Here is a 227,402-nt window from a genome sequence, read left to right as displayed (position 1 = left end):
CACTCAGAAGATACCTGTGTAACAACATTCGCAGTTACTACCCTCGCCAACAGCAGTGAACACCAGTTCAAGTACCTAAATTTATCAGGCAATTCACTAGCATCCACTCTTGAGTGACCTCTGACCAGTCGACTTGGAATACAGGTTTGCGAAGGTAGGCCTTGCTGCGTAGGAAAAATAAAAAACAAAAATATACGCACTATTCTTTTATATCATCTTTACTGTAAACCCATAACAAATGTTTACAGCTCGTGTTTTCCAATGGTTAAAAAAAAATAAGCAGTTTGCATTTTTTCAAAACATAAATCAGCCAATTTTTTCTTTCATAAAGATACCGAAGTTTTTCGTGAAATCCTTCCCTCCCCACGGCCTCCTAGTTTCCTTCCAGATAATGGCAGATGGCATCACCATCTATATTTCAAACAAAATTCTTTCACGGCGGCGTCACCCTGAATTCGCCTGCGCAGGAGGTGAATCACGCATTCTAAAAGTTTTCCCTGCCGTACAGTCCGGTACCCGCACCTCTAACCTAGCCGGCTAAATCAATGATTTGAATCTCTCCGACGATGTCTCTAATGTTACTTTCCTGGAACCAACACTTACAGAAATTTCCGGGTAACCATCATCCCCGGCCGGGTGTGTGTATCAGATGGCGGGTGCGACAGCCTAGTATCGTACCGGAACTAAGGATAACCAATGAGAAACCACGGGCAAAAGGCTCTACAAATAGACCTTGCACACTGAGCACATATACATTCTGCAGGGGAGACCCGGTGAAGCTCCGGAACCTCACGTTCTTCCCGGAGGAGGAACGAGAGTTGCATGACCAGCACAACTGGCGGCCTACACACGTCCGCCACACAGGCGGAACCTAACTGCCGACGCGCCGCTGGGACTTGAAAATGGCTATACCGAATAACTCGTTCAACTGTACCTATGTCCGTCCAGTCAACACCGATAAATCATATATATATATATATATATATATATATATATATATATATATATATATATATATATATATATCGGCCTAGACAAGTTTTCCCTAATAAAAAATATCACAGCTTGTGGGAACTCGTCCCTCTGTGCCCCAACCAGGGCGTTGCTCTTTTATCTTTTTTTACATTCATTTATTGGGGAAAAAATACAAGACTCGTACCTAATACGAAGTCACAGCTCGACGATATCTCCCATTTCTGACCCACACCAAGGCAAGGCACACGTGCAGTGTCCGATTAAAAATATATCCGCTTCCCAATATATTTTCAAAGGGGATGTCTCATTCACTTTGGCCTTGATTACCATATGTAGAGCCGTGGAAGTGGCAAGGTTCCTGAAGTATTCTATGCCCTTGTTTTGTTTCCATAAGGTCTTGATCTCTTGAACGATGGGAGGCACTGATGAGTGGTTGCAGGATGCAGCCACTTGATCATGTGTAATGAACGCCCAGCATGCTTAAAAATCTCACGTCTACCCAAATTTTCTTCCTTTCTAGCAAGAAATCGGGCTTTTTCCTCCTTAGAAAGAGCTAACCATCTACAACCATAGGTGGAAGATATACAGCGGAATTTCCAAAATGAAGTGGCAGCCTGCAAGAGTAAAGACCATCGTTTCTTTAAGATAACCAAAGGCACTCTGAGGCGGGATGCTGGTGCTCAAACCGTTAGAAACACTAGTCTCAGCGACCAGATCAACAATGATTTCACCCTGAGAGCGTCATATGTTTGTAACCACAATAAACCTTAACCGTGTATCACCTTAGAAAATATATAGGGGAGGGGGAGCGAACAAGGGCTCTTTGCAGTGTATATATAAATGACAGACACGAAAACACACTCCACTACCATTTACAGTAGCCGTCACGCCCTCCTGAGTCCTCCTATGCTGGGGGGCAGGGCAATGGCTCTTTAGTAACAAAATCAGATGGGGACGTGACAACTTCCACCTGACCTGCCTGCCTCCCCGTCTGCCGCCTCCCGAGTCAACACAGCAGCCGCCTTAAGCCTGGCTGGCCCCGTAGCCTTGCAAACGTATTGCAACTGCGCATCACAGTGCAATGTTAAATACACTTACATAACTCGCGAGTCCACGACGGTACTGATAGGTAATAATGATAACTAATAACCTACATTACGAAGTGAAAATATTAATACAATACTGAGACAAAAAAAAAAACGGAGTGTTATGCGTAACTTTAAATAAAAACTCAAACCGAACGACCTGCAAAAGATAGGTAACAAGTGTTGAACGCCATCCCCGACGAATTCGTCCCTAAAATCTTTCACGTGACACCTGAGGTGGTAGTTAGTGGTCTCTAAGTCGTCTGCTGCTAGCTAAGGGATGAAGGATAGACAGCTTACTTCTAGCACAGTAATCGAAACAAAAAGTGTGGAGAAAAGAGACACGGAATGAGAGAAAGTGCATGAAGAGAAAAAAAGAAGAAAGTGTCATAAGAAACGATACAAAGACTAAAAAAAAAAAAAGAGTACACTGCCAAAAAAGAAAGAGACTTGAGAGAGACTGCAAGATCCAGTTATTCCCAGCTTTCCAAGACAGAAAGAAAAGCCAGAAACGGTGTCACCGAAATAAGATGGAGGCCAGCGACCAGTGGTGAGCAACAACTGGGAGCTGACAAAAGACCCTTTTGGCCACTTCTGTAATCCTTTTGCCCAACCGCTCACAGAAGGAGCATGAGATGCACAGCAAACTAGCCGCTGACATACACGCACAACCCAAATCCAAAGAACGCAGGACCAACACTAATGTGGAAAGCCCGGGTAGGCTGCAGACAATACACAGGCATGTTCGCCGCGAGGAAACAAACATCATAGCTACCAAATTCAACACAGAACCACGCGAGCACAAAATGACGATAATTATATAACTTGTTAGAAAAGATGTAAAGGGATGCTTTGAAAGTATAAAATAGTGAATGAATGTACCACTGAAGAAACAGTAAATGTTGACAGCACACAAAAGTTTAAAAAGTTGGAATAATAGAGATGGTTCAAGAGATGGGGCTCCATCGAGTGTAAAAACCCCACACCCCCTACAGTGACAAATATGTAATTACACGCAGTTTCGTCACTCATTCGAGTCCCATGCACTGCAACTTTCTCGCCATCTGGTCATTCAGTCACGCTATGTCGTGTAGAGTAGTAGTTCTACGCCTGGAGGTGAGGTGGTAAGAGGAACACTTGACCAGTGGTAAGACGATGGTGAGGCAGGAAAAGCGTGACGGAGGATGAATGAACACCCTACGTAGCTCTGAAGGGGATTGAGGCAGCAGAGGGATCGGGAGGGTAAATGAGGCTTGGTAGGAGAAAAGGGCGGGTGGAAGTACTCAAAAGAGGTATGAGGAAGAACAAAAGGGGGAGGATAATAAGGGAGAAAAACTATGTGATAGAATGGATAGAGAAGTAAACTCAATGCAAGAGTGAGGGGGGAGGGGGGGGAATCAGGGAAGGAGGTGCCATGAATGTTGGACGAAGCAAAGATTGAGGGAAAAGGAACCAGAGAAAACTGGAGAGGAACCAGGCAAGAAGTGGGAATGTGCCAGAAAGGAAGAGCGGTGGCATCTGTTAAGCACCCTGGGGGTATTGGGAAGGGAGAGAGGTGGTGATAGGCAGTAGGTATCAAGAGATAGAGAGATGTAAGGTCCAGGAAGCGGTAGATGGTAGGCCGGAGGTAGAGAGGGAAGGAAGGTATACCAATGAGAGAAGCAAGTGCCATGAAGGACGGAGGTGTCAAGAACAAAAGACACAGAGTATCAGTAAATCAACTTAGAGTTCCTAGGGTGTATGTAGACACGGCTTAGGTTGGGAGAGGAAAAAACAGTGGATCAAGGCTATGTATCCTACACTCTTGCCCTTCACCTTCACCTCACGATCCAAAACTATCCTCCTCCATCCATATACCCACTGTCATAAACTAAACCCAGAACAACCTCAATCCACTGACACCGCATGTTGCAAATCCTCACAACAGCCTAGTGAGTTCCCAGCTTATTCATTTTCGTTCGTATTCTAAGGCGGAAGATCTGTTGTACGGAACGAGTTGCCGAATAGCCTGGGTGCACATACGAAGAGTATCAGGTATGGTTATATAAGTATTGTGGTTATGACAAGCGGAGAAAGCGATTTTTTTTTTCTTTAACGTTGACTCATGACCAATGGGCGCACCCATATAATAACGAAAGCGATGTAACGCCAGGAGCAGATGAAAGGCGGCATTCACTCACATCCATTCTCTAGATGTCGTGTGTAATACACCGAAACCGTAGCCCCCTATCCACAACCAAGCCTTACAAACCTTTCCATTGCTTCCCCCGGGCGCTTTACGTGATGTCTTCGTTCAGTCCACTGACAGCACGTCGCCCCTAATATATCACATCTTTCCGATTCAATGTGTCCCTGTATGTGTGCCAACCACTGTGTTCCTCATGTATGCACAAAATAGTCTGGAATCTATACATCATTCCTAACGATATCCGAATTATCCTTACCTAACAAAACCTAATCACAACTAACAGACTGTCTGACTCGGACTCGCCCGAAGAGCCCAAAAATAAATCCTTGACAGCCCAACTTGACGAACGCATACAGAGCTTACAGGTCATCAGCAAACCTTAAAGCTATAGCAGTCAATGCTTTAACAACTGCTTTAAATGACTTGGCAGAGGTCTTGCTAACATTTATTGGGAATTTTCAAACATCATCTATTTCGATCTATAACTCAACAATTCAGCATTAATCGAGAATCAATTTTCTAAATCACATAAATCATATGTATTCCCAGTCTAATATTACCAAGGTAACTTTGGCACTGGGGAAAAAATACACTATACAGAGCGCTGGAAACAATAATATTACCATAGTAACTTTGGCACTGGGAAAAAATACACTATACAGAGCGCTGGAAACAATAATATTACCAAGTAACTTTGGTACTGGGGGAAAAAATACACTATACAGAGCGCTGGAAACAACTAAGAAAATAAGTTTAACGGTGATGGTTGATGAGCCTTGGGCTGTTGGGAGAGCACTACTGATGCCGCAGCAGGGCCGAACAGCATCCCTATAATATGACTAAACAAAATACGCAAACACACGTGCGAGTGGTGACTTTCACCAGTGGGGGAAGGAGGGATACTAATGTTTCAACTCCACGGGAGGGAGAGCTGCTCGTCCACCAACACCACACACCCGGTCTGACGTGAACTCCTGCACAGACTCAGTCCACCGCCAGGAGGCCCCACGCTCGGCCGTGCTCCGACACCCGACCTAGCCACCTTCGTAGAGCGTCACTCTGCGCCAGGATGGTCGCAGCGTCTTCACCCAAAGTTTAACCGCCCTCGCACAAAGCAGTTTTTTTATCGTACTTCAGTCGAATCCATGAGACGTCTATGGGCCCTTATTAACGAAGCTGTGACTGTGATAATATTATTCTGAGGTAAACTGTGACTGTCACGTTCGCTATCAAGATGTACACAGATACAATTTGTGAAATAGAGAAATTTCCGTACAAACGATGAGATAAACGAAATAACTGTGCATGGTGAAGTGGGGTTATAAAAGGAAGGGATCAGTGCCCAGGGACACCAGAGGGCGACCAAGGGTAGCGAAACCAAACCAGCAGAAGCAAGAGTGAACCAAGACTACTTAGGAGCCAAAATAAATAAACCTGGAATTGCTACAGATTTATTAGCCCTCCTACAAACAACAACCCATCGCCGCAAAGGTTAGCTATATTAAGTACAAAATAACACTAGCAGTTTTTATTTGAACCACCACCACCAACTGTAAAGTTCCTATCGACAATTAATCACACAGAATCCCCATTTCCATACTTAAAATAAGTGTACTTTAAGTTCAGACGAGGCTAAAGACAAAAATATCGAGAACAAAGAAAAAAATTATCTTACACAGCATGTAACTAACCTTATCTTAAATCCTTTCAGTTTCCTGAGGTTAATGTTATGCATTGGCCCTTCTTTATGATAAAATATTTTCATAGATAAAGAAAACTTCAAGAGATGGGCTCCAAAGAGTGTAGAACTCCTTAGCCATACTATACAAATATCTGACTACAAAGAAAAACAAGGAACAAATACATGCATACAAACATAAAGACAAATAGCGTTTTGGTTGGGTACCTGACCATGAGTAAACAAAAGGCCAGCTTGGGTCGGACCCGCAAGGGTTCGAATCCTCGGCATGGCATCCGACGTACACCAAACCCAGGTGTTCATCTTATCCCCTCGGGCTGGTTGGGGTGTGTGGGCATTCATATATATGAGTAAAGACATGGCACATATATAAAAGTTTAAAAGACTGGGAAACACGAGCGTAAAACTCCCTCCCCGTAATCACAAACAACAATGCAATTGTACATACGTCAACTCACAACATGAAAACACATGTTTACACAAGCGGGTACGCAGAAGGCAAAATAAAAGAGACATTCGCACAGGTACACATGATTAGGAAAGAAGGAATACTGCCCACGTTATCTGCGTGTTGCAAAGGCAACTAAGAAGGGCAGGAGCGGCAGGCTGGAAATCGTCTCCATAAATAAAAAAAAAAAAAAGCCCTAACTTAACTCGTCATACTTTACGAAGGAGTGGTCCAAGGGGATAAGATTTCCAGCCCTCTTTCCCTCTTCAGTCACACACACACACACACACACACACACACACACACACGTGTGTATATATATATATATATATATATATATATATATATATATATATATATATATATATATATTGCAAGTGAAGTAAGAAGATGGTCTGAGATACATCAATGGTTGTCAGGAGGAAATGAAGACATTTCTCGTGTGGGATTGGTGTGAATGTAGACACTCGCAGGTGACGCATCAACTTTGTGAGCAAAGTGAAAACTTGAGCAGCTTTTACACAGTGTGGAGGAGCACGTTCAGTGCAGCACATCAGACTTATGTGTGTATATGCGTGAAGTGAGGGGTTGTGTGAATCTCATCCACCCTGTGGGAGGAGTGGTTAAAGACATGGAATATATATATATATATATATATATATATATATATATATATATATATATATATATATATATATATATATATATATTTTTTTTTCCGCTGTCTCCCGCGTTTGCGAGGTAGCGCAAGGAAACGGACGAAAGAAATGGCCCAACCCACGCCCATACACATGTATATACATACGTCCACACACGCAAATATATATATATATATATATATATATATATATATATATATATATATTAATAAATTTATTTAAGAAGGTTTGTACCGTTAAGTATGAATGTCTTCAGCGAGGAAAACGGGACTGGACAATGGAGATTGCTGGTATGCTTGTGTTGCAAGATTAGAGAGAGAAATGCTTCATGTAAGTTTAGATATCGGTGAAGAATTGTAAGATGCAAGCGAAAGAGATCCCAGGTGGAAATATGAAAATGAACAAATGACAGTTAGGGGGGGGGGAAAAAGGTTGTTCTGTTTTGTTTTCATATGTGTTTGCCATTTTATGCGTTAGCGAGACAGTCCCAGGAACGGACGTAATGGCCTCATTCGCTCACATCCACCGTCTCTAGCTGTTACGTATTATGCACCGAAACCAGTGTAAATACGTCAATGTCGTCGAATGAATTCAACTTGGGGGAATGTGGTGCACGCTTACATATCTCAGAAATTCAGGAAGGCATCCTGGGGGAATGTTCAAAAAAGGAATGAAAGGAGAAATGAAAGACTGAATACGATTGAAGGGTAAGGGGAAGGGTATAAGTATGCACATGAGCCAATGGACTGCATCTGTAGCGGGTGTGAGAAGCAGACAGTGAAATGAGTATGAGAGACAATGTGGCTGCATCTTGGGAATGGTGAGTCAAAATGCAGAAGATAAATCAAAAGAACTGTCTCTTAAAATGATCAAAAGGTTTCAACATCTCGAATTTTAAGACATGAAATGAGGAATGTATGAAGAGAGCCAGTAGATGAAGCAATAAGAATGACACTCATGTGCAGATCCCAAGTGAAAGGATATATGTGACGATTTTTTTTTTTTTTTAACATTTGGTGGAAGTGTGCGGGAGGATGAGGGTATCTGTACTACATACATTATAGAAATTTAAGAGGAGCATTCTCACTTATGGGTCTTTACCCACTTTGGTAACAATGACACTCTCTCCGGCAGACATGTGGACGAAGGTGCTAGTGACGACATGGGTGGCATGGGTGGTGCAGACAAAGGAAGGGGAAGGAAGAGGACTGACTTGGGCAGAGGTGATGGATACTCGACCCCTGGTCTCACAAGCCGCATCTTCACCTTCATTCACCAAGAGAAATGACACCAACGACTTCAGTGACTATGATGAAGACTTTTTTAGCAACCACGACTATGTTTACGTGGACACAGAGGACGCTGGCTACAGACCACCACCCGTTCCACAAGAAGAAGGAATAACAACTCAGACAGCCGAACGCCGCACCCTCGACTTCCTCTTCCACACATTCATGGATCATGCTCGAAGTCGAGCACAGGGCGGAAGGCCAGTGCGTGGCACAACCACCCGGCGCCCAACACTCATCGAAGCTGTTTTCAAAACCATCGACGATCACATTGTGCAGGACCTGCAGGAGTGGACCGCATACACGACCCAGTATGACTCCCAGGCCGCCAACACTCCGCCAGCACAGGATGATAGTCAGCCTGCCGTCATACGACAGGCTTCTCCTGAAAATGATGAACTGCTCCTTGTAACAGATGAGCAAGGACAGCAGCAAATTGTCAGTATCAACGACATTGTCACTTCCCTAAGTCATCTTGATGAACAAACACTGACTAATCTTTTGCTGTCTCCTGACCAAGGTGTTGCTTCTGAGAGATCAACTCGGTGGGCTCTACCCCCTCAGCCTTCCCCAGCGGTGGTGAGGAGTACACCTGCGGCAGTGCCCATCGTGCTAGGCATCAAAAAGAAAAATAATGAGAACCTGCTGCTGCCGGAACAGCACAAGGGCCCCATCGAGATTACCAGTGATGCTGCTGATGACAAGTACATAGTGCAGGATGAGCATGGGGTGATACAAGTCGTCACTCTTCAAGATATTCTGGCCTCCCTGACGAAGCTCAACAGCAACAGTGTAAATGACCTGCTCTTTGCCGAAACAGATAGGGAAACCCCTTCCTCATTAGTAAAGCCATCTCCAACACCAGCTTCGACTACTTCATCCCAAAACTCATCCCAACCAGCTGTGATTCTGACGCCCACTGTCACACGTGAGAACATCGTCACTCACAAAGGTTCTATTGGTCTGGACCCCCAGGGGTCACTATCAAGCACAGATGAGAACAGTAACATCCACATCATCCCCAACTCAAGTAATCCAGTCAACCTTCAGGGCATATTACCACCAAGACAGGGAGCACAGGACACAGACACCAAACACCTACCAAGCGACAGAGACAAACAAAAGTCACATAGAGGTCAAGACATCCTGTCCACACCAACTAATACAGCCAACCAGCCTACTTCAGATCCACCCAAGGTGCCCCGACCTATAGCAAGCTATACTGAGCATTATCCTGCAGGTGTGAATAGTCGGCACCAAATTCGTGGAAATCCTGTGAGAGAGTCAAATGTACAGTATATACTTTCCCCATCCAGTGTTTATCCTGTTAAACAAGCAGCGCAACCTGTGGCACAAACTTCAATTGGTGGTGTGGGCACCATCCTGTCCAGTCTGCTATCCCGACTGACTGGTCAGGCAGCTGGGCAACAGGCCACACTGCCTCAGGAACCTGAGCACCAGCAAATCAAGCTGGTGTTGCAGCAACAGGGCCAACGTACTAGGGATAATGTTTTAAGTGAAACAACTATCCCTCTTCCTAAACCCATTCATTTCCAGCAAACACAAGCTTCTACACATCCAACGAAGAAGCTCGAAAAGCCAGTCCAGGCATCTTCAAGAGATAATAATGACCCTCTCCCACCCATTCTACATACACTTTCTCCTGCAGTACAAGAAGCTCTGAGGAGACAGATTAACAATGTTCCCAAGTTCATACCCCAAGAAGCGCAGCGTCGAACTCTTTCAACAGCCACAGCTAGAATGGACACAGGCCCAGTGGAGAGATTAGATATTAAAAGTGCAGCCACCACTGTTATGCCAAAAATACCTCCTGTGCTCCTGACCACCCTGTCCCCTAAAGTCCTGCAGAAGCTCCAGCAACAACTTGGAGACAGCCTCAGAGTGGCAGTCCCACCAAGTCCTACACCCACCATAGACCACACCAAACCATTAGATCGCAGCTCATATGCCGAACTGCCCTATGACCATCACCACAAGGACCACCATGGCCACTATGCCTATGGAGGATATGATGCTCATGGTCATACCTACAATGAGGAAAGGAACCCTCTCTTTGATATCTTCCTGCTAGCAGATGTAACAAAGGTTTACAAAGTGGGCGACACTAACTTATCCGTCAAGGCCCCAAAGATTGGAGACTCAACTCAGTTCGTGAACACGCACTCCTACTATGGCCATCAACACTACTAATCCCACCTCCTTAACTCCAGCTTACCCAAAACATCACACAATGCAGCAGACACACCTCCAGCATAGAACAACCATCAACAACACTGTCATAAATCTAAGTGTACCCCATCAATACACCTGAGTCCATATGACGTGTCAGGTGGTGATGTGGATGCCAGGTCACACATCACCCACACTCTACATCTGCCAAGTAATTAATCACTGCAGTATTATCAATTGGTTGGTAATCCCAAGGTTCAATTCATATGAAAGACCTCAAGGGATCCATCTCCACAACCAATTCTATTCGACTGGATGACTTGCCATGCCTTAGACCAAATCATTATATATTTATTTGTAGGTTAAGAGCTACTGAGGCATTCCTCCCTTGTAACATGCACTGTATTGTAATTTTTTTAATAAAATACTGAATTGCAAAGTGCTTATTTCTTCAAACATGAATTACACACATCCCTTCCATCCATACACAAATAAACATTCTTTAGATAACTATTGATGACGATGATAGAATTAGTTCTATGAATGTTCCATGCAATGAGTGACATAAAATGTTCATTAGAAAAAAATATTCTGAAAACTCTCCAGTTTATCATATATGTACAGCATTCTAACTTGAAGAAGCTTCAAAGGTGAGCTACATAGAAAAGTAGTAATATAAAGTCACTACATACAAATCCTGTGGCTGTATCCTATGTTTATCATCATCTAACTATTCAGCAATAAAACCTCATACAAACTGGATTAACAACTCTAAAGAACCATATGTCAAGAAATGGCAGCCAATCTTTCTGTCTTCTAGTTCAGTGCCTGAGCAAGCTGTATCCTGAGGACTTATGGGATGGAAGGCAAGGTGGGCAGGGAAAGGGAAAGCTGGATGTGAAGAAATGTTTAGGTGAAGGGGAAGGATGGTCAAAAATGATGAGATAAATATGTGATATGATGGAAATCTAAGAGATAAATAAAGGATAAGAAGAAAAGAAAGAAATGGTAAGTAGTGAGAAACAATGGTATGGAGGCAGAAGACAGGATGTCAAGGAGAGAGAAGTTCTAGCAAATGAGAAGGGATGTCAGAAGAGAAACTATAGTCCAGGTCATGAAAAGGTATGTCAGGTAGAGAAAAGCAATGGTCTGCAACACAAGAAGGGATACCGTGCAGACAGAAGCAATGGTTTGGGACACGTAAAGGAATATCACGTACAGAAGCTATGACTTGGAACATAAGTGATGTCAGGTAGAGAGAAGCTGTAATTTTGGACATAAAGAAGAGATGTCATGCAAAGAGAAGTCACAGTCTGGTGACAAGAGTTAAGGAAGTGACAAGCCTGTAGAGGTGAAGGGGATGGAGAAGTGGCAGGTGTGGGGAGGTGACAGATATACAGGGCTGAAGCACAAGAAGAATCAAAGGCTATGAAAAGGCATTCAGTGCAAGGAAGTGATACTTAAATGTGAATGGTATGGAGTAAGGACTGTGAGAGGGAAGACTGGTGTTGGTACTGCGTGTAGTTATTACAGGCATTATGAAGGGGTAGAGCTGTAAGGAAGAGAAAGGCATAAGGGTAGTGTTGAAAGAGAATGTGAAGCATTAATGGCATGTGCACTTATGCAAGGTGAAAGTACAGTGGAGTTGAAGGCTATTAAAGTAAAGAGTAAGAACAAGATTTTAAATGGATGAAGAATATAACAGGAAGATGGGTATGAGGAACATGGGAGTGAAGTATTAGGAAACAGAGAGTGTGAGTTGTCATTAAGTTTATATATTTTTCAGTCTTATAATTCGACAAAGTTCGCAGCTTCACTGGAGAACAATCCTGCTTATTCCACTAACTGGTTTGACCCATTAATCAAAGAGCTAAGTAATGAAGGAAATGTGAAAAGTGGACATCATGCTTCCATCTCTAGTTAGTGCCAGTCATGTGCTCATTCATACAGTTATAAACTATTTTGTCTGCATACAGTCCTAAACTATTTTGTCTGAATATTCACAATATGAATATCAAGGAAACATAAAAATCATAGCCTTATAGAACATGATCATTTCATAAAGATGTGTAATGCTGAGGTAAATCAATTATTAGAAGGTATACAAGCTCTGTATAGAGCAAGATCAACTCACCCAGCTAATGGACACACTCCCAGCAGAAAGACAATAGCCCCATGGAGAAGCCGTATGCAAGAACCACAGCCATACATCTGAAATAATAAGAAAAGTATATCAAACAATGGTCTTAATGGGACAATGCAACTTACTGGTAAGAGTTATCTTCAGCCATAAAAATGAAACTATATTTTCAGTTTCTAGACTTTAATTCATTAATAACAGTCTGACTAAAAATAAACGTATAACCTTAAATAAATAACCAAGCTTTATTTCATCATTCTGACTTCTGAATAATATTATACAACTCAGCTCAAAGGAAGCTGAATGCCATACACAAAACACTAGAAAGTATTCCCGGGTCAGGTAGACAAGATCACATATATACAGTCATTATTCAAACCCATTTCAGTATAGTTTGGCATAGATGAGATTATCTTTCAAAGAAAGCTACACTTTATGTGCAACACAAGTTCTCACCTATTCATTTGGTCTTTCACAAGATATGATTATAAAAGCATGGTAAAAAAAGAACAATAAGACAGTGCAAGTGCTCGATGGAGGCTATCTATTCTATCTTTAGCTGTAATGCCCACTCCCTTAGGAAACTCCCCCAAGAGAGTGGCCACGGCAAAAGAGTCTCCATAACTGATGAACTCAGTGCCACTTATTAGCCTTTAATGTCTCACCCTTAACAGGCCAGAGCCTCTCTAACCATTCTTGTATAGTCTAAACAATACACTACTAATGCAAATCAAAATCACTCAAGTATCCAAAGCTATGAGTTAAGTAAAGCTAAACTTGACTTTTAACGAACAAAAAATTACCTTCAGCGTTTTTTTAACGTATACTGCAAAGCTACACAAATCACTGTGGTAAGACTGCTATATGCTCCGCCTGAGTGAGCGAAGGCGTTCATTTCCTTGACCAATACAAGCATTTATTGTTCAACTCCTTTTATCATAATTATCCATTTGTAGAGTCAACGGTCTTCCTTGGCCTCTGATTACTGAACATGAATAACGGTGCATTTAGTTCTGTCTTCCTTGTTCTTGTGCTGGGTTACAATTACAACAATCTTATCCACTGTCACCCACGATCAAAACATGTAAACAAAACCCAACTGACTGTTGACACTCAAGGTTCAGGGAGCATGCGTACAAAAAAGATACTATAAGCGAATTTTGATAAGATGATAAAACAAAAAATAGATAACAAAAAGATATATTTCAGACGAGATCCTGTAGTGTTTTTATAATGCTATGACAAACTATGTTGTATATTCAACCAAGAGGTGATCGTATTGTTATCGTAATGATCTTTAATCGAGTTTACATTTTCATGATTTCGTGTTACCGAAATTAAATTGATTTTACGTTCAAGAAATAGATGAATTGATTTTAAGTTTATGACTTCTCAACTAACTTTAGAGGTATTACTCAAATATTGGGAAGAAAGCAAACGATGCGACTTATGGGTTATAATCAGCAATATTTTAATCAGGAAGAAACAGTTTCTTTAATCTCTTATTAAACTGTTGTATCACTAAGAACATTAACTCAAGTAATGACCAAAGATGAATAGTAGATAGCTTTGCAAATGCCTTCTGAATTACAGATAAAAACTAACATTCTTAAATAGAACGTGATTTTTCACACTGATTTGTGATACTATTCAAGTATATCATAAAGGTAATTACATTCGGTAAGCACATTAGGCTTCATTAAGTCATGGACTTTTCACTTTTGAAACCTTGGTTATTTATCCACAATCATTTGTGATAGGTGAGATTATGGAAGTCTACACACTTGTGATATGTCGGTTGATAAACCCTTATCATCATTTAGGGTTACGAAACGGGTTTCGGTGATAAGTGAAATATGGATGTTTAGTCCCAATCTAAACATAAAATTTATAATTTTCATTTTTGCAAGTGCATAAACAGGTTTTCCCCTAAATAAGTGGCGCTCACCTAAATACATTTCCATGGAAATATTTACTGTATTTCAGTCCAATACATGAAGACACTAGTTTTAGTTCTTAGTTGCAGATTGGTTAACACATATATTCAGATCCAGTAAGGGCGTATTATTTTTACATTGTATAGACTGATGAGCGCTATGATAGGTGCAAGAAGGGCATCGAAAAAGCACAGTGCAGTAATTGGAAGAAATTAAATGTTAGTTGTTGCGAATTACCAGGAGGACTCCAAGTTAGTACTAAATTTCCAGTCTCCTAGTAGAAATAATATTCATTATCACTAACTTATGAATCAGTACCGCATATATATAATTCACACTGAACAAAACATCAACCATTCTCTGCGTTTCATGGTATTCACTCCTCACATCCATAACATCAACATTATAGCAACACACAAACTAAAAGCACAAAATGCACCATATTTGAACGGGGAAAAAGAATCCAGTTACATCCGCTAGAAACAATTCATCCTCTCCATTTTAAACTTATGAATCAGTACCGCATATATATAATTCACACTGAACAAAACATCAACCATTCTCTGCGTTTCATGGTATTCACTCCTCACATCCATAACATCAACATTATAGCAACACACAAACTAAAAGCACAAAATGCACCATATTTGAACAGGGAAAAAGAATCCAGTTACATCCGCTAGAAACAATTCATCCTCTCCATTTTAAACAAAGCCTCTCCTGCTTAATTTTCCTTACCCTCAAAAACAATTATAACAAATTTGCATACCACACAATAGTGCACTAACATTAATCTCTAGTCAAACACAAATAAACCCACATATTTCTTCACCCCCCCTGCTGACCTTAATAAACTTACTTTTATTCACAGTAACTCTGTACTCCCTCCTGTCACACACTCTCACAAACTCAGACACCAACTTTTGTAGTATCTCTAGAGGCTTCCACCAGCCAATCCACATACTGTAAACCTGCCACTCTCCTAAACCCTGGTGTTCACCTCCCTCAGATTAAACAGCCATAGTGATATTGAACACCCTTGATACAACCCCATCTTCACCTGGTGCCACTCACCTTTCATTACTGCTTGCACATACTCTTTACTCTCTCGACAAAAATTCCTCACTCCTTCTAGCAGTTTTCCTTTCACACTATGTATCTGTAGCACCCTCAACAAGGCAACTCTGTCATATGCATTCTCCAGATCCATAAACATCATGCAATTCCTTTTTTTAGATCCATAAATATCACACAATTCCTTTCTTTCTCCAAGAAATTTTTATGCTCTGTGTATACGACCATCCACAAAACAACGGTCACAGGGTCAGCACTGCATAATTGTGAGCAAGAGATGAGAGCCAAAGGCCAAGATGCATCACCTCATCACCATGCCAGTAATATAACAGACTTGGGAAGGTCGATGCATAGTTGCCAAGTCTCTGTGAACAAGCAATTATGGTGATTGACATAGATAAACTCTCAGTAATACACCCTACCTTGGGGTTAAGTAGTGTTTTAGGCCCCCAGCAAGCAGGTGCTCATTCTGATGTCCATAAGGCTCCATCAAGAGGTGATAAATGGGGAAATTTAAGGAACTTCCATCCATTAACTCATTGGATAAGGCACTTTACGCATATTTGCATTTATTGTTTCAAAAACTAGTAAAGTAATACTAGTCAGAAAGCAAGGTGAGCTAGTTTTCTTTCCCTTAAAAAAAAACCAGAAACATAATCTCTGAGCAAAATCTAAGGGCTCTGGTAGAAGTAATATCTTTTTCTTGGCTATCCTAATTTTGATTGGCCTACCATAAGTATATCTGTTACCCAAAGCTGTTGACACTCAAAAGCATTGATTTGTAGAGTGCTAACCTGCAGAAAAAAGTATATTCATAATGTTTTTACTGATTGTGTTTATGTTCATACTTTAGGAAATAAATGTATGAAAAGTGTGATTATTTCTTGTTTCTTCTGCAGTTACTAGGAATAGGTGCAGGATATAGGAACAGGTAAAGTAAAAGCAGAGTCAAGAGTGATAAGACAGTAAGTATGATTGCAAAGCATCATTGCTGATTGAGAAAGTTCTACATGAACCACACTACTGTACAGTTTGGGAATACATACAGGATGGTGAACCTTGTGAACCACATTATTGTATAGTTTTAGAAAGCATGCAGGATAAAAAGATTTACCTCTATGAATAAATTTTATTCACCTTACATATGGTCATTACACCTCTTGTTGACAGACAACTCAAGCGTGAAGCACTTAAACACAACTAATGTACTTAAGTGGAAACAACCCTCTTCATTAAATAAAATATTATGCTTACAAATTTTCTTGCCAGTCATTAACATATTCTATCACTATTCATGAGATTTTCCTGAAGACACATGCTTGGTATAAACCTGAAAAAGATGAAAACTGTGAATTTTTACACTAGCAAATACAATGGATACAAATAAATGACGCAAAACCACAATAACAAATAATATGGCTAAAGAAAACTAATGAAACAAAACAAGAAGACAATACTATTTTACCTTTTTTATCATGCGTAATCACTGTTTCCCACATCAGCGAGGTAGCGCTAGGAAACAGACAAAGAATAGCCCATCCAATCATATACATGTATATATATATAAATGCCCATAAATATACATATCAACATGTACATACAAATACACAGAAATATACATACATACACGTGTACATATTCATACTAGCTTACCTTCATCCATTCCTGTCCCCCCCCACCCACCCCACAGGAAGCAGCAATGCTACCCCGCTTCAGCAAGGTAGCGCCAGGAAAACAGACAAAAAAGGCCACATTCGTTCACAGTCTCTAGCTGTCACTTGTAGTGCACTGAAACCACAGCTCCCTATCTACATCCAAGCCCCATAGACCTTTCCATGGTTTACCCCCAGACGCTTCACATGCCTTGGTTCAGTCCACTGACAGCACATTGACCTCGGTATACCACATCATTCCAATTCACTCTATTCCCTGGGGATAGGAGAGAAAGAATACTTCCCATGTATTCCCCACGTGTCGTAGAAGGCAACTAAAAGGGGTAGGAGCAGGGGGCTGGAAACCCTCCCATCCTTGTATTTCAATTTCTAAAAAGGGAATAACAATAATAATAATAATAATAATAATAATAATAATAATAATAATAATAATTTGATACTAGAATAACTGGACATTGTTGACTACAAAAACACTTGGGGATCTCTGCATATGCAACACTAGGCTGATGTGGGGAAAAGGTTTACATGTCTTTAAACATAAACAGCCTCAGTGACCAATGTTAGAAATAATGGACCTACAATCTTCTTTCCTTCATTCTTTCTGTGACATGACTCATTGGATAGTTTGCAACAAACTTTCAAGCTCCATGCTACCCTTCCAAGACAACTGTTTCCATTCTATCCTTTACTTTCCTTTGCTTCTTCTATCTGATTTACTTTGCTTCCCTACTTCCTTTGTGCAGACCCTTGGCAAGGCAACCTTATTTATTTAGTATACAGGGATTTATCTTTTTTCATTTTCTTTCTCATGAAAACAATCAGTTAGTAATTCAGATAAACAACAGTAAAACCAGCAAGTATTACAGCTAAATCTTTTCTCACTTGCTACATGGTCTTGGGAAAATTCAGTGTGTCACCCACTGCAGTATCAGAATTAAATAAACAATACAATAAAACTTAAACAGATGTATATTTGTGAACTTACAAAGTGCTTCCCACTCTGATTTTGAAAGGGTCCTAACACAGTCAACACCATCTTCCTTGTTCAATTGTTCCTGCGCATAACTATATTCTCCTTCAGTATCTGTTGACTGCTTTTCAACCGGATAATTCTGTGGAGGCAAACAATGAAACAATAAGACATATCAGTGCAAAAATTAAGTTCAAATGCAAGCACAAGCTAAGAATATACATCATGATTCAAAATATAATATTATGTCATTATAAAGGAGGAATGAAAGAAGTAACCAATAAACAGGACTAGTTCACACAATATTGTAGCCCCTGTGTATCATTTTTTCCCACCAACACAAACAGTACTATTATTCTACCATTAAACAATCAAATTTTGGTAAGTGTACTGTAAATGATGTTGTTTATCTTATTTACTGACAGTTTTTTTATCCCTCAGGATACAGGAGAAAGACAACTAGAATAAGTTTGGATCTCCTTCATGTAGAATACAACAACTAAGAAAGGTGGGAGTGAGGGCTAGAAATCTTGCTCTCTAGTATTAACAAATTCTAAAGGAAAGCACTTATGAAGGAAAAGAGAGAGTTTTTCCCCTAAAAAGCTTGGTTTCAGATGCTACCTCACTAGAAAAAAAAAAATACTTATTTTGTACATGTTTGCTCACATGGAAAAACGGCAACAACAAAATGCTTTGGCAGCTACCTCCCTTAAATGTTGTAAAAGCATCACCAAGATGCACTTACAATTGTTTGCTCCCTGTAAGGCCTCAGCAACTGTCTTGCCATATCTTTCATTTCATTAACTAATGACACCATGAAAACACTGAAATACCTAACTGAAAATACATTAGCAAAAGGAGAAGCAAAATTTTGCATTATAAATTATTAATCATGAAACAATACATAAATAACGAATATTCTGAAGACAATAACAATCAGCCAAATTGGGCTTAATGAATATTCTGAAGACAACAGCAATCAGCCAAATTGGGCTTGACTGGCCTTGTGTTTTTGATTGGTATTAAGCCTAAATCTTGGCTTCAACCATGCATTTATGAACCATCCCCATGCATAGTATATTTGAGGTGGTAAAAAAAAAAAAAAAAGAATGAATCTTCACAAAGTGAACACTCACAAAGTAAGAAGTAAGTACACTTCAGGAAGACCTATAAATTATTGGGGTGTGTATTGATATAAAGTTACATCTAAACCATTGGTATGTGTGATACTTTTGGAATTATGGTTGGGATATACATAGAAATGGGATGAACAAGCATACATATGCAGTATATGTGGCTGCAATAATGGAAAATATAAGGCCGAGTCACCCTACTACAATTACTGTGTACAAATATTAATCTATGAACACATGCCTCAAGGACCTTCATAACAGACAAAAGATGCTGAGACTCTTGATCCTTTAATGTATCCTTGAAAATAGTTGCAAAATCTCGACTCCATACCTCCTGAAGACCCAGATATTTTAACCCCAGATCTGTGTTCAGCATGAAAAATAACCCTTATTATGAGGTTTTGAAGAAATCTATTTTTCTAAGAAAAATAGTAAAAATCGTGGGTAATAGTTCAGGGTATTCTTCAGCTCAAAAAACTTTTTCTTTCTACATTGAAATATAAGAAATTGAAACTCTTCTATACTAGAAATAATCATGGAAAATATATCATAATACTCTTAGTTACCGATAGATGCCCAGTAAATACAATGCGTATGGTCAAATAATACTACAAAATTGTCATCATTTAACAGATTACTAAATGGTCATATAGTTGACCTAACGATATTTTAAGCCCAGATCTGTGTTCAGCATGAAAAATAACCCTTATTATGAGGTTTTGAAGGAAATCAATTTTTCTGAGAAAAATAGTAAAAATCTTTCGTAAGATTTCAGGGTATTTTTTAGCTCAAAAAACGTTTTCTCTCTAAAATAATATATAAGATATTGAAACTCTTCTATACTAGAAATAATCATGGAAAATATATCATAATACTCTTAGTTACCAATAGATGCTCAGTAAATACAATGCGAATGGTCAAATAATACTTAAAAATTGTCGTCATTTAACAGATTACTAAATGGTCATAAAGTTGACCTAACGATATTTTAACCCCAGATCTGTGTTAAGCATGAAAAATAACCCTTATTATGAGGTTTTGAAGGAAATCTTTTTTTCTGAGAAAAATAGTAAAAACCATGAGTAATAGTTCAGGGTATTTTTCAGCTCGAAAAAACTTTTTCTCTCTAAATTGAAATATAACGTATTGAAACTCTTCTATACTAGAAATAGTCATGGAAAATATATCATAATAAATAATCATGGAAAATATATCATAATACTCTTAGTTACCGATACATGCCCAGTAAATAAAATGCGAATGGTCAAATAATGCTTCAAAATTGTCGTCATTTGACAGATTACTAAATGGTCATATAGATGACATAACGATATTTTACCCCCATATCTGTGTTCAGCATGAAAAATAACCCTTATTATGAGGTTCTGAAGGAAATCTATTTTTCTGAGAAAAATAGTAAAAACCGTGGGTAATAGTTCAGGGTATTTTTCAGCTCAAAAAACTTTTTCTCTCTAAATTGAAATATAAGATATTGAAACTCTTCTATACTAGAAATAATCATGGAATATATATCATACTACTCTTAGTTACCGATACAAGCACAGTAAATACAATGCGAATGGTCAAATAATATTTAAAAATTGTCGTCACTTAACAGATTACTACATGGTCGCAAAGTTGATCTAACGATATTTTAACCCCAGATCTGTGTTCAGCATGAAAAACAACCCTTATTATGAGGTTTTGAAGGAAATCTATTTTTCTGAGAAAAATAGTAAAAACCGTGGGTAATAGTTCAGGGTATTTTTCAGCTCAAAAAACTTTTTCTCTCTAAATTGAAATATAAGATATTGAAACTCTTCTATACTAGAAATAGTCATGGAAAATATATCATAATACTCATAGTTACCGATACATGCCCAGTAAATACAATGTGAATGGTCAAATAATACTTAAAAATTGTCGTCATTTAACAGATTACTAAATGGTCATATAGTTGACCTAACGATATTTTAACCCCAGATCTGTGTTCAGCATGAAAAATAACACTTATTATGAGGTTTTGAAGGAAATCTATTTTTCTGAGAAAAATAGTAAAAATCGTGGGTAATAGTTCAGGGTGTTTTTCAGCTCAAAAAACTTTTCTCTCTAATTTGAAATATAAGATATTGAAACTCTTCTATACTAGAAATAGTCATGGAAAATATATCATAATACTCATAGTTACCAATAGATGCTCAGTAAATACAATGCGAATGGTCAAATAATACTTAAAAATTGTCGTCATTTAACAGATTACTAAATGGTCATAAAGTTGACCTAACGATATTTTAACCCCAGATCTGTGTTCAGCATGAAAAATAACCCTTATTATGAGGTTTTGAAGGAAATCTATTTTTCTGAGAAAAATAGTAAAAACCATGGGTAATAGTTCAGGGTATTTTTCAGCTCGAAAAAACTTTTTCTCTCTAAATTGAAATATAACGTATTGAAACTCTTCTATACTAGAAATAATCATGGAAAATATATCATAATACTCTTTGTTACCGATACATGCCCAGTAAATAAAATGCGAATGGTCAAATAATGCTTCAAAATTGTCGTCATTTGACAGATTACTAAATGGTCATATAGATGACATAACGATATTTTACCCCCATATCTGTGTTCAGCATGAAAAATAACCCTTATTATGAGGTTTTGAAGGAAATCTATTTTTCTGAGAAAAATAGTAAAAACCGTGGGTATTTTTCAGCTCAAAAAACTTTTTCTCTCTAAATTGAAATATAAGATATTGAAACTCTTCTATACTAGAAATAATCATGGAATATATATCATAATACTCTTAGTTACCGATACAAGCACAGTAAATACAATGCGAATGGTCAAATAATATTTAAAAATTGTCGTCACTTAACAGATTACTACATGGTCGCAAAGTTGATCTAACGATATTTTAACCCCAGATCTGTGTTCAGCATGAAAAACAACCCTTATTATGAGGTTTTGAAGGAAATCTATTTTTCTGAGAAAAACAGTAAAAACCGTGGGTAATAGTTCAGGGTATTTTTCAGCTCAAAAAACTTTTTCTCTCTAAATTGAAATATAAGATATTGAAACTCTTCTATACTAGAAATAATCATGGAATATATATCATAATACTCTTAGTTACCGATACAAGCACAGTAAATACAATGCGAATGGTCAAATAATATTTAAAAATTGTCGTCACTTAACAGATTACTACATGGTCGCAAAGTTGATCTAACGATATTTTAACCCCAGATCTGTGTTCAGCATGAAAAACAACCCTTATTATGAGATTTTGAAGGAAATCTATTTTTCTGAGAAAAATAGTAAAAACCGTGGGTAATAGTTCAGGGTATTTTTCAGCTCAAAAAACTTTTTCTCTCTAAATTGAAATATAAAATATTGAAACTCTTCTACACTAGAAATAGTCATGGAAAATATATCATAATACTCATAGTTACCGATACATGCCCAGTAAATACAATGTGAATGGTCAAATAATACTTAAAAATTGTCGTCATTTAACAGATTACTAAATGGTCATATAGTTGACCTCACGATATTTTAATCCCAGATCTGTGTCCAGCATGAAAAATAACAGTTATTACGAGGTTTTGAAGGAAATCTATTTTTTTGAGAAAAATAGTAAAAATCGTGGGTAATAGTTCAGGGCATTTTTCAGCTCAAAAAAACTTTTTCTCTATAAATTGAAATATAAGATATTGAAACTCTTCTATACTAGAAATAATCATGGAAAATATATCATAATACTCTTAGTTACCGATACATCCCCAGTAAATACAATGAGAATGATCAAATAAAACTTAAAAATTGTCATTTAACAGATTACTAAATGGTCATATAGTTGACCTAGCGATATTTTAACCCCAGATCTGCTTTCAGCATGAAAAATAACTCTTATAATGAGGTTTTGAAGGAAATCTATTTTTCTGAGAAAAATAGTAAAAACCGTGGGTAATATTTCAGGGTATTTTTCAGCTCATAAAACTTTTTCTTTCTAAATTGAAATATAAGATACTGAAACTCTTCTATACTAGAAATAATCATGGAAAATATGTCATAATACTCTTAATTACAGATAGATGCCCAGTAAATACAATGCGAATGGTCAAATAATACTTAAAAATTGTCGTCATTTAACAGATTACTAAATTGTCATATAGTTGAACTGACGATATTTTAACCCAAGATCTGTGTTCAGCATGAAAAATAACCCTTATTATGAGGTTCTGAAGGAAATCTATTTTTCTGAGAAAAATAGTAAAAATCGTGGGTAATATTTCAGGGTATTTTTCAGCTCAAAAAACTTTTTCTCTCTAATTTGAAATACAAGATATTGAAACTCTTCTATACTAGAAATAGTCATGGAAAATATATCATAATACTCATAGTTACCGATAGATGCCCAGTAAATACAATGCGAATGGTCAAATAATACTTAAAAATTGTCGTCATTTAACAGATTACTAAATGGTCATAAAGTTGACCTAACGATATTTTAACCCCAGATCTGCATTCAGCATGAAAAATAACCCTTATTATGAGGTTTTGAAGGAAATCTATTTTTCTGAGAAAAATAGTAAAAATCGTGGGTAATACTTCAGGGTATTTTTCAGCTCAAAAAACTTTTTCTCTCTAAATTGAAATATAAGATATTGAAACTCTTCTATACTAGAAATAGTCATGGAAAATTTATCATAATACTCTTAGTTACCGATACATGCCCAGGAAATGCAATGCGAACGGTCAAATAATACTTAAAAATCGTCGTCATTTAACAGATTACTAAATGGTCATATAGTTGACCTCACGATATTTTAACACCAGAACTGTGTCCAGCATGAAAAATAACCCTTATAACGAGGTTTTGAAGGCAATCTATTTTTTTGAGAAAAATAGTAAAAATCGTGGGTAATAGTTCAGGGTATTCTTCAGTTAAAAAAACTTTTTCTCTCTAAATTGAAATATAAGATATTGAAACTCTTCTATACTAGAAATAATCATGGAAAATATATCATAATACTCTTACTTACCGATATATGCCCAGTAAATACAATGCGAATGGTCAAATAACACTTCAAAATTGTCGTCATTTAACAGATTACTAAATGGTCATATAGTTGACCTAACGATATTTTAACCCCAGATCTGTGTTCAGCTTGAAAAATAACCCTTATTATGAGGTTTTGAAGGAAATCTATTTTTCCGAGAAAAATAGTAAAAATCGAGGGTAATAGTTCAGGGTATTTTTCAGCTCAAAAAACTTTTTCTCTCTAAATTGAAATATAAGATATTGAAACTTTTCTATACTAGAAATAATCATGGAAAATATGTCATAATATTCTGAGTTACCGATACATGCCCAGGAAATACCATGCGAATGGTCAAATAATACTTAAAAATTGTCATCATTTAAGAGACTACTAAATGGTCATATAGTTGAATTGACGATATTTTAACCCCAGATCTGTGTTCAGCATAAAAAATAACCCTTACTATGAGGTTTTGAAGGAAATATATTTTTCTAAGAAAAATAGTAAAAATCGTGGGTATTTTTCAGCTCAAAAAACTTTTTCTCTCTAATTTGAAATATAAGATATTGACACTCTTCTATACTAGAAATAATCATGGAAAATATATCATAATACTGTTAGTTACCGATAGATGCCCAGTAAATACAATGCGAATGGTCAAATAATACTTAAAAATTGTCGTAATTTAAAAGATTACTAAATGGTCATATAGTTGACCTAACGATATTTTAACCCCAGATCTGTGTTCAGCATGAAAAATAACCCTTATTATGAGGTTTTGAAGGAAATCTATTTTTCTAAGAAAAATAGTAAAAATCGTGGGTAATAGTTCAGGGTATTTTTCAGCTCAAAAAACTTTTTCTCTCTAAATTGAAATATAGGATATAAAAACTCTTCTATACTAGAAATAATCATGGAAAATATATCATAATACTCTTAGTTACCGATGCATGCCCAGTAAATACAATGCGAATGGTCAAATAATACTTAAAAATTCTCGTAATTTAACAGATTACTAAATGGTCATATAGTTGACCTAACGATATTTTAACGCCAGATCTGTGTTCAGCATGAAAAATAACCCATATTACGAAGGTTTGAAGGAAATCTATTTTTTGTGAGAAAAATAGTAAAAATCGTGGGTATTTTTCAGCTCAAAAAACTTTTTCTCTCTAAATTGAAATATAAGATATTGAAACTCTTCTATACTAGAAATAATCATGGAAAATATATCATAATACTCTTAGTTACCGATACTTGCCCAGTAAATACAATGCGAAAGGTCAAATAATACTTCAAAATTGCCGTCATTTAATAGATTACTAAAGGGTCATATAGTTGAACTGACGATATCTTAACCCCAGATCTGTTTTCAGCATGAAAAATAACCCTTATTTTGAGGTTTTGAAGGAAATCTATTTCACTGAGAAAAATAGCAAAAATCAGGGTACTTTTCAGCTCAAAATTTTTCTCTCTAAATTGAAATATAAGATACTGAAACTCTTCTATACTAGAAATAATCATGGAAAATATATCATAATGCTCTTAGTTACCGATACCTGCCCAGTAAATACAATGTGAATGGACAAATAATACTGAAAAATTGTCGTCATTTAACAGATTACTAAATGGTCATATAGTTGACCTAACGATATTTTAACCCCAGATCTGTGTTCGGCATGAAAAATAACCCTTATTATGAGGTTTTGACAGAAATCTATTTTTCTAAGAAAAATAGTAAAAATCGTGGGTAATAGTTCAGGGTATTTTTGAGCTCAAAAAACTTTTTCTCTCTAAATTGAAATATAAGATATTGAAACTCTTCTAGCCTAGAAATGATCATGGAAAATATATCATAATACTCTTAGTTACCGATACATGCCCAGTAAATACAATGCGAATGGTCAAATAATACTTCAATATTGTCATCATTTAAGAGATTACTAAATGGTCATATCGTTGACCTAACGATATTTTAACCCCAGATCTGTGTTCTTGAAAAACAACCCTTGTTATGAGGTTTTCAAGGAAATATATTTTTCTGAGAAAAATAGTAAAAATCGTGGGTAATACTTCAGGGTATTTTTCAGCTCAAAAAACTTTTTCTCTCTAAATTGAAATATAGGATATAGAACTCTTCTATACTAGAAATAATAATGGAAAATATATCATAATACTCTTAGTTACCGATGCATGCCCAGTAAATACAATGCGAATGGTCAAATAATACTTAAAAATTCTCGTCATTTAACAGATTACTAAATGGTCATATAGTTGACCTAACGATATTTTAACGCCAGATATGTGTTCAGCATGTAAAATAACCCATATTACGAAGTTTTGAAGGAAATCTATTTTTTGTGAGAAAAATAGTAAAAATCGTGGGTATTTTTCAGCTCAAAAACCTTTTCTCTCTAAATTGAAATATAAGATATTGAAACTCTTCTATACTAGAAATAATCATGGAAAATATATCATAATACTCTCAGTTACCGATACTTGCCCAGTCAATACAATGCGAAAGGTCAAATAATACTTCAAAATTGCCGTCATTTAATAGATTACTAAAGGGTCATATAGTTGAACTGACGATATCTTAACCCCAGATCTGTTTTCAGCATGAAAAATAACCCTTATTATGAGGTTTTGAAGGAAATCTATTTTACTGAGAAAAATAGTAAAAATCAAGGGTAATAGTTCAGGGTATTTTTCAGCTCAAAATTTTTTTCTCTAAATTGAAATATAAGATATTGAAACTCTTCTATACTAGAAATAATCATGGAAAATATATCATAATGCTCTTAGTTACCAATACCTGCCCAGTAAATACAATGTGAATGGACAAATAATACTGAAAAATTGTCATCATTTAACAGATTACTAAATGGTCATATAGTTGACCTAACGATATTTTAACCCCAGATCTGTGTTCAGCATGAAAAATAACCCTAATTATAACGTTTTGAAGGAAATCTATTTTTTTGAGAAAAATAGTAAAAATTGTGGGTAATAGTTCACGGTATTTTTCAGCTCAAAAATCTTTTTCTCTCTAAATTGAAATATAAGATATTGAAACTCTTCTATACTAGAAATAATGATGGAAAATATATCATAATACTCTTAGTTACCGATACATGCCCAGTAAATACAATGCAAACCGTCAAATAATACTTCAAAATTGACGTCATTTAACCGATTACTAAATGGTCATATAGTTGACCTAACGATATCTTAACCCCAGATCTGTGTTCAGCTTGAAAAATAACCCTTATTATGAGGTTTTGAAGGAAATCTATTTTTCTGAGAAAAATAGTAAAAATCGTGGGTAATACTTCAGGGTATTTTTCAGCTCAAAAAACTTTTTCTCTCTAAATTGAAATATAAGATATTGAAACTCTTCTATACTAGAAATAATCATGGAAAATATATCATAATACTCTTAGTTACTGATACATGCCCAGTAAATACAATGCGAATTGACCGGTCAAATAATACTTAAAAATTGCCGTTATTTAACAGATTACTAATTGGTCATATAGTTGAACTGACGATATTTTAACCCCAGATCTGTGTTCAGCATGAAAAATAACCCTTATTATGAGGTTCTGAAGGAAATATATTTTTCTGAGAAAAATAGTAAAAATCGTGGGTAATACTTCAGGGTATTTTTCAGCTCAAAAAACTTTTTCTCTCTAATTTGAAATATAAGATATTGAAACTCTTCTATACTTGAAATAATCATGGAAAATATATCATAATACTCTTAGTTACCGATACATGCCCAGTAAATACAATGCGAATGGACAAATAATACTTAAAAATTGTTGTCATTTAAGAGATTACTAAATGGTCATATAGTTGACCTAACGACATCTTAACTCTAGATCTGTGTTCAGCACGAGAAGTAACCCTTATTATGAGGTTTTGAAGGAAATCTATTTTTCTGAGAAGAATACTAAAAATCGTGGGTAATAGTTCACGGTATTTTTCAGCTCAAAAAACTTTTTCTTTCTAAACTGAAATAGAATATATTAAAATTCTTTTATACAAAAAAAAAATCATGGAAAATATATGATAACAGGAGAAAGACAACTAGAATAAGTTTGGATCTCCTTCATGTAGAATACAACAACTAAGAAAGGTGGGAGTGAGGGCTAGAAATCTTGCTCTCTAGTATTAACAAATTCTAAAGGAAAGCACTTATGAAGGAAAAGAGAGAGTTTTTCCCCTAAAAAGCTTGGTTTCAGATGCTACCTCACTAGAAAAAAAAATACTTATTTTGTACATGTTTGCTCACATGGAAAAACGGCAACAACAAAATGCTTTGGCAGCTACCTCCCTTAAATGTTGTAAAAGCATCACCAAGATGCACTTACAATTGTTTGCTCCCTGTAAGACCTCAGCAACTGTCTTGCCATATCTTTCATTTCATTAACTAATGACACCATGAAAACACTGAAATACCTAACTGAAAATACATTAGCAAAAGGAGAAGCAAAAATTTGCATTATAAATTATTAATTATGAAACAATACATAACAAACGAATATTCTGAAGACAATAGCAATCAGCCAAATTGGGCTTAATGAATATTCTGAAGACAACAGCAATCAGGCAAATTGGGCTTGACTGGCCTTGTGTTTTTGACTGGTATTAAGCCTAAATCTTGGCTTCAACCATGCATTTATGAACCATCCCATGCATAGTATATTTGAGGTGGTAAAAAAAAAAAAAAAAAGAATGAATCTTCACAAAGTGAACACTCACAAAGTAAGAAGGAAGTACATTTCAGGAAGACCTATAAATTATTGGGGTGTGTGTTGATATAAAGTTACATCTAAACCATTGGTATGTGTGATACTTTTGGAATTATGGTTGGGATATACATAGAAATGGGATGAACAAGCATACATATGCAGTATATGTGGCTGCAATAATGGAGAATATAAGGCCGAGTCACCCTACTACAATTACTGTGTACAAATATTAATCTATGGACACATACCTCAAGGACCTTCATCACAGACAAAAGATGCTGAGACTCTTGATCCTTTAATGCATCCTTGAAAATAGTTGCAAAATCTCGACTCCATACCTCCTGAAGACCCCACTTTTTAGCCAACCTGAAATAAAAATATGAATACTTGTATGCATACAATTCTTATTTAATTCTATGTTATGTCCTCTGGTTTCTGTGCACCTACATCTCTCAGAAACATATTAGGCATCTTTGTCATCAATCTGTTTTAAAACATAAAAGTTGTGACCAGGTCATCTCCACACTCTCCAATCTTCCAAGGTAGGCAAATATAAGGCCCCTAGCCTTTTCCTGTAACTCAGCCCTCTTAATTCTGATACCATATTTGTTGCCCTCCTCTAGACTTCTATTACATTCTTGTGTTTCCTTAGGTGTGGTGTCCAAACCTGAGAAGCATATTCTAGTTTTGGTTATGCAAGTTATCAACAGCTTCCAAAATATTTCCTTATCCATATACTTAAAAGCTATTCTAATATTTACCAGAAGGCAGCTGTCTCCTTAATTCTTCTCCTATTGAGGGATTCTGATCACAGGTTACAGATAATGGTGACTCCTAAGTCTTTCTCACACACAGTTCTGCATCCTTAATGGACAGAGTCGAGTTGAAAGCAGTCTGATTTATTTGGTTTTTGCTCCTGAGAGCCAGCTGCTTGTATGCCCCCACCACTAGCTAGACCACATAATACTAGGCAAGCTGCTGCGTCACATGTTTACTGTATGGCCACTGACAACTCAAGGGTGGGCCACTTTGAAAACTGCTTCTTTCACTACATGTCAAAGCTTTGGAACTCTACCTTCTCATGTCTTTCTCAATAAATATGACTTGGGACATGTTAAAGAACAGGTTTCTCATTTCCTCCAAAATTTTAAAAATATTTTCCCATATCTTTTCTTTTTCCCTTTCATAATTCTCCCTATATTTCAACTAAGGACCAGCATTGATGTGGACTTTTGTCTGTGACTGGAGCCCTAAAAGAAAAAAAAAAATCCTGATGCTTACTTCCTGCTAGAGAATCATCATTAGGAGATCTTTCACTATGTCCCATCCCCATTACCTTACATTTGCTCAGGATGAATTTCATCAACCATGTATCAGCCCAACTTCAGAATCTTTCTGGGTCCCCTTATAAGTATATGCAATGCTGCTCATGCTTAACTTCCCTCATGGCCTCTGTATCATCTGCAAACATATTTATGTAGAAGTCTACACCTTCTGGCTAGTCATTCACATAGATTAAGGAGAGTAATGGTCCTAAAACACAACACTAGGAAACTCCAGTTGTGACCCCCACCCATCTGGAGAAGGCTCTCCCAACTTTTGCCCAGTGTCCCTCCAATAACATATCTTCTATTCATCTGAGCTGACAATAATTAAGGCATTTTTCTGCCAATGCCATATCAGTTACTGTAAAAAGAGAGAGAACAACATAAAGAACAAAAAATTGAAATAAGGCCTATTGAATCTGGGAAAAGTACAAAAATTTTCCACAAAAAATAAGCATGAACATGGTGTCAGTATTTACAAAAAAAATGCAATGAGTAGAGTATTAGACTAACTCTACAATATGTGAAAGCATAAATTTCTGTTGAGTTTTGTTTTGGATACAGAATTAAATATTAGGATAAACAAAGACTGACTCCTGATCTGCAGTCATGCTTATAATAATCCAATTTCTAATATCTATGTAACCATAAAAGTATCAATAGTAGCAGTATGTCAATGCCTAAAAGGTGAAAATGCCTCTAAAAGGAATACATCTTCTGCAATAACTAACTTTACGAGAGTTGGAGGGTGGACAAGAAACTCCGGACAGTCTACAGCTCCCTCCAGGTAGAAGTTATAACGATCACCAAAAAGTTGTGGAGTATCTGGTCGGTCCTCGGGAAACTCTATCCTATATACTTCATTTCCAAAAGTATTGCTGTCACTGGCTTTAAGTCTTGACCTGAAAATAGAAAAAAAAAGCAATCCAAGGGTATGAAATAATGTCAATCCATTGCATTTGCTTATTCTATTAAAAGCTGGATCAAATATGAATGAAAAATAACTACATCCTACTGTCACAAAAATATAAACTACTTCTATCCAAGAGGGAATCACTATAATCATCATTAAAATTTCTGAATAACATCCATACCAAAGAACAGTTTCTCACTGAAAATGAAAAAATATCTTTTTTCTCTCTCTTTACCAGTGCATCTCAATCTATACATTTCTGAGTGACATAAATCTGATAATTCTATTCTATAAATTCATAAATGGTGAATATTTATAAGATATGTATATATATGTATGTATGTGTGTATATATATATATTTTTTTTTTTTTTTTTTTTTTTTTATACTTTGTCGCTGTCTCCCGCGTTTGCGAGGTAGCGCAAGGAAACAGACGAAAGAAATGGCCCAACCCCCCCCCACATACACATGTACATACACACGTCCACACACGCAAATATACATACCTACACAGCTTTCCATGGTTTACCCCAGACGCTTCACATGCCTTGATTCAATCCACTGACAGCACGTCAACCCCTGTATACCACATGACTCCAATTCACTCTATTCCTTGCCCTCCTTTCACCCTCCTGCATGTTCAGGCCCCGATCACACAAAATCTTTTTCACTCCATCTTTCCACCTCCAATTTGGTCTCCCTCTTCTCCTCGTTCCCTCCACCTCCGACACATATATCCTCTTGGTCAATCTCTCCTCACTCATTCTCTCCATGTGCCCAAACCATTTCAAAACACCCTCTTCTGCTCTCTCAACCACGCTCTTTTTATTTCCACACATCTCTCTTACCCTTACGTTACTTACTCGATCAAACCACCTCACACCACACATTGTCCTCAAACATCTCATTTCCAGCACATCCATCCTCCTGCGCACATCTCTATCCATAGCCCACGCCTCGCAACCATACAACATTGTTGGAACCACTATTCCCTCAAACATACCCATTTTCGCTTTCCGAGATAATGTTCTCGACTTCCACACATTTTTCAAGGCTCCCAAAATTTTCGCCCCCTCCCCCACCCTATGATCCACTTCCGCTTCCATGGTTCCATCCGCTGACAGATCCACTCCCAGATATCTAAAACACTTCACTTCCTCCAGTTTTTCTCCATTCAAACTCACCTCCCAATTGACTTGACCCTCACCCCTACTGTACCTAATAACCTTGCTCTTATTCACATTTACTCTCAACTTTCTTCTTCCACACACTTTACCAAACTCAGTCACCAGCTTCTGCAGTTTCTCACATGAATCAGCCACCAGCGCTGTATCATCAGCGAACAACAACTGACTCACTTCCCAAGCTCTCTCATCCCCAACAGACTTCATACTTGCCCCTCTTTCCAGGACTCTTGCATTTACCTCCCTTACAACCCCATCCATAAACAAATTAAACAACCATGGAGACATCACACACCCCTGCCGCAAACCTACATTCACTGAGAACCAATCACTTTCCTCTCTTCCTACACGTACACATGCCTTACATCCTCGATAAAAACTTTTCACTGCTTCTAACAACTTGCCTCCCACACCATATATTCTTAATACCCTCCACAGAGCATCTCTATCAACTCTATCATATGCCTTCTCCAGATCCATAAATGCTACATACAAATCCATTTGCTTTTCTAAGTATTTCTCACATACATTCTTCAAAGCAAACACCTGATCCACACATCCTCTACCACTTCTGAAACCGCACTGCTCTTCCCCAATCTGATGCTCTGTACATGCCTTCACCCTCTCGATCAATACCCTCCCATATAATTTACCAGGAATACTCAACAAACTTATACCTCTGTAATTTGAGCACTCACTCTTATCCCCTTTGCCTTTGTACAATGGCACTATGCACGCATTCCGCCAATCCTCAGGCACCTCACCATGAGTCATACATACATTAAATAACCTTACCAACCAGTCAACAATACAGTCACCCCCTTTTTTAATAATAATATATATATATATATATATATATATATATATATATGGAGCGGGGGGCTGGAAATCCTCCCCTCTCAATTTTTTTTTTTTTTTTCCAAAAGAAGGAACAGCAAAGGGGGCCAGGTGAGGATATTCCCTCAGAGGCCCAGTCCTCTGTTCTTAACGCTACCTCGCTAATGCGGGAAATGGCGAATAGTATGAAAGAAATATATATATATATATATATATATATATATATATATATATATATATATATATATCCCTGGGGATAGGGGAGAAAGAATATTTCCCACGTATTCCCTGCATGTCGTAGAAGGCGACTAAAAGGGGAGGGAGCGGGGGGCTGGAAATCCTCCCCTCTTGTTTTTTTTTAATTTTCCAAAAAAAAGAACAGAGAAGGGGGCCAGGTGAGGATATTCCCTCAGAGGCCCAGTCCTCTGTTCTTAACGCTACCTTGCTAATGCGGGAAACGGCGAATAGTTTGAAAGAAATGAAAAAGAAAATTCATACTAAAAGTATGACAACCAGGATTTATAATGGTAAAAATCAACCAACTAAAAAGGGATTCAGGCATCTTTTTGAACTACATATAAATTCTTACACTTCTAAAAACTGCGTTATGATGAAAAGACTACTTACATAATTTCATAGGCATTAGGAATTGTGGCAATGAAGTACCCGCCTCTCTTTAAACTCTCAGAGATGTTGCAAAGCATTGTCTCTGCTTGATTAAGACTTTCAAAGCAGTAGTGAAATGCAAACTGACATGACACTAGGTCCACTTGCTTGTTGCGATTCTCATAAAGGGGTTTTAACTTTTTCTGAAACAAAAAAAATATTATAAATTAAAAGACATGAGATGTGGTAGATATTAACACTTGAAGGACAAGAGATGTGGTAGGAAATACAAATAAAATTAGAGAGAGAAAGCAAAGACAGCAAACCTACTTATGAGGACCTATAGTGAGATCCAGCCATAATGGCAGGACTAGCAAGTAGCACTATCATGCTGAATTATATTTTCTCTTCACTACAACTCTCGTATCATTGTCAATGCAGAACTAATCAAGGAATAACTTCAATCACAAGTCTAGTCTTCATTTAAATGTCTCTGTAGTCATTATATGCATGAAAGTAAGAGGCTATGAGAACTCCTATTCTCTTTAACCCAAATTCTCAGATATCTACATCATCCATCAGTCAATCTGTGTTTTATCTTTGGCTGATTCCATTCAAAAAAGGCAGGTCACAACCATGCAGGCCCTCAGATCACTCCTATATATTCCTATATTATGCCAAGTAGGCTATAGTGAACACTAACATAATTTAACTGTAATTCTTCACCACACTTCCACCTGAATATAAAACATGCCTTTACTACATAAAATATGCAATCAAAATCATCCATCTGGCATCCTCAGCTGGAATACTAATAGGTCTAAAAATCTATTCACTTCATCTGTCCATCTCTTTCAGTATAACTCTTGAACCTACAACTATGCTCTCAAACATCTTCATTACAAGCATAATTTCCTCCGAGTCCTTTATCTTAAAAGGTTTTCATCCCTACATCTTCACATCACATAAAGCCACATTTTTTACACCGTCTAATATCCTAATTCAAGCAACACAAAGCAAGTTATCCATCATTCAAACTTTTTATACACAGCAATGCAAAGATTCTACTCTCAACTCCACATTCCTACTATCATGTTTACTCACTCCCAAATACCAAAACCAATTACAAACTTCTAAATCTTCCCCATTCAAACTGATACTGAACTGCAACTCTACCTCAAAAACAAGAACAATACTTTGCTCAAATTTACTTTTAATATCCTCCTCTTCCAAAAATCATCAAAGAAATCTTTTTAACCCCTCAACTGATTCAGCTTACAGTAACTGTTCTTATTACCACTTTGTTTCACCATGGTTCACTTGTTCACTGCATTCACCCCATCTAATCATCATTTTATATACTGACAAATCCAAAAAAATACAATGAACAACTACAATAACATTACACAGCCTTATTACACTCATCCTTATTCCATACCACTAATTCATAGCATAATTTACATTTTCACAAGAAATATTTCCATTTGAAAATTCTTAATGGCAAGTAAAGTCTTATGTTTGTTGCAGAATGAGTTAGTCTGCCCTATCTTTACAAATCAACTTATAATCAAACTTTTCTAAATTTGCAAATACTAAATACTCATTTTTTTCCTGCCCCAATGCACAAATCTGATCTAAAGACTTAAGTCTAAGATACATTGCAGCATTATTACCTTGGTGCAATCAGCAACTATGAATTCTGCAGAAAACAATCCCCCACGGCCTCTCCTCCTCACAAAATCATATCTCTCCTGACACTGCGCCACAGAAGTCTCAGCAATGTCTGCACATATGAGGTGTCGGATGTTTCCCTGAAGATAAAAAGATTTGTGGGTGTTATATAGTATTTATATAATGACTGAAAAGCACAAACTTTAATCAATACATTTCATGTATCATCCAATCATGATAAAAGATATTTTTCATACATTCTGAGAAAACCTTTACAACCAAATACACTCTAAACACCCCAAAATGCTTGCCGCACTAAATGTGTTCCCCATATCTTACAAATTAATCAACTTACCAAGCATCACTCTATGTTACATCAAATGCTAGCTTAAAAACTATGAAGGTTCTGAAGGAAGAAAATCTTTTCTCTACTGAAGGCAAAGCCCTATGAGCATCAGGGAGAGCACTTGCTCAGTGGGGAGTACTAATACTGCTCTACCATCCAAAATGAAGAGTATCCAGGAGCATCAATTTCCTTCCATTCTCATAAAGAATATGGGGCGTTTAGAAATTTTTTAAGGACTCATTGAACATATAGCAAGAGCTCAGTCCTAAGATTCCATATAATGCAGATAAAGCAGTGCAGAGACCTTTTGCCCAAATTCAACTGACACTTCTGCAATAGCCTCTTGCACCCTGATTATTTTACCCACTTGAAGTCTACTAAAGTCACATAGCCTTGGAAACCAATCAGCCTAAGAATCACCTTCCTGAGGCTCTCTATCAGAAAAAAAAAAGGCTCATATGTATGCATTCCAATTAAAGTTCATGACTAAGGTGGTTTATTACCAGTATTACCTGCCTGGGTATCAAGATGGTTCGTGATGGCTACGAAGTGAGCCAGGACTTCAGTAATTGTCAAGTTGCACTCCTTTGACCCAGGTAGCAGTATTTTCTTTAAACCTCACCCACACGTGGACTGCTGGCCATTCAGTCCACAAATTCACAATCTCTCCTTGTCACACATACACTTGACAATACTTCACTCACATAACTCATTCTTCTTAACTTTGGATTTCCCTGTGATGAGCACTATGCACTAACCCAGCATTTTAGCAAAATGGCAGGAGCAACAGATACAAGTAGTTGGTAGGAACATTAGATGGGAGCATTAGGTAGTAGTAGGTTGGATCATTAGGTAGACACATTAGGTTGAAATAGTGGGTAGGAACACAAGGCAAAAGCCTCTGGAAACACTGTACCAGTGGCCTGTTAAGCATGAGGCACTAAAGACTAAAAAGCAACACTGGAGTTCACCAGTTATGAAGACTCTTGTGCCATGGCCATCCCCTTATGTTAGTTCTCGAAGGGAATGGGTGTCAAGAGACACAGATAAGACAGAAAGACAGATAAGGAGATAGATAAATAGACAGACAAATAGACAGACACTGACTGAATACAGTCTCTGAATCAAAACCTTAAGAATCATAATTGAGTATGAAGACACTGGCCTCTGTGGCAAAGAAATCAACCAGGTTGTGTATGGTAGAACAACTGAACAGTTAAACACAAAATGTGTGCATCCTATAGAACACAAGCAAAACCAGAAAATCAAATGAGTGTTTGTACCATGTCCACAGCTCTTGAGCACTGCACTATAACAAATCTTACTACAACACTAAAAATACAAACATAAAGTGCTTTATTCATGGCACTATATGAAGGACAAGTCTTACCTTCTGCCACTTGAGAAGATCACCACCTTTTCCACATCCCAAATCAAGTACAGAAATGGGATAACCATCAACTTGTCGCTCTCTAATTTGTTCTAAACAATAATTTATAAGATAGCTTTTGATCCAGTTATTAGAATTTCTCATAAAATATATGCGACTTTTTTTTCTTTCCTTTAATCCTTTGTCTTCAATCTTGTTGTAGTGGTTTGCAACCAATGACCCTAAATTAAATGGAAAAACAGCATTAGTTTTGGGCAAGAGGGGTATGACTAACAATAAAAATGAAAGGGACTTGTTTGTGATATACAGAAACATTAATACAACTTTATAATCTTATATACATTCTTCTTTGGTACCTAATCAAACAAGGCCAAATATGTTGATGGGACGTAATATCATATGGCTTCCATCAGATAATACTTGACTCAAACACAAAATTCTTTGGTTCACTTAGATGTTGCTTCATTTATTTCTTCCACCCTCTAAAAAGCTAAGAAAACAAACCTGCAAAACCACACAAAATAGAGCATGTGGATCAATCACTGGCTGCTCACAACATCAAATGCCCAACACCTACACAATGAAACCAAGATCCTCTCAATACAATCCCACCTCAACATCCAGTTCCTTGCAACAGCACTAGACACCTCCCACCGAAACCACTCCATGACTAAGAACCAACCCCAAAGTACTCCATTTGGAAAAGCCTTTGAGTCACCCAGGCACTCTAGCCAGGTTATTACACACCATTTGTCTCTATATCCTGGGCTTTTATTCCAAGACTAAGCAATACTATAAACATGGTTTAAGAGTGTAGCTCTTCTAACAATAAAAAAAAATATGCATGTGAAATCTTACAACTGTGACTTTCATTCAGAAATCAAGGCATGGTTCCTTATAGCAAATTTCATAAATACAAAAAATTCATAAAACAGGCGTTCGTAAATCTTAGTATACATATAAATGTTTCCAAACACATATGCAATAATTATATTCAATACTTACCAAGACCTGCATCTGGATCTGATTCATTCCTCACTGAAGGAGATTCTGCATCAGCCATTCTAAACACCTGCAGCAGAAAATATATAACAATGAAAAGCCCTATACAAAAATTACAAAACATAAAGAGATCATCCTGGCATCTCCAAAAAAATCCATTTAAAAGCACAAAATTCTCTTTAACCCTTTCCTAAATTATGAATTATTATAATGGCTAGGTCACAGTCACAACAATCATTTTCACTAATTACTACACACCCATTTACCTAGCTGAAGAAACGATAATGTAAAGGTCCAAATTTTTACAAAATAACTTTTAAATATTACAAATAAAATGCCCAATCAATTATGAAAATAATACCACCTAGGTATGGAAACAATCACAAACTCACCCTAAGCAACAATGGGGATGTAGCAAAACTGTAAAACATCCACCATCCAACTAACCAGCATCTAAGAGCCAATGTTAAGGATATCCAAGGACAGGAATATAAAATTTACCTTCACAACTAGAAGACCCAAAAACAATTATTAATCAATTAATCATGTAGGTGACCAATCACATGCAGTGATGGTAAGAGAGATTTTCAAATCAAATTTCCAGACACCTCACAAAATAGTTAATACTACATGCCCTACAAGTGTTTATATCACTCTCTCCAAAACTTTATATATGCCAATCTACTGTATCTGCCAATCTACTGTATCCCCAAAACAATTTTTACATCACAAGCTGTATGTAAATCATAAAAATTGAAAGATAGTGCAAATTGTGGTCAATATGGTTAGAAATTTTTGAATGGGGTCATATTCTGTTTAATGGGTGAATGCAGTATGGTCCTAGAAAATTTGTGTTTACAATAGCAACTTCACTGGCGCACATTGCACATGCATATAAATGCATTCTAAAGCACAAACTTCAACATGTGGTGGAATGGACAGGCAACAATACTAATATGTTTTCATATAACAGTGAAAATAAGGAAAATCTGAGTGTTCAGATAAAACCGGGTGAGATTTTTGCAAGCTTTGTTGACTTCTAAAAATGTTTCACCTAATTCTATTTTCATAAAGTCCACATTATCCCTGATCTTCATAGCTCTCCTCACTATTGTATAATCTATCAATGCAGCCTGATGAAGTTCCAAATCACACTCAACTGGTTTTAATGTACAGCCACTGAGGGCATTATGGTACTAGTATGTCTCTTGGAACTCTTTGATTCTTGCAAAAGTTATCAGCAAATCTGCCGCACTACCTCTGACAGACTACTCAGGACTGGGGAAACCATAGTACGAATCCTTGAGAAGACAAAAATAGTCCAAAACTGAATTGAATAATGAGGACAACAGATACTCGGAGCAACTAATTTTACTTCTTTAGGTAAACATGAGTAAATTTGATGGTAGAAATGTGGAGTTAAGAGTACGATCTTTGCAGTGCCATATATAGAAAGTCTGCATGATGGAGTGATTGTATTAGCTCATGCATGGATGTTATATCAAATGGAAACAAAGAACACAACAGTAGTAACTGCAGCCATTGCAAATACATTGCCACGAAAGAAAATCACTTGTCCTGCAATGTTTCATCATCGAGAAAATCATGTAATGAAGCACAATCAATGGCCATATTACATGGCACCAAGAATGACCATAATCAGCAACAGAATTTCGCCTATATACCGCTAACTTAACTCCTGGGACTAATATAATAGGGCTTCAATTCATTCATTCTTGTGAGTTATGAAGCTAATTCTGCACAATCCCTTATTTCTCATCACTACGACTTACTCAGCAGTCCAACTCAATGTGTTGGAGGCGCCTGTTCTTCACTAGCAATAAACCAGTAAATATGTAACAGGTTACCGGTAAATAAACAAAGTCTCAAATCTTTTGTTGTGTCTCAAATTTTGTGTGGTAGTTAAACAAAACGCGACACGTATGTAATACACAGTTGTTTTACTATGGCGTACTATTTGGGAAACTTTGCCTCTTTTGGAAAAAAAACCATCAATCGATTGTCTAACTATGATGAAACTAGATTTCATAATTTGGCAAAAGTAAAGGCAATGTTACCTTCTAAAGAGTAATAATAACAAAGTAAATAAAACCGGTATCTAATTTCCATATTTTGACAATGAAATGTGCTAAAAAAAATGACCTATCATTCAAACATGTCAGAATCATGAAAATACGATGTGCATATGTGGTGATCAAATGTCATATCAATTCATCATTGGAAATAAAAGTAGTTTATTTAGATTATCGTATAAACAGTGTTGGATGTTAAAAGTTTCCTAACCTTGTAAGCAACTTCATTTGCTATAAAAACATTTTCCTAATTCTGTACTATAAGTATAATTTATTGTTCAAACATGGAATCACTCTAATGGTCGATGAAAACATTTAACGTCATGACGCTAAACACTCACACAAAAAAGAGGTCATAACAAGAAACCTGTTAAAACGTCGTAAGCTTGTGGTGAAACTGTGAACGCGCACAGTGGCCAATGACATGGAAAGTTATATGATTACAGGTTATGAGAGATCAGTTCAGAACTCCCTATATTGTATGTAAACAGATAATCACACAAGCTGTAAACAGTAAAGGAATCATTGTAAGCCAGACTTAGGAGATGGTCATTATGATAAGAAATATTATCACGGAGATAAGATGTCTTTTATTACCGTATCATGGCAAAGGATGCTCAAAAGACGCACTTTCCACGAGGGAAGAATTCCCTCCCTGTACTGTGTAATTAGATATTTGGAAAATAAAAAAGGGGTGTCTAAGGCATTGGTGTCTTCTACCATGGTTTACTCCAGCAGTAAAATGGTTTCAGCCAGTGTGCCTCACTCTCCCGTATGTATATTTTCAAAAAAGCGACATGGGCGATGTGCCAGTATTGATCCTTAAAGACAAGCAGATATTATGAGAGGCGGTGGAGTCGTAGTCTAACGCTCAGTATAAATTATTACAGTCATGACAAAACATAAGACTCTTATGCAGATTCCTTAAACACAGTACTACGGCGTGGCCTTAGGCAGCGTCACATCCTACACAAGACAGTCCCCTCCATTAGGGAACATAAGCATGGATACCTTCTACACGGACGATGCCATTAAAGAAAAAAAAAAGGCCTTTTAACAATAGCGAGAAGGGGATATATTCTACAAGAGTGACTGGACAGCCATTAGTAGCGAGAAACCGAGAGATGCTGAGAAATTCAAAAGGGTTTACATGGACTGGACAAAGGAAACCAAGGAGGCCAACAGATTCAAGTATAAACCAAGAGTAATGCAAGGAGAATCAGCAAAAGGTCCACATTATAAATCATATATACAAAAACTGATGATTCATGAGACTGGAAAAGAGCTTGAATTCTGAATAAACAGAATGGTTGTAAACCAGACATCATAGGTATTGTAGTGTACAAACCCAGGAAATCATTTGCCTTTCCTATAGGGAAAGACTGCCACTACTAGTGAGTAAAACCGTCAAATCTCAGCATGTAATACCAAACTGACCCTAAAAAGACAGTAGGACAAAATTTGTATTTACAATAAGCCTAACAGAGTACAGTCCTCAAAGGGAGGTATATCAACTATCTAATTAAGGTAATGAAGCGGCATAATCGTGAGGGAGAGCAGTGGTAAAGCTCCTATTAGAGACTTCTTTTATAAGGAAATACAAACTAGGATACCTTTGATAGGTATAGGGGTGAAAACGAGAGGAGATCCAAGTTGTTGGAATGTGTGCAAGAGAACATTTTTGAGCGAGAGGAGCTCCAAGTTGCTGGAAGAGAACATATTTGCGCTAACATGCCACATCGTCTATTTGTCCTATTGGAATCAATGCTTGTGCTAATCTTAGTCAATAACTAATATTCTTATCCAGCTTGAGTAAAAGACCTTAGGTCTGTGAGTAAATCCAGAGTCTTTTCAATCAATCAAAATATATCTGCTACTCTGCTCAATTGTCCTTTTGGGTCACTAAATGTGTAAGGCAGAAATGGAGGGGAGGGATTCAGTTAGTATAAAATCCACAATTTAACGACGTACCTTTCGATAACAACATTAATTCCAGCACTATTTCTATGACAAATTCCAGCACTATTTCTATGACAACTACACTATAGTACCTTCATTAACAGCGCCTTATACAATGAGTCTCAACTGCACGCTAAAATCACTCGACAAACAACAATGGTGGCAGCCCTAAACTAGACTACTCCATTTAGTCATTAGCTTCGACATTGATGCTCTCAGTTACAGAGATTTCCATTTCTGGTACCTATTCCTGATTCTTAATTATAAGATATGATCTTTAATATATGGTTTTAACAAACATTTCAATTTCATTGAGTATATTGATTACCTCATAACATTTGGTGTGCCTCTCGTCCACCTCCACGCTCTGACTTGAAAAACCATCTCACTTCAGTATACAATCCTGTGATCCTTATTACAAATCTCCTTTTTGATCTATTTGAGGCTACTGTATACAATCTTGTGTAAACTCACACTTCACTTTTTATAGCCTAATTGATTTCAAATATCCCTGAGCGTACCTACAAAAGGTAGTGTGAAGCGTTTGTACTCCCTTACTCGTCCTGTTCTTGAGTACCAAACTTTCCCGGGCGGCGCCAAGTATCTTGAATGAACAAGAAAGCATTGAGTTCTGTCCCACCACTATTGTTCTCTCCCAGGGTTATTTACACATTATCTATGTCACAGTTACTTTCCTTTACACATGTACCTTACGTACCGCCAGTAACTACCTATAAAGTAACTTGACCCAATTTCCAGGAAAATATATGACACATTTTGTGATTTTTCCCATATATCTGTCAGGAGGTATAAATTTTATCTTTTATATAGCCTTTTAAGATCATTATTTCCTCAAGTTTACATACAAAACCTTGATTCATAACTCCAACAAACCAGTATTGCGTTGCTTTCTATCTAGTTCTATATCTCTAACGCATGTTCCAATTGGAACTCCCTCAAAGGGGTGGCCACGGCAACAGTCTTTATAACTAAAGAACTCCAGTGCTGCTTCTTAGCCTTTAGAGCCTCGCCTTTAACAGGCCACTGACACAGGGCAAATCTAGTGGTGTTTGTAGAGGCCCCTACTTAATGTTCCTAATGACTACTATTATCTAATGCTCCTACCTAATGCTTTTAACAAAATTATGTCCATCAATAAAAACTTGTCTCAGGCAAGAGCTTATATTCTGTTCTGTGCATCAGATGCTTAACTCTTAGAAGACATTTGACCTCGTGAGACCTTTTCATCAGTAGTTGACCTCACGAGACCTAATTCTTGAATTGGTCATCTCTACCTAAAGGTAAAACATAAGCCCTTTAGTACTTTTAGTGATCAAAAATATTGTTTCCTAACACTATTGGCGTTTACCTTTTCATATACAGTTCAGTTTATTTGGAGAGTTTAAGGATGCCTGTACGAGATATGAACCCCTATTTAATGTAATAATTTTTGATGCTATATCACTCTTACATGAAAACAGATATTACAGATAAAAACCATTAATAATCAAATTTGTCTGTGAAAAATACACTTAAATCACCACATATCCCACTTAGTATGCCTAAAAATACAACTGAAATATGCAGCAGCACACCTAAGTTCTAGGGCACGTAGCCCTTGTAAATAATCTCCCATCAGGTTGAGATGTTTATATACCTTTATTTTAAAGATTACACTCTAGTTGGTCATAACAATAAAGAAGATATATTTCATGAAAAAAGATTTGCCTCCATTGTGCATGGAAAATTTTTGTAATTGCTTTGCCTATGTGTAAAGAGGTTTGGTTGCCTTGGCAAAAAGGAGTCCATCATCTTAAAAAGCAGCTTCCATCCATTTATGGGAACCTGTATATTTTGTACAGGTTTGAGTCATAAGATTGTTTGATCCTAACCAGAGCAGTTTTAGCTAAAGTTACACACTTGGTACAACATGCACATAGTTCAAACACATTAAGTGAAACCATTGTGGCATGGTATGAGGGCAGGAAAGGGATTGGTGTTACCTGTTGGAAGATACTGCCAACATTGCAGACCTTTATCTAACTTGTGTGCTAATCACTAATTACCAATGTGTCTAATCATTAGGGATGTAATTAATTGTATAGAAGATTTCCTCTTTTAATCATACTTCTAAATTAGCTTTTCTCAAAAAAAATCTTAAGAACCTTTTTCATAGTCTTGAATAATCAGAACCCTTTTTCTCACTAAGTCTTCAAGGTTACAAAAAACTATTGATATTAATTCAGATCTTCATTAAACACTGTTACTTGTGTTCAACCCAAGTACAAGTCAAGAGCCTGCAACATATAAGTATCTATTTGCAGTGACAACAGAGAATTTATAATTGACTCAGTCAGACCACTATCTAACACATAACAACTATGTGATAAATGTCAAATTTGTATAATATATGGCATAAATGCACATGACAAAAATACACTTAATTCATTGGACTAGATTCCTAATGCTTAATCACATAATCTTAACAATTAAAATCGAGCATCAACAAGTTCTAAACAGACATAATATACTAAAGTACAACACAAAAGTGGGGTACATGGTTCGGGTATTCTATCACAATTTTAATGGACTGGGGAAACTTTTGGGCATGGCCTTTGAAATGTTCTTTCAAGTGTAAAAAGCAAAGTGGTCATCACTCAGTATAAACCTAGAACATGTTACTGAAGAAACCACTAAATACTCAGGATGGTATTATAGTAGCAAGTATACTCAAGGTAATGAGTCCCTGCAGCCCTTATTCCAGTCAAGCAGAGTTGGGATTGGGGACCCTAGTTCTGCAAAAAATCTATTTGAAGAAAAAGTGTATATAGGCACCTGATCCATTCATCTAAGTGGGAAAGGAGTTAATGATAAACGATAGATTAACAGATTGTCTTATTCACACATTCTATCCACCCTACTGACATAAATTCTGAGGTGATTTTTAAGGAAAATCATGATCTGGAATATGACGTCAAATTATGCATATAACAATCAATACTTAAAAAGTAATATGAACTCTATGCATTCATACTAAACAATACATAATATATTGTTCTTTGAGATTCCTTCCTTATTTCTTTAATCATTACCAAGCATCCATAACAGCCTTTTGACTGACATGAGCACTGAAGTGACCAAACCAAGATTATCCAAGGGTTCCTATGATGAGATTTTGGAATGAAACAGGGCTTGCATACAACTATAACCATAGTATGCTGCTTCTTTCATAATACTATTTTTCTCTGCCACTGTACACATTACAGTTTTCAATCTTGGGTTCGTCCAACACTGTTTTTGGCCATTTGTCTCGTCTTCCCATGAAGGTTTCAGTACTCACTCCTTGCAGATTTCTGATTTGTGAACTGGCTAACTTCCCACAAAAACAAAATAAAGTCTTGTTAACATACCTTGATGATATGTACTTTCCAAAGAATTCTAGATTTGACTTTTGTTTCTTCCGCTTTGTAAAGTTTTAGTCCTTTTTTTATTCAATTTCTTCAACATGCTTTCAAAGTGTATCATATATCTTATTCTTCCCGCTTAACTCTTTATGTCCTTTTTCCAAGGTTCCTTCTTTATTTCATGTTCTCACTGTTCCTCTATTCCCATGTCTGCGAGGACTTTCCTCATTTAACTTTCTAATAAAAAAAAGATCCACGTTTGTTGTTTTTAAACCAGCATATTCTAGCCAATTATTAAGATCTTTCTTAATCCTTCTCAGTCTCCAGTTTTGAGAGAAACTGTGTGCGTACCCACCTACCTACAAGTACTTACGCCAAGACTGTGCCATAATGGCAGGGCTGGCACATAGAAAGAGTACCTATCCACCTACAAGTACCAGCAATGAGTTTGCACTAATAGCAGGGTGAGCATGAAGCACTCACTCCACATCTTGTTCTATGAATATGATTATTTTTCTCAGCTTAGAGAAAGAGAGAGACTAATGTTTTTCATCACATCTCCAACCTCAAAAATTGAAATCCCAAGTTTTTGAATAAAGATGCAAACTGAAGTCTAAGATAATGATAAAACGATTGAAGAAATGGAAGCGGATAGATTATCTGATTAAATTAGTAAGGCCTTTCAAATAGGTAGCAAGGTAACAAACCCTCCCCAAGGAGCTGGGTGTCCCTACCCTTTGCCAGTGTGTGGGAATGTGGTTTGAAAACCTAATTCTGGAGAATCATTTTCCAAAAAAGGTACATATTTGTAATTTTTGGAAGAAACAAATACTAATAATATATACTGATCAACAGAAAATAAAGCAAATGCTCTGAGGCTTTATTTAATCACTCTGACTTAGGTAGTAAATCACTATGTGATCAGACTTCAGAGTATGGATAAGACATACCATATAATACACAAGATGAGGAGAAAGAATACTGCCCACAGAGCTTTTGTACATCACACAGAACAAATAAGAGGGCTGTTGTTAGAGTGAACCTGACAAAACTTTTACAGAGAGATTATAAACTATGTATATTTATCTATTATCCTTGATCGCCATTTCCCGCAACGGTGTGGTAACAGCAGGAAACAGACAAAGAATGGCCCATCCACTCATATACACATATACATAGATAAACACCCATACACGCACATATACATATCAACATATACACATATACATACATACACATACACAGACATACATATACACACACATACATATACACACACATACATACTCATACTGGCTTACCGTCATCCATTCCTGGCGCTACCCTGTGCCACAGGAAACAGCATTGTTACCCCCTGCTAGCACCAGGAAAACAGACAAAAAAGGCCACATTCATTCACCCTCAGTCTCTAGCTGTCAAGTGTAATGCAACAAAACCACAGCTCCCTATCCACATCCAGGCTTCACAGACCTTCCCATGGTTTATCCCAGACGTTTCACATGCCCTGGTTCAGTCCAATGACAGCATAAAGGAGCAAGTGAGAAATTTAGCTATCATGAAACAAAAAAGTTTATGCCTGTGCAAAGATAGATGCTTCATGAAGCCAAGCCATATGATCTGATGGTATAGCATCTGGGTTTCTGTAAGGAAACTTTCAATTTGGTTAACATTTCAAAACTGCTGGTCATATTCCCATAATCTTTATACTTCAAGAAAAGTCTAATTTGTTCCTTATGAAAGATCATCAAAATATTGCAGGAATTCATGAACACTATAGTTTATGAACTTACAAGGGATGTAACTAAAAGATGTTTAATTCTTTGATTTGATGTTTAGATGGAGGCAATTTATGTTGAAAATGTATTCAAAATGTTCTTGCACAGAAAATGGAAAAATCAGTACAATGGGATTAATTTACATTCAATTATAACTCATTAAAGAAAAACTTTTCCTCAAAATTTTGTGCATCCATACAGAGACAGCTCTTCCAGTAAGGTGAACTCAAAGTAGAAAATTAAGCAAAAAGGCATTAGTACAGCTGCTTTAACTGCAGTATTGAGAATCTGTTATACATTACGTCTATATCAAGAGTTAATTCATGCTCAGAAAGCATATCTAAGTTCTTGCAACTTTAGCCTACCATACTGCATGTGCCTCATATCTACCCATGGGCATTTCTCGAGGCTGTATGATGGAGGTTGGGTTCCAAAAGATGCATGCCTCTTTGCACCACCTACCCATGTAAATGGGAATGAAACTGATGATATATGGGGGTTTTACTTTTGGTAAAATTCGTATTATTATCACAGAGTAATACACAAACACTAATCTAAGGAATTTCATAATAACAAATTATATGTTTGGTCAATTCATGACTTATCATAAGATATATTACCTCAGTCCTAACTTTATTCAGAGGTTACTAACAGACTGGTTTACCTCATATTTGGCAACCAAGTAGCTAAGTTACTTGTTAACATTATTTGCATTAACTTGTACGCTGAATTTCAAAAACATTTCATTACACTGTGAAAAACTAAAGGAATTCAATATGGCTTTCATGAGCAAGTCTAAAATGTTCTTCATATTACATTTTTGTTTCATTAATATTTCATACTTCATAAAACATTATAGATTCTCAAAAAGCATTCAGCATAACATCATTTAAATAAATAAAACCTTAATTCTTAACTGTCCATTATATTAATATAAAAATATGGGAAAATGTTTAATATAATCCTACACTGTACAAAGTGAACATGTATTTTTATCTTTTTATGTGCTAACGTGCTGAGGTGGGAAAAGCCTTTTTTTTTTTTTTCTATACTGCATGCTGGAGGGCAGACTAGATACTGGAAGATTTTAATGCCTCTCATTCATGTAAGCATTAAACCTGACATGATCAATTTTTCAACTTAAACATGGGATGACCTCTGTAAAATCTTTGGGTGTTAAAGTAAGCTATCTAAAATGAACAGTAACCATGGCTTCTCAAGATTATCAGCTGTTGCCACTCCTCTTTATATGGATGAAATGGAAAATGGATATACATGTAATCTAGTTACTAATTTCCTAACAATCTATAAACAGCTCAAGATGTTCAAACTCTACTCCATGTACAATATAGAGAAAATATTGACTTGAAAAAAAGTGATATGAATCGTTTGTAAGTTTCTGACATTTGTAGTTCAGAAGATCAGGTATCTACTTATTTGCAGTTCTTTGGACTGCATGAGAGACATCAATCAAAACCCCATAAATAGGTTACTACTTTCTTATAAAATATTATGAATTAAGTGTACTGCAAACTTCTGAGTAACAAATGCCAGCAAACTATTAAGTTTTTTATAATTCTTTTGAATGCCATAGCATCCTATCTACTACTAACATTTCTTACCTTTCAACGATTTCCACTGAAATGCTCACCAAACCCTTCCATTCTTGGAACCATATTTAAAACACTATGTGTGTGTATATTTTCAATAGATTACATATATTGCCATGTATCTAACTATTTCTTATTTAATGGATAATATGATTATCCAGCTGAATTGAGAACTTCTGAGGGTACCAGTTGCCGTGCTAGCCAGTCTAGACCCTGGTGTAAACCACTACCAGATTGAGCATCACAAGGTTGGATGTGCCAAGAGCGTCCAAGACACAGCTTGTGCACTCCCAAACTATCTGTCAAGGCTGCCATACCTAGTGCTCGTTCACAGTTCTGTTAATAAACATGGGTAAGAATTTATTACAAACTGATATGCTGAATATGAAATGAATTAATTCAGTACTTGCTTGAATGAGATTCCTCCATGAAATGGTTTAAATCAAGGTATGATATCTATTCCAAAAATATTTTACTCCAAAGTAGTAAAATAAAGGGATAAAATCTTTAGATCTTAAAACAAACTGATGCTTGTGTTTTTATGAAATAAACGAAAAAAATACAGACTGATCTAAGAAAAGATACTTAAGGTAATAAACCTAATAGTATATCTTAATGTCAGTATATTCAAAGGATACAGTGTTCATGGCCATATGTACTTACTAGTCACTAGTAATTCATTGAAAAAGGAAGGAAAGAGGAGCAAAATCTTCCTTCTAAGAACTCTATGCTTATCCTCATGGGCAGAAGAAATGTGATTTGTGATAGCTGATCTATAGTCTATTACTCAACCTCTAAAACCAATAAAACTTAGTAGCTTGCCTCTTTGTTCGCAAAGATGAGAAGTGAAGCTTCCTTTAATTCTCGTTCAGTCATGAGCTTTGTAAGCTCTGACTGAGCTTCAGGAAGTCTATCAACATCTGTAGCATCTACAACAAAAATTATAGCTTGGGTATTGAAGTAGTAGTGTCGCCAAAGAGGTCGCAGCTTTGGCTGACCTCCAACATCCCATACAGTGAACTGTCAAAGAAATAATTTATGAACAACTGTATCTTACCATTTACATCTTGTGATTCCAGAAATTTCTCACATGTATTTTTCTGTATTCATGGGGAGGGAACCTGATGAAAATGGTGGATGGAGTGGGATGCGGGTGAAATTGTTGGTGCCCTTGGGTGAGTTATTTCAATGAGCAAATGTAAAATAATTTCATAAGGCTCTCAGCACTTTGTAAAAAACTGTGTAGACCAATTACTTTTCTCCATATAACCAGGTAATGTGCATTGTCAGTTGAGAAAATTACAAAAAAAGACAGGAAATCCAGCATCTAGTTATATTTGTAATGTATTTTTCTTTGACTCTTCCAACCAACATATGACATGCCATAAACACAATCAGCAATGCAATCTGAGTTTATATACTCAATATTACTGATGGCATTACACATCTTAAAACAAAGCCACTAGTTCTGATGTCCATTCCATATTGTACATATCCATTTACTTATGTTTTTTGGTTCCAATAAGAGTTTGAAAAATAAAAACAGTAAATGCAGACACAGGATAGTTCAAAGAGCTTAGTTCAAAGAGCTATGATGAAATAAATCCTATGTATTCCCTGCAAATCTTAAAAAGGTTAAGAGGGAGGTTGAGGAGCCATCTTTGTTAGCTGTTATCATTAGCTTTCAAGCAACAGCCTTTCATATCAGTAATGAAGGTTGTGCATACACAAGCGGTGGCAAGAAAGGTAGTAATAAATAAGTGACAAGAGTAATGATGAAATTCATGAGTCATCAACAAGGGTAACAGACAAACAGGTCCTGAATTTATTCTGACACTGCATAAAGCAATTCCACTTAATCTGAACCAGAAGCTAACACTCCTTATACTATACATAATTGCTGTTTCCCACGTCAGCGAAGTAGCACCAGGAAACAGACAAAGAATGGCCCATCCACTAATACACACACACTTCCAGGCCCCACAAAACTTTCTATGGTTTACCCCAGACACTTCACATGCCCTGGTTCAATCCACTGACAGTACGTCGACCGCGGTATACCACTTCATTCCAATTCACTCTGTTCCATGCAAGCCTCTCACCCTCCTGTATGTTCAGGCCCCAATTGCTCAAAATCTCTTTCACTCCCTCCTTCCACCTCCAACTTGGTCTCCCGCTTCTCCACCTCTGACATATAAATCCTCTTCGTCAATCTTTCCTCACATACAGCCATTACTGTTTGTAACAGCAGCCTACACATTGTTTCCATACACTGCAGCCTAATTCTTTCTATCTACTTGTAGAAGTGTCAAAGGAGCCTGTAAGGTACCGGCAGGCTCATTTTATATAACTATTTTGAAATAGTATCACTCTTAAAAGTTACTAGATATTACTGATAAACCTTTAATAATCAATTGTTTTTGACTAATACACTATCAGAAATACCATGCATCTCACTACATATGACTACAAATACTCCACCAGTAATTCATACATCTGGAGGTGAAGCATACATAAACAATATCTCACCAGGCTGAGTTGCATATCACTGCATTAAAAAAAATATGTTCTAGTTAATCATGATAAGAAACTTATGGAGATATTCTTTTTCAGAATATTTGAGACTATCCCACACAGAGTGCACCTTTAATATCAACATTGCTGCAGTAAAAGGTTAACATAATTCAATTAAAAGAAAGTTGCAAAACAATACAGAACTATACAAAATCAATTATTCACCATGTCTGAGAAGAACCTACCTTGAAGTTTTTGTACTCAATGGTTTCCACATTGAAACCGATTGTAGGTATCGTTGACACAAATTCATCCTGTTTCAGTTTGAATAGAATAGATGTCTTCCCTGCACCATCTAGACCAAGAGTTACAACACGCATTTCTATTCTGGCTCCAATATGAATACGATTATCCTGATGAATACAACAAATCTAACATGAGATAGCAGAAAACAATATCTCTTTTCAACAAGGTTTATCATATATACCAATGTGGCACTGATGTATAATAAAAACAAAATAACTGCAAGGTCTTACAACTGCTTCACCTCTTGTTCTACATAGACAAGTAAACTTTGTGTAAGATTTAAGAATGCAATTAAGAAAGAAAATTATACGAGTCATAAATATGAAAAAGTTGCATGATCACAGCTAAGACTAGAGTTATAACTAGCCAGCTCACTCACACACCTCACTCTTTGTAACTAGATTTTCCTGTGGTGAATGCTGTGCACTAGCTCTGCCTTCTGGCAAGATGGTAGGACCACTAGATAAAGTAGTAGTAGGCACAAGCATTAGGAAGAAGAAGTATGTAGGAATATTATGTAAGAGCATTAGGAAGAAACAGTTGGTTAGAACATTAGACAGGAATATAAGGAAGACACAGTAGGTAGAAGTAGTTGGTTGGAACATTAGGTAGCAGCCACTGGAAACACTAAACTAAAGTTCCCCTTCTGCCAGTGCAATGCTAAGATTGAGGCATTAAAGGATAAGAGGTGGAAATGGAGTTCACCAGTTACGGAGAACCTTTCACTGTGCCCACTTCCTTGAGGGAGCTCCTGAAGGGAATGGACATCAGATATAGATAGATACGACAGACTGTGCGATATCAAGTTCAAGAGAAAGAAATAAGACCTGCATGCCCTATCCTCTTATCTCAAGCTATGTGTCAAACACATCCCTGCCTCCCATTTACTCAGCACTCCTAAAGACCAATACAAGATAGTCTAACTACTTGTTTGTGTTTTTTCTTTTATTTTTTTTATTCTTTTATTTTTTTTTTGCTTTGTCGCTGTCGCCCGCGTTTGCGAGGTAGTGCAAGGAAACAGACGAAAGAAATGGCTCAACCCACCCCCATACACATGTATATATATACGTCCACACACGCAAATATACATACCTACACAGCTTTCCATGGTTTGCCCCAGACGCCTCACACGCCCTGATTCAATCCACCGACAGCACGTCAACCCCTGTATACCACATCGATCCAATACACTCTATTCCTTGCCCTCCTTTCACCCTCCTGCATGTTCAGGCCCCGATCACACAAAATGTTTTTCACTCCATCTTTCCACCTCCAATTTGGTCTCCCACTTCTCCTCGTTCCCTCCACCTCCAACACATATATCCTCTTGGTCAATCTTTCCTCACTCATTCTCTCCATGTGCCCAAACCATTTCAAAACACCCTCTTCTGCTCTCTCAACCACGCTCTTTTTATTTCCACACATCTCTCTTACCCTTACCTTACTTACTCGATCAAACCACCTCACACCACACATTGTCCTCAAACATCTCATTTCCAGCACATCCATCCTCCTGCGCAATCCTGGTTCAATCCATTGACAGCGCGTCGACCCTGGTATACCACATCGTTACACTTGTAGCATGTTAATTGGGAAAGTTTGATGAATGCTGGCCTGAACCCTTGCTTGCTTAATTCAAAATGAAGTGCATTAAGAAGTTGCAGCAAATGATGGAGAAGGATTACACTTGAGCATACAGGTGCCTGACCAGGAGACATCATGATTTTTCTTTTATATATTAGTTTATATATGCATAGATGACTTAATTTTTTTTTTGCACATAATGATTTGATTTCTAAGCAAGTGTACATCACTATTCAGGGGTGTAAGTGTTTGTTAAGTCCTAAATATCAGTATTTCCATTCTTTTATTTCATACTTGCTTAGTTACTTCCTAACTACTTCAAAATTATGGAGAGTTTTCTTATATATTTTCATTAAAAATAATTTTGGTGAAACAACTGCCACACTGTACAACCACTACCATACTCCATACTCACCTTCGTAAAGGTAATTGGTATGGAAGGATCTGGAGCTAGAGATGCTAGCTGCACCAACTGCTGCTCTTGAGAAGTAACATGAGCAAGTCGACCAGAGAGATCACGTGAGGCCATGATTAACCTACCGTCATCTTGCTGAATGGCCCGCTCTCCATCAACAACCACAGCAACCATCTGTCAAAAATTAAGAATTAATAATTACCATACACTCCAATATAGATACTATACACATATAAATAATATAACAAAATGTAATAACATGTCTTCCACATCATATCAATCATAAGTTTTTGTCAACATATAAAGCAGCAGTTAACAGCTTTCAATAAATCACCTACTTCTTGCCCAGTTAAGAAAAAATAACAAGATGATATATGTAATGCTCTAATTTCTCATCCTTAAGAAATGGGTTTGACCTTGGAATTAAAAAGCTAAAGTAGAATTGTACTTATCATGGTATGTTTTACACTGGTTACTGTTTCATGGCAAGGTCTTGAATCAACAAACACTTTCTTACCTTAAGAGATTAGCCCCTCATGGGAAAACATAAGATGATAAAAGAGCCAGCATCTACCTGTGACAAGAGTGTGGTCATATCCTCTTGCTGCTGACGTATAGAACACAACCTCTCACGAATGTGTGCATCCAAAACAGTTATTGCCTGAGTTTCCTGCCGATTAAGCTGTTCTCTTAACTGTGCAAAGTACTGTCTCACACGTGCTCTTGCCTCCTCTGCAGTTCCACCTGCATCCACATCTGATGAACCACTATCATTTGCAGAACCTTCTAACTGTCGGGCCACACTCTCTGGTGAGTTTAGGAAAGGATATAACATATGGGGAAAACAATGCTGAAAGACAACAGTATTATGAGTCAACTAGAAAACTCCCTACAAATAAATCTTACAAATATGTAGGTTTTGAAGGATGCAAAACCATTCTCAGCAGTAGAAGCCAAATGAGCATCTTGAGAGAGCACGTACTAGACTAGAGGTTAAAATATGGTGTTATCTCAAAAAATGTAGCGTATCTGTGTGGATTACCCTTCCCCAACTATCACAAAAAATATGAAGCTGAGAGATGTTTGTTCATGAGACAATAGCCATGAAGCAAACCATCCAGGCCTAAGAGGTATCAGAGCACCGAGGTGAAGTGGTACCATGCTCATACCCATCCCTATTCATTAACTGACCACAGGTGTACATGCAGAGGGCCTTTTATGGCAAAAAAAAAAAAAAAAAAAACTTTCTCAAAGAGGAAATAAGGAAGAGATGATGGAAACAAACATATGCTCAAACATCTGCATATGTTGGGAAAATGGGTTTTCTACCCTCATAACCTAAATCTACAATCTAAATCTAAAATATGAGTAGAGTGGTTGATAATCTGATCCAGATCACTGAATATGGAAAACATGAGAACTTAACCCCCTAATCTGTGTGGAGGGATTTCAACTATTCCCTATACTAGAGTTCACAATAACAACTACATAGAGGACCTCAGTTTATGGGTAAGATATCATAGCCTTGTGGCAAAAATTAAGACAATATCTTACTTTGTTGAGAATAGTTGGCAAAACAGGAAAACAGTAATAGTTGAGAGAATAGACAATATCTTACTTTGTTGAGAATAGACAATATCTTACTTTGTTGAGAATAGTTGGCAAAACAGGAAAACAGTAATAGTTGAGATAATAGCCAGATGATGTAATGATTTCGAGGTTCATGATACAAAAATAAGCAAAAACCCTTCCTCTGAAGCTGGATTATGAATAAACAGTGCAGCTGTAGGTATGAGAGGGATTACTAAAATTGTTATCAAACAGCTGAGTCTCTAAAAGGAGTATGAACATCCAAATGGTGTTTAACAGCAGAAATGTTTGAAGGAAGACTGCAAATGTTGTTGGTAAAATGACTGAGAAAAGGTTTTGTTTTCTTTTAATTTTCCAACAGAAGGAACAGAGAAAGGGGCCAGGTGAGGATATTCCCTCAAAGGCCCAGTTCTCTGTTCTTAACGCTACCTCGCTATCGCGGGAAATGGCGAATAGTATGAAAATATATATGTATGTATGTATATATATATATATATATATATATATATATATATATATATATATATATTTTTTTTTTTGCTTTGTCGCTGTCTCCCGCTTTTGCGAGGTAGCGCAAGGAAACAGACGAAAGAAATGGCCCAACCCACCCCCATACACATGTATATACATACGTCCACACACGCAAATATACATACCTACACAGCTTTCCATGGTTTACCCCAGACGCTTCACATGCCTTGATTCAATCCACTGACAGCACGTCAACCCCGGTATACCACATCGCTCCAATTCACTCTATTCCTTGCCCTCCTTTCACCCTCCTGCATGTTCAGGCCCCGATCACACAAAATCTTTTTCACTCCATCTTTCCACCTCCAATTTGGTCTCCCTCTTCTCCTCGTTCCCTCCACCTCCGACACATATATCCTCTTGGTCAATCTTTCCTCACTCATTCTCTCCATGTGCCCAAACCATTTCAAAACACCCTCTTCTGCTCTCTCAACCACGCTCTTTTTATTTCCACACATCTCTCTTACCCTTACGTTACTTACTCGATCAAACCACCTCACACCACACATTGTCCTCAAACATCTCATTTCCAGCACATCCATCCTCCTGCGCACAACTCTATCCATAGCCCACGCCTCGCAACCATACAACATTGTTGGAACCACTATTCCTTCAAACATACCCATTTTTGCTTTCCAAGATAATGTTCTCGACTTCCACACATTCTTCAAGGCTCCCAGAATTTTCGCCCCCTCCCCCACCCTATGATCCACTTCCGCTTCTATGGTTCCATCCGCTGCCAGATCCACTCCCAGATATCTAAAACACTTCACTTCCTCCAGTTTTTCTCCATTCAAACTCACCTCCCAATTGACTTGACCCTCAACCATACTGTACCTAATAACCTTGCTCTTATTCACATTTACTCTTAACTTTCTTCTTTTGCACACTTTACCAAACTCAGTCACCAGCTTCTGCAGTTTCTCACATGAATCAGCCACCAGCGCTGTATCATCAGCGAACAACAACTGACTCACTTCCCAAGCTCTCTCATCCCCAACAGACTTCATACTTGCCCCTCTTTCCAAAACTCTTGCATTCACCTCCCTAACAACCCCATCCATAAACAAATTAAACAACCATGGAGACATCACACACCCCTGCCACAAACCTACATTCACTGAGAACCAATCACTTTCCTCTCTTCCTACACGTACACATGCCTTACATCCTCGATAAAAACTTTTCACTGCTTCTAACAACTTGCCTCCCACACCATATATTCTTAATACCTTCCACAGAGCATCTCTATCAACTCTATCATATGCCTTCTCCAGATCCATAAATGCTACATACAAATCCATTTGCTTTTCTAAGTATTTCTCACATACATTCTTCAAAGCAAACACCTGATCCACACATCCTCTACCACTTCTGAAACCACACTGCTCTTCCCCAATCTGATGCTCTGTACATGCCTTCACCCTCTCAATCAATACCCTCCCATATAATTTACCAGAAATACTCAACAAACTTATACCTCTGTAATATATATATATATATATATATATATATATATATATATATATATATATATATATATATATATATATATATATATATTTATCCCTGGGGTTAGGGGATTAAGAATACTTCCCACGTATTCCCTGCGTGTCGTAGAAGGCGACTAAAAGGGAAGGGAGCGGGGGGCTGGAAATCCTCCCCTTTCGTGTTTCTTTTTTTTTTTTTTTTTTTTTTTTTTTTTAATTTTCCAAAAGAAGGAACAGAGGGGGCCAGGTGAGGATATTCCAAAAAAGGCCCAGTCCTCTGTTCTTTACGCTACCTCGCTAACGCGGGAAATGGCGAATAGTTTAAAAAAAAAAGAAAAAAAAAATATATATATATATATTTTTTTTTTATACTATTTGCCATTTCCCGCGTTAGCGAGGTAGCGTTAAGAACAGAGAACTGGACCTTAGAGGGAATATCCTCACCTGACCCCTTTCTCTGTTCCTTCTTTTGGAAAATTAAAAAAACACAAGAGAGGGGAGGATTTCCAGCCACCCGCTCCCTTCCCTTTTAGTCGCCTTCTACAACAAGCAGGGAATACATGGGAAGTATTCTTTCTCCCCTATCCCCAGGGATAATATATATATATATATATATATATATATATATATATATATATATATAAGCGAAGCCAACATCTGGTAGAAAGAAAAAGACAAAAAACTTGGGTCCACAATTCTCAGATTATTTTGGTTTAAACTATCAATAGAGTAGCAGGCAATTACAGTACTTTTCTCTTGATGTGTTTCAAAGACCATTCTAAGTCAACAAAAATACTACTTGGACATCCCTTAAATATATATGAAACGAATTCAAAGTAATGAAAAACCTTGAATTTCTATTCTTTTCTGTGTTTCTGCAGAGTACTCACCAAGTTTATGAGCTGAATCAGTGAGTTCCTGAGCTACTCTCTTTATGTGTTGTATGGCTGTGCCGATGGTTGAACGAATCCTCTCAGCTTCCTGTTCCAGTAAGATATGCTGCAAAATGCAGAATAAACTATTTCAAAATGCAGACTGTCAAAGCCCTTTAGCAGCTTAAAAACTTGACTTATCTAGGCAGATTACAAAATTGCCACATTGGCCTCTTCAGAGCTTAAAACTTGCTGCTTCTCTAGTATTAATAATAGTTTAGTCTTGTAATCTCTGTCAATTCATGTGTGAGTACGAGAGCATGACTGTTATTGTGCATGTAACAGGCCAGAGTTGGAATTTTCCAGAAATCCTTCAATGACATCTGTTTGCTCCCTCTTCATTTCAAATTCTTAATCAAGGTTCCTCTCTTTTGTTCTTAATGTGCTTAATGTTCTGAGTAATAAATCAAACAGAAATTGAGGGCAAAAATTTTACCTTGAATGAGATAAAGCATTATTGTCTCAACTGGATCATTTACATATGAGATGATCAACTAGTTAAAGTGACTGAAAGTAGGACAAAACCATAAATAACTTTATGAAAACTTAAAAGTTTTTTTAATTCAATTCAATGATAATGCTGTTTGTGCCTGCTCATTTACATGAGAAGTTTGCTGAGTTCCTCTTTGAAAATTTAATATGCCTTGCAAATTCTATTAAACAAATCTGCAAGTTTCTGACATCTTCCACTATAAAAAACAGCCTGCTAAGGTCCTAACCATCTGTTGCCAATTTAAATTCTTTTGTATATGGCTGATGAAATTCAATGTGTGTAAATTTTCCTCCCCATGCTATACAAATAGGTAATTACACAGTATCTCTCTCAGAATTCTATGTACTCTACCTTATGTTTTGTATGTTTATAGTCTTTGCAAATGAAGCACATTAGAGGAGCAGATTGGCAGTCTTCTTCTAGACACACAAACTCAACTGGGTGAAAAGAATGATCGGCACATCTTGGTTTCTCACGAGGTTTTTCTGTAACAAAAAATTAGAACCATGAGAAACCTCTTTCTTTTTTGTGACTAATGACTTCATCCACGAGAAATGCCACACTAACTACAAGCTGATTCAGTCTGATTGATGTAAAGTAAACATATATCTTATGAAAACCAATACACAATTGTAAACAAATCTGCTACAGTTATACGCCCATGGGGGTAGAGTATCAATCCTTCCACTTTGCTGTACAATGATATCATTCATCTGGACAAGGGCAAAACATTCAAACAGCGGAATGAATATCACTTGGGAGAAGAAAGCTTTCATACTTTAAAAATGAGATCCTATGCATTTCAAAGCTGATATTCATCTACTTATCAGAAATATGCCACACATATGACAGTGAGCAAGCCAGTGAGGATAGTGTACAAGTCTGATTGCTATCAGTCATATGAAAAGGTTTAATGATGAGGACAAACTTTAGTCTTAATACTGCAGAAAGAAAAAAAAATAACTGCTGGTGCTGTCACAAGTAAGAGTAAGCTCTCACTCTTTGATATAAAGGAAGGCTCCCAGTGTTCATGAATGCAAATTTAGAAACAAAAATATCATTCACTGATTTCTAACATTCCAGATGATAGGGAAATGTTTTCAGACTGAGATGATATTTCCAAGACATGATACCCTACCGCCCAATAACATTTCTCAATGGTATAAAGCTGCAGTCCATGACAAGTGGTCAAGGATAAAGAAAAAAAAATGCTTGTGATGCTGGAATTGTCACAATTGCTAATAACTTGCCAACCTCTCTGCCTTCTCAGAGAGAGAGAGAGAGAGAGAGAGAGAGAGAGAGAAGAGAGAGAAAGAGAAGAGAGAGAGAGAGAGAGAGAGAGAGAGAGAGAGAGAGAGAGAGAGACCCAGGCAATCCAATGTAAATAGTGATGGGAACATAGAACTGATAAATGCTATGAGGCAAAACTAAAATTCTACAGTGGTTGGAGCAGAAAGAAATATAGGTTTTCAGCAAAAATAAAGGATAGGGCAGCACAGCATTCAGTAACCATTTCAAACCAACAACTGACAAGGAGGAAAGTTCACCTTGAAAAATGTTAAAGGGCATGACTTCAACACTTTTGTATATCTACACCTGACCCCCTTCTTATGATCTATGCCACTCACAACCATCTGCACATACAACCAGAAAAAAAGTGTAACTTAAAAAATAAAAATGAAGAAATATGAACTAAAGAATCCTAAATAAAAGGAAAAAAAATGGCAGAATCATATAACAAAGCTGGTTAATAAAAAACAAGATAATCACGATAGAAAATGAGTAGAGTAAAAGAATGCTGTACAGGTATACGAATTCTACATGCCATACTGACATGTGTCTGACTTATGTCCATTTTGAGATCCAACTGGTCAGTCAGAACAGAACCCTGACATATGTAAGGGAGGGGGTGATCTACCTATATCTCTGATGCCTGTTCCCTTCAGGAACTCCCTCAAGGGGAGTGGCCACAACAAAACAGTCTCCATAACTGGCGAACCAAAGTACTGCTTTTTAGTCTTTCGTAACTCACCTTTGACAGGCCACTGGCATGGGAACAACCCTGGTGTAGTGCTTTCAGAGGCTCCTACCAAATGTTCCTACCAACTACTTCTAATGTTCTAACCTATTACTTTTACCTAATGCTTTTACCTACTATTCCTCCCTACTACTTCTACCTAAAGCTTCTGTTAAATATTCCTACCTACTACATCTATTCCTCCTACCACTTAGCCAAAAGGCAGGGATAGCGCATATCACTCATCGCAGGAAAAAATCTTGTCACAAAGAATGATTTGTAAAAGTGCTGTCAAATGTTATGTGTAACAAGGAGAGAGCGTAAGTTTGTGAGCAGAATGCCAGCTGTCCACATGTGAGCAATGCAGAAAAAAAAGATAGCTACCTGGTCAGATATTTGAAAACTACAGAAGTGCTGGCTCACTTCATGACCATCACTAACCCTCCTGATACCCAGGAAGGTAGTACCAGCAATATACCTCCCTAGTCAGTGGCTGCCTACCAGTACTTACAACATAAAATGCTCCTACCATACAAAAATAAAAATCATAAAGAACAATGAGTTCTCTAAAAATAGCATACATAGGAGTTACCATGCAATTTTTTTAACTAACCTGAGAGAGGAATGCGTTTATGCTTGTGGAGTGTCCTGGTGGCATGAGTACGTTCAGAGCACTCAAGGCATAGATGAGATGCACAAACAGTACAATACAGGACAGCCAAGTGATCCTCATCCTCATCACAAGATATACCCAGCTGTGAAAAAACATTGCAGTCACAGAAAGGGTCACAAAAACACCAAGGGATGAGAACTGTCTACAAGGGCAAGATGGGATTATTAATGCATCTGATCCTAATACAAAAAATTAATGACATAAGTCACAGACAAAAATACATAAATTCTTACTAAAAAGAAGCCAGACTAGCTCTGCTAAATATCAATGTACCATTAGAATTACCATACCGTTTTTAAACCACTAAGGATAATCACAGTTATTATCAGCCTATCATTCATGCTGCTACAGCTGTATATCATGTATATGTGATATAAATTGAGTATCAATTACTAGACTTACTGTGTTACAAACATACATAAGCTCAGCTGGTTTGTGGTAACAGGACTAAAAACACATCCAGTGTTCTCAACATTTTGCTTGTGATTTACCAACCATATGAATGCTTACCTCTCGCTGCTTTATGAGGACCTCTGGCAAAAGTACAGCATCAGAGCGAGACAAAGAAAGCCTCTCTAACAACTCCAGAAGTGCAAAGTTTTTCTTTAAGCCCCAAACCCCTGATGGACCTGTCAGAGCACAGAAATAAAAGGTGATTAATCATTATACAACATTTAACATCATGATAAAATTCTGATAATTCAGATTAACTGATGGTAAACCTATTCTGAAATAAAGGATATTTCAAGTTACCATGCATCTTCCCTATATACATACTTCACATATTACATAATTCATAAAACAAGATATGTCATCAATAATATGTAATGTACTATATATCTTAAAAAAAAAAAGCATTTCCATCTCAGTCAAACAGCATTCAATTAAAAAAGAGTGTACACATATTTAGGCCCACAGACCCTGAGAGGGTGGGAGAGTCACACGACCCAAGACCCTGAGTGTGTTAATATGTCAGAAAGAAGTCTAAATCACATACTTAAAGTTACTGAATTTTCTTAGAGAACAGAGTTCTTGGAACCATATTACAAATCTAAATGAAGTGAGCATGAATGAAGAATATGAGCAAAAGGAGGGGTCAAAGTTAGAGGCCATTTCTTAAGCAAAATCATATGCAGTTGAAAAGAATACAATTATGAATATGAATTTTGTTAAAAATTTCAAATTAAAACTAATACATAAAAACAGGCAAACACAGTAATTATAGGGTCTTGTACTTTTCCAGAGATTAAGTAAAATCATCGCAAATTCTTTACATAAAGCACATACCAACTGGGGTAGGCTGTCTGTCAAATGGGCAATGAATATTGTTATCGTGTGTAGGTAGGCGGAGTAAACAAGCATGGCAGAGTGTATGGCCACAGAACAGTAGGCGAGGAACTTTATCTCCTCCAAGGCTGAATCCATCCTCACAAACACGACATTCTAACTGTAAAGGAAAGAAGAAACAAGACAATTATCATGAGTATCAAACCTTAAGTTTGCTTCAAACAACAAAATCATGAATGTTTTTTGAGGTCTACAGGAAGATGTTGATCAAGATTAAATATAAGATGAGAGTTTCGAAAACTCATTTCTGAGTCTAGATAAATATCTAGCCTCCATCAGAGAGCATATCACATGGAAAAATATGCCACACAAGAAGCAAAGAGACTTCACCACCAATCAGAACAGCAGTCATACATAGTCACAAGGTAAGTATATGATGCCATGCTAATTAAACCAGCATGCATATGGGTAAAGTTTAATTCAGGCCCCCTCATGCCCAACAACTATCTAAAAACACTGACATGAAATGAGTGAAGAGTAAATGCACTGGTAACCTATGCTAATTGAACTCAATGTCAGCTTCCTACAATTATCCATCTACCAATTAATCATACATAAATCTGTTCCCAAATACATGAAGTTGATCAAGTACATATAAATTTTGAGTTACCTTATATATGTCCTCAACTACACGTCCAAGACACTTAAATGAATAAAAGCTTACATGTTAATACAGTACCTCTTATTCACGAAAGCAATTTATTTATCAGCAAAAATCTAATGTCTACATTTACAGATCCACCCACAAAATGCTTGTACTATAAATGGTCAACATTTGCTTCCTTACATCTTCATATCAAATATATATGTAACCTTCAGCAAATTATAACAAAATCTGTATATTTCTCTGTTTCCTTGTTCTCGTCATGTCCTTCAACCAAACTATTATAGACCATCTTCAATAATACATCATATACTTTACATTCTACATGGAGACATGAGCACACTAACATCCATATTTGAGAATTCCTTCCTTCCAAGAAGTACCATAATAATTAATTTCTATCTTCCTCAGTACGGTGCTACTGTCTCATATCATTCCCATTCATATCTAATGTAACCTACGTTAGGCAATGTTTCAATTTGTTTCCATGTTAAATATTCACTAACCTGTAACCACGTTAAATCTCCACTAACCTTGAATAAGACATTCAAACAAGCAAACCTGATGACTTAGGTTCCACAGTAACCATGTGATTGTAAATTCATTCCTACAATTGTCCTTTGATATTCACTTTTGTCAAATTAAGAAATGCTAAGGATGAAAGACCTCATGAGTCCCTAAAGCTTCTGTTCTATCGCCTACACTCCTTTCGTCCAGCAATCTTCCTTCAATGTAGCCCGTCTTTGCACTTGTGTTGATAATTCCACTCCACACACCTCATATGATCATATCCCATCCGTTGAAATGGCCATACCTTTAAAACAAACATATATCCTGAAAGGAAGTAGTACGATAAGTCAAGATTTAATAAGAAGAATGAGCGGAAAAAAAACAACAAACCTTAAGGTCCAGGAAGGAAATCCCCCTCCTCCTTAACCTACTTACATTATTGCCATTTTTATTGGCAGCAGTTTGTGGTGTATTAAAGGTGTGGAAGGACTGAGATCTAGCAAGGGCTGCTGACATTAGCGCCTCATCAGCCATTTCCTACACACTCAGTCCCCTTTTCCCCCAGCTTGTTTACTCTGCTCTCATTGGGAAGACATATTTGATACTACTTACTCGCCTGGCTAGGTACATTGTTTTGATATATCTAACTTAGTTTACTTAATAAAATTAATTTTCGCATAAGACTAAGTTGAATTATAGGTCACGTGAGACCTTCAATATATCTTCTAAGATTAATTTTCAGTGGCTTTGTACTCAGCCTCTTTAGGAAATTGGGATGTCAACATTTTACGTCATCGGCCGATCCATGTAAACAAACAGACTCCAGCCACTGGATTAAAAGGACAGAATGGCAACTAAATAGTAATATTCCGTCTTATGATGTGGAATAAAGATCCTATATTATCATATTTTGGACCTGCGTATTCCCATGAATTTAAAGTTCTGCTTGGAAATTATTTAATACTATGGGTTTTTATTTGTTGATTAAACTGTTTAACACGCTAGCGCCTTCGCACTGAAGCATCCCGATAACGAAATTACTGAAATTTATGATCGCTTCCGTAGAAATATCTCGTAACAAAACGAAGTTATAAGATACCCATACAGATGTGGAACAGTTATATTTTTGATGAGGTTTCTCTTGACCTCGAGACTGTTACAACCAGGTGACAGAATTCGTTGTCAAATGTGACTAATGTAACTAGCTATTTATACATATATACACACACAAATATATATATATATATATATATATATATATATATATATACATATATGTTTCCCACGATATAAAGAGGCTGCGCCCGAAAAAAAAAGACCAGATGGGCTCGCAAACATTCTCTAGCTGTATTTTGTAATGCACCGACTTTACAGCTCCCTATCCACAACCTTTCCATGGTTTACTACAGTGATTTCATATGCCCTGGTTAAGTCAATCGAAAGAGCGTCGACCCCAATATGCCACAGCGTTCCTATTCATTCTACCGTCCAAAATAGTCAATATTCAGATACTCTTGTGTACGTTTATACATATATATATGATTCGTTGGCAGCAACATTTTCACATTCCCCACGAGCAAAACCAGTATGAAGAATTAATATTTCCCTCTAGTTTCCACACCGTGATTGTACCTTTACGGAATCTATGCATTAAGGATTGTAAAGCAGTAACTGGAGGGATTACAGAGGGTTCCAGGGTTCTTTGCTAATGTTTATTTTCAAAGTGAGGCCAGGCCGTATTCCAGATTATCATCGCATGAAATTTGGTTTGGTAACTCAGAACATACAAGTGGTACATCTTCCAACTTAATTTTTTTTTTTTTCAGCGACAGGAACCGGAATCCGGATTCTTGGTACGAACCGGCTCCCTCAACCACCATAATAAACAGACGACACGACATCCCCTTACTCAATTCCTCTAACAGTCGAAAAAGTAAACGTACGTATTGCTCAATCGAGGTGAAATACTTGAACATGTTCAATTCATTGTTTAGAGAATTGTGAACTCAAGATGGTTCATGTAAATAAAGGTGTAAATGTGTTTCTAGCCAGCTGGACCTTCACCGGTGAATGTGAACTTCGTTATTATGAACATACCCTCCTTACAAAAGATCCTCTTCTTTTTTAAGTTGCAAAGATACAATTTCAGCTTCGTGTGTGCCATGTGATTTCTTATGTATGATGTATGTGAATAGTCTGTACCTGGCGAGCTGATAATACAGGACCTTGGAGAAAACCCACAGGCAGGAGAATAAGTATAATACGGTGTTATAGTAGTAGTGGTGTGGGTTATGAAGATCAGGGAAACTGTAAAAGTTAGGCAAACACTGAGACACTTGTAAAACCGGCCATAAAATCGTATCTTTTTATTGAAAAATTAACAGAATCAATGTAAAACCTCACCCCAGGCAACTTCGATTTATTCGAAATCAACATTGCAGTCGAATGGCAGACACACTTATGATTTAACATCATACTACCTCACCAACCTGAACGAAAACACTGCACACCGCCTGGTGGTTTGCACCCTAAATCCACAAACAAAAACTGGTTGCCATTCCAGCAGCAAACCGCATTGTTTGTATATTTGTACTATAAATCCAGGATCCTAGAGGTTTAGGTAGATCTTTTACAAGCGTTTTTCCTAGTTTTAAATTAATCCACATTCGCAGATCTTCATAACATTCACCACTTGTCACATAAAGTATTCCAAAGAAAAGTATAATGCTGTGCTCTCATATTTTGTCCTGAAAACTACACAACCATTGCTGAAAAAATCACTCTTTATCTAAGCCCAGAGCTTTGTGCAGCTAAACTGGACTCAATTCATAATTCAGAGGAAGAAAAACTAAAATCTTACTGTATCAAAAGATTTGGATATAAGAATAATGGTACTTAATTAATTTGGGAAAATTATGATGAACCTTTAGTAGATGAATACCTCCAAGCTGTTTGTTTTAAAACTTGATTAAAAAATGTACTGCATTTTCAACTAGATAATAGACCCAAGTTACAAAATTGTTGGGAGAGCTATGCTTTTTCAGGAAACCTTTCTGGTTAATACTTAAGTACAGCTTTGTACAGTGATGTGCCGTTTGACTGTCCCTTTATATTAATGATTATGTTGTCTCTAAATAACTCATTCTGCACTCAACACATCATTATTTCCATGTACTTCATCCACTGTGTACTGACAGCAGCCTTTTATAAAACAGATAATTGTTTATTCTGAATTATTCATCTTCAGAAAATAACTTGAATAAAACATTTGCACGGCAGCAGGATATTCTCCTGTTTACAGAATTTCTGTACATTTTGTAATTACAGAGACTAGCAAAAATTAATTTATACTTCAATATCTATTTTCTTACCCTGTAATTTTTGACCCCGGTGACGTGTGCAATTAAACCAAAAGGCTCTTGACCCATGTCTTTAAATAATAAGTTAAGAATAATAGTTAAAAAGGAAGATGAAAAATTATGGAAATCATGCTGTGATTATATTCACAATAGTGTGCTTCAGCCTAACGCTTATGCCTTAATTAGGGAGTAGTAGTCAGAAGGAACATTAGGTAGAAAATACTGCAAATACTGCACTAGAGTTGCCGTCTGCCAGTGGCGTTAAGGGTGAGGTTCTTAAGGCTAAGAAGTGGCACTGGATTTTACTAGTTATGGAAACTTGCCATGACCACCTCTTTAAGGAAGTTCCAGTTGGTAACAGGTGTCAGAAATATAGACAAATGTACATATAGCGTCTCATATTTGTTCCACAAAAGGTGGATGTTACAAATGCTTGAGAGCCCAGCGTTTAGATTTCTTAATATATTGTACCTTACATGTGATTAGAATTCAGATGTCTCCTATGGATGATGACATTTCTGTACTGTATAATATTAAAATGCATGTAAGTTCAAGGGAAGAATCAGACTTCCTTGACCTCTGAACATAAATTCAGGAAATGTTTAGATATCAGTAAAGTGTTTTTAAAAAACTCCATTTAGGATTCTTGATTACCATAGCATAAACATCAGCTACATTGTTGAAATCATTTGATTTAGCTACACCAAGTTTTGAGCAGTGTGTTGTAATATCAACAGCAAATATGTTATCCCTCAAAATAAATTTCTAAATTTCAGATTAGTTGCACTAAAGAAATAGTTGACATGTTTCGTTTCTCATCATCACGGACCTGTTTGCTTTGTAGTAGGGCATCATCGCTGCTTACTCCTAGTAAAAAACAAAAAAATACTCTCTGCCATTTCAAAACATCTAGGGGATGTCCTCAACAAGCTAAAACTTCGGTTCAGTGTTCTGGAGTGTCTTCACGTCGCAGCTTCAGTGTGGGTTGTACATTAAGAGAAAGTGATAAGAACGACATTGACTTTTCTCAAGATCCAGAGGTCAAGAAATGGATGAAGGAGATGCAAGGTGATTTTTCAAAGGAAAATGCTGAAAATGAGGATGAGAAATATTGGGAGAATCAAAGGCAACATGAGGATAAGGAACATGATCAAAAGAATAAAGAATGCAGGATTAACAGTGATAATGCAGCAATGCAAAATAACCGTCTTTCAAAGGAAGCTAATGACCATTTAGAACATAGGCCATCAGTGAAATGTAAGTTCAAAATGTATTTTTGAGACTTTGTTTTATATGATAATACCTGCAGTGTTTTGAAAGGGTCATATGTATTGTTCCCCAAATAATATCAGGTATTGTGAAAGATAATAATTTTCTTAATTTGTTGTATACCCTTTTGATATTCCAGCATGGGCCAAGAACATTTCCCAGGAATTTGAAATGTTTGACTCAAAGCCATCTCCGATTATATATGACTATCATGAAGAACAACTTCGAAGGGAAGAGGGGATTGCTGCAGAGATAGAAGAAAAGGAAGAAGAGGAGATTATCTTAGAACGTAAAATATAACTGTTTTTGGTATCTAAAAGTATTCATGGCCTGGCCTTTATGTGTTCTTTTGTGTGTGATTGAAACCTTTGGGAAAAATAAATATAGTTTCAGTTTCCAATGTTCACTCTTGAATCTGAGATCAGGTATTCATGATGTATTTGTGTGTTCAGTGGTTCACTGGGTTAGGATACTTTCTTGAATGTATTCTAAAAGCCTTTGCCACAATGCCTTTAGATATTCGTACCTGGCATAGTTTTATTGAAAGTCACTCATTTTTAGACTTTCTAACAAAAGGCAAGGCTTGTCTTGTTTCTTGCATCATTCTGATTGTGCCTTGATTACTTTTTATGAGTATTTGATCAGTTCATCACATAATTTCAGTATTATGTACAAACAAAATAAAAAACATTTCAGTTTCTTTTCTCATTCTGTACTGTACTGTTTGAAAGAAACATCATCAATCAGTTGTTCCTGAATACTGGCTTTTATTAAAAGAGCCAAACTCCATCCCTACAAATCATCTCTTTCCTTTCTTGCTCCAGTTCTTGTATTCTTTAGATAAGTGTTCCATGGAATATCCTTCTAGTATGATAAAAATAATAATAATAATAATAATAATAATAATAGCATGTCAACCCAGGTATACTGCATTGTTCCAATTCACTATTCCTTGCATGCCTCTCACCCTTCTGTATGTTCAGGCCCTGATCGCTTCAAATCTTTTTCGCTCCATCCTTCCACCTCCAATTTGGTTTCCTGCTTCTCCTTGTTCACTCCACCTTTGACACAGATCCTCTTTGTCAATCTTTCCTCACTCATTCTCTCCATATGTCCAAACTGTTTCAACATACCCTCGTCTGCTCTCTTGACCACACACTTTTTATTTCCACATCTTTCTCTCTCTCCCTCTCTTTACCTTTCATTACTTGATCAAACCACCTCACACCAAATATTGTCCTCAAACATTTAATTTCCAGCACATCCACCCTCTGTACAACCTTATCTATAGCCCATGCCTTGCAGCCACATAATATTGTTGGAACTACTATTCCTTCAAACATACCCACTTTTGCTCTATGAGATAACTTTCTCTCCATTTAGCTTGCGATGACTTCATAGTCTATGCTCTTTGCCAACCATTCATTGCTTTTTTCTGGCAGGTTCAGCTTCTTTCAGACCTTTATCCACCAACTTTCTTAAATCTTCATCATACTTTACTGCACCTCTTTCCACAACTTATATATGCAGTTCCATACATCTCCACGACAGCATTCTCAAACTTTCTTATCACATAAACCTCATCATGTGCTTTTGAATGCTCTTTCTATATTCAGCTTCTTGGAAGTTTTGCATTCATACAGCTTTCTTTCTCATCTTGTTTTATTTCTAGTAATATACCATCTAAAATGAAAGGCCAAGCTAAATACTACAATATGCTTTAACAAATCCCCTCCCAATCCTCTTAGACTACTTACCATATTCCTTCTTACAAGAAAAATGTCATGATCCTGTCAACTGTAACTGCTTTTATGAACATCTTTATGCATTCCTCTTATAATTGCAAACTGAGCTTTGGCATTACAAATAAATGATGCTATATAGATTTGTACACTTACTATCAGGCATTTGATCATTTTTTACTTGTGTCAATTCCTTTAATATAATCACAGTGCTTGCAAGATTTTACTTAACTACATATGCATAATGGCTGTGAACTGAGATCATTGTTCTAACTACATCATTTGCAGGTGGTGAGACAGGTGTATTTGACGTAGAGGAACTGGTAGACCTCTTAAAGGAACAGAATGCCAAGGATATTGCTGTTATACAGGTAAAGTCTTGTGAACTAGGTGAATTATCCATGTATCCTGTTATTATTCACTATTACTAATTTTGGTGATGGTCATCACCTAAATATTTAGATATTTTTATGCAATTTTTTTTAGCCTTCTTTGATACATTTTATGTAAGCTCATTTCTGCTCTTGAGGTAGTATTTTATGTTAATGATACTGGGATGGACAAGCCCCTTCCCGTCAAGACAGCTCATGTACCATCCTTCAACTCCTTTGCTGATTAGATACCATTATCATAGATTTAGGAAACAATAACATTGATAGAAAGAGCACAAAGGCCATGGCAGAATAATATCTCATTTCTCTGTCATAACAGGGATTCTACTACATAATTTATGATCCTAGACCATTTAGGTCTAAAGAAATTCTTAAAACGTTTTTGGATTACATTTCAGATGGTAAAATGGGCTCTTCCCCACAGGGCTTTTGGATGATTAGCTTAGATTTCCTGGATGTACAGTAGATGTTTCCAACAGTTTAGTTCAGTAAGTTCCCAGATACTCAGGCAAACCTTGTGAGGTGACAATTTGCATTCATTCCTTTCTAATGGGTAAACCAGTGAATTCCTATTGACTTTATTTCTAGCAACTGGTCATGCCATCTTCTGGGATGCATTTCCCAACAAAATTTGCAGTAACTCTGGCATAATTATATTTGTAAATAAATATAAAGGTGTAAACATCCATAAATAGTAACCATAAATAATGATTACGCCATTAGGATACTGGGTCACAAGCCTTACCCTTCGATGAACCTCCCGAACCCCTAATGCATCTGCTAGTCACCTGTAGTGCTATCACACAGCCATGTAAGTTATGTTATTGCACTTATTTCTAAACATCACTTTACATTTACATGCATTTCTTTCAGAACAGTGATGTGTCTACTCTGACATTGTGTCAAAGGCTTGTCCCTCGACTCTTCCTTCAGTTCCTTCCTGCCTTCACCGACCAACACCTGCCATGGTCTTCATATGTTAACTTCTGCTTTATATCATGGCCATACAAGTTATTTTAGTTCACTATCTATCTATATCTCTGATGCCTGTTCCAACTGGAACTCCCTTAAAGGGGTGGCCACAGCAATAGTCTCTCCATAACTAATAAACTCCAGTGCATTTTACAACACTTAGGGAATACTTGGGTAGTATTCTTTCTCCCCTGCCGGATGGGGTAGCACCAGGAATGGATGAAGGCATGCAAGTATGAATATGTACATGTGTATATACATATATGTCTGTGTATGTATATATGTTGATATGGATATGTATGTGTATGGGCATTATGTATATATATGTGGATATGAGAGGATGGGCCATTCTTAGTCAGTTTCCTGGAAAACAAAAACCCATTTTCAGTTTTTAATTATGATTCTGTTGGGAACATAACACGAGGTTGTCATTTTGTTGCTGAAAGACTGGGTATACGCATAATATAGCATTTGAAGCCCTATCAAATGGTGGAAGGAAGGCCTACAGCCGTTAGGGTAGGTGCATAAAGTCCACATTGCAACTTTTTGCTGTTACTTATTTTGATGCATACATGACTCCCAAGCAGAGGGGAAAACATTTTTCATTATTCACAGCTCCATCTATCTTCTTTGAAAGTTAAGGTAGAGTTTCTCTGTATTATCAAGGGGCAGAGTTAATTGTAATCGTCATACATTATGCAAAACACGTTCTGTGTATATTTCATGCAACTGGCAGAAACATGGCACTTCAAGCCAGTAGTGGACTTGCCAAGTATCAGTAAGAGTGAATAACCCACCCTCATATAGAACAGACTAACATTGCAAGGAGATATGTTTTCTTCTTTATTAAGTTAAAATGAAAAAATGTTATCATTAGAGCATTTACTTTCAGGTTCCTCAAGAGCTCAAGTATGTTAGCTTCTTTGTTATTGTTTCAAGCCATTCTCAGAGACATATCATTGCTCTCGCTGAGCTTGTTCGTCAGATTTATAAGTTGAAGAAACATAAACAAGATCCACCACTTCTTTTGGAAGGCATAAAAACAGACTGGGTTGCCATGGATATGGGTAAGAGACCACAAGATTTATATATATGTGAAGTGATTATTATAGTCAAGGGTATGAATTATGAATTTCCAACCGAGTCATTACATGAATACTCATCACTGTGAATGCTCCTATTGTGTATTTTAACAATGTAAATATTTAGTTCCTGAAATACTCAGAGACTTGGCATGGTTACCAGCCAGCTTTAAATTTAAGAAAAGGGGGATGCAAGTAAATCTATAATTCAAGATATAGCAATATTTGTATCTTAAATTTCAAAACTTTTAAGAATGGAGATATTGTTAGTTCTTGACTTTTTTTCTTTTCACTCCCAAAGAGAGGATGAAATATGATATAATGAAAGTTCATTTAATTTAATCACCTTATAAACTAGCTCTTAAAACTAGTTTGCCCATTTCTGTATATATGAAATAATTTATTTGCAATATATGCTTAAAATCTCTTCTTTTTCAATACAGGAAACATTGCCTTGCATATCATGAGGCCTGAATCGAGGGAAATGTATGACTTAGAGACTCTTTGGACAGTAGGATCACAATATGATGACAAATGTCAGCAGGCTGAAGAGAACCTCATGGACAAGTTCAAAATATCAGACTCAGTGACTGGGTTTGCAGCATCAACAATGTCTCCTGAGAATAAATCATTAGTGTAAACAGTAGATGGTAGTTTTATGAAGTTTCTCCTCTTAACTTTTGAAGAATAAATGTACTTGTTATACCCACTGTTTCAATGAAAGATAAAAGGAAACCCTTTACCCTGAATTGGCTCACATCTTAAATCAAAGGAAAATGAGAGCAAAAACCTTTTGGATAGCAGAGCTACATTATGACCAATGTCAGCAGTCAGTCAAGAACCTTGAGGACATACTCTATATGACCCTGTGGCTGAGTTTACAGCATTAACAATTTCTCCAAATAAACCAGTAATTTACACAGCATATACCAATATGCTTCTAATAACCTTTCTTGTGTACTGATTTATTTTTCCTTAAACACCTACTTCCTAAATTTTCTAATATACCTTATTCCAAAATATTGGTAAAATTATGCTGAGAGAAGCTTTCATGTCATAGAATTGCTCTGCCACACTGCTTGGCAATGCCTGTAACTGAGGAAGATACTAGTGCTCTATCCAAGTTAAAATAAGTGAAAATGTTAGTATGTGGGTGGAATAATGCTGATGCTGTCTTTGTTCAAAATATGACAAACTTATTAAGAAACAACAGTCTGGGAATGATTTGTGGTGGCACAAAACTTTGGTGTGGGCACTTGCATTGGTCAAGCAAAGCCAGATACAGTAGACAGAATTTTATTTTTTAAGCAGATCATATCATTCTGCTGCATAAATCAGAAAAGTTAAGTACAATGGTTAATGTGAATAGGAAAAGGATTCCAATGGTAAGGTGTGAATGCCAGTTTTCAAGAGATGAAAAGTCTCACAGCATGATTAGTCTGAATGAAGAAAGTGCATTAGTTATTCAAAAGTTTTAAGTACTTGAGATTGGTGATTATAAATGTACTAAGACCTGTGACGAATGAAATGTAAAAGTGTAGAGAATGTAAAATGCCAGGATAATGGAGTAATTACAAAATTTAAACATCAATCTTCCTTTGAATACATATTAAGCAATAAAGAGAGAACAATAGAGATAGATAAGCAACATAAGACTTATGAAAGCCTAATTAAAGATAAAAGGTGTGCAAAAAGGAATTAATAAAGCAAATGGATGATAATATTTCTCAGATGGCATGGTCATAAAGGAGGTAAGGTAGATGATATGAGAAAAAGATTTATTACAGTATGCCTTAAAGAACAAAAACAGAAAGGATGCAAGAAGATGGATGAAAGCAGAGTGGGCAGTAGAGGGCAAACGGATATTTAAGATGATGACTTTTGTTTATAATGTTTTGATGTGTGAAGATGAGTGTATAAGAAAACATCATGCATACGTTTAAAGAGGTTAGAAATGAATCAAGTAGTTGCTGGAGCAATGTGCAAGGCTTTGCTCAATCAACATAGGATACAGCTTGACAAAATGTGTAAGGACTGTAAAGTCTCAAGCAAATGTGAGGGGAATAAAACTGATACACAGACAGACTGACAGGGGTTACAGACCTAGATAAGAGTACCTATGTTTAAATTATGGCATGTGGCAGGACTGACACAATGTTCAACACATATAGTAATTGCTTAAGAATAGTTAGTGTCTGTCTACATGCACAATGCATAGCTGTGAATCTTGTGTTCATTTGGAAAATTTTTTTGCAATCAGGATAATCTAATCTTAACTGTTCCAATATTCACTCCCTGCAGGTATACTATTTCAGCTGGCTTAATATTAAGAAATTTCTCCATCTTTTTCACTGTGCTTTAATTGATGTTGTACACCAATTTTCTGAAATATTTTTGGGAAATCTTGCAGAAAGTATTAATTTATTTCTTCTAAGCACATTTCTGGTATATATTTGTTATTCCCCCAATCACTAGCCTAAGTAGATTATCATGTACCTTATCTTCCTAGTATAAATAACTCAAGTTTTTTCAACATTCTTGATAGTCCATTTGTTCCACTCCCTTGGTTGTGCCACTGAAATGTTTCTGAATTCTAGTTCATTACTTTCAGCTTGTCTTGTTGGTGATCATACAATAATATTCAATTCTGCTTATGTATGCAACAATGAAGGTTCTCAGTCTCACTCACTCATTACTTGCAAATATTTTCTCAATGTAGTCTTAAAACGATGTTAACTGAAACCCAGCAGCATAGTTTCGAGAAAGATAGCAAGACTAGCATCCCCAAAAAGGAGTGAGTATTATGATTCTTGGCACCATCACTATGAAGTCAAGAAAGTACTACTTCCCTAAACAGCTACTATATCATCTACTTCCACTTCTATGACTCATTTACAATTTTTAGTCACTCAAGAAATTTATTCAAAAACTGTCGTCAGAGTTAAATTCTTAAAGGGATTTGTTTATCAAATCTTTTATTATCTACTGAAGAAAATGTGCAATTGTTAGTAAACCTATGTGTTATATTTTCCATATGATGGGTGTCGCTGCATTTTAGAAAAGGCAATTGGTGATGTTAAGGCTGTTTGGGTTAAATGAGATGTAAAAGGTTGAGACACTTGGTTAACAGGTCGAAGGTCTGGATAACTGCCACAGTAGCTAAAACTGGGATGTGATGAATGTGTGTGCTGAATTGGCTTTGAATATGCATTTGCTGACTGAACCTGACTAGGAGGTACCAAAGATAGTCGGTTCATTGAGCCCGAAACACTTCTGTTGGTAGAAAGAAGTGCATAAATAACAAATGAATAAATAAAATAGGGATATGATTTTTTTTCCCCAGCACGATATGAAAATTCAGAATGCCATATAAAACATAATAATCTGTGGAACTATGTGTCATCAAAGCCAACAATGAATCACATAATAGACCAGGCCTGTTTTTCATAGTCAATTTAAACTAGACCAGAAAACTATTAAATGAATTTCTGATGAAAAAACATATAAATATAATGCATAATACAGTAGAGAAGTGTTAATTTAGTCTAACATCAGTGTATCGTAATTAGCACCCTTCTGAATTTCATAAGGCAGATCAAGTACATACAGCCTCTTAAATCAACTTTATCCCAGTGTGTAATAATGCTTGAGATAATGTACATTTTCTGGAAACCTGGAGGGAGAGAAATAGGGGAAGAATGCATGGAATGGTGTATGTGAAGGAGGCATGTAAGGACAGGGATGAATGGAGACTTTTGCTGTGGCCATTCCCTTGATGGGAGTTCCCAAAGGGAATGTGCATCAGAGATATAGTAATCATGCTCTGCAACTTGTTACAACCCTTATTCTGTTTTCTGTCCCATGGTACCTTTAATACAACTAAATAAGCATCATACACCCAAATGGTATGCAATGCTAAAAATCTATTATTAAATCATTTTACATTCATGCTGTCTCCTATTACTAGCCAATCCATCCCAGCACTATTAACAATACATGAAGAAAATGTACTCTGAAGGATGCACCTCCCCTTATCTACTTTTGCATGTCATACTTTCACCACACAATTCCAACTGAAAATCTAAATCGATATAAGTTCATATGGACATTTTTGTGAAGGGGTCATGATCAATAGGTTGTTCTGATATGGAATTATTCGGCAATTTTGCACTCCTGACTGTAATCAACACCCTTATGTCCCAGGCATAACTAAAGCAATAGTTAGTACAAGCATGATATGCAAGAATTCCTTGTACCCCAAAAGAATTTTAATACTTAGTTGCTAAGGGTTTTCATGAGAAGATTTATGTAGCTAGGGCTCAACATACTAAGTGCTAAAGTTACAAGGCTTTGTTTAAATCCCCCAGTCAATACTTTGTATCTTGATGGTTGCTAAATGTACCTGGATTACTACAGGTGCTTAATTCAGAAAATACCATTCTCTGATGGAGTTCTGAAGTGTAAATGTGTGAATGTGTAAGTATGACTATAAGTAAATATGTATAAACTAACTATAAATAGTTGTGTGTAAATATATGTAAATATGTATAAAAGTAACCATAAATAGCTGTGTGAGTAAATATAAGTAAATACATATAAATAGTAACCATAAACAGCTGTGTGTCAATTGGTGAATTCACATTATAATGCTCACCTGCTGTACCTCTCCCCTTTCTCCCTTCCTCCTTCAAGCAATTTGTTTTAACTTTAGCACTATACCATAGCCACAAAAGTTATGTTTGCTCACTTCCCTGTGCATATCCTTTACATTTACATGTATGCTTTTCACAAATAATTCTATCATGACTGAATCTGCTTGTGGGGTTCATTCCCCTGATTCTCCTGCACTTTCCTCAGCCACCCCATCACCTCTGTCAGGCAATGTACTCCTTAACACTATACCACAGCCATACAAGAAATGTTTGCTTAGTTGTTTGTACATATTCTTCATTTATACAGCTATTTCTTTCACATTATAATGGGAAACCGAAATGTGAAGCTTTTTTTTCCCAAATCCTGCTTGCAAAATTGCAAATCATTCAGCTTTTATGGATTACTAACACAATGTACACTAGCATTACATCGTCAAATTCTTACATTTAATGTAGAATTTATGTAACCACACTGGCAGTTGAGGGAACCACTTACCTCATTGGTGAAGGTGTCCTAGATGGTGAGGGATTAGCAGTCCTGTAGCAGCCAACACCTTCAAACATATTTGCCTGATTTTAGTATACATGCCTAGATTAATCACAACAAAGTACATACTGACTTGAGTAAAATCATAATACTATTATTTCCCATATATTTAAAGGCTAAGTATTGTTAGTGAAACCATCATCTAACTGAAGCTCTAGAAAATTGGCCAATTTCCCTTCTAATCTGTGAGCAATGTAAGGCACAATGTGTTCTCAAATATTCTGTTTTATGGGTCAGTTCTGAAAAACTGACAAAACAAATAAACAAGGATAAAAGTTGTCTATAATACTAAACCCAATTCCCTCCCACTATACACTGACCTTCAAATATTATACATACCTGGTCTAGTAGGTGTATGTGAATTGTCATTTACATGCAGTACTTGAGGCTGTTGGTTGGCATGAAGATAAGGAGGGGGTGGGGAAGAATACTGGCTGACTGGAGTTCTAGCACCTTGTATTGCACCATATGCAATGGTATGAGGTAAGGTGGTAGCTGGCATATTAGTCGGGCTATGTCTATTTACTGCAGATTCTTGGCTTGTTCTAACTAGAGAGAGGCGGCCTGGGCTGATTCTGGCTCCCCCAGGAGACACCTGCAGTCCATTAACTTGCTATGAGAGAATGTGAAAAAGTGAAAGTAAAACAGTATCTTTACAAAATTGATTTTGAAGTTTCACAACCCGTTCCTCCTCCAAAGGAGGAGTCCATTAACTTGCTATGAGAGAATGTGAAAAAGTGTAAGTAAAACAGTATCTTTACAAAATTGGTTTTGAAATTTCACAACCCGTTCCTCCTCCAAAGGAAACTTTGTGAGCAAAGAATGTGCGAGGCCAATGAGTCCATTTAGCCTCTCTAAACCCAAAGTCTGCTTTGATTTAATTCCATGACTGAGGGAATGGGTTTCAAATCCCCTAAATTGAAATTCCCTCATGAGGACAGGGTCACTCAAAGCAACTGGTCTTAAATTTGACAAACCCTTGTGTATGCTTATCTGACATCCAACCACCACAACCATTCACAGCCTGATGACCATGTGGTCCAGGGATCATAGGGATACCAGACACTCTATCTCACTTTTGCAGGATTGGTAGTAATGAATGACTTTACATTTCAACTTCATGGAACAATTTTTCTGACTCTTCATCTTACCTTTACAAAATTACAGGCAAGAAATGAAATCAAATCACACTTTTGTGCTGTAAGAGCCTTTAGGTACTTAACTTTGTGAACAATATCTTTTCTTTTTATGCTTACCTTTGGAGAGTTTTTCTTTTGGACTGGTAATCTTGGATAGGGTTCCAGTGAAGAAGAACCAATTCCTCCTATACCTCCCTGGCAAGACATCATACTACGAAGATTCTGGTTTTCACTGAAATAAATATTTGCTACCGGTTGTAAAGCTGCAGTTTATAGAATAATACACATAAGAATGATATAAGGTCGAAATAATGAGACACCTATAAGGAGCTTTTATTACTGAAACACTTGTATGTGAAGTAAAAAGAGGACTTAGAAAGGGTAGAAAGTGTGCAAACCACATTTTTATAAGAGAGGAGGCAGTGAAGAGTTCTAAGGAACTGTATGTCTTGGATATCAAAAAAACTTTTTCTCTGCCAGAGGCTGGGCACCAAGAAAATATGACAATACATGCTTGTGTGGGTAGATGTTACAACGTTTTACCTACTAAAATAAGATGTACCCAAGAGGATTCGTCCCCTTCAACCGTCATAAAACATAAGAAGCTGGCAGATACACATTCAGAGTGACTCAACAACCTGTTACTATCAGGAACCAAGAAATGTTTTTTTTGTACAAGAGAGAGGGAAAGGAAGGGAAGGGAAAATATAAGGAAGCACAGAAACACGTGGTTTTTCATCCTTCAACACCTACACTTCTCAACAATAAGGCAGAGTTCTCAAAGCATCTAACATTCTTAAATAAAGAAAACTGCACTTAAACAAAAATCAAAGAAAATACCTATCCAGAATGAATATACTGCCTGTGTTAATTTAAACCCAGCAACAATTGCTTATTTTAAGCCATGAAAACAAGGTCAACCACAGATAAACTGAAGTACTGCTGAAAAATGGTGTTTGACAAATGACAAGGACCTATTCAGATATAATCTTACCCAACAATAGGCTCCTTGACCCTTTCACTAGAACAAGCATGTGACCATGTGCCCCTCTCCTGTGCTGCTAATTTCCTTGCCAAACAACCATTTTAAAGCTTTGTAAAATTGTTTGGCAATATCACTTGATACACTTTGCTATTTCATTCAAAAGAACCTCTTCATTCATAAATACCACTATTTTGGTTCAAAACTTTGCTAAACTGTTACAAAATGAGCAACTTTGAAATTTTCAGCATGGAGTACACGGTGACTAGCAAAAAGATGCCCTTCTCCCATCAACTAAGACAGCAATTGCTTTTGAATAAACTACAACAGCCCTGTCTGCTGGCAGGTGAGCATTTCAGTGGAAAATACCACTGGTAAATTCAATAGCCTGTATGATAAAAATGAAGGAACATTAGCTGGATCATATGTGAGGACAATTCCCCTGCAGACACTGGTAATGACAAATTGGTAAGAAATAAACACACTTCCATATATTTTCATAAAAAATTCCAATATGCTGTATAACCATCAATTCTATCTACAGTATCCAAAGAAATGAATCTAAGGAACTAGTCCCAAATAGTACTGCTCTTACATCTGAAGTGGTTCTAGCTCTGCAACCTTTCTTGACAGAGCTGAACTGAATGCAGTCTGACTTATCAACTCTCGCAAGCTAATTTCAAAACTTGACCCACTTGCCCAGTACTACATTGTTGGTTCACTTTCCTGTTTAATTTTTTGCTTCTGAGAGCTAGCTGCTTGTGTGCCCCAACCACTAGTGAGACCACATAATACTCAGTAGGCTGCTGCATCACAAGATTACTGTAGGGCTATTGGCAATTCAAGGGTGTACTGTTTTGATAACTGTTTCTCTCTCAACACTTTGAAGCTTTGGAGCTCTCCACCTTCCCACATCTTTTAAAAGACAGTTTATTTTTCCCAAAAAATTCGTAAATATTTTCTTTTGTCTCTTCTTTTTCCCTTTCATTAACCTCTATATTTCAATTAAGGCCCAGCCTTGATGTGTACTTCTGTCCGTGACTGGAGACTCCAAAGTAAAAGAAAAAATAATAATAATAAAACAACTTTCATCATATTTCTAAAGACAGAGGACCTTTGATGAAAGTACATCACAAGCATAACATTAAAACTTTCATGTATAAGTTACCAAGTGACTGTATGAAACATTCTTTTACTTTCAAATAATTTCATAATGCATTCCATTATCATACTGACTGTATGAAACATTCTTTTACTTTAAAATAATTTCATAATGCATTCCATTATCATACTTACATCTCCAGTTCTTGTACTTTCAAATAATTTCATAATGCATTCCATTATCATACTGACTGTACGAAACATTTTTTACTTTCAAATAATTTCATAATGCATTCAATTATCATACTTACATCTCCAGTTCTTGGATACGTTTTGTTGCTGTAGTATACCTTCTTTCCAGCTCCTGCATATGGCTGGTGGTTGCTGAATGCTGCTTCTCAAGAACTTTATATTTCTGAAGCTGAAAACCAGAATCATTCCATAGAGATGCAGTAACTTTCTAATAAACAGTTTAGTGTTATGCAGTACAGTAAGATAATGAACAGTGAAATGGTATGGAAAATGGTATTTCGAATTAACATCATGTTACTGGGTAAGCAAATGAAAGGTTAGAAGAGCTACAAAAATATGACGAAAGGCATAACAACAGGTAGACAATGATAGGAGATGGACAGTTGCACTAAAAGAACTGATGAAAGCCAGATACATTTCATATAAATAAGCTACAGGATTGATTTTCCATTCCAAACACAAGACGCATTTGGTGTTATTACTATTTGCGTATTACAGGGAAAGAGTTTTACTCTTATGTTGCCCCATCTCTTAACCTTGTATATTTATACTATGCCTTAACTCATGTGTATATGTATACACAAAAGTCTGCCTAATCCAGGTATCCATTCACTGTCCAGCCCAAAGAGGAGGATGAACACCTAGGTTGAGTAGGGGCCCACTGCTGTGCCTATAAGTGCCAGACTTTAAACTTTAGGACATTATGAAGATTTGCCTGTTGATGTTGTTGTGCATATTCTAATGCCTAGATTATGGATGTTAACCACTTTCAGGATATTGTCAATGACTGATGAATTTATTTCGCAATCACATTCCAGTTTCAATCCATGAAATGAATCATACAACCTCAGCACGGCTTTGCTATCAGCTTCCCAGGAGTAGTGAAACACTACCATCAAAATGTTCAATACCTGTTAGTTTACTAATAAAATCTCTAAAACGATGGGCCCATGTATATCTTCTATTAAAAATTATGCCCAAACAATATGGAACCCTATTCATATGGAACAAGAATGCCTCCCAGTAATATATGGAATTTCTGATCTTTTAGTTAATCTTGTAAAATGTATATCTACAATTTTTTCTTGAAAAAAATTAAAACCAAACTTATGTAACCAATCGCTAAAATGTTCAACAGCAGCTTACAGTAACTTCAGATGATTATGTACAACAGATGTAGAAGCCATATCATCAACAAAGAGGGATAATTCAACTTTACCTGGAACAATGTCTACAACAATATCGATGGCAACAATGAAGCAAGCTACACTTAACATGCCTCTCTCCTTCACACTTTTTTTCTTATGGGAATTCTCTTCAATACTCACAACCAACCACCATCTTCAATTCTGTTTATCAAAAACTGTTGAATAAACCTTAATAGTTTGCCCTGAAGGCCCATTTTGTGCAATTAACTTATGACTCCATATCTCCAAGTACTATCATATGATTAAAGAATACTATTACTGTATGATGATAATTAGTAAATCCTTTCTGAAAGCTATGTAATATTTGTATCAAGAAGCCCATGGTACAGTGGAACTTTCGAAAACCATGTTGGAATGGAGTGATACAACTGTTCCCTGACATACTGGCATAGGTATGAGTCATGACATGTGTTTACTAATGTAGTCTGTTTACTCAAAAGTTTCTAAACCCCTCTGGTACAACTGGCACCATCTGATGCGTATGCAGCAGGGTGCAACTGGTGTCAATCTATGCATGTAATTTCCCACCACAATCTGAATTCTACACACACTGTAAGCTCTGTTTGCTGGACACAGATGGCAACCCAAATGAACGATGGTGGATGGTCATGAACCTTCTCCTAGGTCTCCCTACCTCCAAGGAACCCATCTCAGTGACCTCATCACATATATCATGAATTGCTGTGCTCCCAACACTTGTACTTGTGACTGACCAATCTGATAAATGATGTTTTCCCAATCTAGGCATGCATACTCAGTCTTAATTCATAAGAAATAATAATGGTTTAGACAAGTTTTGAGTAAATAATCATATAAAGTTTCCCAAGAAGGCTGTACCATACTCTTTATATGTTAAATGAACGAACTCTATTCACCAACTCAACACTTAATTCTTCACTCTACCACTAGACCAAAAAGTTCCTGTATTCTTTCACATAATTCCCTGACCATCTCTATGAAATTCAAAATATGGCAGCACCCATAAATACTTGTCCATATTTCTCCCATCATCACATGAGATTCCATCACCAAGTCACCTCTGATACTTCCAACACTTAACTAATCTAATTCCAAATCTATTCTGCTAACAATAGTACTAATTATTCATGATTCTTTCATGTACACTCAATCCACTCAACTTCACATAAAGGGCTATAACCAACATCATTCTTCCATGAATCACAATTATCCCTAACAATATAATCCCATAATCAGTCTACTTACAACTTTTCTGTGGAAAGAAACAAGTCTAATACGATGGTCTTTCTGAAACTCAAGAAGACGGTTAATCTGAGTGTAATGTCTCTTAAGTAATGCTGCTGGCTCCAAAAAGTACATTTCTGCATCTGGTTTCATCTGTAAATCAATTAAAAATCTTATCGTTAGTCAATATGCAATGATGAAGGATACAGTAACAAATATGTATGAAATCTGATTTTGATATGAAGCAAGACTCTTCAAAGCAGACTTTTGATGACATATGAACAAAGGATTTAATAATTCAACTACTCATCTATGCCCGACTATAGTTCTAGCATCCTTTAAGTCTGTTCTGGATACAGTGTTCATAACATCTATCTCAGTATGTGGTGGTTGGTACGATTATGAAAAATTAACTACAGCACAGATTATTCTATTGTACATTATTAGCTTACGCAAATTAATGATCTTACAAGCAAAAGGCAAACAATACATTCTGTGATACAAGTTTCATATAAACAGAAATCTTCACTGAAGTTAAGCCTTTGATGAGAGATGCAGTTTCTGAATAGATGAAAAGCCTACCTTTTAAAAGGAAAAAGGGGAAACATTACGCATTAGGAAACACATAAGAAGGCATATGCTCCAAAAGTTTGAGGTGACTGGAAAGAAACAGATATCACAATGGCTGATATTTAAGACACTAGTGGCCAAACAGTGACTGAGCAACACAAAAGCTTAAGCAGCATTACTGTGTTCCAGCTAAAGGCAGAGGCATAAAAGCAGCTAGCTTTTGGAAGAAGGCACTTTAGAAATATCTCCAGGAGTGAAAGAGAGAAAGAACTAACACAGTAGCAATAGCAAAGTGGGCTAAGTTTTCACAGACTGATTTAGTAAAATGATAAGCTGGACTGGACTACTCTGAACTTGATTCTGACAAGTAAGCATGAAGAGCTGGAGCTGCCCCAGAGATGAATCAGTCCCTTCTGTAATGAGACTGACTGCTCCAAAGAGAAGAATCCTTTGGTCATTGTCAAAAAATCCTCTATGTATAAGGGCAGTGAAAGATTTAGGAAGAGATGATATGCTACATATTAAACAATGAAATGTGCCTTGCAAGTCTGGTCTCTCTATTTGATGAATACTACATCACTGAGAAAGTCCAAAGGAATGAAATGAGAATTGTACCTAAACTGAGTGGAATAAGTCAACAAAAAAAGGAAACCCTTGATCTCCCTGTACAGGGAGAAAGGACAAAATAAAACAATAAGAGCCTATAAACTCACTCTAAGGGGAAAATGATACTGACACAAAAAAATTTGTTACGGTCAGAGGAGATTCTATAAGGATTTAAGTAGAAAAATTATTAGAAGAGACATGAGAAGTATTTCTTCAACTACGGAATATGTAGTGAGCATTTGACACAAGATAAGAGAAGATGAAGTAAATAGGAGTAGCATACAGCACTGGAAGACTTAAAAAGTCTATGAATGATAGACTAAGTTTAGAGTACAAATCTTCTTCCCAAGTGCATGCGTCAGTCTCACCAACCCTTAATTTCAGTCATCAAAGCACAAAGCACATGACACATCACAAAACAATTACACTCACTTATGAGAAAAGTAATGAAGCTACAGGATCTGGAAAACCAGCAAAGAAATCTAAATGGGCAACAGGAGCAATCAGATACACAACCAATGGAAGTCAAGTGCACTGAAAGGCTAAAAAGCATCAATGGAGTTTACCAGTTATGGACACCCTTTTGCCATGGCCACCCCCTTATGGGAACTCCCAAAAGGAACAGACATCACAGATATTGATGGATAGACAGATAGATAAACAGACTAAACAGTGACTAAGATGGAATACACTGAAAGGAGGCCTAATAATAAGTACTATCTTGAAGGAAACAAATGGCAGACACAAACATGCAAACGGGAAATGAGGTTACAATAATACCTAGCTTATCCCCATATCATTATTTACTGGAAAACAGTGGAGGTAAATTACTTAATGGTCTGAAAAGGATTCTCCCAGGCGCTAGAAAACTGGTTTCTTTAATCCATACAGTTACAGAGAATGTTTAAATAAGATAAACTTACTACCTGAACATACCTTTGATGATAACTGGATTAACTGACATTGTGAAGAGCATGCACTACACTTAAAGCGTGATTCCGCTGTTGAAAGAATTAAACTAAGTATTTTACACTGTCTCACAGCAGCATTTTTTAAAATAAATATTGTACAATTATGGAAAATAAAACAGGTTGAAAAACTGAGTTAAGGTTGATGAAAGTTAAATAAGCAAATAATTACGTTCCATGGGCAGGGCTTCTAACCAATCCATAAGACTTTACTTGTAAACTGATCACAAAACACCTTTCAGTTGTAGTTAGCTAACTGATTTTTGGCAATTCATTCACTTTCTTGAGCAAAATTCAAACAAATGCATTAGCTAAACATGGAAATACATACATAAATTTCAGGTTTTCAGATTTTACTTTGTCTTTATGTAAGTGTTATGTACAGATTCTGCTCATTGCTTCCAAGACTCATTCCTTAATGGATGCAGTCCACATTTGCGATAACATGGCTGCAAAACACATCTCTAAACCTACTTTCTCATTCTCTATCTTTTTCCAAACATTAAATTTCACTAAACATACTGGAAGTATGGTCTGAGATCTCTATCACATATCAAAAAGTATATCAGGATCTACAAACATATGTTCCTAATTTCAAAATCCTAAAATCAGTCTCTACAGACCCATGTGAAGAACAACTATCATAAATGAATACTCTGTAGTCAAATGATTTACCAAATACTTCGGAATAGTAACTATGGACAATCATGCTCCCAGCACTCAATCTTTTTAGTTCTCACTTAACCAATATCTAAGGAGTGATACACATGATTACTAACAATAAATTACTTTTATGTACACACTATGAACCACTAAAAAACATTACCTCATGTATCAGATTTATTTCCACCATGGAGAGGTAACACTCAAATGTCAATCATGTAATGGCAAGAAAGAATTTACTGACACACTATGATTTTTTTTCTATGATAATACATGCAAAGATATCAACATACCTTGTGCAAGACAAAGGTCACAAAAGATATGACCACAACTAGTAAGAGCAAATGTTCTTTCACTCTCATCTCCTGGCTGTCGACAACATGAATTGCAGTTAATCCAATCCATGTTGATATCATTAATCTCTTGGAAGTAGTACAATAATTCTGGAGATGAATGCATTAAATTTAGAAATTTGCAGAAAGTTACTTCATGCATTATGATTTAAAGATCTTGCTAGTGATTTAAGAAATATAAATAAAAAATTTGACAGATCCAAAACGAGTCATTACACTTGAATACCCTTTCAATGCGATACTGCTGGTGAGAAATGTCAACACGTACTGGGAAAAGCAACATCAAGAAAAAATGAACAATGGTTATCCTCCTTTACAATCCTCAAAAAGACTTGACAAATCAAAGGAAATACTCAATGAAAACGATGAAGGTACCATCAGAATGGTGCTGCCAGCAACAAGACTAGCCTTACTTGTTCATGTTAAACTACTGATGAGGGGCTTTAGCCAAAATGAAACTGGCTGAGAAAGTCTTGGATTCAAATGGAGGAAAATGACTGAAGGTATAGATGTCCTGAATATATTCAGCAATACTGTTAGTATCAAGATGCTCCTAAGTACACTGTATTCAAAGGGCAGATGCATCATCAATACATGATCATGCATAAATACCTAGAAACAGAATACATATGATCTAATACAATACTGTAACTGAGAAAAGTGGTCATGCTCTGCTGGCAGGGATAAACAGTTAATCTATGACAGAACAATGTGAAATGGGATTTCACATTCACCACATGAAGTTACAAGGGACTGTGTGATATATATTTAATGACAGAGTCAGTAGCTGAGTACCAACGAGATTTTGCCACGATGGCAGAACTCGCTCTTAGTGCACGCCACACATCCTGCTTAATGAATAAGACCACTCATCTCTACTGTTATATAACTATCAATTATGAGTCCATCAGGAACTGCTTTCAACCACATATCAAGTCTTCTTTTACGTGTTTTTGTAGCTGTTCCTTGTGTTTCTTATTTCGGCTTATAGCATAATGAATGGCCATTCATGCTTTCTTGTAGGGTTAGAACAATCAGATGTCAATGTAATAAGATTTTGTAAATTTTTCACAGCCCATTTGTTAACATGAGTAGTTGAAAGTAACATATCTAGGTACAGGTGTTTAACATTTTGTCCCAAATCCTTGTTCTAACATCATTTATGGCTTTGCAGATATGGTGTTTACAAATGTCATGTCTCTTCTTTTGCCCCTTCAATGCAAAAGTCTTGCTATTTGCTTTTCAGTGCAATTGTGTGTAACCATGCCATCAATCTAATATATCTGAAGGATTTCATTTACCTAGGCCCATGTGGATCCCAACCCACCTTAAGCTATCAATCACCTCTCCATCACTCAACTGCAGCTTACTTTATGTTAATAGAGCTAATGTTTAACTTAGACATGGTTCAACCAAAACAACTTACCAACAAGAATTTCAGTTCTAATAAGAAAACAGCATTAATATCACATTATACCCAAAAATTCTTTAAGAAACTGTACTTTGTGTTACATAAAATGTGTGTTTAGGCTCTGATATATGAAGACAGCATTGATTTACCAAATTAGATCATACATTCTTCATGGCTAAGTAATAGATTCTACAAGAGTTCCCCTCATTATCTAACCTATGGCATCAAAACAGCTGATGGTCAAACCGGACCCTAACACATCCCAATCTCACACCATTTTACCCCAGTAAACCTAACCACAATGAATATCAATATACACTTTCTGTTAACAGGGTGAGGCATATGATCTCATCTCCGAACTAAGTCCAAACAGATGTTCATATCCTGTGCAAACATTTGCCTCATACTGTTAATACTTTTTATATGAGGGTAAAGTTGCAGTTTTCATAGTAAAACTCACCTTAATTGATACACAATAACATACCAATGTCCACGTCCTCATGCCTCTCATTGAGACTCGCTAACCAATCATTCAGAATGGGATTAGACAATCATTTGCTGCTCTTATTTCACAAAGGTTGTGTATACGTTTTTCATATTTCAACCCAATGAAGTTTCACAACGCTGGTCCATAAATCACGTTGTGTGGCAAAGAATAACAGTATAGCCTGAGCCTTGAGGCAAAGGAGTAGCTATCAGAAAGTTAATTCTTGAGATGTCTAGTGACTGTAATTGCCGTCTGGAATAATAATTACTCGTAATGCAAACTGTGTTATCCTTGATAGTGTATGTCAGGTCTCACTGGCTAACGATATATCCTTCATCTTACCTTGGAAAAATTACGTTTCTTCAATGATTTTTGACCTAATTACATAAATTACCCTGTCTTCCAAACTCTTTTGACTTCTTTTGTCAAGACTTTTAATTTCGATTGGGAAAAAAATACACATCAAAGACATGAGACACTTCTACCTCAAAGCAAGAATGTAAATGAAATTTGTGTCTTTACCACCGTCCACTACCAACACCGTTACAGCACAAAGACCACAAGGATCAGAATGTGAGAATAAAATAAATTTTACTTTCCCACAGGCAGATAGTAACCACCACACAGACTAAACATCATGGTGAAAAGTTCATTAAAAAAAAAAGTCTGTATTCCTTTATGAAGTTCAGTACATAGACACATCTTGTGAGGGTTAAATATTACAGAAAAAAAAAAATTATAACAAAACTTCTCGCAAAGGATATCTGATGCCATCCTTCAGCTAATCAAGTTTCCCATCTATTCTTTTATCTTTCTTTGGGATCCTACAACTATAATCACGAAGACAAATAGCCATAAATCAAATTCTTAGGATACTTAACCTCACACCTACCTGTATTAACCTGGAATTACCTTGTAAATATAACCAGTCAACTTACTACCTTTTGCGAGGGTCTTTGGTGATCATACTTACCGAGCTTTCTAAGGTAAAATCTACAAGGAAAAGGATGCTGCTGCCTCATTGGAAGCACCCATCGCGTGCAGTAGCAAGTCTCTGTGATCGTTGGCGATTCAAGCTGTCTCTTTCGCGACATTCAACGATGTTATAGAGCCAACTTGCAAGCGAAATAAACTTCACTTTTCCGTACGCGTAACATATTCACCATTGCCACGTTTGCCAACATCATTCAAAATTGGGTAAAAAAAAATAAAAAATATCCGGGTATCTTTATTCTAGGTGAATATCATATGCTTTTGGCTGTCCTGTTGATTAATATATGGCCGGAAAATTATCTTATTTAAAGTGTTCATCTTTTACTTGTGAGTAGTGGTCATAGTTTTTTTTTTTTTGTCGTTTTGTAAATATCATTTCTCACATTGTATCTAAAAATCTTTTCATATTAGTTCTGTCTAAACAATTATTGTGATATAGTAAGAAAAGTGACTTACATATGGGTATAGTTTCAAAACTATTGAAAAAACTAATTTCTTGTGATCTTATGGTTCTCCATATTCGCTAGTATGACACACTAGCACCATTATAAGGCGAGAAAGTCTGGAGTTATATTCTAAAAAAAAACAAACATATATCATGTAGTGGTTCTAGACAAGAAAGAGGTGGATTGGAAGATAGAGTTTGGTATTTTGATGATACATCAACTCTCTCCATACCCCGGGTCTCCAGGTATTCCCGTTTTCAAGAATGTCTTCATTTGTATTAACAACTCTTTTTAGGATCATGTATTTCATATCTATCTATTGAAAAAGTTCCGTGACTTGACTGTATCAATACGTCAACTTAAAGGTTCATTATTTACAGTTTTATTTACTCAAATATTTCCGCAAAATGCTGCAGCAGACTATATCTTCGATGGGATTTATGCTTTTGCTTATCATGTAAATAAATGTTTCCTACTTTGATTAGCAAGGATGAAATCTTTAGAAAGGTGTTAATATCTACTATTTGCTTTAGGAAAAAATTATTTGTATAGTAATTTTAAGATACCAGGAGAGTTCAATCAGTTCCATGTTTTATTTTTTCATTTAGTAGAAACAGTGATAATAGAGACACTCTTCTACCTTAAATAAAGTTAGTATGTTTATCACTATATTTCTTTCGTATGTCTTAAAGTAGTACCTTTGCCTAGGAAGTTTCCTTTTACATTATTTTCAACCTTCTCAAGCTTTACATTTATTGGTAAGGTAGTTTTCCCTAAAGATTTTAGTTGGTAAGGAGCAAAGTAATGAGAAGGGTATGTTTGAATATATGGAGAGAATGAGTGAGAAGTTGACAAAGAGGATATGTCTATTAGAAGTGGAAGGGCGAGTCAAAATTGGAGATGAATGGATTGAGTGGAAAAGATTTTGATTACTCAGAGAATGAACATGCTGGAGGGTGAAAGGGGTTCATGGAATACAGTGAACCGGAGCATTGTGATATATAGGGGGAGACGTAAATAGTAATTGGTAGGCAGCCAACAACCAGGGACGTAAATTACCGGTACTATCTGCCCAGGTATCAGGAGGATTAGTGATGGCTGCGTTGCAAGTCAGTACTTCAGTGGTTGTCAAGTTTCATTCCTCCGATCCAGGTTGCTGTCTTTTCTCACTGCCTCACTAACATGTGGACAACTGCTATTGTCCACAAACATACAGTCCCTCTTTGTCCAACATAACAATTGACAACACTTAACACTCACAGTTCATTCTTTTTAACTAGAGTTTTCTGTAGAGCACCATGCACTAGCCCTGCCTTTTGGCAAAATGGTAGGAGCAATAGTTACAAGTACGGGTAAGAACATTTAGGCGGGAGCATTAGGTAGAAACATTTGATAGAAATAGTATGTAGGATCATTAGGTAGTACTTAGTGGTTACATTAAGTAAGCACCTCTGCAAACACTGGCAAGAGCTTCCCTCTGCTAATGGCCTGTTAAGGGTGAGGCACTAAAGGTTAAGAAAAAACACTGCTGGAGTCCACTATTTATAGAGACTATTGCTGCAGCCACCCCTTTAATGGAGTTTCAAGAGGGAAAATGCATCAGAGATATAGAAAGATAAATAGATGGACATGCTGTGAATTGATTGAACCAAGGCAAATGAAGCAGCTGCGCAGCTGCAGTAAAACGTGTAAAGGTCTGAGCAGCTATGGTGTGGATAGGGGCTTGTGGTGTTGATCCATTACAAATGACAGCTAGAGAATGAATGTGGGTGACAAGGCCTTTTCTTCGTCTGTTCTTGGCACTACCTCTGATGTAGATAACAGGGAACAAGCATGAAAAAAAAATGGATTTGGTGTTAAAAGAGACCTGAGGAAATATAATGAAAAACGATTGCATTGGAAAATATAAGGTTAAGTCATACTGCAGAATCTGAATAAATGCAATGCCTGACAACTTATATAACACAGGTGTGTTCATCAGGCAAGCCAGAATTTGTTTTCTTTTTCCTTGAATCCATTACTATATCTCCTGTTTTATATATCTGTCTACAGCATCCTCAATACTCCAATCCCAATTTTAAGGAGTAGATAAGGTTATCAAAAGAGTCTGTCAATCAACAATATTTAATCCTTTACAAAACAAGACATATCACAGGTCAGTAAATTAGGTTTGTCAACTGGGACATCAATTATCTGGATGTAGAAAATGGCTTAGTTTCAATCCCACACAGAACTTTAAAAATCCTAATATATGTACATAGGAAAAACCATGGTGAATCCAGTCTTTTTGATGAAACATAAGTGAATTCCAATACATTAATCAAGAAAGATTTAGGTTTATAATCCTAAGTTTTATCAATTGAAACATGAACTAATTTGAGGATATGTTACAAAACAATCTACAAAGATACACAAATGTTTCTTGCAGACCAGATCAGAGAGGATGTGTTTGTTTAGAGAATCACTGTGGTTATGACATTAATTTGATTTAACATTATTATGAATCATTATGTATGAATAAAACACTGAAATAAAGTACATGTAGTACAATGAAAAGGTATGTGCACATTCGTTATCAAAAAGAAAATCAGCCAATATCAGAACCAACAAATAGAGCATATTAAGAAATCAAATATTCCTTCTGACATAGTATAAAAACATTCTATGATTTTTGTTAGTATGTTGATATATGCAATGTACTTTGAAATATCTTTACACAGTACAGCACACTTGTGATGAAAAATGGTAGCCACATAAAAGTGAAGATTAGAGTTTTGGACATTCAACATAAAAACAAGCTTACCTAAGTTTCCCCATTCAAATACATCCAACAATCTACCTGAAGAATTTGAACCCCACATTAGCTACCTACCTTTATCCACCAGCTGAGCTCATTATCTTTGGCTAGTGACATGAGCCGCTGAAAGACTTGGGTTCCTGCGTTACTCGTCACAGTGAGATCAGAGGCAAAGTGGCAGTGTTATATTGCTTGGCAGTCATTATTTCACTTATGCTATGAGAATCTTACACAGATCTCTTGAATAAATGTCTTTATCTGCAGTGCATATACAATGAACTTTTATTCCAATGATTAATTCACTAGAAAAGACCTTCATGAGGTAGGTACTACATCACTGGCTTTGAGACTGTCAGTATAAGTATCCTATAGTTATTACTAAGGCAACCATTTTTAGAAAATCAGATTTGCCTGGAAATCATGCATCAAAAAGGCACAGTGGTAATTTACAAAACAGGCTGAGCTGATGTTTCATTCTATCGAGCAAAACATTCGATCTAGAGTCTACAGAGAGAAGGAAGTAAATAAATAAAAATTAAATACTATTATGCAAAGTGAAGGCAAGGTTTTTCAAACGAGTCTTATAGTCAATGAATAAAATAATCGCCTAAACAGTAAACTCTATGTAAATGAAAGCCGCAGCCTATTTGTCATCGTTAAAATCTTCTGATAAAGTGGGACGAGTTGGTCCAGTGTTCACACTTGAGTCTTGTACGCTCTACGTTAATCTTCTCATCTATCATATAAACTCCTAGGTGGGCAGGTGTTGCTGAGTGCCAATCAGGTGAACCTGTATTGATAAAGAGAAAAAACATATCCTGGATTGTGTGTGCATACTGGACATCATCTTCAGTTTGAGGCTGAAAAACTCCTAGAATTGACTCAACATCAGACAATCCATCCGCTAAAGTCCCAGCACGGCTAACCCGAGTATGGCGTGACAAATAAGCATAAACAGGTACATCTTCTGACCCAGTAGGATGAGTCTGAAAAATGGTCCTTGCAAGGCTAGCAGCAGTAGCTAGGGCAGGACATGTCACAGTAGCATCAGACACTAAAGTAGTGAGGAGCACCCATGGATCATCTTTTAAGTCAGCATACCAATCCAAAGCAGCCTCAGCTTCAGCTGTTCCTGGCATTAAGCTTCCTGATTCTGACCCTCTATCTTCATCCCTTGGGGGTTGTGGCCACCTCTCTTCGTTGCTTCCAGGATATCTGGACCAGGCATCCTGGCGACCCTCAGGTGATCCTGGCCAGTTATTATAGATATAAGCTGGGCTACCTGACCAGACTGGTTGTCCATAATTATACTCATTTAAACGCAAGCCATCTACAACTGCATCAAGCAGCTGCTGTTGAGAGGTACCAAGACGTTCTTGCCATGATAAAAGATGATGTGCAGCTGCCTGTCTGGTCGATCCTGTAAAAGTGCGACATGGGTCAGGTTAATGGAGAACCTAAGTGAAGCATTTAAATTTCCAAACAATAACCTAAAACCAAGCAGCAGAATAACAGTAATCTACAAATTATGTTAAGGTTTACACAAGAAAAACATCTTCAAAATGGTATATTGTATACAAATAAGATGAACATTAAGAATTAGGCTACCATGGTACTGTACCCAAATTTTAGAGTACAATCTTAAAAAAAGGGCAAATCAGTGATATCATTAGCTTTACTTTAAATCTATATCCTATCAAGTAATTATGTACCTCTGTAAAACCATCTTGAGTAGTGTGAACTGATATATCTGGAATTCAACACATTTATCTAACAGAATTAACAGTGTACCAGTTTCTGATTAATCTACCAAATTACAGAGGCAAGCAGATGCTAGAACATCGAATATTTCTTAAATGTTTCCATATGTCTCTACTCAAGGCTGGCAGTGCATGCCTCATTCATCTCAGGTAATGGTAAACCTCACCTCCTGCAAAAGTCTTAATCCTTTATTCACCAATCCTCCCATAAAACATTTCTGTGTTAGTGTTTATGTCATTCTTTCAAAACATCATTCCAGTTCATATTGCAATTAAAGTATAAAATCTTGTTCGAAATGGAAGTTTGTATAATTCAATCTGTAAATGTCTTTCACTGCTATATCATATTCTTCTCTGTCCATTATTATGTTTTATGTAATGGATACCTCATGTTATGAATACCTTATGCTTGTTTTATTTACTTTGATACCTGTGAAGGGTGCCAAATCACTGGTATAAAGTTAATTACATTATTTTCTCTTGCTGGTGTATGGTTTACCTGTATTGTACAGGAATGAGTGTCTCACAAACATCAGAGAGAGAGAAAACAGACAAATCGCTTACCAATCATGAGAGGCACTTGTGGCATGGACGGGACGAAGGGAACAATGATACCATCAGCTACAAGCCAAGATCGGCCTTGTGGGCTACGCCACTCCAAGGGTGGAGCTTCCATCACAGTACTAGCTGGGAGAGATTCTAGACACATCACAGTAGAACAGTTGAGTGACTCAACCAGCTTAGGATCTGCTTCACGCCAAGGAACCTCAGGATGCAGTGGCACAGAGCCTGTCACCCAGGCAGACTGTATTAGCCTGTGTCCATATGGTGAAGTAATAAGTGGCCATGCCATTGCCGCTCCTGCTTGATGCCCTAATAGTGTTACTTGCTCTGGGTCACCCCCAAAGTGCTCCACATTGTGCTGTACCCAGGTGAGAGCTGTGTACAAGTCAGAAACACCTTGGTTACCTGCAGTATGAGGATAAGTTGATGCCGCTAATTTTGGATGTGGAAAGAAACCTAAAAGACCACGGCGAACCTGAGGTGCCAGAACAACTACACGTTTGTTTTTGGCAAGAACTGCAGCCTTACTGAGCAGCCAGGGTCGCTTCGTATCTCCACCAAGACTAGCTCCTCCTACATACACTATCACAGGAAGAGGAGAGTCATAGCCAAGCTGGGGTGTGAAGATGTCTATCAGCAAACAGTCTTCAAAGCCTTCAACAATGGCTCCCTGCAAATTAATTTCATTTTAGAAAGCACAAATAATACTGTAGCCTAAATTGTTCTGTAGCTAACAATCTGTATATATTCTTCAGCACTGAACTGAAAAAGAAAGCTTTCATCAGAACTCACCTGCCTTATATTCAATAGCTATTCATTCTTCTGTAAGATTAAAAACCCTATGTATAAATGTGTATGTTAAAGGGGCCATCTCCTGTATTTAAGGCTCTCTATTTTCTTAATAACTGCTGCAAATACTACTTCACAGTATATCTTAATGTTACTGCTTTCTTTGATGCTGAAGGCAAAGGCTACAGTCATGGACAAAAGTCCTTATGGAAGCCATACCTTAATATATAAAAAAGAAAAAAAAATCAGAGATAAGAATATTCTCAAATTTCTTTTAAGTGGAAAATTTGCCCACTAGAAGTGTGTAAGTTGTAGCAGTTGTAGCTCTGAACACCATTAAAGTCTTCATTCATATCATAATGAGTCAGAACTTCCAGACAGCTTTCCAATTAATTTCATATATGCCTATTCTACTCCCAAGAATACACCTTTTTCTTTACATCCTTCTCTACTACCTGTGTAAGCTCAAAACTCTGGTCTTTGCTTCCTCCCATATTGTTCTTCAATGACAAGGAGTTCACTAATACCTTTAACAAAATCATTCACCATCCTACCAGAAAACCTGTCAGTTATGTTGAGGAGACTTATTCCTCTGCAATTCTTACAATCTCTTTTACTCTTACTTCTTTTATACAGTGGAAAAATTACTGTCTTCTTCCAGTCTTCAGGCAAATAACCATTTATTCATGATTCCATACACATCTTTCAGATTCACTTCACCACTCTTCATCCTCTTGATCATCTTTTCCATTCTTTAGTAATTCTACTGCTCTTCTAACTTCTGCCTTTGTTCTGTCTTCATACCCCACATGCCTTTTCCTCTCTCCTCACCTATAATTCCAGCATAACAATAGAGATGTTTCTTTCACCAACATTTCAAGTTATATCTTCAAAATACTCTCTCCATCTTTTGAAAACTTTATCCCACACTTGTTTAATACAATGTCTCCTCATATCTTACTTGCTTCCTGGAATAGCTTGTTATTCTCCTTTAAATTCTCATTCAACTTTCTACCAAGATCCACATCTGCTTTCCTTAGTCACTTATGCCATTCTTTCACCTCTTCCATTCAGGATTTAAAATTCTTACTTGTCAAGGGTTAATTTGCCATCTGATGATTCAGGCATAGAATGCTACACAAAAGTACAAAAACAAGCCCATTAGTCTAACTTGTTCATACCTGACTATCATAGCTCCAGCATGGCTGAGTTACATTGGCAACATATGTTCCAGTCCAGCAATCACTCAAGTCAGTTTGAAGTTGAGCTGGACGAAACCGCAACTTCCCTAAAGGAGGAACGGCATATGGTAACCCACGAAACACATATGCACCATCCTCTATACACCTGGAAAGAGAACATTCCTTTAGCTCTGTTCCTTAAAATAGCCATATACAATGGCCAATATACAAATGCCAAATATCATAAGTTCAGAAATGCCTCTGCACAATATACTCTAAAGTGCCATCTAAGACATACTGTGCATGCCTGTGGGAACTTTACATTACAAACTGATATCATAATTTCATTTTCTTAATTTTCATTTATGTCAGATTTTCACACTTCCAATTTATGTGTAAGAAAGGAAGCACATACTGATGTGTTTTTACATCTAGGGGCAAATACAATTTTCTATTCAAAAAGTTTCTCTATATCTTATACAGGTAAAGGATGGATATGATCTCTATATCTTCCTGTGCCTAAAAGTATTATGCCTAACCAACAGAAATCCTGAAAATACAACTTGAAAAAATTTGTAACCAACAAAAGAAAGAACCTTCTCATCTGAAATCTAAACTTTTTGAATGAAGCTTTCTTTCCAACAGGGAAGCATATAATTTTAGTCCATCACTCACAGTGTGAGGCCAGATGAGCCTATGTGACCTCTCCTGAGCTGTAATTCTCTTCTTATTAAAGGAAAGTCTCTTATGCTGTGCTGATGATAAAACCACAGGGCTCCCTTTAACACTACCTCACATGGCCAGGCCCCTAAAGACATGGAGATATGCCCTACTCCATCAACATCAACTGCCTACACTCAATCAATTCGCTCAGAGCATTTATCTTGATTTAACAGTGGTGCATATATTTCTATGATACCAAGGATACTAATTCTTGATGTGATGTAAGCCTCTACAGGTAATTTATGCTTAGTAAGTGGAAGAGATATATATGAGGGCAGTACTTATATATGCAGGCAATGTGTGTGGTAGGCAGAAGGTGGGATGTGGATATATGAGAAAAGAAGTTAATTTGCTAGCATGAATATAAATGACTGGAAGGAGTATACGAGAAAGTGGGTAGAGGTCAAAAGAAATGTACAAGATTTGATAAAGAAATATGTTGAGAGGGTAGCAATACACTTCAAAGAAAATATGGAAATACTTTACAAGGAGCTGAATAATGTTTAGAGAACAAGAGGGAGTAACATTGAGGAGCAGACAGAAGGCGGTAAAGTGGTAACATGCAAAGAAGAGGTAAAAAGGAGAGAGTTAGTACTATGAAGGACTGCTGAATGTGTTACACGATAGAGTGGTGAATGTGGTGTGTTTGGGTATGTATAAAGTGGTATAAAGTGGAATGTGAGATTCATGGAGAATGGTATGGTGAAAAGAGATGAGGCAGTGAAAGCCTTGCATAAGGTGAAGTGTCAAAGAGTAGCAGGATTGGATGGCATTGCAGATGAGTTTCACAAGAAAGAGGGGGCTGACAGTTTTGTTGACTGATTAGTCAGGCTACTTAGTGGGTGAAGTGTCCAAAAGATTGGAAGAATCAATGTACAATGTCTGTATATAAAGGAAAGGGGGGACAAAAGTGAATGTACAAATTACTTTACGGTGAGTATACCCATAAAGTATATGGGTGAGTGGTGACTGAGAGGGTGGTGACATGCATAGAACATCTGAATGGGAAGGATCAATGCAGCTTCAGGAGAGACAGAGGGTGTATAGACCTGGTGTTTGCTTTGAAGAATTTGCAAGAAAACTACCTGGAAAAGGAGAAGGAAGTGAGTGTCGCATTTGTTGGTATGGAGAAAGAAAATGATAATGTTATCAGAAAGGCCTTGGAGAGACAGCTAAAAATAAATGGGGTATATGAAATGTTACTATATCCAGTAAGAAATTATTCCTCAAGAGGTGAAGGCATGTGTGCAAGTAAGATGGTGGGGGGGGATTCCTATCGAAAATGGGCCTGCATCAAGGATGTGATGTTAATGTGTTTGTTTCACATGTTTATGGATAGTGTGGCATCACTACACTAAAAGCATATACGGATGAAACCCATCAATAGAGTGAAGACTTCATGTTTGTTATATCCTAGACCCTATAAAATGCTACCTGTAATGATCACTACAGGACTTACAAAGGCAACAGTATTATCATAAAACTGGACGTGTCAAACTTCAGGATGTATGCAACAAGGCACAGTCATTGGTTTCCTTCAGGAACCTCTCCTTAGATGACACAGAGCACAGGGTATCTGATACTTTCCATTTATCTTTATCTCAAGATACTAGAGCCCAATCCTCCCACACACTCTTTCCATTTATCTTTACCTCAAGATACTAGAGCCCAATCCTCCCACACACTCAATTCATACTACTGAGAAGGATACATCCATACATCTACAATCCTTCCCTACCTACAATAAAAAAAATTAAAAGAGAACCTCCTTCCTTCATATATCCATACTCTCATATCTTATGCTCACAAGGTTATCCACGATAAGGAAGAAATTGGGTTTTGAAAGTTGAGGGGAGCCCTATGAACAATCCTTTCCCTGTATTCCCTACCCTTCTTCCCCCTCTATTCTTCTCCTGTCACTCACTCCTTTCTCTGTTCTTGTTACATGATGGAGTGAAGCATACCTTCATGGCATAGGAGGGGTCTGCCAAGGGAGGGGGTGCCGGAGGGAGCCCTGAGGCGTTGTCATATCACCAGCACAGCATAGAAGCCTATCCCTGGATAGAAGGAGGGTATAACCCTCTGAGGAAGACAGATGGGCTCGTCTGGCCTCATACTGAGAGTGATGGACTCGCATTCTATGCTCAAAGAGCTCCCCCTGCAGGAAGAAGAGGTTTTTCAACTTTCAAAACACAATTTACTATCATAATGTGAGTGTCAAACAGGGCTTTTATTGATTTCTCATGAATGTGGGAATAATTATCGAAACAGGAGAAGTTTGTAAAACTTATACTTCACATCAGACTGACATGAGGTAAAACGGAAATTAAATCTCCCAGTAATTTTACAATGAAAGAAAATCATATATTTTAAACCCAGAGTCTGACAAAATATCACAAAAGATACACAATATAAAGAATATCTTTCAGGCTGAGATTGTAGATCTTGAGTTACAGATTCCACGATACTTTTGAATATGTGTATATATGTATTACACAGGTTCAACCTTGTGATATCTCAGTTTCATTAAAAAGATTTTCAGCTCAAATAATTTTCAAGGTAGAGCCATTTCAAAGTAGATTTTATGATGATCAAAATCATTACAAATTTCTTACCTCTCAAGAAAAGACTGGTAAAATCCTACATATGAAACCAAGCTCTACATTTACAAAAAGACATAAATGACATGGATTGAGAATAAATATATCTTTAAGACACACCATAACAAACATGCAATGAAAAAGAATAATTCTATGATAAGATATGTAAGAGGGCAGTTTCCCATATCTTTATAATCCCTTCTAAGTCTATTCCATCATAACTCTACATATATAATTATTTCATTTCTAGGGAAATAGAGTATTAAACAAGACAGCAAGAAAATGGATGTGTGAAAGTGAAGACAAGGTTTCCTTGTTTCTAAAGCTACCTCCCTCAGGAGGGACACTCCACTGGGCATGATAAAAATATACATAAAAAACTCCATCACCAGAAAACTCCCATCTGTACTGAACTTAGAATCTAGAACTTGCCAAAAACTTTGAGAAACATGATGCTGTCACCCTTGTTGAAAACATAAATTATCCATCTTCAGTATCGATTAAGAGGTAGCTATAATGCAAAAGATGATTCCTAATACTTAGAATTTGTATTTTAAAATTGCTGCCCTTATCCATAGTATACAACTGTGATTATTTGACTTCATACATCTTACAAAGTTAAGCAATAAATGAATTTATAGATAAGGAAATCAAATGTCATCTTGTCAAAGATTTCACTGAATTTCCATTTTCCAGTCATTTATATCATCATACAAAAAAAAACTTTATTATCTGATGTTTAACTGATCAGAAATTTTTTTTGCAAGATATTTCTGAAATTTCCCCATTGCAAGAGCAAAATCTAGTAACTCATGTCCATACAGTTTCATTTGGCATGTTTTGGCCAGCTCTTAATATTTGTAAGAAGTTTCTCGGCGCATCAGAATCATAAAACCCTGTTGCTATGCTACAGACAGAACCTAACTTTGAGAAGACAGACACCAAATTGTAAGAATAGCTTAAACTGAACCAACTTGAAGGTGCTGACTGATCTGCTGAGTGTATGTTTTTCCTGACTTTATGGCTATTTAAAACTAAGATCAATAATGAAACCTACAGAAATAAAGCTTTTCAGACCATTACTGTCAACAAAAAATTACATCTTCAATACCTAGGGGACTGCTCTTGTGGCTGTCATATCTCCAAATCTGACACTGCCTAGGCACAATAGATACTGGATAAAAAAAGTTTTTTCCACAGTAGAAAATTGAAAACCTACTTCTATCTACAGCCTGAACCGTTCTGCCAAAAGGCAGGACCAGAACAGAGCACTCACAGCAGGAAAATCTATTGTTATGAAGAATGAATTGTGTGAATTAAGAGCAGTCAAGTTCTATGTCTGACACAGAGAGATTGTCAGTACGCCAGCAGTCCAGGTGTGGGCAGAGCAGAAAGAAAAGACAGCTACCAAGTTCAGAAGAGTCTAACTTGACAATCACTGAAGTGCTGGCTCACTAAGCAGCTGTCACAAAGCCTCCCGATACCCAGACGGGTAGTGCCAGTAACATACCTCCCTGGTCAGTGGTTGTCTTTCAACTACTACCTTCCTGTCTCATCCTCTCTTACCTTACTTTTGTACACATTAGCTCTTAACCTATATTTTTCATTATCAAATCTGGATACCAACCTCTGGGGTTCCTCTTTCAAGTTTACAACCAGAGTTGTGTCATCCATAACCAGCAACTGACTCCCCTCTCAGCCCCACACCCAACCATCCCCAAAATATTGGAGACCCATCCCCTAGCTCCAAGACCCTCACAATTTATATCTCCCTTAGCATCTTATTCATGGACAGATTAAACAGCCATAAGTACAAGAATTACTAGGTTAATTTAAGTATCATACAAACTGCAAGCCAAGTAAAGAATAACAGCATATTTAGGTCATCTTCCTTATCATGTGTTCATGCAAATGCTCTTGATCAATATCGAAAATACTTTAGTCTCATGAAAACTTACAAAGAGTATATATAACCTGAAACTACATCTTACAAACAATAACAGAAAACATAAGCATAGGTACCCTTGAACAAGGCCACAAGTAGTGACTGTGGTGACATAAGGGTGTTGAATGCGGGGATCAGGTATGGAGAACACCCCATGGGTGGTAGAAGCCAAAGTCACTATGACCACCACCAGCACCACCAGAATGATGCTACAACCTGCAGATCAAGATAAGTTAGTAGATACAATCAAAAGAAATTTAACATCAAATGAACTACTGGTAAATATTTAAAAAGTTTTCTGGCTGCTGAAAATGGATGTTATAATACTTTCTTTAAGACATATCTCATATTGTGTCAGGCCTTGAACTAGTGAACTATCAACAAGCCAATATGTGACTTACGATGAGCTGTAATGTAGAAAAAAAATTTCTTAGGTATCATTGATGTGATGAGAAGGTAACAATAACAATTAAAGCATCAGCCATGTTACAAACCTATGATGACCCTTGTGGAGGCAATGGAGGCGAGAGTGCGGCTGAAGAAGCTACGGGCTCGATTTTTGGCTGCAGGTCTTGGCTGGTCAAGCTTAGGATCCCTCACAACTGACACACTAGGGTCAAATAGATCCAAGTAGCGTGGTTCTCTAAAACTCACATCATGGATCTGTTGAATAGGAGAATTCTTTTATCATTCATCATTTGATGCTGTTATTATTATCAGCTAACATACCAAAAAGAAAAACAAAAACACAGGAAAAATAATGACAGGTGTATGGAAGAAATAACTGTCTGTGTGGGCAAAGATAGGTATGCTTGAAGGAACAATAGTCCTGACAGTGTCGTATAGATGTCTTGGACCCTGAATGTAAAAGAATGGAAGGGGTGGATGTTTTGGAAATGAGATGTCTGAGAACAATATGCAGGTGAGACAGGTTGCCTGTAAGGAATGCACAAAGCATCAGAATGGGAAAAAAACAATGTGGTTTCAGAAGTGGAAAAAGTGAGGATCAAGTAATTGCTCTGATGAATGGGTGTGGAAAAATACTTCAAGAGAAACAGTACATACATATCTGTATGTGGCATTTATGCATTTAAAGAAAGCATATTACAGGGTTGACACAGATGTTTTGTGGAAGGTGTTCTGGATATATAGTGTGGGAAGAAAGCTATCAGTAGTGAGGAGCTTTTATCAAAAGAGTAAGGCACATGTACCAGTAGGCAAAGAGAAAGGTTACTCATTCAAGGTGGAATGGGTTTGCAGAAAGGGTGTGTGATATCACAAGGACTGTTCAAATTGCTTATGGATAGGATGGTGAGGGTAGTAAATGTGAGGGTTTTGTGAGAGGGTTAGGTCTGCAATTGCAAAGGTGGGGTAACTATGATGTCTGTGATAATTTGGTGATGATATGGCACTGTTGGCAGACTTGAGTGATTTGAGCAAAGGATATTTCCAGTGAAGATACTTGGGGATAGACTGACGACCAGATACATTAGAAGCATTTTGGGTATAAAGGTAATATGAATGGAGTTACTGGTCTCACTTGATGAATGAACAGAGGCATAAACTGTGACAAAGCAGAAAGTGTAGGAAGCTGTTTGTACCTGACCTAAACTAACGCTAGTTCAAGATGACACATGAATGCAAAGTAGTCATGTGCATGCATGTAAAAAAAATCATTGGTAAAATAATAAAAGGAGGAAGAGGGTACAAGCCAGCCGAGCCTTGGACAACACTAAAGTTGACCTAAAAGGAAGAAAAGTCAGTTCATAAACATTTACAACAGTAGATCATCAGAAAATACTGGAAATAACTACTTTCCTTCCTCATTCCATCTACCTTATCTCCCTCTCCTCTCCTCCCTCATGCCTCATAATCCTCACCTCCTCCTCTCTTGCCTTCCTCCCCCCCCCCTCTCTCTCTCATCAAGTCTCATATATTATTCCTTCCCTCCCTCCGTCTAGCTAGAACAGAAGTCCAGGTTACTATTGCTGTCCTCTACATTAGACTAACAGATCTTCAGGCATGTCTTTCCAATGGACTCTTCTCCACATCCATTAGTCTTACTTTGCCCTTTTCCCTTCATGAATGCTGAGAAAAACATGGACTTTCCCTCATCTTCTTTCTCAAGCTTGACTATTTCTTCTGTTCTTTCCTTCCTCCTTCAGGCTTATCTTCCTTCTCCCTCTTGCTTCACCTTCCTCTCCTCCCGTAACTTTTCTCTACCTACCCTTGCTTAGACTTCCTTCTGTCCCTCTACTTCATGTCCATCATCATCCTTCCCACTTCCATCATTTACCTCCTCTCCCTTTCCATTCAACTTTCTTTTAACCCTCATGATTCATCATTCTCCCATACCCACAGTCTTCCCTCTAACATCATTTCCTTCCCTAATCTCTCCCTCCTGCTTCACTAACTCCCTTCCTCCTTATTTGGCTCACATCTCCCTATTTTTTGCCTTGATTCCCTAAATTTCCTCCCTCCCTCTTATCTAACCTATCTCACTTCATCCTCCCTCTCGCTTCACCTGCCTCAATCTTATTCTTTAATTCTTTATCACCAAAGAAGCCCTCCCTCATTTCCCTCTTCATCTACCTTTTACTTCACCTCCCTTACTTTCTTGCCTACCATATCTCCCTTGTTCTATATTTTTATCTTAATTTCAGCTTTGCTTCTTTTCTCTACCCTAACTTTTGTCTCATCCCCCTCCTCTTCCCTTTGCTGAAGTTCTTCCCTTCTAGCCTTCTTTAATTCTCAACTCTTACCTCACTTCCATCCGTTCCCTTACCATTCTTACTCAATCAAAGCACCCTCCTCCCTCTTATCTTACATCTCTACCTTATCCTTTCCATCCCCCCTTGCCTCAACTTTCTCTCTTCACCTCTTTTGCCACTCCTTCCCTATTCTTTACCTCTTTTCCGACTACCCTCACAGTCTGTACAATTTCCCCCCTTCTCCCACACTCCTCCTCCCATCTACTTCCCTTTTCTCTATCTATCCCTTGCCTTCACACTCTGCCTTCTTCTCTTACTTCAAATTTCCCTTTCATGCCTTGCTATGTCTTGCTTCGCACCTTCCCCTCATGCCTTTCTTCCCCCCCTCTTGTTTCACACTAGTTCCACTTGACTTGCCTCCACTTTTCACCTCGTGCCTGGCCTCCCACTTTAGCTTCATACCAGCCCCTTCGCCTTACCTCAGGTTCATCATATGGTGAAGAAGTAGCCTCGAAGTCCTTGATTGGGTCTGTGCTGGTTGACTCTCTCAGGGGGTCCTTAAGGGGGTCCTTCAGTGTCGGGGGTGGGTCCTTGAAGGCCTCCTCGGTGACAGCCACGCCCCCTTCACTTTCTCCTGGGGCGGTACTGGCCACACGCCCCCCGCCACGCTGCAAAGGACCACCAGGTTTAGTTTATAACTATGATCAATGTGTCTGGTCACTCATGTCCATTTGCCCTGAAGTTTTCTTTCCATTCATTACTGACAACTTTGCAAATTCAATTATTTTCAGGGATTATAAATAATCACAAATATTTCAACAAATTTCAAAATCTTTACTGAATCAAATTATAAAAATAAAAATTATCTTATTATGAAAGTCCCTCTCAGCCTATAAACACCATACGAAAATCTTATGATAAATGCAGCTTTAATGAGCCTGAAAATCAACAGAACAGAACAGTACCTAAATAATCTTTATATCACCTGATGCACTAGTGCTACTCCTAAATTTCTGATTATGCACGCTGTATTTGAACTAAAACACCAATTATCTGTACTCAGAACAAACATGACACGCGAGGGGCGGTCGCCTTACCTGCGCGATCTCAAACTTCCTCCTGAAGAAGGCAGGGATTCTCCAGGGTGACCTGGGGCGTGGTGCTGGTGCCGGCTGGTGGCGCTGGTCTCCCCGCGGGGCTGCCCCGGACCCGTTGCTCCAGCTCCGTGCCACATAACGCCCCACCACCGGCACCCCGGACATCCTGCAACACGACCAAGGACGGTCAGCACACGATATGACACCAGTGTACATGTATCAACAATGAGAATAATAACATATATATATATATATATATATATATATATATATATATATATATATATATATATATATATATATATTTTTTTTTTTTTTTTTTCAAAAGAAGGAACTGAGAAGGGGGCCAGGTGAGGATATTCCCTCAAAGGCCCAGTTCTCTGTTCTTAACGCTACCTCGCTAACGCGGGAAATGGCGAATAGTTTGAAAGAAAAGAAAGAAATAATATATATATATATATATATATATATATATATATATATATATATATATATATATATATATATATGTATATGTATGGGACACATATACACATAAGTAGAGATGTATTACAACACGTGAAAAGCTGACACCATACAATAGGCCTAACGTAGAGTAGGGAAGTACGACGCACTAGTTTGGTCACCTCACACCTGCCAAAACCCCCACGTCTCCGGTAAGCCCACGGCCATCTCAGCCTTACAAGGCATATAACACTGTCATAACCCACCCTCCCCGCTCTTCCCCGAAATAAAGGAGAGGAGAGAGAGAGAGAGGACATCAAGAGTTGGCGTTATGAACGACATGACACCATCTGGAATGGTCGTTCCTGGACGACTTGGTCGACGACAGCGGCGGGAAGAAACTCCAGGCAGGAGGGGCCGCTCCTGCATAAGTGGCACTTACACTTAAATCACCGGGGAGTCAGGAAGGCGGAGAGGAGGGTGTGGAAGGTGGGAAGGGGAGACTAGGAAATGGTTTACAATACCTTGAGAAGTGAGGGGGCAGGACGGGAGGGAGGAGAAGACTCGCTGATAATCAGTTGTGTTCCAAGATTTGTTTCATGTACTGCTGGGGCCTGGAGACGGAGGATAAGGAAGGGGCGAAGGGGGGCTTAGGGACGAGGCGGGAAGGGCCAGGATGGAGCCTTGGAATGGGACGGGGAGCCAGGCTGCGCCCCTTTCATGCCCCATCCCCATCCTTTTCTCAGTACCATACCTTTCCCATGAAGACCTCCCTACACCTTTACTTGTCTTCCTCTTATTTCTATCTTATCTTCTGTGCCTCCGTTCTTATCACGTCACTCATGCTTCGTCACATACGGCTTTCCTATCGCACCCCCACCACCTCCAGGGTAGCCAGCAGTAACTCCCCTTCGCTCTGTCAGTCACACAAGATACTCTACTGTACTTGACACTGTATATTTAAACAAAGTTCCGCCATTCGTGTTCCTGAGACTGGAGGACGTCGTGACTGCTAGTAGCAGTAGTAGCGACACAGGCCTGCGTCAGAAGTCATGGAATTCGAACGCGGTTGCCTCTAAGGCGGCCTTGGTTGACAGCGTCCTGGGACACTGCCCACCGACCCCTCCGCACCAGGCAGCAGTGATTGCTTGGTTTACCCGGTACTCTCGTGGGGCTTGGCTTGGCGCGACGTAAGGCATGGAGAGTGAGGGACGGAAAATGTCTAACAAGGGTCAGGGGTCGTAGGCCTCACCCTTCTTCCCAAAGGTGAAGCGGCACCAGTCACCTACAAAAAAAGAGAGAGAAAAAAAAAGGAGAGATTCAAGAATCATCTGGCTTCTGGCGACATTTTCACCTTTATTTCTGAAGTGTGAGTCAAGCCGGCTCTTCGGTCACACCAGTGTCTAAGAACTTGTACGGGCTGGTTCCTGGGAGCCGTACTTCCACCCCACACCACTGTGCTCTGACCCGACCATAAAATGTAATAACCTGGCCCTCCAGCCTTCCTACCACACTGGACTCTACCTCATAAACGACACATAATTGAAAACGTGGACATCCGCGCGTTTTCTGTGTTGCCGTCCTCAGTCTCCATGTTTTTCTTACACATCTCCAGGACTGATTCTCCAGACTTTGGTCAACTGCTGTACAAATTCAAAAGTTCACTCTATATGTCAGGAGGAAGAGCAAATGTGTCATCAAAGGTCCACCATCTGCAGCACACATACCATAACACGTACAAAGTAACCCTCTCTTTCATCAACCAACTGATTACTACTACCAACTCTTTTCCAGTAAAATGTACTCTAACCTCTCTCATTTCCAATAAAATAATGGCGAAAAAAGGAGAATTTACGAATGATATTTGTTGTAGTTCTTTTACCCGCTGCCAAGCTGTCACACCCTGACGAGGCAAGGAATGTACGAGTATAATAAGTGCAATGGCGACCTATGAAAGACTTTAACAAAGTCACGAAGACGATAGTGTACAACTGACGGCGGTTCCTCCTTGAAAGAAACAAGGGCCTAATAGACAAAAGTGGCTGGAAACTTAATGAATTTATAACCATCTGGTTCGTCTTACCGTATCCATTACTATTCAGCCAAATGGAGGAGGGAAAAACAAACTCCCTCCATCTGAGGAATTCATAATAATGGTGAGTTACTTGGCTGAGAGATACCTTCTACAGTTACAGTTTGTCACAAGAAAGAAATTACTTCCCTCTCCCCCCACACTTCGCGTATCACGTAATGCCTCTTCTCGTTAGCAGCACAAAATAGATTACAAGCCTAGTAAAATAAAGGGGGGGGGGGGGGATTGAAGGTTTCCCCTAAGGGCGGCAGTGTTTTTGATCTCTTAGGCACGATGGTGCCTCAAAGCCCTTCTGGATCAGTGGGGAAGCCAGGGCCAATCATACCTAAGGGGTGTACTGTCGTGCTCAAGGGTAGTACCGTCATGCTCAAAGGTCGTACCGTCGTGCTCAATAGGTTACTGAAGCTCACGAGGAAGAGAAGCAGTGGGGTCCCTGAAAGGATGTAGGAGGGGCTGGGTCCCCCTTGTGTGGTGGCTCCCATGATTATGTTGACCAGGCCTGAAGAGGGACCCTACCAGGAACCATCTCGTTAGCGAGGCGGACGCTGCCCCCCGGGCCCCCTCCTCTCACATGATTAGATACAAACACAAACACATACACAATTAAGTGAAAAATCCACCATACAGAGCCGAGTGTGTGCATTAACTGGTGAAGAATGTAAGCTTCAATCACACTCTTTTACCATTACTGAAACTACGTCGCTCGTAAACGTAAAATACTGTTAAAGGTGGGAACGTTAAGCCAAGGGAATGGCAATACAGCTAAACACCCTCACGTCTTGCGAGGTTCTGCCGTAAACACAACGTAGGACTGAGATTTTCGAGACTTTCTTACCTGCATTCTTTTACTGGACTAAACTCCATTATCGCAAACAAAGAAATATGAAAGAGCTGCAGAAGTTGATAAAACAAGAAAAAAAAAAGGCTAAATTTCTGAGGATGTCAACAGCGAGGAAACAAGAATGGGGGGAAGGGGGGGAGGCGAGAGAACAAATGTTGTTACAGGCAGTAACTGGGGCAGTGATGAGATCAGCGCCACTCACCGCCAGGAGCAGGAGGAGGGATGGCCGCCACAGGCAACGCTGCTTAACTATGTACGACCTGCTTCCTCCAGACACGGAAAGGACTGTTACCGAGGCACAGGGGATACCTCCACACACGAATTTCTCAGAGAAGCTGGTTAGTGATTTTTGTGGGAATATTACTTGGGAAAATAGTATTACCAGAAAGATTTTTTTTTTAGCAAATTTGTACGCGATACATTCCATATTTTAGTTGTTCCAATCTGCTTTCCTTTATTACAATACGCAGCAACATGCTCTCGACCAACCCCCAATGACCACTCGCTGTACTAATGCTGCTAAACCACCTATAGAATTTGAAGGTTGATTTCCTGTTATTTTAAACCCTGATGGCGACAATGTATGAACCCTGACGGATGAAAATCGACCGATAGGGACCCAGGCCGCCCACAACTATCTGAAGGCGCGGGGCAGCTTAAGGAGTCCCACAGGGATTAGGATACAAAGGCCTAAGTTGATTAACTCCGCCAATAAGCAGGAAACCCGGCAAAGCGGCCTCCCATCGGTCATTCCCTCGTCCAGGGTGCAGGCCAAGCCGGGCTAAGCCAAACCAAGCCCCTAAGCATCTACAGTGACTAGGCCTATACATATAGAGCCATCGATTTCAAGATGATATGCGAATACTATCATCTCAGATATGCCATATGGTGACGTGGCTGTTGTTCTGCTAAGGAGATCATGGGCCGACGTGGCTGTTGTTCTGCTAAAGAGGTCATGGGCCGAAGTATTACCAAGGAGAGGTGAACCCGAAGGGGTAAGTAAAGATGGGAGGGCCCGGAGCGTAAACAAAGACCAGAGGACCTTGGGAGTTAAAAGACACAAAGGACATGTCTTCTCATAATCTCGCCCTTTGTTCCCTAAGATCGCTCACGCCTGAATGTTCGTCTCGCTGTACAGTGTTAACCCAACCAGAAATTTGGGAACGCTTGTGCACCCGCACTTTTAAAAAGTCCAAACATTCATATTTCTCTCACGTCTTGGCTTTCCATGGACGAACCATCATCCCTAGCTAAGCTTTCCCTCTGTTGAATAGAGCACCAATTCATCACCTGCCTGAACCGCGTACCACTAAACTGTGCTTCCTCCCCTATATATATATATATATATATATATATATATATATATATATATATATATATATATATATATATATATATATATATATAATGCCTTATATCTAAAGTCTCACATGAACAGATACTTTGAACTGAAAGAAATCTCACGTTTACGACTACTTCAAAAACAAATAAATGTAACATAAACTATCCACATAATTCTTTTTTTCTTTTTTTAATGAATCACACCTGACACCTCTTCTCACTTGGAGCCAGAAATCAAATGTTTACAATGACAGCCAAATTTTACTCTTATGTTAGTCTCTACCACAGCTAGGCTATAACGATGATTAATGTGCTTCTCCGTAAAAGCAAAGGAGAAATCCTAGGATTCAAGGATAATCGGTGTGGTATCCCTGAGCTGCTATCACAACTGGTGTGGTTACACTGGCTCCAACAAAGTGTTGTGACCTTAGATACACAGAGATAATCTATCAGGTTACCCAAGGTCTTGATCAAGTATAATCGGTGTGGCTCTATGGTGTAAGTCGTGTGGTGCTCTGGGCCATAACAACTGATGCGGTCCTGGGCCTGAATATACGGTATCTGCATTGGTTTGTGTTCCACCATGAGTTAAATCTACGAAAGTTGAGCTCAATAACTTGCTAAAAGTTTGGAAAATATCACATTTGTATTTGGTAACACATAAGTGCTATAAAGACGAGTTTCTTATCATTCAGCATCTTTTCAGTTAAAGAAATAGTCAAAAAGTCTTGTTTCTAGGCAGTCTTACCAGCATAATCAGTGTGGTTTCCAGAGGTACAGCAACTGGTCTGGTTACCTACGCAACATCGATTATATGTCAGCCGAGCTCATGCAAAAGAAGTGAAAACCTACACAATAAACATACATTGTTCTCTCAAATATCAAAGGAAACAATTTGGCCGGCATGTTTGTGCGAACCTTTTGTTGTATGGCGATGATGGGGAGCGGCAGAGAAGGGCAGACGAAGGGGAGACAACACGCCTGCTATTGTTAGGCTGGCCACTCGCGTACGGCACTCGCAGAAAAATTACGATCCTCCCGCGACGCTAATGTCACGTCCCTGGCTGAATTATGCCACCACAGGAGATTTCAAGTGATCTGCAACACGCGTGCCCCCTCGATCGACCCCTCTCTTCCCCCCTTCTTCGCCTCTCACTAGGTAACTCCAGCGGTTTAGGTGAGAGGAGCATCACACAGCCGCCTGGATACAAGACTCAAAGAGACGAATAAAACTCCTGACTTGGAGGAATGTTGCAAAAGGACAACACCGATAACGTCTGCCTGGAACCTGATCACTTCAGCTGATGTAAAATCAAATTTCACTTTCACATCAACTATATTAATACTTTACTTTTTTTTTCAGATAACGTGAGCCTAAAAAACGTCTGCTGTTGCTGTGGTTCCGCTTTGTTTAGGTGCTCGTTGCTCTCCTAATTTAGGCTCTTCTTTTTCATGTTCTTAAAAAGTGGGAGAGGTTGTTTGCCCTGGGGCCCATCATGTCTCTAAACTCCTCCCAGCATCCCCGTTAAGTCTTAACGGAGACTCTTGCACAAGTTTCCTCTTTAAAGAGCCTGGTCTACAAGCCTCCAGACTCTTTCCACTCGCCACGACCCCTTGGCAAGAACGCTACTGCGATCCCGTCGGCTCCTTTGGCCAACAGGTTCCTCGTACTCCAACGCTGACACAAGACAAACACTCGAGATACTGCGATACCGCTACAAAAACAGCCAGGCGCACGGTAAACAACGATGACGCCGGGAGACATTTGTCCCGCCACATTCAAGAGCTTAACTTGAAACAACGATGATTAACTCATCAAAACGTTGACCTTTTTTTTTTAAGGGTGGAGGGGAATATAATTGAAAACAAAGCAGTCCCCAGAAAATTAAAAACGCCGTTTCCTATTCAACATTACAGAAAAATAGAACGCTGGATAAAATAACGACTGTATTCTGTGGGAACCAACGAGTCTGCTGGGAGAGAGGAAGCTGTCGAGATACTCTACAGGCAAGGCATCCAATTTAAGACCGAAAGTTTTCTCATTATTTTCCATAATGATTTTCAAAAAACATTGAGGGTTATCGCACGGCTGCTACATTAAGTTGTGTGTGTATATATATATATATATATATATATATATATATATATATATATATATATATATATATATATATATAATTTCAATCCTTGGAAGTATGGGTTTCTGGCTAACTGCTGTTTCTAAACAGAGAAAAAATCATGATTTCAATTAGCTAATTTTCATGCCCCAAATAAGTTATTACCATTATCAATAATGATAATAATAATAATAATAATAATAATAATAATAATAATAATAATTACAATTTCCTACATAATGATCTGAGCATACAGCAAAGCCAACTGTCATACAAATCAAACCCAAAGAAGCTAAAATTCTTCAAAATCATCGTTTATGCTCTTCCTCGCTCACAACAACTCATCAGAATCTTATCTAGTATAAGGATATTGAAATAGCTAACTCATATAATCCCAACGAATACTCGACCACAACTATAATATGCTTCTCAAGTTTGGTCACCGCACTTCCAGAACAAAACACTAACAAGTGTAAGTCCAGACACCAGCAAAAACCAGCTCACACAAACTATGATAGCTGCGTTAGAGTGAAACGTCAGAGGCCATGAATTTGCTCACCTTCGAAGATAGAAGAGTAAGGAGTAACCAAGTTTCTATAAAACAGTTTGATGATGCCGAAGGCGAACTATCTTCAAAAGATACATAGGTAACAATGAATTAAGCCAAAAGAAAAAAAAATGCTCTAAATAAGAAGTACTTTAACAGTATTAAGAACAGGGATGATGGAACTAACGCTGTGAAGAAACTGTGAGTACCGACCGTAAGAGTGTAAAATGGTGTATCATGGTGGTGAAAATGTAAGAGGTGGGGGCCCCATGTGTGTACAACTCCCTCGTACTGTGCAAACAGGTTATTCCCCTGGGGACCATCCCAGCTTGTAGGGCGAGGCGAGGTGAGGTGTCTCTCCAACCTCTTCTCCTTCCACCACCATCACAATCCCACACTGTACCGCTAATATATTCTTTGACAAACGGTGAGTTGGCGCTACAACCGGGCGTGTATGTAAGTCGCTAATTACCTATCTATCTCCTTTGTCTACTTTCTCCACACTTAACTCTAAATTTCGGATTCCCTCTACTACAAAAATAATCTAGAGGGATTTCCTGTCATTTAATACTGAGTGTATTCATCTGTTCAACACAAAGTAAACTGGAAGAAAAATCAGTCCACTACTGCGTTTAATAAAAAAAAATTCTGATCTCGAGGGTCAAATGGTAGAGAAACAACAGCGTACATAAATCGCGCGACAAAGCCATTTTATCCCCTCACACAACTGCAATTGGGGAGTCAACGCAGCGGACCGCTAACGTCATATAGACAATGCGTCAGCCGTGCATTCAACTTTCGATGACAGAATAAAAATGGCAAAAATTCATCCTGCATGATGTGTATTAGTCCACACATTATGGCGCACCTGACTCAGTGTTCGAACACTTATTGCTACACCAAAATTCAAAAATATTAAGGCTCATGGTGACCATTTTTTTGTCTCAAATACAAAATGTGTTTTCGAATACTTGACAACTGTGAGTTCACCACCACAGTATCAACATCACAGTAGAAATAATAATAAGAAAATTCTTTAAAGGGAAAAATATCAAAATCATGTACGTATCTTAACATCAGTTTCAGACACTATGGTCGAAATCTTCATCATACGACAATTCTGATGCTATTTCTTAAAACATTTCAAACTTGAATCTTTAATAATGGACACGTCATCCTTTTGCATGGCCGTGCGAACCATGCCCACCAGTCCGAACATCAGGTATAAAATATCGACAACGTTAAACTAACTCAGGTGGTACGACGGTACGACACCGTACCACCGAGAGCAACTTGGCCGGTGTGACCTGCGTCAGGAGGTCGCACACCGCCACCACCCGAGACATCGCCACCGCCGCACACACACATACACACACACACACACACACACGTTAGGAGGAAATTGTAACTAAGGTGGTAATGGTGGTACGTGGGAGGGGGATGGTAATGGAGATCGTGATGATAAAGACTGGAGTACTAATAAAAGGAATTGTGGTTATTTGATAGACAATTGTGATGGTCGTAAAACAGGCAGGGGATAGTGAAGTCTGGGTGTTGCTGCCCGGAGACTTGTTTGAAACCCAGGATACCTGCTGCTCTTTCACCTCCTAAATCATCCCCCTCCCCCAAAACATATATAAATATACACAGCCTCACACAAAGGAGCCCCACAAGATGAGCAATTCCTCTACAACTTGTTCTATCCTCCCACGGGAGCCGTACCCATGACAGGCGTAGACAGGCGAGGAACGAGGGGTGGAGGCGGTGAGCACCAGGGGGACACATAACCCAAGAGAAAACAATTTGAAAAACGAAAGAAAATAAAAATCCAGAAATGAAAAGGGGGTGGGAGAAGAGCGTAGCGGGAGAGCCCTTGGTTAATTACGGGGAACAGAACGGTTGTAAATCCAAGGGCAACGCAACCCGGTTACTGTATACTGAACGAAGACATAACTCGGATTTATTACATACGGCTACAGCCTGGGGTTATACGATAAACGACCCAGAATTACAGGATAAATAATGTGAAGCTACAGGATAAACGACCCTTAGGTAGTTATGAGACAGCCAATCTCCAGACAGTACAATACCTGATGACACTGCTACCAGCCTGAAGACAAATTCAAGACACCGTCCAATAACCTAGAAAAAGTCCAGCTGAACCTGGGGAGTTCCAGTTTAACTTGAAGACAGCCTAGCTGAACCTGGGGAGTTCCAGTTTAACTTGAAGACAGCCTAGCTGAACCTGAGGAGTTCCAGTTTAACTTGAAGACATCCTAGCTGAACCTGGGGAGTTCCAGTTTAACTTGAAGACAGCCTAGCTGAACCTGAGGAGTTCCAGTTTAACTTGAAGACAGCCTAGCTGAACCTGAGGAGTTCCAGTTTAACTCGAAGACAAACCAGCTGAACCCGAGGAGTTCCAGCTCAACTTAAGACAGCCTAGCTGAACCTGAGTTCCAATTCAACTTGGAGACAGCCCTAGCCGAAACCGAGGAACTCCAGTTCAACGAAGAGACAGTCCAGCAGAACCTGGGGAGGAACGATACGAAATTCCAAACAGCAAACCAGTATGGCAGATATGGTTCCCTGGGCTAGGATATGACCCTCTTCCAGCCAATCAATTATTAACAGGTAGACTGGAGCCAGTGTGGGCCCTACCAATCCATAGGGATACATAACCTACACCTTCAGGAGCCTGGAAAGTGTAGGGACCTATGAACAGACGGACCACCATTAATCCGACTCCTTCAATACGAAACAATGACGAAGTATAAGAGAAAAAAAAAAGAAAAACAAAAATCTAACGAGTAATTGTGTTAGGCAAGATGGGAATTACGCACAAAGGCAAGGCACGGAACGTAGGAGCGATGGCATTAAAAATAGAGATGACTGCGGAGGTAGGGAGGGTAAGGGAGGCGGAGCGGAAAGGAGATACTGTAAAGAAAAGGGGAGGTGGAAGGGACTGGAAGCGAGGGAGGGAAAATGTCAGGGGTTACGGGGGACGACTCCCGCTACACGGGGCAAATTTGTTTAATTTAATGTTGAGTACAAGGGAAAACGGATGAGGTGGAGGGGAGGTTGAAGAGAGGGGGGGGCAAGCGACAGGAGGCAACGTGAGGGGTTGGAGGCAGCAGGAGGAGGAACGGAGCTACCCTACAGAAGTTTGAGTGGGTCTACGAAGGGACACTGAGAACACTAGACTATTTTTGGTGGGCAGCGCAACGTTCACTGGGAGGGTTTAAGGTGAGTGATCTGTGAGGAGAGCAGCACAGGAGAGGAACTTTCTGAAAGTGTTACATAACCTTAACTTTAACTTGACACAAGACGAAAACGGAATGCCACGTCTTTTCGCATTACAAACTTTGGCCATCATTTGTTGCCGCTAAACGTTAGAATCAAAAGATAAGCAGCAATTGTAATAATGTATGAAGTGTACAGCATTAAACATTATAAGGAAGAAGTTAGTGAGGACTGTGTGTGTGTGTGTGTGTGTGTGTGTGTGTGTGTGTGTGTGTGTGTGTGTGTGTGTGTAGCAGAATTATGAAAATATTGGGGTATATTCAGATGAAATGTGAAGCTAGGATTCAGTAATACATTTTTTTTTTAAGTGAGGTTTGTGATTCAGCTTTCTTGATAACTTGAAATATACAGCAAGCTTCAGCAGTCTGCAGTTAACATTTAAAGGATGATGTATGTCCTCGGTGGCGGTGGCAGTGAAATAAAACACAGGCGGTGGGGTCCTTTACGTGTGTATGTATGCAAATAAGAAGTCCGCTGGCGTTGTAGTATTACCCATGCGAGGCTGCCTGGAGTCTCCCTGGCAAGTCGTGCAAAACTACCACTCACCACGACTCTGTCTTACGCTCATCTTCCTGCTTCACCCACGTTCACAACGACCCTCACCCATCACTACCACTCCTCCCCTCACCACTCCTCACGACCCTCAGGCTGACGACCACTCCACCACCCATTCTCTCCTCCCCTCCTCCTACCCTCTCTAGCCTCCCCGCTGCGGGAGGACTCATCCCGTGGGCCGTAAATCAGACCCACGTGGTAGTAATGCCTTCAAGACGTGATGCACTTGGTTATGGCTCCTTTCTTCTGGGTCTGTCTTTGTTGCCACTGACGTGATGTGACTTGACTGGGTCACTGGAGACTGGCTGAGTCCTCGCCCACGACAGACGGTGTGACTGACTGTGGCACTCAAGAAACCTGACTGAATGAGGTTACTTGGGACCGACAAGCGACTGTGGTAGGCTCCTATGACTAATTTGTAGTTCCCTGCGACTCAATAACTGACTGAGTTCCTTGCCAGTGATTGACTATGACAGAGGATGGCGTCGGTTAGCTCATCTTGGGGATTTAATGGTATGTGACGGTCTGGGAACCGACTGAATGTGACACGAGAGTCATTAACTGTGACAAAGGCTTCTACGGATTGACTCATTGACAATGACTGGGGCGGCATGACTCAACGACTGTGTCTGGGGCTTCCAAGGACTGACTCACTGACTGTTACAGGGGCTTCCGTGGACTGAGTCACTCCATATCAATAAAATCTTCCATATTCAGACAAAAAAAAAAAAGGAAGTAGGAACAGTTTGGACTCCTTTGAAGCGAGAAGTCATATGACGAGACTGTGATCTGATTTGTCAATGACGACGATAAAACCTCGCCACAATTACTTCCTTCCATTAATCATACCGACTAAAAAGTATGACTTCAATGGCCCTTAAGCCTGACGGCAAGAGCCTTGAGGAAGACGATACTACTCCTGAGCATGACGGTACGGCCCTTGAGCAAGACGATGCTACCCTTGAGCACCAACGGTACGGCTCTTAGGTAGGACGGCGTGACATCTAACCTCACTGTAAAGGACACCCAAAGGTCGTACTGGTATGCTGAAACCGTTAAACCCAAGGAGCCCCGATGAGCCGTGCGCGCGCGATGGTACACAATCGAACACCATAAAACAGGATTAAAATGCACGTCAGGTCCGACATTAGGAGGGTGGTGTTGAGGTTGGTGGCGGCGCTCCTGATAAATTACACTACGGCAATATTGTTGGGCCCGTCCCCTCATCCCGTCCCCGGAGCTTGGGGTTCTATAAGAGTGACTGGCTACCACGGCGCCGCCCGTCTGCTTGCCTGGTGCGCAAACGTGCAGCAAGACACCCAGACACGGCCCACATCCGCACGTGAGGGCACAGGGTAACCTGGTCGACTAATGCTCCACATCTAGGCTAACTTAAGATACACATCCCAACTAACTTTTGGAAATTCAAAACTACTCTAATTTTCATGTATGGCAACAACGGCTGACGAACAAACAAGCCTGGATGACTGACATATATATACATATATATATATATATATATATATATATATATATATATATATATATATATATATATATATATAAAATGATTCAAAAAAATCTCCGATCACCTTTGGGTCACTGTGAACAGAAATCTTTGTGAGGAAACTAGGACTCACACTGTTTCCTTCTCCCTTGACGGCAATGTTGTCCTTATGATCAAAATTCTAATGAAATTCAATCTATCCCAAACCTATTTGAACCTATCCGTCCCTATTTGTCGTAACCCATACATTGTCCCAACCCTAAACACACTCCCGCCCCTCCCTCCTATTGCAGTCCTCGCAATTTAAAAAGAAAAAAAATCGTTTCTCCATAAAACATGTAACGTCTTTCGCCTGCGCTACGTAAACACCTACCACCATCTACATAACAACAGCCAAAGACTTTACGAGAGTGCATGAAGGGTATAACTACTTGCCTCAGAGTGAAGTATTTTTTCAACTAATTACGAAAGAAAATATACATTTATGAACTAGTATCTCACCTATTCCTCTACGGAAATGCGAATCATCATACTAAATTTCCCTTCGATCAGTATTCCTATAAAGTACTCTATTTGAACACCCCAAAACCAATGAAATCAATGGAATCCCATCTAAATTAAGGTATCTAACACCAGCTCAATTAAACCTAGCGTATCCCATCTTATCATGGCACACCCAACCACAGTATCATAGGGAAATACGTCAACAGCGCAACTAGGCTTTTACTAGTGTAGTCATGTTTACGTATACTAGAATCGACAGTAGAACGTAAGAAAAACAACAAAACAACAAAATCTTTTTTTTTTTTTTACAGGACCGTAAATACAGCTACTGCTCAAAGAAAAAAAAATTGTCCGTGTCCATTTTACGAAAATAGTCATGTTGACACAGAGGCGCCGGTAAACGAGGTCTTTTCTGCTTACGCTTTTTCATAACTTTTCTTGCAACATATAAAAGCAGCTGCTTTTAGTGCTGCATTTTTTCAAATAGTGTACCTCGGTGAATTATGAGACAGTGGGCGGCCAGGTAATATACCAAATGAAAAGGAAAAAAATAATCCCTGCTAAGAATGGCAATACCCGTCGACATGTCCGTTTACCACTGACATCTACGACCACTCCAGCCACTACCTCTCCCTCACCATAGCAGCGAGTGTCTGTCACGACCTAGTCTCTAGACACAACGACCTCACCCTACTGAGACAATCCTGACGACCCCTACGACCCAAAAGTAATTAGGTGGTGTCTCTCCATCACGTCTCATCATTGCCATCATTACTATCAATTAAGGACCCCCGAGCCACATAATATTGCGCTGGGGGAGGAGGCGACGCGCCTTCTCATTACCCACTGCGTCAGAGGGTCGTACTACAGAAGGAGGAGGGAGAGCTGAGGAAGAGGGTGGAGGCTGCGATTTACCGGGATTGAAAATGTAGGGAGTGTGGATCGTGAGGTTTGGTTAACGGGGCTTTGGGGTGGGGGAGAGAGGGGTTGGGAGTAATGAACGACTGAAGCAGTAGAGGCTCCCGTAATGGGATTGGGGTGCTGAAGAGAGTCAGGGTTGTTTATGAACAATCTTAGAGGGCGCAGGTGTCAGGGATGGTGTGAGAGTATCTAGAAGCTGTGGGAGGTCTGGATGCCAGAGTTAGACACATGGGGTTGTGGGAGAAGGTGGCGGACTGAGAAATGGAGTTATGGGTAGAGGGAGAGTGAATGACAAGAGCTAGGATACTGGGGACAGTCATGGATGGGATATAGGAATGTAACGATAGCTCGTAACAGATATATCTTAGAGGGCCAGGGGCAAGCGCTGGTGGGGATAGAAAGCTCCAGCAGAGATAGTGTAATAATAATAAAAATAATGGTAATAATAATAATAATAATAATAATAATAATAATAATAATAATAATAATAATAATAACAATAATAATAAAAATAATATAATAATAATAATAATAATAATAATAATAATAATAATATTATTATTATTATCATTATTATTATTATTATCATTATTATTACTATTATTATCATTATTATTATCATCATTACTATTATTATACAAGCAAAGGACCCCTTTCATTGTGTTCCTGCAGTTTTGAGACCACTCCCACACAGGAAGAGAGAAATGAACTTCTTTTAGAGCAAAGTCTTTGCGAAACTGTTATCTTATCTACTCATGAGAGTATATATATCCTCCCATTACCACCTGAAGGGCGTCCGGTAACTACACACACACACACACACACACACACACACACACATAATAAGTATATATATATATATATATAATATATATATATATATATATATATATATATATATAATCGATATTGGTGTTACAGAATAAAATAAACCGCTCGTCAAAAAAAAAATCATACCTCTAATATCATAAAGATTGTGAAAAATACTGTCAAACAATAACGCCAGACAAGAACTTATTACGATTAAAAACCGCAAGAAAATAGTATACGATCTTTATCGCTCCTGTTCAAGGATTAGGTAGGTCGGACATAAGATTTCTCCTATAAACTTATGACTTCACTTGAGCAGGACACAACCCATACATAAACCTTCAAGTAATCTGGATCACAAGGGGCCCCATGAAGTTAAAGCAAACTCAGAATTTATATGGTTCGAATCTCTGTGGAATGCTCTACTTCCACGCATGATGAAAATATGTATCTTTCATTTATCCAGCATTTTCCACACACATACTGTTCAGATAATAATCACAAACAAATCACTCCATAATCTCTTACACTCGTTTCCTTACGCTCTATTTCAAGTGAATGCTAATATCTTTCAGATAAACCTGAACTGGTTGAGGGCGTGTTATCTCCCGCAAGTTGAACATTATCACGCACGCCATTTCCTCTTGATGCCATACGCCACTCTAGGTTTTCCCCTTTAAATAGCGGCACACAACTGACTCAGTTTTTTACGTCTCATCAAACGTGTTTCTCTGATTTTTTTCTATGCCAAATACGTTGCAGATGATGCTAATAGTCGTGGGGATTTTCAATACATTACACCTATAAGATGATGTGGATGCTATCCGATCAAGTACTGGCGATTCTAGTTATTTTGTACATGTATTCGCTTCGGGGAAGGAAGAGAATCCTACTAATCATCTTATTTCCTTAATGTGCACAGTAGCCAGATTTTGGAAAATAGTTAGTGATGGCCATTCAAGCCCAAATATTTTCATTAGTATTTAAGTCAAGACAAAGAACAAAATATACTTTAATCAACTCTAGAGACAGTACAATAATCACTGAAATTTGAAAAAAAAAGAAAAAAGTTAAACCCAATAAATCGCGCCACCCCACATAACAGATCAATAAATGTAATAACGTGACCGTTTCCCCGAGCCCGGCGACCTCTGGCAGCTCCACCACCACCATCCTCGGCCCCTCCCGGCTCACCCCACCGCCCGCCTTCCCGCGATAAAACCTTACCCTCAATTTAACGACCATATCTACGGCTTCTCCTCAAAGGGGAAGCAACGTACTTCATTTGCGAGACGTGGTTTTCTGCACAGTCCGACTCACCCTAAGTGATTAATTTTCTTGCGGCGCGCGGGCAAAACACCGGTTGGCATGTTCAATGGCTCTCTAGGGGACGGCGAGGTGATGCCGTAGGCCCACGTCTCCCGAGGACCCCAGCCACCACCTCCGGTCACGTATATCGATTGTGTTTGCCAGTAATCGACCATCCGGGGACTCAGAAAAGTAAGCAAACAAAGGCGGGGCGACGGGAGGAGGTTAGTGAATTCCTGGCGACGTGACAAGTGGGGGACGCGGCGGGCCGCGGGTCAGTGAACGGCTTGCTGCTGCTGCTGGGCCTGGGGACTACACACGCCAGGTTTCAATTACTCTCCCTACACCCTGGAATCTATTCCGCTCGCCCTAGGTGTACAAGATAACTTAAGGTACACAATACTCGGCTCACCAAGGACGCAAGAGCCAGATGTAACATGAGTTGTTTACACGACCAAAACATCCGCCGCTCTATACAACTGTTGGACCGGAATGTCAACTCATTAAAATGTAGTATGGACTGGCTGTCACCGGCGACACGGTGTAAACATGAATATTAATGCCATGAACGTATGGTGGAGGGGAGTCAGGAGGAGAGTTACAACCATCAGTTAACGAGACAACAGTAAAGGATGCGAATGTCTTTACATGGCTTCCCAAGGACTGAACGATGACATGAAGTGACTTCAGATTATCATACGTACGATATTATGCAGAGGGCAACTAGAGTCGGTTGGAGGGAGGGTAGAGTGGAAAATAACGGGACACAACGGAACAAAGAAACCAAACGAAAAGACGGACACACAAATGGACATACACGAAAAAGCGCTACATATAAGAGGAGACACAAGGGAATGTAGAGACTTCAAAGAAAGAAGTATACACTAATACTGGGATGGATAAATAAGAATACGAGACGGACGGGAGGCACTAAGGGAAACAAGGCAAGAGGAATGACACGAGAGGCAGAGATGGCAACACTGGTAATATCATCACACTGAAAATGGGGGGATTTTAAAAGGAGAGAAAGATCAGATAGAGAGACACTAGGGGGGAAGAATAGACGGAGAGAATACCTATCTACCTACCTACGAGAAGAATAGACGGAGAGAATACCTATCTACCTACCTACGAGTACCCACGAACGAAAATTTGTCAGAGAGAGAGAGAGAGAGAGAGAGAGAGAGAGAGAGAGAGAGAGAGAGAGTTATGAAAGTTAGAGAGAGGTCCCTGACACGAGCCGCCTCCCGTGCATACCAAGTGAGATAGCCAATAGAATTAATAATTCCCGCGCGTGGTGCTGACTGCAACACTCACCCCAGCACCCTCCTCCCTGACCCACCACCACCACCACAACAACACTACCTACAACAACCACATCCGCTATGATATTCATTACCCACTACAACAATCAGAACACTACCCTCTATAGCAAACACAACCTCATATTCTTTAGATTCCTTAGGTAATGTTATCTTCACTACATGATCATGCTGTTACCACCATGGTATTGGCTGTGTACGGCCGAGAGGGGTCAGCACCACCTGTAACTTACAAGATAGTACAGCAGTGCAGGACACAGGCGGTGATGAGATAAAAAATAGAGATAATGGCGGCGAAAGAAACAATAATGGGTTGAAATAATTCTAAACGGAAATCTACTCCGGCTACAATCCCTACCACCAGTATCAAAACCACAACCACTACTACCACCACTACCACCATCTCTAAGCTGTGCCTGCCGTGCTATGGATGTTGGTGGTGGTGGTGGGTCTATATAAACCAGGCGATCCTCTATGACCCACCCGTTACCGGCAGGGCCCAACTATATGACTTATTTACCGGTAAACCACTCAATCTGTTGTATATTCCATAATCAATAATACATTAATCACTTGATTCAACCACAAATATTATGATCCAGACTGGTGCCCTCTCTATCATACTTCATTGTTACATATTCATCGATCGTACTAACATTAAATGAATTTGTACAACAATGAACTGTTCCGCTTACATTTTCACATGTTCCCCGATATCAGGGGCAACAGAAGTACCAAGATACCATGAAGCTCTTACCACGGGTTCCTAGATATCTTGAGCCGCCTGGGATGGGCGAAGCCTCGGATTTACTAACGTAATACCGCCATCATCTCCCGCCACCCTCCCACGGCAACCGGCCGCGCACGGATCTACCGTGATGGCGCCGTACATCCTCCACACTCCCTCCTTTATTTATATATTACTGACGCTAAATTTACTGTTATGACGCCCTGGAGGGCCGGGGCGGAGGTACTAAGGTGCGGGTTAAGGTGGAGAGGTGTGGTCAAGTTGGTATGTTCTACGGGAGGAGAGATTCGTATTGTCTGAGCCATCAGTTATAGATATACATGTCCTGAGAGTTAATATCATCTATTTCATGAATAATATCATCTATTTCATGAATAACTATCCTGTCAATGGTCAACCGTCATGTTCAAGGGGTTTAAGGGGAGGTAGGCCTAAGCCTAGGGTGAGGGTGAGCTGGGGAGGGGGTCGTCCCCACCCGTCCAGTGCTGGGGACGTCATCCATCACGGCCACGGATGTGCTGCCGACGGCGTGACGGATGACCATGTCAGCCACCAATGAGATCATTCTCTTGGTTCTAGCCACAGGAAATCATAGCACTTGTAGCACAGTTCCGACTTAATGCCCAAGTTTCACTTCGTCTCCTATGTCTGCTGAAACAGACATTAAACATCTGCCGTACAATTTCTCTACAAACCACAACTGATATTCAACAACTCAGACGAGAAAGAGCCAATCCTACTATCAAGAAGATTTCGTACTTTCCAATCCCTTTTCTTACGCATGACTTACTGGAAGACCAGGCCCGTCACCCAATGTGTTTTGAAACGTTTTCTCCCCAAAACAGTCAAGCTGGCATCAACTTCCGCTGGTGGCGCCTCCCCTCGCCCAGCGGCGGAGGCGGGAACTATACACGGGACAAATCCAACCCCCCCCCCCCCATCCACATTACACGGGCCGACACCAGTATCCAAAAGAATTTTCACAACAAATGACCTCCATTACAAGTCTCTTCTCTCCTACAACGCTAAAATGGATGACAAAAATTTTTTTTTCCACTAACGTACATAAGAGCCATCGCTCAGGAATATTAAGTACCGTACAATACATGATAAAAAGTAAAGACGGGAGAAAAAGCACGAAAGATGTAAAAAAAGAGACTGCCTCTATGGAACAGTCTTGCCTCTTGAAAAGATATTCAAACTCACTCCCTGCTAGGAAAGTGTGTGTCTACAGGAGCTGAAAACCATATATCAGAGCGGCCAACACCACAGCCATGGTTACAATGAGAAGACCAGCGCCACTGGGATTACTGTATGTTCACTTCCAGTGCCCCTGGTGTAAGTGTACCGCCTTAACTAAGTGTTCCTTGTTCAGTGTAGATAACGTGGGGGGGGGGGGGGGTTAAAAGACGTGGAGGGAGGAAAGGAGGTGTAGAAGAGGGAGGGAGGGCAACAGAGTAGGGAGGGTGATGGAAAAAGGGAGAGAGAGGGAGGGATATGGAGAAGGGCGATGACAACAAAGGAGCAAAAGAAGCGGTAACTAAAAATGAAGAAAAAAAATTCTACAAGTGTTAAGGGACAGTGGAGGAGGAGGAGGAGGAGGAGGAGGAGGAGGAGGAGGAGGAGGAGGAGGAGGAGGGGGAGGAGGAGGAGATGGGTTGAGATGGGGAGCAGGAACTCGGGGGGTCTCAATCTCCAAGCTCCCCTCTTTTGGCCTTCCTCCCTCACTTTGTCCCCTTACATCTAGCTTCCTCTCTGGTCGCTCTCTCTCCCCGTAATTGTTGATGGATCAGCCTCTCCCTCATTTCTTACCAAGAGCGGTGTCCCTCTGGGTTCTGTCTTGTCACCTAAGCTCTTGCTCTCTTTATCCACACGATTTCCTTTCCAACCTAACCAGATTTAGGTCGGCTTCGTTAGCTAAATGGATTGGTTAGAAAGAAAAAGCTCTTTTATCTTACAACAAAACCCGGCAAGAAAACTTCAAACTCTCCAATTTCCATAGGAAAACTCCGGTAAAAGCCGTTGTGCAGAACAGCTTCCAAGTCTCACGGTAACGGCCACAAAATACATTTGTGTCAGGCCGTGGAGCTGGTAAGGCGTCTCGCCATCTTGGTTTTTCGAATTCGGGACTCGGTCCGAGGGAACGGAACGACAGCAAGTCGATTTATTCTCCCAGGGACTAATGTATTACTTTAACAGGTCACAAAAACATGTTCGAGGACACTTGATCTAACGATGCGGGGAAACATTTAACAATCCAGTGTTGGCCAACGGTCAGCTATAAGCTATATTGTCGCTGCCACCGTCCGAACCACTTGACGAATCAGTGCGTCTGACTCTAACAGGGCTCTCAATATCAACGGCTCTCAAAGAACTCGTCCTCGCCAGAGCATTTCGTCACTGCTATCACCACTGCTTTCGTCAACCAGCCAGAATCACACAGCTCTCCGTAACATGGGAGGCAGCTGACACTAAAGAAAAACAGAATCTAAGCATATCGTTCCGTTCCCAGCATAACGTCAAACAGCCCCATTGGTTTGGGTTATTCAGGGAAGTCGTGTTTTCCGGGAATGGCCGATGCAAAGGGTTTTTTTTTTTTCTAAACATTTGAAAGCCAACTACACAACTTACTGACGGTCATATTGTCACACATTTCTCGTTCATATTCGCCTTGAAAAGAGCGACAGATCCACGGCAGAAACACACTGAACTGCTCAACAAAGACGTTTCACTACCTCACTTGAGACCAGATTGGAGGTGGAAGGATGGAGTGAAAAAGATTTTGAGCGATCGGGGCCTGAACATACAGGAGCGTGAAAGGCGTTCAAGGAATAGAGTGAACTGAAACGATGTGGTATACCGGGGTCAACGTGCTGTCAATGACTGAACCTGGGCATGTGAGGCGTCTGAGGTAAATCATGGAAAGTTTCGTGAGGCCTGGATGTGGAAAGGGAGATGTGGTTTCGGTGCATTACACATGACAGCTAGAGACAATGTGTGAACGAATGTGGCCTTTGTCTTTTCCTAGCGATACCTCACACGCGCGCGGGGGAAGGGGTGGCGACGAGAATGGATAAAGGTAGCAAGTATGAATATGTACATGTGTATATATGTTTATGTCTGTGTGTGTATACGTTGAAATGTATAGATATGTATATGTGCGTGTGTGGGCGTTTATGTACATACATGTGTATGTGGGTGGGTTGGACCATTCTTTAGTCTGTTTCCTTGCGCTACCTCGCTAACGCGGGAGACAGCGACAAAGTATATAAATATATATATATATATATATATATATATATATATATATATATATATATATATATATATATATATATTGCCAATATGAGAAGCGGTTATGGAGAAGAGGAACTGTCAAGACGACGGTATATTGCAGGGATTTAGAAGTAACGGTGGGCGAAGGGGGAATATAAGGGTAACGAAGATGATAAATATCCATGGATGGCACAGGTGGTGGTGACGGAGGAGAATCAGAGGGATATTTGGAAAGGATGGAGGGGTGGGGCGAGATGGGCTCTATCCCTCCTCATCCATTACTCTTCTCCCTGGCTGATACTGCTACAAATATTGCTCAGGAACCTCGGCTGGTAAAACAGGAAGGCCCGGGGAGAGATAACCCGTGACACACACACACACACACACACACACACACACACACACACACACACACACACACACCACCACTATCTCTTCAACCCAACCGACACCTTTCCTCCGCACCTCGCTCCTCCTCCTCCTTCACATTGTATCAAACCATTTAACGTCTTCACTTCCGTCGAACAGTTTTCTCTGAATCAACAACATTCGTAAATACAAGGAGCGTCTATCCTCAAGCAATAATAACTGCCAAATAAAAGCATTTCCTTAAGAGAATCTTAGACATTGTTAATCCTATCTCCATAATCTTCTCTGGCCATTACTGTCAAGGTTCAACTTGGGCAACTATATCATGTGTGGGTGTATAAAAGCTCTACCGATACCAAATTCCGGTGACTCTGAGGTCATCCTCACACTCTCCCTCCCTTCCTTCAGTAGTCAGCACAAACTCTCTCGTACTCTCCGACAGGATTATGTAACTTTCCTGTCTATAATGGCATTAGGCCAGAGAGTGACCAGCAAGTGACGGGCTAGGGTGCTGGGTCAACACTCGCTACGTCCTCCTACCCTAAGCCTCACCTCACCACTCCAGCGGCCGCCACACTCACTTTCTCTTTCGAGTGTTCCTCCCCCTCTCGCCTCACTCCCGGATGTACACACCTCTCCCCCTCACTCCTCACTCCCGGATGTACACATCTCCTTCCTCACTCCTCACTCCCGGATGTACACTGCCCTTTGGTATGTACCCCATGACTAAATCTCCATCTATCCTTCATGTGCTGCATACACTCCTGCCTCCATCTATCCCCACATCGCCGTTCCTCAGGTTATTTTCATCCCGTCCGTCCCACACTTCTGGTGACACCAGAACATCCCGGTGGCCGCCCCCACCAACCTCTCCTTTGTCCCTCTCTCTTTCCCTCCCTCACACTAACAATCACCTCCCCCCACCCCTCAAACACAGAATCATCTCCCTCCGTCCTTCCCTCTCCCTTGCTAGGTAGCATCCTTTACCCCTTCTGCAAGACAGAGAGGGAGCCAAGAGCTCTATCTCCCTTCCCCTTAACCGCACGGCTTCTCCTTCTTCCCAGTCGCCAGACGGTGCCTTTATCCGCCGAGTTCCCGTCCCGGCCACCCACTCCCTCCCCCGGCATGAGGGGCATTCCCTCCCGACCGCTGGAGTTGGTACGCACTTTTTACACATTATCAGTCACTTCGGGGGCGGTGCAAAGGCGGACGGGCGGAGCGTTTGTGGGGAGGAACCCCCCGCTGCCGCCCCGCTATTGATCGCCAGGCAACGTACACGACAAACGTTTCTTTCGACCCAGTGACGCTGCTGCACCCCAGGCTCTAGAGGAGGGTGGGGGGACAGGGAGGAGACGAGTAACCGTAGGAAGATCAAGAAAGGGAGGCAGGAGAAAGGGGGAATTAAGGCAATGAATAAATTAGATTCAAAATGAAATTCCTATCACTACTGCTACAATGATTTGATGGAGGTCCTAACCTGACCTCCGGCCACACCAGAGACACAAGGTTAAGGCGAGTCACCTAACCCCGCCACCAGGTCATCTGCAGGTCATGCAGGCCATACGGACGTTCGTACAGCCAACGGGTCAACTGCACCAGCTTGCGAATCAAGCCAGTCAGAGAGCGGGTAACGTCAGCGAGCCAGAGCGTAACGTCAGCAAGCCAGTGTAACGTCAGCAAGCCGGCGAGTAACATCAGCAAGCCAGCATATGACCAGTCAGCCAACGAACAAATCCAGTCAGTCACAGGAGTGAGGTGATCAATACCCAGAGCCTACCATGCTGTCAGCAAGGCCAGGCAGGGAGTTCAATATAAAGCAGCAGGCCGGTAAGGTGACCAGCCAGCATGGAGGAGAGAGCAGGTGAGGAGGATGGGGCAGGGCAAGTGGGGTAAGGAGGATGGGGTGGGGCAGGACAGGTGGGGTGAGGAGGATGGGATGGGGCAGGGCAGGAGAGGAAAGTGAGGGCAGAAGAGAGCAGAGGGAAGGAGGGTTACCAATCATCTGGTACAGTACCATTAAAAATCATGACAACACAAAACGTTAACACTACCTCCCTGACGGCCAAGGCCCGGCACTCAGTAGTGTTCATGACGCAGTCACTCCAGAGTGGCAGTATACGAGGCAGTAACTGGCAGAGAGGCATTGCCAGACCCGCTGCCGCCGTCCCTCACCCAAACTTGACCTTCGTCTAGTACCTCATCATCACATTCATCCACTTTTCTTCGCGTGTTCCATAATGGCATTTCTCTTCCTCGTTCAAGAAATGTTTTCAAAGGTTTCCAATTCTCGTATCAATATACACAGAGTAATACAAAGAGGGGATTACTCCTCTGGAAACTGTAGGTGCAATGTGCTTATGCAGCCGGGTAATGGTTAACATTGCAGGCCTATGTCGCACGCCAGGCACGTCTCAGGGGGATTTGGTGTGGATGAGCTGTCTGACGACATGAGACCCACGTAAGGCTAAGACCTGGCAGACCTTGAACAACGATAATCTTCAGAGAGCAGCACTACACCTGCTTCTCCACACAGCCGACGCCAGGTTCTCCCACACGATACCTGCCACTGTGGCGCGGGCCGATCCAGAGTGTGATATTCTTTGGGAAGATATTTCCCCAGGTTTTGCAGGACGCGTGACGTGTGTTATGCCCCTCACAAGGCACCTGCCACATGTACTGCTGTTCCTCAGGTGACATGAGACCCTGAAGGCCCTCTCCTTGACCACCATCAGACCTGTCTCTACTGGACTTCAGGCTAGTCATGTCTTGACCTACACGTGATATGAGAGGCATGAGGGGAGAGGCATGAGGAAGAGGGATGCAAGTGAGATGATGAGATGAGAAGGTGAGCTAAAGAGATGAAAGAGGGTGACCGGCTAAGGGAGGATGTAGTGAGGGAGCGAGAAGGGATAGGGGACAGGTCCGGAAGATTTTATGTAGTGTTTAGATGCAGTAGAAGAGGAGGGAGGGATAATAGAAGCTCTCAAAGGATGTGTACAAGGATGTATGGAGGGGATATTGCGCGTCGTGGATGCTGGGGGTGTGGGAGACCGCTAGGGAGTGGGTGGCAGCCGTGAGTGGCAGTAAGAGGGTTAGAGGATGTTGGAATGCGAAATGATGTGTGTGTGTGTGTGAGGCAGCGAGCTAGCAGCAAGCACCAGCTCCTCCCCTGCAACCCCAACCCAGATCTGATGTTCCTGTCTATCAAGCTAAGGCTACACAGCCCGCCTTAATAAACTCTTGATGAAGCTGCACCAGCTCTACTGCTACTGTTGCTATGGCTCCTGCTCTTGCTACAGCCTTGGATCGTGCTGTTCGTCAGTTAAGCTGTAGTAGGACTCCTACTGTCCTTGTGCTCCATGTCGGGCTGACTGAAGGCCTAGCCAAAGACTGAGGCTAAATGTTCTTCAGATTTTGTTGTTCGTGGTTGTACCGGGAGTGTTGTTAGTGACGCTGCTCCTATTGTTGTTGCTGCTGCTGCTGACGGTGCAGCAGCGGCTGTCCTCACCAGCCATAACTCTGCAGGGCCCCCCTCGCTCTCACCTGTCCCCGCCCAGGCCCGCCAGGTATATTGATTATGATAAAGCTAATACTTTTCAATATCCAGGTGGGAGTGCGGCAGCCGGGCCAGGACCAGCCTGTGGAAAAGCCAGCGCCCACAAGCTCAGGGGCAAGGGGCAAGGGGGGAGATGAAGCAGGAGTCAGTCAGTACGTAGACTGAGGAACCCTGAGAGAAAGGGTACTGAAACCTGAGGGGAAAGAGGAAGCTGGAAAACGTCACAAGAAGCCATTATTAGGTGGGCGAAGGTATGGGACTCGAAGGTCGAAGCCCAAGGATGGAGCCACACTGGAGGTCACGGGTATAGCCAGCGAAAGAGAAGTAGAGTCTGGAGGGCGTGGGTGAAGCTACTGTGGAGGAGGGAAAATCCGGAAAGCACGAGGCGCTGCGAGTGCTGAAGAATACGAGGGATGAGGTCACTGGGGAAGGTGGGGCGATAGAGAGGCGGAGATGCTGCAGCCAGACGGGTCTCCGGAGGCGACACCACAGGGGGAGACGACGAGGTGTGGGGTGGAGGTCCTACCGAAGATGGGGCGGCGAAGCATAAAGGACTGCGGGACGATACTATAGGAATCTCGGGGAGCTAAGGCAGAGAGGGAGGGGTCTCGCGAGGCATGAAGCCAGAAAGGAGGGAGGTCTCGGAGGTAAGCTGCTGCGTGGCTCTGCTTCACACAGACTTCAAAGGGGTGAACACGTGATTATCTTCCCTCCTCTCCCTCCCTCCCTGTGCTTGGGGACGGCCCACCTCCAGCAGGCCAGACCAACATGGCCACCACCACCACCCTCCTCCCCAACCCCCACTAAAAACGTCAGATCGTCCAGTTTACTGCCAAGCTAAAACTCTTACCACGAAAAAGGAAAAAAAAAGGCGCTTAGGTATACACGTTGCGGTTCGTTTTATATACAGTGATCACGGAGGGGAGGATAAGGATGGGAGGGTGACGAAGAATGAGAGATGTGAGGAAGAAAAACAATGATAGAGAGAGAGAGAGAGAGAGAGAGAGAGAGAGAGAGAGAGAGAGAGAGAGAGAGAGAGAGAGAGAGAGAGAGAGAGAGAGAGAGAGAGAGAGTATATAAAAATAGGGTGAAAACAAGATGCAAAGGGGGAAGAAGAGAGATGATGGTGAACAGAATAGACGATGAGTTGATGAATGGGGGAGAAGGGGAGTACATGAGGGCGGGAAAAGGTGAGGAGAGGAGGGGAGGAAAAAAAGGCGAGGAGGAAGGAAGAAAACGTGAGGAGGTAAAGATAATAAACTGGGTAGGTAACAGAGGGAGAAGATGGAGGGTGGCGAGGGTGTGGAAGTAAAGTGTAAGTAGCGAGGAGGAGGAGGAGGAGGAGGAGAGAGTTAAGGGGAGCAATACTAGCATGTGGAGGAGGAAGGCAAGGGGAGGAGGAAGGGAAGGGGAGACGTGTGTGTGTGTGTGTGTGTGTGTGTGTGTGTGTGTGTGTGTGTGTGTGTGTAGGGGGGGAGGGTACCCACACTGGATCTGCACCACCACAGACCCGGAGCTCCGCCCACAACCACTCTCACAGGCCGTCCAAGGTGGAGGGCACAGTTTCGAACCCTGGTTGCAGCAGTCAGTCCACAGTCAACCCAGCTGTTCATCCTTCCCTAAGGTTCAGAGGTTAAACTGTGTACCTATATCAGGCGAGGGTATACACTATAAAGAGCTTTAATGAGATGGCTCTTATCTAAGGCATTCTGTAGCTTGTGCCGTCTCAGCTACCATAAAAAAGGAGGTCCTAGTAATTACGTTTACGATCAAGGAGGCTTAACTGTGAGCCAGGGTCATGGTGAAGCCTGAACGGTGTCTGGGAGGCAGGCCGGCAGCTGTGTGGGGAAGCCGAGCCACCATCCTGGGGAAGCCAAGCCAGGCCCCGCCGCTCCCTGGGTCACCTGGGGCAAAACACCCGTCAACCGCTGCGCGTCGCCCGCCACATTAACTGAATATATGTGATTATGGCAATGGTAATCCCGGTGTACTAGTGACACACACACACACACACACACACACACACACACACACACACACACACACACACACACACATATATATATATATATATATATATATATATATATATATATATATATATATATATATATATATATATATATTTTTTTTTTTTTTTTTTTTTTATACTTTGTCGCTGTCTCCCGCGTCTGCGAGGTAGCGCAAGGAAACAGACGAAAGAAATGGCCCAACCCCCCCCCCCCCCCATACACATGTACATACACATGTCCACACACGTGTATACATACCTACACAGCTTTTTTTTTTTCCTTTTTTTTTTCTTTCAAACTATTCGCCATGTCCCGCGTTAGCAAGGTAGCGTTAAGAACAGAGGACTGGGCCTCTGAGGGAATATCCTCACCTGGCCTCGTTCTCTGTTCCTTCTTTTGGAAAATTAAAAAAAAAAAACGAGAGGGGAGGATTTCCAACCCCCCGCTCCCTCCTCTTTTAGTCGCCTTCTACGACACGCAGGGAATACGTGGGAAGTATTCTTTCTCCCCTATCCCCAGGGATATATATATATATATATATATATATATATATATATATATATATATATATATATATATATATATATATATATATATATATCCATTTTGTATAAATCACAACGTATTTCTCCGCTGATATCTTAGGTTGAGCGGGACGGGGAGAAGAGAAGGATCTAGAGATGGAAAAGAAGAAGGAAGAGAAATAAGAGGAAGAGATGGAGTAAAAGGAGGAGAAATGGAAGGAAGAAAGAAACAGAAGACAAGGCAGGGAGGAGAGATTGTCTGAGCGTGTGTCTCTACCCACTTAATGGGGCTTCCATCAGTGCGGCAGATGTCCCCCCGCACACCAGTTACGACGACAACGCCAATTTCAGTAAAACTTAACCGGAACTCTTTATAAAATTCCGTTTATTGACTTCCTGTCTCCTTAATTCGCCTCTGAGGGAGGGAGGGAGGAGCCCCCCCCCCCCCCACAGTGACAACCAACATGGCCATTAAGGCCGAAAGTACACAGTAACTATGGGAGCTTGGGCTTTAACGACTTGTTTACGAGGGCCCCTTCTCGGCGCAGCATCCGCCATTCTCAACCGAGATACCCACAATGAACCATCACTAATTAAAGTCCAGAGCAGGAGCAGTACTAAGGGGGCGCACAGCCCCCTGGAGCAACAGGGGGGGTGAGCAGCAGACTCCTCCCCAGCCTGGGGAGCAAAGGAAGGATAAGGGGAGAGAGTCCAGGCCTCAGCCAGCTTGAGGGGCGCGGGGGAGGTTGGAAATACAAAAGCTAGGGGGTGAGTGGGTGGGGAGCTTTAGATGAACCAAGGGAGATGAGTGAGTACGAAACAGTTGAGCAGCAGGAGAAAGTGGGGTCTGGAAGCGATGGAGAGAGAGAGAGAGAGAGAGAGAGAGAGAGAGAGAGAGAGAGAGAGAGAGAGAGAGAGAGAGAGAGAGAAATTACCCAGCTTTGGCCTGTCATCAGTGAGGGGAAACAGGAAATGTGATTTTGGGGGGGATAGGGTGTGCAATGTTTTCTACAAAGGGGTGAGAGGGACGCACCCCCGCCCCTTACTCTCCCTACCCCACCTCCTAACACCCTTCCCTCCCCATCTCTCTCCCTCACTCCTCTTCCTTCCTGTCCATTCGGTAACCTTACCCCCTCCCCCCCTTTGAAGCCTCCCTCTCCTTCCCCCCACCTGCGTCCCTCCCTCCCATATGCACCTCTTCCCTCCTTCCTTATTATAACATTCCTTTCCCCGTGCTCTCTCTCTCTCTCTCTCTCTCTCTCTCTCTCTCTCTCTCTCTCTCTCTCTCTCTCTCTCTCTCTCTCTCTCTCGTGCACCGTCCCTACTCACCCCTGTTATCTGCCTCCCTTCCCCCCCCCTTTCATTTAATAGTTCTGGAGCACAACTTTGAATACAAAGTCTACTGCTACCAGTCTGTTAGCTATTCACAACACCAGCCACCTCCGGTGTGCTGGCGCACATCTATGTTGGCGTCGCATATCTATGCTCGTGTTGCTAGTCTTATTTTGGCAACGCATATCTATGTTGGCGTCGCATATCGCATATCTATTCAGGCAAATCTATGTTGGCGTCGCATATCGCATATCTATTCAGGCAAATCTATGTTGGCGTCGCATATCGCATATCTATTCAGGCAAATCTATGTCGCATACCTATGTTGGTGTTGCTTATGTTGGTGACGCATATCTATGTTAGCGTCGCATGTTCATATTTTCTGTTTTTCCACCTCAGCGTATTACTGCCCTAACTAACACCTAATCTTTTCACTCGGCCTCCATTATTCTCAAAAGACCCCTATTGCTCTCACAAATCCCCTATTTCCTCTGACTAAACACTTATTTCCTACCCACTCATTAGATCCCTATTTCCCACTCACTAGACGTTTCTTCTTTTTTCCTCTCACAAAGCCCCCACTCACCAGACTCCTATTTTCCCCTCTCACTACACCCCACTCACTAGACCCGTATATCCCCTCTCACAACACTCATGTCCCTCCCTCTCACCACGCTCCGCGACAGACCTTCCCACTCTTACACCGATTAAAAAATACCTCTCCCTCTCTCCCAGCACTTACCCGGCCATGTTCTCCTCTCTTTCCTCAGCCCAGCCTATATAAATAAGGCCTATATTTTCTCTGAACATACTCCAGCGATCTCACTCCCTCTCCTCTCACCGAACCACAGCAGTCACACACCATACATGCTCCACATAACGTCACACACCATATACGCTCCACATAACGTCACACACCATACATGCTCCACATAACGTCACACACCATATACGCTCCACATAACGTCACACACCATATATGTTCCACATAACGTCACACACCATACATGCTCCACATAACGTCACACACCATACATGCTCCACATAACGTCACACACCCTATATGCCCCACATAACGTCACACACCATATATGCTCCACATAACGTCACACGCCATATATGCTCCACATAACGTCACACACCATATATGCCCCACATGACGTCACACACCATATATGCCCCACATAACGTCACACACCATGTATGCTCCACAAAACGTCACACCATATATGACGTCACACACCATATATGCTCCACATAATGTCACACACCATATATGTTCCGCATAACGTCACACACCATATACGCTCCACATAACGTGACACACCATATACGCTCCACATAACGTTACACACCATATATGCTTCACATAATGTCACACCATATATGCTCCACATAACGTCACACACCATATATGCCCCACATAACGTCACACACCATATATGCTCCACATAACGTCACACACTATATATGCTCCATATAACGTCACACACCATATATGCTCCACATAACGTCACACACTATATATGCTCCACAAAACGTCACACCATATATGACGTCACACACACCATATATGCTCCAAACAGCCAGCAAGATATCTCATCGCAGGAGGGAACCGCAGAGGACAGACTACCTAGAAATTCACCCCGAATCACTGGACCCAGGATTGACCCCAACGCGCTCTTAGATATACGGTATATCCTGTCTTTATATATCTGTCTTTACAGTCACTACAAACACGACTGTTCTGAGCCACCCGCTGTCTCCTGACCTCGTAGATGCGACAGTGGCGAATCTGCCACCAGCATCGTCTACCTCCAGGCTATGGAAATGGGACGACAAATGGCAACGCTAGCCCCTACTTCCGAGTCATGATAAAAGATGACGATGGCAACGCTGACGGCCATTAAACCCCAGGTCATGCAGAGGCGACGATGGCAACGCTGTCAGCCACCAAATCCAGGTCGCGAAAGAGGACACGATGGCATCGCTGCCAACCACGAACACCAGGTCGGGGAAACAAAAACACTAGACACGGCAACACTGCCAGTCACTTCATCACAAACACAAACAAATGAAAAACCCCATTTTGCGTCTCCTGTCCCCAAGTGTAATACTTTAATCCAATATGTGTGCTCGCTGTGTTGCGGCCAGACATATTACCTTCCCAGTGAGGTGTTGCACTTCGGGAACACCGCCCGGGGATAGGGAAAGGCTGGGGGGGTTGGAGGGAACGCTTCAAGCCTTCAATGAAGATCTTTTCATGAACTTCTGTAACTTCGAGATTCGTCGTTCATCTGTTTTTTGATAGAATAGAAAAGAAGGAGTGATATGCACTCACCTATGTAGGCAAATTGTTGTCTAAATAATAATAATAATAATAATAATAATAATAATAATAATAACAATAATAATATTAATAATAATAATAACAATAACATCATGAATGACTAATACTATTACTATCATTATCATGAATAATTATGATCACTATTATTATCATTATTATTATTATTATTATTATTATTATTATCATTAAGCAATTCACAACAAAGGAGAGAAATAATTTATGCATTCATCCCGGGAAAATAACAACCTTTGCCTTCCATTTTCAAATGTGTTCCCCCGCTCCTCCGCCACCATACATACAAACGTCCATGTGAACAAGCACACAAATTCAGCCTTGCACTCCGAAAAAAAAAAATACCATAAGAACAAAAAAATAACCACTATCATCCACTCTTAATAAATGAGCCATTCTCCCCTCACTACGTTTTTCTTGGTCCATTTTCTTTGAAAAAAGAGGCACAGACTACTGCAGACTGAACTTTTTCCCCCCCAACACCACCCCCTTACTGACGTTCACACCCTCTCCCTTGACTTTATTGCTTTAAGGTTAATCTATTCAGGCAATAAATGTATCGAGGTTCAAGGGTGAGTCTTCAGGAGCTGTACTTTCTCTTAGCACGTTATTAATACTATACTTTCTCCTAGTACGTTATTAATACTATACTTTCTTCTAGTACGTTATTAATACTATACTTTCTAATAATAAGTTATGGAGGAGGAATTGCCCGCCATCGCCATCATGAATAAAAAATAATGGTTGAATAACATGTATTTCTTGAATAATATATTTACACATTAAAATGTTTAACCATTAAAACTGAAAGTTCCCACTGTGGGTATATACTCAAACAAACATTTGCATATATCCTGCGTTCGAAAATAAAGTGTAACAAGAAAGAAATAAGTATTTTTTCCCCCAAAAGATTAATATATACTAGTCCACCGTACTAAAGAAAACGAGCCAAGGTTGCGTGCAGAAGGGAAGCCATGAGCGTGCACTAGGCATTGTATTAAATCAACTACCGGCTCTGAAAATGAGGAAGAATGAAGAGAAAATACACAGAAGACCACAGCTTACGGTACACTCAGCCGTGACACAGCACAGGCGGCGATGATAAGTTACGTGGGATGAACACATTCATGTGATCTGTCCAGTCGTATATACTAAGGGAAGGACCCGGATGAGACGAGGTTTACTAGGGAAGGACCCGGATGGGATGGGGTATACTTAGGTAAGGGCCCGGATTAGACGGGGTATACTAAGGGAAGGACCCGGAGATGAGGTATACTTAGGTAAGGGCCCGGATTAGACGGGGTATACTTAGGGAAGGACCCGGATGAGACGAGGTATACTAAGGGAAGGACCCGGATGTGATGTGGTATACTTAGGGAAGGGCCCGGATGAGACGGGGTATACTAAGGGAAGGACCCGGATGAGACGAGGTATACTAAGGGAAGGACCCGGATGAAATGGGGGTATACTTAGTAAGGGCCCGGATGAGATGGAGTATATTTAGGCAAGAGCCTGGATGAGATGGGGTATACTTGGGTAAGGGGTCCAGAGATGGAGGTATACTTATGGAAGGACCCGGATGAGACGAGGTATACTAAGGGAAGGACCCGGATGAGATGGGGGTACACTTAGGTAAGGGCCCGGATGAGACAGAGAATGGGGGTGGGGGATAGAATTTGACGACGACTACTCCAAGCTAGGAATTCCACTGTGAAGAAAAACGACATATATTCAGTATTGTAAGATCTGTGAGGACCCATTTTCATTCTAGTGGTGTGTGCGTGTGAAGAACGGAGCACTGGACCCCATTAGGAGCTTAACGCCAGGTAACCATTCGTCGAACGCGACCCACCCAAACTAAAAAATGAACATCAAGGGTTTGCAGTGAGAGTACATTGCTCTGTCCGAAGACTCGAACCCGGGTAGGGTAGATGTGATGGATCGTTGCGCGCGTGGCAAGTCCGTACATCACTGTGCGTTCTGTCCGTACTTTCTAAGGACGTACGTACGTACCCTTGCCTCCAGCCACAGGATACCAAGTTAGGCCTCATTCCAGGCTTGCCAGGAGGGGGGCGGAGCCTAGCCACCATCACCATGGCAACAGGACGCCGCTTCTCGTTACCATGGCAACCAAGAGGGGACGGCAGCCGCTCATACGAGAATTAGGCTAAACATAGACAAGCTGAGCATGGCGGGTTGTGAAATAATAGTAAATATTATATATATACACACACTTATAAATAATTTACTATTATCACAAAATGTCATGCTCAGCTTGTGTGTGTGTGTGTGTGTGTGTGTGTGTTTCATGTTGTGGTCTCTGGCTGTTCTAGCTCTACATCTTTCAAAGAAGAACTCTAATGACACCATCAAAATGCTTCTAAAAACTTGAAAGTATGTGATCATGTCACAGAATGGAAGATATATATATATATATATATATATATATATATATATATATATATATATATATATATATATATATATATATATATATATATATATCACTGTGTCCCATCCTCATTACTAATTGTATTTACTGGGTTGAATTTCATCAACCATGTTCAAGATCAGATGCAAGATTTGTCTATGTCCCTTTGTGATTACATGCAATCCTTGTGACTTGTTACTTATCTCATGACTTTGGCATCCTACACAAACATAATTAGGCATGAGTCCCAATCCTTCTGCAGAGTCATTTGCATAGATCAGGAAGAACAATGGTTCCAGGACTGAGCCCTGTGGCATGCCAGTCGTAACGCCAATCCGTTCTGAGATGGGTACGTGGGACGACCGTACACACTGTCCTCCGCTGTCAATACACTTTCGAACTGATAATCTGGACCCTGGCTTCTGTTCTGAGGTAGAAGGGGAGAATGGCCGTGGGTAGGCGGGAGGGAGAGAGAGAGAGAGAGAGAGAGAGAGAGAGAGAGAGAGAGAGAGAGAGAGAGAGAGAGAGAGAGAGAGAGAGAGAGAGAGAGAGAGAGAGAGAGAGATGGAGGAAATGTGAGACTGCTGGAGGGGGAGGGGCCTGGAGACACGAGCCGGTATGAATAAATACCTTGCGGCTGCTGGCTGATAAACGAGCTAAAAATAACCCTCGTTTGATGTGGCAGATAAGAGAGGAGAGCTGGGTCGGGTGGGAGGGGGGGGGAGCATGGCGATTGCAGAAGAGAAAGGTAAGGAAAGGACATAGAGACAGGCGGTACGGAATGGGAGGAAGTGGCGTGACAGTAGGAAAGGGAGGGAAGGTGTGTGTGGTGGCAAAGAAACGACGATAAGACATGAGTGAGGGAAGGAATGATGTAGTAATGACAGAAGGGGGGTGGATACAAAGGGAGAAAGGGAGCAGATGTAGTGGAAATGAGAAAAGGAGAATGATAGAGCAATACATGGAGTGTGGATCGTAGCAGGTATGATACCTTCCATCTCATACACCACCTCCCTCTACCCCAGTCCACTCACCACCATCTTTACTTCCCTCCTCCACCTTCTACTCCCCATATATCTCCCCTACTCTCTACACAACCACAGACGGATCACCTTCGATTTCTTCTTACTTTCCAGTTTATGACCATGTGCGACGTGTGCTGCTGCTGCTGCTGCTATAGCTGGAGGCGCAGCCGTTAAAACAGGTTGTTGACACAATCCTCTGGCAAAATCAATTCCCACGTCGCTACGATTTTTCTTTTCTAAATAAAAATAAAAAAAAAAACTCTCGGGTGTGCTGTGGCAGTGGGGTCCGGGTCGGCAGGAGGCACAACAGGTACGAAAAGTGTACATAAAATAAAACCCGTCGTAAGTGATCCCACGTCACGCCTGGTCTTAATCCACGGAGCCCGCCCGTGACCACCACCCCCGACTGTGCCTACCTCCTCCACCATCAACAACAGCAAAGACCAGAAGATGTATCGCGAGACACGGGGACACGATCGACTCAGAGAGGAGAGCAGAATGCTCACATATCGGCAGCCCTCCTACCCATGCTGAGGTATCGCCACGCAAGGTGCGTCCTGGTAATCTCTATCAACATAGGAAAGGCACAAAAAAAAAAAAAAGGAGTCTCCAAAAATATAGCGTAGCCTCCCCTGGACGGAGAAAACGCACTGAAATTCCCGTCTCCCGTCAGTAAATGGACACGACGGAAACCTGATAATACTGGAAAAATTGTCTCGCGTGTTTCAGCAGACATGGACACCTGCAGAACACGAAACTCCACAATGGATTAACGCAACTTAATCCATTTGAATATTATATTGTTCGTAATTACTCTTCCCTTTCATTTCTCAAACATTTCGCAAATACTGACCATCGAAGCCTCATTCGCTGGTGTAGTTGTTCCACGCATCTCCACATCTGACCGACCCTTCCTCCACAGTCGCCTATCCACACGCAAAGCCTAGGATAATCCAGCAGAATATATAGCTTTCAGTCACAATACACACCATTTTCTTTAGTCCAGTTTACGTAAATTTCTCACATCCAAAAATCATGCACTCACGATCAAGAAAGAACAAGTTCACCCGGGAAAGAACCTCGCGTACAATTGTCGCTTACAAGACGTAAGCTAAGGATGGAATATGGCCAAGTAGCCGTAAAGACCTTGGTCGAGACATGTAGTTTAACATATCTGCGGCTGCAACAGAAAACGAGGGGGAGTAACATTACGCCACCGTGTCTAGCGGGGCACTGTCGGCTGACGGACCGCAAGCCCAACTGTTTTTTTTTTTCTCCATGACAGTCAACGGATGTATAAAATCTGGCTAATTACTTCCAAACTATTAGAATAAAAGAAATACCACAACCCATCTTAGATAACATAATGAACCCAGGTCTTGTTTAAAAATGGCTGGAGCCAAATTAGACCAACGAACTTTTTAAAAGAACTTTTTATAAAATCTAACGCCCAACTGTGCTCAATTTATGACACGATAAACACTGTAACTTAGTACAAGGCTTGTTCTTCGTAAAGTTATATATTTTCCTCCGGTGAGCGATACGCGTTAGCCATGCTCTCCTGGGGCAAAAATCTCAACATAGGTACTTGTATTCTACGAGTCCACGGGGAAAAGGAAACACGAAAAGTTCCCAAGTGCACTTTCGTGTAATAATCACATCATCAGTGGAGACACAATAGAGAAATATAACAGTCAGTTGATACACATCGAAGAGACGAAGCTGGGACGCCATTTGGTACTAGTATATGTGAGTATTCTCGCGTAGTGAATCTACCTTCCAACACCCACACATATATCCTCAGGCACATACCCTTATGCTTGGCCAAACCACCTCCACTACCAAGATTCCGCATGCATGTGTACAGCTTGTCCTCAGTAGCCCCCGCCATCCCCGTCAGTAGGGGATGCATGAAAACCCGTCATTTACAAGAGAGCGAGGGGCCAGCTCGCGCCCTAGACCGACGCCACCTGCCACCACCCTACCGACCGAACATGGAACTACAGATTACGGCAGTAAATATCCAGTTATAAGAGGAAAAAGATAATATATATATATATATATATATATATATATATATATATATATATATATATATATATATATATATATATTCATTTGGGCACACAAGCCATCTTGACACTAAAAGACACACGTCAATAATAATCGCAAATATTTACATCACACGAAACTTCAAAGAGAGGGCAGGAATTTTAAAGAAACAAGAGGCTAGAGAGAGAGAGAGAGAGAGAGAGAGAGAGAGAGAGAGAGAGAGAGAGAGAGAGAGAGAGAGAGAGAGAGGGGGGGGGGGTAGGGGTTCCAGTCACAAACTGAGTCGCAGGAACAGTCGATGGGAAAAGGCCAGAGGTCGCGAGGTCAGCGGACCACCAAACTATCGAGCTGGCTGGATGCCTGTCATCTGGCCACGAGATCTGCCCCGTGGCCCGGGTGGACTAGAGTCAAGCCAGGCAGATGGGCCAGCCAACCAGCCAGCCAGCCAGGAAGCCAGCCAGCCAAGCAGGCAGTCAGCTCATTACATTAAGGCGCCGATCGATACCAGAGGCCGTTGGTCGGTCGGGTTGATGAGAATATGACTTTCATCTTGAGCCAATGTCTCCGGGACACACGAGATGCCATTACCTGGGGAAATGGCCTCTCTCTCTCTCTCTCTCTCTCTCTCTCTCTCTCTCTCTCTCTCTCTCTCTCTCTCTCTCTACGCGTCACAGAGTTGGCAGGACACCATCTCGTCCTCCCTCTCCCGTGGACACTTCTTACAGTGGGAGACGAGGACGTGTGGGCCAAGGGAGGGGGTCGAGCCTGTAGACTGGCGCGGCCTGGACGTCCTAGGATGGCACGGGTGGAAGGGAGGTCGTCTGGCGGGAGCGGCAAGGGTGGCACGGGGCAGTGAAACGCGGGGAATGGGACGGGTGGAAAAGAGAAGATGTGGTGTGAGGCCTGGGAGCAGTGGGCGGGTGGCCGCCGTATATAAATTAGGGCCAGGCTCCCCCCCGCCACCATCGGAAGGACACAGGAAACGTTTTAAGCAACTGTGTTATGGCAGGTGTTGCTCTCCCAGTGTATAGCCTGGCTGGTGCCTCACCCCTGCTGCGTCATCTGCCACAGTCTCTCCTGCCTCAACCCTGCTGCGCCATCTGCCACATTCTCTCCTGCCCCACCCCTGCTGCGCCATCTGCCACAGTCTCTCCTGCCCCATCTCTTACCGTCCCATCTGCTACAGTCTCACCTGCCCCATCTCTGATTCGCCATCTGCCACAGTCGCTCCTGCCCCACCCCTGCTGCGCCATCTGCCACAGTCTCTCCTGCCCCACCCCTGCTGCGCCATCTGCCACAGTCTCTCCTGCCCCATCTCTTACCGTGCCATCTGCCACAGTCTCACCTGCTCCATCTCTTACCGTGCCATCTGCCACAGTCTCACCTGCCCCACCCCTGCTGTGCCATCTGCCACAGTCTCTCCTGCCCCATCTCTTACCGTGCCATCTGCCACAGTCTCACCTGCCCCACCCCTGCTGTGCCATCTGCCACAGTCTCTCCTGCCCCATCTCTTACCGTGCCATCTGCCACAGTCCCACCTGCCCCATCCTTACCGTGCCACCTGCCACAGTCAGAATGGTCAATTTTGCCGTACGTGCTCAACTCCTTCCAGTCTACCTCCTCTCCCACCATCCATCGTCCACTGTCAGTACTTACGGATAATTGTGGAGGTCTGTCGTCTTCCAAAACATGCAAGATGATTTATTAACCTGAAAGAAGAAGGAAAATATACTTTAGTTGACGGTAAGACACTATAAAATCTAAGGTTAGGAATACATAAGGTTCACCTTAATTGTTTTCTTTACTGAAATGGAAATGTTCTTACTTACACTTCACTACACAACCTTCAACTTTAAGTATTTCCTTAGCTTTAATGAATATAAAATGACTCAGCCATCAGTTGAATACATCAATTACACCAGAGATACAATAAATCAATAACGCCTACATTCTCTTACCACAAACAGGTAATTACACACACACACACACACACACACACACACACACACACACACACACACACACACGCACACACACAAGCTGAACCAAAAAGATAAGTTACACGAGTTTACACAACAGCAAACATTAAGGAAATACCCATCATTCATCACCTGACACGTAACGGGAAAGAGACAAAAAGAAAAGAAAAAAAAAAAGCATTAAAATCAACCGAAATTAAAAAAAAAAAAAACTATCACCATTGCCTTTACACCCTACAGACACCCTTCTACACTCCTCCCTTCCTAATGCTGCAGGAGTTGTGACATGATGTAAGCGTTCTCCCTACCCTCACCTCACCGTTCTGAGTCATTCAGCCGTGGAAACTCTCGTTCCCACCCACCCCTCCCTCAATTTCCCCCATCTCTAGGAGTTCCCACCCCTGCAACAATCACCCACCCTGCCCCCCAACGACCTTCCCATCCCTGGTGCAGTCGCCACCCATCCCTGGCACCAGCAGGGCCAGGAGCCAGCCGCCTGCCTGTCTGTCTGCCTACCACACAGGCAACTGCAAGATGGCAGAGGACTCCAGCTCCTTTCCCCCCCTCCAGCTGGTCCACAAAAGGTGTGAGACTTACCAAGACGGAAGTGACAGCAAGGAGAGAACCTATCAACTCTTAAGGACAGAAAATAACGGACAGACACCAAAACCTACATCAGAGACGACGGCTGTTGACCAACGACTCCGAAATGAATTTGAAAATGAGCCTGAGTGACATCTGGTTTATCCACTAATCAATATTTGTATCAATTCTTCCATGTTAGTTACTGTTGGACGAGCTGACATTTTATGCATCATAGATTACAATGAGATATGAAAGAACGAGACGATGATACATAAAAAATATTCATTTCGAAGGTATTAATCTATCAAAAGGTCATGACCCCCCTAGCACAGGTCTCTCCTGAGCCAGGTCATCCGTACCTTCGGCCACCATATCCTCACATACACCTCCTCCTCCTCCTCCTCCTCCTCACACTCTCGAGAACCCACTCTACCAGCTCCACCACCATCTCCTCCTCCTCCTCCTCCTCCTCCAGACAACCCTGAGAAATACCCACCACGCAAAACACTCGAGCGACTCGTAAAAAAAACAATATACCTCGTCGAGGAATACAGAGTCAAGCTGCAGCTTCCTCTGAGCTCGAAAAAAATAAAAGGAAAGTCGATGAATAAAGGAGGGTGAGATGCGTGCAAGGAATAGAGCGCACTGGAACGATGTGGTATACCGGGGTCGACGTGCTGCCAAAGGATTGAACCAGGGTATTTGAAACGTCTAGGGTAAACCATGGAAAGGTCTGTGGGGCCTGGATGTGGATAGGGAGCTGTGGTTTCGTTGCATTACACATGACAGGCAGAGACTGAGTGTGAACTAAGGTTGGGGAGAGTGGTAGGTGGGGAGGAGGGGACCTTCTGCCATCCTCTCCTTAATGTCAAACAACCCTCCTCATATACTCCCACATCCATCACCCTCCTCTTCTTCCATTCCTTCCTCACGCCCACCATGATTCACCTCCACCTTATATCTCCCATAGCTTCTTCCCATCCTCCACCTCCCCCTCTCGTCCCTCTCCTGCCCCACTCACCGCCCTCTTCTCTCCCACACCCCCAGCCCTCAAAAACTCCCATTTACCTCACTCACCCGCGTCCCTAGCCCTAATCTCTGGTGAGTGTCCTACCCATCTCCCCGCCGTGATGCAATCTCCCCATCGGTGCCACCCCCGCCTCGCAAGCTCCCTTATCACTTGCTCCCCAACAACATTTCCAGTTCCTGGACCCCATTCACAAGGTTCCAGCCCAAGTCCTCTCCCTTCTCTTTCAACAACTTCCAGCAATTCCAAACATCACACAAAAAAAATTATTCCACCATTTGGACTGACATAATCTATATTCCTTATCATTTTCCACTTCCGGCTTTCAAAAGAATTTCTAAAATTAGCTTAAATAATCAAGTTCTGACACAATATTTCCCATTAAATGTCCAAAGCTTCTCGCTTTATATATATATATATATATATATATATATATATATATATATATATATATATGGGGAAGGGGCTTTTTGGTAACTCCTTTACCGTGTTTTCATTATAACTCTCAGATTTCTTATGAAATTCGTAGCTTTCCATCATCCAGTGACACCATCCTGGCCAACACTACTCGAATCCAGGCCGGACGCCAACTTTCCAGTCCTATGATGGACACCAACTTTCCAGTTCCAAGAAGGACACCAACTTTCCAGTTCCAGGAAGGACACCAACTTTCCAGTTCCAGGAAGGACACCAACTTTCCAGTTCCAGGAAGGACACCAACTTTCCAGTTCCAGGAAGGACACCAACTTTCCAGTTCCAGGAAGGACACCAACTTTCCAGTTCCAGGAAGGACACCAACTTTCCAGTTCCAGAAAGGACACCGACTTTCCAGTTCCAGGACGGACATCACCTCCGCGGTTCCTGAATCAACACCAACTCCTCCAGGTTCCAGCACCAACATCTCTTCCATTCCAGTTTCCAGACGAGGGGGTTCTCCAGCCTTTTACATACCAAGTACTCCCTGAGGGCCACTGGAATATCCTACGTACCTCTTGGATTTAATAATTACCCCCTTTTAATTGGCTCCAGGGAGAGGAAAAGTGAATATGACGCGTTTATTCAGGTGTTCTCATCTTTTATTCATTTTCTTCCACCATATACGAGTGTGACACGGACCCTGAAGGAGAGATGTACCCCTGGAGATAACCATACCACCCTACCCTCCCTCCCTGTGGGGTAAATGTAGCACCAGCCATCACCATCTTCCCATTTTCTGGCCAGATACTCTCCCCCCCCTCCTCCCTGACCACCACTGAACCGTGTCGCCTCTCTCTCTCTCTCTCTCTCTCTCTCTCTCTCTCTCTCTCTCTCTCTCTCTCTCTCTCTCTCTCTGCTTGACTGGGAACACAATCTGTGTGTTTGTCTCCCCACCCTCATGTCCGGCCAATCATCCTCTCCTGTGTGGGTGACAGCATTAACCCCCCCACCCAACCATATCTCCCTTCCCTTATCAGTCCTTCCCGTGCGCTTTCCCCCTTCCCAAACAAGGTCGTGTCCTTCACTTACCTAAAACTCCCACCGTCGTGGATTTCTTCCAGGAACACCTCAAGTTCCTCGATGTTTCCCCATGTGGCTGCTTTTCCCGCCAAATCTTCACTCTGTCCGTGTACGTAAACTGTCTCATCCGTCTCGTGTGAGAACTGTCCTTTCCGTTCCTGTCTTTACGTCTGTCACAGTCCCTCTGTCACACCTGACCTCCCCCGTCATTTAGTCTAATGACCACTCGGGGGAAAAATAAATAAATAAATGAATAACGTGAACACTTAACTGAATGACGTGTGAAGCTTCTGCCTTCCTCTGGGAAGTAACTTCACTACTTCACGGAACGGGAAGGTAACTTCCATCCTACAGGGAACAGTAACGACCTCCGGCCCCTCTCTGGACGGTGCACTGGTTGAAGTGATCAGACTAGCGAGTCTCATCGTCTGTCTCACCATCAGCAGCCACCTCCTCCTCCCGTACCTACACCACCCAGTTATGATCCTCAACCATCCTTCTTCCCCTTCCTTCATTATCAACTGTCCTTCCCGCTCCATTCGCCTCCTTCTCTGCCCGCTTCTTCTATCCCTGACCCCTCTACAGTTGAACATTTCCCCCTTCCCCCTACTCTCTCTCTCTCTCTCTCTCTCTCTCTCTCTCTCTCTCTCTCTCTCTCTCTCTCTCTCTCTCTCTCATACATGTCTTTCATCTTAAAATCTAATATTCTTTCTAGATTATTTTCCTTACATGTTTTTCACCATCTTTCTCCCCTCACTCCTTTTTAGCGCCCCTTCCCTCGCCTAATGCCACATCTCTCGCGACCCCTCTTGTTTCCTAACCTGGCTATCTCTCTCCCCCATCACCCGTAATCCTTCACCCCGAGCCTCACCCGCTCGCTCCGCCCAACACCTGCCACCTGGATGACGTCAGGAGGGGAGGTAAGCATCAACAAAACAAGAAAAAAAAAAAAACGACCTGGGGTTGTGAGTCCTCTTTCCCCAACTGTCCAATGACTACCACCTGAACTCTGACCTCATCTGCCAGAGTGACCATCACAACTGCCCTCGTAACCAAAGGGCCGACCAGACCCTACCTCCTGACGGTGGCGTGGGCTCCCTCCCAGCCAAGGTCTCCAACAACTTCTGCTGAACCCCACTATGCTGTCAAGCTTTCAAAGTGGTTTTCAGCTCAGACTTACTGCAAGACCTCCTTCCTTCCTGCTGCTTCTTCACTAATGAACAACCGCGTCACAAGTTCGCTCGCTCCGATACCAACATTCATTCCTCCAGTCACTCCGTACCACACACACAGCAGTGGCTGGCTGTGGTCGAGGTTCGGTCATCCTTGTTGTGTCTGGTCAGCTGGGGAAACGACGCGGGACATCATCACCACCACTGTATCACGGCAACATGACAACGCTCTAGTTGACTCCAGGTCGCGTCAAAGTTATCGCTGTCCGCCCCGGTGCGTTCTGACTGCATGGGGAACGATGCACAGTGAGGAGAGATAAGTGGTATCAAGAGGTCATCTGCTAGAGTGACAGTATTCCTAATGTATACAGATGGAGGCTGGAGAGCACTGGAGACGTAGCCAGTGTGTGTGTGTCCACTAGGTGGTGGTCAGGGGCCATACATGGAGAAGGGGAGGACGACTGCTGCCCATGGATCAATACCTGTCCTGTACATATTCATTTCACGAACACATCTGGCCCGGTAGTGTGGCATCGACCCAGTACCACGTGACCTGACACTAGCCACGACCCGCCCATGAACATCTCACAAGCCATAGAGTAAACAACACCTCATACATAATGCAAGACTCACTCTATGAGAGATTATGAGGAGATAATTCGTTTTATATTTATCTCCTGTGGCCACCAGCCACCAGATCCTCACGGCTCGCTGACACTGCACCATCGTCCAACAGGCCTAAACCCTAGGCTGGCCTGTCTATCCTTAGCCACACACCGTCCTCTCACCTGTCTATCCCCGCCCACCTACACTGTCCAACGCCACCAAAATCCTCCCCGCCCCACACCCCAGATAACCTCCCCGCCCCACCCACCCCCCAGCTCACCTCCCCGCCAACCCGACCCTTTTCAACTGTAGAGAGATTTTAGAAGCTTAAAAAGAGCTTGTGCTTTTAAGCTGCTTACAGTTTTGCACTGCATTCAGTCCTTTATATATACATATATATATATATATATATATATATATATATATATATATATATATATATATATATATATATATATATATGTGTGTGTGTGTGTGTGTGTGTGTGAAGTTCGCCATTTCTCGCGTTAGCGAGGTAGCGTTAAGAACAGAGGAATGAGCCTAAGAGGGAAAATCCTCACTTGGCCCCCTTCTCTGCTCCTTCTTTTGCAAAACTAAAACCTGGTCTACTGATACAAAAACTAACAAAAACAACAACATCCAGACAAAAATCCGGGATGCATAAATCTATGACCACTACACGTGCCCCAGCAGTGCTGTTGTCGTCCCCCCCTGTGTGACCTGGGGCGTGACCCGAGTGGTACGGGGTCATCGATCGGCCGGAGGTGGTGGAAGGGGAGGAGAGAGGTGGGACGGAGGAGGAGGAGGAGGAGGATAGCGGGGGGCGGAGGAGGAACCACTGATATCCGGAGAGGGATCTAATCGCTTCCCTCCCTCCCTCCACCGACGTCTCTGATTCCCGACATGGCCAAAACGGAACTTGTCTCCCGCCACCAGCTTCCCTCACACTCTCGCTCCCTCCCCTCCCCTTTCCTCCTCCTTCTCTCTTCTTCCCCTCTCTCCCCCCTCAACTTTCTCCCCCTCGCATCAAAATCAATCCCAGCACTTCCTCTACCTCGATGTGTATAAATATAGATCGCATCAATGCAGTCCTCGCTCGCCCTGGCAGCCAAGTCGCTCGGCTGAACCCAGGGAAGAAAATGACCCAGTTTTCCCCTTCCCTGTTCCCACACGGAGCCATCCTCTCACGACCGGCTCCACCAGGACACACACACACACACACACACACACACACACACACACACACATACACACACACACACACACACACACACACACACACACACACACACACATACACACATTATTAATGCCCACCAAACTCATGGTTTTGAGACTCAGGGAGACGAGAAAGAAAAAATAAATAAACACCAGCGAAGATGATATACCGCTGGAGTGATTATCTATACGGAAATAAATAAATAAAGGAGAGATAATAATAAAGTAATACATACATTCATTACGAGGTCATCTGCTATTCATAATGTCCCGTTCGGTATAGTGTAGCGGGATCACCAATGACACAGACGGATCACTCGCATCAACCCGATCTCTCGTGTCGCTCGTGCTTATGCAAATGACTCTCTCTCTCTCTCTCTCTCTCTCTCTCTCTCTCTCTCTCTCTCTCTCTCTCTCTCTCTCTCTCTCTCTCTCCTGCTTCAAATTAGCAATGAATTATCATCCTAATTTCCCTTTCCTTTTTACATCCAACACTTTCTTTTTTTTTTTAGTGTGTTTTCATATTTTTTTTCTTCCTCCTCGCCTTCCTAATTCCTTTCTTCCGTCTCCCTCACATCTCCACTCCACCAGCTTCATGGGGAATCTACCACCATCCCACCAGACACCGCGGCGAAATTAATTGGTCCAGAGAGAGAGAGAGAGAGAGAGAGAGAGAGAGAGAGAGAGAGAGAGAGAGAGAGAGAGAGAGAGAAGGGTGAGGTTGGTGGAGCTTCTCCTCCCTCCCTCCCTCACCCACAGGGCCCTCCCACCCTGGGCTTAATCCATCACAAAGCAACTCATCCGTCCTAGGGGAATTAAGACACACTGTAGCCGCTTCAGTAGTAGAGACGAGACAATCTGGCGGGCAAACGTTAAAAATGCATAATATCTGATGGCTGGCGTTTAATGTAGGTGGCTTGGGGTGGGGGTGTGGCAGCGTCAGGAGACAAGGAAGGACCGTAACTGCCGCAGCAGGAGTCGGGAGTGGGGGGAAAACCAGGACTGATTAAATGAACAGGGCAGCAGACCTTGGCCGACATGATGCTGGGAAAGGGTCGGGCGTTCGTGGAAGACGAGCTGGAGCTGGAAGACGTCATGACGTCACTGGAAGTGTCTGTGAGTGTGTGTGTGTGTGTGTGTGTGTGTGTGTGTGTGTGTGTGTGTGTGTGTGAGGACATGGGGTGCCCTTAGGACATGGCACACGTAACCAAAGGAAGATAGAAAGAAAAAAGAACCCTGTGGCAGCCCTAGACACAGAGCAGCTACGGCAGCAACGTTGGCTGGCATACGGCCATCTCCGGCAGGAGGCAAGCAAGCAGCAGCGGCAGCAGCCTCACTCAACACCAGTAGAGGATGAAGGACGACCATCTCCGGCAGGAGGCAAGCAAGCAGCAGCGGCAGCAGCCTCACTCAACACCAGTAGAGGATGAAGGACCGACCATCTCCGGCAGGAGGCAAGCCAGCAGCAGCGGCAGCAGCCTCACTCAACACCAGTAGAGGATGAAGGACCGACCATCTCCGGCAGGAGGCAAGGCAGCAGCAGCGGCAGCAGCCTCACTCAACACCAGTAGAGGATGAAGGACCGACCATCTCCGGCAGGAGGCAAGCCAGCAGCAGCGGCAGCAGCCTCACTCAACACCAGTAGAGGATGAAGGACCGACCATCTCCGGCAGGAGGCAAGCCAGCAGCAGCGGCAGCAGCCTCACTCAACACCAGTATAGGATGAAGGACCGACCATCTCCGGCAGGAGGCAAGCAAGCAGCAGCGGCAGCAGCCTCACTCAACACCAGTAGAGGATGAAGGACCGACCATCTCCGGCAGGAGGCAAGCCAGCAGCAGCGGCAGCAGCCTCACTCAACACTAGTAGAGGATGATGGACCGATCTGCCAAGGCCGCAAGAGCGGTGGGAGACCAGAGTCAAGCGTGAGGAAGAGAGAGATTTGGTGGTGAGTTTAAGAGGCACATTTGAGGTTCAAAACGATGGGGGGGGGGGGTAGTAGCTACCTTCAAAGGGGTAGTCTTGGCTGTACATTAAGAGGGGGTAGTCCAACAGGAGAGACAGGGAAGGTGGAGACACCTCAGGACTACTGGTTGTGTACCGGTAGTTCCGTGGAATATGAAGTGGTTGAGGGTCATTTTGCTCCGGCCAACGACACAGGACAACACCGGCGGAGATAGGACAAGAGAACATATCGAAAACATGATAAAAATTCAAGGAATAAAACCGCGGCAAAAGAATACATCTTCCCGCAACTCTGATCATTTTCGAGCGAACTGCTACGAGTGAACTACTGGTCATAACCTGTACAAACCCAGTGCCTGGGGCACCTACCAACCTCTGCTGTGTCCAGAGGTTCCAACAAACGCTCCTCCACCCGCCTCCCTCCACCGTACCAAAAGCTTGTGTGTCTACATCCAATCCCAGTTTCTAAAATCTGGTCCCCTGATTCTACAGGGAAGCATTTCATCTAAGGCACCTGTAGCTTACAAGGGTAAGGTGCAGGAGAGTATGGAGTGTGTGGTGGCCACAATACAACGACAGGGGGAGGGTGAAGGGTGGGCCCTATACAAGGTACCCCTTGTGTCAGAGAGGGGGAAGTTTTAAGGTATATCTAATATACGGTATGTAATTACAGGATATACAGCCGCAGGTTACTGCAGCAGCTTTCCTCCCTCCCTCTCTCCCTCTCTCTCTCTCTCTCTCTCCCCTCCATCATGTAACCTCACCTTCTCCTCCCTCCTCCTCCCCGTTCGCCTCCTGCCACACCACCCGAGCGAGGAGGTGCTCACCCCGGCCGTGTCACATGACCCTCCCCTCCTCCCTGCCTCAAACTCAACAAGACAGGCGACGCGTCTAGGAGGGTTTTAAGTCACACACACACACACACACACACACACACACACACCAAACTCATAAAACCCTTCACATATTTTTTCTTCCCTGTATCCTATTCATCATCTGTCCTCTATCCATCTACTATCTGCGTGTATGGAAGGCCCGAGGAGGGATCTAGGTAAACCATCAGCACAACTACTGAATATAAATTCTCCCCAGGCGAGGGAAATGGACGATAATATAGTTATTGTGGACAGTGTAGGGGAGAGAGAGAACTTCCCCAAATAGATCAGGGGTCGGCGCTGGCATCAAGACAATTCGCTTCCGTCCAGACAGGGACGATAAGCCGGTTCATACAATTTACAAGAGGCGACCATAAGGCATTTAAGGGGAAGGACATACCTGTTAGCGTTCCACAGCGCATTGTATTTCCCCCCTATTCACGGCCTTTATACATAGGCTTCGATCCTTCCTGGTCTTATGTCTTGCAATCTTCAATTCATATAACCACGTCCTTTAGAAAATTATAAGGTCCTTGAGGTAGTATTCCTGGACCACACATGTTCACTATGACGCAGTTCACGTAATCCCGCCACTTGCAGAGCGTTTTCTATTAATGCGTCAAGCAAGTACAACCGCCCAACATTTTCTTCTAAATTGCAGAGCCAAAAATCTCCACTCAAGAGCCTCTTGTAGCGTTCCACCTCATTTAAAAGTGGTTTCCGTCGTTTACAAAGATTATTTAAGTACGGGTATTCCCCCACTCACTCACTTCAGCGTGTTCTAGTACATTCCTCCCTCGAAAGTGCATTCGGGGGTAACCAACACACGAAAAAGTTAAGTATTTGTTTAAGCAGTTTAACTTCACACGGGCCCATTATCATCACTTAATCCTCCATACTTACGAATGTTAACCATAGCACAAAAAAGTTCGGTAAATGGCAGGCTTTATAGTTTCGAAAGCGTTCTATAGTAGGATACGCTCGATCAAGGGCGCATAGCAGGTGTTCCGAGTAATTACGCTCGATCAAGGGAACAATGCAGGTGCTCGAGTAAAATATTCTCGATCAAGGGCACAGTAGGGGCCAGCGCCATGTGCACTCGTCATTTGATGCCACTCCGTGTCCAGCTTCTACAACGGTAGCGCACCTAGTACTGCCTTATTCTACGATCTTTTATCCTTTGCAAGTGTGGCGTCGCTTGAAGTAATGGATACTAACCCACTCGATGAAGTAATGAAGTTCACGCTAAAATAATGACTATAATAACAATAACAATAATAATAATGATAATCTAAGCCTTTAAATGTGAGCCACACACACACACACACACACACACACACACTTTGAGGAAAATATGCTCGCTCAAAGGCGCATTAGGGGAAAGTATGCTCGGTCATGGGCACATTACAAACACTCGTGATATCTGGTCCATTAAAGGCGTAAATCCAAGTTTTAGCTGCTATGTCACAGACTGTAATACATTCTTACACCCATACGTATCCTACAGCTTTAACAAACACGTTCCTTTTCGTCAACATTCCACGATATACGGGGGGGCAACGAGACGCAAGGTTGAGAGAGAGAGAGAGAGAGAGAGAGAGAGAGAGAGAGAGAGAGAGAGAGAGAGAGAGAGAGAGAGAGAGAGAGAGGAAAATGGCGTTTAAGCACACGCAGTACACATGACATTGGCCGCACCTGACTTACCCTCGCCTGTCATTCCGTCCTAAACCAGTACATCCTTTTCCTACGAACCAATCGTCCCCCCTCACCTCTCTCTCTCTCTCTCTCTCTCTCTCTCTCTCTCTCTCTCTCTCTCTCTCTCTCTCTCTCTCTCTCTCTCTCTCTCTCTCCTAGTTTTCTCAATATCACATCCTTCACTCCACCTGGCGTCTATATTTCCCACAACTCTCTCCTAACCCTAGCTTGTGATCAACACTCAGAGACCAAATGTCTCCTCCCTCCCTCCTTCTTCCCTCCCTCCTCTCACGCTTTCCCTCCAACCCTCCCTCCCTCTCACTCTTTCCCTCCCTCCCTCTCCCTCTCCTCCCTCCCTCTCCCTCTTTCCCTCCCTCCCTCCCTCCCTCTTTCCTTCCCTCCTTCCCTCTTTCCTTCCCTCCTTCCCTCCCTCCCTCCCTCCGCGCCACGAGTCCTCCACCACAGGATCACGTTACGGGGCACCTAACCTACACACGCCCGACATACTCCACCACCGCCCGGACTCATTACGTTTCATGGGATGAGGAGAATTCCTCTCGTCAATTCTGTGAACTGTCTGGATCAATTATCATCATTATCATTATCATTATCATCTTTATTATCATAAACCGTGGTAATCCGGCTATGCACCAAACAATGCAGGTAACACACCGCAATTCGGGCACATCGCGCAATACGGTGCGTGCCGCGAAATACGGAGGATATACACCGCGCAATACGGTGCGTGCCGCGTCATACGGAGGATATACATAGCGCAATATGGTACTTGCCGCGTCATACGGAGGATATACACCGCGCAATACGGTGCGTGCCGCGTCATACGGAGGATATACACCGCGCAATACGGTGCGTGCCGCGTAATACGGAGGATATACACCGCGCAATACGGGTAAACACACTTAGCAGAACGGGTCTACACCGTGTGCACATTGATATATATTCCGTACACATCACACGCCCTGACCGCATCAACAACCAACCAACTAACCGAAATATAATCAATAACCAATTATGACTTTTCCCTCCACGAATTCAATCCTGACCAATCCTCCAAACGGACTCTTTTTAATTAAAACTTTGTCCAGATCCTAACGAGCAGGTCGACCCGAATACTGATTCAAGCCAGATATGCAACCAGGCCGCTTGGAAAGTCAGCTAACGAACAGGCAGCTAAACATAAGAGCAGTGGTGGGTTGATTTGCCTTAGATTGTTAAAAAAAAAATGATAATAATAAAAGAAATTAAAAAAAAAACGCAGGTCGACATTTAAAAAGCCAGCCATCGACAATACTAACTGTTCAAACTCACTAATGAACATTAAACGGACAAAAGGATTTTTTTAATTTTTTTCGTATACCTCATCGTCAAAATATACTCCAATCTGATATAGAAAAAAAAAATATATATATATGTACATGACGCTCAGACTTAGGTAAGGATTCTCAATACTTTTCATCGCCAAAAATTAAACGACAAAATAACGACAATGTATGAATTGAAAAACTTCTGCTACCCCCCCGGAGAGAGAGAGAGAGAGAGAGAGAGAGAGAGAGAGAGAGAGAGAGAGAGAGAGAGAGAGAGAGAGAGAGAGAGACGCGAGGTTGGGGATAGGTGGCGGATGGTAACAGTAAGTGGATGGGCGAGGCTTGCGGGGTGGTGAGGATGTGACTCGTTGCTGCCCGTCATGCTCCAACACTGCTCCTGCCACTCACCACCTCCGCCCCACTACTTCCCTTCCCCTCTCCTCACGCTGTCCCCGCCACTCCCGAGGCCCTCAACCCGGACACCGGGTCCACCATCCCCAGGCCCCGAGTTCGCCAACCCCAGGCCCCTGAGTCCACCCACGCCCCAGGCCCACGAGTCCTCCCACGCCCCAGGCCCATGAGTCCACACAGCTGAGCTACAGAAGGAGGGGGTGTAGGGGATGTGTCAACAATCACAGACCTGCCAAAGTAGAGCCTGAGGGGCAAAGGGAGACATGGTGACAACTTTCAAGTTCCCTGGGTGGCAGAGAACAGTTCCTTAATATGGAGATGAAGCAATCGACTAATTGGCTTCAGGCTAATTCCCTTAATTTTACCTTTTTCTTTTTTTTTTTCTAGTCGAGATGAGCCTTGGTTGCGGCATGTCTTGCCCGAGCAAGATCGGTCACTATGAAAATAATATATATATATATATATATATATATATATATATATATATATATATATATATATATATATATATATATATATATATATACAGGGCATAACGCGATTATAATAAACATCATACAATAAACTTAATAATGTCGGAGCAGTGAAACAGTAGAAGAAAATATTCGAAGATAAATATCATGAAAGAAGAAACACAGAGAGAGCGGGGAAGAGGAAGTCATCAGGGGTTAAAAACAAAAAAAAAGAGATGTGGCCCCACAAGTGGGGAAACTATCTTCACCGTATACCCAGACAGCCATCAAGCACCAGGTACTGACGTACCCCATCTTCTCTCACGTCCAGAACTGGATACATGGGAGTTTTTTTGGGGGGGCCATGGCTTCATGTGACCGGGTGTCCTAACGTTGTCACGGGCTCTTGTTAATGACAGCCCCGTTTTGGGGTATGCTATTATTGGCAGTGTGTGTGTGTGTGTGTGTGTGTGTGTGTGTGTGTGTGTGTGTGTGTGTGTGTGTGCTTGCTTGCCATTACTAGCACAGGCTGGGTCTCGTGTGTGTGTGTGTGTGTGTGTGTGTGTGTGTGTGTGTGTGTGTGTGTGTGTGTGTGTGTGGTGTGCTGTGCTATTACTAGCACAGGCCGGTTCATGTGTAACTAGAGTGTAATGGGCTTCTCATCTGTAGGTGGATCTGTGCGTTGCGTAAAGAATGATATTTGAGTACTTATTCATATACCATTCTCTACCGCAAAGTCTATGTCATGTCCCATTGTTCCGCAATGAGAGTGACAAATCACCACATCAACAGAGGTGCCATCAAGGTAAACTTCCAGCATCAGTAAAAGAAAACCAACATACTCACAGGTGCCCAACCTATCCGATATAAGAGAGTTTACGAGCGTTTTTACAGCACACATATCAGGATGCGACGGAGGGCGAGAGAATATGGATATAAGAGAGTCACCCCCAACGTACCCTCTTTCCCCCGGAGATTTGGCAGCACGGGGCGACATTTAGGGGTTATTTGAGCGTGTCACACGAGGTTTCCAACCCTATACGGATCCTATGTCGTATCCTTGTCTGTAGAAATTTTTCTCCTAGTCTTTTCCCCAATTCTTTGTTTTCTTGTCCCTATCAGTTTCCTCCTTATCTTTTCCCAGATTCTATATTATCTTGATCGAGTATCAGTCGTTGTCATATATAAATTCTCTTATTATGAGTAATTGAATCTAATAGTTTCTTTAGGCAATCAGGTAAAAAAAAAATGCTTTCATCGCGCATGAGGAACTGTGATTCGCTCCCTTGGCCAAACATAATACAGCAATTTCTTTAGATCATCATTCACTTCCTAACTAACTTTCAGCGCCCTTAATAGCTGGCCGGTGTGTCGCTAGCAATGTACCACTTGGTAAGTGTAATGTAAGACGAGATTCTCATCCCTTCCAGTCATTATCGATGTGGTTTTCAAGTACTTGATAGTTCAAGTCCCGCTCCGTTTTCGCTCGCTTCGGTCCACATGAAACCCACGGAGCACCGTCACTCGGCCACATACACTGCGACCAAGAACAGCGTTTCATTCTACAGGACCTGTAGCCTACCGACTCCGGCTGGTACCCGCCGCTCTCCTCCCGGGGTGATGCCCAACACAACCAAGAATGCACGGACACACCTGTCACCGTCACGTATCGGGTTTCCGCGCTTTTGTATGGAAAAAAAAATAAGGGATGCCATTCCTGACATCCCTCGCCCCTCCCTGACAGCCACCCACCCATCAGGAGGATCATCATCCCAGGGAAGGGAGTCGAGGGGTGGCCACAAGGGGGGCCGACACCAGTCTGTAGGGGATGATGTCGAAACACTACAAGTGGGTTAGCAAGGTCGGTCTGATGGACCACTCATCTCAGGGTACAAGATCTCTCTCTCTCTCTCTCTCTCTCTCTCTCTCTCTCTCTCTCTCTCTCTCTCTGCACACATCCTCGTCCGCCCTGTGTATCGTATAACCTTATACGAAACCTTGAGGAGACACATTCATTAACACCTATAATACCTAAACTTGTTCCCCTATGTACTGCCTATGATTAGGAAAGTGAAGCAGCTCAAATCATTTCCTGCGTCTTGGGTCTTGATTGGACAGCGAGCCACACAGAACTGTCTTCGGAGTGACAGGTATTCTCTGCTGGTGTTGGCGCCACATCATAACCCAGTTGTTGATGGCACCACCATCATAACCCAGTTCTTGCTGGCATCACATCATAACCCAATTGTTGCTGGCGCCACATCATAACCCAAGTTGTTCCTGAAGGTCAGAAACGAGTGTTTTAAATCATCGCCCAGATCGCTACTCCTACCTCAATGGTCAGTCTCCCCCTCGCATCACACTGGCCACGCTGCTGACGTTCCTCCCTCTCTCTTCCTTCTCTCCTCAACCAACATCGCCCCGCAGCACCAGCACGGAGGACGTCAGGCGGCCCCTGGGACGCACGGAGAGGAGCGGGAGGGAAGTAAGGCAGGGGAGGAGAAGCGGCACACCCACCCCCCTCCACCTCCCTCCTAAGTGGCCAGAGCCACCGTCCATCCCCTACAAATTGGCAGGATCTGATGGGCACAAATGGGTCGCGGGGAGGAATAATGGCTCAGATGGGAACATTTCGGGTTCGACACCCACACTCGGCGTTAACGCTACGTGCAGCTCTTGGTGGACGACACAACCTGCTCCCTTACGGTGATGCTGGACCTCTCCATCGCTTGGGAGAGCCCTGGAGAGGACCTGCAGATGCTTGGTTTGTGCCACTATCCCCGGCAAGTTTTTTGAGCACCCTATGCTCATCCTACGAGGATGATACAGGTCACAAAGGGTCTTTGTCAGATCTCGGTAGGGGTTGCTATAACGCTGGTTCATCATAGAAGCCTCATTCCATAGTCTTTCACGTGGTAAGTCCTACCGACGTGGTACAGACAAAAGAATACAAACATAAAATTCTAGGTATCTTGTTAATAACAATTAGGTGTTGTGAGAGTTCTAGCACTTTTTTTTCGCATTCTAAGATACAGTGTTCTAGTTTGTGTCCAAATATTTTGCCACAAACGTTACAATTCCACATGATTAACATCTCCAGGTAGGCCACAGCGCCAATAGTACCGATAACCTACTAGCTTTAGTCTAGCAATTACAACACCTTGTAATCTGTTGAACCTTGATGCCACACCTAGAACGGCCGATCTTGAACACCCACAGAGCTTACCGAGGACACCGCCTTCAAAGCCCCGGGACCTGGTCCCCACGAGTCGAACTATCCGCGAAGGGAATCTCGTCAAAAGATAAAGTTCGAATTGTATTCACAGCCGAGGAGAGAGAGAGACCACAGAAAACATTGGGACTGTTGGACGAGGGGGACGAGTGGCCTCTTGAAGAATCTAAATCCGTGTGAGGGTACTTGAGATGCTGAAGATCTTGCTGGGAAAAAGGGGGAAGATTCCGAGAGAAATGGGATCAAATGTTTACGTCGAGCTATGGAATGCGAATATATGGAAGAGTAACGCCGTCAACTAGTGGCCCGTATAAATGACGTGTCAGGTCTGTAAATAGATGAAGAGGATGTTCGAGGAGAAGGAAACGAGATGAGGGAATAAGACGGGTTCGCGGGGGGTCATATAATATACATCTCCTGAGCGCTAAGGGCAGACCACCTCGCTTGGACCTCGGGACCAAGTGGCCTGTGTGTCTGTGTATCTATAAAAAAACAAAGAGACATGAGTGTGGGCTGTGTGTGTGTGTGTGTGTGTGTGTGTGTGTGTGTGTGTGTGTGTGTGTGTGTAAACGGAGCGTCATATGACACCTGATGCCATCCACCATATGAGGGTGGGGCAATGTAAAAATAATCCTCATCCTGGACACAAACAGGATGATCCTGACGCACACACAAATGTCTTTCATGCATGTTCCCCATCTCCCGCGCAGGGGAGGGTGGCGAGAGGAACAGATGATCGTGTCTTTGAGGGAAAACCCACTCCTCTGTCAAACGTACCTCTCCAGGTCGGCCATCAGTCAACAGTATTCAGAAGAGCTACGTCCTGAGGCCACTGCTACTCCTGCCTATAGTAGAAGGCTAGCGAGAACGACTCACTTCATAACATGAATGTGTTTGCGGAGGAGGAGGAGGAGGAGCAGCGAGCATTCATTTAGGGAGTGGTGGACGAATGAAACAAACTGGATGACGATGAGGTTAATGAGAACGGCATACATTAGTTTAAAAGGCTGTAAGATATTAGAGAATGTTCAAGAGATTGTGGGGGGAGGCGGGGGGGACTCGATCGTAAAACTCCCTCCCGTAGAGTACAAATAGGGAATGAGACACACACACACACACACACACACACACACACACACACACACACACACCGAGCCGACCGGCCAGAGTGGGGAGGTATGGCCCCTGAACTTCAACACTGTATCACTACAAGGACACTACTGCTGGGGAGCTTGTTAGTGATTACGCTGGCTACCTCACATTCTCTCCCCTCACCCCCGCTACCATAAGTGAGGCAAGAGTGGAGAGGGGACAGGGAGGGGAAGGGAGGGGAGGCGAGGCGAGAGGACAGCCAGAGAGAGTGCGGCCTCCTCCCCTTGGAAAGCGAAGCACGAGGGTCATTACGGACCCTACTAACTTTTTAATCTTCTGATGGCTTTTTTCATCTGGGTGGGATTCCAACCCACTTACTAGCGGACTCTTGTGTGTGTGTGTGTGTGTGTGTGTGTGTGTGTGTGTGTGTGTGGAGGGCTGTGTACCTCCGCCCTGCTCTCAGCAGCAGGTGTGCCCGAGATGGTCCAAGTGCCGGTGAGATGGATGAGTCTGTATAGCCCTCAAACATACAAGATGGTGTGAGGCGTGCACGAGATAGGGAGTAAATTGGAGCGACGTGGTATACAGGGGGCGACGTGCTCTCAACAGACTGAACTGGGGCACATGACACAGCCGAGGGGAATGGGGGGGGGGATGGTGGTAGACACTGAATGGTAATTGTACACGGTAGGTATACCGGTAGAGCGATCAGAAGAACGTCTGAGTATATCTAACTGTTGGTCCTGAAGCCCGTGTGTATGTGTGTGTATGTGTGTGTGTGTGTGTGTGTGTGTGTGTGTGTGTGTGTGTGTGTGTGATAGTGGCGGGGTAGAGTACCTAGGTGCGTGATGGTGAAGGCCTGGCTTTGATTCCCTAAGACCCCCTACCAACATGCATTCCAAGCTGCCACACCAACCATAACCCTTTAACACTACACCTGAATACAGCACACACAACCCATCAAACACTAACTCCATAAATACAACCACAAGCCTTGCCACCACAAGAAAAGCCACCACGTTCCGTCAGAATCACCACAACTCGCCCTTACCTAAGAACCACTGCCACTATACCACCGTCACTTCCCCAGTTCATAAGCAAGGCTTAACCCAGGCAGGAGCGGGGGAGCGAGCGCCACACACACACACACACACACACACTGCTGCAGGTGTCAGCTGCAACTAGCGGTCACGTGCCCGCAGTACCGCCCATCTCACAACATTGGATAAACAAGTCACGTTTTCTGTGCCCACTGACAGTTCCTGTCATTGACTCGCTCGTCCCACCCTAAAAGGGCATCACTCAACATGCAACTGTGGTTGTGAAACGTCCTGTGTCGCTCACTGTTCGTATAGGAAAAACGTCTTCCTCGAAGTGTCCAATCCATCATGAAGGTAGTTAAACTAGACCACACACAACCACATCGTTTGGCAATTGAGCCTGAGGTCTGAATTTCGTTACAACTCTGCCTTCCTGGGAACAACGATATGGACGCGCGTGGCTGTGTCTGCCCAGCATTACACTGGGTAAAGACACTGTTCGTCTGTTCTAAGATGGAGCAGCGGCTGAGGGTTTCGTCCAGGGGCGGGGAACAGCTACGCGGGACTCTGCTAAAAAAAAAAAAAAAAAGTCTTCCAGTTGTGTAGAAACCTTATATCATATGACCACAAACACCATCTTCTGTCCTATCCAGTATAATGTCACAAAATGCAACCTGGCCAACGTTCGTAGAGTCTAAATCAAACACAGTTCAAAACAAGCTTTAAATCATAGCTGTATCTGAGAAACTCGTTTTTCGGATCCCCCCTTTTACATCAAAGAATATTCCCTGTCCTGAATATATACATTTCCAGGAATATTCCTTTCCATGACAACATATCTTTCCAAGACTCGATTCCGCCGCAATATGCGTGAGGGGTCACAGGCAGCTCACAATATATCTTCCATCACATTCCAGGGCTCCAGCCGGAGACCCTTCCCTCCTTCCAGAGCCTCTCCTCTGATATCATTCCAGCAGGGGTACCCTCCTCGTCCTGGTCTGTCCTGCGTCGTCTCTGATCACGAGGGACTATTCTTTGTGGTCCAGCAGCCTCCACCATCATCCCTTCCCTGCCAGGGGCCATTACTGGAGGGCACCATCAGACAACCCGTGGGCTAAATCCAACAAGAATGGCTGTGTACTGCCGTTACCGCGGTTCCCCATCCCAACCTCTGGAAGGATGGCGTTTTCCCCCACCGAGGGAAAATGATGAATGAATGATCCTGATGAATATGGTAAACAGTTCTCACACGAGTCACTAAGATGGTCACACGTTCGGATGATGTGTTGGGGGAATGTCTAGCAGACTCTAACGTGAAGCTCAAGGATAGTTCTTCATACAGCTGAGGGACTGCTGGAACACTCACCGACACAGATGGCTGCTGGTGACAGCTCAAGGATCACGTGGATCCTTACCGATAGGATGACAGGCGACAGTACAAATGGGTGATCCTTTCACTGGTCGTATGACCACGGCATGAGTGCCATTACCAGTCAACCACAGCTGCAAAAGCTGCCGGGTTACTTAATGATGCAGATGAGCAACATCATAGATACGTAACTTTCGAGTAAAGAGCGAGAAAATATACAACAGTATTGGACCATTACGAAGACCGTATACGTGTGCTATGGAATGACTCAGAAGTACTTTCACAGCTGCAGGTGAGGGACTGATATATTGTACATACGTTCAAAACTGGTGTGATATGGGTTAGATATGAGAGAGCGTAGCCCAGATGCTCATCAGTGTAAGTGAGTGTAAGGATCAAGCGAGATCTGCAGAGGGAAGTGATATGGTCAACATCTCCAGGATCTGTGGCCCTCATAACATTACGGGGGGGAGAGAGAGGACGCCACTTTACGTCTCAGGGAAACTTTATTGTCCTACATTTGCATACATGGTACTGAGGGCGGGCCCTCAATGAGACCAGGGCCCATGCCAGGCACACACACACCCGGCGAATCTACCAATAACACTTGCTTAAGGCTTTGGTAACACGAGATGATCGAACTCATGGATCTGTTCTTGGAGACATCTCCAAGGTAATCAGGGTCAGCCATTCTCATGGTAATACCACAACAGAGGACGTTAGATTTTTCTTTTTTAAACGCGTGGGTCACACCAGAACGTCCATTTGCTTTGTTGCCACTTCAACATGTGCGACGGAAGATTCGGCTACATTCAAAAGCAGCAAAATGTTGACAGTTCTCACACCTGGAGCAAGTCCCTCGGATCCTTTTTTGTCACGTTGCGTCTCGCTCGACGTCTTTGGTACCCGTCCCAACACCAATATCAGTTATCTAAACCCTTTCCCGTTTACCCTGATAGATCTCAGCCTTCCTTCCCAGCAGTACGTATATCCTGCCAGCCAGCTGTCCCCCACCGCTGCCTACTTCACCAGCTGTCAGCCGCCATCATCCAAGCCAAGGGGGCGCTAAGATGATATTAACTCCCCCCTATCCATCTCCCCAAGCGGGGAGTAACAAGACAGGACCTTCCTAAAGACATGTGCTACACAAGACACGCCTCCTCCCTCCAGATGGTGGACAAGTTCCCCACATCCAGGTGGGCACACATACTATCCCAAGCCAAGATACCCAACTATATAATAAACTCTACCATCATATAAAAGCTCACTAATACAAATACTTCCTATTTCTTGACAGCATTCACGACGGGCTTGCTATAAGTCTGAGGCACATTAACAGGATACACATTTCAAAGCGTTTTTGTACAGTGGTCAAGTAAAAATCAGGGGTGTACAAATCACAGAAACTAATACACCGACTCTTTTCTGATCCTGAGCAAACACGTATAATATCTTAAAAATGAATTTATCAGTTAACTAAATCGTTTTCAAGCTACAATATCATGATTTCTATAAATCGGATACCCAGATTCCTACAGGCCCTCACTATGATAGGGAGGGGTGGTGGTAACACTGAGCTACAGTGGGTGAAGGAAAGCCCCCCCCGTAAACAGGGCAAGGTGCAAACAAGGGTTAGGTGAGGCAGCAGCAGCAGCAGCATAGCTGAGGCGCCGGCAGACCTCCTCTCCTCCACTCTCTACGTACCTCAGCCACACACCCGGGACGCCCACCACACCCCAGCACGAACCTACCACCCCAGCGCAAACCACCACACTCCCTCACCACACAGTGTCTCACCACCACTACCAGTAGGCCCGTTCGGCCCTGATAAAGTAATAACTCACTTATAGTAATTAACTCAGTTAAAGCAATTAACTCAGTTAAAGGTGATTATACATACGGCTTTTACCGGACTCCGCCTGCATGAAGTTACACCGCGAGTGAAGGAAAAGTGATATACTACAACGAATTATCTGTGGTACAATCTCGTTCACTCCAAAAGTGTCTGTCATTTCCCTGCAACTGGAAGTAGCGCAACCTCGGGTGTAGTAGGAGCTTCTGGGACAATTTCAAATAAATAAATCATATATATGTATATATATATATATATATATATATATATATATATATATATATATATATATATATATATATATATATATATATATGTGTGTGTGTGTGTGTGTGTGTGTATGTAATACCGCCATGTTTCCTGTCATGTTACATTTACCGGTACTTGAAGTTTTCCTTTTACCTCCCGTATCGCCAACACACATCACCAGCGAGGGAGGCGGGGAGTCGCCGATAAATTGATCATTTTTATCAGCCAATCACTTAATTGAATCGCAGGGTTGGCGCAGCAACGATGCCACCCCCTCCTGGACACCCGACTCCCTCCCAACCACCACCACCACCAGCTTACCCCCGCGGCAAGCGCCAGTAATTACTAACACACATGATGACGTAAAAATAGTAATCACGAATAGCGATCTCTTGCCACACTCCCGCGCGTCCACAGCTCATTATAAAATCCGACCGTTATCGCGGCTTTCAAATAAACATCGGCCGCCGCCGCCGCCGCCGCCGCCAATCTTCATACATTCATTGGCGAATTTCGAAAAGTCGGCCCGCGTTTTCTATGCATGGGAAAAAGTTGAATATATTAATGAGTATAACACAATACACGCAAACAAACATTCACTGCAGCAAGTAATATATGAATGCTGAACGTACTAATGGAACTGGAGCCCTGTATATATATATATATATATATATATATATATATATATATATATATATATATATATATATATTATCCCTGGGGATAGGGGAGAAAGAATACTTCCCACGTATTCCTTGCGTGTCGTAGAAGGCGACTAAAAGGGGAGGGAGCGGGGGGCTGGAAATCCTCCCATTATTTTTTTTTTTTAATTTTCCAAAAGAAGGAACAGAGAAGGGGGCCAGGTGAGGATATTCCCTCAAAGGCCCAGTCCTCTGTTCTTAACGCAACCTCGCTAACGTGGGAAATGGCGAATAGTTTGAAAGAAAGAATATATATATATATATATATATATATATATATATATATATATATATATATATATATATATATATATATATAACCTACATCCTATATCTATACACCGGCCTAGATTCATATCTACCAGCATTTTCCTTGTAACGGCGACAGTCTGCCTAAAAGCTATATACAGTACAGACCTAAAGCTACCTGACCGGGCAGTACAGAGCCACCAGTCGAAAAGGGGGAAAAAATATGCGGTTTCCTACACGAGATTTTTTTAGAAAAAAAAAAAATTCAGACCTCAGACTAACTGTGTATGCTAGGCTTGCGAGGCCACAGCTGGGAAAGACATTGGGCCTAAACTGATATAGTCTTCAACGTCAATAAGACCATGATGGACTTCAAGCAGTCTAGAATATGGACGATAAGATTAATCAATCACACGATTGAGAAAAAAGAAAAAAAAAAAAAAGCCATAAAAACTTTCATATCTCCTCGCTAAAGCCTCCCTCCTGACGATTATAATGTGCATGAAACATAATCATAATTCTATACCGCGAAGTAGAGTAACCTGGTGACCAGACACAATGGCACAGAGCTTACAAGTATATATAACAGGTGTGAGTATACAGTGGCAAAAGCATCTATTAATAATCAAAAATACTGTAAAACAATGATACACCTCTATATATATATATATATATATATATATATATATATATATATATATATATATATATATATATATCTTTCTTTTTCTTTCAAACTATTCGCCATTTCCCGCATTAGCGAGGTAGCGTTAAGAACAGAGGACTGGGCCTTTGAGGGAATACCATCACCTGGCCCAATTCTCTGTTCCTTCTTTTGGAAAAAAAAAAAAAAAAAAAAATATATATATATATATATATATATATATATATATATATATATATATATATATATATATATATATATATATATACAGTGTCCCCACTGAGCAATCTACCGTAAGTAGAATGGAAATGAACTCTAAAAAAGATATCCAAAAATTCATTGTTGTCTGCCATCCCTGAAGAAAGAAATTGTCTAATTTCAAGTTTAATTCTAGGTCTTAATTAGTACGTCAGCCGCCCCAGGATCCAATGGGGATATTTTCCCGGCGAGGTAAGCTTGGCTGAAAAGGTTGGCTGGCCATATATCGCAACCAGGGATTCACCAGACGAAAATTGTATAAACACAAGCCTCTCTTAGTCTTCAACAGAAGCCCACTAGATTATTCCTTTCTTATATTAAACGTATGATCATATATATATATATATATATATATATATATATATATATATATATATATATATATATATATATATATATATATATATATATATATATATTTAAGATTACAGTGGTAATTACAAGCACCTCACGAATAATTATCAAAAGCTCTTTCAAGGAAAGTAACTAGCATTTCCCATACTATAATACTCGTAACCAAATGAGTAACAAAACTACTCACAGATCCACTAAAAAATTATTGATACAAGATTTATCATCAGCTTGGGGCAAAAAACTTCTGGCAAGCAAACGCTCTACATTCAAGTCTTTTGTTCCAAACTTTGACAAACAAATGCCCTACATTCGAGTCTTTTGTTCCAGACTTTGACAAACAAATGCCCTACATTCGAGTCTTTTGTTCCAAACAATGACAAACAAATGCCCTACATTCGAGTCTTTTGTTCCAAACAATGACAAACAAATGTCCTACATTCGAGTCTTTTGTTCCAAACTTTGACAAACAAATGCACTACATTCGAGTCTTTTGTTCCAAACTTTGACAAACAAAGGCTCTACATTCGAGTCTTTTGTTCCAAACTTTGACAAGCAAATGCTCTACATTCGAGTCTTTTGTTCCCATGTCTCTGGTCATCAGCAAATGTAAACTTCATAAAAAAGAAAGACACTTGAAAATCCCGAGCCAACGTCAGGCTGCAGGTGTTGCCGGCCAGGTCGACCACCAGCAGCTACGACCCACACCCACCGTTGAAGTGCAGCTAGGTTTTCTCTTCTGCGCGCCGCCCTCGTGAAATAAATAAATAAATAGATAAATAATAAAGGCTTCTCGAGACAACGCTACACTTTCTACATGCAAGATTTCCTTTTTTATTTCGCCATATTTTTTTTTCGCTTTTATTTAAAACATTTTCTTTAATTTCATGTATATACTGCAAATGTGTCGTCCGTGTGCTTCCATCGCGCGTCTCTCTCTCTCTCTCTCTCTCTCTCTCTCTCTCTCTCTCTCTCTCTCTCTCTCTCTCTCTCTCTCTCTCTCTCTCTTATTGGTTAATCTACCTCCGAGCTGCAGGACCAGGCCGCTGGGGGGGAAGGTGAGGGAGGAAAGTGAGGTTAATCCGTAAAGTGTCAGTGTTTTCCGACGGGGACGGACGGAAGTGTGTTGTACCGCTAGAGGGGATTGGACCAGTGGGGACGGACAGAATGGACAAGAGAGACGGAAGGGAAAAGACGGGGATGGACCGGCGGGGACGAACGGAATGGACAAGAGAGACGGAAGGGAAAAGACGGGGATGGACCGGTGGGGACGGACGGAATGGACAAGAGAGACGGAAGGGAAAAGACGGGGATGGACTGGCGGGGACGGACGGAATGGACAAGAGAGAAGGAAGGGAAAAGACGGGGATGGACCGGCGGGAACGAACGGAATGGACCAGAGACGTAAGGGAAAAGACAGGATGGACCGGCAGAGACGGGCGGAAGGGAAAAGACGAGCATAAACACGAGACCAACGGAAGGGAGAGGCACGGGAAAGGTGTGGGGAACACCTATAGACCCAACCCACCACAGACAGCCCACCACACACACACAACCCACCACAGACCGCCCACCACACACACACACACAACCCACCACAGACCGTCCACCACACACAACCCACGATAAACCACCCACCACAGACCGCCAACCACACGCATCCCACCACAGACCGCCCACCACACACAACCCACCACCCGCACCACACACAGCCCAACAGACCCACAGTGCTATTATTTACCATACGTCCAACCAACGGAGCTACTCGCCACCTAGAGAAATACTCTCACTCACAAAATACGGTTCCAATAACCACAGCAGTGTTGCACGGACCACAGCACCTACTCGCGGACTGAGAACATGTAAAATAACATTGTCATAACGGTATCAACACACAACCGAGACCAAGAAACCATCTGGATAATAACTGGAGCACGGACCATCACGGCTGGGGCAACATAGACCAGACGCTACGATAAACCAGGGAAATATTAGCAGGCTGGGGGGAGGGGGCGGGCACAGGGAGCCCTACAGAGCGAGCGGTGCCGGGCTCAGACAGCACGGCAGAGGAGGGAGGGAGAGAGGAGGTGAGGGAGGCCGCTCGGCGCGGCGCGGCGGCAGTATTGTGGGCCTTGGTTGAGGACGTGACCCAGTAACCAGGGTGGAGATGATGCGGTGAGGGGCGGCCAGGTTGATGACAGGGGTGGAGGGTGGCAGCTGTGGTCACCAAGACCATCTCTCCTGTTCACACCTACCGCCCTTCCCACCTCCCCCAAGGAAATACACCTTAAACATCCCTACTGCTATTATGGACGACGTATGCGAACCGTCACAGACTGAGCCGTACTTAAAAGAAGGCTTCCAACCGCTGGCTGCGAGTGAGGCGTCGATGACAGAAACGGGAGACGCCGCGAACGGCTGCCCAAAAACCAACGGTAACCCTGATAGATCCTCGCATCTCCACACACACACACACACACACACACACACACACACATACACACATCATCATCCTGCCGTCCTGGGTCACTAGACTTACACCTACTCGGTGAGAGAGAGAGAGAGAGAGAGAGAGAGAGAGAGAGAGAGAGAGAGAGAGAGAGAGAGAGAGAGAGAGAGAGAGAGAAAAACCTTTACACTTCAGGACTACACATCAATTGCGTCAGCCGTCGTGGGAACAATACCTCCTCATCATCCATTCATCCGTCAAATTTAAAAGTTCTTCAAAAGCTAACTGTTTCTTCTTTTTTTTTTCCCTCTCGTGACAACAATAGCCAACAGGACCGCAGCCAACACCTACAGTGCCCTGCCACCAGACTCCGACACCCACCCCCAAACCAACCTTCCCTCCCTAGTCAACCCCACCGTCATTGATCATCATTACCAACCCCTGGTATTGACCGCTTGCTATCCCACCCTCCACCCCACCACACCCCTTACCTACCGACTACCTCGGTGGGGAAACTGGTGACAGATTTAGCCCAAGTTTTCCCCGGATGTTTCCGTCTGAAACTACCTACTGTACTAACCCTTCCCGGATGTTTCCGTCTGACACTACCTACTGTATTAACCCTTCCCGGATGTTTCCGTCTGAAACTACCTACTGTATTAACCCTTCCCGGATGTTTCCGTCTGAAACTACCTACTGTACTAACCCTTCCTGGATGTTTCCGTCTGAAACTACCTACTGTACTAACCCTTCCTGGATGTTTCCGTCTGAAACTACCTACTGTACTAACCCTTCCCGGATGTTTCCGTCTGAAACTACCTACTGTACTAACCCTTCCTGGATGTTTCCGTCTGAAACTACCTACTGTATTAACCCTTCCTGGATGTTTCCGTCTGAAACTACCTACTGTATTAACCCTTCCTGGATGTTTCCGTCTGAAACTACCTACTGTACTAACCCTTCCCGGATGTTTCCGTCTGAAACTACCTACTGTATTAACCCTTCCCGGATGTTTCCGTCTGAAACTACCTACTGTACTAACCCTTCCCGGATGTTTCCGTCTGAAACTACCTACTGTAACCCACCCCCAACCCCACTTGTGGGGGGAGAGGGGGACAGTCGCTGTACCGGGTCGAAGATACAGTTAATACAGCTTCAAAGGTGCTACCGTGTGTTACCATCACGTTAATCTCCCACGTCTGTAATACCAAATTCACTATTTAATCTTGGGCCAAAAAAAATATATAAATAAACGAATAAACAAACACGTTGTCGAATTCTCGAGCACATCAAGCCTTCCAGATTCTCCTCTCCTCACCTCCCTCTCCTCAGCTCCCTCTCTCCCACCATCAAAAAAATATTACTCAATATGTGACACACACCACACACCTACGCCCCTCTCCCAACCCCCAACCCAACCCCCGTGCACACCTGTCCACCCACCCAGCGGTATACCAACACCCCTACCCCACCCTATACTAATTACACACACACACACACACACACACACACACACACACACACACACACACACACACACACACATACACGCATGGAACTATTTCTTTTTTTTTTTTTTTTGTCCCCCAATGCTTAGGGTCAAGCCGAGCGCGACGGGCCGTCATAACTGGCGTGGAGACAGACCACTGCCACCAGTGGTGGTAAGGGAGGGGCGGGGGCGGGGCCGCCACTGTGGTAGAGGAGCCACCACAATTAATTATGCAGTGCTGCCACACAGACACAACGCCATTGTTCCCACCTCCCCCCCCCCCTCTCCCCCCGAGCGACGCCACCTAGAGCCACCCTCTGTGCAATGCTGTCGTCCGTCCGACCGTCCGTCCATCCGTCCGCTGCCATCTCCCACGGCTCCTCCCTACCTGGTCCCGTTGCCATAACGGTAAGACATAAAATAACATCTCCCACCAACTCTCGGCCGACATGACTAGCACAACGAACAGTCTGTCTCCCTAAGAAAAACACACAATGACTCGTTCATAAGCCAAGAAGTGTGTGTGTGTGTGTGTGTGTGTGTGTGTGTGTGTGTGTGTGTGTGTGTGTGTGTGTGTGTATTATGAAGCCTAAGGACGATGACCCTTACGGACTACTGTTTATAAACACGCCAGGCAAAGCATGCCATCTGACAACTCCACAAATGTACAAAAATAGCCGATGGGGATAAATCAATAATAATAATAATAATAATAATAATAATAATAATAATAATAATAATAATAACAACAATAATAATAATAATAATAATAATAATAATAATAATGATAATTATAAAAATAATAACAATAATAATGACAATAATAATAATAATCTTAATAATAATAATAATAATAATAATAATAATAATAATAATAATAATAATAACAATAATAATAATAATAATAATAATAATAATAATAATAATAATAATAATAATAATAATAATAATAATAATAATAACAATAATAATAATAATAATAATAAAAATAATAATATTAATAATAATGATAAAAATAATAATAATAATAATAATAATAATAATAATAATAATAATAATAATAATAATAATAATAATAATAATAATAATAATAATAATAATAATAATAATAATAATGATAACTCTGGCAACCCTCCAGATTAAATAACTTGTAGCAGTGGTGAGAGGCAGGGGTTTCTCCCCCCCCCACTTCCCTCCCTCCCGCCTGGTGAGCGGGAAGGGCGGGGGTGGGGACCAGGGCCTGGATGGGCTGCCTGGTGACGTGTAATTAGCGGGGGGGGGGGGGGGGACACCCCAGCACCTGACAGCCCTGGGGGAGATGGGTTGAGGGGGGGAGGCAGAGCTTCCGGTGTGGTCGGGGAACGTGTAGTGTAGCGCAGGTGTGTGTGTGTGTGTGTGTGTGTGTGTGTGTGTGTGTGTGTGTGTGTGTGTGTGTGTGTGTGTCATTCAGTATATAAGTACGTCCACTTCAGAAGCCGTAGTTTCAACTTCCTACCGCACCCAGATGCTGTCAGGGCGAAGCGCTCATAAACACGGCCACACCATGGGCTACACAAGTACTCCAGGGATATGGTTCAGTGAATACAAGTATTCCAGTATATTATATTTTTTTTTTATTATACTTTGTCGCTGTCTCCCGCGTTTGCGAGGTAGCGCAAGGAAACAGACGAAAGAAATGGCCCAACCCCCCCCCCCCCATACACATGTATATACATACGTCCACACACGCAAATATACATACCTACACAGCTTTCCATGGTTTACCCCAGACGCCTCACATTCCAGTATAACCGCACAATATTCACGTACTTCAGCTTCCCATACGATGCGCGGGGATGAATCATCCTCGGGAATAGCCAACACCGAAACTGAGTCGTGCGAATTTTCCCCCATTTATGATTTACTGTAAAATTTGCGCGTCATGGTGGCCCCGATACCACACAGCTCTCCCTACCTTCCTGCTCGCTGGTAAGCGCAAGAGGAGAGTGATGGATGGGTGCACGGGAGCCTTCTGCTTCCCTATCCTCTCATCATCTAAAGAGAATAGGAATGTACGATCCTATTACCGTCCTCCAGCAGATCACGTTGCCCTAACCCTATATAAAGCCTTCTGCTATGTCCTTCCCAGGACTTTCTCTTTCTACCGTGCAAACGCTGGCCAGTACCAGTCCTTCGCTGCCCCTACCAATACATTCTCCAGCCTCCTACACTCGTTCGGTTCCCTAGTACCAGGGAATTATCAACCTCTTTCGTCCACACTCAACTTCCTCTTCGTTACGTAAGAGCGGGTCCGCCCTGACGATTACAACCCCTTTACTCGTAATATTCTCTCCATTCCTTGTAGCTCATCGTTCTTAATTCCGGCACCCGTCTCGTTTTCGCAGGACTTTCGACTCTTCAGACGCATCTAAATCTATCAGAAATACCAGTGGTCTTAATGCTGGTTCCTGCGAGAGGTTGGTGGAGTAAGACCACATGCCACCGCCGCCTGCTCCAAGGGAACGAACGCCACTTGTAGGTGTCTCGGCTCTGCTCCCTCCACCATAGGTAACCTGAGACCCCCGTGCATCAGCCTCCTCTCCTGACCCCCAGCCTGCAGGTCTAATCTCCAGTAACAACAAAACTCGGGGGGGTGAGGTATGAGAGGAGTCTTCAGGACATACCTCATCCAAACCACCACTCGCCTCTCCTTCCCACGTTGTGTATCAACACCTCTCGAACTTTCCGACGCACTTCTCACACATAACACTTCCCCGTTCATTACGTGTTGCTACTCACTGTCGTATTATAATACCCTAGCTGATCTTCACCTTAGGAGTCATCGCCAGCAATATATATATATATATATATATATATATATATATATATATATATATATATATATATATATATATATATATATATATATATATATATTATTCTTATTATACTATGACGCTGTTTCCCGCGTTAGCGAGATAGCGCAAGGAAACAGACGAAAGAAAATGGCCCAATCCACCCACATACACATGTATATATCCTGCTGGGGATGACTCCTCAGGTGAAGATCAGCTTGGGTATGTCTGTACTCGGGGACCTAGGGGAGAGAGAGAGAGAGAGAGAGAGAGAACAGGCAGACTGATGACCCGGCCCACCTCAACACCACTACCCACCCAGCACCCGTGTCCTCCTAGCCCACACGAAGCCGGATGTTGTGCTTCCGCCGGTTAAATAACCGCCCAACATAAGCACAGACACCTGCAACAGATGAGCTGGCCCACCTAACGGCTCACCTGGCACAAGCTGGGGGGGGAGGATATAAACATGTGTACGTGAAAACAAACAAAACACACGCAAACACTCGTGGGACCCCCAAATTCAACGAGATGAGGCCCCATGAGAGAGAGAAAAAAAAAAACTTTCTTTCCCAGTAATACACACACACACACACACACACACACACACACACCTAGAGATGTCCTGTGTACACAAGATTATCTACAGTGTGAAGTGTACAGTTAAAGGACAATCTCCTAGGCATTAACCAGCGGCAGGAGGTAATAAATGTATGATGAAGCGGGGAAGGGGCCCAACTCGGGGGGTCAGGTGAGGTTACAGGGAGGGAGGGAGGGAGGGAGGGGGAGTGTAGTTAGGGGGGTCAAGGCAGAAGAGAGACGGGTGAGAGAACATCTGCTGGGGGGGGGGGGGGGTGAGCCGACCTGGTGCTGGGGAGGCTGGGGGAGAGGTCAGAGGTCCCGACCCCCACACACCCCAGCTCATCTCCCCTCCTCTAACCCCACTTAGGTCTGCTCGGCCATCCTTATGCCATACGGCTTCCTTATTCTTCCTCCCCCACCTTCTCCCACAACCCCTCCCCTCCTCTTCCCTCCCTAATCTCCCCCTCCCGCCCCAGCCTACCCTTTCCTCCCTCCAGCACCCGTCCTGCCCTAATCTCCCATTTCCCCTTCCCATCATGCTGCCTACCATTCCTATCCTCACTCACTTATGATCTATATAAAACTGGTGCGATGACCCTACTGACACAACGTTTTCTCACTCCTTCCGTCCCCTCCCGTCCCGTCCCGTCTGAGCTCTTCCATCTCTCCCTGGCGTCTCCCATACCTCGAAGAAAATCCTTCACCCTCTCAGGTTCCCTTTCCATTTCTATATTGTTACTGACAATATTTTTTTTCCCCAGCTGGTCAGTCTCTCTCCTGCCTCGTTCTTGATTTCCAATAACCAGAGCCTATCCATCTACCTATCTGTCTTTTTTTTCTTGTTACACGAGTGTTTTCTTCCATCCATCATCTTGTCTATCCCTCGTCACTACTCTCTCTCTCTCTCTCTCTCTCTCTCTCTCTCTCTCTCTCTCTCTCTCTCTCTCTCTCTCTCTCTCTCAGTCTAATCACCGGTCTGAGTTACCTGTGTCTCACGCCTCACCCTCCGACAAACGTTCCCACCGACGCAATCCCTCGCCACCCGCATACCCACTCTGGCCTTGACTTTGCTTTCCATCCGACTCACGGTGTGTCCCCCAGACCCTCAAACTGTTAAGGTCTTACACAATACCAAACCCTGCGTACTCTCCTAACACCTACCCATCCCCATCCTGCATACTCTCCTAACTCCTACCTATCCCCATCCTGCATACTCTCCTAACACCTACCTATCCCCATCCTGCATACTCTCCTAACACCTACCTATCCCTCTCTTTCATCTACCAACAATCCGGGCCACCACTAACCATCCATATACCTCTCTTGTGACTCCTCCACCCTCCTGTCCGCTACCCATCCACCTAACCTGCCTCACTCCTCTCCCTACCTCACCCGACACCTCAGGTTCTCTCCTTACGTCTGCCCTCCCACACACCTCCCCTCCAGACAAGCACGGTGGTCCAGTCTGCCTGTTCCTCCCACACAAGGAGAGGTTGCTTCTGAGACGAAGTGATCCACATCAGCCACAGTGGGGCAGTACCCATACGAACCCCATGCCCGCTCCTGGCCCCACCCACTACCTCCCCATCGGGCGGCATAACGGGGCACGCTCAAGGAGCTGTCAACACACTTGAGGGGGTCCCACTCCAACACCAAAACTTTCCAGAGCTCGCTTAAGAGGGAGCGGTGGTGTCCGGCATAGCGGCAGCGTTATACTGACAGAATGACAGTAAGGCAGGCTACCTACACAAGGTGAGCCACGCTACCTACACAAGGTGAGTCATGCTACCTACACAAGGTGAGTCATGCTACCTACACAAGGTGAGTCATGCTACCTACACAAGGTGAGTCACGCTACCTACACAAGGTGAGTCATGCTACCTACACAAGGTGAGACAGGGCTGCCCACACGAGGTGAACCAGGATACCTACACAAGGTGTATCAGGCTCTCTACACAAGGTGAGCCAAGCTACTTACACAAGGTAAGATAGGTTACCTACACAAGGTGAGCCAGGCTACCAACTCCTACCCGTCGTGTGGAGGTGGGTGGTGGGGGTTTCACGCCACTCAGGCCCCTCATGGCTCCCCATGGAAGCGCAACTAGACTCCATCCTCCGTCAGGTGACTCTTGGCCACGGGACGACCCAGGCCCCTGACATCCAGCTGACAGGGACTACTAAACACCCTGCCAAGATCCCCTAGTTCTCGCGTGACAAGGGGTGACGTATTCAACCCCAGAAGCCAAGTAATTAGGGGTGAGGGGGATGGGAGGGGGCGACCCAGGACGTCCGTGGCCGGTCAAGTGCCGTGTGTGGAGCGATCCGGACGCTGCCAGTCACAGGAACACAGAAACCTGCCACTTAAATGCTGGAGATCGACCTTAGGTCCTCCTCGCCTGGTGACAGAGTGGGGGGGGGGGGAGAAAAGGGAACTTTGAAAGTTCAAGTAAAGGAGTTATGGCTAGGGCGCCCTAACGATCCTGCTGATCAGGGAAGAGGTCAAGCCGAGTGAAGTGAAAGGGTGTAGCCACATGGGCAGGACCTGAGGCCCTCACAGAGAGGTGTTGGTAAAAATCCAAGGAGGCAAATCCCGTGCCAGCAGCAGCAGCAGCTCCAGCTGAGATTTTACGAGGCAGTGAGTGGCCTCCCCCGAGCCATCAACGTTATTGAGTGGTGCCAGTGTGGGCCCACAGTGGCCCGCCGGACGGCTCTCCTCTGCCCCGTGGCCTGGCCTACCTACCTTACCTTTGGCTGCACCTGGCTGCTTGTCCGCACCATCAGCCTCTTGCCCTCCCGCCCTAGCGACCTTTCACTCCAGCGATGTTTCCGTCAGCAGTCAGCAGTGTGTGTGTGTGTGTGTGTGTGTGTGTGTGTGTGCCCCCTGGCCACTAAATACCGCTGGCCCAAAGCTGTTCCTGACGGCATCTACTTTAAACCCTCTGACCATACGACAGAATAAACCTATATTCGGTTATCCAGACCTGCCCATAGCCAACAGACACACGGCACGAACTCATTCATATTTCACACGGAACATAGAGAGAACATGGGGTTGGTCTTAGGAAGGTGTCATTCTGAATTGAGAGTGTTACTGGGTATATATATATATATATATATATATATATATATATATATATATATATATATATATATATATATATATATATATATATATATATATGGTCTAGGTTTTCTGTTGTGCACGGGATGTGTTTCTGTAAACATGTTTGTGGCGCCTTCTGTAAATCTTTTATAACCCCACAGCAGCAGCCTGGGGATGCATATGTAGTAATGTTTTTTCTTCGTTTTGGGAAGGGGAAGAGAGGTAACTACGCAAGGATAAAAGCACTGTTTTGTAAATTATATTTTCCACGTTTTCAATAATACCTTAGAACGAAAAAGACCACAAGACTCTAAAGAAAACTGGTCTTCAGATATTCCCCTACATTTATTAATATACAGGAGATGGAGGGCGGGATGAGGATGGAAATACCTCTCAAACATGACAGGCTCCGGACGGCACCCTTCCAACCTAGAGCAAGGATGACCAAAGAGGATGGACGGAATGACCATCACACACACACACACACACACACACACGAACCTGAGTCAAGGATGATAAACGGTTCAAGGATGTCAAGACTCACGCGTTCACCACTGATCCACATCACCCACATAAACGCGGGCTTTTAACACGGCACCAGTGCTAACTGACACCCTCAGGACCCCGTGTGTATCTTCCCAGACCACAGTCTGCGACTCCGGTAAATATCATTTGCATCATTATTATCATTATCATCATTATCATCATCATTATCATTAAGATCATTATCATTAGGAAATCCTAAGACCATAATCTCTGAACGGGATCCTGCAGCTTTCAGAGACTGTGCGCTACCTCCAGTAGTCGGGAAATGAAGGACTCCTCTGAAGTGAGAAGTTCCTTGATAGGATCGTCGTCACAATAAATGTCATGGCCAAAACCAAAAGCTCTGCACTTCCGTCATTACTGTTTTAATACTCCGGGGAACCAGTCAGGGTTAGAACAATGCATTCAGCAGTCTGGCAGATGTTAACTACTGCATTTATACTTGGTCCCCAGGATGGCGACGTAAACAAGCGCTAGATACAGTACTGTACAAACCCACAAAGACAAGATCACCAGGTTAAAAAGGGAGCTCTGCAAATGCCTCCTTCCCAAGGTACCTATGCAACAACAGTACTGTATACGCCTCCCTGGACGACGCAAGCACGCAACAAATACAGTACTGTATAAGCCTCCCCTCCCCGCACCGTACAAATGGATTATTGCAGGTATGACTACAGTTACTGTATCCATCCTAACTACCCGACCCCGAGGCGTACATCCCCGAATATAACAACACCACACACCCGGCCTCCGGTGGCACCCACCACACCCACACACGACACCCGTGACCCAGGTGCTGGCGTTACAAGTGCTGTGTACACCACTGTAACCCGACACCCTGTGCGTGTGTATGCACGCGAGCGCGGGGCTCCGGGCGAGACGATGGTGGCAATGGTGGTGAAGGGAGAAGGGTGGGGTTGGAACTGAAGGGAGACTGGACGAAAGGAGGCGGAATACCAATGCATCAACACTGGTCCTGCAGAACAATCCAAGGTTATGCATATAATAAACATGTTAACTGAAGCCTTAAGAATTATGGCGTTCAATCCCAAGACCATTAGAATACTCAAACTGCAGGAGGTACAATTCTTGAAATCAATCTCGTGGCAGGACTGATGCCTATGCCTGGAGATCCAGGTAATGTTTTCGCCCCCACAGTTATACCAGATTTGCAACGGAACGAGCGAACCTATGTAATGCTGTCTACCTTACAAACTGAACTGCTCGCCAAACCCATTGTTCTTCAGCTTGCAGGAATAACAAAGACAAACGGCTTGATTGTCCCCAATCCTCTATGCTCACTACTTGCCCTACTTACCCGGAGACTAGAGTGTGCAATGCTAAAAACAGATGAGCGCATCACTGGGAAAGAGATTCAAGTCTTACTGTTTAGGATTCTTTATCACATAGTTCTCCGAGAGCACGATAAAGTTCCTGCCTTCCATTAGCTAAAGCGGCTGACTGAAGAGACTACTGTACTGGGTTATCATATAAAAACTTCAAACGAGAATATAGATGCAGCTGATGAATTTTGGGGCTAGAAGCGCTAATGCACACGTAGATCCATTTTCCATTACAATGAAATGTATCCTGTCAAACGTGTGCATTGTAAAACTGCATCGGCAGACTACATGATGCTGTCACTGCTAGAATAAGGCCAGGTCTCATGTAAAACTGGCATTTTAGTTTGTACGAATGTTACTCATACGAAATGTACTCTACTGTGGGGAGAAATATGGACATAATGCCCCAATGCGGGTGAAATTCGAGTTCTATGAGAAAAATATGTGAAGATCTACTTTACCATATTCATGACTTCCCAATTTTTTTGGTGACAAAATTGAACACAAATAACAATGACAACTAAAATAACAATTAATGGTTCAACAAAGTAACTGATGAAAAACTGGAAAAAAAAATAATTTAAAGACAGACAAGCCTTGAAACATAAGATACAATATGAACTTACCCCAGCCATCTTGCATCGTAATGCTGTACACTGTCGATCCACAAAAACGTCAGAAACCTCTTTTAAACCAACACATAACACATATGTATATTCACAGAGGAAGTGAAACGCCTGCCTGGAACCGCAATAACAGCAACCATTTGATGAAAGGCTGAGCGAAGATATGTGTCCTCCTCCAGGGACGGCGGAGAAAATATTTTCTTTATGAGCCAAGAGATTACAGTGTTTACAGGGCGAGGCCATCTTTAGACCCGCCGAGAATATAATGTGATCGTAAACACCGCCAAGGCTTCTTTATCGAGGCAGAGAAAACATCTTTTTACCCATAAATCGAGCACGAACGACTGTGTAAATCAAGACAAGATAGCACTATCAAGCAATATAAATATATACACACACACACACACACATATATATATATATATATATATATATATATATATATATATATATATATATATATATATATATATATATATATATATATATGAACGACTGTGTAAATCAAGACAAGATAGCACTATCAAGTAATATATATATATATATATATATATATATATATATATATATATATATATATATATATATATATATATATATATATATATATATGAACAAAGTCTTACGCAGGGGTCCCGGGTTCGATCCTGGCTGTTGGAGGTTTGTATGTTGTATGTTAAATAAATCGGCATTCACGAGATGACTGGTTGGTCATCTATCTCCACCCTTAATTACTTTCTGCAAATGAACTTACACGGCAGAAATCACTTACTGAAAAATCTACCGGTTGGTCATAATGGAAAGTCTGCCCTTAATTACTTACAAGTTAACTGCACCACATGTTACAGGGCTCACAATTATCAAAAAAAAAAAAAAAAAGTCGGTTAAATCTGTACTACGAAAAAACGCAGAGTTCAATATTACGACGACTGAAGGCAGAGAGACGCTTGCCTCAGCTTCCAGTGGTCTCCTTTCCCTTTAGCCACGGCCAGAGGCTCGCTCGGTCTGCCAATCAACCCTCAGAGGTTGACGGTTCCCAGTTCCCTCGTAAGACGATGTCGAATGGCGAGACAAATTATTTTCCACTGATTGTGAGGCTATGTCTCCAACTGAGGCCGAGTACTGTCCAGTTTTCGTATCTCGCATGGCAGATATTCTAATTAGCATGCAAGAGTTCTTAAAACTGGTGCGTCTTCTTTGAATTATAATATCTTGCCCTAAGTCTGTTCTCAACACGCCTCGATACCTTTGAATAAGAATGATGCAAATCGTTTCGTTTAAGTACATTACACCCAACCCAGCGGTACATTTTTACGATTCAAAGCTTTTAGAAAATCTAAGAAAGAATAAAATACCTTGGAATCTCTCTAAGACCACAGTAATCTGCAAAAATACCAACACCTTTGTATCTGTGAGATCAAATTTCCTTTAATACCTTTAACAATGTCAGGCTAGACGATGAATATATCGGGTTTAAACATCTTTCAGATTATTTTTCAAAGACTGAAATTGGAATACCGTACCTAGAGATAGCTTAAACGTTATATATATATATATATATATATATATATATATATATATATATATATATATATATATATATATATATATATATATGGTGAAATCGCACTTCAGTAGTTGTTCATATGATTTCATTTAACGTAATTTTTCTATACATATGATACATGTTTCATGGAGACAATCCACCTAATCAAGTGCCAATAATATATAAAGCTACTTCAATCCTAACGTCACAACAGAAGTACCGTCTGGCGTCTACAATCATAGACAACACAAACGCCAGATGGTCCTTCTGTTGTAATGTTAGGATTTGAATAACTTTATTAATTACCAGCACCTGATGAGGTGGGTTGTCTCCATAATACGCGTTGTGCCACACGTATAGAAAAATTCGATATCAAATAGAATTATATGAACTACTGAACACCTTCATAACTATCATCACGGATTAGTGTGACCAAATATATATATATATAATATATATATATATATATATATATATATATATATATATATATATATATATATATATATATATATATATCACTATTAGCCATTTCCCGCGTTAGCGAGGTCGTGTTAAGAACAGAGGACTGAGCCTTTGAGAGAATATCCTCACTTGGCCCCCTTCTCTGTTCCTTCTTTTGGAAAATTAAAAACGAGAGGAGGATTTCCAGCCCCCGCTTCCTCCCCTTCCTCCGCCTTCTACAACAAGCAGGGAATACGTGGGAAGTATTCTTTCTCCCCTATCCCCAGGGATATATATATATATATTTTTTTTTTTCATACTATTCGCCATTTCCCGCATTAGCGAGGTAGCGTTAAGAACAGAGGACTGGGCCTTTGAGGGAATATCCTCATATGGCCCCCTTCTCTGTTCCTTCTTTTGGAAAATTTAAAAAAAAATGAGAGGGGAGGATTATATATATATATATATATATATATATATATATATATATATATATATATATATATATATATATATATACTCTTAAGGTATATCCGTCATATACAACTATGGAGGTCATATTTCGTCAGAAAAATGTGAAAAAATACACAAAACTCGATATTCCAAGTCTTCAATAATGCTGTACAATACCACGCAGTAAATTATATTTTCTGAGAAACATTTTCAGAATGCTATAATACCATGTATTTTTGTCAATAAGCAGGAAAACCACCACAATTGAAAAAATAAATTCCTGCACTGACAAGAGTGGATCAGAACATAATACTTGCCATAATTTGTACATTATTTGAAAGATATGCCACTGTGACGGTCTTACTTTCGTTGACGGGCTGTGTACTCTGGAGTGTAGTTCGGAGGGGAAATGTTTTGAGCGTTATATTCTGGGAGTTCATGAACACACTCGTATGGATTCATGTCTTGCAAATCTAAAAGACTTTCATAAAAATAAGTGGAATAATTTCATAACCTTTAAGAGAAGAACGTTTAACAAAAATGAACGTATTTCACAGAGCTCACCATGCGAAGGACGCAAACGACAGACCGGTATATTTCTACTGTTCCATTGACATCAATATATATATATATATATATATATATATATATATATATATATATATATATATATATATATATATATCATACTATTTGCCATGTCCCGCGTTGGCGAGGTAGCGTTAAGAACAGAGGACTGGGCCTTCTTTTGGAAAATTAAAAAAAAAACGAGAGGGGAGGATTTCCAGCCACCCGCCCCCATGGATAACTATAACAGCTACAGACAGCTTCGGGAAATCGCTCTTGCCAATCCCTGGTTTCTTGCGCCTTTCCCTCAATAAAGATGCGCTACAGCCGTCACTTTTTTTTAAAGAAAAGTTTTGGCCCTAAAGCTTCTTTCTGGTTAGCTGGGGTGACCGCCGAAAAGTCCAGGGCTTGCCTGAAGGGATACTGGAGGTATGTTTCCGCAAAATTCACAAAAATAACGATAAGCGCTTTCACTTTAGTGGATAAACCAACACGAACTGACGAAATACTGCATATATAAATATACCGGTCAAGGTTTTCTTAGGTCAGTATACCATATCTTACTTGCACATGGAATACATCACACTAAAGCTAAATTTGTACATCTAAGACAAATTTTCTGATTTTAAAGATATTTTCTCAGGACAAAATATAAAACGTATTTAAGTAACCAGACAAACCTCTTAAATCACGTTACTTTTAGATGCAAAACTGAAAATGTATTTGCTTCATTAATATATATATATATATATATATATATATATATATATATATATATATATATACCGGCATATACATATTCATAAGTACCCCACGATTAATTTCTTTGAAAGAGTTCTGGTGTTACCTAGGTTCTCTTTCCAGGGGCTCCTGCAGCCTAAGGCTACACGACCTCAAGTGGCATGGAGACGTGCGCTCCTTTGGAGGAATGTTACTGCCACACAGGTTGTACATAAATCAGTGAAAAATGGGGGGGGGGGGGATGATGATCACCAAACTTCGTAATGTATCTTTGGGAATAAAAGACTCCAAAATAATAATCATATAAATCTATTTTTGAAGTACATAAAACCGGTTCATTCCACGAAAATTCACTAATTGCAGTCAGACAACAGCTTGCCATCAAAGATGTAAATTTGTCTTATAGTAGTTACGAATTTAAGATGTTCATACATACACTACGATGTAATCTACACCTTTCTTAGTTTCTACCCACATCTATTACCCTATACACTTTCATCTGCTCTGTGGTTCTCATTACTATATACATATACCCCGATAACATTCCAATAAATCTACTCAAAGAATTGGAGCTAACGGAATATGTTAGTAAAGGTACATGCATCTGTACTGCAGCGATTGATTTATAAGAAACAACTACCAATCAATCAGACCAAGGCGTACAGCCCTATGACAATGGTTCTCCCAGATAGACTTCAAAAGGTCTCTTAAAAAAAATAAATCAATCGAGAAAAATCTAAAATACGAAAACTGCTATCTCTACCTACTCTTTACCCCATTATGAACTGTTAATCATACTTCAGGTCATTTCTTGTTCATTTCGACTGGAATGTTATTCATACTAAAAGAGACCGTAGGCGATCTTTTAAAGGAACATTCTTAAGTAAGTAGTTATAACAAGCTTTCTTTTTTTTCATAGTGAAGAGAGAAAACAGAAGAATGAGATTAATCAAGTGTTTGTAGACCTGATTCTTGAAAAACAGAAAGGTTACAGGAACTGGGGAAGATGAAAAAGAGGAAGAGAAATCCACACCTTCATAATGGTCAGTCCAAGTGTAGGCGTCTCCGTAAAAAAAAAAAAAAAAATAAACGCCCCAGAATTCTGGCTGGCGAAGGGCTTTTTGTTGTCTTAATCTGGCGTCATTAATAACTCAAGATCATTTGCACTGATCCTAACTAAACTCACGGAAAATCCATTTTAGGTAAATAAAGCACGAGACTTGCAAGAAATTGCCCATTCGGCATGGCTGCTCTGTGATAATGATCAGCCATAGTCAGGGTGAGGTACACATACTTCTGGCTTTCAAAAAATATGCGTAACAGCGTAAAAGTTGCCCGATGTATAATAAAAGCGTAAGCTACAGTAGACAATAGTGACCCTTCACGAAAGAATTTAGACCTCTTGGTCTCTGGTTTTAAGAACTATAAAAACTTTACTAACACCGACGTATGCCCTACTAGTACCTGGGTTTAGCAAGTCTGTGTACCTCATTACTGTTACTCAACGCACATTTCATGCTACATAACTTTTGTATACGTGGGAATACGTGGGTGTGTACAAACAATACTTGAAAAGTGTACGAGTCCATATGTTAAATATGGGAGCCTCAGTCCACCTTTGTAGCTTGCCCTTGCCCTAAACACTGTTTTACTTTACATACATATGTGATGACTCAATCAGTAGTGTCTACATTTAATGCATGAGACCCTCAACCCACCACCACTGAAATTTGCCCTACGCACTTTAAATCTTTATATTAATGTGTAAACCCAATCTGTACGAGTCTACGAAATGCATGAATGGAGTCCTTTACCCCACCTGTGACTTACCTTGTGAACTTCTCTCTTTATGAGAACTCACCCAATGGGGGTCCTCAACCACCTCTTAAATTTGCCTTGTAGTGCTCTCTTATCCATTTGCGGACCCAACCTGAGGTTCGTGTCTACGTAAAGTTACTGGGTCAGCCATATTCAGTAACATGACGTACATTATACTATCCATACAGCTGCATGGATACTACATTAAACCTATACTGTGCATTATGAATCGAATACACAGTACCCACAGCCCTCCTCTGTACTTGCCTTCTTATGCATAACACTAAAAATAAATTAGTCCAGTGCCTGTAATGCTATGCCCACGCAATGGCATTCTGGGTGGTAAATACAGTAAACGAACTCACACCCACCGTCGCACTTGTCACATTTCACGCACCCTCACATATTGCAAACAAGCTTGGCTTTAATGCTACTCACCTGGTCGTCCACACGACACTGGTATCGCTACGGCGCGGGTACCGACGAAATCCAGGGCCGCATCTTACAACCGGTTCCGTGACACATGGCTACCCTATCATGACCTGTGACATTACATGACCCCTCTACTAGCAACGTGACACTACAGCGCAGCTTAGACCCACTCGACTCACAGTTGGCTCCACACTGCCGCCGTCGACCACGCGTATCGTACCGCTGGCCGCACCGCATCACAACATGTGTCTGCATTCGGTCTTTAAACCTAAGATTGCATTCAGCACTAGTCAGATTAATCATCTTCTATGAATACAGTGTACCAATTTATTCATAATCTCATTCAGTGAAAGACACTTAGAAAGTTAGGGCTGAAGCTGGATTGATAGATGACTATAAAAGTCTAGTGTCTGGCAGCCCAGTATGGTATTGCCAAGTTATGCGCGCCATCACTGATTTGCGCAGTATGAAATTACGTAGATCTAGCAATACGTACATACTCATTTTTCTTATTTCTTCAACAGTCTTACATGCATACTATACTGCTGATCATGAAAATAAAAAAGCCATACATGCTAAAATGCAACTAAATCATTTATTCTACGATGCATATCAAGCGCTCATTTTAAGTAGTCAGCCGTCAAACGTTTTGCATTTCACGAATTTAAAAGGAAAGGTGAAGGTAAGGAGGGTACATGATACTAATCACCTCCTTCCGTTCGAAATAGATCACTTCATTGCAGCTTATTACATCTGGTAATTACGATTACACAGCACATTATCACTACATGTATATTGGCATATAATACGTTTGTTAAATAGTTCCTGTCACCAATAGTTTCGAGTTGGGAGTTACCCTTCTATACGAAACAAAACGAAATGGGACGAACCAGTAAAGACAGTGTTATTCTAGGTTGTCGTACCTTCCTGACTACGTTGATGACATCCTGCTTGCCTCCCGCAGCCACAACTCCCACCCACAACACTAACGCACCTTTCTCATGCCTGACGTACAACACCTGCCCTTATAAGCACGTACTGAACCCCTTTAAATGAATATTTAATTGTATTTCTTGTGTCTGTGAGCAAAATCATTTCTTTTATACATGTGTTACTACATCAGTATTGACAGGGTTAGTCTGTGCTCAACAGTATGGTATATTAAAATTATTTACTATGTATACAGTCTTGCTTGCCGATCGTATAAATGAGATTCCTTTGTTTATTGTATAAGAATAATGCGTAAAACTTTAACAAGGCTTTTCCTTAGCATACGTTTACAGTATGTGGGGGGGGGGGGGATACGATCATGGCTACAGTATATGTACAATTATTACAATACACAAATACATTGTACCTAAGAAAGTGGAAACTCCAGATTCGACTGCGACCTTCAAGTGTAACATCGAGCAAAACAAACCCCTCATGTAAGGTGGACAAGGTTTAAAAGATAAGTCACCAAGGTAATAGCTCATGTATTTTCATTCTATACACCATAAATTTTCAAGAATAAAGACTCATGGCACTACATTTTGTGATCCCCGTTAATGAGACTTAGGGAAAGGGGTCTCTATTTGTAACTTTAAGTGTTTATGTAGGATTTTTTTCTCCAGGTCATGGTAGTGTTGAACCTAGTAAGGGACGTGTCAGGTTCTGGTGATGACAGCTCCGTTGGACCAGGTGTGGGAATGTCTGGCAATATTGGACCTGATGAAGGAGTGTGTTTGGGAACTCTTCAACATCATCCCAGAAGTTAATCCCACCAGAACCAGACGCAACGCTTCACTATCTTGCCTTTTCAAGTTCTATAGTTGACGTCATGTCTTATGTATACTTCATTTTCATAACATACATTTTTTTGTGATTCATTTAATCAAAATAACCTATCGTGGAAATCACTGAATTTTCATGGTAGGCTGTCTGCAGCACGGCTTGTTTTTGGAAATAATAAACAGATTAGACTTTGTATTTAACTATCATCAGTAGATGAACTTTCAGTTTAAAGTTGTGACATTCGAATAATGATAGAATGTAGGTAGTAGATCAAGTCTGTCAGTCAGTACTGTACATAGTCAATGAGTCTATTATTTCATGAATAAACTGGACTTGAAACAGATCAATAAATATTATCACTGGAGGAAGGTCGTTGGTTCATGCCAGCCTCACCATACAGCCTTCTAATGCCATCCTTTAACGATACGCATCGGCAGCTCGGATTCTCCTTCCCGTAAAATTTACTTCCCTGATTCCATTGTTATTTACAACTGTCTCTCAACACTCCAGCCCTCCTCCACACCATGCTCTTCCCACCGCATTTAACACATCTCTCAATCAGCGGGTTTAGATTCCCCAGCCTTCTCTACAGTTTGCCTCAGACGCTGGTAAGTCGCTCTGCTGTCACCCCCGACAGGACCTGTTCCATGGTATGGGGTTCCAGCGACCACCTGGCCCTAGGCCTGCCCTCCCCTCCTACTCAGCTTCCTCCGTCACTCGAAACAACCTCAACACTCAGACCATCTCACCTGCTTGTTTCTTCCTTTCCTCTCCTCTCCTCCCCTTCCTCTAGTTTTCACATGTGTCTTGCCCTCAACATCGACTTCCAGTTCTCTTTTCACCTCTCCTTGCCGTCTTAGGTATTCTGCATCTCCGCGTCTGAAGTTTCCACAGGACACCAGGAGACAATGCCTGCCACAGTGCTCCACTTCACCCCCGTCACTTTAGCCATCAATCATTGACCCGGACAAGAATGGGCTTAAAGCTGACCCTTGTATGTCGCCTGAACCACAGACGCCGCCAGGTTCCCTCAACAACGTCCTCGCCTCTTGTACAGTATTTATGCAGCTCCCTGAGGCTGCCTCTGGTACTCCCTTCCTCCACAGACAACTCTGTACTACTTCCCGAGCTCTCCTGTCACACACCTGCAGAGAACCATTATCAAGGCTTAGCTCAGTTTTCCATCCGGGTTTTATTGTCCGTGTTTGTCACACCATGAATACGGTCCCCCGAGCTCCTCTCACTGGCATACACGCAAACTGTACATCATCTTTACCGTGTCTGTTTCTCTTCCACCGTAAAATCTCCGTCACCAATAACCAGTTTACCTTGATCAGTAACCAGTTCACCTTAATCAGTAATTTCGTTGTAGCATCTACACAAATTCTTAAGAGTATTGATATTATCTACAGCTGTTATACACAAAATGTGAAGTTGACTGGAAAGGAAATGTCTGGCTGCCTTAGTCACAAGTAACAGTGACACTTAACCCAGCTTCACCACAAGGTTCTGGCTGGTGGAGGTCTTCCTCTGCTCCTACCTGCACAGAGTCGATCGTCTGTTTATAGTGGATGAAACCTTTCAGAACGACAATATGATGTTTGGGTATGATAGTCTGGGTTTTCACTGACTTAAACGTCGGGTCACGGATCATCATCAACATACTCAAGGGTATGATTGTGGTGCTCATGAGATTAAGGCCTCGAAACCATAATCATGCAAATACAAAGATCCATTCATCAGTTATTTTGCTGCTACAATGAATCAGAGCACGTATATCAATCCGTTCTCTTATATTTACTTATATTCAATGTTTTGCTAATGTACAGTTTTCTTCCTCATAGTTTTAAAATGTAGTTGCTGTAACCAGTCTTTTGCATCCAACCAACCGACCAGAACACCAGTAACGTAGAGTAAGTAATCACATTGCGGGCTAGGCTGCGGCCGCAAATATATATATATATATATATATATATATATATATATATATATATAATATATATATATATATATATATATATATATATATATATATATATATATATATATATATATATACTCACCTTCCGTCCAGCAATCCTTGTCTACGTTTGTGTGAATACATTGCGTCATCTCTTCAAAAATTATCCATCCCTTTATTCACTAATGATTCCCTTACAACCTGCAAGTCTTCATGCCGCCAGTTCGGCTTCTTTGCCTTCAAAGAGTACGCGTGGAAGGCGTGGCTCATTCGTCGGTTCCTTGGTGAACGTCATATCCATCTTGTCGGCCGGTTTTGGGTAGTTCCATGGCTGGATGTGGATGGGTGTGAACACCAGGAACAGCGTGCACGTCACCACGTACATCATTGCCGGCGTCAAAAACACGGCTCGCCAGGCACCCAGGGTTTCCTGGTGTGAAACAAGTTAAAATTCTAGAAATTCATTTATGTTTCCAGGGAGCAATATTGGATATTGATTCGCAGACATTGTAAATATAACTTCAAGTGATATAGGGACAGGATTTGATAGTGATTACTGCCTTAGTGATTATATATATATATATATATATATATATATATATATATATATATATATATATATATATATATATTTTTTTTTTTTTTTTCAAACTATTCGCCATTTCCCACATTAGCAAGGTAGCGTAAAGAACAAAGGACTGGGCCTCTGAGGGAATATCTTTATCTGGCCCCCTTCTCTGCTCCTTTTGGAAAATTAAAAAAAAAACAAGAGGGGAGGATTTCCAGCCCCCCGCTCCCACCCCTTTTAGTCGCCTTCTACGACACGCAGGGAATACGTGGGAAGTATTCTTTCTCCCCTATCTGGGGATAGGGGAAAAAGAATACTTCTCACGTATTCCCTGCGTGTCGTAGAAGGCGACTGCAAGGGGAGGGAGCGGAGGCATGGAAATCCTCCGCCCCCCTCCCCGCTTTTTTTTTTTTTTTTTTCCAAAACTAGGAACAGAGAAGGGGGCCAAGTGAGGATATTCCCTCAAAGGCATTTTGCTGTTCTTAACGCTACCTCGCTAACGCGGGAAATGGCGAATATATATATATATATATATATATATATATATATATATATATATATATATATATATATATATATGAGATATGATTTTTAGATTTTCAACCGATTTCATCAAATGACTGACTAAAAGAAAATGCTTCACGTGTGTGTTGGAATCCCATCAAGGTTTTTCCTTTATTTGGAAATGAATCTAAATTCATATGAAGCTCTTTGAATTAATGAATGCTAAATAACTGCATATATGTATGAAATCTCCATACTGTTAAATAAATGCATGTATGCATAAAACTTGAAATCCATCTTTTGCACTGGCATGTTGATGTTCTGGTAAACTGACACATTTAGTTCAACATATTTCCTATCATAATATTATACTCCTAGGACTTTTTAATGATACTTTACATAAAAAATACCCGAAAAAATATTTTTTGACAGGTAGGTTTTGTTCTAAATAGACTAGGGACGACATGGAAACAGAAATAATAAATGAATGATCAAGTTTGTGTGTTGAAGACGAACAGTCCACAGTCAGTGTCTTCTGTCTTCACGTACTTGAGACGGTGCGGGAGGCCATACCTCAGATAACCCTCACCTAGATTTCTCTAAATCCAGTATTTCTTATATCCTGTGGTCTATATATCCAGTGGATATAAGGCCCACAGAATATAGGAAGCACTGGATAAAGGGACCACAGGATATAAAAATCACTGGATATATTAACCTCAAGATTGACGATTACATACACAATATTGTAATTTGTTGACACTGAATTGATTGTATAAATATTTCAACCTCTATCCTATCAAACTCTCTCTCTCTCTCTCTCTCTCTCTCTCTCTCTCTCTCTCTCTCTCTCTCTCTCTCTCTCTCTCTCTCTCTCTCTCTCTTTCCTTACATTATCAGCAATGATGACTCCAGTGATGGCAGGAGCCACGACACCCATAAGCGATCCACAAGTGTTCGTGATGCCCATCAGCGTGCCGGCCAGGTTCGGCGCTATGTCCTGGTGGGAGCAGTTGTAGCCGGCGAAGTTGGTCGCGTTCAGGGCGACGGCCACACACAGCATGACCATGGCCAGTGTGGTGTTGCAGCTAATGAAACACATGCCCACCAAGGCCAGGGCTGGCACGTAGTATGCTGTCAGGTAAGGGTCCTGTGAGTACGCGTTCGTATATATATATATATATATATATATATATATATATATATATATATATATATATATATATATATATATATATATATATATATATATATATATTCATTTTATATTAATTTGTTATACTTTGTCGCTACTTCCCGCATTGGCGAGGTATATATATACAGGGGATTAAGAATACTTCCCACGTATTCCCTGCGTGTCGTAGAAGGCGACTAAAAGGGGAGGGAGCGGGGGGCTGGAAATCCTCCCCTCTCGTTTCTTTTTTTTAATTTTCCAAAAGGAGGAACAGAAAGGGGCCAGGTGAGGATATCCCACAAAGGCCCAGTCCTCTGTTCTTAACGCTACCTCGCTAACGCGGGAAATGGCGAATAGTTTAAAAGAAAAGAAAGAAATATATATATATATATGTATATATATATATATATATATATGTATATATATATATATATATATATATATATATATATATATATATATATATATATATATATATATATGAGTAATCTTTTGTGTCATTCTGTCTTAATCGTTGTTCTGCGTTCCTCATTATCTTTATAAAGGGAATGATTCAGAATATGACTTTTTCAATTCAGAGTTATCACAATAAAAAACTAGAATACATTTCCAAGGCAAGTGTAAGATTAAACCATTCGTTGAGATGAGAACCAATGTACTGAAATCATTATAAAGCACTGTTATCTCACTGAGTTGTACCCGTCTTATCAGCATTAAATAGATAAAAAAAAAAAAATCATTACTCATGACTGCATCTTGAATAATCAATAGTCAAAAGTCGAGGATAAGATACTTTACCCACAAGTACCACACACACACACACACACACACACACACACACACACACAATCTGCTTCTCAGGTTTAGTCATCGTACTTTAAAGATAAAGGAGGTCGAGAGGAGAGCAACAGAAATGGTATCAGATTTAAGAGAGCTTAGGTGCGGTTGGGAAAGTTAGAAGCCATAAATTTTTCCACCATGGAAGATATATGAGTAGGTGGAGAAGGGAGTGCCAGATCATGGTTCAAAATCATATGAGTCTCGACAGTGAAGAGTGCTATGGGAAACGCAAAGATACAACAACCAGAGAGCAAAACATGATATACAACAAATCGTTCAAGATGTGGAAAAAAAAAAAATACTTTTATAGTATCGAAATGGCAGTTAGCGTTCTGGCCGTGACCCATTCACGGGCCGCCCAGAGTCGAGCGCATAGGTTCGAATTCTGGTCCACAGTCAACCCAGCTGTTCATCTACCCCTAGGGGTTGGTCGATAAAAGATGGGTACCTGGCTCAGGCTAGGATATATATATATATATATATATATATATATATATATATATATATATATATATATATATATATATATATATATATATATATATTAATTAGGGCCTCAGTTGCCTGTGCCGTCTGAACCAACAAGAAAAAATACAAAAGTTTTTGTAAGATTGTAAAAAAGAAAGCTCAAGAAATGTGGCCCAAGTCCAGAACTATCTCCCAGTGCTGAACCAAAAGGTAATTACTTACACACACTTAGGATAGGATGTGTGTGTGTGTGTGTGTGTGTGTGTGTGTGTGTGTGTGCGCGCGCGCGCACGTAGGAGTAAAGAAATGGTACATATATAGACAAGGTTAAGAGACGGGGCAACACGAGTGTTGACTTCCCTCCCCATAACATACATCCAAAGGATAATCACACACACTGCCCTGCATCGTCCTCATACTAATGAGACGATGGAGACAGCAGAAGAGGGCCGGGCAACACTCACACAGGGCCTGAGAGAGTTGTCTGATGCGTAGGACGGAGAGCGTACCGGAGGTGGTCAGCCAACCCACTAGGAAGCCCCAGGTCATACTCATCAGCCATGCCAACAAGTACGGCAACATCAACAGCGTCCCTGTCTGAAAGGTCAAGATATATCAAGATCACATCTCTGCTGTTTACTCTTCAAGTAATGATTCATTTTCTCTGAGCCACCTCAAGTGATATTGACTTCAATATACGTCAAAAACATTCACTGTTCTCTCAGTAGTGGATATCGATAATGGATGGAGCCAGTCAACCTGGCGAGGGACCCTTGGATATGATGTACTTCATTCACGTCGAAGTGCTGGATGTTGGCCAGGTAGGTGGGCAGGTCAGTCAGCAGGGTGTAGAAGCCGTAGTTGTCACCCACTGTCGCCACCAATATCACCCATACGCATGGCGAGGTCACCACGGCTCGCCAGGGGATCTCCACGACCTCAACAATATCCAACAGACGTAAGTTATTCACAAGAGAGCAAAAGATTATACCGTTAGCGGCTTGACCGTTAACGGCTTGAACGGCGTCTTTTACGACCCGATGGGGATGAGGGCGTCGCTATCACGACTCAGGGATTACAAATATTTTGAAAGGGCACATGAGTATACTTGAATCAAATGAGAATCTTTGAGGTCACCCACCCACCAGCCCTAACCTTGACGAGGCTGACAAACCTCAGGCTCCTTCATGTACTGCTGGGAGGTCTTGATGAAGCACAGCTCGGCAGAAGAGATTCTCGGGTGATGTTCGGGACGGTCGCACACCAGTAAGAACCAGGCGGCACTCCACGCCAACCCGAGCGCACCGAACACGTAGAACGTCAGCGGCCACCCGCCCATAAACTCTTGGTCGCACAGCCACCCACTCAGGAAGTAGCTCACCACGGTCCCCAAATTCGAGCCTGCGCCACAAGAGGACCTGTTCAGCACTACTGTTCTTCCAGTGTGTTCCGGGTAACTTCTGTATTAGAACCTTCAGTTTTTTTTTATGTAGTTTAAGAGAATATCATGAATTACATAGTCTGTTATTCCTTTGTAAGCTATACAGGAAATGGGATACTGTTGTTAGTACAGCAGGAACTTTGATGCATTTTGATGTATGTATGTTGGTATTTCCATATCTCAGTAGAAACGCTCCTGATTTCCATGCCATGATCTGATCCACTCTATACCCCTGACCCACTTGCCATGACCTGTTCCCGTCCACTCCCTTGACCCATCTGCTATGACCCTGTCCCCTTCCACCTCATTGACCTTACCTGTCATGGTGAAGGTGGTGTACTTTGACCTCTCCTCAGGCGTGAACCAGGTGGCCATCATAGTGTTCATGGCCGGGTAGCAGCCGCCCTGGTAGAGAGGACACTGCATCACCCTCACGTCATCATACTAGAGGCTCACTATATTCTCATCACCACACCAGTGGCACAACATAGCTCCATGATCCTCATATCACCACATCACACTCATGGCAACCTCATCACCTCACATCACCGAGATCTGGGACAGTCTGATGTGCCTCATATCACATTACATTTGAAGTTCAAGAAAGCTTCTTGACTGCCAACATCACATTACATACGAGATATAGAGGGCCTTTAACCAGCACCACACCACATCACATCAGACTCAAAAGAGCTTTTATGATCACGTCACTTTACCAGAAAGCTGCGTCACATGCACATTATATCACGTCATCACATCAGGTGACGAAAATACGAGATTCAAAACAGGAAAAACAGAGAACGACAAAAGGAGAGAGGGGCAGTACGCCAGGGTGGAGGAAGGCATAGCAAAGATACGAGATGATAAAAGAAATGACTATAAAGAAAAAACACAATGGAAGCAGAGTAAATAAGGAAAAGAACTGCAAGACTGGTGGCGTTACGAGTCGACATAATGACTGGGGTGTGTGGTGAAGCAGTACCAGCGCGAGGCCCTGGGCAATCCTGATGGTAACGAAGAGCTCAGTCGAGGTGGTGGCGCAGACGGGCGTGAGGAGGGTGAGGAGGGAGCACAGGAGGACACCCAGCCCGTAGGTCAGCCGTCCCCCGTAGTACTCGGCTGCGCGACCTACGGGGAAGTGCGACGCCGCGAACCCGTAGTAGAAGCTGCCCAGGATCAAGCCCTGGGTCGTCTCTCCCCAGGCGAAGTCTCCGATCTGGTGTGGGTAATGGCGGCAGTGAGAAGCCACTCCTACAGCGACGGCATAACACACTCGACTGAGATCAGTGATGATCACTGGCGGTGCCAGGGTGTAACATCACTGTTTCACTACACGATAATATGTGTCAGGATTGAGAAATAGATCCCGAATCGGAATCATTGTGCAAGCATAAAAGAAAGACGAAAAAGGAGGCTGTTGAAGACATTAGAGGGCAGTAAAGTAGACGTCTAACAGTAAGCATTACGGTTCAACAAACTGATCCTTTACTGGAGGCAGAACACCGTGGAGGGCAGCTCACCGTCTCCTCCTGATGGGGATCATAGTCATCCGGCAGAGGACAAACATCGATGAGATCGTCGGTGTTGTTGAGGGGGTGGATGCCCACCATGTCCACGATGGCGATGGACAGGTTGACCCTCATGGTGTAGCTGACGCCGAAGCCGAGGCTGGCTAGGAGGACTAGAGTGTGCCGCACGCCCCACCACTCTCCTGTCCACGTCATAGGTTGAAGTTCAGACTCAGGCACGGGAGAGGCCCAACCATGATCAATGCTCAGAGAAAGCAATCAGATTAGAGCGTTCAGCTGAAGTCAAATTAGGGAATTAACGTGTCACTCTAGGTAAACCAAGTCAGTGAGGACAGATTCCATAGAGGGATAGTCTTGAAGGGTCATCCTAGGTCAGTAGATGAGACATAGGCCAAATTATGGTAATCTCAGGAGAGATATTACGAGAGAATATCATTACTACAGCACCAACCACCATCACTCATACTACAGTCAATTCAGCCATTGCTACTGCAGTAACTACCATCACTACTACACCTACAACTTATTTAGCTTCCAGGCATAACCTAACCACAGCTTTCACTAAACAGTTTCTGATAAGTTTTATCTGAAAACTGAGATATCAAAATGAGATAGTTAACCCTTACAATTTTCTTTTCACTGAGTCACTTGACATGAGGAAAGTTACACAGGACTAGAAGCTTGCCAGTGTGACACCGACATACAATACAGATACATGAGGAAGACGCACCTGGTGGGGCAGTTGGCAATGAGTCCCCAGCTGCTCCATGTCTGGCTGGGTCCTCCACCTCTTGGTGTCGTTGGTCGGGGAGGGTGGACATCAGAAAGGTCTGAGTTGGGGTGTAGGTTCAACTCATCTCCGAGGAACGTCAACTTTTACTATGCCAGGTCCGCTGTGTGTGCTGCTAAGAACCCTGCTGACACATTAGGTCGGTCATCTTTAACGTCATTATACGAATCCTTAAATCAAACAATGTGCTGCACAAATGCATCCACTCTAATTGACTGTTGATTCATGGAAACCCGCCATTCAGGTCATCGAGGGAGGCAACCTTGTCATAGACAGTGATGATAAATATAACGATTCATAACTACCGCCACTAATACTGCTGCAATGATAATATTAAGAAATGTTTATACTGTTTTTATTGACTCCCACGTTAGCGTCACAAACAAACGAGTTATGGCCTCATATGCTGATATCGAACCTTTAGCTGTAACATACATTATGTACACAACCAGGTGCAACCATCCAAAGCAAAGCCCAACAGACTATTCCAACGTTTACCTTGACCGCTGTGAATGCCTTGTTTCAACCGACAATATTTGGTCTCCTAAATACCACATCAATCCATTTCATTCTCTCCTATGCACGTCACGCACCCTCCTTAATGTTTCAAGCCCCGATACCCAAAAGCCTCCCTCATATCATCTTTCCATCTCTTCGATCTCCTCTTCTTGTTCCCCGAAAGCCTCAGTGCACTTATCACAACTTTTGGGCAATTTTCCTCCCAGCACCTTTTGCGTGGAACGTGAAAAGATTGAGAAATCAATTCTATTACTTCATCTCGTTCAATCTTATTTCACTTTCACTTGTTTCTTTGTCTCGTTCGATCTGATCGTGTGATCACATGTGGATTGTACACTACTTTCCTTGTCACTTCATAAACAAAATGCATTTCATCAAGATGAGTAATTATGTATTTTCTGTCTCGTCCTCATCTCCTTTGGTGTCATTAATCAAAACCCTTCCTTTCCTATCTATTTTCATACTTCTCTTTGATCTCACAACCTTCTAATAACTCCAAAACAAAATTTTCAACGAACATACTACTCTATCCAATGTTACCGAGGTTAATGGCAAATTTCTCACATCTGTCATGATGCCCGTCCTCAAGGCATACATAACAGGAAGTTCAACAATTTACAAAAATCTAAATGGAAAAGAGACTACTTGCCTGGCTCTACAGCTACGAAAATGACGCGTGGAGGCCGAAATCAACCGATATGGACGACGCTGCACATCGTCTGCTCAAGGTTGAGCAGATACCAGGAGTTGGGTGATACAACATCTAAATCTTATCGGCACAACGATATGACCCAAACGGTGTACTTGAAATAAGATAGGATTAAACCAAAAGCACATTCCATCTTAAACAGGTTACTTGTGAGAAGAAAAAAGTGACAATAACGTAAACAGAAAAAAAAAAGTTCTTTGTACAAGTAAACTCGTCCCTTTCCTTAATTGTTTCCATCAGTTGAGCTACGTAACAAACTATCTCTGTCTGGTAAAACTGTTTCCTCAACTTAGGAACGGTTATTGCTTCAGGAGCAGGAAGGAGCTGGTTGTTGGAAAGTCTTCAAGTCTTCATATTAGGGCAGCACTCTGTGACCTGGTCATCTGACATACCATAAGAACAATGAACAAAACACTGTGATTTTATTTTCTACCCTACAGGTATGTCCTAATCTAATAAACTTTACCTAATGTTAAGGATGTGTTTATAGAACCACCAGACCACCTGTGTGCCTATACAATCATATGTACTATCGCAAACTGGTAGTTAGAAATATGATTAAAAAGATGGTAATTTAAAAGCAATTTAACGTTAATGATGCTGGTTGTCCCTTAGTAACTCATGACAAGTAGGTCTGGCGTTTCACATCATATCAGTCTCTTGCATAAAATGTATTGCCTAACATAAATCCTAATCGTAAGTGCTTCGTGATATGCACCTGACAATTGGAGACCTGCCTTCCTTATAATAGAAACGTTGTTTTCTTTCCAATACATCCTGGGTCGTCTAAGTGGTCCTCCTATTGGGACGGAATCATATATTAGTTCCAAGCGGCTTTGGGTTTCAGCATCTTCCATGTCTCCATAGCAAGAAAGTTGGTTTTCCTCCATATTTCAGACTCATAAATAGCTGTCTCCTCATCCATATAATACTCTCCGTATTTCTTACTGTTACACCCAAAGTGACGCATATCGAATTCTGCGCGCAGTAGACAGCCCAAAGCCAATCCCAGCTGTTCATTCTCCCTTCAGGGATGATCAATAAATGGGTACTTGGCTTAGGATAGTGTGTGTGCGTGTGTAGACACATAAGAGGGAAGACGTGGTACATAATACTGTAATTTAAGAGACCGGGCACCACTTTGTAGCACATAATCACATTTTTTTTTTTTTTTCACAATTGACCGCCGTTTGATCGTCTTAAGACCTTCCATGTGGAATATCTAGCAACCCTATCATATACTTTCTCCAGTTCCATAAATGTCGTTCAAATCCATCCATTCATCTAAGTATTTCTCACAATCATTCTTTAAAGCAAACACCTGATCCACACATCCTGTACCACTTCTGAAACCACATTGCTCCTCCCCAGTCTGTTCTGTACATGCCTTCTTCACCCTCTCAGTCACTCCTCCTCCGTACAACTCATCAGATACACTCTACAATTTAAACACTTGCCCTTATACAATAGCATCATACATGCATTCTGCCCATCCTGAGGCATACATACATTGAAAATCCTAACTAATCAATCAGCACAGTCACCTTTCACTGCCTCTTCACCAAACCGGTTACAAAAAATGCTCCCATTAAAAAACCGAGTGTCTTGTGAAGTCATCCCGTATCCCCATGCCATCCAACACATCCCCTCTGACCTGCAGTTGTAATTCACTCTTCAAACAGAGGACCACTTTATATGGAGACATAATGAGCATACACAGATATTTAAAAACATACAAAGAACTTTAGCCAGTCAACCTGTGAGCAAATATCAATTGTTAGAAAAAGAGAAGTTGGTTGTAAGCTATTATGTTCAAATGCTGGGTGCACATAGATGCAATACTTAATTTTCATGGTTGATGAGATAGCATGGGCTACTGAGTACACTTATCATGGCCATCTCATACACACACCCTCTCTATAAGTATATGTATATACCCCATCCGCATCCAGGGACCCATTCACTGAACAACTGTAAGAGTAAGATGAACAGCTGGGTTGGCTGTAGGTCAACTGCACCCAGGACTCACACCAAGAAAGGCCCAATCATTTCATTTGATCAGCAACACTAATCACCAAACCACAGAACCCTAAGGTTCTTATGGTATTCGTACTGATGTTTTTGCAAAATCTGAAAAAGCAAGTCTTATTCAAACAAAATGGGGTAATCAAACCACATACAAAAATAGATACTGCTATATTGTTTGATGCCTGTCAAACAAATCACATCACAATATGTTACAAACATAGTATTATATGTAAAGAAAAAGGAGATAAATAAATCTGTGACTGATATGACATTTGATAAATAAACATCTCTGTCAATTTCACTAAATGTACCAAATGTAATGGAACTTTTCATACTGTATTCAGGACTAACATGCACTATTTGAGAGACAATCACTGTAGATGGGGAACAGAAAGTAAAACTCAAACGCATGGCAAACTGGATAAATGCTAAAAGAAGTTGTCTTAAAAGTGAATGTGTGTTTTCCAAGATCACAGCTTCCAAAGAAAATAGTTGAGTCTCACAGAACATATAACTAATTCTGAAAGAATGGAAAACAAATAAGAATTCTGGATTCTCTGAGATGTTTGGATATTTGAGTAAAAAAGAAAACTAAACACAAAGGCATGGAGGTGTGAAACAGGCCTCAGAGGATACAGAATACTACACCACAAAGCATAATGGACAAAGGAAAAAGGATTACTTAAAAAGTTGCATGCAAATGAGAAAGACAATACTATGTACCTATCTGAGATAAGACAGCATTTGAATGTGGGCAGACATTCATGGAATGCTGTTATCAGAGATTATGCATAGCAATGTAGCCTTGTGTTGGAGTAATAAACTCTAAGTGGATTTAAAGAATGAAATAATGTTACATTAACGTATGTCTACTAAGCAAGTGAACTTCTATAATACGCTTGTAGATTCAGGCCCTTGTTTTCTCACTCCTGCAGAGGGATACTACATTCTCCCTCACTAATACCAATCCCTCCCTCCTTGGTTTCCAAACCCTCCTTCACCACTACCAATCCCTCCTTCCCTGAACACTCTCCCTTATCACTTACCCTGCCATATTCACTTCATACTTCTCATATTGCCAGCACAACCTTTCTGCTCATCAACACATTCTTTTCACAATTACCTGTGTTAAGGAGATAGCACCATGAAAAGATGAATGGCTTTATTCCCTCTCCTCTCTCTAGTTGTTTTGTATAATGCATTAAAAGCATAACCTCCTATCCACAGATAGGGCTCACAAATGTTTCTTTGGTCTCCCCTGACTATTTCATATGCCCTGACTCAGCCTACTAACAGCACGTCAGCCCCTTTACACATCACTCCAATTCTATCTAACCTTTCACAACATGATACTTTTCCAAATATATATCACCACCTTGAGGGAGTTCCTGAAGGAACAGGCCTCTGAGATATAGATACATACATAACTGTATCACCCCAGCAATCAGAAATATATATATCCTGCCAAGCAAATGGATGAATTATTGTGAAAGGTATATGAAAGTTGGTTGTTGTATGTCTTCATTTATGTATGGGGATTAGTTGGCAAGCATCTGACCTCCTTGGCATGTGTGCAGACATGATCACCTTTTAATAGATTGGAAGAAAACGTCTTATCAAAAACTTCTAATATAACAGAGGTTGAAAATCAGCTTACTTTGCAACATGGTAACTTTACAACTTCATCTTGCAATGTTTGGATGTGGCTTACAAAGCTTTTGTATGAATGCTTACCTGTTTTCCAAAGCAATCTGAAGGCTTCTATGTATTAATCAAAATGAAAAAATCATTAAAATACTAGGTATTACCATCTGGTTATCATATAATGAATCCACTCATTCAGATAAGCATTTTGGAATTTGCATCAAATTACTGTATATTAATATTTTCTAAACCTTTCTAGAAGACCCTACAGTTTGGAGTAGTTCTGAATTACTTAGCCATTGTGAACAATATCATGGACCTCTACATTTCTGGATCACTTCATGAGAAAAATAATCTGCAACTAGCAAGTACATAACGGATTTTAATTTGAAAATAACAGTAATTTAATTTTCTTTTGCATCGTGTACAGTATATTATCAAGTACACTACATATACACCTGATGAATGATTTCCTACATTTCATGAAAAGTGGCTAGTACAAATCTTTTAGAAATAACTACTTTCAAGCATTTTTATGACAAAAAAATATGTACATAAGTCTGGAAAGCTAACATTCACACTGCAAACATTTGCCAAAACATTTTGCAAGGCTGTTTAACTCCCACATCTGTGAAGTGCTTGCATTTAAGTCAACCATTACAAAAAAATGAAAATACTGACATATGGATGGCTCCTAAGCTCCAGATAAAGTAACCTTAATAAAACAGAAATAGTGAATTAGACATGGAGTTCAAGGAAAGAAAAATAAAGTGAAAAATACGGCTTACGATGACTTAAATCTGAATAATTTAAGCAAAGAATTATGCCGAGGTAAAAATATATATATATATATATAGCATAAGTTTTATGCTTGACACAATACAAGTAGGAGTAGTCAGCAGGAACATTAGGTAGGAGCCTCTGCAAACACTTTGCTACAGTTGCCCTACCAGTTGCCTGTGAAGGGTCAGGGAATAAAGGCTAAGAAATGGCACTGGAGTTCACTAGTTATGGAGACTATATTGCTGTGACCATCCCCTTGAGGGAGTTCCAATTGGAATGGGCATCAGAGATATAGATGGATAAATAAAGAGGGAATAAGGAATGTATTCATATGTTTCTGCATTCTAATGGGAATAAATTGGATAATGAAACAAGAGAATTACTGTATCAGATTACCAAAAGTTATTAAAATATAAGTAACTCAAGACTGTGGACTGTCATGTCATAGTACCATTCGTAAAGTCTGTGATGGTTAATCAGTAAGTTCATCCTACTTTGTTAATTATGATATATACTTTAACCCTGAAACAGTGGCCATTACCATATGATGTTTCAACTTTTTCTGCCCATTTCAAAATCCAATTATTTATAGCAACAACAGTAGCATATGATGGCTTCTTCTGTCAGCTGGTATGGGCAAAAATTCTCTCTTTAGTAAACCTACAAACACCATAGTAAAGGAATGCCCATTGACTTCTCAAGTTAAGCATACAGCAATCCTGCAGAAAACACCTCAAGTGTAAGGTAACCTATATGATGAGGAACATTTATCATTACATGTGTCAGCTGCTGAATGTGGGTGAAGAACAAGTGATAAGTGAAGAAATAAGTGACTAAGAGTGATTTCAGCAAAAGGTAAGTAGGGCAGCTAGCAGACCCTAATTCTAAAATTCCTCCCATTCATATGCTTGACCTTTCTGTGGTCACATAGAACAGATTGTGCAACAGCTGCACCTAATTTTCATGAAGTAATCCTGAGATGATGGAGAACTTCAGCATGACAGATGACTTGCAATAAGCTTTTATATTTCCAAGCATAGTCTTACTGTAGTGTGTAGTGTTATCAATTTGCAATGTACCCCCCCATCAACACTGTAACTATACAAGAAATATAAATGGAGAGTGATATAGAGTTCAGGAAAAACAAACAGGACATCCATATCCTTCCATCTCATCTCATGGTGAAGAAGGATTGCCCTAGATGATGTGCCAGCCACATCCCCTCCTCCATCTCAATTCTAGTGCATGCTGTGCAGAATTTCTAAAAACTTTCATGCTAATTATCACCAATGCTGATATACTAAGTTCACAACAAAGACACAAGACTTCAGTGACATCCATTTTCTCTTTAGCTGTCAGCTGTGTCAGCCACATCTCCTACCACTTACTCAGCACTCTTATCCTGCCAACATTGAGGTAATTATATTACTCTTTATGTATTTTCTTTGACTTTTGCATGCCAATCTATCGATTAGAAAAAAAAAAAAAAAAAAATATATATATATATATATATATATATATATATATATATATTTTTTTATACGATTCGCCATTTCCCGCATTTGCGAGGTAGCATTAAGAACAGAGGACTGGGCCTTAGAGGGAAAATCCTAACCTGGCCCCCCTCTCTGTTCCTTCTTTTGGAAAATTAAAAAAAAAACGAGAGGGGAGGATTTCCAGCCACCCGCTCCCTCCCCTTTTAGTCGCCTTCTACGATATATATATATATATATATATATATATATATATATGAATAAGAGCAAGGTTATTAGTACAGTAGGGTTGAGGGTCAAGTCAACTGGGAGGTAAGTTTGAATGGAGAAAAACTGGAGGAAGTAAAATGTTTTAGATATCTGGGAGTGGATTTGGCAGCAGATGGAACCATGGAAGCGGAAGTGAATCATAGGGTGGGGGATGGGGCGAAAATTCTGGGAGCCTTGAAGAATGTGTGGAAGTCGAGAACATTATCTTGGAAAGCAAAAATGGGTATGTTTGAAGGAATAGTGGTTCCAACAATGTTGTATGGTTGCGAGGCGTGAGCTATGGATAGAGTTGTGCGCAGGAGGGTGGATGTGCTGGAAATGAGATGTTTGAGGAGGACAATATGTGGTGTGAGGTGGTTTGATCGAGTAAGTAATGTAAGGGTAAGAGAAATGTGTGGTAATAAAAAGAGTGTGGTTGAGAGAGCAGAAGAGGGTGTTTTGAAATGGTTTGGTCACATGGAGAGAATGAGTGAGGAAAGATTGACCAATAGGATATATGTGTCAGAGGTGGAGGGAACAAGAAGTGGGAGACCAAATTGGAGGTGGAATGATGGTGTGAAAAAGATTTTGAGTGATCGGGGCCTGAACATGCAGGAGGGTGAAAGGCGTGCAAGGAATAGAGTGAATTGGAACGATGTGGTACACTGAGGTCGATGTGCTGTCAATGGATTAAACCAGGGCATGTGAAGCGTCTGGGGTAAACCATGGAAAGTTCTGTGGGGCCTGGATGTGGAAAGGGAGCTGTGGTTTCGGTGCATTATTATATGACAGCTAGAGACTGAGCGTGAGCGAATGGGGCCTTTGTTGTCTTTTCCTAGTGCTACCTCGCACACATGAGGGGGGAGGGGGTTGTTATTTCATGTGTGGCAAGATGGCGATGGGAATGAATAAAGGCAGTCAGTATGAATTATGTACATGTGTATATATGTATGTGTCTGTGTGTATATATATATATATATATAATATATATATATATATATATATATATATATATAATATATATATATTATCCTGGATAGGATAAGAATACTTCCCACGTATTCCCTGCGGTCGTAGAAGGCGACTAAAAGGGGAGGGAGCGGGGGCTGGAAATCCTCCCCTCTCTTTTTTTTTTCAAAAGAAGGAACAGAGAATTGGGCCAAGTGAGGGTATTCCCTCAAAGGCCCAGTCCTCTGTTCTTAACGCTACCTCGCTAATGCGGGAAATGGCGAATAGTTTGAAAGAAAAGATATATATATATATATATATATATATATATATATATATATATATATATATATATATGTATACATTGAGATATATAGGTATGTATATATACGTTGAGTGTATAGTGTATGTATATACATGTGTATGTGGGTGGGTTGGGCCATTCTTTCGTCTGTTTCCTTGCGCTACCTCGTCAAAGTAACAGCATCATCATCATGGGAAACTTGATTTATGCAATACTTCTTGTGTTATTTTTATACATTTCATCAAGAAACAAATTTATTTTCTCATTTATTTATGTATATAATGTTATGTCTGTGTAAATAACATGTAAATATATAAATGATGTGTATGAAACGTAAAAAATATATGTATGTAAAAATATGTAAATATGAATGGAATGTGTGAAATCATGCCTGGTATGAAAACTGTGTACTGTTTAGGTATATGTAAAACAAAATCACATTGAAAAACTCATAATCATCATACACTTACATACATCAGGAGGATTTATGCCATCACCCATGACACAATACACCATTTTTCATCAACATAAAGAAAAGTGTACTACTTTTTGGGTATTTCCCCCAACGACATATGAAAGAGATTCTGTAAGGGACACTATAATTCTGGGAATTTCAATTTCTGGTGTGGGTGTGACAATTAACTTTTCAGAAAGAATGAAGGAGTTAAGGCTTAATATGAACTTTAACAAGACAAGAAAGAAAACAGCATCCTCTGACTATTCAAGGAGTGCAGTCAGTAGAGTGCAAGAAGCAGATGATTTAAAGAAAAGAACAGAAATGTCCCACAATCTCTTTTTATGGAAAGTATGATAGCTAATGCAAGGTAACAAAACCATCATGAATTTATGTATGAATATGTATATACATGGAACCATGCACAATTATTCGAAGTAATACTGGAGTATTTTCGCAATGTATTTACAATAAAAATGGTAAATCTTTGGGATGATTATAACAGAAATTTACACTACTGTCAAACAAGGCCATTTCAATAAAACTAAATATTCACAATAAAATAATGCCCTGAGTTATCTGACCTATAACTGGTCACAGTAACAATAATGAAAATTACATTCACAAACACCAAAGATTACACAACTTCGTACAGTAAAAAAATTATACTGTAAAATTAACTTTTACAGTTTTTCATATTTTTCACGACATGGCAGACTAGGTACATACAAAGAGATGCACAGAGATCAACAAATTACATTTTGTAGTCTTCACTCAGATCTCCTGCTGCTTCTCCTCCAATCAGTTCTTCTGTCTTCTTACAAACACATTTCTTAACACTGAGAATATTGTCATATTCCTCTATGTATGTTCTTAAATTCACTGTAGAAATCAGTGAGATCATTTGTCATTATCGTCACACATGCTGACTACCATTAACTGCATGTTTCCCTGTTTGTTTTGCAACAGAAATAATTTTACAAAACAAAAACAATTCAAGGTATCACAACCTTGACGATGTGAGCTTACACTATATCATTTTTCCCCATACAAATATAAAATACATTTTGTGCATTCCAATACTAACATAGGTAAAGCTGTATCTTTCTTATGCATTTAAATAATGATAACTAATACCCTGTATTATACAAATTCTATTCCTTCAAATTTATAATCTCCAACTTTTGTCTCAGGCAAGAGCACTTTGCCTGCCATATTAAAGGCCATGATAAAAGAAGCAACTGCTCCGTTCACTTCCTCTGATTTCAGGGCCACAATTAGGTTTTCCTTTGTTCCAGGGATGAACTTGAAACTTGAAAAGCCATGTGTGGCAATCTTTTCTCCAACATGTGTTACCTGGAGGAAAATAACTACTTTAGATCACATAAAACATTTGTGTACATGAACTGATTTGATTTCCTAAACCATACACTTTTGCAATAATAGTTTCCACATTACTTGCGAAGATGATTTGTTAAGATTTTCCATATAAACATGCATTAATAATTTCCACACATATAAAAAAGCTAAAGTAATCCAGCTGAAGCTTAATCATCCACCACATATCTTAGGACTGAAAACTTAGGGATGTGGCTCAGCTAATGATGCTTAATTCCTTTCACAGCAGTATATCACCTATATACCACCAATATTTTACAAGTTAATTTTCTTTTACGTAACAAGTTGCCTTTCCTGTGCTAGCAAAGTAGGATAGGAATAAATGAACTATGACCTCATTTACACTTATCTAGTTTCTAGCAATCATGAACAATGCACTGAAACCATTAGCCAAGTTCCACAGATTATTTTATAGTATAGTATGATGGCTCCACATGTCCAAGTTCAGCCCAACAACAGAATGTTCCTACATATACCAAAACAATTAGATTCATTCAATCCAATGCACATCTCTCACCTCCTTGAATTTTCAGGTCCAAGTATTAAGGCATAAAGCCAACTTACTTCCATAATTTCATCTTCCTGGTCTCCCTCTCCTGCTTCCTCATGACATTCTGATACATGGATCCTCTTAGTCATTCTTTCTTTATTCATCCTTTCCATATGATCACTATAATAGTGCACTATAATATCAGAGTGAATGGTGAAGAATTCAAAGATGTGGATGAATTCAAGTATTTGGAGATAAATCTCAGTAAGGATGGTAATGTGAAAGCTGAATTAGAATACTAAGTCTTGCTTCAGAGATAATACTGAGATGCACTGAAAGCTATGGCGGGAAAAATTGTCTAAGCTTATATGATGGAATACGTGTCCTGACTGACAGATATGAATGAAACCTACATATATGTATATACAGACAAGGACATAATAATATGGGGAGCAGAACTGGATAACTTGTGTAATAGATCTGGAATTAGGAGTAGTATGAAATATTCAGAAATAACTGAGAAAGATATGCAATGTGAAGAAATCATCAGAGAGGGATGCAGATGAATTCTCTGGGAATGGTATAGTCATGGATTAAGCATAGCAGACAATGGGTTGATCATGATGCATAGCTGTACATATAGCAAGGAGAGGAAGACAGAGGACACAAGAGATTATCTGAGCACTTAAGACAAGATTTAACTATTGGATAGGGATGGCACATGCCAAAAACAGTGGTGTACCCATGAGATCATCTCTCCAAATACTAAACAGATCCAACACTACTTTATTTCTATGATTGTGAAAAGCAACAATTTCTATGTAGTATGGCTCCTGGCTGTTGGTTGGATAAATGTAGTGTGAAAACTGATTTGAGCTTAGGATATTTCAAATGAAGATACCAGGGGAATAATTTGGGATTCAGTGCAGTACAAGCATTTTGTATATAAAAGTAATGTGACCACAGACATTGATTTTATCTTACAAATCAACTAAGAGTGCAAAGCAAAAAACATAAAAGCACTTTTAAAAGAGAGGAACCTTATGTTTCATTTAAACAAACTGGGCTTGGGTTGAGGTTGTGAGTGTAAGAGTAATTTGAAATGCTATATATACTGATCCACCCAAGAGAATTTAGAGCAGATATGATGATATAACAGAATTATCTTTAAAGAAAAATTGTACTTAGATAAGAGAGTCAGTCATAACAAAGTATGACAAAGGTAAATAATGTAATACACAAATACATGAAATACTGAATCTCTAAACACATATTGTGTTGAGGTAAGAGAAATACACTGGTGCCCACTGAAAAACAGTGAGGATTAATATGCACTCCAAGTGATTAGAAAGAAACTAAACTATCTGAAAGAGGTCAAATCTCTTTCCTACTAACATATCTTAAAGGAAGAAAGTACACGCAACCAAAGATTCTACCTATTCTGATACAAAATGGCTACTTTCTTGGAAATTTGATGAAATCAGTCATACTGTTGCATGCAATCATGACCATCCTAACTTTATGAAACATTATGTGATTGAAAGGGTTATGAAAAATCATGGAAAACTTAAAACCAATGCTATTAGTCCGGAAAGACTATCAGGTGAATATCCCACACCCAAGATAGAAAATTATGGGAAATTTAATTGTTAACTACCTATATACAAGCATTTTATGGCCAACATATACAAGACATAAGAGTCCTAAGAATTCAAACTATTTCTTGATTAATACACCAAAAACATTTAAGAGGTTGTTCATCACTGCTCACCCAGCTGCCTAACATCTGAAATGCCCATACTCAACCATGGAGAAAAATTTTTCAGAAACACAATAACCTCTAAATGCATATATGAAATAAAGTCTTACAGTTATCTTACTGGTCTTGAGCAGCCTGACTGATCATTGAATCAATCCACCAACTGAAAAGTTCAGTGACAATCTACAACTAAAAAAACCTAAACTTGTTAGAACAATACACTTAATATATCTTACTTTATGAAAAGGAGACATGCACAGCATGCAGACCTCAGATATGACCCACAATATCAAATGACACACCAACACTGAAACTGGCTTGATCAAGGTCAAGAATAAAAGCAGGTAACTTAGGGGGCACCCAAATATCACTTAGAAAGTACTATATAGGTACTACGTACAACAGTTGCAAGATTTACTTTGCAGTAATATCAATTACCTTTATATTTTCAAATCCTTCTGTGGCTTCAAGCATGAGATTTGTACCACGATGTTCATCATCATTCTCATCATATCGGGAAGTTGATGCTCTTCGTGGGAGGAACACCCATCGCTGCAATCCTTCTGCCCATGTACATGATTCATGTATCATGTACCCTGGTAAAGTGTAAAAACTGATGTAGTAAGTAGCATATATGAATGTATGATTTGTGTAGAGGAATTATAAGAAAAGAAAAATGATACAGATGAAAACAAGAAATTTTCCTACAACTTTTCTTAGGACATGTTCACACATCCTTTCTGTCACTGGTATTACATACTACCAAACTGCAAATAATCTTACAAATTTCTCAATTTTTACAATGTCCAATCATATAATACCTGTATTTTTTATCTGGGAAACTTCATTTACATGGAGCACTAGATATTTCTTGAAAAACTTTTTTTTTTTTTTTTCTGTCTCCTGCGTTTGCGAGGTAGCGCAAGGAAACAGACAAAAGAAATGGCCCAACCCACCCCTATACACATGCCTTGATTCAATCCACTGACAGCACGTCAACCCCGGTATACCACATCGCTCCAATTCACTCTATTCTTTGCCCTCCTTTCACCCTCCTGCATGTTCAGGCCCCGATCACACAAAATCTTTTTCACTCCATCTTTCCACCTCCAATTTGGTCTCCCTCTTCTCCTCGTTCCCTCCACCTCCGACACATATATCCTCTTGGTCAATCTTTCCTCACTCATTCTCTCCATGTGACCAAACCAAAACTTAATTGTATAATAAATGCATCTCTCTTGTTATAGAATGTTTCTGTAAAACAATATTAAGGAGTTTCCAGCACTAATTTGTGAGTTATATGATTATTACATGTAATAAACACTGTATGGTCTGCCATGCTTGGACATGGAATTCCATTCAAGTTTAATCATACCGCATATATAAGCAAATGAGGCTGCTATTTGTTTGTTCCTAAGGTTATCCAGCCAAGGTAGGAATAAACAGAGGTGATGAAAGCCTTGTGTAAGATGAAATGTGAAAATGCAACTGGAATGAAAGGTTTCGTAGTTGAATTTCTTTTGAAATTCTCCTTGACACCTCCGCTTCAGAGATACATATCCTCTTTGTCAACCTCTCCTTAATCATTCTTTTCAGCTCTCCCAACCATACTCATATTACTACATCTCTCTCTTACCCTATCATTCCTTACTTGATCAATCCACCTCATACCACATACTGTCCTCATACATTTAATTTCCAACACAGTCACCCTCTTCTGTATGTATGCATGGGAAGCCCATGCCTTGCTTCTGTACACTGTTAGGACTACTATTCCTTCAAACATCTTTACCCTCCCAGACAGAGATCTCTCAACACAATCTTCAACATGTCCAGGACATTTACTCTCCCCTCCTCACCCATCCTATGACTTACTTCAGCTCCATAGTTCCATTCACAGCCATACCCACTTCTCAGTATCTAAAACACTCCACTTCCTCTAAGTTCTCTCCATTCAAACTCACACTCCAAATAACATGTCTCTCTTCACTGCTATGCCTAATAACCTTGCTTTTATTCACATTCACTCTCAACTTTCTCTCAAATTGATACCAGCTTCTGCAATTTCCCACTCAAATCTCCAACCAGCACTGTGTCATTAGCAAACAACCAATTCATTTCCCTGGCACCCCTAACCCTTACAGACTTCACATCTGCTCCTGCATACAAGAACCTTGCATTCACCTCCCTCACCATTCCATCCCTAAGCAAATTAAACAGCCACAGGCACATCACACACCTGTCACAAACCCACTTTCACTTAGAACCACTCACCCCTCCTCTCTACCTACCAGCATACATGTCTTACTCTCTTGATAAAAACTCCTCACTGCTTCTTAACAGCTTTCTGACTGCACCATATGATAAAACATCACTATCAACCCTATCATGAGTTTTCTCCAGACCCATGAATGCTAAATACAAATCCATCTGTTTTTCCATGTATTTCTTATACACATTCTTCAAAGCAAAATCCTGAAGCTTGAACTCGAGTTCAATGTCATCTTAATGTAATGCAACAACCTGATGGTTGTTTCACAGTTTTTTAAGGCTCATGTCTGACCCACTGATGTAAAAGTGTTCTGTGTTAAGGTCCAGTTAGCAACAATAAACTTGACTGTCTTATCTACATGCTTCAAGTAGTCAAGAAAAAAAATTTAAGGGTTTTCATACATAAGTTTAGTTACTGTGTCACAGTATGTTTACCTGGAAAGAAAATTCCAACAGACTCCCGCAATTTTTCATAATTCTTTGTCCAGTCATGGTGCTCGATGTAACCTCTTGTGGTGATAGTCTTGACCCACTGTGGATTGTGGTTGACCAACTCTCCAGAGCTTGTAGTCCACTCCTTGCCCAAACCACCAACTATTAAGGTCTCATCCTTTACTGTTGCCCATTCACTCTTGAAACCTGGAAATTTGGATCTTTACTATGGATTCTTCAACAAACATGGAATGGAGCAGACAATTCTAGAATTCTGGCTGCTGAAATAGGCTAACTGATGGGTGCTTGCAGTGTTAACGGATGGGATGGAATCTGTAAAGTAGAAATATATAGATGTTGGCAGAGAAAAGATTTTGAGTGTGGCAACAAAAGAGTGGATTAAGAGAAATACCTTGAAGCACTTTTGGTCATATGAAGACGACAAATAATGACAGGCTGAAGAAAAGACACTGGGCTGTGATGAAATGAAAAAGTAAAGGAATACATTAAGAATGACACAAAAAATTGAGCAGGGGATGAAACATGTCAGATTTTTTGCCCGAATTTGGGAAACTGGAGACCTCAGTGGCAACCACCCCACAGGGAGAAGTTCCCTAAAGCACAAGGAATCAAAAAATATTATTTGCCAGTGTGTGTAAAAGGTGCAAGTTGAGAGTAAATGTGAATACAAGCAGAGGTATTAGGTTTAGCAGTGAGGAGGGACAGGTTATTTAGTGTGAATTTGAATAATCAAAACTTTGAGGAAGTGGATTGTTTTACACTCTTACGAGTAGATATGGCAGTAAATGGAACCAAGGAACTGAGGTGAGCCACAGGGTGGGTGAAGGGGGCAACAGTCCTGGATGTGAGGCATGGCATTTAAACAAAAATACAAAGAAGAGGGAGGATGCGTTGAAACTGAATTGTCTAATAAGGGTCGATTGTATAAGAAATGATAGGGCAAAGAGATGTGATTATACGAGTATGTAAGAGAAATCTGAAGAGGGTGTGCTGAAATGTTTTGGGCATATGGAGTGGACAAGTGAGGAGAGGATGAATAAGAGTATATACATGTCTGAAATGGAGGAAACAAGGAAATTGGGGAACCAAGATTGGGGTGGGATGATGAAGTGGAAAATGAAGGTTGTGGTCCTGACATGCAGAAGGGTTTGAGGCATGCAAGGGACAAAGCAAACTGGAGTGATGTAAAAGACATGGGATTACATCTGTTCCTAGTGCTACCTCATTGAACTAGGATATGGTTAGCATGCATAAAAAAAAATAATGATCACTGATGTTCATAATGAATGGGGTGGCACTGTTCTTGTGGTGGTCTGTATGAGTTCACTGCAGGTGTAGTGCTGAACTATAACATGGAGATGAGGTCCAAGTGAAGACTGAAAAGAACTGGGTAGGCCAGTGTGTTAAGGTCCTCTTGACAGGTGGCATAGAAAGGTTCATTGCTAATTTTGTATGGTCTAATCTGCACTTTTTCAAGTAACATGTGTCATGGATACATGCACAAGAACAGGTGGGTCATGAAATGGTAAGTTTGAGAAGAATGAAAGTTGTGAACATGTTCTTTATTTCATGAGTATAGCATCCAAGTTGTTCTGTTAACCAAAAATGTGGAGAAAATAGCTGGAAGAGCTGTAGATAAAATTCATGTGCTGTGTGTAGGATTTAAAGAAGTAGTTGATAAAGGACTGCTTGGAAGAGCAGAACTCATCTTCATATGGTATGTCAATGCTACGATACAAAGGTTAGGCAAATTGCTCATAACTTTTCAGCCACCCATTGCTAAGATCAAATTCATCATATGAAGATGTGTTTCCCTCTTGCAACATTTTGAAAATCACAGGTCTTTACCTTGATCAGGACAGATACTAAAGCTCCCTTTACAACCCATTTGATATAAAGTCTGGTAAAACTAGGGTCCAGCAGTATGAACTCTTACTAACCTAGTAAAGTTATGGAAAATGAAAGCATGATAACTGAGTGTAAAATGAAAAGGCATGTGTGTGAACCAGCAAAACATTAAATGTCTACCAACATCAGCCACAAGTAGTTATTCAGTGTACTTAAAGAATTTCATAAAATTTTTCCATAACTTTGAGAGGAAGAGTTTAACTTTCACTGTGGAGATAAAAAATTTTGGTGGAATCTTCTTACAGGATTATATCATGTTTATGATGAATATTACATGAATCTGATATTATACCTTTTACCTGTCGGCCATTTCCATCTGTGAGAACAACCCATGGAATTGCTTTGTTGCTTTGAAGGTCTATTTCATATATAATGCCTGTGCGGTCATCTACTGCATACAACTTGCCATTAAAAACAATCAGTTCTGACAGTTCCATCCCTCGACCTCCATATGCCATGTTTGATGTCAGTGTTATAAGATCCTTGTCCCAATCAACAGTCACTTCCTGGTTCTCTACACTTACAGTGAGATGGCCCTGAAAGTGAAATCATAAGATATTATAGTTTGGCACATTATCATTAGTGATGATTCTCTAAGAGACTTAGAGGGCTCTCAAATGGGGAATGACGCATCCACATTAGTCCTCTGCACTAAGGATATTCTACCCACTCTGGGGACACTATGCCCACTAAACCCTGGGACCTGTCAGTCTGAAAATCAACTCCAATGGAACCTTTAGCAAGAACGATAAATGTCCAACCTTCAGCTAGAGATATATATGTGCCTAAACATTCCAATCTAAGACCATATGGTCAGGGCATTGATTCCCACTGCCTCCAACTCAAAATCTGGAGTTTGCAAACTTATGGAAACATGCGGCTGTGATAAAATGCCTAATGGTGCGTGTGAAGAATGGTGTCAAATTAAGGCCAACAAACCAGAATGAGAAGAGGAAAGCCATCACTCCTAAAATCAAAGGAAAAAAGCTAAGGTGGGATATAATGTCAACTTCTAAATTCCTCAGAGCTCATAAGAATGTTCACATACCCTAGTTCTTCAAAGGAAACAGGCACTCTTTTAGAAACAGGGTATCAGCACACCAGTACCATGACTGATTCTAAAACAGGGATAGGGTCCAATATACCACCGCATATTTTCAGTGTAAAAGAACAGAAGAGGTTGGACACACTGGAATTGAAATGCCTGAGGACAATAAGTAATGTTCATCAATTAAGGAAGTACTGAGAAATAAGGTACCTTTTTCAAATAGCTGATCCATGAGTTCTTTTCTGTTGGGTGCTTAGAGTTGGTATCAAGGTCAGTAACAACTGCTATACGGTATTTGATGTATCCTCGATCACTGTATATGGGCGAAGTTAGAGGATAAGTGCTGCAAACAATAAGACCAGTAAAAATCAAACAAACTTTAAATTGCTACAACAACTGGAAAAATAGCATTACTTAAAAAATATAAGACATTAAGAATAAAACTTCCTGGATTGCACATACAGCTGAAACCAATAAGAAAATTTATAAAGCCATATACTGTATAAGGTTGCAACCATAAATATTTCCTTTTCTCAAAAAAATCATAGACTGAAACAGAGATAATAATATCTATACTGATTCTGTAAACTTCTCGGGTTAACATATTTTTTGGATAAACAAACCTATGTACATATACAAGTACACATGCTTGAGCACAAACAGACAAGTTTTAATAATGGTAGACTTCAGTGGCAGAGAAACACACTGGAAGAATTTAGATTCTTACAGAGATAGTGAGTCAAGGAGACATAAGTTCTTAGAAAGTATAAAGGTAAAATGTCCTAAATCAGCACTTCACTGACAATGTAAGAATCAGAGCTGATACACCCCTATTTCTAGATTTTTACCTTTACACACATTAACAAAGAAACTGAAAACATCAGATATGACACACCAATTGTCAAGAATTGAATATGTAATAAACGAGTTTGACGTGGTTAATGAGGACATAAAGGGAAATCAGAGTGGAACCCCAACTCAAAGTAGATATATAACTATGAAAATCAATCATGAACAATTTTCTCTTAAGCATAAATTAGAAAATACAGTTATGCATAATGAAACTGGAACAAACATCTCAAGTTTGGTGAACATATTTAAAAAAACACGAAGAACAAAGATTGAAGTTGAAAAGAGAGACACAGAGATGGTAAGTGAGCACAATCAAGATACAGAGAGGAGTTAGAGGTTGTATATTTTCCCACAATGGAAAAGAGAAAGAGTAAGGAGAGGCCTAGTCCTAGCTTTCAAGTTTCTAATCCATTTTGACAAATCTGACAGAACACCTTTTTTCAAGATGGAAAGAATTAGTAACTAGAGACCATATAATGAAACTAAAAATGAGATGCAGGAAAATATATGAAGAACTACTGTCATAGTATCAAGATAATTCATGAATAGAATAAACTGAAGGGACTGTGAATTCTGACAGTATACAAAAGTTTATGAAGTTGAATGATAGCAGAGAAAGTGCAAGTGATGGGGTACTATTATAAGGGAAAGTTGTAGAGCAGCACCTCAGTTTTGCTTGCAAACACCCACTAGGTGGACAGTGGACTTTACCAATGAAGAGATGGACAAACAGCTATCAGAGTGATCACTTGTATCAACCACCTTAAAAAAAAGTCATTGAAAAGAATTACAGTATAACAAAAAGCAGCATCTCATCTGCAAGTAAAAGACCCACACTCAAACATGCTTCAAAATAACTTTTTTAACTCTATCTGTATATGTCTGCAAAAAAAAGATACCAATTACTATAAACAGGCAGCAATGAATTTGGCATAAAAGTTGTCACATACCCATAATTGAAGGTACATCTAACATAGTCAGTTCCTGGATACCTGAGAGACTTGTTGGTTTCTGTTCATTTTATACAAGCTACTCAAGTCTACTTGCCTATATTTCTGTGAAAGCTACTCAGGTTCACTTGGATTATCATTTCACTGTGAATATTCCACAGACCAACAATGTATTACCTGTTATAAAAAGCAAACCAGTTGCGCTGATGATGATGACCATGGCCATGCTCCTCTCCATGTCCCCAGAGATCATTAGTAAGATTGCTTTTGCCTACGTGATAAGTTGGCATGATCATAAACAGTACCAAGAGGGAGACTAGACCAATTGCTGCAACTAACATTACAAACTTGGTCTGAAATGAAAAGTATCAGTGTAATCACAGCTATAAGTTCATAAGTATGCATAAAAATATACATATACACAAAAAATATTATTTCAAAATAGACATCAAAAGCACACGCAGATAAATCAGAGACCAATCAAATTATCATTTTTAAGTGCTTTAAGGGAATGAATAATGTCAAGAGCGAAGTGAAGCAATTATAATTCCAGTCTTCAAAAGAGCTAACATCATAAAAAGTGTCAAGAATTAGTGTAACATAGATATTTTTAAAAAATTTAATTTAATTTTAATTTGAGGACAATGTGTGGTGTGAGGTGGTTTGATCGAGTGAGTAACGTAAGGGTAAGAGGGATGTGTGGAAATAAAAAGAGCGTGGTTGAGAGAGCAGAAGAGGGTGTTTTGAAGTGGTTTGGGCACATGGAGAGAATGAGTGAGGAAAGATTGACCAAGAGGATATATGTGTCGGAGGTGGAGGGAACGAGGAGAAGAGGGAGACCAAATTGGAGGTGGAAAGATGGAGTGAAAAAGATTTTGTGTGATCGGGGCCTGAACATGCAGGAGGGTGAAAGGAGGGCAAGGAATAGAGTGAATTGGAGCGATGTGGTATACCGGGGTTGACATGCTGTCAGTGGATTGAATCAAGGCATGTGAAGCGTCTGGGGTAAACCATGGAAAGCTGTGTAGGTATGTATATTTGCGTATGTGGACGTATGTATATACATGTGTATGGGGGGGGGGGTTGGGCCATTTCTTTCGTCTGTTTCCTTGCGCTACCTCGCAAACGCGGGAGACAGCGACAAAGTATAAAAAAAAAAAAAAAAAAAAAATTTAATTTTTGTTATGATTATTAAAGATAAATGGTAGGAGTAAAGAATTCAATGAACTTCGTAATTACCTATTTGTACAGTACAAGGATCAAGTTCTACACCTATGGTACCCTGTTTCTTAAGCATTTTCTCTCTTCATGCAAATTCTTAAAGTTTTGTATATGCTAGCATTCACAGTATCACCATTCAGTTTATTCAATCTACCCAAAACTCTTACACCAGTAATACGATAGGACTTCTTGCCCTCTTCTGGACTTAGTCTGTTCTTTGGCTTCTTCAAATGTAGTAACCAAACCTGCAAAGCATATCTAGTTTTGGTCCAATATAAAATGTGAAAAATTTCCTGAATATTTCACCATCCAAGTACTTAATTGTGATTCTAATATCTGCCAACATACAGTCTGAATCCTTAACATTTTCCAAAGATGGAGCTCTTATAATAGATTAGAAACAATGCACACTCCTGTGTCCCTTCCTGGAGCTTATTTCCTGCTAGATATTTGTATCAAGGCCTTCTTTCCATGTGTCCCATTCCCATTACTTTGCATTTAATAAGGATGTTAGTAGGCCCAAGATCATTATGACATGCCAGTGGTGACCCTAACCCATTTTCAGAAGGCTCCTCTGACATGCATTGTTTGTTTCCTTCAACAAGGTAATTATCTATCCCTAAAAGAAGTCTCTACCTTATTCCTGCCTGAAAATCCAACTTTTTACCAACCCTCCGCATTTCATGTCACTTGCATTTGGGGTTAACCTGATCCCCTACCTATGTGACCTACGACCATCCATACATACAACCGGAAAAAAATACATAAATAAAAAAATAAAAATTATGAAATATGAGCAAAAGAATCTTAAATAAGACATATATAACAAAGCTACTTCGTAGAAAACAAGATAATCATGAAAGAAACTGAGTAGGATAAAAGAATGCTATACATGTACACGAATTCTACGTGCCTTGCTGACGTGTGTTCGACTTACATCCATTTCGAGATCAGACGAGTTGGTCAGAATGGAACTTGGACATACGTCGGGAGGGGGTTCATAATGTCTTACACTGTCGAAAGTTGAAAACAACTGATAAACCTGTCACTCAAGTGCTTGTATATCTTTATATCATCCTTGAGAACTTTCCCTCCAAATCCCTTAACCTGATTAACTGCTCTTTGGATGACAATCTATTTCTGATGAATTTATGGAAAATATTGTCTATCTCAGCCTTATCTACAATGTCATCCCATTTCCGTTTCTCGTACCTTATTCTGCCATACACATTCCTTACTCTATTAAGCCTTACAGATGATAGCTGGTTGAAGTGCAACCTATATCTTCTCCACAGCCCATCACCTACATGATCTTCCGCTTTTGTTATCTAGAGTCCTACATCTCTTAACCTTCCTTTTGTATCTGATGTTAAAGTATCCATGCCCCTACTCCATTGTAAATTTCACAGTAACTTCCATAACAATAACCTACATAATGAAAATTGAACTTAATTTTCTAATACACGTTCCCTTAGAAAATCAATAGTTTTGTATTTACCTACTTGTACAGTATGGGGAGACAGCTCTTCATTTGTGAAGCCCCATCTGAACTTTCTATACCTTCAGAAGTAGCCTTTACACCTTTGTAAATTGCTGACATTGACAATTTCTCTGATTCATTTAATTCAGCCCTCCATAGATCTTATGCTAAACCAGTCCTTTGTATCCTTTCTGACCAACTTCTTCTAATGGCCTCTGGCTACTCTGGCACTGCATCTCATGAAGAACTGTAGACAAGGCATTGATTTAGAAGCCATAGGGTTGTTATCAGGTCCCCGCACTCTCTTCCCTCCTCCATGGTGAACAGTTTTTAGTATCAGCCACTCATTAAGTGCAATAAGAATCATCAGTTTAGTCTCCTCAATAAAGGATGCATATAAAGTAAGGGGAGAGGGTCTAATGGTGAGCAGCAAATACAGAACTTGATCTACAGGAGCTAAGCTAAAGGAAGAGAAGAAATAGAGCACTCTGGATTTATACATGCATGCATACAGTCACTGACACTCTCAATAATAATACTGCACTGGAGAAAATATTACCTGAACATGAAGAGTTGAGTTTCCAACCCTATACGAAAAAGGTGTACGGCTGAATACTGCTTGCCTCATATCCAACACCATACTGTTATTATCTAACATGATTTCTTGAGTTGATTTTGACATGAGGGTCTCCATACACAAATCTTAGAATTAATGGTAATTGATGAAGAATCGTCCACAGTTCTGAGGGAAACATAAGACCAGAATTAGTCTAGTGATATATTAACTGATTTTCATACCCTTGTTGAAAGATAGGGGGCATAATCTTCTGGTTTTGTGATCTTTTCTATTCTTTTAAGATGTCAATATTTACAAAAAAGAAAAAGCAGCAACCTATCTTAAAGTACAACAAGATTTTGTCTGAGGTAGGGTTAGCACAAAAAGTACATAGTGAATCCTGCTTGTTTACAATATTGTTGCTTTCTGATACCAAAAACACTATATAGTTTTCCATCTAGTGTCCATCTGGAACTTTTTAAATTACCTGTCCACTCTTCCTAAAAATGCTTCAGTACTCACTCTTTACACACTTGGACAATATAATGAAGTCTCTCTTCATATATAATGGTGTTTTTCTCCTTTCCAGAATGTGTAGTTTAAATTCTCTCAATCTTTTATGTTGTGTTTAATTCCCTCAATGTCATATGGAAAGTTCTTTTGAACTCTCTCTATAAAACACAGCAATATACAATTTTGCTTTCTATATATGCATTAAATATTTTCATCAACAGGTTTCTGTCTCATTACCACACTGCTCATTACATGACCCAGTAGTACAATCCTTTCTTGGTTTACAATAAGAGAAGATATGACAAATAATGCTGTTAGATTAATGAAATGAATTAATGAGGCTGCTATACTCTGGAAATAACATAAACATACAACTGATAGATGTTGCCTGCCCAAGCAAAGCCAACTGAAAATCATATAAAAAATAAGGTCCCTTTTCTCTTAAGAATAAACTTTTTGGAACAGAGTGAAATTAGTTCAGATACCTGAAAATTTCATGAAATTAGCAACGCCTTTGGCATTCTGAGACAACAGGTGTATATAATGTACAATCCTCCCACAGCCCTGGTGCACTTTTTGGAATTTAGAATTATCCTCTTCCTCATCATAAGATATTTGTATGAATCTTGAAATCTATGAACACTTTTCTTCATACAAAAGAAATGAATTCAGTAACAGGGTGGAATCAAATGAAAATAAGACAATGAGTACTACAGCATTTGACTTTCCAGCCAATAACCCCCAAACCCTCCATAAAGCAGATGTCAGTATTGCAACCAACCAGTCTCACAAGCCGGGTTTGAATCTTGACATAAAAGACAGCTGGCTGACAGCCTACCTAGATGTTCAACCACTCCCTCAAGATTAACCAATAATAAATTGAAATTGGTACAGAATGTATGAATTTTGGTTTATAATGCGAAAGTGCAAATATCGTGAACATATATACAAAATATTTCATCGGGGATAGCAAATAAAGTATATAAAAATAATTCCTATGTGATCCTCTCAATAGCTTCATAATTGATGGCATAGAGCAAAGAATAACATTAAGTGCAAAAATATAGTTTAACTACATGAAACTCCTTAAACATCTTTTAATCTAGAAAAATGCCTTCTATTTTATCACTAGTAATAATTTTCATTCAAAAAGCTATATTCTTAATCTACTGACCTTACTAACTCCCACACAACTTACCTCTTATTTCGAAACAGGGCTATATTCTCAAAATATTTCGAGAAGTAGCACCTAGCGAGGTTAGATATAGATGTTCTTCTTCACTTGACTAATTTCTGCACCTTACATGGAGTTCTCGAGCTAATAACTAATGTCCATGACGATTTTTGTGTCAAGGTTTGAGGACATTAGAGGTGTCTGATCAGCAGCTCCGGAGCGAGGCGGACGTGGCATGTTTGCCAGTGTTGAACGGGATAACATTTGAAAATTATTTCTATTTTTTTCCTTCACCAAGCTGTTTTCTCGCAGATTATCCTTCCGGGAAATGGCAGAGATATTAAAATGAATTGGTAATAACATTAAAGAAAGAGTAATGTTGAAAAAATTGCTCTAGATTTATTGTTGTCTTCATCTTAAATGCATTCAGGGTGGAGTGGTGGACCACCAGACTTTATGGTCATTGTGGACCACATGAAATATATGGCGTTTAATTACGTTTCTGTATATCATCTTGGCCTTTGGGTTCTTGTTGGAATATATTTGACAGTTGATAGGAACAATCAGACGCTGCGCCATACGCCTAATATTAGAAATCCACAATGATTTGTACTAAAATAATGAATAGCGGTCATCTACTCATAATTAAGCAGAAAAAAATCACTTACATGCTATTAACTGACTGCTGGCAGCTACGTCACATTGCTTGTAACAACAGCAGTTAGTTGGGGACAAATATCCTCACTGTACAGGCTCCAACTTTTTAGCAGACCTCACACGACATACTAGTCACAGTTCCTTAGAGGAAAAGGCACACGAGTTGTGCCCCTTGGTTTTCATAAATGTACAAACTCCATCCTCATCATAAAAGATGACATAATACCAGAAAGCGATTAACTGTCATCATTGCGTCTAGTAACAAAGAAATTAAGCCGGAGCTTAATTTCCTGATTCTCACATGGCATACCTGTTAGTATTGGGTTTATCTATGCAAACTTTAGCCTTTTGTCCAGTATTCTCTTATGGGTTTCAGGGCTCTCTTCTTACTCTGAAAGTCTCTAATGTGGTTCAAAATGAGGCCCACTGGCGGTTCTTGTATCTCTTAAATTCAAACTTCTTTCCTTAAGCAAGGGGTAGCGATGGTTTCCTGTGGGGCGGGGTATCGCTGAGAATAGATGAAGACAAGCAAGTATGAATTTGTGCGTGTATATATGTATATGTCTGTGTATGTGCGTGTATGTATATGTATGTATACGTTGAAATTTACAGGCATGTATATGTGCGTGGGTGGGCTTTTATGTATATAAATGTGTACGTGGGTGGGTTGGGCCATTCTTTCGTCTGTTTCCTTGCGCAACCTCGCTAACGCGGAAGACAGCGACTAAGTATAATAAATATATATATATATATATTTTTTTCTTTTTTCTTTTAAACTATTCGCCATTTCCCGCGCTAGCGAGGTAGCGTTAAGAACAGAGGACTGGGCCTTTGAGGAATATCCTCACCTGGCCCCCCTCTGTTCTTCCTTTTGGAAAATTAAAAAAAGAAAAAAAAAACGAGAGGGGAGTATTTCCAGCCCCCCCGCTCCCTCCCCTTTTAGTCGCCTTCTACGACACGCAGGGAATACGTGGGAAGTATTCTTAATCCCAATATATATATATATATATATATATATATATATATATATATATATATATATATATATATATATATATATATATATTTATATATATATATATATATATATATATATATATATATATATATATATATATATATACAAGATACATCAGACAGGTGCTGTGGTCACTGCTGCTGCATAGAGATATGTCAAGTAGTAATGAGGTCCAGGCATCAGGAATACTTTCCTACACAAAATCTGGCATGTTGAAGATATTTATGTAGATTCACAAAAGAAGCTCCAGTGAAGAGTAACAAATACCGCAGATAGAATAAGGGAGGAGAGTTACAGGATGTTACATTAGCAGACATGAATTTGCTGATATTGAAAGGAAAAGTGAAAGATGGTTGAAATTCAAATTCCTTAGATTAAACTTAAGAGTGAATATTTCTT

At 40.6% G+C, this 227,402-nt stretch overlaps 8 protein-coding genes across 16 annotated transcripts in view; 2 read left to right on the top strand and 6 right to left on the bottom strand.

Moving 5' to 3' along the window:
• Positions 1-13,785, bottom strand: part of LOC139753272 (uncharacterized) — a 33,701-nt gene extending 19,916 nt beyond the window's left edge. For all 5 annotated transcript variants that reach the window (XR_011713673.1, XR_011713674.1, XM_071669539.1 and 2 more), the window contains exons 1-2: positions 13,477-13,785; positions 12,668-12,744 (exon numbers count right to left, since the gene is read on the bottom strand). Coding sequence is in view for 2 of the 5 variants with exons in the window: in XM_071669539.1 (XP_071525640.1) it covers positions 12,668-12,744 (77 nt within the window). In the remaining 3 variants the exon portion in view is untranslated. The remainder of the gene's footprint in view (positions 1-12,667; positions 12,745-13,476) is intronic.
• LOC139753271 (uncharacterized) lies at positions 4,954-10,972 on the top strand. Its single transcript, XM_071669535.1, has 2 exons — positions 4,954-5,739; positions 8,189-10,972. The coding sequence occupies exon 2, from the start codon at positions 8,191-8,193 to the stop codon at positions 10,552-10,554; it is 2,364 nt and encodes a 787-aa protein (XP_071525636.1). The 5' UTR covers positions 4,954-5,739; positions 8,189-8,190; the 3' UTR covers positions 10,555-10,972.
• Positions 13,786-16,803: 3,018 nt separating the features above from the next.
• On the bottom strand, positions 16,804-64,983 carry Rnmt (RNA guanine-7 methyltransferase). The gene is made up of 19 exons (XM_071669202.1): positions 64,818-64,983; positions 63,209-63,368; positions 62,432-62,550; positions 61,862-62,003; positions 59,583-59,716; positions 58,697-58,805; positions 54,770-55,002; positions 54,196-54,369; positions 52,136-52,303; positions 50,199-50,396; positions 49,539-49,712; positions 38,539-38,605; positions 37,534-37,754; positions 35,800-35,937; positions 34,148-34,329; positions 31,319-31,489; positions 29,511-29,628; positions 18,343-18,469; positions 16,804-17,014 (listed from the first exon to the last, which is right to left on the bottom strand). The coding sequence occupies exons 1-19, from the start codon at positions 64,914-64,916 to the stop codon at positions 16,977-16,979; spliced, it is 2,772 nt and encodes a 923-aa protein (XP_071525303.1). The 5' UTR covers positions 64,917-64,983; the 3' UTR covers positions 16,804-16,976.
• A 1,190-nt stretch (positions 64,984-66,173) lies between these two features.
• On the top strand, positions 66,174-73,903 carry RsfS312 (ribosomal silencing factor RsfS-like protein, 312). Its single transcript, XM_071669534.1, has 6 exons — positions 66,174-66,321; positions 68,518-68,998; positions 69,150-69,299; positions 71,041-71,123; positions 73,009-73,183; positions 73,642-73,903. Exons 2-6 carry the CDS (start codon positions 68,545-68,547, stop codon positions 73,836-73,838), a joined length of 1,059 nt encoding a protein of 352 aa, XP_071525635.1. The 5' UTR covers positions 66,174-66,321; positions 68,518-68,544; the 3' UTR covers positions 73,839-73,903.
• Positions 71,934-90,505, bottom strand: vilya. 3 transcript variants are annotated; one of them, XM_071669533.1, is made up of 9 exons: positions 90,314-90,505; positions 87,383-87,532; positions 86,395-86,459; positions 84,304-84,435; positions 81,931-82,040; positions 79,654-79,768; positions 78,737-79,010; positions 78,347-78,404; positions 71,934-72,104 (listed from the first exon to the last, which is right to left on the bottom strand). In XM_071669533.1, exons 1-9 carry the CDS (start codon positions 90,432-90,434, stop codon positions 72,074-72,076), a joined length of 1,056 nt encoding a protein of 351 aa, XP_071525634.1. In that variant the 5' UTR covers positions 90,435-90,505; the 3' UTR covers positions 71,934-72,073. The 3 variants fall into 3 exon arrangements, with proteins under 3 accessions (XP_071525634.1, XP_071525632.1, XP_071525633.1); XM_071669531.1 differs by lacking the exon at positions 71,934-72,104 and adding an exon at positions 74,481-76,471; XM_071669532.1 differs by lacking the exons at positions 71,934-72,104; positions 84,304-84,435 and adding an exon at positions 74,481-76,471.
• A 2,384-nt stretch (positions 90,506-92,889) lies between these two features.
• On the bottom strand, positions 92,890-189,394 carry Nrt (Neurotactin). 2 transcript variants are annotated; one of them, XM_071669528.1, is made up of 9 exons: positions 189,084-189,394; positions 145,899-145,951; positions 106,947-107,112; positions 106,329-106,517; positions 103,633-103,801; positions 103,216-103,354; positions 97,871-98,036; positions 95,901-96,570; positions 92,890-94,996 (listed from the first exon to the last, which is right to left on the bottom strand). In XM_071669528.1, the coding sequence occupies exons 2-9, from the start codon at positions 145,931-145,933 to the stop codon at positions 94,233-94,235; spliced, it is 2,298 nt and encodes a 765-aa protein (XP_071525629.1). In that variant the 5' UTR covers positions 145,934-145,951; positions 189,084-189,394; the 3' UTR covers positions 92,890-94,232. The 2 variants fall into 2 exon arrangements, with proteins under 2 accessions (XP_071525629.1, XP_071525630.1); XM_071669529.1 differs by lacking the exon at positions 145,899-145,951 and having other exon boundaries at positions 189,084-189,389.
• A 1,143-nt stretch (positions 189,395-190,537) lies between these two features.
• Positions 190,538-201,394, bottom strand: LOC139753268 (putative inorganic phosphate cotransporter). The gene is made up of 11 exons (XM_071669530.1): positions 201,293-201,394; positions 200,065-200,248; positions 199,326-199,516; positions 198,788-199,021; positions 198,123-198,210; positions 197,539-197,765; positions 197,153-197,302; positions 196,829-196,961; positions 194,775-195,016; positions 192,914-193,240; positions 190,538-191,995 (listed from the first exon to the last, which is right to left on the bottom strand). Exons 2-10 carry the CDS (start codon positions 200,153-200,155, stop codon positions 193,022-193,024), a joined length of 1,575 nt encoding a protein of 524 aa, XP_071525631.1. The 5' UTR covers positions 200,156-200,248; positions 201,293-201,394; the 3' UTR covers positions 190,538-191,995; positions 192,914-193,021.
• Positions 201,395-209,647: 8,253 nt separating this feature from the next.
• On the bottom strand, positions 209,648-225,492 carry LOC139753266 (soluble calcium-activated nucleotidase 1). Of its 2 annotated transcripts, none has more exons than XM_071669526.1 (8): positions 225,353-225,492; positions 223,645-223,827; positions 220,562-220,737; positions 218,793-218,925; positions 217,827-218,070; positions 215,609-215,812; positions 213,341-213,498; positions 209,648-210,611 (listed from the first exon to the last, which is right to left on the bottom strand). In XM_071669526.1, the coding sequence occupies exons 2-8, from the start codon at positions 223,777-223,779 to the stop codon at positions 210,399-210,401; spliced, it is 1,263 nt and encodes a 420-aa protein (XP_071525627.1). In that variant the 5' UTR covers positions 223,780-223,827; positions 225,353-225,492; the 3' UTR covers positions 209,648-210,398. The 2 variants fall into 2 exon arrangements, with proteins under 2 accessions (XP_071525627.1, XP_071525628.1); XM_071669527.1 differs by having other exon boundaries at positions 210,266-210,611; positions 218,793-218,895.
• Between the last annotated feature and the right edge of the window lie 1,910 nt (positions 225,493-227,402).

The sequence above is a fragment of the Panulirus ornatus genome, chromosome 14 (genome assembly GCF_036320965.1).
Source record: "Panulirus ornatus isolate Po-2019 chromosome 14, ASM3632096v1, whole genome shotgun sequence".
NCBI lineage: Eukaryota > Metazoa > Arthropoda > Malacostraca > Decapoda > Palinuridae > Panulirus > Panulirus ornatus.
The sequence above is the reverse complement of the archived record's forward strand: the minus strand, read 5'-3'. Positions and strand labels throughout refer to the sequence as shown.

Coding starts and splice junctions, on each gene's coding strand:
- LOC139753271 (XM_071669535.1), top strand. CDS start 8,191: ATGTGGACGAAGGTGCTAGTGACGACATGGGTGGCATGGGTGGTGCAG.
- Rnmt (XM_071669202.1), bottom strand. CDS start 64,916: ATGGCTGATGAGGCGCTAATGTCAGCAGCCCTTGCTAGATCTCAGTCC. Junction 52,304..54,195: donor TACCAATTACCTTTACGAAG/GTGAGTATGGAG, acceptor TGTATTCATCAG/GATAATCGTATTCATATTGG. Junction 18,470..29,510: donor CTGTGATGAAGGTCCTTGAG/GTATGTGTCCAT, acceptor TTGCCTCCACAG/AATTATCCGGTTGAAAAGCA.
- RsfS312 (XM_071669534.1), top strand. CDS start 68,545: ATGTTTCGTTTCTCATCATCACGGACCTGTTTGCTTTGTAGTAGGGCA. Junction 68,999..69,149: donor ACATAGGCCATCAGTGAAAT/GTAAGTTCAAAA, acceptor TTGATATTCCAG/CATGGGCCAAGAACATTTCC. Junction 73,184..73,641: donor CTGGGTTGCCATGGATATGG/GTAAGAGACCAC, acceptor TTTTCAATACAG/GAAACATTGCCTTGCATATC.
- vilya (XM_071669531.1), bottom strand. CDS start 90,434: ATGTCGCGAAAGAGACAGCTTGAATCGCCAACGATCACAGAGACTTGC. Junction 79,011..79,653: donor AAAAGAAAAACTCTCCAAAG/GTAAGCATAAAA, acceptor ATTCTCTCATAG/CAAGTTAATGGACTGCAGGT. Junction 76,472..78,346: donor AGGACACCTTCACCAATGAG/GTAAGTGGTTCC, acceptor TTCTACCAACAG/AAGTGTTTCGGGCTCAATGA.
- Nrt (XM_071669528.1), bottom strand. CDS start 145,933: ATGTTTTGGAAGACGACAGACCTCCACAATTATCC. Junction 103,802..106,328: donor CACCATATGATGAACCTGAG/GTAAGGCGAAGG, acceptor CCTATTCAACAG/ATCCATGATGTGAGTTTTAG. Junction 98,037..103,215: donor ACTTGTGGCCTTGTTCAAGG/GTACCTATGCTT, acceptor TTCTCTTTCCAG/GTGTATAGAGGATGGTGCAT.
- LOC139753268 (XM_071669530.1), bottom strand. CDS start 200,155: ATGTCCACCCTCCCCGACCAACGACACCAAGAGGTGGAGGACCCAGCC. Junction 198,211..198,787: donor TTGCCCAGGGCCTCGCGCTG/GTACTGCTTCAC, acceptor CCTCTCTACCAG/GGCGGCTGCTACCCGGCCAT. Junction 197,303..197,538: donor AGTACATGAAGGAGCCTGAG/GTTTGTCAGCCT, acceptor GATATTGTTGAG/GTCGTGGAGATCCCCTGGCG.
- LOC139753266 (XM_071669526.1), bottom strand. CDS start 223,779: ATGGAGACCCTCATGTCAAAATCAACTCAAGAAATCATGTTAGATAAT. Junction 220,738..223,644: donor ACTCAACTCTTCATGTTCAG/GTAATATTTTCT, acceptor TTTTCATTTCAG/ACCAAGTTTGTAATGTTAGT. Junction 213,499..215,608: donor TGTTGGAATTTTCTTTCCAG/GTAAACATACTG, acceptor ACACTTTACCAG/GGTACATGATACATGAATCA.